At 42.4% G+C, this 288,358-nt stretch overlaps 1 protein-coding gene and 1 long non-coding RNA gene across 5 annotated transcripts; both read left to right on the top strand.

Moving 5' to 3' along the window:
- The first annotated feature begins 7,890 nt into the window (after positions 1 to 7,890).
- On the top strand, positions 7,891 to 14,652 carry LOC121289853. The gene is made up of 2 exons (XR_005945661.1): positions 7,891 to 8,009; positions 14,453 to 14,652. It is a non-coding gene; the product is annotated as an uncharacterized LOC121289853 (long non-coding RNA).
- Positions 14,653 to 81,610: 66,958 nt separating this feature from the next.
- On the top strand, positions 81,611 to 218,641 carry ppm1ba (protein phosphatase, Mg2+/Mn2+ dependent, 1Ba). 4 transcript variants are annotated; one of them, XM_041211742.1, is made up of 7 exons: positions 81,612 to 81,899; positions 145,576 to 146,432; positions 185,424 to 185,541; positions 201,903 to 202,014; positions 209,200 to 209,257; positions 211,947 to 212,019; positions 216,738 to 218,641. In XM_041211742.1, exons 2-6 carry the CDS (start codon positions 145,587 to 145,589, stop codon positions 212,007 to 212,009), a joined length of 1,197 nt encoding a protein of 398 aa, XP_041067676.1. In that variant the 5' UTR covers positions 81,612 to 81,899; positions 145,576 to 145,586; the 3' UTR covers positions 212,010 to 212,019; positions 216,738 to 218,641. The 4 variants fall into 4 exon arrangements, with proteins under 4 accessions (XP_041067667.1, XP_041067676.1, XP_041067693.1 ...); XM_041211733.1 differs by lacking the exons at positions 211,947 to 212,019; positions 216,738 to 218,641 and adding an exon at positions 214,251 to 215,006 and having other exon boundaries at positions 81,611 to 81,899; XM_041211759.1 differs by lacking the exons at positions 211,947 to 212,019; positions 216,738 to 218,641 and adding an exon at positions 214,197 to 214,294.
- Positions 218,642 to 288,358: the final 69,717 nt, after the last annotated feature.

Here is a 288,358-nt window from a genome sequence, read left to right as displayed (position 1 = left end):
TCAGATGATGCCATCAAGGGGCAGCATGTAAATGAGAAATAGGAGGGGGCCAAGGATAGATCCTTGGGAGATGCCAAAGGAAACATTACGGAAACAGGAAAAGAAACCATTGCAGGTTATTCTCTAGCTCTGACTGAATATATAAGAATGGAACCAGGTGAATGCAGATCCACCCAACCACACAATGAGTGGAGAGGTGTTTGAGGAGGATGGTGTGGTCAACCATGTCAAAGGCTGTAGGCAAGTTAAGAAGGACAAGGATGGATAGGTTACCTTTGTCACTGTCATTAAGGATGTAATTTGTGCTTCCTAGAACTTCTTAGTACGCTGGAAGAAAACCTGATGGAGAGGGAATCAATAAAATGGTGAAATAGCTTTCGAACTGCATGCCATAATTGTTAAGGTGTTTCCATGCACAATGAAGCTTTGATATTAATTCTACTGTTATGCTTATTCCTGATGACACAATGGGAGTGCATATTGCAGACTGCTACTTGCCATTTTCTATCCATTAAACTCTGTCTGGGCTAGATTTAACCTCAGATCCTAGAAACGAAAAGACTGTGTTGTAACCTGCTCCACCGTTCAATCCTCTCTTCATCAATGGTTTTAAAGGGTCACCATCTTCATGCGAAGTATTTAAAAACATTATTTCCATCTAATTATATAATCAGGGAAACTGAATTGGGACACACTATTTTATTAGTTGTATGTCATGTCATCCTTTCTGCAATGTCAAATGTTTGGTAAATTCTTCTAATGAACACCCCCGAAGTGTTTTCATGTAAATAATCAATTCTAAAATTAGTTAAGACAAAACAATAAGTTCTGTCGAATAAAACAGATTGGTTTTAATCCATTGTGTTTGGCAGGAATGGGGGGCTGTGGAGGTGCAGTTAAAATCAATTGATTCAATTTACTATCCCATTCCCACTGTAATCCATCCTCCCAGCTGCCATTCTAAGTGCTAGATTCACCTAATGGTTGAGCCATCCATCAAAAAGCAGACTGGTGCCTCATGAATGCATGTAAATCACAGTCCCATTATGTAATTAGGATCATAATACAATTTTAGCTGGGCAGGACAGAAGCCCGGTGATCAACCAGCTGACTAAAATTTTGTGGAAATTGGCTTTAGGCACTGGCTGACTGATGGGAAGCAATATTTAAAGGGGAACTCAGCTGTGAGCACCAAAATCATAGGATGTGTGTTTAGTGGATTTCCAATGGATTTTTGAGCTTGGAGTTTGTTTTTGACTTTGTTTTTATTGCTGTGTATGGGGGAAGAGGAGGAAGAACTGTCAGATCCTGAACAATTAGCTTGACGACAGCAAGCAGGCCTGTTAGAAACAAGCAAGTGAGGGGAAAATTGCTTGTGGAAGGCCTTCCCAGTTGCTGCTATGGCTAATGATATCCTGCCCAAACAGTGCCACACCCGAGCAGCTCAGGTATAATCAATGCTGCAGTACCCCTGATCAATGATGCATTTATGACACAAAGACTCAGGTGCATAGATAGGTCTGGGGGCTCTCTACAGTATTATCCACATGAGGCCTATTGCACCATTGTCATGTGCTGTATTTTGCAATATCTGTCAATGTATAGCGGATTGGAAAAGGAAGAGCAACAGGAGTCACTTAATGAGGGAAATGCAGAAGAAGGACAGCCTGATAAAACATGAATCAGTTGATATAACAGTACTCTGATGACCTGCTCATTCTCCTTCCCTGACAAGTGACACAAAGCCCCTGTGTATCAGCAGTCCTTGTTACCCCTTTCACCCATCCCCAAAGCTGTATTAAAAAATGTTGAAGCCATTCCTCCAACTTTTATATGAATGACATACTGACATTTCAGACTTAGGAATAATGAAAATGCAGTGGGAAATGTGATGAAGGTGATTAATGCTAAAAACAACAGTTGCTTTGAATTAATCTCTTATTCAAATGTCAAGCCATAATTCAATTATTAAAAGAAGGTTTACTAATTGAAACAGTGGCTTCAGCAAAGCTGGTAGCAGACTCCAGCTGCTTATGTGGAGACTCAAGGTGCTTGTGACCAGTGCTTTCTGAGTACTGCAGCAAATGAGGGCCCAGTTGCAGGGTGAAGCACTCCAGCGGCTGCCACAGCAATCTAGCCAAGCTAGCTTTCTGGCACCATGGCAGGTATTGCTTGAAGGATATGGAGGAAGCAGATGGGCTGACATCTTGAGAGAGGATGGTACATACTGCTCCCATTGTGCCCCTGCCACTCCCATGGAGCTCCAGCTTATTGGACCCTTTCATCAATGGGAGAGCAGACTGCAGGAGATGCATACAGCTTTGAAACCCCTATCTGGTCCACCAGCTTCTTCAAGGTGGAGCCCCAAGCCTTCAAGCAGTCAGTTCAGCTTTCACTGAAGTTGCAAATGATGATAACATAGACTGCGGCTATGAGGGATCGGCTGCTTTATCCCTGAAGGAGGCCACGTGCTCCAGGGTAGACTACAGAGTGGTGATACCATATGTTGATACCACACAAGTTGGAAGTAAACTCTTCCATTCTTTCAGCTATCTGCTAAAAGTTCTTGACAGGCCTTATATCTTGTATAGCTGCCTGTGTGTAAGAATCCTGGGAAATCCTTACTTCATGTTTTCTTGCTAATTAATGAACACTAACTTAAATACCACTTGTTTAATTTCATTGTTATACATATACTGAATTACACTATTTTCCTGTTTGTAATACAGTATGGGTAAAAGTAGCTGAGAGTTGACATGATGGGAAAATGTGCTATGGGCTTTAATTGACCAAATGTTTTATTGGCCCAAAAGGTTTAAAGGGAACCAAATGGTCAAAAAGTAAACTGTTGCAGAAATCCAGTAATGCGTGAAAACAGACAGCCTGCTGCGTGAGAACTAAAAAGTAAACACCTTAGCAGAATCTCAGAGGCCCAGATGTGGGTAGAGCAGACAGAAAATAGCTGGGTGCCCAGACCATCATGCTTTTCTTGCTTTAGTCAGGCATGACATTTGAATGTTTGAGCTGATAGGAGTCCAAGCGTGGGAAATTGGAGATCTTGAGAGTCTGAGCTGGCTTGGGTGGGGCAGATGGCAAGTCTTGTAATTGGGCTGTTGAAATAATAATGAGATACTGATTGGGTTAAACTGCTCTCCTTAGGGCTTTGCTGTGTAAAGAAAGTGTAAGAAGGGATTCCCTGAGCAGAGAATAGAGGTATTCAGCCAGAGGAAGTTTGGAACCATCCCACAGCTGGACCCTCACAGAAGGACGAACTGGTGGAGGGACCACAAGTGTATTTATTGCATTGAGTGGCATGATGGTGCTGGGGGCACAGCAATTTGGCATTCTCATATGGAGATCAAACTTCTACTCACAGGGTGATGATAATGCTGTTGCACTTAGATACTACTCAGACATTAGCATGTGTCAAATGTTAGTTATACTGAATAAAATATAACCACTGTGACCAATAAAGTTATCACTTTGAATCATTTCAGAACTTGAGAATGAAGGGATTAAAGTTAACAGTTACCCCAAATTCCAACATGTGTGAGACCAATATTTCCCTTTGAATAGCTGGGATCCTGAAATCTCCATCTGTCTTCCTCAGCAAATCTGGAAGAGAATCTTTTGTCAAGTGATTCCTCTTCTGTATAGTCCCTACCACTACTAACTGCTGCTGCTCACGTCTGTTGGGTGCAGACATCACAGAATAATTCACAGTCTAACCTAGGCAAGGTGCCACTATCTGTGCAGATGCTTGCAAGGGATGCAGAACATGATGTTACTTTCCTAGAATGATTGTCCTCCTCCTGGATGTCTTATTCTGCAGTCTCTTGCTGCTGAGAAGGACCTAGAGAAAAGGGAGGGCATTAACAGGCTTTTCAGTGCAGCTTGATGTTGTCAGACTGGTTGTGCATTTTTACAAGGTACGTGAAGAGGTACACGTAACAGTCAGAGACATGTTCAGTTAAGACCCTACCTTAAAATCATCAATTTGGACAATTCTCAAGGGATCTTGAGAATGTGGGGAGCTGAGTGTTCTTCCCTGATCTTACTCCTCTCCCATGTGCTGTGAGTCATTCTCTCCTGCAGATAAAAAACAAAGTATCGTTAGTGAAAAGGGGAATGCACAAGTTTGCGACTTTTGCTTGTGCGAATTCTGAGAGGGAGGGGAAACAAGATGCAATCAAAGTGGGTAGGGTTGAATGAAAAGCAAGTGGCTTGCATCATTAGAAAAGTTCTTTGTTCTGCAATAGCTTCCATGTGAGAATAAAATGCAGTTAGTAGCTGCTGTGAAGGCAACGTGCCAGAGGTGAATGTATGTTTGGACTGAAAATGAGATAGTACAGTGTGCCCAAATGCTGAGTCATGAAGGACGCCGATGCAGTGGAGGAAAATGTAAACAGTGCAAGGGAGCAGGGAAGGACAGTACGAGGCATTATTAATAGAGAAATTAAGTGTTGCAGTCCTCTTGCGGCTCTTGTCAGATCAATTGAAACATTTCCTGCATTGGATCTAGGTCCTGGTGCTAATGCTGTAGATGATTATCTCAACCCCCTTTCTCCAGGACCACTGAACATCCATTTTGTGTTTATTCCTTTCATTGATGGGAGAGAGAATTTCAGTCCTCAACCTCGCCTCTTCCAGCAGAAACTTCAGCAAGGCTTTAGAGGATTTGGGGGACTTGTTTCCAACTCAACTCATAATTTGCTGCTCAAAAAGACAGCAAAGTCAGTAAAGCAAATAGAATCTCCCTTTCAGAGGTGCATTCTTGCTTTAAATTGGCTTGTAGAGCCAGATGGAAATTACAGACAAAGAGCAGTATTTAATGGAGGCAATGGGGGTCTTGACCACCAGCTGGAGAGCCAGTATCGTCTCTTTTAGGAAAGGCCCGCCACTTAATACCAGCAGTGGTGGGATGAGGCCCTAATGCCCACTTAAGGGCATTAATTGGCAGTGGGGCAGGTAGGCTTTCCACAGGCCTTCCCATCACGGACTTAATCGGGATTGAGGGGCGAAGGCAGTGGGGGTCTTCATAAGGTATGAAGGCAGAATTGGAAAAAGTGAACTGGGAAACTAAGTTAAAAGGTGAGATGGAGATGCTGTGACAGACTTTCAAGGACATGTTTAATAACTCTCAGCAAAGATTTATCCCAGTGAGAAAGAAAGACTCTTTGAGATGAATGCATCATCCGTGGATAAATAAGGACATTTTGGATAACATCAAATTGAAAGAAACATTGTACAAACACTGCAGGTCAGAAGATTGTACAGATTTTAAGAACCCGCAAAGAATGACTAAAAAAAATAGAGAGAGCAATTAGAGTATGAGAGAAAACTCTCTAGAAACATAAAAACAGATAGTAAGAGTTTCTACAAGTATTTAAAAAGGAAAAGAGTAACCAAAGCAAGTATTGGTTCTTTAGATAATGAGTCTGGAGAATTTGTTTTGGAAAGCAAGGAAATGGCAGAAGCATTGAGTAAGTATTTTGTACAGGAGACTTAGAAAACTTCCCAAAGATACTTGAAAATCATGAGATGAGAAAAAGGGAGGAACTTGAAACAATCTCCCTCAGCAGAGAAAAGGTACTGGGGAAACTATCAGTCCTAAAGGCTGACAAGTCCCATTGACCTGATGGCCTGTATCCTAAGTGTCATAAAAGAAGTGGCTGCAGAGATAGTAGAAGCATTGGTTTTAAGCTTCCAAAATTCCTTAGATTCTGGAAGGATTCCAGTGGATTAGAAAAGGGCAAATGCAACACCCTTATTCAAGAAAGGAGCGAGACAGAAAGCAGGAAACTATAGGCCAGTTAGCCTAACACCTGTCATCAGGAAATTGCTAGGAGTTTACCAAGAAGGATTAGCAGGACACTTAGATAATTATAATGGGATCAGGCAGAGTCAACATGGTTTTTGAAAGGAAAATCATGTTTAACTAATTTATTAGAGTACTTTGAGGAAGTAACAATCACGGTGGATAAAGGAGAACCTGTAGATGTGCTGTACTTGGAAGCCCAAAAGGCACTTATGCCATAAAGGTTATTACACAAAATAAGAGCTCATGGTGTAGGGGGTAACATATATCATGGATAAAGGACTGGTTAGCTAACAGGAAGCAGGGATTAGACATAAATGGGTCTTTTTTGGGTTGGCAGTCTGTAACTAATGGAGTATAGGTGCTACAGGGATTAGTGCTGGGGCAACTCTTTACAATCTATAGCAATGACTTGGATGAAGGGACCGAATGTATGGTAGCCAAATTTGCCAATGACACCAAGGTATGTAGGAGAGTAAGTTGTCAAGAGGAGGCAAGTCTACAAAGGGATATAGACAGGTTAAGTGAGTGAATAAAACATTGGCAGATGGAGTATAATGTGCAAAAATGTAAACTTGTCCGCTTTGGCAGGAAGAACAGAAAAGCAGTATACTATTTAAATGGAGAGAGATTGCAGATCTTGGTGGTAGAGTGGGATCTAGGCATCCTGGTACATGGGTCACAAAAAGTTAGTATGCAGATACAGCAAGTAATTAGGAAATTAGACGGCATGTTGTCATTTATCAAAAAAGGGATGAAATATAAGATAAGGGAAATTTTACTGCAGCTTTGTTCTGTTTTGGTCTCCTTATTTAAAAAGCCATATAATTGCTTTAGAAGCAGTTCAGAGAAGGTTCACTTGACTCACTCCTGGGATTAATGAAGAAAGATTGAACAGGTTGGGCCTTTACCTATTGGAGTTTAGAAGAATGAGAGCTGATCTTATTGAAATATATTATTAAAATATATAATATATTTTTAAAGTATATAATATATTTTTAAAATATATAATATATCTTATTAAAATGATCCTGAGGGGACTTGATAGGGTGGACACCGGGAAGATGTGTTCATCTTGTGGGGGAGACCACAACTAGGGGACATAGTTTAAAAATAAGAGGTCTCCCTTTTAAGAAGATGTGAGAATTTTTTTCTGAGTCATTAGTCTGTGGAATTCTTTTTAGAAAACAGTGGAGGCTGGGTCATTGAATTTATTCAAGGCTGAGTTAGATAGATTTTTGATAGCCAAGAGGGCAGACAGGAAAGTGGAATTGAGACCACAATTAGATCAGCCAAGGTCTGAGCGAATGGCAGAGCAGACTAGAAGGGCTGAGTGGCCTACTTCTGCTCCTAAGCCCTATGTTCCCCCTGTAGTTAAACTGGTCAACATAAGATTGACATTACAGGCACGAATTTAGTTAGTGAGAAACCAGGCTACTGACCGTTGACTTTGAATGACCTTTATTCTAAATGCAGTGGAGAAAAGTAGTTGCATTTCATGTAGGATAGTAAGAAGGAGTTAGAAGGGTATAATACAGCTGGCAGGGTCAGATGACATCATAAAAAGTGAGAATGAAGCTAAAGCAATTTATAAACATCATCTGTCTGTAACTGTGCCAGCGCTCATGCTATCACCAGCTAGATGTTGTTTTGTATACTGTATTTCAAATTTTGACTTTTTGGTTTTAATTTCTAAGCTTGTGCTCACTCAATTTAATGGTAACAAGAACAAGATCTCATAATAAGTAGTGGTGCCATAACACAAACAAATAGATGTTATAGGCATTGTCACAGAGCAGTAATATGATACAGCATCGCATGACTGGTGCTGGGCTCTTAGGAGGTTTTTTTTAAAGTACATTATTACTGGGTTACGCAACTTCTCTGGTATGCATCTCCTTGCTCACTGCTGCTCTGAGATAAGTGTAAACATTTGTCAGTTTGACTTATTTGGTGTGTTCTTAATCCAGGATTTCAAAAACATTGTGTCCACATGTTTTCAGGTCAAGTAAATAGCTAAAGTTTCTAAATATAACCTTTATCAAGAGCATGTTGAAATGATCATTGCAAGTGTCTAGTTGGTGCAATGGGTTTTGCACTGTCCTTTTGCCTTTGGGATCTGGGATTGAATTCAAACCATACAAATGGGATTAAAGTGGAATGAAACTGGGCGGTCTCAGTCCATTTCTTAGTGAGTACACAGTTTTTTTTTAAATCTACCCAAATTTGCCAGCAATTGGGACTAAGCTGATGGCATTTCCTAGAGAAGCCATCAAGGTTAACTGGTGTGGATGATAGAAATAACAAATTTGTTCCATGATCACCACTTTTTTATTGCTTGAATTAAAACGCATGAATTGGAAAGGAATAGAAGGAATTTAGCTCTGCATCTATTCTGTGCCATCTAACCTTGCCATTGTATTTGTCTTTATTATTGGAATGCCATAAGGGTTTTGGCCAGGCTGTATTTTCTCAAGGTAAGCTGGACAGTAAATGTCCGGTTTCTTGATTAATTAATTAGTCTTTTTTTTAAATCTAATATGTGGTACTTTTCTTACATTGAATTTATGGTAACAAAATTAAATCAGTTTGAATTGTTTGTTTCAAAACAACCAGGGCCTTCAACTCACCTTCCAGTCCTCTTAGTTAATAGCACTGTATCTAAATCTGCAGCAAAAATTGTGAAACCTTAGAAGATTTGGAACACAAAATGCCCAACCAATGCAGTAAGTAATCAGTAAAACTAATAGAATGTCGAACTGTATAGCCAAAAGAGTAAAATACAAGTTAGAGGAAGTCATGATCAAACTATACAGTGCTCTGGTCAGATGGATCCTTGAGTATTGTGTTCTGGTCACCAAGATACAAGAGATACCCTAAGGTTGATCTCTGGGTTTCAGCTGTGAGGGAAAACTGGAGAAACTGAGACAAGAGCAATGAGCCACAAGTTCAAACTAGAAAGAGGCAAATCAGGAAATTCTTCACACATATAGTGATCATCATGTTCAACTGCCAAACAAAGGCAAAAAACTCGAGAAACGTTTAAGAATCATTGAATGTACAAAAAGGACTTTATGAAGGATAAACAGAGAGGCTGAATGGTTTCCCTCATCCATAATGATTTTGTGACCTATATAAATGCTGTAAAGTAGGCTGGAGCCAGGAAATTGTGCAGCAAAACAGAACAAGGGAGAGCTATTGCAGAGAAATAAAGGCATCTCTTGTTTGATAGATAATTCTAATTGAAGAGCTAGACCAGTGGGCTAAATGGCCTCTAAATTCTGTGATTCCATGACAGCTGAAATTGCCTTCATACAAATGATTTTCCTAAACCAAACTTTAAACCCATCCGTAGCATTAGACCTTGCAATCCAACTATAATGTAGGAGACACACGCAGTTTTCAAGTAGTGAACATAGACCAGCTAGAGAAACAAATTCAGAAGTTATAAAGTGCAGAAAATTGCACCAAATTTTCTCCTCTGAATTGAACAGAGTATTTGGACAAAGCCAAAGGAGAGACTACGTATGTTGTCTAATTTGCTGCAGAGAGAATTTGTTTTGGGAAAAATTATTTCCTGTTCATCATTTATTCAGAGTCTTGCCACTGACCTGCTCCGCTGTTGGAAAGCTGAGAAGTAATAAAAGCAACCAACTGGAGAATGAATCTTTACCTGAAAGTTTTTTGGTAAAGTGGAAATAAGGGCAACAGAGAAAGTATTTCAATGTCAACAACAACTTGCATTTGTATAGCACCTACAATGCAGAAAAACATTCCAAAGTGCTTCACAGAGATGCAATCTGACAAAAAAATGGATGCTGAGCCAGCGAAGGGAGATACATCAGGAGAGTTAAACTTTGGTGAAAGATATGAATTTTAATGAGTGTCTTAAAGAAGGAAAGGTAGGTGCAAATATAGAAACCCATAAATTCAGCTGTGCAGCACTCATTTTTTTGGGTGCTAACATGCAATATGTTAGCCTGCAATATGCCAGCCAAGATGAGTGCACAAATTTTCAGCTGGAAGTGCATCACCTGTCATAATGGAAAAGAAAAAAGAGCCTTTGAGCAATGCCCATGCTTGAAACAGGTGTAGGCCCTCTGCATTTACAAATAAGAGGCCAACCACCTGTAAGATCAGTTAACATTGAGGCAGCTGGCACAAGCCTGTTACTAACAGGCTTGATTTTGAAATATTCTTACCTAAATGTGGAGTCAAGGAGCAGGGATACTCCTCCTAGATTCACATTTAAAGAATGTGGACAATTGCCACTCCCCAGGCCCAATCTCCCTCCCCAGTGTCTATTTCTCCCTCCACCATCTCAGCCTTCACTTACCTAAAGACTGGGTCACAACCGGGATGGGAGAAGTGCGCAAATTATCAAGTCCCACTACTCTGCAGGCCGTACCATTAATTTAAATGTTTAATTTTCTCACCGAGATGGCCAGTTGTGTACCTATACTTCTAGTACCCAGAAGAAAAGAGACTCTGACCAGGCTTCTTTCAAAAACTTAGAATGATTCACTATTTTAAATCAAAACTTAACAAGTTACAAGTTCCAGTTAACAGCCAACTGTAATCGGGAGGCATAACTATCTATCTGTTCCTAAAGAATTTCCCTAGTGCATACACAGACACACACACGGACAAACAGATAGAGTCTCTCTACAGGGATGGGTTTTGGAGGATGGGCATTATAAAGTAAAGGATGAAGTCCGTAGGGTCTCTACACAGTCGACCTGGACTTCTCCCATGTGAAGATGGGACACTGGTCCCAGTGGTTACCTGGAAGTTCTCACCACTGGTCTCAGCTTTGCAGATCCAAATGCAGACTAGCCACATTCAGATGAGGGTACTCTAGCTGCAGGTTGATAGCCACACACAATTTTAGGCAAGTTAGAGAGGGAGCCAGTCAAGGTAGCCTTCCTTTCTCAGCTTGTTCTCCAACACGACTGCCTTCAAAATGATCAGGTTCACAACTAAAGTTTTTTTCTTCTCTCTCATTTGATTGCCTTTTTGTCTCCCAGCTTTATTAATTAAAATGATTTGCAGTTCAACACAAGCAAACAGCTCCTTCCAAAGTACCACATAGGTCACGTGATTTCTTGAAAGAGGCCTGCTTGTTTGCAGTTCCAAGGTGAACTTATAACATTTTTAAAAAAATACCAGGTTAGCATCCACATGTCCAGATCATGCCAAATCCTTCTAATTTGTAAAAGAAAACTCCAATCTTGAGGGATATGATTCTAATAACTGCTACACCACTACCAGTGGCCCAGTCTTTGTTGACTCTTTGTTAGCTGACACTTTGTGGCATACTTGGTTGATGGAAATTAGTCTCCTTGCCCAATATCAGGGGCACCATGGGCCTAATCTTCAGTGGCAGGGATTGCATCTGCCACATGTTCAGAATTTCTACCTGAGAGAAAGATTTCCAGAGCTTGGTCCTAGATAGCTTAAAGTACAGCCAACAATGGTGGGACAAAAGGAATAGCAGGGAACATACAAAAAGTTAGTCAGCGCATTAGTAGCACACAATTCACATGAAAGCAGAAGTGTTATTTTTGTGACTATTTTAACCCTTTGAATCTGAAGCCACTGCAATTCCTAAATACACTATTAATTAATATTGCTTGAAGTTGTTCCTGTTGGCAAGAGGATTAAATTATAATGACTGTACAAATCATTTTTAATGGCAAACCAAAGCTACATTTGGCTATGCTAATTTTTAAGATAACACCAATATGAAAGAAAACAAACAAGTCTGATTAATGCAAGACTATAGTGAGTCTTACTCCTTGTGACCATGGTTCCTCTGCTATCAGTAGAGGTTGATCATGCAGTCTGTGCACCCATTATCAATCTGTGTAGTGTACCTAAGATCCGCCTACCTTCAGTGACAACAATGATTCAATAAAAGCCTTTCAATTTTATTTATTTATTTATTTTCCTTGGTTTTTTGGGATGAGGCATTGCGAGATGGAAAAAAATGTCCACTCAATGTCAGTACCAAGAGGTCGGATATAGTTTAGATGTAAAATAAATATCCCTCCACTTCGCTCCACTCAACAATCAACTTTAACCTAAAGTTCTTAAACGTACCCTCCTGCATCAGTATGATTTTCCAATTAACACACCAATTATTATTGTGACTGCTATTTGGATTACCAATTTGTACCAAGATGGATGGTTTTATACTGTGTTTAGTCTGGGTTTAAACTGGGTTTTTAAACTGTTTTTTAAACTGGGTTTAGTTTGTCCAAATTAGTTTTGTGTAGAACTATTATAGCTACTAGAAAAAGGACACTTTCATCCAATCAAGCTTGACTGCATTTAAAGTCAAGGTCCCAGATGCAAAAGGACATTGATCCAGAAATTGCTGGAAAAATGATGGTGACTTCATGGTGCTTGCAATTATTAGCATGTTTAAAAAAGCCTAGCAAGTGATGATAAGAGAAAAATAAAAGCAAAATACTGCAGATGCTGGAAATCTGAAACAAAAATAAAAATAGCTGGAAAAACTCAGCAGGTCTGACAGCATCAGTTCTGATGAAGAGTCATACGGACTCGAAACGTTAACTGTACTCCTCTCCGCAGATGCTGTCAGACCTGCTGAGTTTTCCCATGAAAAATAAGAGATTTGCCATCAATTCTGATTCGCCACAAATTGCTGGTGCAGACTCAATGGGCCAAAGGGCCTCTTCTGCACTGTGTGATTCTGTGATTTGCACTCCACTGTTAGTCTTGCCAAAACTGAAAAATGACCATCCTGCCATGAACCTCCCCGCTTTTGTGTCATGCAATTGTTAGATTTGTGCCTTTAATACAAACAAATATCTTGCCACAGCCATTCTGGGCTAGCAATCTATGTCAGAGGTATTCTGTTAATGACATGATTTATGGTCCTGACGTGCCACTGAATCTTGGAGGCCCAGAAACAGAACAATGAAACTGTGAAGTATATTGTCCACAGAGGCTTTTAAATTTAATCTTTTTCTTATTTTTCCTTTTTGTATCCTTGTTTTCCTTCCTCTCTCTTAAGCCACTCCCTTTCCCTCTCTTTATTTCTGTTTCTGTATCTAATTTGACTCTACCCTCTTTCTTCTCTGTCATTTAGTCTGTTTCTTTCTCTATCCTTAAATTTCATTGCTTAAGGTGATAAAGTATTGGACCCAACAATTATATGATCCCAAATGCCCCGTTGATGTTGTCATGCCATTATCAATTTGTATTTCCAATGCAAAAATAATATGACCCAATTCATGCCACTTACCACAAGATGCACCGCTTCAATACCCAGAATTTGCCCATTTATTTTTATTTGCCCATACATATAAATAATTTAACAGTTAGAACTTCCTGGGCTTTCCCCCTCCGCAAACACACTTTAGGTATTAGTACACTTATTAACTTTATTGACAATTATTGTTGTGCAATAAAGTCATCACTAGTCTGCTTTTTAAGTTAACTGAGCATAAAAGAGACATGTAAAATATGTCCCACAACACTCAAGAAGCTTGACACCATAAGGACAAAGCAGCCCGCTTGATTGGCATCACATCCACAAACATTCGCTCCCTCCACCACTGATGCACAGTAGCAGCAGTGTGTACCATCGACAAGATTCACTGCAGGAATTCACCAAGGCTCCTTCAACAGCACCTTCCAAACCCACGACCACTACCATCTAGAAAGACAAGGGCAGCAGATAGATGGGTAAACCACCTGGAAATATATTGCCGTTCCTTCACTGTCACTGGGTCAAAGTCCTGGAACTCCCTTTATAACAGCACCATGGGTGTACCTATACCACATAGACCGCAGCAGTTCAAGGAAGCAGCTCACCATCACCTTCTCAAGGGCAACTAGGGATGGGCAATAAATGCTGGCCCAGCCAGTGAAGCCCACACCCCATGAATGAATAATACAAAAAAATAAAAAATAGAAGATTGTTCATGTTGTTGTGTTCATTGTTTGTTTTACAAGAAAACAAATTTTCAAATGAAAAATTCAAGCATTAAAGTAATTCTGTGTTCACATATTTTATGCAAAGTGATAGGAAAGTTTACAAATCAGCACATTCTTTCCGATTTTGCTCCCTTTAACTTGATCTACATCAGATAGGTCTTTCTAAATTTGACTGAAATCTATACTCAATGTCAGCAGTCATGACGAGGAAATGGCTTTTATTTATTTCATTGGGACTTTATTGGACACAGCCTAATGACCCTTTGTCGGTGCAAAGCTACTCCCAATGTTAATTTATCATCACTGATTTAACAATATCCAAGCAGGCATCAAAATATTAACAATGTTTAGACTTATAGTGGGAAAAAATGATAATGGTTTCAATTTGCGAGCTCAGTTGAATACTGTTCAACTGCTCAGCTGTTCATACCTGAAAGTTACAAATTTATTTGTCAAACTGTGTGCCTTAACATTTAACAAAAAAATCAAAGAGTGTCTCATTACCTCAGGTGAACTAATGTCTCCCATTTAGATACTTCAACAAACTGTTGACAATGCTATAATTAGGTAGGAGCAATTCTGCATTGCAACCTGTTGAGTGATCTTTGTTAGCAAGTCAAATAGGACAGATTGCACATATTAACAGATCTTAATGTTCTGTTTTAGGATTTATCCACCAATGAGACAACAGCACTAGAAACAATCATTTCCGAATGTCCGGAACCACTAAATTCAAACCAGCAAGTCAGAAATGTAATCGCAAACAGGGCCATGCTTCCTAATCTTGAGTTGAAAATAGGAAGCTGAAAATCATTGCATTATCTCTGAATTATATTAGATGTCCATTGTTTCATATAAAGGTGAGTCCCCTTTGAAAATCAAACATTTCAATGTTCAGGCAGTCATGACGTTAGCTATTTTTAACAGGAGTTTGACTGGTGACTATTCAGTAATCCATCTGCTTTTGATATCGGGCAGAGTTGTAGTCACGAGGTATGAACTGGGTTTGACATACAATATTCACATTGTCCTTCAAAGTGTCAATGATTTGATTTTAAATTCTAATTATTTGTGAATTTCAGCTGAGTCTTGTCTGTACTTTTGGTACAAATACAACAGGACCAATTTTAATGCTGCCCCCTCAGCAGGAAAAGGGAGAACAGGTGGTTAAAATAGAGGTCTTCTCCCTCCATTCTTGACATGCCCATGCCTGCTACTATTTTAACCATAAGGATGTCAGCATCATGGGACTGCCAGCTTCAAGCAAACCAGGACCTTATTAGTATATACATGTTAGGGTCTTGTGATGTAATTAGCATCCCAACTTGATTTTAACAATGAAACCAGCCAGCAAGCAGGAGGAGGAGCAGGACCAGAAGAGCCACAGATAAGTTAGTCAAAATAATTTCTTTTCATCTCCTTTCCTGAGGAGAACAGGAGCGCAAGTGTAATAAACTTGATGTATCGGACAGGCTACTTACTTGAAACAGATAACTTTATTTACAGAGCTCTTATAGAAGCTACATGCTTGAACCAAGCCATGACTAGAAAGCTCCACCCCTAAGATTACCCACACTTACAGCTGATTTGTCAGTCCAATCACATGACCCCTAATCCTCTCCCTTCAGTTTTTTTTTTACATTTTTTATTTACAAAGAATATCTTAATTCAGAGCTTATATATATATATATACATAGGCCATGTGATTATGGATTAAGTCTCTGGGGTGATTTTCGAATTTGGTTAGAGCAGCGTAGCTCTACACCTTGAGATTCTTCTACTGGATCGACATGATCAGGAACATCCTTAAACAATGGTAGTTCAGAATTAGGTAATTCAACAGAGACATCGAGTATGTCTATTCTAGGTCGATCTGGCCTCAGGGATTAAAGGTTCGACATCATTACAGAATAATTGGTTGTTGGACTGCCCCTCTGCTCCTTAGATGATCCACATATTTACGAACAATCCGATTTTCCACTTCCACTTGGTATGACAAAGGTCCAGTTTCAGAGACAAGTACACCGGGAATCCAACTAGGTCCATTTCCAAAGTTTCACATGAAAACTGTATCTCCCACGGTAAATCCTTGAGCTTTGCTATGAATATCATGGTTCACTTTCTGACTACTCTGGTTCTTCTCTATTTTCCCCTCTAAGTTTGGAAACATGAGACTTAACCTTGTATGAAAGCAGCATTTCCTCGGCAATTCAGATGGTGTTGAACCTGTAGTTACACGAGGAGTCAATTATATGATAATTGAGAAGAAAACGTGAAATTCAAGTTTCTAACATTGCTTCAGATAATTTCTTCATTCCTGATTTGAAAGTTTGCACTATTCTTTCTGCTAACCCATTGTATGAAGGATGATATGGTTTTGTTTTAATGTGTTTAATTCTATTTAAACTCAAGAATCTCTGGAATTCCATTCTAGTGAAAGTAGTACTGTTATCTGAAACAATGACTTCTGGTAGGCCATGTACACTAAAACATTGGCGCAACTTTTCAATTGTTGCACACTGTATCGATGATCTAACTTTACACACATTCATCCACTTAGAATGCGCATCTATGATCAAAAAAAAATGGTACCTAAAAACAGACCTACATAGTCCATATGTAGTCTAACCCAGGGTTGCCCAGGCCACTCCCACGGATGCAGTGAAGCTGAAATGAGCAACTTCTGTTGTTGCTGACACTGGAGACAATGTTTAACCATTTTTCTATATCACTGTCTATACCTGGCCACCAGACATAGCTCCATGCAAGCATCTTTATCTTTAAAATGCCTAGATGTGCACTGTGAAGTTCTGTCAAGAGTATGTGGGCCTTAACTGCAAGAGGGCTGGAGTATAAAAACAAGGTCTTGCTGCAGTTAAAATGACCTTTGGTGAGACCACACCTTGGGTACAGTTTTGGCCTTCTTATTTAAAGGAGGATATAATTGGTTTAAGGGGGTGCACTAAAGATTCACTTGACTGATTCCTGGGATGAGATGGCTGTCTTATAAGGAGAGATTGAGTATAATGGGTTTATATTTTCTGCTGTTTAGAAAAATGAGAATGCATCTCACTGAAACATAACATTTTTAGAGGGCTAGACAGGATATATGCTGAAAGGCTATACAGGATATATGCTGAGAGGCCAAACAGGATATATGCTGAGAGGCTAGACAGGATATATGCTGAGAGGCTAGACAGGATATATGCTGAGAGGCTTTTTCTGTTGAGTCTAAAACTGGGGATCACAGTCTCAGGATAAGGTATGGGCCATTTCGGATTGGGATGAGGAGAAATTTCTTTGTTTAGTGGGATGTGAATCTTTAGAATTCTCTATTCCAGAGGGCCATGGATGCTCAATTGTTGAGTATATTCAAGGTTGGGATCAATATATTTTTGGGCACCAAGAGATTCAAAGGATACAGGGATCAGGTTGGAAGGTTGAGCTGATGAAGAAGTTCAGTCTTGATCTTAGTGAATGACAAAGAAGGCTTGAGGATTAGTATTGCCTGCTCCTATGTCACTGGACTAGTAATCTGGAGGATCAGGCTAATGCTTGGGAGATATGGGTTCTAATTCCAACACAGCAGCTGTGGAATTTAAATTCAGTTAATAAATCTGGAACCGAAAGCTAGACTCAGTGATGGTGACCATGAAACTACCATCGATTGCTGTAAAGGTCCATCTGGTTCACTAATGTCCTTCAGGGAAGGAAATCTGCCATCTTTACCTAGCCTGACCTACATGTGACTCCAGGCCCACAGCAACGTGGTTGACTCTTAACTGTCCTCTGAAATGTCCCTAGCAAGCAACTCAGTTCAAGGGCAATTAGGAATGGAGAACAAATGTAGGCCTTGCCAGTGATGACTGCATTCCATGAAAGGATTAAAAAACCTCTTAGGGCAGAATTTTCCCATTGGCATGCGGGGGTGGGCCACATAAAATGATGCGTGATGATGTTGGGCAAGCTTCCCAATGTCACCACGCGCCATTGCGATATTTTGTTGGGTGGGAGCGTGGTGCTCTCCGATGCGCACCCACCATTAATTAACAGGCCACTTGAGGCCCTTGAGGCACCAATCGACTTTGATTTTTCGGCGTCCACGCAATCTTCGGGTCGGCGCATGGGCAGAACAGGCAGGCAGTTAGGACACATCCGTGGGCAGGATAAGAGGGCTCAGTGGGGTCGCAAGTGTGCTCTGTCAAATATTGATGTTTCAAAGTTACTGTTGCCTGTGTGATCTGCAATACTTCAAAACGCATACCAGCTGCTTGGTCTGGACTCACAACCTTCAGGTCAGCAGTCTGCAGTGAGGAATCTTTTTTGGGCCTGCATGCAAGGAAGCCTTCACTTTGCCTGGGAATGGGAGCTAAACTCTCCACTGGAGGCACTTCCTCTGAGGGGGAAGGGAGGGCTAGAAGGGGGAGGAGACCAAGAGTGCACATTCAGCCTCCAGGGGAGCCACCTTTGGAAGGTCAGGCGCAGGCACAAGGGGTGCAAGGCCAAAAGGTAGTCCAAGGTGGAAGAGGATGCAGAAGATGCCACTATCCTGCTGCCAGGGTATACAGGTGGCAAAGCAGCTACCTCAATATGTCTGAGGTGCAGTGCCAAAAGAGACTCCATCTCTCAAGGGAGACAGTCAACTATATCTGTCAGATGATTGGGCCTGAGATCGCCGTTAACTATGTGGGTGGACACCTCATGCCAGTAGCTGTAAAGGTCACAGCTGCCCTTAACTTCTATGCCTCTGGCTCCTTCCAGGGCTTGATGGGTGATCTTTGCGGTGTCTCCCAATCAGCTGTCCACACTTGTGTCAAGCAGGTTACAGATGCTCTGTTCAGGCATGCATTGACCTTCATCTACTTCCGTTGGGAACAGGCAAGCCAGACACAGAGAGCCAGAGGCTTTGCGGCAATTGCTGGCTTCCCCCATGTCCAGAGTGCATTAGATTGTACATATGTGACCATCAAGGCGCCAGCAGGTGAGCCCAGTGCCTTCATCAACAGGAAGGGCTTCCACTCCATGAACGTGCAAGGTACCCAGGCAGCTCCCTCAGACACTCCCAGGTGCTAGGGCTCTTCAGTGCTCCAGCTTGGCTGGATGGATGGCCGCTGGGTGACAAGGACTATCCCCTCAGAAGGTGGCTCATGAAGTCTCTCCGCCATCCAAGAACAGAAGCTGAGCAGCGGTACAGTGGGAGCTACGCCTCCATAAGGGCTGTGGTGGAGAGAGCCATTGGTCTTCTCAAGATGCGCTTCTGATGCCTGGACCGCTCAGGGGCCACACTCCAGTACCCTCCAGATTGTGTATCGCTGATAGAGGTTACATGCTGCGCTCTCCACAATCTTGCGCTGTAAAGGGGGGATGCAGTGGATGATGAAGACGTAGGCGCAGTGGCTGCGGCTGCACATGATGAGTCCAGCAGTGAGTCCGAGGATGAGCATGCACAGGGAAATGCTGAGGGGGTAGATGCTGACCTGGCCCTACTCCAGGGAGGCAGGAAGACTTGGGAGGCTTTAATCACAGAGACCAATCAGGGCTTCCTGGGGATGTGCTTGGACCAGCATTAGTGCAGCAGGGTCGGGAGGAGGAGCAGCACAGGCCCCCTCTCACACCTGAGGGCCCTGAAGTCTCACCAGGGTCACACCATCTCTGCCAGACAGGCACCAGCACGGATACTAGCACCTCGGTGGGAATTAGAACTAGTGTCCCAGGGCACAGCAGTGAGGGCATTTCACAGTCGCTGGAGGAGCTGGCAGAGACAGTGAGTGCAGAGACACATCGGCATTGACTTCAGCTGGTCAGTGGCAATATTGGAGATAGCCTGAGCACCAAGTTTCCCAGCTCAGTGCCCATCTATCCATGGTGAGCAGGGAAGTCCAAAGCACACCACATATGGACCTCCAGGACAAGCCTGGGCTGTATGCTCCATATTCGAGACCTAAGTACAAAATCTGCCTGGTTAGGAACATTAACTAAGGTCCTTGTTAATAAAGCTGAATGTCCCACAAAGCACTCGTTACATTTTTGGAAACCATCCACCTGCAGAACAAAAGAGGCAACCTCAGCCATGATGACATGTCTAAATTTATTATTGCAACCAAAGAAACTTAATGAAACAAAATGAAAAAGATGTTAAAAATCATAACAACTCATAAAAACCTCAGTGCGGCCCAACACAAAAGACCAATGATAAACCCATGGTGTTCCTAAGGTGCCTTATGTTTACGTTTTCGGGTGCTACATCTTGGTGCTGACCCCTTGCTAGGAGTGGCATCTGAGACAGCCTGCTGACTCTGCTGTCCTGTTGACCTCAATTACCTTGGCGGTTGTCCTCTGGCCTGTGGAGCCTGCACTGGCCCAGCCTGGGAGGGAGCTGCCAGTTCCACAGCCGGCATCTCCCCAGTCATCGCAGCCTCACTGGATGCAACGGTCACTGACAAAGGGGTGGAGGAGCTGCCGCCCTCATCCGGAGCATCCTAGGAGGAGCCCACAGAGATGACAGGCAGCTGCTGCACCGACGTGAGGTCTCTTCGGACCTCCCTGCTCACCGTGGATGGATGGGCACCGAGCTGGGAAACTTGGTGCTCAAGCTATCTCCCATATTGCCACTGACCAGCTGAAGTCAATGCCAATGTGTCTCTGCACTCTCTGTCTCTGCCAGCTCCTCCAGCGACTGTGAAATGGCTTCACTGCTGTGCCCCGGGACACTAGTTCGAATTCCCACCGAGGTGCTAGTATCTGTGCTGGTGCCTGCCTGGCAGAGATGGTGTGACGCTGGTGAGACTTCAGGGCCCTCAGGTGTGAGAGGGGGCCTGTGCTGCTCCTCCTCCCGACCCTGCTCCGCTAATGCTGGTCCGAGCACATCCCCAGGAAGCCCTGATGGGTCTCCTGGCAGAGCATCTCCATGAGAGTTGCTGCTCTCTCCATGGAGGACACATGGTGCTCGGACATGAGGCTCATTGCTTCGGTGATAGTCCGCTTAGACTCCTCCACCACGACACCAAGCCAAGCATAGCCTCATGTATCTCCCCCAGATGCTCCCGCACACCCGTCCGCATTTCCTGCATCACGGATGACTCCAGAGGCACATCATCAGGCACCGACTGAGCATGTGCCTTGTCCCCTGCAGTCCTCCGACTGCTGGCACTATGGGCACTCTCTGTCTCTGCCAGCTCCTCCAGCGAGGGTGAAGTGCCCTCACCGCTGTGCACTGGGATACTAGCTGATGTTCTAATTCCCACCGAGGTGCTAATATCTGCGCTGGTGCCTGCCTGGCAGAGATGGTGTGATGCTGGTGAGATTTCAGGGCCCTCAGGTGTGAGAGAAGGCCTGTGCTGCTCCTCCTCCTGACCCTGCTCCACTGATGCTGAAAGGAAGAACAAGATTGGATCAGTTAACATGGAGACAATGTCAATGTGTAGCCCTGTCCCCCGGATCATTATGCGCTCATCCTTCCAATAAGCAATGGTCAAGCCATGTTGCAAACTTCAATCACTGAACATTCAGCACTGCCATGGCTGCTGGGAGAACAATGGTGACCTCACTGCTGGGCAAACGTACCTGCCCGTGGCAGCCCAGCCTCACCGACACTGGTAGACCTGGGCACATGGCGCCTCTCCAAATCCAGGGCATCCTGCTCAAAACGGCTGAGAATCGCTAATTGTGCCATCCCCGCCAGTCCTCAGCCGCTCAGCGGCATTATGTGCATTCTTCTCGTGAAAAGGAGAGAAAAGCATTGATTAGTGCTAATTATACCTGGACTGTCTTCGCAGACAGCCCACCCCAACCAGAGTAGGACATTGCAGGGCCCCAGTGTCTTCTTACCCCACTGCTGTTAAACATTCACACAAAGATGCTAGGCCTGTCCCCACCCCCTTGGCCAAATGCTGCCTACAGCACATCAGCACCACATGGTCTAACCTTCCATAGCAAGGAGACACAAGCACGTGGAGAGCAGAGGACAAAAGATCGATTGGTGCCACACCACCTTGAAGCTCCCCTTCCAGCATGTCATCACCCTGACTTTAACATGTCCTGGACTTCCAGTACTGCGCCTAGGATGCAACTCCTCCAGGTTGCCCCCAAAGCAGTAATGTGGGTCACAGTGACTGGCTGTGGGGGCAGAACCCATCTCTTCACCACCCTCTCAGGGTGACCTTGGCATGGGTAATATCTGCTGGCCCGCCCAGCGAAGGACACATGCCATCAATGATTCAATGCAGTCAATACACACAGACTTGGGGTGGGGGTGGCTGCAGGGGGGAGGCTTACCTGCTGGGTTAAGTGAACAATGCCAACATGGTACTGCCCCCTCCTGAGCGCAACAGGTTGTTGAAGCGTTTGCAACACTGGACCCAGGTGTGCCGCACCACATCGCGGGAGCTCACCACCTCCGCCACCTCCTCCCAGGCATGTTTGGTCATGTCCTCCCGTACAGTAGTACCAGGACCTCCCGCTGTGCTGCCATCTCCTTGAGCAGGGCAGCAAGGCAATCATCGGAAAAACAATGGTCACAGTGCCGCCCTGCCCTACCCTCCTGCCTGGCCTGCTCACCAGCAGCGCTCTGGGGAGCCCTTCCACTGGCCATAATTCGCAGCCTTGGAAAGGCTGCATCAACCTTTTAAAATGGACTTGGCGGCCATTGCAGATTCTCCACTGCCCTCCTTAATTGGCCCGCCTGTGTAAAATGGCAGTGTAGGCGGCGATCTGGTCTGCGCCCGCCCGCACCCACTCTGCCCCCCCTGCCAGCCAGAAAATTCAGCCCTTAGGTTTTAATTTCCCAAATTGGTTATAGATACACTCAAAAACTTTTTGGCAACACATTTGAGAACTCCTGGATATGTTTGAGTATGGTGTATAACAGGATTCCTGTATAATCATTCCTAAGAATGTCAAAGAAAGGAAATAGAAGTTGCGGCTGCAGTGACTTGACAGCTACAGGTAAAAATAGTGGCAATCAAAGATGGTGATTCCAGTTCTAAATGCAACTGACAGTATAAGTCAATAAGCACAGTGTCTACGGAGGGAAAACCAACATAGAAGCCACTGTTTTGTCAAAGCCAAACATTTGCTTCTTTGCCAGTATGTTCTTCTGAAAGGATATTACTTCATTTCTAAATTCTCCTTCTTCTTTTCACTCTTTTCTACTGTAATGCAGCTGCTGCCAAAAAAAATACTTCATGCAGATGAGACATTCCTACTACTCATTAGTGTGGCTAAAAAAGTCAGTGTACGCAAGTGGTATTTTAACCCTATATTGATTTGTGACTTCTAGCAAACATGGATCATACTGGTATCCGATGTGGAAAATTGCAGGTTGACTTTATTTTAGTCCGCTTTTTAATAATTGGTATAATTAGTGTTTTAGTCGTTGTGCAGTAATGCATTGCAGCTGTGCTTAATTAACTGCAGAAAATATGGAACTGCAGTAATTATCCTAAAAGTAGGGTTAGCGGCAAAATAAGTGTGCCACTATAAACAGTAAATGGATTGCAACATTACCGCAGATAGAACAATTCCACCCCTGAACCCCTCAATTAGATTGCTGGCATGTATCCATTATTCTTTTATGACAAAAATTTCAAACCAAGAAGTTGTATTTACCATGTACAGTATTGCAGCTTTAAATTGTTCAAAATGAGAGCTTTGTTATGGTGCAGCTTGAATACTCATTTGCAGCTTTTTCTCTCTGTACTAAGCAACCACAGTCAGGCCATTGTTCATTTCAGGCAAATAATACTTTGACTGACAACTGGAGTATTCTACTTCCATTAACTAATGGCCGTAATTAGTATTCAGTTACATGTCATTTGGCAGAAATTCCTGTATAGTGAGTATTGTAACATCCAGAAAGTCTCTGTCAAAAAAAGGCGCAGAGGCAAGCACACATTAATGAATGTGCAAGCACAGGGCTACTTGTGCCAGGTTGTAAACTGCCATTTTAATTGTACTGGAATGACCTTCTTTGTCTTTTTTTTAGCCTTATTTTCCCCTAATGTACACTTTTCCCCATGCCATGCACTTTAATCTGCGGTTGGGAGAATGTGCAGAAGAGCTGTCTCCAGATCTTACCTTCATAACTGGGAGCTGGAATACATTGAAAGAAAGGTTGATTTGTGTATGTATCAAACCTAATGATAGCTTTAAGAAAAATTTCAAAGGACTTTACATACAATGTATTACTTTTTAATATAGTTTTGCAAGCAAATGTGCAGCGATTTACACCCATAACCAAGATCACATAATCAATGATGAGATAAATGACCACTTCATCTATTCTTGATGGTACTGGTTGGGGGAAGAATGTTGGTCAAGTGAACAAGGAAACTCTCGCTCTTTTGAAAAATGTTACTGCATCTTCAATGTTCACCTGAACCAAATGGAATTTTCATTTTAAAAAGAAAGACTTGCTTTTATATGGAACCTTTGCATGACCTCTGGATGTCCCAAAGAGCTTTACAGACAATTAAGTACTTTTGAACTGTAGTCACTTAACGTAGGCATGTTACATAGAAATGTCTCAACCAAAGGACCATCCAAATTATCTCTAACAATGCACTACAGTGGATTGCCAAGTTAGAGTATAAACCTAAACTCTTGACTTGGGATTCAAATCTTCTAGCCCACGGAATAGAGTTACACTACCATATTCCCTAACCATCCAAACCCATCCTTGTACAAATTCTTTTATCCATACATTTTTTGGGGATTTCTTTGTTTTTCCTGGATCTTTTCCTGTGTACACTTAAGTCAAAGCATTCTGCTACATTGGTTGTACACAATGAAAACTGAAGCTAATCTTGCGAGTTACCAGTCACTCCTCCAATAGGATTTTGGGATCTTGAAGATCAAGGAAAACCTAAGTAAAGCATTAAGTCTAAAATGAAAGGATATAAAAGTTTTATCAGGATTATTTGAGGTGGAGTTTAGAAGAGTAAGAGGCAACTTGATTGAAATATTTCACCTCATTTCTATTTTTCCTCAGTTCTGATGAAGGGCCATACAGACTCGAAACGTTAACTGTATCCCTCTCCGCAGATGCTGTCTGTTTTTCCAGCTATTTTTAATTTTGATTGAGACATTAAAGATCCTGAAGGGTCTTGGCTGGGTGGATGTGGAGAGGATGTTTCCTCTTGTGGGAGAATCTAGAACTAGGGGTCACTGTTTAAAAATAAGAGGTCACCCATTTAAGACAGAGATGAGGAGAAATTTTTTCTGAAGTCGTGAGTCTTTGGAACTCTCTTCCTCAAAAGGCGGCAGAAGCGGAGTCTTTGAATACTTTTAAGCCAGAGGTAGATCAATTCTTGATAAGCAAGGGAGTGAAATGTAGGTGGGAGTTGAGGTTTCATTGAATGGCGGAGCAGGCTCGAAGAATCAAGTGGCCCACTCCTGCTCCTAATTCATATGTTTGTATGTTGGAAAGAAATGCAAGGTAAAGGCTGGAATTTTCCGCCCCCAGTGGTGTCGGGCGTCATGGTGGGCTTGAGCAGACAATTTGGTGAGAAAGCCAAAAATCTGTTTTATGCTGTTGTGAAACCAGTTTGCAACTGTCCACTCCGCTTGTCAATGGCGGGTCGTCCTTCCCGCCTACCAACATTGGGAACCTAATTTCAATGCATTTGCATCTCATCATCTTGCCTGCTTGCCGCAATCGCCCCCCCACCTCAAATTTACCACCCACGTTGGCAGGAAAACACGTCGGCCCTGAACAGGTCTGGACAAGTGTGACATGCAGAAGTCAGGACTTACAGTTAATGCCTTGCTCAGATTGCGGACATCCAAAGAGCAGAAGATGCAGTAGCTGTAGGGCTCCAGGACCGGAACATGTGCATCACATGCTGCATGGATTCTCAGGGACATGGCTCTGCCATGAAGCAGCTCACGGAAGGTGGGAGGTCTCTGTTGATGTCTGGGGTGTGCTTCAGGGCATCACAGTCTTGGCCATGGGCTGCTCTAGATAATTGGCGAGGGAGGGGAAGTGGAAGGTCCAGCTGTGAGTGGGAGAGGAAGATGTATTGGGGGGGGAAGGCGGGGTGAGGTTGGGAGAGAGGAAGGTGTAAGTGGGGGGATGTCCAGGTGAACATGCAAGGGAGGGGTCTGTGGAGTCAATGACTGCCTCCTAGGGAGTGAACTGAGGGTGGGTGTGGTAGGAGGGACTGGTAAGTATGAGAGAGGGCAGAGTGAGCTGGAAGGGTGGGAGGCTGAGGGTGCAATGATAGCGGTAGAAGGGATGGCGAGGATGGTTGGTGGGGACTTGGAGGCAGACATGGACCATGGGGTGGGAAGGAGGAGAACAGGGAGGTCAATGTGGATGGAGTTGGGATTCACAGGAAGGTAGGGAATGTCCACGTTCAACTGGACATCCTGGAAAGAAAAGGGTTCTGGTTGGTTTGATCAGGGATAGTCAGCATGGCTTTGTCAGAGGGAGGTCATGCCTAACAAATTTGACTGAATTTTTGAGGAGGTGACCAGATGTGTAGATCAGGGTAGTGCAGTTGATGTAGTTTATATGGATTTCAGTAAAGCCTTTGACAAGGTCCCACACGGGAGACTTATAAAGAAGGCACATGGGATAAAGGGTAATTTGATAAGGTGGATTCAAAATTGGCTAAGTTGTAGGAGACAGAGGGTGATGACAAAAGGATGCCTTATTGACTGGAAGCCAGTGTCCTGTGGCATACCACAGGGATCTGTGCTGGGTCCCCTATTATTCGTCATTTATATAAACAACATAGATGTCCATGTCGGGAGTAGGATTAGTAAATTTGTGGATGAAACAAAGATTGGCTGGGTGGCTAACAGTGAGGTTGAGTGTCTTAGGCTACAGGAAGATATAGATGGGATGGTCAAATAGGCAGGTAAGTGACAGATGGAATTTAACCCTGAAAAGTGTGAGGTATCACCTTTTGTATCACCTTGGAAGGAATAATTTAACAAGGAAGTATTCAAAGAACGGCATGACACTAGGAAGTTCTGAGGAACAAAGGGACCTTAGCGTGTGTCCATAGGTCTCTGAAGGTGGAGGGGCATGTTAGTGGGGTAGTGAAAAAGGCTAATGGGACATTTGCCTTTATCAATCGAGGCATAGATTACTAAAGTAGGGAGATCATGTTGGAGTTGTATAGAATCTTGGTGAGGCCACAGCTGGAGTACTGTGTGCAGTTCTGGTCGCCACATTATAGGAAGGATGTGATTGCACTGAAGTGGGTGCAGAGAAGATTCACCAGGATGTTGCCTGGGATGAAACATTTAAGTTATGAAGAGATGTTGGATAGACTTGGGCTGTTTTCGTTGGAGCAGAGAAGACTGAGGGGTGACCTGATCGAGGGGCATTTTGAGGGGCATGGACAGGGTGGATAGGAAGCAGCTGTTCCTTTTAGTTGAAATGTCAGTCACAGGGGGACATAAGTTCAAGGTGAGGGGCAAGAGGTTTAGGGGGATGTGTGGAAAAGCTTTTTTACCCAAAGGGTGGTGACGGTCTAGAATGCACTGCCTGGGAGTGTGGTGGAGGGGGGTTGCCTCACATCCTTTAAGAAGTACCTGGATGAGCACTTGGCATATCATAACATTCAAGGCTATGGGCCAAGTGCTGGTAAACGGGATTAGTTGGTAGGTCAGGTGTTTCTCACATGTCAGTGCAGACTTAATGGGCCGAAGGGCTTCTTCTGCACTGTGTGATTCTGTGATGGTGGGGAGGTTGAAGGTGATGCCAGGGGGGTCAACAGTGATGGGGGAGAGGACATGGATGGTTGGGCGAGGGGAAAGGATGGTGAGCTGATCATAAACTTAACGATTACCGTGGCTGTCAAAATCGAAAGTGAGCGGAGCCTCATGTTGGACGGGCACAGGTGCTGCATGGGAGTGTGATCAGTGGGTGGGTGGAGATGCAAGTCAGCTCAGATGGACAACTGAAAGAGAGCCCCAGTAGACAGCATTGAAAATGGTCAGGACAGTGAGATAAGTGTGCTGGAGGAAAGCTCCACATGCGTGGGAGAGTGCTTGCATGGATCTCCGAAAGACAGACAGACATGCACGCATGCACAGACACACACATCTCCCTTCAAGATCACCCCTGGTCTGGCTGCGTGCAGCTGAACTGCAAGTGGAGGGGAGATTTAGGGGGAGGACTCATGATGCCTGCAAATGAAGCTGAAAGACACCATTACACATTATTCAGTAAAAGTGAATATATTTTCAGATTATAAAGTGACAAAATGTGTTCACCCATGCAACCACTTGTGATCAGAAATTCTTAATTTTTCTAGGCCTACCACTTCTTCTTAGTTCCACCCTGAGCAGGGGTGGAGGCAGCTTGTGCAATGGTTGGCACTGTTGCCTCTGATGACTTAGTCGTGCATCCTCTGGACAGCTGAGGCCTTAACAGCCCTGGCTTGCTTTGGCTGTCCTCCTGTGGGTCAAAGGTGACAGAGGACGAGGTTGAGGGGCACACAGGCAAAGGGGACTCGGAGAGGACAGCCTCTGAGATTCCTGAGCCACCACTTCTCCTCCCTTCAAGTGCCCAAGAGCCCCGGCTTGACTCCTTGGGGGGAAGAAGCACCTGGAGGGACATCTAGGTGCCCCATTTTCCCCTTAATCAGAGAGCAGGCAGACACACTCCTCCGACTCACATACCACTCTGTGGAGGGCTTCCAACAGTTCTGCATGATGTTCCTCCACCTTCTGCTGACTCTACATGACGAGTTGGAAGCCGAATCCAGAGGCTCGTCATCTGACTCGGACCTTATAGATGCTTCTTCCCTAGCAGTCCTCTGAGTGCCGGGGAGCTCGGCCGAGCATGCTTCCTCCTGCTGCGGACATGTGTCCGTGTGGTGACCACCAGATTGTGAAACCGAGCCTACTTTAGATCTAGGTCCCTCCGAGGTATGTGCCTTTGCACTGGTGGAGGGTGTGGGTAAGCACTCTGACATGTCATCCAGGCTGTTTATTTCCACCTCTTCAATGGAGGAGATGTCCTCTTGGCTGGAGGTGAGGACACGGATGGAGCTGAGGGACTGGCTAGCTGAGAGTGTCAGTCACTTGGCAGAGTTCCCTGTGAACCAAAATAGAAATAATTAGTGCATGGCAGTACAGTCAAAAGCAGGAGAGAGAGCACTCACATTTGTATTGAGAGAGGGATGATGTGGTACAGGATCATGTGGGTGTTCGCCACCGACCTCACTGTCGCCGCGGGCATGGTCCACTCCTCACCAGTCAGTGCAATGGCACGTGCAAATGAGTGTAGAATTAAGATGGGTAAAGCAGATGAATGCATGGCTGGAAAGACAGCACAGGAGGGAGGGTTTTAGAATGCTGGGACATGGGGACCAGCTCTGGGGTGATGGAGTCTGTACAAGAAAGACAAGTTTCACTCAAACAGTGCCAAGACCGATTTCCTTGAGGATCAATTTTCTCATGCCATTGGGTAGATTTAAACTAACTTGGCAGGGGTTTGGAACCATGAGATAATATCAGAGAGGTATACCAAGGTGCACTGAATACTGGGAGAGACAGACTGCACATCATTAGGAAATAGTAAAGTATTAGGTGGGTTCAGAGTAAGTGAGAAAGTACCAAAGTTTAAATTAGAATTACTGCACATGTATGTGAATGCGCAGAGTAGAGTCAATAAGACTGTTATGTTACAGGTATAGATTGCCATGTAGAAATATAATGATGTGGCTATAACAGAGACCTGGCTCAAGAAGGGTAGGCCTGAGTATTAAATATTCCTGGATACAACAGGTTCAGGGAAGATTGGAAAGTAAGAGGGGTGGCAGTATTGATTAAGGAGAACATTGCAGTGCTGGGGGGAATCAAAGACAGAATCTATTTGGCTAGAGCTATGGAACAAAAAAGGTACAATTACATTGTTCAGTGTAGTCTATAGGCCACCAACTAGTGGGAAAGATGTAGAGGAACAATTCTACAAAGTAATTAGAGTTGCAAGAATTATCGAGTACCGAATATAGACTGGGATAGTAATAGTGTAAAGGGCAGAGAGAAGTAAGAGTTCCTAGAATGTATTCAGGAAAATTTTCTACAGGAATATATTTCTAATGCAACAAGAAAGGAAGCACTGCTAGACAAGGTTCTTGGGCATGAGATGAACCAGTGATCATTGTATCATAAGTTACAGGCTGGCTATGGAAAAGGACAACAAACAATCCAGATTAAGAATAATTAACTGGAAGAAAGCCAATTTCAATGGGGTAAGAATGGATCTGGGTCAGATAAATTGGAATCAAAGGTTGGCAGGCCAAACTATAACTGACAATGGGCTGCCTTTAAAGAGCAGATAGCTCCAGCAGAATCAAAGTATAATCCCAAGAAGGAGAAAGATGCGGCAAACAAATCCAGAGCTTCCTGGATGACAAAAGAGATAGAGATTAAGATGGAGGAGAAAAAGTGCTTATGACATATGTCAGGTAGATAATACAACCGAGAACCAGGATGAATATAGAAGGCTTAGAAGGGAAGTGAGAAAGCAAATAAGGAGAGCAAAGTGGGGAGATGAAAAGAAACTGGCAGCTAACATAAAACGGAATCCAAATGCCTTCTATAGGCATATAAATAGTAAAAAGGTGGTAAGAGGAGGAACAGGGCCAATTAAGGACCAAAAGGGGGATTTACGCATAGAGACAGGAAACATGGCTGAGGTATTAAATGAATATTTTGTATCTGTCTTGACCAAGGAAGAAGGTGCTGCACAGGTCATGGTAAAGAGGAGGTAATTCAGCCACTTGAAGGATTTAAAATTAATAAGGAAGAGGTATTGGAAAGCTGTCTGTACTTAGAGTTGATAAAGCAGCAGGACCAGATGAAATGCATCCAAGGATATCAAGGGAAGTGAGAGTTGAAATTGCGGAGGCACTGGCCGTTATTTTCCAGTCTCCCTTACACTGAAAGGTGGCACCAGAGAACTGGAGAATTGCAAATATTATATCCTTGTTCAAAAAAAAAGGGTGTAAAGATAAGCCTAGCAACTATAGGCTTAACTTCAGTGGTGGGGAAGCTTCTAGAAACAAATTTTTAAAAAAATTTTAAACCAAATTTGATTCAAAATTTATAGTCACTTGGGTGAATATGGGTTTATTAAGGAAAGTCAGCTGGGATTTGATAAAAGCAAATCATATTTAACTAACTTGCTGGAGTTTTTTGATGAAGTAACAAAGAGGGTTAGTGATGGTGATGCTGTTGATGTGGCGCACATAGACTTCCAAAAGGCATTTAGTAAGGCACTGCACAACAGACTTGTGAGCAAAGTTATAACTCATGGAATAAAAGGATCAGTAACAACTTGAAATTGAAATTGCCTGAGTGTCAGGAAACAGATAGCAGTTAATGGACGTTTTCAGACTGGAGGAATATCTGTAGTGGCATTCCCCAAGGGTCAGAGTTAGGATCCATGCTTTTTATGATAATTATTAATGACCTAGACTTTCATATACAGGGCACAACTTCAAAATTTGTGAATGATACGAAACTTGAAACCATTGTGTACAGTGAAGAGCATAGTGCATAACTTCAAAAGGACATTGACAGGTTGGTGGAATGGTTGGACAAGTGGCAGATGAAATTTAATCCAGAGAAGTGTGAAGTGGTAGGAAGAACACAGAGAGAGACAGTATTAAATAAAGGGTACAATTCTAAAGGGGGTACAGAAGCAGGGGGATCTGAGTGTATATGTGCATAAGTCACTGAATATGGCAAGACAGGTTCAGAGTATGGTTAATAAAGCATACAATCTTAGGTTTTATAAATAGGAGAATAGAGCACAAAACAAGGAGGTTATGTTAAACTTGTATAGAACATTAGTTTAGCCTCATCTGGAGTATTGTGTCCAGTACTGAACACCACACTTTATAAAAGGTGTGAAGTTATTAAAGAGAGAGCAGAAGAGATTTATAAAAATGGTTTCCAGGGATGAGGAACTTCAATTTTGTAGATAGATGGAAGAGGTTAGGACTGTTTCCATTAGAGAAGAGAAGGTTGAGAGGAGATTTGACAGAGGTATACTAAGTCATGGGAGACCTAGACAAAGTAGATAGGGAAAATTGTTCCCATTGGTGGAAGGATTGAGAACAAAAGAGTACAGAGTTAAGTAATTTCCAAAATTTCTTCCCACAGTGAGTGGCTAGGACTTGGAATGCACTGCCTAAGTGTGGTGGAGATAGGTTCAATCGAGGCATTTCAGAGGGAATTGGATCATTATCTGCAAAGGAAGAATGTTTGGAACTGCAAGACTGGAGAGAGGCACTAGGTAAATTGCTCTTTGGAAAGCTAGTCTTCTGTGCTGTAACGTTCTGTGATTCCGCGAACAGTTGAATCTGCTATTTGGTTGCTCGATGATAATCATGTTGTATCAATCACAAACATTCCTTCCTAACTTCCTCCAATTTTCTTGCTGACAATGACTTAAGGAAAAGGTATGGTTTCAGAGCCACTGGCAGTCCTCCATCACCTAACCCAACCAGTCATGATTTTTCTCTGAGGCAGCGAATGTTAGAATCACAGTCAAGTCTGATCCTGTCTTTGCCTGATGTTCATGAATGTATATGATATTGTTGGGAAGTGATTAGAAGCCAAAAACTTGGCTGATTATTTCCCCTTTCATAGTGCAGATGCTGAAGCCGATTATAGCCTTTTGACTGTTATCCAAAATAAATCAACGACATTAACACAGCCATAAGTGAATCCGTCAAATGTCGGTGGTCCTTGTGGTTAGGTATTTTACTGCTTTATGCATTTGGGATGTTATTTTTTTTAATTCTATATAGACCTAGGTCAGGATGAATCAATTGTGTATTGTTTTTTTAATATCCAGTTTCAAGTAGACACTGAAAAATGTTTTGAATTGTTTGTCCAGTGCACAGCATACTTCCTGTGTTTTGTCTTTCCATGCTTTGAAAGCAAAGGTAAAATTTTGCATCCTGTTGCACCATAAATAAAACAGACCACCAGTGGAGATGCCATGAAGTGACATTTAATGAAAGCCATTCTCTGGTCCCTTTGTCCACACCCTGCAATGTCTTTTATCCCAATTATTGATCTGACCTGCTGTGGATGTATCATCACAGAACCAAAGCTTGGAACCTTCTATCTGACAGTTTTCCACAAAGCCCAAAAGAATAAATTAATACTGGCCATTGATTAATTCAAAAAGATACCAATTAGGAATAGGAGCCTTCTGGAAATTGCACAGGCCAGGTGGGCAGCTGCCCAGTTCTTGTCATGATCAATGGGCAGCCTGTCAATCAAATGGAAATACAGCTAGGAATTCAAATCTCCTGTGCGTCAAACATGCAATGCCATAAGGACTCCCTGCTCTGCCAGCTTGTCCAATTCACGCCAGGAGTTAAAATCAGTTCTTATGTTACTCTAATTCTTTGTATAGTATTGGAGCAGGGAGTGTTAATTATACATGAAAGAGACTCCAAACAGCCAAGAAGAATCTTTGCACCCATCTGGTGAAAACAGTCATCTCTGTTTATTATAGTAACAGGATTTCATTCATAATTTATTTTCGCCAGTGTTGTGATTTTTTTGCAATTTCTTTTATGAATTGATAATTACATAAGATCTCTAAAGTTTATAGCATGAAGTTTTCCTGCAGAACTGATTGTAATGTTGCTGATTTTCTAAATGAGATAATTTACTGAAGTATCTGCAAAGCTGAGTTATTAATCTTACTATTGTAACATTGGGATTTTTCATAATTTCTAAAAGAAATGTTTTATCATAAAATAGATGATTTCCCAAACAATTTTTTGTGGGAAGATTATTTAAATTCTCCCATAAAGACATAGTTGGATGGCTTGAAACAGAAAAGAAGGTTATTCTTATTTCCTATTCAGGAAAAAAAAAACTGGTTGGGGCACTATCTCTTATCTCTCAAACTTCTAAGAAGTTATCAGTTGTAATAATTGTATGTGGAGACTTCACAGCAAGAGCCATTAATGATAGAACTAGGAATACACAGCAGGCAAACAGAAATTGTAATTCTGACAAAGAAGGAATATGAACTTGCAATGGAGATGTGAATGTAAAGGCTCCCTTACTGGCAGGTTTGAAGTCAGAAGGCATGTAAAATCCAGTAGGTGACCTTCTCCTGCAACCTACCCACCTGCCCCGATCTGTCTGAAATTTTACAGGCGGGGGGATGGGGAAGGCGTCGAGCAGCCCGGCCGCCCTTGCGCCTATAGAGGCCCTTAAGTTATGTAAGGGCCTCATCCCACTGCTACTGATATTTTACCCATGTCAGGAGGAAGCCCACGCCATGCGGCAAGCCCCGCAGCTTTAGCTATGAGGGTGAGTGTCGGTGGGAATGGAATCTCCTTTGTGGGCCCATTGGAGGCACCCCTCTGAAGGTCATCCCCCTATTTAACCCTCCCCACTGGCCTCTTGAACATGACCCCACTCCCCGCACCCCTCTCTGAGACTCCCAGCTTTGAACACACCTGGGCTTCTCGGCATGGAGGGGCTGCCTGTAATCCCAGCAGTTGCCAGTGTTCCTGCTGGTGCTGGTGGGATTACAGAGCTGCTGGCTAATCAGACTGGCCAGTAGCTCTCTATGGCATGACTTCTTCACAAGATGGGGCAGAAGTCTCGCCTTAAAGCTATTAAGTCGGCATTAAATTGCTGCAGGACAGCTGTCAGGATCATGGGCGGGTTCACCACCACCTTTATAGTTGGTGGGCGGGGACCATAGCACCCTGTAAAATCCAGCCCTATATTCTTACACTCTGAATGCTGTGCATTGGTGCTCATGTGCTAAGAGCCAACTCAACATTTAGGCCCCTGTTTTATTTTAATACGAACACTATATTTGTAAAAGATGTTGTAACCAACTTCCAGATCTGATGGACTTCATGAATCAGATGAAATTTTATTAGTCCTCGTCCTCAAGTGATGATGTTCACAGATTTTTAAAAGTGCTGGAGGCCCACAAGCAAGACAAGTCTCTACCAGTGTTAGTATCAATTCATGCTAATAAAGCCTACACCAGACAGGGTGCTATACCTAAACGCCCTCTTACAGTTTACACTTCATATACATTTCTGAAGATGGATCCAAACTGTACTCTGCTGACGGAGCAATTTTTGTGAATACTTGATTTGCCTTTGCAGCAGGTATATTTCTAAGATTTTTTGTTTGCTTTATTACTTAAAATGGAAAATTTAGTCTGTGGTTTAAATTAGTCTTCTCTGGTTTCACATTCTGCATTGTGTTAAATTCTAAGGATAATAAAATTATACAAATTTATGGCACAGAAGGAAGCAATTCAGCCCATTGTATCTCTCACAGCTGAAAATAAGCTATCCAGCTTGGTTCCACTTTCCAACTATTGACCCATAGCTTTGTAGGTTACAGTACAAGTGCAAATCAAAGTTCTTTTTAAATGCAATTTAAGGTTTTTACCTCTATCGCCCTTTCAGGTAGTGAGTTCCAGAGCCCCACCACATTCTGGGAGAAATAATTTCTCCTCATTCCCCTCTAATCCTTCTACCAACTCATTTAAATCTCTTCTCCATGGTTAGTGGCCTCTCTGCTAAGGGAGATAGATCCTTCCTATCCTCTATCTAGGCCCCTCATAATTCTAATTGCCCAATTAAATTGCTCTTCAGCCTCCTGTCTGAAAGGAAACAACCACAGCCTATCCATTATTTCCTCATGGCTAAAATTTTCCAGTCCTAGCAACATCATTATAAATCTTCTCTGTACCCTCTCAATACAATCACATCCTTTCTGCAATGTGGTGACCAAAGCTGTATGCAGTACTTGAACTCTGGTTTAGTGAAAGTTTGATACATTTCCAGCGGAACTGCCTTGCTCATATATTCTGTACCTTGGCTAACAAGGGAAAGTATTCTCTATGCCTCCATAACCACCTTATCTACCTGTGCAACTATGTTCAAGGATCTTTGGACATGTACTCGAATGTCCCTTTGCTCCTGTACATTTCTCAGTATGCTAACATTTATTATGTATTCTCTTGCCTTGATTGCACCCACCTCGCCCTCTCACCCCTCCAACAAGACCACCTCAAGAGGTTAAAAGCAAAAAACTGCTGATGCTGGAAATGCAAAACAAAAACAAAAATACTTGGAAAAACTCAGCAGGTCTGGCAGCATCTGCGGATAGGAGCACGGTTAACATTTCGAGTCCGAATGACCCTTCAACAGAACTAAGTAAAAATAGAAGAGAGGTGAAATATAATCTGGTTTAAGGAGGGTGGGTGGGACAAGAAGAGCTGGATAGAGGGCCAGTGATAGGTGGAGATAACCAAAAGATGTCACAGACAAAAGGACAAAGAGGTGTTCTTTGTCCTTTTGTCTGTGACATCTTTTGGTTATCTCCACGTATCACTGGCCCTCTATTCAGCTCTTCTTGTCCCACCACCACACCGACCCCCCCCACCCCACCCCACTCTCGCACCCACCTCCCCCAAATCAGATTATATTTAACCTCTCTTCTATTTTTACTTAGTTCTGTTGAAGGGTCATTTGGACTCGAAACGTTAACTGTGCTCCTATCCGCAGATGCTGCCAGACCTGCTGAGTTTTTCCAGGTATTTTTGTTTTCACCTCAAGATGTTGACTGGACTATAACTATTCAGGCTGTACTTCTTGATTAAACAATGGTACAATGTTAGCAGTCATCCAGTACTCTGGCACCATATCTGTAGCCAGACCAGAGAGGATTGGAAAATTATGTTCAAAGCCTCCCTTACTTTTTCCTTTGCTTCTCTTAACAGCTTGAGATGAATTGCATGTGCACCTGGCAATTTATCTACTTTCAAAGATGTTGAACCCCTTAAATTTTGCGCTCTCACTATATTTGTCCCAACCAATATTTGACATTCCTCCTCTTTAACTACATCTGCAGTGTTTTCCCCCTCTTTTGTGAAAATGTGTGCAAAGTATTCATTAAGACCATGCCATGTCTTCTGCCTTCACTAACAGGTTACCTTTATTGTCTCTAATAGGCCCTATTCTTTCTTATCCTCTTGATCTTTATGTATTTATAAAACTTCTCAGGGTTTTCCTTGATTTTACTTGCCAATATTTTTTCATTCCCTCTCTATGCTTTCCAAATTCCCTTTGTAATTTCATCCTTCCACTTTCTATACACTTATAGGCTTTCTGCAGCATTCAGCTCTCAGTATCTGACATAAACTTCCCTTTTTTGCCTCAAAATACCCTGTATGCTCCTTCATATACAAGGGGCTCTGGGTTTTGGAGTCCTGCCCTTTTTCTTTGTGGGAACATGTTTGAGCTGAATCTTCACTGTCTCCTCCTTAAATGCCTCCCACTGCTCTGACACTGATTCCCCTTCCAGTAGCTGTTTCCAGCCCATTTTTGCTAAACACATCTTAGCGTTGCAAAATTGACCTTTCCCAATTGAAAACTGTTTCTCTTGGTCAACCTTTATCCTTTTCCATAACTGCGCTAATCTTACTGGACTAATCTTAAACTAAATCTTACTGGATTATGATCACTACCAGAATGCTCTCCCATTGATATCCCTTCCACCTGCCCAGATTCATTCCCTAAAACTAAGTCCAGTGCTGCCCTATCTTTTATAAAATAAAAATAGAAAGTGCTGGAAAATCTCAGCAGGTCTGGCAGCATGTGTTGAGAAGGAAACAGAATTAACGTTTCAAGTCCAATTTGACTCATCTTCAAAACTGCAGTCCCGAAGATGAGTTATATTGGACTCAAAATGTTGGCTGGGATTTCTCAGTGCGGCGGATCTCACCGCAGCAAATTCGGTGAGCCAGCCAGAAGTTCATTGTCTTCAGCAGGACCGGAAGATCCCACCAGCAGGTGGGGCTGGAAAATTCCACCTGTTAACTCTGTTTCTTTCTCTACAGATGATCTCAGACCTGCTGAGAATTTCCAGCACTTTGTTTTTATTTCAGATTTCCAGCATCTACTGTATTTTGCTGCCCTATCTCTTGTTAGGCTTGCTATAGACTGCCTAAAAAAGTTCTCCTGAATGCATTTAAAGAATTCTACACCCTCTATACTTTTATGCACTGATGCTATTCCAGTTGAAAACCCCGACTTTTACTTCCTTGTTGATTCTGCACTTTTCAGAAATTTGCTGATATATTTGCCCTGACTGTTTGGGGCTTATATACATGCAGCAACGTGGTTACTCCTTTTGTGTTCTTCAGTTCAACACATATGGCCTCATTTGTTGATCCTTCCAGAATATCATTCTTCCTCACACTTCTAACAGTTTATTTATCTCCCCTCCATTTTTATACCCCTCTCTACCCCATCTGAAAACCCTACAACCAGGAATGTTGCCATTCCTGCCCTTCTTTAATCTATGTTTCAGTAATAGCTATGGTATCAAACATCCAAATGTCTATCTGTACCTTCAGCTCATCTACCTTATTCCCTGCATTGAAGAATATAGCATTAATCACTGAACAGTTCCTTTATTGCCTATTTTCTTGCCTTTGTTTCCTCTGCCTTCCACAATTGATTATGAGTTTTCTGCTTTCTACTTCCAGCTTTGCTTTCTCTTTTTTGAATCTACATTCAGGTCTGCACCCCCCTGACAAGCTAGCATAAATCTTCCCCAACAGCTCAAGCAAACCTCCCCAGCCTTGTGGAGGGGCAACCCAGAATAGCTTGTACATGCCCCACCTCCCCAAAACCAATCCCAATGCCCCAGGAATCTAAATCCCTCCCTCCTGCACCATCTCTGCAGCCACACATCCATCTGCATGATCCTATTTCTGTACTGATTAGTGCATGGCACTGGGAGCAGTCTGGAAATTACTACTGTTGAGGTCCTTCTGTAAGTGAATACTTTTACACGGTAATTGATGACAATGCAATTATGTTCTAGTAATAGGCTTATTATAATAATAGGCCTTTCTTTACAATAATTTTCCCTGCTGATGTGCTGCAAAAGAAAATATTTCTTCTGGTGAATCCATTGCAATGGAATGTATGAAGTTAGGAAGACCGGGGGCACAGTGGATTAATAGATTGCCCTCTTCCATTCATGAATTTGGTTCCAATCCAGCTCAATTGCTAACGTAAAAGTATTTTTTCCAGCAATGAGAGTCCTGTCTAAAGGGGTTTGGGCAATTATCTACCTTGATTCCCCTGGTTATGGGGAAAATTGATCTCCAATTTGGCACCATATTGACTGTCTCTTTCAGGGGAGCGACAAAAATAGTTTGTATGGCAAATAGAAAACACTGTACTGGTGCTTTGAGATATGGACCAAGGAATATTATTGGGGCAGATTAGAGAGTTTGCTCTGATTAAGCCACACCGTACCTGACCTGGAAGTACTCAATATAAATACTATAGCATGCAAAAGTAATGGAATCTGTTCACTGGCACTAATATCTCTCACCTTGATGAGTGTGGTACAAAACACTAAAAAGTTTAAAAAGGGAATGAAAGAGCTGAGCTTTGATTCAGGTTTAAATGTTGAGTGACGTTCAACTTCAGCAGTGTTAATGTAGCTAGTTCCACAACAGGACTACTGAAAAATGATCTTCTGTGAAGCTTGAAAGATATCCTAGCTCACAAAATATAGATTGTCCTAATATATTGAGCCATACTGACAATAACTGGAAACATTCGCAATGTAGTTGGTTCAGAATGGATATGCATTTAATGGAATTGGTAGACAACCCAAAAACGACACCTTTCTTTCAATAACAATGTGATTTTGTATGCATGAATGTGGGGTGAAGGAAGTGGGGAATGCACAAGAACCCAGTTAGAGGAACACACAGTTCTCAGAGTCATAGTGCTGAAGGAGGTTACAGAGATAGGGAGGGATGAGGCCGTGGAGAAATTTGAAGACAATGCAAATTATAAATTTGAAGCTTTGGTGGACCCAGCGCCAGTGAAAAAAGGGGTGATTACTGATTGGGACTTAGAGGTTAGAATGTCGATTGCAGAGTTTTGAATGACCTCAAGTGATGGAGTGTGGATTATGGGATGCAGGCCAGGAGAGCTTTTGAATAGTCAGTTTTGGAAATAACTAAGTTTAAATGAGTGTTTCAGCAGCAAGTAAGCTGGAGGAGATGAGTGCTTTGATGGAGATTGAAGTAGATGGTCTTTGTGATGAAGAGGATATTAGGACAGAAGCTCAGCTCAGTGTTAAATAGGAAGCCATATTTGTGAAGTCTTTGGTTCAGCCTGAGACAGGGACAGCGGCCAGGGAGTGGGACGGAATCAGTGGTGGGGCAAATTTAGAAAATGACTAACACATTCTACTACTATATCAGAATTAGAGTCTCAATGATGTAACAATGAGGCCATCAATCAATCAAGCAGGAGCAGCAGTTGTTTCTTGGAAAACCTTGTGAAAGCCTTGCTGCAAATGATAGAATTTAGTGAAAGGGGAGGTAGTTTTTTTTTTAGCATTCACAGGATGTGGGCTTCACTGGCTGGACCGGCATTTATTGCCCATCCCTTCTTGAGAAGGTGATGGTGAGCTGCCTTCTTGAACTGCTGCAGTCCATGTGGTGTAGGTGCACCCACAGTGCTGTTAGGGAGTTCCAGGATTTTGACCCAGCGACAGTGAAGGAATGGGCGATATATTTCCAAGTCAGGATGGTGAGTCAGTTGGAGGGGAACTTCCAGGTGGTGGAGTTCCCATCTATCTGCTGTCCTTGTCCTTCTAGATGGTAGTGGTCATGGGTTTGGAAGGTGCTGTCTAAGGAGAATTGGTGAATTGATGTTGAGTTATTGCATGGGGTAAATATTGATAATGTGGGGTATTAGAAAGGCTGGCTGCACTTGAAGTTTATTAGTCACTTGGAGCGGCTCAGATGCAACCAAGGGATATGGAAGGTGGAAATTGTGGAGGCACTGGCCATAATCTTCCAATCCTCCTTAGATTAAGGAGTGGTACCAGAGGATCAAAAAGGATGTGAGGATAGTCCCGGCAATTACAGGCCATTCAGTTTAACCTCGGTGTTGAGAAAGCTTTTAGAAGCAATAATCCAGGTCAAAATTAACTGTCACTTGGACAAATGTGGATGAACACTGACCTTGCCTCAAATGGAGTATTGTGTCCAATTATGGGCACCTCACTTTAAGAAAGATGTGAAGGCATCGAAGAGGACACAGAAAGGTTTCACAAGAATGGTTCTGGAGTGAGTGATTTCAGTTACATGGATAGAGTGGCAAAGCTGTTTCTGTTCTCCTTATAGAAGGTTGAGAACAGATTTGATATAAATGTTCAAAATCATGAGGGTGTGGACAGAGAGATTGGGAGAAACTGTTCCCATGGGCAGAAGTGTCGAGAGCCAAAGAACACTGATTTTAAAAGCGTTTAGTAAAAGAACTAGAGGTTACATGAGGAAAAAACTTTTTACGTAGCAGGAGGTTAGGATCTGGAATGCACTGTCTGAGAATGTGGTGGAGGCAGATTCAATCGTGGCTTTCAAAAGGGAATTGGCTAACTATCTGAAGAGAAAAAAATATGTGGCTACAGGGAAAAGGTGATGTAGTGGGACTAGTTGAGTTGCTCTCGCAGGGTACAGGCATGAACATGACAGGCCAAATTACTTCCTTCTGTGCAGGTAACAATTCTATGATTCTAAGGGAGCACTTACAATATTATTAACATTTGTTAGTCTACTAGATAAAGATTTTATTAATTCATGAACATATGCATAGATTATTATTGTTATTGTATAAATAAATTCTGTTAATTCCCTGCCTCCTTTGCTCTTAATAGTTTTGGTCCTGAGTCCTATCAATAAGATAATAAACAATTAGAACTGTCACATAATTAAAATGGCCAAGGAAATTACACAAAAGTGACACCACACCTATGCATCTACCAGTGTCTGACATAGCTCGTTGGTACCACTCTCGCCTCTTAGGAGTTTGTGTCACACTCCAGAGGCTCAGGGCAGAATCTTCTGCTTGACATGTGAGGAGGGGGGATGGGCCCGGGCCCTGCACGTTTGCACTTAAAATGACGCACGGCAACGTCAGGCAAGAGTCCCAATGTCACCGTGCGCCATCGCGATATTTCGCTGGGTGGGTGCACAATGAAGTCTCGGCGCCCGCAATTAATTAACGGGCTAGTTAAGGTCCATAACTCGTCAATCGGCAATCAGCCACCCAAGCGATCTTCAGGTCGGCACATGGGCGCAACGGGTAACGCAGGGGGGTAAGAGACTTTTTAATCAAACTTATCCATGGGCGGGATAAGAGGGCTTAGTGGGGTTGTCAATCTGGTCTGTGAGTATTTATTGCAGCAAGTTTTTTTTAAACTTGCCTGTGTGATCTGTAGCAGTTCAGAACGAATTCCAGTGGCTTTCTGTGTACTTTTAACCTAAAGGTCAGCACTCTGCAGTCAGTAATCTTTATCGAGCCTGCAGCTTTCCGGAGGCCGGCCTTTAGCATGGGAATGGGTTCTGATATCTCCACTGGAGGCAGCTCCTCTGAGGAGGAATGGAGGGTTATAATGAAGAGGAGGCCAGGAGTGCACACACAGGCTCCAGGGGAGCCACCTTTGGGAGTGCAGGCGCATGCACAAGGGGCACAGGGCCAAGGGGTAGTCCAAGGTGGAAGGGGCCACAGAAGACGGCACTATCCTGCTGCCAGGGTATACAGGCGGCGAAGCAGCTACCTCAATATTACTGAGGTGCAATGCCGAAGGAGGCTCCGGTCTGTCAAGGGAGACAGTCAACTACATCTGTCAGATGATCGGGCCTGAGATGTCTCCTGTGTGGGCGGACATTCCATGCCAGTGGCTCTGAAGGTCACAGCTGCCCTCAACTTCTATGCTCTGGTTCCTTCCAGGGCTCGGTGGGTGATCTTTACGGTGTCACCCAATCAGCTGTGCACAACTGTGTCAAGCAGGTTACAGACACTCTGTTCAGGCGTGCATTGACCTTCATCCACTTCTGCTGCGACCAGGCAAGTCAGACAGAGCGAGCCAGAGGCTTCGCAGCCATTGCTGGCTTCCCCCACATTCAGGGTGCATTAGACTGCACACATGTGGCCATCAAGGCGCCAGCAGGTGAACCCGGTGCCTTCATCAACAGGAAGGGCTTCCACTCCATGAACGTGCAGATAGTGTGTGATCACAGGATGCTGATTCTACAAGTCTGTGCCAGGTACCCAGGCAGATCCCACGATGCCTACATCCTCAGACACTCCCAGGTGCCGGGGCTCTTCAGTGCTCTGGCTCGGCTGGATGGATGGCTGCTGGGTGACGAGGGCTATCCCCTCAGAAGGTGGCTCATGACACCTCTCTGCCATCCAATATCGGAAGCTGAGCAGCGCTACAATAGGAGCCACGCCTCCACAAGGGCTGTGGTGGAGAGAGCCATCGGTCTTCTCAAGATGCGCCTCTGATGTCTGGACCGCTCAGGGTGCGCACTCCAGTACCCCCCAGATCGAGTGTCGGTGATAGTGGTTACATGCTGCCCTCTCCATAATCTTGCGCTGGAAAGGGGGGGACGCAGTGGACGATGAAGACATTGGCGCAGTGGATGCGGCTGCACACAATGAGCCCAGCACTGTTTTAGTTAACAGCCAATATGACTGGCGCAGGCTTGGAGGGCCGAAGGGCCTGTTCCTGTGCTGTACTTTTCTTTGTTCTTGATTCTGAGGATGAGGAAGCACGGGGAAATGCTGAGGGGCTAAACGCTTACCCGGGACTACACCAAGGAGGCAGGGACACCCGGGAGACTTTAATCCAATGAACCTTCAGCTAGCTCCACACAAATGAGTCAGAAGGACCAGCCTTTCCTGGCATTTCCATACTTGCCACTTAAATGCTAAATCTGCCAGGTCATCAGCTGCAACTAAGGGCTTTGGACATAAACTTCAATGTCCACTCAAACACTCATGACATGTATGTAAAACATACAAATGCAGAACAAAGGAGCCACCCTCAGCCATGGTAGCACATCTGGTTTTAATTTTCACCATCAGAAGTTCTCACAAAGTCAAAACAAAACATTATTCAAGCAGAATTAAATGATAATTCCCTAATCTAGGGCCAACACAAAAGCACCAGTGAGAAACCCGTTTGCCTAAGGTGCCTTATGCTTACGTTTACGCGTGCTGCATCTTGGTGCCGCCCCATCGCTCGGAGTGGCATCTGAGACAGCCTGCTCACTCTGCTGTCCTGTTGGCCTCGATGACCTTGGCAATCATCCTCTGGCCCGTGAAGCCTGTGCTGGGCCCACCTGGGAGGGATCTGCCAGGTCCACAGATGGCATCTCCCTAGTCATCACAGCCTCACCTGACGAAGCGGTCACTGGGAGAGGGCCGGAGCGCCGTGAGAGGAGCCCACAGATACGACAGGCAGCTGTTCCACCGACGTGAAGTCACCCTGGACCTCCCTGCTCACCGTCGATGGATGGGCAATGAGCTGGGAAGCTTGAAGCCCACACCATGTCCCACATTGGCAATGACCAGCTGTGGCTGCTGGCACTGTGAGGGCTTGCAGGTCCGAGCATAACCCCAGGAGAACCTGCTTGTTCTCCTGGAAGCCCCCCTCCATGAGAGTCGCCACTCTCTCCATGGAGGAAGCATGATGCTCTGTCATGAAGCTCATTGCATCAGTGATGCTCCGCATGAACTCCTCCACCACGGACACCAAGCGAAGCATTGTCTCATGTAACACTCCCAGATGCTCCTGCACACCTGGCCACATTTCCTGCAGCTGCTGTGTCGCGGACGACTCCAAAGGCACATCATCACGCACTCACTGAGCATATGTCTGGTCCCCTGCAGTCCTCTGATTGCTGGTACCATCGGCACTCTCTGTCTCTGCCAGCTCCTCCAGCGACTGTGAAATGCCCTTTCCACTGTGCCCAGGGACACTAGCCAATGTTGCAATGCCCATCGAGTGCTTGTATCTGCACTGGTGCCTGCCTCACAGAAATGGTGTGACGCAGGTGATACTTGAGGGCCCTCAGGTGTGAGAGGGGGCATCTGTAATTGCTCCTGGTCAACAGGCTCTGATGATGCTGGAATTAACAACAAGGACAGTGGATCAGTTAGCGTGCACACAGTGACACACTTCATCCCTTTCCCCCTGGCTCATTATGCATCAACCTTCCAAAACCTATGGACACAAATATTGGTGGGGTGGCAAATAGTCAAAAGGATATCCTTACATTACAGGCAGATAGAGACGGGCTGGTCAATGGCCTAAGGAATGCCAAATGGAATGTTATGTGGATAAGTGGGAGGTGATGCACTTGGGCAGGAGAAACAAGGCACGAGGAATGGTAGGATGGTGGAAAGTAAGGAGGATCAGAGGGACCTTGCTGTGCATGTCGACAGACCCGTTAAGGTGTTTAAGAGGGTAATTGGCATACTTGCCTCTATTAGCCGAGGAATAGAATATAAGAACAGGGAGGTCATGTTCCAAGTGCAGAAAGCGCTGCCTAGGCCACAGCTACAGTTCTGCGTGCAGTTGTGAAATGTGCTTCATGGGAGGGATGTGATTGGAGTGGAGAGAGTGCAGAGGTCATTGACCAGGATGCTGGCTGGGCTGGAGAGTTTGACTTATGAGGAGACATAGCATAGACTGGGGTTATTTTCCCTGGAGCAGAGGAGATTGAGGGGTGACATTATTGAGCTTTATAACATTATGAGGGGCAAGATAGGGTCAACAGAAAGGAACTTTTCCCCTTGGCGGAGGGATCAGTAACCAGGTGGCATAGATTTAAGGTAAGGGGCCTGAGGTTGACAGGTGATGTGAAGAACAACTTTTCCACATAGAGCATTTTGGGAATGTGGAACACGCCGCCTGAAGGGGTGGTGGATGCAGAAACCCTCCTAATGTAATAAGTATTTGGATGTGCAGTTGCGATGCCATGGCATACAAGGCCATTGGGATAGTGGTGGGAAATGGGATAAGGCAACTTTGGAAGGTGGTTGACACGCGCATCTTCGAAAGACCGAGGGACTTTTGTCTATGACCCACTCTTTATCTATGATTCTGTTACTCTGTGACCGAGCAATGTTGCAACAATAACAAATCAAACAACCATCATTGCAATGGATGTTGGAAGGACATAGCGGATGTCACTGTTGGCTCAAATACCTGGCTGTTCCAACCCAGCCTCACCGATCCCAGTTGACCTGAGCGCATGGCACCTCTCAAAAAGGGCCTCCTGCTCGAAAGGGCTTAACATCATGAGCTGGGCCTGGCCACCTCCAGTCCACAAACTCTCACATGCATTGTGAGCATTCGTCTCCTGAAAAACAGAGAAGGCTATTCATTGCAGCTAATCGCACATGAACTCTGTACACGCACGTCGCACCCCAACCACAGTGGCCCATATCAGGCCTCCAGTGCCTCCTCTCCCTGCTACTGTTGACCAGTCACACAAAGATAGCATTGCCTGCTCCCAATCCCCCCCAACAGCCACCTTAGACATATTCTGCACCCATTACTTTAGGAAATGCACAGTCTTAGCTCCCATAGCAAAGAGGCGCAACTACGTGCAGCATCGAGAGTAGAAGATGGCTCTTGGCCATGAGGCCCCCCTTCCACAATCTCATCACCGTGAATAGGACATGTGTTGGAGTTCTAAGTATGCGCCTTGTTGCATCTCTTGCAGGTTGCCCTAGACTAGACATTTGCGACTAAGAGCAACACATGATGTGGAGGAGAACTCATCTGCTCATGAACCACTCAGGCTGATGTAAGCATGGACACTATCTGCTTGCCCACTCAGTGTATGAGAAATGCCCAACATGATTCAATGCTGTCACGACAGTAAGACTTGGGGGGTGGGAGTGTCCTCAAAGGCAAAGGTTACCTGTTGGGTTAAATGCCCAATGCTAACATGGTACTCACCCTTTCAGAGTGCAACAAATCGCTGAAACACTTACAGCATTGGATCCAGGTACACCACACCACATCGCGGGAGCTCACCACCTCCTCCCAAGCACATTTGGTCATGTGAGAGGGCCTCCTCCCTCCCATCCTGGGGAACCAGCACCTCCCGCTGTGCTGCCATGTCCTCAAGGAGGTCAGCAAGGCAATCATCAGAAAAGCGAGGGGCACACTGGCCCCTTGCTGGCCTACCCTGCAGCCTGCCCTACTCCTCCGCCCTTCCCTCTAGCACGCCCTGCTCAGCCAATCCCCTGAGGTGTTACTTGGAAGTGGCCATTGTGAGCAGCCTACGGGAGGCTGCCAGGCCTTCCTTTAAACAGATAAAATAACCTACCTCCTTTAAACAGACTGCTGGGTTGCCATTGTACCCGGCAGTCTGTGCACGCCCGCCGCAGCCTGCACACTCCCGCTATTCATGGGAGTAGGAAATGCGCTGGGCGGACCTTAATTGAGCCGCCCGCACAAAATGGCAGCACGGCCCCGATCGCAGGTGCTCCTGCTCCGCCTGCCCGACAGGCAAAAAATTCTGCCCTTGAGCACAATAAACTAGACTGACACTGTAGTGTAGTATTGAGGGAGTGCTGCACTATCAGTGGTGCTGTCTTTCAGATGAGATGTTAAACTGAGACCCTGTCTGCTTTCTCAGGTGGATGTAAAAGATTCCATAACACAATTTTGAAGAGAAGGAGAATTTATCCCAGTGTCATGGCCAATATTTATCCCTCAACCAACATCACCAAAGTAGTATTATTCATTATCACATGCTGTTTATGTGATCTTGCTATGTGCAAATTGGCTGCTGCATTTTCTACCTTACAGTAGTGACTCCACTTCAAAAGTTTTTCATTGGTTATAAAGCGCTTTGAGACATCCTGAGGTTGTGAAAGACTACCTAAATTCAAGCCTTTTTCTTTGTTATTCATTAATAAACTGACTCAAAAGTGACACTTTTTATTAGAGAGCGGGCGAAAAGAGGGCCCAGAGGCAGAGCTATTCAATCCAGTCCAGTCTGTGGATCCTGAGCACAGTGGCCACATTGTGAGAGAAATCAAAGTGTGATGTCACAGGAAAGTGGATGTGATTGATTGGTGAATATTTTGCTTGTTTATCTTCAAAACTTGTGGAGTAATTATAAGGTTTTATTAGCTGTAGTAAGGTTTACTAGAAGTAGTAAATGTTATTGAGAGTAGCAGTGTAAGAAAAATAAATTAACACATTATAAAGGTGGCAGGACGTGATGTGTTGCAACTGCAGAATGTGGGCGTTTCTGGATGCCAGGGTGATCCAAGGCAAACACGTCTACAGTAAGTGTCTGCGGTTTAAGGAGCTTCAGCTCAGTTATTGAGCTGGAGGCAGAGCTGCAGACACTGCGATGCAAGAGGAATTTTGACCATGGACAGGGACAGGAGGATGTGACTGCAAGTGAGGCAAGTGACCCAGAAGGTAGAAGTGGAGGAGCCTCAGCCTTTGCAATTGTCCAAAAGGTTTGAGATTCATGCAGCCTGTATGGATTAAAGCAGTGGTTGCAGAGTGGATGAACAAGCTGATCATGGCACCATGGTACAGGAAGCCATTCAAGCAAGGGGAGTGAAGGAATATAGTAGTAGTTAGGGACAGTATAGTCAGGGGGATAGACACAGTTCTCTGCAGCCAAAAGCGGGAGTCCAGATGGCTGTGTTGCCTGCCTGGTGCCAGGGTTCAGGACATCTCCTTTGGGCTGAAGAGGAACTTGCAGTGGGAGGATCCAGCGGTCGTGGTCCACATAGGTACCAATGACATATGTAGAACTAGGAAAGAGGCTCTGCTGAGGAAGTATGAGCAGCTAAGGGTTAAATTAAAAGGCAGAACCTTGAAGGTAATAATCTCTGGGTTATTACCTGAGCCACAAGCAAATTGGTGTAGCATAAATCAGATTAGAGCTTTACATGTGTAGCTCAAAGAGTGGTGTGGGAGAAATGGGTTTTGATTAATAGGACACTGGCACTTTTGCTGAGGAAAGTGGGAGCTGTACTGTTGGGACAAACTTCATCTGAGCTGTGCTGGGACGCGTATTCTGGTGAGTCATACAACTAGGGTGGTAGAGAGGGCTTTAAAATAAATAGTAAGAGTGAGAGATCAAGTTTGGGAAGATGTGATAAATTAAATAGAGAAGACAAGGCAAAAGAGCAAGGTAAGAATAAGGGAAATGAAGATCAGCGTGTGACCAGAAGGGACTGAGTGTAAAAACCGAAGAGTGTACCAGCAGATAAGGCTAGAGGTTACAAAAATAGTAAAAAGGCAGAACTAAAAACTCTGCATCTGAATGCATGTAGCATTCATAACAAAACAGATGAACAAATAGAAATAAATATGTATGATCTGATAGCCATTACAGAGACATGGCTGCAGGGTGACAAAGACTAGGACATGAATATTCATGGATACATGACATTTAGGAAGAACAGGTACAATAGAGATGATCTTAGTTCTGAAGATCAAGATGTAGAATCAGTTTGGGTAGATATGAGAAATTGTAAAGATAAGAAATCACTTGTGGTAGTGGTTTATAGGGCCCTAACAGTAACACTATAGAATTGGATATGCAGGAAGAATAATGCGGGCTTGTGAGAAAGATATGACACTAATCATGGGTGATTTTTATCTACATTTAGATTGGACAAATCAGATTGATAAAGGTAGCCTGGATGACAAGTTCATAGTGTTTTTTGGGACAGTTTCTTAGACTAGCACATTTTAGCACCAAGTGAGCAGTTTTTACTAGGACTGATAATGTGCAATAAGACAGGATTAACTCATAGTGAAGGCACCCCTAGGTAGCAGTGATCATAACATGATTGAATTGAGAGAAGTGGATCTAAGACTAGTGTTTTAAACTTAAACAAAGACAATTATGAAGGCACAAAAACAGAGCAGGCAAAAGTGAACTGGGAAATCATGTCAAGGGATAGGTGAGTTGAGATGCAGTGGCAGACATTTATGGAAATGTTTCAGAATACTCAGAAAGGATAACTTCCAGTGAGAAAGAAAGACTCTAAGGGAAGTACATACCATCCATGGCTAACTAAGGAAGTTAAAGTATCAAATTGAAAGAAAAAGCTTATAATTCTGCAAAGATGAGTCACTGGTCTGAAAATTAAGCAGAATAGAAAGAACAACTAAAAGATTAATAAGGAGGAAGAAATTAGAGTATGACAGAAAGCTCGCTAGAAATATAAAAGCAGTTAGTAAGAGTTTCTACAGGTATTTAAAAAGGAAAAGAGTAAGTAATATGAGTGTTGGTCCTCGAGACAGTGAAAATGGGGAATTAATAGTGGAAAATAAAGAAATGGCAGATGAATTAAACAGATATTTTATGTCTGTCTTCACTGTAGAGGATATAAATAACATTCCAGAAATAATTGTCAATCAGGAGGTGAAAGGGAGGGAGGAACTGAAAACAATTACAATCACCAGGGAAAGGGTATGAAGAAAATTACTTGAACTAAAAGCTGACAAGTTCCCAGGTCCTGATGGACTTTATCTTAGAATCTTAAAAGAAGTGGCTGCTGAGATGGTAAATGCATTAGTTTCAACTTTCTAAAATTCTCCAGATTCTGGAAAGCTCACATCAGTTTGAAAATATTGAATGTGACTCCTCTGTTAAAGAAAGGAGGGCTACAGAAAGCATGAAACTCCAGGCCTGTAAGACACACGTTAGACCTCAGCTGGAGTACTGTGTACAATTCTGGGTGCCACAATTTAGGAAGGATGTGAACACATTGGAGAGAGTGCAGAAGAGGTTTACAAGAATAGTTCCAGGGATGAGAAACTTCAGTTATGGGGATAGATTGGAGACGTTGGGGCTATTCGCCTTGGAGAGAAGGTGGCTAAGAGGAGATTTCATAGAGATGTTCAAAATCACAAGGGGGCTGGACAGAGAAGATAGGGAGAAGCTGTTCCCACTCGTAAAAGGATCAAGAACAAGAGGGCCCACATTGAAAGCGATTTGCAAAAAAAGCAAATGTGACGTGAGAAACAACTTTTTCACACAATGAGTGGTTTGGGTCTGGAATGCACTGCCTGGATGTGTGGTGGAGGCAGGTTCAATCAAGGCATTCAAGAGGGCATTAGATGATTAGTTGAATAGAAACAGCATGCAAGGGTACCGGGAAAAGGAGGGCAATGGCACTAGGTCATAATGCTCATTTGGAGAGCAGGTGCAGACACAATGGGCCAAATGGCCTCCTTCTGTGCCATGAAAATTCTGTGATTGTGTGATAATTTTTATTATTCAAATGTTCACTGTTGATAAACTATAAAATTTTACCAATAGCCTGTTTTAGAATACAATCTGTAATTTGTTTCCTTACTTCAGTCACAGTAAATGATTATGCATACAGGATATAAGGTCTGAGATATTGAAAGAACTCATTAAATTTTATTAGCAAGCCTATTTTAAAAGTTTTTACGTGCACTGCTACGATAATAAAAGTTCTTGAGAAACAAGTCAGTAATATCTTTAAGAATGAAGTTATACTGTGCTAAATTAGAGATCAGTAACCCCAAAATTAATTTTCAGCGAGCAACAGCTGATAGATACTGCTCATCAGAAAAGGCATTCTCGTGGTCAGGAGAGAGCTCTGCACATGTGCTTGCATGTATGAACAGAGCTTCGTACATAAATGGCAAATTTTGAATACTTTAAGAGCAAACATGGGAGTGGCGCTTTCTCAGAAGATATTTAAAACATCTACTTAATTTCCTCATGGGCCTATTAACTCTGGAAGTTATTTGAAACCCCAGCTTTTAAGGCGTTTTGTAAACTCATTTTATACTTTTGTGATGTCCGGCCTAAATGATCAAGGACCACCTCTCCAAAGGGTTTCACACTGTCATTTTGTGGCGTAATAGGACTGACCACTGAGTGAAACTGTTATGTTCAAATGATGCAACTGTGGTAATGTAAAACATAAAGGAGTAATTCAATGAGTCACATGATAAATCCCAGGATGATTACTCAGATTTCACGCACCTATAGCAAATGTTACATCTCGATATGTCTTTCCCCTAAAACTATGAAAATGTACAGGCCAGAATGTGTGTGTGAACAGAAGGGCTCCACACCTTAGCCAAAATGGCACCGTAGCCCCGAATCCGGAAGTGCCATCCCTGAAACTGGTATCCACCATTTTCGGCAGAGGGTGAATGGGGGGGTGGAGGGGGGGTTGTACTTTGGACATATACGATGCATTGAGGCAGCCGCACATATAAATGTGCAGCTGCCTTCAGGTAGGTGCAATTTTTGTCCCTCAGGCTTTAGAAACACACCTCATGGGCTTTACACTTTTCAAAAGGAGGTCTACACTTACCGGAGCTCTTTGGGGAGGTAGGGTACTCTTGTGGATAGTACAGGTACCGTTTTGGATAGTGTTGTGACATGGCAGGTGAATGGTGCCAGGCAGACCAAATCCACAAGGGAAACTTGGCCACGCTATTATAATGGTTTTGCAATTTGTATTATTACGAGAAGATTTGAGCACTGAATTCAGAAGTAAAGAGTTCACTAACACCTTTAGAGATTTTTAAAACTAAATTACAACATTTATTAACAAAACAAAAGATTTCAAGCACATACATAAGATTAATTACTTTTTATAACAAATCCCAAAATTCTTAATTAAACCTACTCCCAGCTACACACCCATTTTAAGGCAACAATCCAAAATAGATTTTAAATTTAAATAATAAGCCACCAAATTTACCACAGCATCCACTTGACTGTGGAATTCCAAAGGCTTTTCTCCAACTTTAGTTACTGGACACAGAAGACTTTTGCAAACATGGGTGGAGGTATCCCCAAAGCAGTTTTATACATTCCTTTTAGTTCTTATATGGCCCCACAACATCACCTTCCTGCATTCTTTATATATGTTTCTCTCTCTTTAATTTGTAAATTCCATTGTTCTATATGTCTTTGGAAATGTACTTTTATGTTGCCAATATGGTCAGTACATTTTGGGCAAATAACCTTGCCCTATTTCTCATGTTAGTTGTAAACATCCTACTATCCATTTGAAACCCAAACACTCCTTCACTTAGCTAAAAATGCAAATTTCCTTCACATGCTACTTGCTGCCCTCATCCATGTTAACTCATTAGCATTTCAAACGCCTTCTACCATTAACTTCTTTTGATAATTTCAAGCTTGCAGCTTCTCTGACTCTAATGTAATTAATCACACAGGCAGAAACGTCTACACTCACACCCATAAACCTACTTTACAATAAACCACAATAATATGAAAATTATGGTTTTGTGACAACAGCTTTAAAAAATTTAAGCAAGTGACACAGAATATCTACCAATTAAATCACAGGTGTGCAGCTGACACCCAGGGGAGTTGGAGTGTGCAGCCAGTGGCCTTGGAAGTGCACATATTTTTGCCTCTTGTGACTGAGGCATTCCGGTGGCAGGAAGGAGAGTGTGTTGGAGGAGAGAGCAGTGTGCATCGGGGCAAAGAGGCTGCAAAATGGGGATGGCACCTTCACACATTCACACCATAGAGGAACGGCAGTGTGACCAATGAGAGGCCAGAGGGAAGGGACCAGGCGTGGTGTTTCAGGCAGCGCGGCGCACACCAGGGAGGAGGAGAAAAAGGACAGCCAGGTTTTACCCTGAGGGAAGGGTATACCGACTTCAGAGATTAAATCTCATTAATGACTGAGTACCTATGCAGAAAGCAGTTTAGGTTAAGCAAAGAATTAGTCACCTATGTATGTGCCATGGCCCAGCAAGATCTTGAACCACAGTCAATTGATCCTCATGCCCTGTAGTGCCTCTCAAGGCCACTGTGGCTCTGAATTTTTATGCAGCCTGTTCTTTTCAGGGGTTAACAGGAGTCGTCTATGGAATGTCACAGTCAGCTGCACACAGATGCAACAAGGCTTTCATTAATGCCCTCTTTGCTCAAGTCGTCGAGGGAGCAGATTAACTTTCCGATGGATGTGGCGTCTCAGATGCAGAGGGCCACAGGGTTTTTAGAATTAGCAGGCTTCCCTCAAGTGTAGTGGGCTATCGACTGCATCCATGTCACCATAAGGGCAGCAACTCATCAATCTGACACCTTTGTGAACAGAAAATCCTTCCACTCCCTAAATGTGCAAGTGGTGTGTGACCACAGCAAGGTGTTCCTGCATGTCTGTGCACGCTATCCTGGGAGCTGCCACAACTCATTTATCCTGAGGAATTCCCAACTGCCTCAGTTTTTTCACACACCAACACAGGTCTATGGTTAGCTCTTGGGGGATCAGGAGTACTCCTTAAGGATGTGGCTAATGACACCCTTTAGGTGGGTGCAAATGGAGCCCGAACAGCACTATAACAACAGCCATGTGGTGACCTGCAGTACAATAGAGGAGCCTACTGGCATTCTCAAAATGTGCTTCAGGTGCCTTGACTGTTCAGGAGGAGCGCTACAGTATTCCCCTGCAAGGATCTATCGAATCGTTGTGGTGTGCTGCATACTACACAATATAGCACAGCGGAGAGGCCTACAAATAGAGGGGCAGAATCTGGGCCCATAACTACATCATCTGGGGAGCAAGATGATCAAGAAGAGGAGCACAAGGAGGCCTCTGTCCAGGTTCATGAATCTGATGTGGAGGAGGAGGAAGCAAGCAACAATTTCAGAGCAGCTGAGAGGCAGGTCCTGTAGCCATTGTTAATTCTTTGCTGGTGGGTGGGGAGTGGGACTGAGGAGGTCATCGCCAGAAGCGTGCTAATCCAGAATAGATGCACCTAGGCTCTTGAAAGCTCACAATTCACATCAATCATTCTCTGGTGAGCAGCTTCCATATAATAAACCTTTCACATGGAAGCCACACATCCTCAGGGAAATGCCCAAGTCCAATGAGAGAGAAAACCAATAGCATGTAAAAAAGTCAGTGCCATAAACATGGCTAAACTATGACCATCATGACCCTTGGCCTCAACATAGTGCACAACTACACCTTGAGAAGTCTTTCACAACTTGGAACCTACACGTATCTGTTAGAGGCTGCAAATGAGCTGGCAAGGATGCCACCATGTGCATACTCAAACCATGACCACCATGTTGAGAGTGCCAGTAGGGAGCAGGACTTTACACCCAATACCTAGAGATATGATTATATGTCCTAACAGTACTACAGCTAATGCATATTCTGCAGGGTGAGCCTGCAACTGTCTTCCACATTATCCATCCACCGCCTGCATGCAGTTCCAGGAGTGTGCCACATCTGCAACATGCAATTCTTCCAGAAACTTCCAGAATTCACCGCCTCTACCACCTGGAAGAGAAAGGTTGTGGGGAGACCACACAAGCAGGATTTCCTGGTGTACACATGGCATCTTGACATATGGAGCTTCCAATTATGTGACTGTAAAACTCACATGTGGATGACTGCCTTCAACACAGCACTCATGCTTGAGGTACACCTGATAAACTCCATCTGATCTTTGAGTATCAATATTGATCCTCCATTAAAGACAATCATTGATGGACAAGAGATTCTGCAAGGAGCTTCTCAATCCACAATCCTTGGTGCACTACTACCTTACCTGAAGGTCTGGAGAAGGAAAATGCCTCCCACTGCCATTCATGCCTGGACACACCCTTGCTCCTGCTGGCATCAAGGTGACATGGACTTAAGTATGCAGTCTTCAGTGCCAATGGTAGAAATCAGCTTCATTCTGTAAACACTGATTTAAAGTTTTGGTGTTCAAAATCAGACAGAAACATTTTTCATTGTGGTGATACGTATTTTAAAAAGTGCGTAATTTTGATATGTACAATGGTGTCACCACGGTGAACCCATTGGTGATCGAGGTGAGACAGCGTCCTGAGCTCACAAACACTCTTATGAAATCCCCGGGTGTTGCCTTGTCCTGTATGGCAATGAGGAGCATGGGGGCCTGCCTCGTCATGCTGGGACCCATTGGAGACCTACTTCAGACTGTGGCCTCTGCACTTCTGCAAGGGTAGACATTGCCACTGGGAATGTAGAGCAGACGAGGGCTCTGGTGGATGGGGCTAGGGAGTTGGAAGAAGAGGGTGCTGAAACGCGTTCCATACCTTCCCCCCTGAAGGCCAACCTAGGGCTGTGGAGGTTAGCGAGGAGGGTAGTTAGGTGGGGCTAGCTGCTGGTGCGCAGCAGTCATCCATTCCAGCAACCACTGTGTGACCGTCCTGTTAAGGGAACGCAGCTCCTCATTCATTCCATGGATGTCAGTGCTCATACACTGAGTGGACTGCTCCGAGTTACTGAATGAGCCTTTTACCCATTGCAGGCAGTGACACTGCTCTTACATCCACTCCAAGTGCTGCTGCATGTATATTTCCATGAGATTGGCCTTTCTCTCATGGTTGGTACTCATGTGGTCCAGCCTCTGAGACAAGATGGAGGTCCACACATCTGCTGCTGATGCTCCAAATACTGTGCCCTAAATGGTGACTCCTGAGGCCCTACATCCTTGCCCACTGGAGCATCAAGGTGATTTTCTTTGCTTCTCTGAGGGGGACTGTGTACAGATGTCTCTGGCTCAGATACCTTCTCCTGCATTCTGGTCCAGTGCCCTTCACCCTGTGCTACCAACTATAGACATGCACCACATCCTTCTGAAGTGCTAAGATCTGTGGTGACAGAGTGTGATGCTACCTCCTCAGACATCTCTTCCTGCTCTTGATGCCCGAGGGATAAGATGCCCTGGGAGAGGGGGGGTGGGTAGTTGAACGAGTGGCACCCGGACCTGTGTGGAAGACAAAGGGAATTAATGAGATATAGCCCTTTACATTGTGGGAGCAAGTTCTGATGCAAACTATTGTATTTAACCATAATCATGCTGCTCTTATCATACAACCCCACCTTCTCAGTCTCTCTCATGCCACTGTCCCCTTGTGCTTGGTGAACTGACAGCATCATCTCCACCATTGCCACCATGTTTCAATGTGCCTTTACCACCGCCTTTAGTACCTGCTACAGACAATTCTCCATCCTCGACAATCAGCTGGACTCCATTGTGATCTCCTCCACATTTCTAATCGCCTGTAGGCTTGTGGCCCCACCCCCAGTCCAGGCCACCTGGGTATTATGGACCCTCCTGACCTGCAAATCCAACATTGAGTAATGTTAGCCTAATATATAGTACCGCCAGGGAGAAATCTCTTGAATATGCCAGTGCATCACAGGGGACATTCACACCTCTACTGTGTGCGCCTACAGGAGTGGCTTGGACATACCTCTGCTATAACAAAGAGGCTTGTATGAGCCAGGTCTCCCATAATGGTGAAGCATTCAGATGTGAACCATCACTTGGGCCTCTGTGTGCTTGTGCCAAATAATGCACTTGCCAAAACGCAGCATTGGATCCATGTTTTTTGATGTTCCCTTGCTGCACTCATGGCAGTGCCAATCTCTAGCCATGGCCTCTTGGTTGCTGTGGATAGGTTCTGGTAGCCATTTGGATGTAATATTGATGTAATTACTGGCTGGACCTTCTTCATCAGGATCTAGAGATCCTGGCTGCTGAAGCGGGATGCTGGCCCTCCCACTTCTTCCCCACTTGCTCTTTGGTGAGATATGTTGGCAAGAAAAATGTAAAAAGAAAAGGCATGTAAGGCACCCAGCTTCGAATGGTCTCACACATATTTGTCTGCTTACATACATGAACCATGTTCTCTATCTCATCAATGACTAATGTTTTGGTTGGGGAGGTGGGGATGGGATGGTGGTCTGGACCAATGCAGGGTAGCTTGGCTTTTGTTCTTGTCATTCCCAGATGGCAACCTGTGCTCTCAACCATTAACTACCCTGTGGGCCTTGCTCCCTTCTGAGTCACGCTGCTGTGCTATGAGATTGTGCAGCTGTCAGGGTCCTGGTCAAGGGTCAATTGAATGGGTGCACCCTTAGAGACGGGTGGAAAGGCAAAAGATCATGGCAAATGCGGTGTTTATCAGTCATCCTGAGCCATTATCATAATCTGAGTCAATGCAGAATATTGTGAGCAACTGATGGTGCCAAGATGCTGCCATCTCCATGGCTGTGTCCTGTCACAATTCTTCAGCCTTAAATTGGTCGAGTGACCACCTTCATTATTAAGTGAATAGGCAGCAGCAATTATTATATTTTCCAATGGACAACCCTGTTCCAGTTACAGCAACCAGTCGAACAACTATTACCGTTTCTCCTCACCTGACTGTTCAATGACGTCTCCTTAAAACGAAAACAGCACCTCTGTCCATTTCCTGCCTCACAGTAAGACCTCCTTTGCGCCTTTTCAACCTGACCGAATCGCCCAACCTATGCTGGGCCCGCCTTCTGCCTCTACACTGTGCCTGGGGACGACGGCCTGAATCCCATTAGCAAACCCCTCTCCCAGCTCCCGGTCGCCGGAGCGAAAATCGGAATGTCCCGGGCACTTTCGAGTTTATGAGGTCGGGAATTTTCCCAACTCTGCGGTCCCGAGTCGGGAGCAAAATTTGAGCCCTTAGCATCTATCATTTTCAGAGTTAAAGAAAAACACAAATAGAGAAAATTTGATATTTAACGAAAGCAAAACAGACGAGCACAAACAGGCACGAAAACAACTTGAATCCCTCAATTGAGAAGGAGGCTGATGCTGTTTTCCAGATCCGCAATCCGTGATTGGTGTTCGATGACCAAACACTTCAGGTATTGCAGTTATTGTTCCATTCTTTGGGGACCATATGCAGTTCAGATGATTGCTGGCCATTTGTGTTTCAGTAAAGTCCTCAACCTGAGCGGCTCATCATCTGACTGCGGTTCCTGTAGTATGATGAATCTTTGCTTTGTTTCTAGGATGCATCACACATATGAATGTTCCAACACTCCAAGTACTCTGACCAGGGAGTTTCATCTGCACATTAGCACCAGAGTGTATTTGTTGAAATGGCATAACATTGCTGTCATAGTAATATTGATGGTGATGCTTCACGCCAACCAGCTCCTGAGTGTCTTTCTCCGCTGAGTACCTAAGCTATGGGAGTGTTATAGGAAGTAATGTCTCGCACCCACAATCCATAAGTCTATATGCAAGCCTCACACCTACATCTTCCCTCGTGTGTTGTACCAAGATAATAATGCTAGAAACTCTGATTTATCAGACTACTTGCATTTTGTGATGAGTCATTTGACGATCATGACATTATGAGAATATTGCCATTGGACTGTGGGTAGTAAAGTAATGACATCTTCTTAAAAACAAAAAACTGCGGATGCTGGAAATCCAAAACAAAAACAGAATTACCTGGAAAAACTCAGCAGGTCTGGCAGCATCGGCGGAGAAGAAAAGAGGTGACGTTTCGAGTCCTCATGACCCTTCGACAGAACTAGGTGAATCCCAGGAAGGGTTGAAATATAAGCTGGTTTAAGGTGGTGGGGGGGTGGAGGGTTTGGGTGGGGGGAGAGAAGTGGAGGGGGGCGGTGTGGTTGTAGGCAAAAGCAGTGATAGAAGCAGATCATCAAAAGATGTCACAGACGGCAGAACAAAAGAACACATAGGTGTCGAAGTTGGTGATATTATCTAAACGAATGTGCTAATCAAGAATGGATGGTAGGGCACTCAAGGTATAGCTCTAGTGGGGGTGGGGGGAGCATAAAAGATTTAAAAATATTTAAAAGTAATGGAAATAGGAGGGAAAAAGAAAAATCTATATAATGCATTGGAAAAAAACAAAAGGAAGGGGGAAGAAACAGAGGGGGGGTGGGGGGGTGTGGGGGGATGGAGGAGGGAGGTCAAGACCTAAAGTTGTTGAATTCAATATTCAGTCCGGAAGGCTGTAAAGTGCTTAGTCGGAAGATGAGGCGCTGTTCCTCCAGTTTGCGTTGGGTTTCACTGGAACAATGCAGCAAGCCAAGGACAGACATGTGGGCAAGAGAGCAGGGTGGAGTGTTGAAATGGCAAGCGACAGGGAGGTTTGGGTCATTCTTGCGGACAGACCGCAGGTGTTCTGCAAAGCGGTCGCCCAGGTTACGTTTGGTCTCTCCAATGTAGAGGAGACCGCATTGGGAGCAACGAATGCAGTAGACTAAGTTGGGGGAAATGCAAGTGAAATGTTGCTTCACTTGAAAGGAGTGTTTGGGCCCTTGGACGGTGAGGAGAGAGGAAGTGAAGGGGCAGGTGTTACATCTTTTGTGTGGGCATGGGGTGGTGCCATAGGTGGGGGTTGGGGAGTAGGGGGTGATGGAGGAGTGGACCAGGGTGTCCCGGAGGGAACGATCCCTACAAAATGCCGACAGTGGGGGTGAAGGGAAGATGTGTTTGGTAGCGGCATCATGCTGGAGTTGGCGGAAATGGCAGAGGATGATCCTTTGAATGCGGAGGCTGGTGGGGTGATAAGTGAGGACAAGGGGGACCCTATCATGTTTCTGGGAGGGAGGAGAAGGTGTGAGGGTGGATGCGCGGGAGATAGGCCGGACACGGTTGAGGGCCCTGTCAACGACCATGGGTGGAAAACCTCGGTTAAGGAAGAAGGAGGACATGTCAGAGGAACTGTTTTTGAAGGTAGCATCATCGGAACAGATGCGACGGAGGCGAAGGAACTGAGAGAATAGGATGGAGGTCTTACAGGAAGCGGGGTGTGAGGAGCTGTAGTCAAGGTAGCTGTGGGAGTCGGTAGGCTTGTAATGGATATTAGTGGACAGTCTATCACTGGCGCACTGACCTCTACCTCGCGGAGGCTGAGCGTCAATTCACAGACACTTCCTCCTACCTCTCCCTGGACCATGACCCCACCACTGAACATCAAGCCATTGTTTCCAGGACTGTCACTGACCTCATCTCCTCTGGGGATCTTCCTCCCACAGCTTCCAATCTGATAGTCGCCCAACCTCGGACGGCCCGCTTCTACCACCTACCCAAAATCCACAAACAGAACTGTCCCGGTAGACCCATCATGTCAGCTTGCTCCTGCCCCACAGAACTCATCTCTCGTTATCTTGACTCCCTTCTCTCTCCCCTTCTCCAGTCCCTTCCCACCTACATCCATGATTCCTCTGACACCTTACATCACATCAACAATTTCCAGTTCCCTGGCCCCAACCGCTTCCTCTTCACCATGGACGTCCATTCCCTCTACACCTCCATCCCCCACCAGGATGGTCTGAGGGCCCTTAGCTTCTTCCTCGAACAGAGGCCCGAACAATCCCCATCCACCACTACTCTCCTCCGTCTGGCTGAACTTGTTCTCACACTGAACAATTTCTCCTTCAACTCCTCTCACTTCCTCCAAATAAAAGGTGTGGCTATGGGTACCCGCATGGGCCCCAGCTATGCCTGTCTCTTTATGGGGTATGTGGAACATTCCTTATTCCAATCCTACTCCGGCCCCCTTCCACAACTCTTTCTCCGGTACATCGATGATTACTTCGGTGCTGCTTCGTGCTCTCGTCGGGACTTGGAAAAATTTATTAATTTTGCTTCCAATCTCCACCCCTCCAGTATTTTCACGTGGTCCGTCTCTGACACTTCCCTTCCCTTCCTTGACCTCGCTGTCTCAATCTCTGGTGATAGACTGTCCACCACTATCCATTACAAACCTACCGACTCCCACAGCTACCTTGACTACAGCTCCTCACACCCCGCTTCCTGTAAGGACTCCATCCCATTCTCTCAGTTCCTTCGCCTCCGTCGCATCTGTTCCGATGATGCTACCTTCAAAAACAGTTCCTCTGACATGTCCTCCTTCTTCCTTAACCGAGGTTTTCCACCCACGGTCGTTGACAGGGCCCTCAACCGTGTCCGGCCTATCTCCCGCGCATCCGCCCTCACGCCTTCTCCTCCCTCCCAGAAACATGATAGGGTCCCCCTTGTCCTCACTTATCACCCCACCAGCCTCCGCATTCAAAGGATCATCCTCCGCCATTTCTGCCAACTCCAGCATGATGCCACTACCAAACACATCTTCCCTTCACCCCCACTGTCGGCATTTCGTAGGGATCGTTCCCTCCGGGACACCCTGGTCCACTCCTCCATCACCTCCTACTCCCCAACCCCCACCTATGGCACCACCCCATGCCCACACAAAAGATGTAACACCTGCCCCTTCACTTCCTCTCTCCTCACCGTCCAAGGGCCCAAACACTCCTTTCAAGTGAAGCAGCATTTCACTTGCATTTCCCCCAACTTAGTCTACTACATTCGTTGCTCCCAATGCGGTCTCCTCTACATTGGAGAGACCAAACGTAAACTGGGCGACCGCTTTGCAGAACACCTGCGGTCTGTCCGCAAGAATGACCCAAACCTCCCTGTCGCTTGCCATTTCAACACTCCACCCTGCTCTCTTGCCCACATGTCTGTCCTTAGCTTGCTGCATTGTTCCAGTGAAGCCCAACGCAAACTGGAGGAACAGCACCTCATCTTCCGACTAGGCACTTTACAGCCTTCCGAACTGAATATTAATTCAACAACTTTAGGTCTTGACCTCCCTCCTCCATCCCCACCACCCCCCTCCTTCTGTTTCTTCCCCTTTCCTTTTGTTTTTTTCCAATGAATTATCTAGATTTTTCTTTTTCCCTCCTATTTCCATTATTTTTAAATATTTTTAAATCTTTTATGCTCCCCCCACCCCCACTAGAGTTATACCTTGAGTGCCCTACCATCCATTCTTAATTAGCACATTCGTTTAGATAATATCACCAACTTCGACACCTATGTGTTCTTTTGTTCTGCCGTCTGTGACATCTTTTGATGATCTGCTTCTATCACTGCTTTTGCCTACAACCACACCACCCCCCTCCACTTCTCTCCCCCACCCAAACCACCCCCCCCTCACCACCTTAAACCAGCTTATATTTCAACCCTTCCTGGGATTCACCTAGTTCTGTCGAAGGGTCATGAGGACTCGAAACGTCACCTCTTTTCTTCTCCACCGATGCTGCCAGACCTGCTGAGTTTTTCCGGGTAATTCTGTTTTTGTTTTTAATGACATCTTGTGTTCAATCTCCAGCCTTTGGCAAACACTGAAAATTCTCTGGATACAAATTATAGACTGTTGTTCATTACTAGGATGTTTGATATCCCAAATCTTGCATAAATGTCTTGGAATTCTCTCAGAATGCTGCACACATGGAACTGATGATGGCCACTTCAATAAAGCAATATTCACATACAATGAACAGGGTACAGCTATGCACTCACAAACCTCAGCCCCAATGTTCTACCAAGACCTGCACTGAAGTAACAAGGTTATAGATATCACACTTTGCAATGTATTGCTTAAGTTTTGTTGACATCCTGGACCAATAGAGGCTGTAGTAGGTTCTGTAGTACAACCTTCTAGGCTGGTGTGCATTGAATGAGTGACTGATATTAATTCCTTATGCAATGCAGCTGGTGCCAGGAGTTTGAATGTTTTTTTCAGCCCATTGCGGAGTTTTACATGGAGTTGGTGTACTTGGTCACCGCCTTTGTCCCTTCCGACATGGCTTGCTTGGCCAGTTCCCTGGGCAGCAGCGGGCGCACAGCGGTCTGGATCTCCTGGGAGCTAATGGTGCTGTGCTTGTTGTAATGGGCCAGGCGAGAAGCCTCAACTGCGATGCACTCAAAAATATCGTTCATCAATGAGTTCATGATGCTCATGCCTTGGAGAAGATGCCAGTGTTGGGATGAATCTGCTTCATCATTTTGTACGTGTAGATGGAGTGACTCTCCTTCCTCGACGTTTGCTGTTTCTTGCCGCCCTTTGCTGATGGTTTCTTTAAGGCTTTCTTGGCTCCCTTCTTGGGAGCTGGTTTTTTCTCATCGACCATCTTCAGTTTCAGACATTGCTGTCATTTGAATATCAAAACCCCTTGTACAATTAATTAACCTCAAAAGTCAAAGTAAGAGTGCAGGCATTTGGATATCTCCAACCTGATTTAAGTCAGCCTTGCTGAATAATAACCCACAGTTGCTTTTGAACCGGGTCATCTGCTGCACCAAGATTAAATGTTGCCAGTGTGAGTTTCCAACCGGAAGTAATTCATGATGATCAATTTCTTCCAGATTCTTTGTAAAATCATGGGTGTAAACATGTGGCAGATATGTTTTGCTCCATCTACCTGCCAGGAACATCTTTTCTTATAAGATACTTTAAGACAATTTTTTTTGTCTTAAAGACTTTCTTTTGACTCTCAGGTGCATTTTAGTGGCTTGCGAACTATTGATTCTAACAGTGACCCATTTCAATATTCACTATGGCCATAGATCTAAACTTTAAATTTATCACAGGTGAACCTGGTCACAAGAAGTTCTTTCTTCATTTGAGTATCTCATCTCTGCTGTTAATAACCTTGATGCATATGTGACCAGTTGTCCATTCTGCATCAATGCTGCTCCAAGTCTCTGTCAAGAGATGCATTGCATTGTGTAATAAGAAGTTCTTCCTTGACATTATAATACCTAAGGACTGGTATACCATTACTTTGATTCATTGCAGTGCCAAAATCTTGCAGTTCTCCACAGAAACATGCTATATCTTTCTACATTAAACCTCTGAGCAGCTTAGTTATATTTAACAGATATGGGAGAGACGTGGTCAGCTATTGAGCAAGTCTATACAGTCATTCATCCACTGTTACATCAGTCGGTGAAGGCATCCAAACTCCAAGTCATCCAAACCAATAGGACTGACCTCATTGATAGCCAAGACTTCTTTTGTTCTTGGTTCTTCATCTGATGCTTTAGCTAAGTGTGGCAATTCTTTTCCACAGAATTTTGCTGCAAAAGATGGTATCAGCTAATTGAATTTCAACACCTTCTCCCTGCCTTTTAACATAATCTCCTTCCTGTTTCAACCTGTGAGCTTGTGATCTTATTACCACACAATCTGGAAACAATCCAGGTTGCTCTTTCTGCAACACTTCTGTTGAAAATGCCTCTACATGCTGCTCAACTACTATAGGCATCACCCACACCTGTGACCCAGCTATATCATTACCTAAAATAAATTGAACCCCTTCAATGGGCAATTTTTCCACTACTCCACTAATTACCTCACCTGTTTTCCACTTATTCTTTAAATTTATCTTCCACAATGGAATAGGTTTAGCATCTTCCTGAACCACACTTATTATCACCTGTTCCTGCAATACTCCCTCTGAATTACAAATATCACTATCCCACAACATTAAGGATTGACTAGCCCCTATGTCTTCTGAAATTATAACATCTTTACCTACTCCACCCTGTACACATGGAAAGACTTCCCCTTCACATACAAAATCTTTAAACATTTCTGCAACCTGCTCCTGAGAACTCCCTTGAGTAAATTGTGAACCCATTCGCACTTCTTTACCTATCACTGATTCTTCCTGTTTTACCTGTACACAAATCAGTTTTTTCCTGTGCCTCAACCTCAGAACCCAGAGTACTTCTACTTCCAGAATTTTTCTGCATCCCAATAATTCCAGCAGATTTTCCCTGTAATTTCCAACATACTGACTTTGTCTGCCCAACTTCATTACAATGGAAACACCTCAATTTCCGAGTGTCACTTCTACCCTCAGTACCTACCTTTTTAACCTGAGAAAAAACTTCCTGGGAATTTCCATCTACTCTTCTTCCCTGACTTCTCACCTTCCCACTTTCTATCCTTCTCTGATTTAAAAGGGTGACAAAAAAGGTTTAGATCTATGAACTAACTCATAATCATCAGCTATTTCTGCTGCTTGTCTTACCGTTTTAACCCTCTGTTCCTCCACATGAGTTCTCACCACCGAAGGAATTGAAGCTTGAAATTCTTCCAAAAGAATTACTGCTTTAAGAGCTACATATGTTGTCTCTATCTTTAATGCCCATATCCACCGATCAAAATTATTTCATTTTACTCTCTCAAACTCAATATAAGTTTTCCCAGGCTGTTGTCTCATATTCCTAAATTTCTGCCTGTATGCCTCAGGAACCAACTCATGTGCACTCCAAATAGCCTTTTTTAACACATCATAGTCCACTGACATTTCACCTAATGGTGAAGCATAAAACTCATGCGCTCTACCCATGAACCTAGATTGCAACAACAATGTCCAGTTTTCTTGTGGCCATTTCATCTGTTTAGCTATCTTCTCAAATGAAATAAAGAGCACCTCCACATCTCTTTCTTCAAATTTCGGAAGAGCTTGCACAAATTTAAACATCTCCCAACTGGGTTTTAGGTTAATGGTTTTTTCATCATCAGGACTTTCCTCAGCATCTGATATCTCTTTTTTAAAGTTCAGCTTTTTAAGTCGGTACTCTCTGCCTCTTTCCTTTTCTCTCTCCTCCATTGTTAACTTTTACCCCTGGAGATCAAGTTTTCGCATTTCCATTTCATTTTGAAATTATCTGTCTTTTTCCCTTTCTTTTTCTGCTGCCTCTCATTCCAGTTTTTTCATTTCCAATTCTTTTCCATTTTCTTTTGCCTCCAATTCAAGTTTTTTCAGTTTCTTTGCTTGTTAAAATTCAAGCCTCTTCATTTCTAACTGAAGTCTCACTACCTCCAGCTGTGACACACTCATGGCAGGTATCACTTCCAACTTTAAATGCTGTGCTATTACTTCAACGATGTCTGCTTTCTTTGCCTCTACAGGTAACCTCAAGTGCAACTTATCTGCCAGCTCTGTTAACTTACCCTTAGATATTTTTCAGAGTTTTATCTTCCACTCCCAAAAAAGTTTTTGCCATGGATACAACCATTTTTTCAGTCTCATCACTTTAAAAATCCCTCACACCAACTCCTGAATTCAAACTGCTTCTCATACTCGTAACCTTAAAATTCACCAATTCCAAACCAATCAAGGAATTTCAAATATCCCGCAAGAGGCCCCAATTTGTCATGATGCGGCAGATGATGTGTGCCAGGTGGATCAAATCCACAAGGGAAACTTGATCACGCAGTCACAACGATTTTGCAATTTGTATTTTATTTCAAGAATCGTGTCCTGAATTCAGTAGTAATAAGACCACCTAGAGATTTTTACAAAACTAAATTAAACATTTATTAACAAAAGAAAAGGTTTCAAGCATATACATATGTCTACAAATTACTGCCATAATAACTCCTAAAACCCCTAATTAATCTGGCTTCCAATTACACCCCTGTTAAGGCAACAGTAAAAAAGCAAATAGATTTTAAAGAGATCCAGGAAAATCACCACAATACCCTGGACAATAGAAAACAAAGTGGTTTTTCCCAGCTTCGGTTTCTGTACACAGCAGCTTATTGCACAAATACTGGAGGCTTCCACACTTCTGGTAGACCTTACAATGCCTTCCTTTCTGACACATAGCCTCTTCTCCATTATACATGCTTGTCCCTTTTAATGCAAATTCCTATGTTCCCAGATGTCTTTGGAACTTTACCTTTCTCAAAATATAAATCTTTTCATGGTGCTAATACAATCAGTAACCTCTGGGAAAAATAAACACTCTGCTTGGTCTAGCTTCTCTGGCTAGGTGTAACATCCTATGATCTCTTTGAAATTCAAACTATCTTGATTTATCTAAAAATGCAAATTCTCCTCACTTCACCTTCCAAAACTTCAGCCATGTTTACATATTTAGCATTTCAAACCTAGCTTCTTTTGATGAATCAAAAGCCTCCAGACTAGCTGTCTCCAATTCAACTAAATCCCACACACACAGGGAAATTTACAAACCCCACTATTAACCTACTTTTACAATAAATCACAACACTATTATGAGAATTATTATACTTTCATGACAGGAAGATGGAGAGCAAGTGAGGTTTAGGGAGGGAATTTCAGAGCTTAGGACCTAGGCAGCTGAAGGCACGGCTGCCAACAGTGGAGCAATTCAAATTGGGGATGCTCAAGTAGTCAGAATTAGATGAATGCAGATATCTTTTTTATATTTGTTCATGGGATGTGGGTGCCATTGGCTACGCCAGCACTTATTGCCCATTCCTAATTGCCCTTGTTCAGAGGGCATTTAAGAGCCAAACATATAGCTGTGAGTTTGGAGTCACATGTAGGCTAGACCAGGTAAGGACAGCAGATTTCCTTCCCTAAAGGGCATTTTTAAAAATTCATTCATGGGATATGGGCTTTGCTGGCTGGGCCAGCATTTATTACCCATACCTGGTTGCCCTTGAGAAGGTGGAGGTGAGCAGACTTCTTGAACTGCTGCAGTCCATGTGGTGTAGATAGACACAGATAGATACACAGTGCTGTTAGGAAGGGTGTTCCAGGATTTTGATCCTGCAACAGTGAAGGAACGGCGATATATTTCCAAGTCAGGATGGTGAGTTACTTGGAGGGGAACTTCCAGGTGGTGGTGTTCCCATCTATCTGCTGCCCTTGTTCTTCTAGATGGTAGTGGTCATGGGTTTGGAAGGTGCTGTCTAAGGAGCCTTGGTGAATTCCTGCTATAGATGGTACGCACTGCTACTACTGTGTGCCGGTGGTGGAGGGAGTGAATGTTTGTGGATGTGGTTCCAATTAAGTGGGCTGCTTTGTCCTGGACAGTGTTAAGCTCCTTGAGAATTATGGGAGCTGCACCCACCCAGGCAAGTGGGGAGTATTCCATCACACTCCTGACATGTGCCTTGTAGATGGTGGACAGGCTTTGGAGAGTCAGGGGGTGAGTTACTCATTGCAAGATTCCTAGCCTCTGACCTGCTCTTGTAGCCACAGTGTTTATATGGCTAGTTCAGTTCAGTTTCTAGTCAATGGCAATCCACCGGACTTGATAGTGGGGGATTAAGTGATGGTAATGCCATTGAACATTAAGGTGCGATGGTTGGATTTTCTCTTGTTGGAGATGGTCATTGCCTGAAACTTGTGTGGTGCGAATGTTACTTGGCACTTGATAGCCCAAGCCTGGATATTGCCCAGGTTTTGCTGCATTTAGACATGGACTGCTTCAGTGTCTAAGCAGTTACGAATGGTACTGAACATTGTGCAATCATCAGTGAACATCCCCACTTCTGACCTTATGATGGAAGGAAGGTCATTGATGAAGCAGCTGAAGATGGTTGGGCCTGGGACACCACCCTGAGGAACTCCTGCAATGATGTCCTGGAGCTGAGATGACTGACCTCCAACAATCACAACCATCTTCCTTTGCGCTAGGTATGACTCCAACCAGCGAAGAGTTTTCCCCCTGATTCCAATTGTCTCCAGTTTTGCTAGGGGTCCTTGATGCCACACTCTGTCAAATGCTGCCTTGATGTCAAAGGCAGTCACTCTCACCTCACCTCTGAAGTTCAGCTCTCTTGTTCATGTTTGAACCAAGGCTGTAATGAGGTCAGGAGCTGAGTGTCCCTGGCAGAACATAAGCTGAATGTCAATGAGCAGGTTATTGCTAAGCAAGTGCTGCTTGATAGCACTGTTAATGACCCCTTCCATTACTTTACTGATGATCGAGAGTACACTGATGGGGTGGTAATTGGCCATGTTGGATTTGTCCTGCTTTTTGTGTACAGGACATACCTGGGCAATTTTCCACATAACCAAGTCGATGCCAGTGTTGTAGCTGTACTAGAACATCTTGGCTAGGGGCAAGGCAAGCCCTGGAGCGCAAGTCTTCAGTATTATTTCCGGCATACTGTCAGAGCCCATAGCCTTTGCAGTATCCAGTGCTTTCAGGTGTTTCTTGATATTACGTGGACTGAATCGAATTGGCTGAAGACTGGCATCTGTGGTGCTTGGGAGCTCCAGAGGAGGATCATCCACTTGGCGCTTCTGGTTGAGGATTGTAGCAAATGCATTATCTTTTGCACTGATGTGCTGGGCTCCTCCATCATTGAGGATGGGGATATTTGTGGAGCCTCCTCTTTCAGTGAGTTGTTTAATTATCCACCATCATTCATGACTGGATGTGGCAGGACTGCAGAGCTTAGATCTGATCCATTGGTTGTGGGATCGTTTAGCCCTGCCTGTCACTTGCTGCTTATGCTGTTTGGCACACAAGTGGTCCTGTGTTATAGCTTCACCAGGTTGACACCTCATTTTTAGGTATGCCAGTTGCTGCTTCTGGCATGCCTTCTGCACTCTTCATTGAACCAGGGTTGATCCCATGGCTTGATGGCAATGGTAGAGTGGAGGATATGCCGAGCCATGAGGTTACAGATTGTATTCGAGTACAGTTCTACTGTTGCTGATGGCCCACTGCACCTCATGGATGCCAGTCTTGAGTTTCTAGATCTGTTTGAAATCTATCCCATTTAGCACGATGGTAGTGCCACACAACACGATGGAGGGTTTCCTCAATGTGAAGCGACTTCATCTCCACAATGACTGTGCAGGGGTCACTTCTACTGATACTGTCATGGACAGATGCATCAATGGCAGGCAGGTTGGCGAGGATGAGGTCAATTATGTTTTTCCCACTTGTTGGTTCCCTGATCACCTGCCACAGACCCAGTCTAGCAGCTATATCATAGAAACATAGAAACATAGAAAATAGGAGCAGGAGTAGGCCATTCGGTCCTTTGAGCCTGCTCCGCCATTCATTATGATCATGGCTTATCATTCAACTCAATAGCCTGCTCCCGCTTTCTCCCCATTTCCTTTGAACCCTTTCACCCCAAGAGCTTTATCTAACTCCTTCTTGAAAACATACTATGTTTTGGCCTCAACTACACACTGTGATAGTGAATTCCAGAGGCTCACCACCCTCTGGTGAAGAAATTTCTCCTCATCTCAGTCCTAAATGGTCTACCCTGTATCCTCAGACTGTGACCCCTGATTCTGGACTCCCCCACCATCGGGAACATCCTTCCTGCATCTACCCTGTCTAGTCCTATTAGAATTTTATAGGTTTCTATGAGATGCCCCCTCATTCTTCTGAACTCCAGTGAATATAATCATAACCAACTCAATCTCTCCTCATATGTCAGTCCCGCCATCACAAGAATCAGTCTGGTAAACCTTCGCTGCACTCCCTCTATAGCAAAAACATCCTTTCTCAGATAAGGAGACCAAAACTGCAGATAATATTCCAGGTGTGGTCTCACCAAGGCCCTGTATAATTGCAGCAAGACATCCCTGCTCCTGTACTCGAATCCTCTGGCTACGAAGGCCAACATACCATTTGCCTTCTTTACCGCCTGCTGCACCTGCATGCTTACCTTCAGCAACTGGTGTACGAGGACACCCAGGTCTCATTGCACATTCCCTTCTCTCAGTTTATAGCCATTCAGATAATAATCTGCCTTCCTGTTTTTGCTACCAAAGTGGAAAACCTCACATTTATCCACATTTATCCACATTATACTGTGAATGTCATTTAGGACTCGGCCAGCTCAGTGACTAGTGGTGCTACTGAACCACTCTGGTGATGGGCATTGAAGTCCCCCACCCAGAGTACATTTTGCACCCTTGCCACCCTCAGTGCTTTCTTCAAGTGGTGTTCAACATGGAGGAGCACTGATTCATCAGCCGAGGGAGGGCAGTATGTGGTAATCAGCAGGAGGTTTCCTTGCCCATGCTTGCCCTGATGCCAGGTCAAACATGGGCAACATGGGCGTTAGTGAACCAGATCAGTTTTTGTTGCCACCACTAGACTTTTAATTTTGGATTTTTATTGAATTAAAAGTTTACCATCTGCCGTGGTGGAATTCAAACCTGAGTCCCCAGAGCATCATCCTGCATCTCTGAATTTAAAATAAAGCTAATATAAAATGTCTCAAGGTGCTTCACTGGAATGTTAGAAAACAAAATTGATACCAGCCACATGAAGCGATATTAGGGCAGATGGTCAAAGACATAGGTTTTAAGAAATATTTTAAAGTAGAAAAGAGCAGCAGAGAGGTCAGGGAGGGAATAACAGAGTTCAGAGCCTAGGCAACTAAAGGCATGGCCAACAATGATGGAGCAATTAATACTGGGGATGCTCCAGGAGCCAGAATTAGATGAATGCTGATATCACGGAGGGTTGTGGGGCTGAATGAGGTTACAGAGACAAGGAGGAGGGATTGGAAAACAAGGATGGCAATTTTAAAATTGAGGTATGGTTTGACTGGGAGCCAATGGGCTGAATTTTCTGTGCCCCCTGGCATCAGCATATTCGCAGTGTGAGCGGACAATATAGCGGGAAGGCCAAAAATCAGTTTCACAATGTCGTGAAACCAATTTGCAATCATCCACTCTGCCCATCAATGGCAGGCCACTTTTCCCGCCGTTGGCATTAGGGAAAGTTTGTGTCAAGTGACCATTGCTCTGTAGCTGAGACAGTTCAGATGCAGCCACCTTAATATGATTGGAGTCGGGCCTCTAGCTTATCAGCCCATTCAAGCAACACAGAGGCATGAAAGTGTCACCAAATGCTCCTGAATTTTTCACCCCCTGGGCACAGACTGCAAACTAATGAGTGTTTTAGTGGACCACAGAACAGTTGGGCGACTGCGCACGTTGTACAATCTCCTTGATTAAGCTGGCCATGGAGCAGTCACTGATGGAGGTGCTCACAGTCGCTTGCAATGTCATTATTCAGGTCTGGACCAGTCTCCACCATGGTTCAAGCTTACAGTGCAGCCTTGCAGTGTAGATTAGGAGAATGCCTGAGCTGAGAGCACAGAATGTAGTCCAGTGGGTGAAGCTGCCGCCAATCCATCAAGTGGAGGGGAGCGGAGGTGGGTGGGGTTTTGGGCAGCTATGCAGCGTATGAAACTCTGGCCATCCAACTGGTGGTCAGCGCTCTCCAGCATGCGTTAAGGCACCTTCAGACTTAACCAAGAGAGGTTCTTATTACACCCCAAGTAAATCCATGTGTCTCTCTCTCTCATCCTACAGGAGGTGTACATCAGGAGCATGGTGACCAAGCTGCATGCCTCATGGCATACAGGATGCAGGGAAGGAGAATAGAGCAACAGAGGTGCCTGGCTGGTCAGAGGGATGAGCAGCACCCTCAGGAAGGGGCAGCTGGGGCTCTCGCACATGTTGCTGAAGAACTTCAGTGAGCCATCGCTGGTTTGTGTCTAGCTACACCCAGGGCCCACAGATGCCACCTTTCATTCCTGCAGATGACCAAGAACCGGTGTCGCTGAAGAATCCGCATGCCTAGGGATGGTTGGTCACATTTGCCAGCTGCTGCAGGATTTGGTGCTACAGGGACATGGAGGGCATCCACTGCCTGTGGCCGTGAAAGTGACTGCGGCGCTCAATTTTTACACCAGTGGCTCCTTTCAAGGCTCCACAGGTGACCTCTGTGGGATATCGCAAGCCTTTACCCACGAATGCATCCATGAGGTCACGGATGCCATCTTTGCGAAGGCACACAACTTTGTACATTTTGCTTGGAACCAGGAAAGCCAAGATGCAAGAGCGCTGGGATTTTCCCAGATCTCAGGTTTCCCACAGGTTCACGGCGCCGTTGACTGCACTCATGTGGCACTCACAGCTTCATGCCAACTTCCAGTCAACTACGTCAACCACAAGGGCTTCCACTTGCTGAATGTCCAGCTGGTGTGTGACCACCACAAATGCATCCTGCAGGTCTACGCATGGTTCCCAGAGGGAATCTATGACCTTAGCAGGTCTCAGAACCCCGACATCTTCCAAGGTCCACAGAGGCTGAAGGATTGGCTCTTCGGGTACAAGGGCTATCCGCAGGTGTCGTGGCTGATGACAGTTGTGTGGTGGCCTCAGACTGCAGCAGAGTGGAGGTATAATGAGGCTCATGCTGCAACCTGCAACTTGGTGGAGCAAACTATCAGAGTGCTGAAAATGAGGTACCAGTGTCTGGATTAGTCTGGTGTAGCCCTGCAATGTATTCCACAGAGGGTGTCACATATCGTCGTTGCCTCCTGCACCTTTTACAACCTGGCACTGCAATGGGGAGAGGAGCTGGCTGAGGAGGAAATGGAGGAGTTGCACATCTCCTCCGATGAAGAGGATGTCAATATGGAGATCCTCAAAGGTGACTATGAAGGTGATGAGGCCAGATGAGGCAGGTGCACTCGGGAGACCCTCATAGCTGTTAGATTTGAGGAGGGTGATGACAACATGCAGTGAGGAGATGTTGTAGATCATGCATCTGTGAATGTTTGATCCAGTCTGGCTGTTGGCAGTATACATATCCTCTGTGATAAGGCTCCTGTCATAGGGATGTAGCAGAGGCCCTAAAAGTTGCTTGATTCCAGGAGGATGACGATGACATGCAATAAGAACACTCCATAGGTCTTCACATAACCTCTGGTGCGTATCTGACTCCTGTCTGGCCGGGGGCAGCTCGCTTCCACTTTGTGATCAGGGTCATATTATGTAGATACAGCTGTGAAACTTTAAATGCACCCTAGTCCTTTGTTAGCCTTCAGCACCTGTCACCTTCAGGAGCACAGTGTCATCAGTCACAGATGCTGATAAGATGGGTGCTAGCCTCACATTAAAGGTGCTGAGAGCATACAGAGAGAATGTTGGAACTCTGTGACACCTGCCCATTACATTCTGGCAGCAATGATGAGCACCGTTGAGGTGCAGGCATCAAGTAATGTGTCCAGTGGTTGGAAGTCCGGACCTTCACTTTGGTATGAAGGCTGCACAGAGCACAAGGAAGAGGCCTTGGACTGAGACACCTGCATTTATCTTGTGTAGGAACCAAGGTTTCACATCTGACTGACACAAACACTACTCATCAGGACAAGGAGCCATAGGCAGGGAGAAATTCTTGGGAGTTTATTTATAATAGTGAACAGTATGTACAAGTGATTAACACCCACCTCCAGACTGTGCAACTAACTCTTCTTAACTTTCCTAATTCTGTTCCTATGGCTTAGTGCTCTCTGAATATCCTCAGCGGAGGTGGAGGCAGCCTATTGAATGCAACACCTTATCTGTGACGACCTTGCTGGGTGTCCTTTGGAGGGAGAGCCCCACCTGCTTTCAGGGTCCTGCTGTGTGGCAGTGGCACTCTCCTCAGCCTGTGGAGCTGGAACTTCTGGGGTACCAGGAAGATGGGATTTGGATGGGCTGGACACTCCAGGAGACAACCCGGTGGATGGCCCCGGGATGTCAAACTGCTAGTCGAGTTGCTGGTCCTCCTCCCAATGGGTGCTCGATGGCCCCTGGCTGATCTCTTGAGGAGAAAGAGAAGCTGGAGTGAGATTGAGCTGCCCCACACCCCTCTCGCATACACATATATGGAGGCCAACTATACCATCAGTGATGGAGTTCAGCCCACACAGCAGTGCAGGACCGATGTCCTGGACCAAGAACTCCATGGCGGCCACCGTCCTACCAGTGTTGACCTTGGTCTGTTGGCATGCTGGCGCTATCACCTCAGCCTGAAGGCAGACAGACTCCTCTAGCGTGCCTTGCAATCTGAGCAGACCTCCTTTCCTGATGTTCCCGAGATTGCCCTTGCAGCTCCAGCAATTGAGATATGACCGAGTCCAGAGGCTTGTCATCTGACTTGGACTTAGCGTATTTCTGGCCTCTAGCAGTCCTCTGAGTGCCGGGGTCCTGGGAAGTCCCTGCAGTCACCTGCTGTGGATCAGGCAGTGCAATGTGCCCACCAGATTGTGATCCCAAGGCTAAAATCCTAAAGCTAGGTCCCACTGACATGTGTGTCTCTGCACTGGTGCAGGGCGTGGATGAGCGCTGTGACAGATCCTAAATGAAGGGGCCTTCAGATTCCTCTTCAGAGCTTTCTTCGGGGTTTGATAGGAGGCCTTGGATCACGGACTCCGTCGGCTGTATCTCAGATGTGCCCGTGAAATCAAGGAGAGATAATTAATGCATGGCAGAGGACTGCAGAACAGGGGAAGTGACTTACAGCATGGTTGTCTGATGGATGTTGCACTGTTGGACGCTCACTTGGTGGAGCACCACTGACTTCACAGTCAGCACAGGAACAGCCCAGATTTTTGCCAGCAAGCTGGATGACTCTAATTTCAAAGACCGTGAGGACCTTGATTTCAGGCTTTCGTCCAACAGTCTGCAACCTCTCCTTCTTCTTGTGTTCCAGCTTGCCCTGCATAAATACAGATGGAGAGAGTGTAAGCAGGACGCCCGCCAGGCCAGATGATAAGTATGCCTGGCATGTGTGGGTGGTGAGTGATACCATGGACGGGATGAGGACAATGAAGGTGTGTGAGAGAGAGTAAATAGTGATGTCCCTTGAACTGGCAGTGAGTGAGATCCCTGTGGTTGTGTGAGTTGGAAGTGGTGAGAAAAGTGACTTACCCTGTTGGAACAGAGGAGATCATTCAACATTTTTTGACACTGGGTGGCTGTCCTCTTTTGCAGGGCATTAGCACTGACCACCGCTGCCACTGCCTCCCTAGCTGGATTGGGGATGTTTCTGGCCCTCCTGCAGCCAGAACTGGGGTACAGGATATCATGGCGGGCCTCCATGGTGTCCAAAAGGCACCCAATGGATGCATCACAAAACTGGGGGGCTGCAGTCTTCTCGTCTTTCGGACCATGTCTTCTGTGCTGCAGTCCTGGGCTGGAAGCTTTGAGAGGTGTGCACGCGGCTGGACTTTAAATTTGGTGGCCAGCATGATGAAGCGGTGAGGTTACAGCATGGCGGGTGAATGAAAGCCCGTTCGCCATCGAAATAGCATGATTAATGAGGTGTGATTGGGACAATCTGGTGTGAAAACCCGCCATTGTGGCACTTAGTGCAAATCTGGGATGATTCCATCCAATGTAGCTCAGCAATAGTCCCCAGCTGTTCACAATATATATCAATGATTTCGATGTGGGGCCAAATGTATTATTTCCAACTTTGCAGATGGCACTTAGTTAGGTGGGAATGTGAAAGGAAGATGCAAAGTGGCTTCAAGGGGATTTGGAGACAGTGAGTGAGCAAGAACATGGCGGATGGAATATTATATGGAAAAATGCAAGGTTATCCACTTTGGTAGGAGGAACAGAGTATTTCTTAAATGGTGAGAGATTAGAAGGTGGAGATGTACAAAGGGATCTGGATGTCCTGTCAATAAGTCACTGAAAGCTAACATGCAGGTGCAACAAGCAATTAGGAAGGCTAATGGTATGTTAGCCTTTATCGCAAGAAGATTTAATTACAGGAATAGTGAAGTCTTGCTTCAATTGTATAGAACCTTGGTTAGGCCACATCTGGAGTAATGTGTGCAGTTTTGGTCCCCTTACCTTAGGGAGGATATCATTGCCAAAGAGGGAATGCAACAAAGGTCCACCAGACTTGTTCCCAGATGGTGGGACTGTCCTATGAAGAGAGATTGGGGAAACTGGGCCTGTATTCTCCAGAGATTTGAACAATGAGAGGTGATCTCATTGAAACCTACAAAATACTTAGAGGGCTACACAGGGTAGATGCAGGTAAGATGTTTCCCCCTGGTTGGGGAGTCTAGAAGGCAGGGGACACAATTTCAAGATAAGGGGGAAGATACTTGGGTCCAAGATGAGGCGAGATTTTTTTACTCAGAGGGTTGTGAATCTTTGGAATTCAGAGGGCTGTGAAGCTCAGTCTTTCAGTATTTTTAAAGCAGAGATTGACAGATTTATAAATACCAATGACCTAAAGGAATATGAGGATTGTGTGGTAAAAAGGCATTGATGTGGATGATTAGCCATGATCGTACTGAATGGTGGAGCAGGCTTGATGGGCTGAATGGCCTATTCCTGCTCCTATGTTCCTAAGCACAGGGATGATGGGTGAAAGGGACTTGGTGTGAATAAGCACATGAGCAGCAGAGTTTTGATGACCTTGCGGATAGAATGAGGGAGGCCAACCAGGAGTGTGTTGGAATAGTCAGGTCCAGAGGTAACCAAGGTAATGAGAGCTTCAGCTGCAGATGAGCTGAGGGAAGGGCACAGTCAGAAGATGCAACAGGGATAACAAAGGCACTCCTAGTGATAGTGTGGATTTGTGGTTGGAAGCTCATCTCAGAGTCAACTATGACACCAAGGTTGTGAACAGCCTGGTTCAGCCTCAGAAAGTTACCAGGGAGCGGGATGAGTTGATAGCTAGGGAATGATGTGTTTTATGGGAAATGAAAATAATGGCTACTGTTTTCCCAATATTTAATTTGAGGAAATTTCTATTCATCCTACACTGCATGTTGGGTAAGCACCCAATAATTTGGTAATGGTGGAGGAGAGAAGTGATGGTGAGGTAGAGCTGGGTGTTGTCAGAATACATGTGAAAACATATTTTCAGATGATATTGCCAAGAGCCAGCATGTAAATGAGAAATAGCAGAGAACCAAAGATAGATCCTTGGGGGACACCAAATTTAATAGCACAAGAGCAAGAAGAGAAGCTAATGCAAATGATATTCTGGCTATGATTTGATAGCCATGAATGGAGTCAAGTGAGAGCAATTCCATCCAGCTGGATGAAAGTAGAGTGGAATCGGAGGTTGTTATGGTAAACAAGCTCAAAAGTTACAAACAGGTCGAGAAGGACAAGGAGGGATTTGTCACATTCACATAGGATGTCATTTGTGACCTTGATACGAACTATTTCAGTTTTGTGGTGTGGCAGAAACCTGATTGGAGGGATTAAAAAAATGGAGAAAGAAGGGCAGATTTGGGAGGCAACAACATGCTTGAGGATTTTGGAGAGGCTGGAGAAGGGGAGGTAGTTTCCAAGGATGGTGGGTCAGGGTTGGTTTTTCAAAAGGGGTGATGATAGCAGAATTAAAAGAGAGGGGGACAGAACCTGAAGAGGGAGAACCATTAATATCAGCCAACATGGGGCTGTGAAGGGAAGCTGAGTGGTCAGCAGTTTATTGAGAATAGGGTCAAGGGAACAGGAAGTGGGTGTCATGGACAAGCTGAGCTCGGAGAGGGCCTGAGGGGAGAGGAAACAGAAGAAAATGTGAGTTTAGGGTGAGAGGATGGGGCACTTTAGATGAATTTGGTCCAGTTGGCTCGTGAAAGGAAGGGAAGCGGTGTTATCTCTGCATTCCACAATGATCCTGGAATAATGAGCAATTTTAACAGATCAGAGTAGTATTGAGAAAATTTTTATCAGTATTGGCTCTATCTTGTCTCTGTTTTCACCCAAGACCTATTCTGATCACTTGGAGTAAACTTCACATATTTATTCCCCTTTTACTGTGAGAAATGTCAACACCTACACTCATTGTGACTTTTGATCAAAATTCATTGTAAAGGAGTAGTGTTTCTCAGCTCCCCCGCTTCCATGCAACAATTACATTATGGATTTTTAGAACCTGAGTTGGTAGTACAGCACCTCTCAACACAATTGTGCATATTGTACACGTTAGTTTTTGGCATCGTTTTAAAATAAACCATGGGGCCATAGGTAAGGGTGCAGCTAGTTTTGGAGCACAGTGCTTCAGTACTATTGCTGGGATGTTGTCAGGGCTCATAGTCTTTGCAGTATCCAGTACCTTCAGTCTTTTCTTGATATCAGGTGGAGTGAATTGAATTGGCTGAAGACTGGCATCTGTGATGCTGGGGGTTTCAGGAGGGGGCCGAGATGGATCATCCACTCAGCACTTCTGACTGAAGATTGTTACAAATGCTTCAGCATTGTCTCTTACATTGATGTGTTGGGCTCCACCATCATTAAGAAGAATGGGGATATTTGTGGAGGCTTCTCCACCAGTTAGTTGTTTAATTGTCCACCACCATTCGCAACTGGATGTGGCAGGACTACAGAGCTTAGATCTGATCCATTGATTGTGGAATCAGTTAGCTGTCTATTGCATGCTGCTTTCGCTGTTTGGCATAAAAATAGATCTGTGGTGAAGCTTCACCAGGTTGACACCTCATTTTGAGGTATGCCTGGTGCTGCTCCTGGCATGCCCTCCTGCACTCTTCATTGAACCAGAGTTGATCCCCTGGCTTGATGGTAATGGTAAAGTGGGGAATATGCCAGGCCATGAGGTTACAGATTGTGATTGTATACAACTCTGCTGCTGCTGATGACCTGCAGCACCTCATGGATGCCCAGTTCTGAGTTGCTAGATCTGTTCAAAATCTATCCCATTTAGCACGGTGGTAGTGCCACACAACACGATGGAGGGTATCCTCAATGTGATGACAGCACTTTGTCTGCACAAGGACTGTGCAGTAGTCACTCTTACCAATACTGTCATGGAGGTTGGTGAGGATAAGGTCAAGTATGTTTTTCCAACTTGTTGGTTCCCTCACCACTTGCCACAGACACAGTCTAGCAGCCATGTCCTTTAGGACCCGGCTATCTCAGTTAGTAATGGTGCTACCGAGCCACTCTTGGTGATGGACATTGAAGTCCCCCACCCAAAGTACGTTCTGTGTCTTTGCCACCCTCAGTGCTTCATCTAAGTGGTGTTCAACATGGCGATCAGATGAGGGGGTGGAAGCAGGTAATCAGCAGGAGGTTTCCTTGGTAATGTTTGACCTGTTGCTGTGAGATTTCATGGGGTCCAGAGTTGATGTTGAGAACTCTCAGGGCAACTCCCTACTGACTTGTTGATGGAGAATTTACAGAATCACATTTTACTGATTGTGTCTGACTGAATAGAATTACTAAGCAAAAGCAAATGCTTGAATTTTTGCATGCAAACAGTTCTCATTAACTTGGTCCTGCAGTCTGGCTGTTATTTTCCATGCCTTGTTGGCAACAGCAGAATAGAAATTTTCAGCACCTTAAACAAGATCGTTCAGTTGCCAAGTGCTGCTGGACTGTACAGACCAGAAAGGTTCCAGGTTTGATTCTTGGTTTGTCTTGAGTTAGCCACGGTCAACCATAGCAGCAGCATGCAACTACATTTGTCTCACAACTCAGGTTGAAGGTCTAAGACTACATGCAGAGGGATACGTTGAAGCTTGGTGAAGCCACGAGAAAGGCTCAATGGGGAACAGGCAAGGTTTAGGATCCTCCTGCTATTGTACCTTAAGGGGCTGAAAGTGGTGTAAAATCTTTTGGGCAGTACATATCAGGAACTGTTTATTAAAATGTAAATGCACTCTGATTGTAAGTGGGTGAGGCATCCAAAAGTGTCTTGTACTGGATTTAATCAAATTGATCCGTGTTGCACTATGTGAACTGCTACATTCAGATGTACTGTAAGATTTTACGAATAAAATGTATTTTTGGAAAAAAGAACCACTCTGTATTACCCCCTCTAGATTCTGCTACTGATCCCACCTCCCATGATCAAGTGCCTGTTGTAGCAAAGCTGTGAAGACAGGATTTGAAATTGCTTATGCTTTTCTCATGACACTTTAGCCAGTGCTTAATACAGGCTTAGACCTGAAGAATAAACCCCTTGTCCTCGTGGGACGTGGTCACTAGTAATCAATAGAGTTTTAAAGTAATTATTATAGTACATGTAAAACAACTTCACTAAATGGGAATAATCACTTCTTAACGGTTAAAAGGAAAATTTCGAGCAATGCATCGCAATCTGGGAAGTGGTTGACAATACAACTTTGCCTAAGTACACTCTCACGTTCAGGGAGCGCATCCCTGTTGCCTTGGCAGCTTCAGCACAACCTAAAATAGAACCTCAGCACGTCACGCATGTGGCAACCGAAAATCTTCTGATACAAATGTGAGACAGGAAGAAAAGGAATTACTAAAATACGTAAACAAATGTCTTAAGTGTGCCTTGATTTCAACATAATTGACGTATTCTTTAGATCCATGATTTTGATCAGATAAAAGGGTACAGTACAGGAGGGATGGTTGTGGGCAACCTGACATCATCGACTCCTATTGGCTGCTGGTGATTTCATCCCCGCAACATCTGGGCACAAGCTGCTTCCAAGGCAATAGGGGGGCGGAGATCAACCTGCGTGACGAAACAATCGATTGACTTGCCATCCGGTCCAATGGACGATGGAGCTTGATGCATTCGGACCAATGATAAACGAGTGATGAAAAAGGAGGCGGGATTCAAAAAAAATAAATTATATGTTTGACGATAAAATTGGGCCGATTAAAAATTCTACAGCGAATTTCTAGGATTTGAAGCGGGAGGAAGAGGGAAAAGACATACACACAACCTCCCCCCATCACCCAACACAACTTTGGTTAAATTGTTAGCTGCGTGCGCCCGCCCGCTCGTAAGCGCCCATCTTCATGGAGTGAGCGGTCGTGGCGTCTGTTTCTTTTTTTCGGCCCGCACTTATTTCTTGTTTTTTTGAAAGGGATAATTCTTGATGTCCGCCTGAGACGTCATTAAAATGTCTGAAAATGTCCGCCGCTGTCAGCTGCAGGCACTGACGAGTAGCAATATAGTATAAAATAGTATTTTGAGAAAAATATTTAAAAAAAAATTGACCTCGCGTGTAAATCAGAAATCGGGAACTTACAGCGGGCCAAGGCAGAAAAAAAAAGGAGTAAGTAGCCGGTTTTAAATATCTGGGAGGGTCACCATGTCGCTGAGTGTGTGCGCCCCACATCTCTATCCGCTTCTGCCCCAACTCAATCTCCTCACTACCCCAACCCTCTTCCCCCCCACCCCTTCCTCCTTTCATCGCCTCCCTTCCACGAGAGGCCGGGGCTTGTAAAAAGGCTTAGGCCCGAACTACATTTTTGTTCCGAAAGTGTGTATGCGTTACTCTTACTATTTTCGTATATAAAGCCAGGATTGGCACATCATACATAAATCGGGTGCTACCAGAATCTGTATTTGCACAGAAGAGAACTCCTGCCTTAAACAGTGAAGATCTTTTCTTTCAAGATAATTTTTCCAAATATACTGTTATTTTAATGAGTTTGAGTTTGATTTTAAATACGCTGGTCTTTGGGTATTGCTGAAAATGACATCAGTGCCCTTAACTGAGGAGCAGGCTAAACAAGGGGCTTGGAGAAAGGTCATTGTAGGCCTCTTGTGTACATTACCTATCCAGACTTGTGTTTGACAACTGTTTAGTGTTTTTTTTTAAACAAATGGAATTAAAAAAAAAATTGAAAAGGAAGTAACGGTAAAGTGTACGATATGTGCAATGACATTTTCACTTTTGTGATTTTAAAAAGGAGCTGACTGTTTTAGATTTCAGCTGATTTTGGATTAAAACGTAACATACTTAGATACATCGCTGCCTTTTTTTTAAAAAAAGGGAACTTTTAAATGGACTGACAATCCATGTTCTTGCTTATCATAAAAGTTAACCCTAATATTTCCCTGCAATTAGCAGCTTTGGGTTCTTGAGAATCCTGACAATACTTTGCAAAATGTCTTTAATGCTGTTTTTCAGTTTTGACGCTTCCCATACAATTTTCTATAAATCTATTCATGTATTTCCGTGGTTTAAATATTAGTAGTTCTAAATTGTATACTTGTTGGATCAGAATTCCGTTCTACTAGTTGAACTCTTTGGTTTTTTTGAAGCTTTTATTAATTAAATTTATTTCATTAATTGCTATTTTAGGATTTTATCTGTGTTTTCAAGTTAATCATATTTGACAGGTTGAATGTGAAATATTGTCTCTAATTTGTTTTAGCCTTGTAGATTTGACAGATTTTTTTTGTAGAATAGCATTATTTTGGTTGACTATTTCTAGTGTTGCAACGCAGATTATGTGAAAGGCTAATCTTATGTCATGATATCACTGTTAGGCCATTGTCACAGACTTCAGACACTCATATTGCAGTTCATTTAAACTGTGTTATAAATATCCCAGCTTTGTCAAATCCAAAACTGAAGTCATAATCTCAGGACTCTATTTTACTGGCTAATTTAAGAGGCCCTAAGACTGATTGTAAAATATTTTCTCTATGTTGCTGTGACATCAAGTAAATTCCAAGTACTGTATTCCAAAAAGTAGAGAAAAACAGGCTTCTGTTTTAGAAACTGTATGTTTGCTGCCTAGTTTACATTTTTTAAGATGACCGGTCTTAATAACTTGAGGATGAAGAGTGCTAATTTGTACTCGAGTGGCAGAGATTGTAAATCACTATTTTGCATAAATTTTGTAAAAATACATGAAAGCAAGATCGTAGGTATACCTGAAGAAGATGTGGAAGAGCCACTACTAGTAAATAAGTATTTGAAAGCGAACTGTATTGAATAAAAGTAATGGAGCTAAAAGTAGGTAAGTCACCAGACATAGATGGAATGCATCCTAAAATATTGAAATTTTCAGAAATATTTTGTAGCAGGAGCTTTGACAAGTGGAAGGTGGCAAATGTTACACACGGTTATGGAAAGGGGAAAGGATAAACCAGGAACTAAGCCAGTTAATGTCATTGTATTTGTGTGTAAACAAGTAGAATGCATAATATGTGATAAAATCACTGAAAGCTTCAAAGAACACGGGTGAATTGGGAGCAGTCAGTATAGAGTTTTTAAAGCGTAAATCATGCCTAACTAAGATAATTTCTTCAAAGTAATCAGTATATGAACCAAGTTAACTTGGTGGTATACATGGGTTTTCAGAAGATTGAATAGATGTCAGGTAAGAAATTTACAATGAAAAATAAGGCATGTGTTATTTGAGAGGCTGTAGCTGCATGGATTAAGAGATGGATGGCAAATTGGGGGTGATGGACAGAAAACTAAGAGTACAGGTAATTGGATGTTTTCCACATTGCTGGGAGGCGGGTTACAGGTTGCAGGACCTGTTGTTTACAATTATTGTAATTGATTTGGACATTGGCACAACAGGAATTTTAGGAAGCTTGCTGATACCGAATAGATAGGTAATTTCTTTCTAACAAAAAAAATGCTTCAAAGCTAGTTTAAGAGCCACAGTCTCTTAGTAGGCAATTGAACTGGATTGTCAACAGGGAAAGGTAAAAGTGGACAGAAGCAAGTTTTGGACTATGTTGGGGAAGGTGAGGGATTTTCAAGGATACTTCTAATGTAAGATGCAGAAACGCATTATTGCAAACAGAGTTTTTTCGTTTTGAATGTACTAAGTAGTGGCCTACATTAAACATTAAAAGGAACAAAAATTCTTGCATATAAAGATAAAACATTTTCTCACCGTTTGAAAAGCCTTAAAGCACTTTGAACCATTGGGTTTTACAGCATGGAAGGAGACCATAGGACTTATTGTACCTGCATTGTTTCTATGAAAGCGAATCATTCAGTTCCATTGCATAGCTCTTCCTCCATTCATCATTTTAAGCTCTAATATTTCAAATGTTTATCCACATCTTTTAAAATCCGTTACGGACTTCTTTTCCACCATAGTTTCTGATGAGGCATTCTAGACCCTAAAAATCCAATGCATTATTTTTTTTTTAAATCCTAAAATCTTTTCATCATGGCCTTTAGCTCATGCTCTCTAGTTACTGACTTGCTGACCAGTGAAAATAGTATTTCCCCTATTTACCTTTTTCAAAAGCCCTTCATAAGTTTGATGTGCTCTTTCAGATCTCCCCAGCCTTCTCTACTCTTTTAAAAAAAAGTTTCTCTTACCTGGACTTGTAGCTAAAACCTCTCATCTCCAATACCACCTTAGTGAATACATAGTCTCTCTAGGCCATCATTGCATGCATTTTCAAATGGGACGCCCAGAACAGGACACATGATTCTAATTGCAGCCTGAATATGTTTTAAGATGTAGCCTTAGCTCTTTGCTTTTGTATTTGATGCCCTAGTTTTAAATCCTGAATCCCACATCCTTTAGTAGCAATAAAGAAGAAAGATTTAGAAACATGGGAATAGGAGTAGACCATTTCACCCCATGAGTCTGTTTCTGCCATTTGGTGAGATCATAGCTGATCTGCATCCTAACTCCATTCACCTGCCTTAGCTCCATTTTCTTAATACCCTTGGCTAGCAAAATCTACCAATCTCAATTTTAAAATTATTAATTGAGCAGCTTCTGCCTTTTGTGGGCATTTGATTTTAAGGTTATGTTCTGGAGTCCCCCACCAGCGGGAAAGTTTTCTTCTCTCTATCTGCCCTATCAATTTATTTCAAAATCTTAAAAGCCCCCAAATCAAGTCCCCCTTAACCTTATATCTTCCAGGAAATGCAAATTTTGTTTATGTAATCGTTCTTCATAATCTGACCCTTGGAGCCCTGCTTCCTGGTGAATTTACATTGCACTTCTTCCAAAGCAACTATATGCATTCTAAAGTGCGGTGACCAAAACTATGCACAATACTCCAAATGTGATCTAACCAGAACTTGTATAACTGTAACAAACCCCCCCCTCCTTTGCATTCTTGCCATCTAATTATGAAGGCTAACTTTCCATTAGCTTTTTTTTATTGTGCCTGACTTTTACATTTTAGTGATCTGTTTACGTGGACCCCTAACTCTGTTCACGTTGTCGTTATTCCTGGCTTTTCAGCATTTAAAAAAATTGTTGTATCCACCATTTTTTGGTCCAAAATGCTGGACCCTTACAATTACCTGTGTTGAAATCCATCTGCCTCGGTTTTTCTCACTTCAGTCTATCAATGCCTATTTGTAAATTTAGGTTCCTTTCTACACAGTTTACTGTGTCACCAGTCATTGGATATATGATTCTAAAGTTATCTAAATCATTAATAAATGTAGTGAATAGTTAAGATCCCAGCATAGATGGTTATGGGTTACCATTAGTCACTTTCTTCCAATTTGAGTACATATCTATTATCCCTACTCTGACTTTTACCATTTAATCATTCTCTTAACCAGATCAATAATTTGCCTTCAATTCCATGACCTTTTAATTTTCGCTAACAGTATCTTATGTGGAACCTGATCAAATGTTGTTTGGAAGTCCACGCGAACGACATTTAAAGACATGGCCATGTCTACTACTTTAGTTACTTCCTCAAAAAATTCAGTTAGATTCATTAGACATGCCCTGCCCATTACAAATTCACGTTGGCTGTCTCTAATCAGCTTACATCTCTATAAGCGCTTAGTCCTTAATTATGGATTTTAATAACTTTCCCACAATGTATGTTAGACAAACAGTTGTAATCAGTTTCAGTCTTTGATTCATTATTAGTTTCCCTGCGACGTCAGGTATACTATCCTTTTTCTCTGCAGTGAAGACTGACGCAAAGTAATGATTCAACAAGTCTGTCATTTCCTGATTTTCAATTGCAATATTACCCACATCTATTTTTAGCAGCTTTCACAGTCTCAGGATGCCCCAAAGCACTTTGCAGCCAGTGGAGTATTTTTTGAAATATAGTCACTGTTATAATGTCGGAAAGAATGTATTCTTGACTTGCTTTTCAGGTTTTGATGTATCTGAGTCCTAAGTGTCTGCTTTTCTACTCCTTTTAAAACTTTGCCATTATGCCCCTTTATTTGTGCCAAAACTTGTTACCTCACATTTTCTGCATTAGATTATAGTTTTTCTCCCTATATGTCTCTGCCTCTCTTTCCTCCTTTAAGACACTCATTAAAACCTACGTCATTGACCAAATTTTTTGTCATCTGTCCTAATATCTCCTTTTGTGAATCGGATTTTGTTTGATAACACTCCTGTGAAGCTCTTGGGATGTTTTACTGCATCCAAATGTACTACTTAAGTGCAAACTTTTTTTTAACTTGTTTTCATAATGTGGAAAATCTGGCAAGGGCACATTTATTATGTGACCCTAGTTGTCTGAGAAGGTAGTGGCCATTCACCTTGAACTGCAATGATGTTAGATAGGGAGCTTCAGGATTTTTACTTAGTGTTGATGAAAGGACCATAACTTGTATTTATATAGTGTTGTTAACATAAGAAAACATTCGAAGGGTCTTCACATTACCTTTATGAACCACATATGGAAATATTAGGGCAGCTGATCAAAAGCTTCGTCAAAGAGGTAGGTTAAAATAGAGTCCTAAAGGAGGATAGGAAGATGGAAATTTTTAGGGAGTGAATTCCAGAGCTTAAGGCCTGGACAGCTGAAGGCACGGACACAAATAGAGTATCAATTAAAATCAGGGATGCTTAAGTAGCTAGCGTTAAAGGATTGCATATATCACTGAGAGTTGTGGAGCTGAAGGAGATTAGAGTTTAGTGGAAGGGTGAGTCCATGGAGGGATTTTAAAACAAGGATGAGAATTTTAAAATTGAAGTGTTGCTTAGTTATCAGCCAATGTAGGTCAGCAAGCACAAGGTGATAGGTGAAAGGGACTTGGGGTGAGGTAGAATATCGGCAGCAGAGCTTTGGACGCTCCCAAGTAGGCAAAGGATCGACTGTGAAAGGCTAGCCAGTAGTGTATTGCAAACGTCAAGTTTAGCAGTTGTTGGTTGTCCCTTGATTTGAGAATGACATCTACTCAAGGTTGTGAGTTTCTGGCATGGATTTTTGTGTGACAGCAGGCCGATTCCTGACCCTCAGATCTTTGGGTACATGGGGCAGGACGTCCCTTGAGATAGTGGGATCAAGAGTGCAGGATTTGCTTCCTTTTGTTTCCTTCTGTGCCGCTGCTCTACCACATTATTAAGGTGCCAGGTCTCGGAGGTTTGATGGAGAAGTTTTTGCTGTTCTGAGCAGTTGGTAGCAAACTCCTCCTGGTCATTAAGTTCAGTGCCACAGCACTTCAGTGAGAGTTTGAGTGTCTTTGAAGTGTTTTCTTTGTCCTCCCCAAGAGCATTGGCCATTTGAGATTAGAGAGAACAGGTACTGGCAAGTGAGATGGTTTTCAGCCACCTGGACACAGTGGCCAGTCCATTGATTTTGGAGGAGTTTTGCCTGAATGCTCTGGAGCTGACTTCAAGAAGGATGCCAGCGCTTGTTTGACAGTCCTTCCTTTGAACCTGGATGATGTGGTGGAGGCATTGCTGGTGGGACATTACAAGTGCGCTTGTGTTTCGCTGGCACGTGCGCTTGTGTCTCGCTGGTACGCACTCCGTGTTTCACTGCAGTACAGGGCCGTAGTGATAACTGCTCAGTGCACTAGGACTTTTGTTGACTTGCAGAGGCCTTTGTTGTCAAACACTTGCTGCTGTACTTGATAGAAGGCTGAAGTGGTGCAGCTGATTGAGTGTAGGATCGCCTCATCGATGGTGGCCTTTTGAGAGAGGTAGCTGTCAAGTTATGGAAAGTGCTCAATGTATTCTAGAGTCTCTTGAGCAAATGTGGAAATTGTAATATTTGGCTTACCAGGTTATTTTTATATTCGTTCATGGGTTGTGAGCATCGCTGGCTAGGCCAGCATTTATTGCCCATCCTTAATTGCCCCTGAGAAGTTGGTGGTGAGCTGCCTCCTTGAACTGCTGCAGTCCATGTGGTGTATGTACATCCAAAGTGCTTTAAGGGAGGATTTTGAGACAGTGAAGGAATTGCGATTATATTTCCAAGTCAGGATAGTGAGTGGCTTGAAGGGGAACTTGCAGTGGTGGTGTTCCCATGTGTCTGCTGTCCTTCGAAATGGTAGAGATCAGGGTTTGGAAGGTGCTGTCTAAGATGCAGGTTGATGTGAGTTTTGTTTGGCATCTTTCAAGGACGGGCCGGGTTTCTTGTTTGAAATTGAAGAGATCGAGAGTGGTTTCCAAATCTGGTACAGAGTGGCAATAACACTGTAGTCATCCACAACCTGTACAACATGTATGTTTATGGTGGTAAGTTTGGTTTTGGCACAGAGGCGACTAAGGATAGTATTTTCCATCTAGATGGTATTTAATACTGACACCAGAGGGCAGTTGATATTTGTTGAAGTGAACAGCCACCATTGGGTAGGTCATAACTAGTACGGGGCTACCTCATAGCCTTGCATTCAAAACAGGCCCATAGAAAGGAGCCACCAATCTTCAGCTGTCTCAAGACAGTTGTAGTCATATCATGAGGCAATTGCAGGATTGGGATGAAGTTTCTTGGATATCCAAACCTTTGGCGCACAGTTCTCAGATCCTCGCGGCTTACTGAGTCAAGTGCTTTGGTCAGGTTGATGAATGCAACAAAGATTTCCTGTTTTGTTCTTAACATTTTCTTGGATTTGTCTAGCAACAAAGACCATGTCAGAGTTCCCTCTGGAAAGCGTAAAGCCACAGGAAGTAGTCTTTGGGAGGATTTCCTCAGCCACAGGAAGTAGTTGATTCAAGAGAATGTGTGTCAGGAATTTCCCTGCTATGGACAAGAGGGCAATGCCTTAATAGTTTCCACAGCATAATTTAGCTCCCTTCTTGAAGACAGTTATAGTTGTCACATTCCTGAAGTTGAGCATGGAGTCCTTTTTTCTTCCTAATCCATAGGAAGGGTGCACGGAGTCTTGATATGAGCAAAAGTCTGCCAGATTTGAAGACCTCAGCTGGAATATTATCGGGACCACAGGCTTTGTTTTCTTTCATCTTTAAAAGTCTCTCTACTAAGTCAAAGTGGTGATCCACCTTGAAATCTAGAGATGACAAAGGTGTGAATGAACGTTTCAGCGGCAGATGAGCTGAGGCAGATGTGGGTGGTGTTATGGAGATGGAAATAGGAGGACTTGGTGATAGTATGGATGTGTGTTCAAAAGCTCATCTTGGTCGAGAACAATCTGGTTCAACCTCAGACAGCTGCCAGGAAGAGGAATGGAGTAGTAGTGGGGACCAAAGGCAATGGCTTTGGTCTCCCCAATATTTATTTGGGGATAATTTCTGCTCACCCAAGTATTGGATGTCAGACAAGTCTCAATTTGGTGACAGTGCAAAAATTGGAGGGAGGCAGATTTGGGTGGTGTTAAAGTACATGTGTAAACTGACATTGTGTTTTCAGATGTTGTCCTTGGGGGACACCAGAGGTAAGTATACAGGAATGGGAAGAAAAGCCATTACAAATGATACTCTGGATATGATTAGATGGAAAAGAATGCAACAGGGGAATGCAACCCACCCAGCTAGACGAAGGTGGGGAGATGTGGTCAGCTGAGTCGAAGGAGTTCTGGGAAGGATGTGCAGATTTGGGAGGCAATAACATATTCAAAGAAAGGGAAGTTGAAGATGGGGTGGTAGTTTGCAATTGGAGATGGGGTGATAGTTTGCAAGGATGGTATAGTCAGGAGTTGAATTTTGCAAGGAGAGGGATCATGTTGGCAGAATTGAAGGAGAGAAGGACCGTACCCGAAGAGAAGGTACTGTTACCAATATCACCTGACATGAGAGCCAGGAAGGGAATATTGGTATATAAGTAAGTCAGCATGGTATATGTGTAAGCCTGCAGAATGTACTCTGGGGGTACTAAAATGCTCATCACCAAGTGTGGCTTGGCAGCACCAGTGCTGGCCTAGTCCTTGAGGATATATCTGCCAAACTGGTCTTGCGACAGGTGGTCTGAGAACCAACAAAGGAAAAGAACCTCTTTGACCTCTACCTCAGCAATCTATCTGTCACAGATGCATTGGTCCCTGACAGTATTGGTAGGACTGACCATTGCACAGTCCTTGTAGAGACTATGTCCTGTCTTCACACTGAGGTTAGCCTCCATTGTGGTTTGTGGTACTACCATTGCTAAATGAGAGAGAGGCAAGAGGTGAGAGTAATTGTTAAATGTTGCCCTGATGTCAAGGGTAGAGTATGACATCAAGGAGCACTGGCAAAATTCAAGTCACTGGGAATCAGTGGGTTAGCGTGATACCAAGCACAAAGGAAGATGGTTGTGGTTGTTAGAGGCCAATCACCTCAGTCCCAGGACCTCGCTGCCTGAGTTCCTCAGGGAAATGACCTTGACCCGACCATCTTAAGCTGCTTCATCAATGACCTTCCCTCCATCATAAGGTCAAAAGTGGGGACGTTCACTGATAATTGCAGTGTTGTGTACTATTTGTGATACCTTAGATACTGAAACAGTCCGTATCCTTATGCAGCAAGACCTAGACAACATTCAGGATTGGGCTGTTAAGTGGCAAGTAATATCCACACACACAATTGCCAGGCAGTGACCATCTCCAACAAGAGAGAATCTAACTATTTTCTGTTGACATTCAATGGCATTAGCATTGCTGAAACGCTCACCATCCACATCCTGGCAGTTACCATTGAACAGAAATTTAACTGGATCAGCCATATAAATACTGTGACTACAAGAGCAGTTCAGGGACTGGAAATTTTGTGGTGAGCAACTCTAATCCTGATTCCCCAAAGCCTGTTCACCAGCTACAAGGTAGAAGTCAGGAGTGTAATGGAGTACTGTCCACTTGCTTGGATGAGTGCAGTTCCAACATCACTCAAGAAGCTCAACACCTTCTGGGATAAAGTAACCTCCTTGATCGTTAACCTATCTACACCACAAACATTCAGTCCCTCTGCTACAGGTGCACAGTGGCAGCAGTATGTGCCATCTATTAGATTCAGTGGAAAAACTTGTCAAGCCTCCTTCAACTGCACCTTCCAAAGACATGAACTCCCCCACCCAGAAGGACAAGGGCAGCAGGCACAAGGGAACACCACCATCTTGGAAATTCCTATCCAAGCTAGACCCCACCCTGACTTGGAACTATATTACCATTCCATCACTATCACTGGGTCAAGAACCTGGAGTAACTCCCTACCTAACAGCACTGTGGGTATCACCACATGGACTGCAGCAGTTCAAGAAGATGGCTCACCAACACCTTCTCCAGAGCAAGTAAAAATGGGCAACAAATGTTGGCTTTGCCAGCAGTACTCACATCCCATGAAAGGATAAAAAAAAATTAACAACAGATCTAACAGCTCAAAACCGGGCACCCATGAAATGCTGTGGGCCAGCAGCAGCAGAATTGTATTCAACTGCAATCTAACTTCATGGGCCGGCATATATCTCACTCTACTATGACTATCAAGCTAGGCGATCAAGCCTGGTTCAGTGAGGAGTGCAGGAGAGCATGGCAGGTGTAGCACCAGGCATACTTAAATGCAGTGCTAACCTGGTGAAACTACACCAAAGACCTCATGCTTGCTAAAGAATGGAAGCAATATTTGGCAGATAGAGCTGAGCAATTCCACAACCAACAGATCAGATCAAAGCTCTGTTGTCTATTCAGTTGTGAACATGGTGAAGAACTGAACAACTAACCAGAGATGAGCCCAGCATGTCAGTACAGAACATAAGGCTGAAACATTTGCAACCATCCTCAGCCAGAAGTGCCAAGTGGATGAACCATCTTGGCCTCTCCTGAGATCCCCAGCATCGAAGATGCCAGCCTTCAGACAATGTGATATCCAGAAATTGCTGAATGCACTGGATACAGCAAATGCAATAGGCCCTGACAACATCCTTGCTGTAGCACTGAGGATTGTGCTGCAGAACTAGCTGTGCCTCTTGCTGAGCTAACCCAGTACAGCTACAACACTGGCAATCCCTGACTTTGTGGAAACTTGCCCAGGTATGTCCTATCCACAAAAAACAGAACAAATCCAATCTGCTCCATCAGTATTCTCTCAATCATCAGCATAGTGATGCAAGATGTCATTTCCAGTGCTATCAAATGGCACATGCTCATCAAGAACCTTACTAATACACAGCTTGGGTTATGCCAGGACCACTCAGTCTCTGACCTTATTACAGCTTTAGTCCAAGCATGAAGAAAGAGCTGAATTCCAGAAGCGAGGTGAGAGTATCTATCCTTAACATCAAGGTAACATTTGACTGAGTGTAGCATCAGGGAGCCCTAGCAAAATTTAAGTAATTGAGAATCCGAGGAAAACTCTTCACTGGTTGGAGTCATGCCCAGCATAAAGGAAGATGGTTGTGGTTAATGGAGGTTATCATCTCAGTCCCAGGACACCAATGCAGGATTTCCTCAGGGTAGTGTCCTGGGCCTAGCAATCATCAGCTGCTTTATCAGTGATGTTCCCTCCATCATTAGGTCAGAAGCGGGGATGTTCACTGTTGATTGCACAGTGTTCAGTACCATTCGGGGCTCTTCATACTGAAGCAGTCCATGCCCTTGTGCAGCAAGACCTGGAAAAGCTTCAGGCTTAGGCTGTTAAGTGGCAAGTAACCTTTGCACCAGACAGTTATCAGGCAAGTGCTTACCCTTGTCCTGCTGTTATCACATTCTGCTTTCTTACCTTAATGCCACTATCAGCATCTCTTTAGCCCTTACTGCTACCGTTAACGTTTCCTTTGCCCTTTTGGTCATGACATCTTTGTCAATCTCTCCTTTGTCCCTACCTACTGCTGGTCTTCTATCCAGCTTCACCTGCTCCACCCCCCCTTAAACAGTATAAATTTCATCATATTTCTACTTCTCTAGCTCTGAAGGTTCAAACAGACTCAAAATGTCAACTCTTTTTCTCTACACAGATGCTGTCAGACCTGCTGAGTTTTTCTAGCATTTTCTGTTTTTGTTTCAGATTTCCAGCATCTGCCGTATTTAGCTTTTATCTTAAGTACCAAGCAATGAGTGCAGCTCCAACAAAACACAAGAAGCTTGACACCATTTAGGATAAAGCAATCTTCTAGATTGTCATCCCATCCACCACCACAAATATTCACTCCCTCTGCTACTGGTGCACAGTGGCAGCAGTGTGTAGCATCTGTTAGATGCAGCGCACACACTTAACAAGATTTCTTAGACAGCACCTTCCAAATGTGCAACTTCTACCACCCTAGAAGGCAGCAGGTGAGCTGGAACAACACCACCTGCAAGTTCCCCTTCGAGCCACACACCATCTTGATTTGGAACTATATTGCTGTTCCTTCACTCTCGCTGGGTCAAAAACCTAGAACTCCCTCCTTATCAGCACTCTGGGTATCCCTACACTACATGGACTGCAGCGGTTCAAGAAGGCAGCTCACCACCAGCACCTCAAGGGCAATTAGGATGGGAAACAAATGCTGACCTTGCCTGCAGTGTTCATATCGTATGAAAGAATTTTTAAAAATCACAATGGATCTAGCAGCTCAAAACTAGAGGAGATGATAATCGAATGAACTTGCTGCTCTCGTTCTTGATGCGGATGTTTGGAGGCACAGAGCTACTGTTGAAATGTATTTGTATAGTGCATCCTGTTGTACCCAGAGCTATCCCAAAGATGCACTGGGGGACATCCCCCATCCCCCACAAGTCCCCATGTGAGGATTGCAAGGCAATTGCCCTGGAAGTTCAAACTTCTGTTGGGAAATTACCCTGCACTGGCAACGATCCGATAATCTGAGTTAAATCACAGTCTTCGGATGGTTCTGACTGTCTTACAGGAAAAGTTATCCAGGAGATGATAGAATTAAAAACTCCTGGGTAACTATAGTACTGACACCACCCCCTACCTCCTGACTACCCCACCCCCAACTGCTTTCCCAATCCCCTAACTCCACCCACCCCAACCCCTGACTACCTCCACTGACCCACCCCCACCCCTCCTGTTATGGACCCCAGAAACGAAGAAAAAGTCCCAGAATGGCCTCGTGCAGTTCGTTCTTTTTTGACTATTTCGAGTTCTGCGCATGTGCCAGCTGGAGAATGGCTGCACATGTGCAGTTGGTTGGGATTCCCATCTTCAAGCCAGTAAATGGCCCTGCAAACATGCACAGTGGGTCCTTTTTTTCCTTTTTTATTATTTAAAGGGAGCCCTGCACCTGAGCAGAAGAAGAAACAAAAGCAAAAGTGAAATAGAGGAAGAAAGAAGATCAGAGGACTCAGAAGCAAAATATCATTACAGAGAGGCACAGGAGAGGCTGGACACAAGAGCGGGAGCTGCAGAGAGCTGATTTCCCAGAAGTGGAGCAAAAAGCCCCAGAAACCAGGGAGAGGGACAGAAAAAAGTCCCAGGAAGACAGTTAAGTCAATGAACAAGAATTGGAAACATGCTCTGTTCAGAGAAGTTAAAGTAAGGAGCAGAGGAAAAGGCACCGAACTGGGGAGAAAGCTCTGGGGAGCATAATTAAGGCAGAGTGGGTTTGCAAGAAGCCAGAAGATCCGAGGAGACAGCTGAAGGTTGCTGACTCCTTTCTACGGGCCTGTGAAGCAGTTGTGTTCTGTCGGCATGGCTGAGTCACTGAGAGAGGTGTGTAGAAGGCGAAGCTTGAATGCATGTGGCGATCCAGGGGAGAGGAACATGGGAAAGAGAGATTGAAGCCAGGAGGTGAGTCCTTGTTGCAGTTGTCTGAGAGAGAGCTTCCCTTGGAAGAATATTCCAAGGCGAGTTATTTGAGAGTGGAGATTGAAACCCCCCGTGTGAAAGACAAGTTTCTGAGACCAATTGGCTCACAGTGTGACCGAGTCTGGGAGAGTTGTTGAGAGATCCATAGCATCTGTTTTGGGTGACACCTGTCACCTTAATCTTGCAGTGTGGTGTGTGTACAGGTTGCCTATATATACTTACTGCGAGCATTAGAGTATATGATATGTTTTTTGTAACTTGTTATTCTTATGAATCTATATATATCCGTGAAGGTATGGTTGTGGGTGAAGGAGTAGTGTAATATAGTTAATCATTTTCTTGTTTAATAAATGTTTTATTCTTTCGTTATAAGTATATCAGCAGACTCTGACTCTTCAGTAGCTGCCCTCCATGTTTTTAAACAAAAAAAAAGGTTAGGACATATCAAGCCAGGTTCTACCAGGGACCTAACTTGTCCAGTAGTAACATCAGCTGGGATCATAACACTTGCTCCAACCCATCCTATGGTGACCAGCCCCAGCCCCCGCCCTTGCCCTCACCCCAATCCTGTCCACGTGCCTTTGCCCTGGCCTCTCAAAGTGGCAGAACCTTTAATCCTTAATAGCTTGATGAAGTATTGCTCTTCTCTTTGACAGGATTTCCGTCTCTCTTGTTTGCCTTGTACACATTCATTGCTTTCCATTTCTCTCCTGCCCCGCCCTCCCCCCCACCAGGCCAAACCAGCTTATATTTCATCTCTTTTCTATTTTTCCTTAGTTCTGTTGAAGAGTCATACGGAATCGAAACGTTAACTATGTTCCTCTCTGCAGATGCTGTCAGACCTGCTGAGTTTTTCCAGGTATTTTTATTTTTGTTTAGGACCTTTATGGCAGCTAGTGCTATAAAAAACGAGGGTGTGTCTTCCTTTCTCCCCACTCTCCTGCACTAGACAGAAGGCCTAGGGAACCCGCTGCACTGCACTATTCTTACCAGCCCGAGTGGGAAGCTTGGACAAAAAAGGTGCGGCTGCATTTAGTATAAGTAAATAGGAGAGGATTGACAATCTGCTGTAATTGGCATTCCATGCAAGTTATGGCCCACTATGCATTGTCACTGTGTCAACGGTGGGAAGAATGGATATTGAGTTTAATGGTAGGGGCACCAATCAAGTATCCTTGGTCTTGAGCTTTTACTGCTGTTGCAATTGCATCTCTCCAGGGGGCATTGTGTATTCAATCATACTTTGACATAAAGATAAAAACAAAAAAACTGCGGATGCTGGAAGTCCAAAACAAAAACAGAATTACCTGGAAAAACTCAGCAGGTCTGGCAGCATCGGCGGAGAAGAAAAGAGTTGACGTTTCGAGTCCTCATGACCCTTCGATAGAAACCTTTCAAACAAAGGTGAGGCACTTTGGAGTCGGGAGGTGAGCCACTCATGGCAGAGTACCTAGTCTTTTCCTGACTCTCAATCACAAGTAAAAACACGAAATACTGGAAATACTCAGCAGACCTGGCAGGAGCAGCAGATAGTGAAGAAGAGTTAACATTTCAGGTCTGTAACCTTTCTTCAGAACACCCGATGAACTTTGGAAAGTCACAGACCTGAAAAGTTAATTCTTTTTCTCTCTCTGCAGCTGCCACTAGAGCTGCTGAATGTTTCCAGCATTTTGTTTTGTTTCAGATTTCCGGTACCTGCAGTATTTTGCTTTTGTCTCATTGCCATGGTGTTGATATGATTGGTTCAGATTGTCAAAGGCATGAACAGCTTTCTTTTGTACTTTATCATTCTATGATTCTTTAACAATGTTGATAGGGGTCCTTGAGATGATGGTGTTTTTGAAGGAGAAGGGGAAGTGGTTGGACCACCTCTGCAAGATTATGTGTCATTGAGGTGGTGCAGTCGTTATCTGCCACTTAGCCTAAGCTTGAACATTATCTAGGTCCTGTTGTAGGCTGGTGAGGGTTACTTCACAATGAGGGAAATTGTAAATAGAACTAAATACTGTAGAATCATCAGCGAGCTACTCTATTCCTGACCTTATGACATTGTTGAAACTGATTATGGTGTTTTTGGATGAAGGACACGGCTCTGAGGAATTCCAAGTTATGTCTTGGAGTGGTGATGATTAGCTCTGAGAGAAGTGATAATTTTCCCGTGTATGTAGTATGACTTCAGTCAATTTAGGTTTTCCAACGGATCTCCATTGACTTTAGCTTTTCTAGGGATTCTTGCTGCTATACTTGGTCAAATCTTGCCTTGATATTGGCTGTATCGACTCTTGCCTCTATGCTTACACCCATAAAGGACTTGTGTTTATACAGTTCATCTTACCACTGCAGGATGTTCTTAAACACTTGACAGCCAATTAAAGTGCTGATGAACTGTTGGCACTTTCATAATATAGGGAGCTACGGTAGCCAGTTTGTGTAAAATTCAGCCCCACAAACACAGGTTAATGTACAGATATTCAGATGTTAATTGAGAAATTGGTCCTGATGTCGGAAGAACTTCAGATAGTGTCATTGAATTTTAACTTCCATTGGAAAAGGCAGATGGGGCCTTGGTATGACATCTTATACAAAAGATAGCAAGCCCCACAGTGCAGTTTCTTTCAGTACTGCACTGTAATGTTAGCTTAGAATATATGTTCAAGACTCCAAAGTGACACATGAACTCGGAATCTTCTCACTCAGCGATGAGAGTTTTACCATTACTTCAAGCCTGGCATTGATATTTGTATCAAGGCTGTGATGAGATCTGGAGCTGTGTGATTCTGGTAGGACCTAAACTAAGGATTGGTCAACAGGCTATTAGTGATTCTGCATCACTTAATGATGACTTTCATCACTTTAATGATTGGGAAGAAAATGAAAGGGTGGTAATTGGCAAGGCTAGACTTAACCTGCTTCTTGTGGATAGGGCACACCTGGGCAATCATCCAGATTGCCAAGTAGATTTTAGTGTCAGAATTGCACTGGAATTGCTGGTAAGGGGACCAACAAGTTCTGGTGTGTAGATCTTGTGTTGTATTGCTGGGATGTTATGAAGGCCTGTGGCATTGACTGTGTCCAGTGTACTCAGTTATTACTTCATGTCAGATGGAATGAGCTGAATTGTCTCTACAATAACAGCTACTATGGTGTGGACCTTAGGAAGGGGCTATGTAGGATTTGTCCATTTGGCTTTTTTGGCTGAAGAAACTTGTAAACCTCCCAGCCTTGTCTTTTGCATCATGTTTTGGGCTGTGCCATAGTTGAGAATGGGGATATTTGTAAAGCTTGCTCCTCCTCCCTTTAATTGCCACCCACTAGTCTCAAATGAATATGTTAGTACATTGGAATATTTTGCTCCAATCTGTTGCCTGTGAAATTAATTAGACCTATCTAACCTTCTGTTGTTGGATGTTAGTGTGCAGATTGGTCTTGTTTTAGTTTAATTAGGTTGTTGACTTACTCGAAGGTGTGCCTGCACTGAACCAGGGATTGATCTCCCAGCTTGATGGAGGAGTGAGGAATGTTTGGAGTCATGAGGTTGCAGATAGTGGTTGAATCCAGTCTACTGCTGTTGATGGCTCAGAGTGCTTCATAGATGCACAGATCTGGACTGCTTGGCTTGTTCTAGGTTTGTTCCACTTAGCATGGCAGTAGTGATTCACTGCGTCATAGATGGTGTTGTCATTCTGCAGGTGAGGCTTCTCCATATTAAAATTATATGATGGTCATGACTATTGTGCTATCATGGACTGATGTTTGTGCCAAGTATGTTGATCACCAAGGTAACTTGATTATTCCCATGTGTTGGCTCCCCCACTCTCTGACACAGACCTAATCTCTGTTCAAAATTCAGCCAGCTCTGCTAGTGATGGTGCTACCAAACCACTGTTACTGGTGGCCTTGGCAATTTCTATTATCTTCCCTCAACACCTTCTCCAAGGGTGTTCGACATGGAGAAGTCCTGATTTACCAGTTAAAGATTGGGGATGGAGGTAGCTGATAATAGGAGGTTTCTTTGTTGTTCAACTTGAAACTTTGAAGTCTAATTTCTATCTGTCCAATTGACTAAGCTTGCTGCATGTCATTATGTGATTCTCTGTCCTCCTGAAGTTGCATCCAGTCCTTTTCACAGTTGACACTGAATTATTTTTGGAGTGCAATGTCTGTTATGTAGGCAAATACTGATTCCATTTAAAGCCATCATGCATATCCTGGTTGATACTAATTTAGTAATAGCATTCTCAGAATCACAGAATGTTTACAGCACAAAAGGAGTCCATTTAACCTGTTTTGTCTGTTCAGGTTATCTGAAGGGACTTAGTGCCACTCCTTGGCCTACTTCCTGTGGCCCTGCACATTCTCCCCTTTTAGATAATCCAATTCCCTCTTTAATGCCTCGATCGAACCTGCCTCCATCACAATCTCAGGAAGTGCAATCCAGATGCGAACCACTTGCTGCATGAAAGTTTTTCCACATGCCTGTATTGCTTCTTTTGCCAGTTACTTTAAATCTATGCCCTCTGGTTCTCAATCCTTCCACCATTGGGAACAGTTTTACCCTATCTACTTTGTTCAGGTCCCTCATGATTTTGTATACCTCTTTCAAATATCTCTCAACCTTCTCTTCAAGGAAAATAGCCCCAACTGCTCCAGTCTGTCTGCGTAACTGAAGTTTCTCATCCCTGGAGCCATTTTCGTGAGCCTTTTCTGCACACTCTTGAATGCCTTCACATCTTTTCTAAAGTATGGTATCCCGAACTGGGCACAATACTCCACTTGAGGCCGAACCAGTGTTCTGTACAAGTTTAACCTAACTTCTATGCCCCTATTAATAAAGCCAAGGTTGCTGTATGCTTTATAATCATGCTCTCAACATGCCTTTCCATGATTTATGCACTAATACACCTTCTGGACCACCTTTAGAATTGTACCCTTTATTTTATGTTGTCTGTCCTCACCCTTCTCATTTCATACTTCTGTGCATTAAATTTCATCTGTCACTTGTCCACCCCACTCACCAAACCTGTTTGTCCTTTTGAAGTTCTACACTATCCTCCTGACGGCTCACAGTGCTTCCAAGCTTCATATCAACTGCGAATATAGAAATTGTACCCTGTATGCCATGGTCATTAATATATATCAGAGCAAGGGTCCCAACACCTGGGGAATTCCACTACAAACTTTCCTTCAGTCTGAAAATCAAGCATTAACCCCTAGTCTGTTTTCTCTCACTCAGCCAATTTTGTATTCATGTTACCACTATCCATGAGCTATAACTTTGTCCCCATGTCTGTTGTGCAGCTTTTTATCAAATGTCTTTTGGAACTCCTTGTTCACCACATCAACAGCTTTACCCTCATCATCGCTCTCTGCTACCTCAACAAAAAAACTCCATATTAGTAAAACATGCTTTACCCTTAACAAATCCATACTGGCTTTCCTTAATTACCTTTCATTTGTACAAGTGACTATTACTTTAGTCCCAAATTATCATTTCTAGAAATTTCCCCACCACTTATGTTAAACTAACTGGCCTGTAGTTGCTGGGCTCATCTTTACACCCTTTTTTTAAGCAAACGTGTAATATTTGCAATTTTCCAGCCCTCTGGCATCACTCTTGGACTCCAGGGAGACTGGAAAATTATGCTTTGTTAGCACTTCCCTCCGTATACTCGGATGCATCTCATACGGTCTTGCTGCCTTATCAACTCTTAAGTACAGACAGCCTATCCAATATCACCACCTTATCATTTTAAGCAAATGTCTGAATTACGTCCTCTTTCACCATGGTCTGTGTAGCATCTTCTGCCTGGGTAAAGACAAATGAATACTTTGCATTAATATCTCAGCTATGCCCCCTGTCTCCATGTGTAAATCTTCTTTTCGGTCCCTAATCTGCCCATCCCTCCTTTTACACCCTTTTATTATTTATATGCTTATGGAAGACTTTTTCGTTCCCTTTTATGTTAGCTGCCAGTCTCATTTCGTCTTCCCTTTTTGCTTTTATTTGCTTTCTCACTTCCCATCTGAACCTTCTATATTCAGCCTGGTTCTCGGTTATATTATCTACCTGACACCTGTCATAAGAACTCTTTTCTTCTTCATCTCTCTTTCTTTTGTCATCCAGGGAACTCTGGATTTATTTGCCCTACCTTTACCCTTTGGATTTATTTGCCCTACCTTTACCCATTGTAGGAATATAACATGACTCTGCTCGAACTATCTGCTCTTTAAAGGTAGCCCAATGTTCAGTTACAGTTTTGCCTACTAATCTTTGATTCCAATTTATCTGCCCCAGATCCATTCTTACTCCATTGAAGTTGGCTTTCCTCCAGTTTATTATTATTCTTCTGGATTGCAAGATGTCCTTTTCCAGAGCCAACCTGAACCTTATGATACAATGATTACTGTCCCATAGATGTTCCCTGACAGGCGCTTGAACCGCTTGGCTCACCTCATTCCTAAGAACCAGGTCGAGAAATGTCTCCTTTGTTAGACTGGAAACCATACCACTGTTAATTTTCTTGAACACACTTTAGGAACTCTTTCCCCTCTCTCCCCTTTACACTACTACCACCCAGTCTATATTCTATTGAGGGAAACAGCTGGTGTTTTAAATACTGGGTTTTTCAAGAGCATTTGAGGGTGTCTTCAGTTTTTGTCAATTATGAATTTACATGGCTTTATGGATTTGGGAATCTTATAATAAGAGACCATCTGACACATGGGACATTATATTGTAATTGGGATATTTATAATTTGAAGGTGTTAGTCATGTTTCTGCTGTACACACCACTTGGATTGTCTTAATTATTTGAATGGAGGTGACTGAGAGACGACAGTGGCGCTTAAGGTCGTAAACAGTTTAGTAAAGAAAAATTACATTAAATTTAATTGAGAATAGCATGTTCAAACTAGTAAAAGATAAATTTACGATTGACATCAAATTCTTCTTGATTTACCGAGTGATCAGTACTTGGGATTGATTCGTGGACAGAGTAATGAAAGCAAAAGCATAGCTTTTTTCATGGAGCTGTATCTTTTTCCGGGAACTGATGTATTGCAGCCTTTTGCACGTCCATTGGACGTTGGCTTTGGATCCATGGAGAGTACAGAGAAGGTGTTTTGATGAAGTTGTAGAGGCGCACGATGTTGCTGGCAGAACTCTCATGGCTCCAGATAAAATTTATAAAAAATAAACTTACCTTTTCAATGGCAGCTGCTGGCTAGGAGTATGTAGAAATGGGCTCTTTGGCTGGATTTTGATTTTAGGGCAGGTACTCAATGGCTGACACTGGTTTCCTTTTTGCAGGACTCTCTTTCGGGCTCTCTGCTTGCACAGTGTGCAAGATTTGGGCCATCTTCAGGCCCCATTCACCATGGTTACACGCCAGTAACTGCTAGCTGGTGGAGTGGCCCTCACAGAACTGCAGGTCGGAACAACACATAAGCAGGGGGTTGGTTAGGCTTCTTGCACCTTGAACTGATTTCTGGAAGAGACTGAGAATACATTTAACATAATCTGGCCATTTCTTGACCTGTATTGGCTACTTGCTTTCTGTGATACTCCCTCCCTTCATCTCTCCTCGTGCTGCTGTTGCCAGGCCTCAATTGTGATTGGCCATCTGTGAGAACTGGCTTTGGTGAGTTTCAGCTTTAATTTTTGGCCATGGGGAATATCACCACCAGGCCTGGTCCTGTCCTCATTTAATGTTGACCTAACCATACCGGACAATATATGCTAGGCTGAACAGTTTCCACATTTCCTATCCTTGGCAGGACATATACTCATTGCGAAGCCAACATTGTTTGTGCTGGCTCAGCCAGGTTCAATGGATTAATGTCAGCCATATACCCAAAGACCTGTACTGTGAACTGACCACTCTGTCATGAACTCCTCGCATCCTTACCTCTGCTACAAGGACACATGCAAGTGAGATATGAAGGTGACAGACATTGACACTAATAACTGGGAGACAGTTGCCTGACGGCCTTGACCTCTGGAGGCTAACTATTTGGAAGGGCATTGCAAGAGGCGAGCAGAAATCAAAAGCTCAGCTGGCATAGAAATGGGCCCAGTGAAAACTGAGGCTAGTGAATTGTGCACCTTTTCAGCCCACTGTCGTCCTCTTCAGCAAACATGGCAGAGACTGCCAGAGTAGGGCTCCTGGGCCACATCAGTTATGCTTAATAAAGAGTTGACCACCATAGTGCAAACCATCATCTATGAGGCAGAAGGCTGCCAAAAAAAAATCCTTGCACTCACACAGTCACTCACTGACGCCCTTGTTCACAAACACACACATCTCAGGGTCTGGTAGTTCAGAATGTTGTGATTCAAGTCCAAAGTCTCGTTGACATTCTGGCAGTACTGAGGGATGCAATAAAAGCCTTCAAAAAAGGAAGTGGATAAATACTTGAAAGGAAAAAAATTGCAGGGCCCTGGGGGAAGAGCAGGGGAGTGGGACTAATTGGATCGCTTTACCAAAGAGCTGGCACAAAATACAGTGAACCAAATGGCTTCCTTCTGTGCTGAATCATTCTACTGTGGTGGGAGGGCAGGTCCTTTTTTTTTTTAACACGTATGTGGATAACAGGTGGGATTTTCGATGGTTTTTTGTAAAGTGTTTCCAGATGTAGTAATAAAGTTTTTGCAATGAATTTAAGAGATTAAGTAAGCCACTAATGAGGCTTAAAAACCAGCTGTCAGTCTGTTTTTTGGAAAAAAAAATGGCAATTCTCGATTTTTAACAGTTTGTCTCTTGATGAGATGGTGGTGTTGGCATGCTGGATATTTGAGGTACTCTGGATGAGGTCATGCTCTCATGGAGAGGGTGACATTGCTGAAAATCTCCTGGCTATGTTGGGACATGTTCATTCAATTGAAGGTGGTCCCTATACATCTTCTATGGCGAAGAGATGGGATGGTCAAGCAGGGTGACCAAATCTTAGGAAAAAGAGTAAGGGACACTTCAACCATGGTATGGGTGATTGCTGGCGATGATAAGGATGGGCGATGAGGTAAAGCTAGTGACGGTAACAGTTGTGGGGTGGGGAGGGGGGAGGATTGCTGGTGGCCGTCAGGGTTGGTGGGGTGGGGGAGGGGGGCCTATTCATCCCCCAATGATCACAGTGCACATACTCCCAAAAAAAAGCAGAAGCAAAGGCAAAAGGAGACCCCTAGACTCAGTCTCCCAGAGGTTGCCCTAGAGATAAGGGAAGAGCAACAAAGTCAAAATTAGAGATGATCCCTTAAAATACAGAACAGTTGGTCACCCTGTGGTGACAGTTGGAATGGTTAAAAGCCATGCAAGAAGAGACGAGGAGGCAGGAGTGTTTAGATAGGTAGTATAAATTTGGACATAGGAATTTGATATGGAAAAAGATGGTAGACAACATGTGCAATATATAATATGTTTTGTGCATAGTTTGTATCAGGTATGATCAAACAATGAATATAGAACATATGACTTTAAAATGAGAACTGGATTACATTTGTATGCCCTGGTCTAATTATCAACCTTCCCATAACCTCACCACCTGAAGACTGCACTTGGTCATTATTTCCTTTGGGCAATAGCACCAAACATTGACTATGGAAAAAAAGAACTAAATATCTATAATATATTATAGGTGGTGAGTGTTCTCAGAATTCCAAAGGCATTATCCCTGCAGATTGTAAATGCAACATTACTTGACAGTGATTAACATGAGGCAGTGACTAATGTTATGTGACAAGCCAAAACTCCACCTTCAATAAATCCCAGCTAACCCTTACAGGAAAAAAAAACATGTTGCAATTCCCCAGCAATTGGGCAGGTAAACATTCAAGTCTAAAACACTGTATGACAGAGCCTTTCCTAACTGAAAAGAATTCACTTGATTTCCATTTCCTTGATCAGAAAAAGTGGACAACCTTTTCCTTCTGCCTCTGCCTTTCTTCCCCTTATGGACCAGGGTACCGAATGACTGGAAGCAGGAAATTGCATGTTTAACGAGATGGAGTAGTGACTCCGAGGCTGTTTTGCTGAAGCAAGTTCAAGAACAATGGCACAATAATAAAAGGAAATATTTCCTCTCACTCAAGCTATGATGAGCACCACAATCTTCACCCCCCACTTTGAGTATGTTTTCAGCTTGGCTCTGTACCATTCTTGCATCTGAGTCTAAAAGTCATGGATTCAAGCTACGCTCCAGAGACTTTGAACACAATCCAGGCTAACACTTCAGTGCGATACTGTTGAAAGTGCCATTTTTCAGATGACCTCAGGAGGATATGACGCTAGAGGGTGCCAATTATTGGAACATGCCACAGCTTGAAGAAGAGTATGGGTGCACTCCCCACATCCAGCCAACATTTATTGCTAAAACAAAATCGCTAAAATAGACTTGTCTGGTTCTTGATTCCACTGACTTATCTGGTTCTTCATTTCATCGCTATTTGTAGACGATAATTTTTATTCATTTATCTGTGAATTGCTTTCTGAAATCCTGAAGATTTTAAAGCTGCTATATAATCTATAAAGAGGCTTTTAGAGAAAAGATAAGAGTAGTTGTCCTCAACACTAGGGAAATATTTGACCAAGTATAGAACAAAAGAGCCCAATTAAAACTGGTTAGTGGATGTCAATGAGGAGCCATTCTTCCTGTATCTCTTCTACCGTCTTCCTTTAATTTTTCTCCCTCTTTTTCTTCCCCTCTCCTCTTTCCCTCCCTTTTCCCACTCCCTTTCCCCTTTTTCCTTCCTTTCCTCTCCCCTCTTTCTCCCCCCTCCTCCCTTCTCTTTCCCTCCTTCCCTTCCCAAAACTTGGTTGTTATCTTATGTTAAAATAAATACATTCACCAACTGGCATACATCACAGGCAGTTTGCTATTCATATAGTAAAATTACACATGTATCCAAGTTCAGAGAAGCTCACTCCGTAGGAAAGTGGGACAAGCAGGAGGGGAATTTGGGACATTTGAGGAAATATAACTGACATGTAGATGGGTAGCCCTGATGAATGTTTCAATCTCCCCACCCCACCCCCCACTTCTCTCACCACATTTTGTGCTTGTGAATGGCCCAAGAGGATAAGGGTGGGAGTTGTAGGCTAAAGGAGCAGAATGAAAGATCCAAGGAGATAAATTGTAGTCTAGCCTTTTGGTGTTTGCAAGGTGACCTATTGGGTGGTAGGCTTGCCCTTCTGATGGAGGGGCCTGATGATTCGCTTCTTTACAAACACCCTGCTACCAGATGCCATCTTGCACTCCCTTCCACTGGAACCCTCTCAAGTTATGCCCCTGATCCTGACCCTCGTCCTTAACTTGCGTTCCATCTCCCACTGAGTTCATGAAGATCAAAGAGCATCTGTCGATTATCCCACTACTGCTAGATCCTAGACACTTCCACTGCTGACGGACTAAGCCCCCACACAATAATGATGTAATTCTTTGGTTATCTCGGCCTACGCTGCCACACCTTTGGAGCCATTCATTGAGCCAAACCCCACCTCCCAGGGCTCAGGATCCATAACATATGCCAAACTTCAAGACTTTTGCTGCTAAGTGTTATCAACCCCCTTTGCCCCACCTACCCCCTCCAATAATCTTCGAAACACCGGGAATCAACCTGGTAGAGTCTGATATCAACTTGTGTACCTTACACTTCAAAAGAAGATGAAATGGAATGCATAAAAGCGGGGAGGAAGATGATCTTTTGACGTTATATTTACTGAAATGTTCAAAAGGATCACCTATATGGCTTACAGTCAGATTGAATTTAGTATGCAGTTGAAAATACTGAATTATGTTCTGTGGTATTGACTAGAGCAGGGTTTAAATTCAAAGGGTAGCAAACAATAAGCTAACTGATGCATATTATGAATCTTAGTGGATGAGTCATTGGAGATTGCAATCCTCGTTTTCTGTTTCAGCTCCAGAAGGCTCAACAGTGCAAACCTAAATATAGAATAAAATGCTTTGGTGTGTGAAGGTCCATGGTTTGAGTTAGAGAAACTTTCATATATTACTAATACACTTGCAATACTAAATGTATGTTTTTAAAAATTCCTTGAACAGGTGTTGCTGATTGTGATTACACTTGGTTAATCAACTTAATAGAAAATACATAAAACAATAAATGCTTGTTTCCAAGTACTCTACTTGAAACTCATATTGACGTATCCAATGCGATAAATTACATGCTGGTTTTATGGATACCACCAAAAACAGCATGATGTAAAATGGATGCGCAAAATAATAGTTTTTGGGAAGAATATTTAGCTGAGCGTTTTCATATTTTTCAGTAAATATATCAGCTGAAATTAAATTGGGAGTACAACATCTCGTGTGGCCTGATGGCGAGGAGGCTTGCCAAATAAGTGACAGCTGGTTTGTATCTCAAGAGCTGTCTCTTGTCCATCAGAGATGAGTTGTTTACAATGAATAGCTGTCAGCCTTGGCTCTGTGGGAGCACTATTGCCTTTATAACCAAGTCATGGGTTCAAGATTTGAGCACATTAGCTACTCCAGTGTTGTACTGACAAAAAGCTACACTGTCAGAGATGTTGTGTTTTGGTTGAAGCATTAAATTAATGCCCAATCTCAGATGGGCATAAATAACCCCAAACAAAAACAAAAACAGAATTACCTGGAAAAACTCAGCAGGTCTGGCAGCATCGGCGGAGAAGAAAAGAGTTGACGTTTCGAGTCCTCATGACCCTTCGAAATAACCCCATACCACTATTGGAAGAACAGGAAATTTCATCCAGTGATGGTTTGATCATTTATCCCTCAGCCAGTATCACATTATCTTGTCATTGTTCTCATTGTAGTTTGTTGCCCTGCTGTATACAGCTTGACTGCTATATTTTGCTATGTTTCAGTAATGACTTCCAGTACGCCTCAAAAGTATTTCATTTGTTTTGAAACACTTTGGTCTGAGGTTGTGAAAAGAACTATTACAATGCAAGTTCATTCTTCCTTTCCATAGTAGAGCTTTTCTAGTCTTTTCCTTGGATTTTGCCTGGAAGAAACACATTTTGGGAAAATTGTCTCTGATAAATGGAATGTGATGTTTTGGATGTTGCCTACTTAGTCATCCTTCATTGTTTCAGTTTCCCTGGACCTTAAGTTTGGACTAATTTGGTTCCTGTATTGGGTTTTTGCTGTACAAAAGAAATGTTAACCTTTTACCTCTTTTAAGTTGCCTTTTCAGGGTATCATAGGAAGAAACTCAATTTTTTTTTTCATTCATCAGATGTGGGTTTCGCTGGCTGGGCCAACATTTATTGCCCTTGAGAAGGTGGTGGTGAGCTGCCTTCTTGAACCGCTGCAGTCCATGCGATGTAGGTGCACCCACAGTGCTGTTAGGAAGGGAGTTCCAGGATTTTGATGCAGCAACAGAGAAGGAACTGCAATATATTTCCAAGTCAGGATTGTGAGTGACTTGGAGGAGAACTTCCAGGTGGTGGTGTTTCCATCTATCTGCTGTCCTTGTCCTTCTAGATGATAGTGGTTGTGGATTTGGAAGGTGCTGTTGAATTTTCTTGCATTAAAATGAGTTTGTTGCTTTATTGATGTAATTTCCAAATTAACTTGAAGTATCAAATATTATATTTGCAAAGATGGAATAAGCATGGTCCCTTTTTAGATTGTGTGCCATCTGGTTGGCATTAGGTTGACCACACTTGAAGTCTGCCATGGTACTTTGGGCTGTTGAGTAAGATGGTGCACATGAGCACTTCCTCTGAATTTCCCATTGAGACACTTATGTAGCTGAAATTGGAAACTCTGGATGTCTGCAACATGTCCTGCGTGTCCTGGTGCAAAAAAGACTTGCATTTATGTAAGGCCTTTCTAGATCACGGGATGGTCCAAAGCATTTTGTAGCTAATTAAGTACTTTACGTGTAGTCACTGTTTTAATGTAGGCAATATGGCAGCCAATTTGCCACAGCAAGCTCAGTCAAACAGCAATGTGATAATTACCAGATAATCTGTTCTTATGTTGATTTGAAGGATACGTATTAGCCAGGACACCAGGAATACCTTCATTACTCTACTTTGAAATAGTGCCATAGGATCTTGGATCTTTTATGTTCATCTGAGAGGACAGGTCAGACCTCAGTTTACATCATCTGAAAGATGGCACCTCTGACAGTGCAGCACTCCCTCAGCAGTCTGCAGCGTCAGCCCAGATTTTTGTGCTCAAGTCCTGGAGTGGAACTTGAACACACAACTTTCTGACTCAGGCAAGAGTGCTACCAACTGAGCCACAGCTGATAGGTGTTAGACTATGTACCTGAATGCTTTGTTCTCTAGCTACCAGACTAAAAATTTCTACTGACTTAATGGGGTGGAAATAGCACCTTTTGGCCTGGTTTCTGCTTGGAAAAATGGCAACAATAAGAAGCAGTTTTGAAGGACTGTTTCCTATGCCCCAAAGATGCTTGAAATATGTTTGACCCTATTTTGGATCAGGCAATTATTCAGGTGGCAGCTTGAAAATGTAAATGATGGGCCTACCACTGGTTTTTGGACTCTTTCATGAAATTAGCTAACTACTTAGGTCGTGTTGATGGCAGCAAAACCTGAAGGCAGATCCAAGTGAATGGTAAGTTTAAAAAAAAATTCACGTGGAGACAGGACTTGCCAAGGGCTGCTGCCAAGTTGCTTCATGAGGTCTATATAAGCAGCTCGCCCTCTATTAATGTTTGGGATCTGCAGCTCAATTTCGGGCAAGCCCCAGGGCCTCCTGATTTGGGCATGCGCACGGCCGGTTATGTACCAGGAAACACACTGTCATCCTAGGATAACCATTATTAAAATAGGTTTCCAAACAGCTGGACCATCCCAATGATAATATGTTTAGTATAGTGTTACAGGACACATCAAAATGGTACGCTTGTATATCGGTGATTACTTCAGATAAAAAGGCTTTGTATCTATTTTATTCAGATCCTTTTGAAAAAAATTCTCATTTTCAAAACTATGCACGAGAATGCAGGATTTAGCTTCCTTTAATTGGATACTATATTAATCACAGGACAGGAGTAAGCAACTTGTGTGTTCATTTTGTAACACAATCATGTCCTTGCTGACTTTTGTTGCCTATGAAGGTTGTTGCCCATCAGTTTATTGATATACTTTTGTTAACACAGCAGCATAAATTTTGGGAAAGCTAAAGTAAACCTGTTGAGACTTATAGTTCAGAAATATAATTTACTTTATTTCACTTTATAATATTGGTGCCTTAGCTTTTAGTTGGTTCACGATCTATTTCTCTTTTTTGCTCAGTGCTCCTGCTTTAGCATTGGCAGCTGTGGATACACTGGATGTGTGTGACTGCTGATAATGTTCATAAAAAATAAATACAGCTGATAGTGTTTATAAATTAACAGGGCATAGAATAAAAGTTGTAGAATACTACGTAACTAGCAGAAACCCGCAAAACACCCGTGGTCAAATTAGTATCTATTGCAACATTACTACTTTAAATACAGGATTTCTAGTTATTGTTTCACCAAAGACTTTAATACAATCAAAACTTCTCACTTTGGAAAAAGCCACTTAAAGCTGTCCATGTGTGAAAACAGGCCTGGAAACATAAATACAAATGTTGTCCTGAGTCTGGCTTTGAAACTTGTTTATCGTCATAGAATATGAAAGTCTACTTGGAAACTGTTTTTTCCTGAGTTGAAAAGGCTGGTTTACATCTGATGGGCTCATTATTATTTGAACGCTATTTCCTGGAAATCTGCCTGTTTTAATTTCAACATCTATCATCGAAGAAAACAGCTTTGTTCCCTGACAAAGTCTTTGTTTAGGAGTCAAATTTCAAAGCAACAGTATAACTGCTCCTTCCTTGAGAACAAAAACAGAATTACCTGGAAAAACTCAGCAGGTCTGGCAGCATCGGCGGAGAAGAAAAGAGTTGACGTTTCGAGTCCTCATGACCCTTCGACAGAACTTGAGTTCGAGTCCAGGAAAGAGCTGAAATATAAGCTGGTTTAAGGTGTGTGTGTGGGGGGCGGAGAGATAGAGAGACAGAGAGGTGGACGGGGTTGGTGTGGTTGTAGCGACAAACAAGCAGTGATAGAAGCAGATCATCAAAAGATGTCAACAACAATAGTACAATAGAACACATAGGTGTTAAAGTTAAAGTTGGTGATATTATCTAAACGAATGTGCTAATTAAGAATGGATGGTAGGGCACTCAAGGTATAGCTCTAGTGGGTTTTTTTTATATATAATGGAAATAGGTGGGAAAAGGAATATCTTTATAATTTATTGGGAAAAAAAAAGAAGGGGGAAACAGAAAGGGGGTGGGGATGGGGGAGGGGACTCACGACCTAAAGTTGTTGAATTCAATATTCAGTCCGGAAGGCTGTAAAGTCCCTAGTCGGAAGATGAGGTGTTGTTCCTCCAGTTTGCGTTGGGCTTCACTGGAACAATGCAGCAAGCCAAGGACAGACATGTGGGCAAGAGAGCAGGGTGGAGTGTTAAAATGAGGAGACCAAACGTAAACTGGGCGACCGCTTTGCAGAACACCTGCGGTCTGTCCGCAAGAATGACCCAAACCTCCCTGTCGCTTGCCATTTTAACACTCCACCCTGCTCTCTTGCCCACATGTCTGTCCTTGGCTTGCTGCATTGTTCCAGTGAAGCCCAACGCAAACTGGAGGAACAACACCTCATCTTCCGACTAGGGACTTTACAGCCTTCCGGACTGAATATTGAATTCAACAACTTTAGGTCGTGAGTCCCCTCCCCCATCCCCACCCCCTTTCTGTTTCCCCCTTCTTTTTTTTTTCCCAATAAATTATAAAGATTTTCCTTTTCCCACCTATTTCCATTATATATAAAAAAAACCCACTAGAGCTATACCTTGAGTGCCCTACCATCCATTCTTAATTAGCACATTCGTTTAGATAATATCACCAACTTTAACACCTATGTGTTCTATTGTACTATTGTTGTTGACATCTTTTGATGATCTGCTTCTATCACTGCTTGTTTGTCGCTACAACCACACCAACCCCCTCCACCTCTCTGTCTCTCTATCTCTCCGCCCCCCACACACACACCTTAAACCAGCTTATATTTCAGCTCTTTCCTGGACTCGAACTCAAGTTCTGTCGAAGGGTCATGAGGACTCGAAACGTCAACTCTTTTCTTCTCCACCGATGCTGCCAGACCTGCTGAGTTTTTCCAGGTAATTCTGTTTTTGTTTTGGATTTCCAGCATCTGCAGTTTTTTTGTTTTTATTCCTTCCTTGAGAAGATGTTTGTGTGGTGGCATGCCCAGTGGAGTTCAAATTGGAGAGTATTGACTTTGCATCTCCTTTGTTTATAGACTTAATGCTAATTCACCTAAGCTTTTCTAAAATGCTTTTCTAAAATTTCAATCTAATGAATCTTCAATTTTAGCACCAAGAATAGCTTTCAGATAATTTGTACTAAATAATTGTCTGCCATTTTGCCATACAATGAATTCTATTGTCTCATCCATCCCTTCCATTCTATCCCCATCCCGGACTTTCCATTCCCACCAATCCCATCTCATCTTTCACAGAAACAGTCTCTCCTCCCAGGGTCGTTTTCTTGTTGGGCTGCCCTTCTATTTTTGTTGTCCACCGATTTTCCTCTGACTGCTGTTGTCAGTTGCCCGTGTGTCACACATTCCAATCCTCCTTGTGCCTGTGTGCATGCCAGGCGCTGATCACCAAGTAAATCCACCCAAAGAAATGTTTCTTAAACTGATCAAACAATACAAACTGGACAGATGGATAACAAGTAATATTATTGATGTAGGAAGCTGAATGTAATGCAAATTAACCTATTAATGTGGATCTTAAAAGTAAGTTTGGTTTATGAAAGCCATATTTAAGAGAACTTCACATTGTCTGATGTGTAATCCAATGTTTAGATTCTGAATACGCTGCCACGTATACAAATTCAGATATGAGGCAGCAATGTAGGTTCCAAACATTGATGTCAGCATTCCGAGGTTAGCACTGTTTGTTGTTGGTGGTAGGATTGATCAAATATTCATCAGGTACAGAATCTAGTTTCAAAACAGTGAGGAGGAGAGAAAATTGGAACCTGTGAAGGGTTTTTGCAATACACAGGCAATGTTGGTAGGAGTGACCACTGCACAGTTTTCATGGTCCCAATTATACAACTGGATATCCATCATCTGATACTGTGCTAAGTGGACAGGTTAAGATTGGACCTCGCAGTTCTAAACTGGGCATCTGTGAGATGTTGTGGGGCTATCAGCAGTAATGGGATTTGCATTCCAGTACAATCTAACTTCTGTCCAGAGTTGCTTTTTTTTCATAGTTAATAGTAAGAGCAGGGAGGTTATGCTAGAACTGTATAAAACGCTGGTTAGGCCGCAGCTAGAGTATTGTCTGCAGTTCTGGAATCTGCATTATAGGAAGGATGTGATTGTATTGGAGAGAATGCAGAGGAGATTTACCAGGATGTTGCCTGGGCTGAGAGTTTTAGTTATGAGGAGAGATTGGATAGACTGAAGTTATTTTCCTTGGAGCAGAGGAGATTGAGGGGGGGACATGATTGAGGTGTATAAAATTATGAGGGGCATAGATAGGGTTGATAGGAAGGAACTTTTCCCCTTGGTGGATTAATAACCAGAGGGCATAGATTTAAGGTAAGGGGAAAGAGGATAAAAGGGGATGGGAGAACGAATTTTTTTCATCCAGAGGATGGGAATCTGGAACTCTGCCTGAAATGGTGGTAGAGGCAGAAACCCTCATAACATTTAAGAAGTATTTGGATGTGTTTTTACGATGCCATGGCATATAAGGTTATGGGCCTAATGCTGGAAAATGGGATTAGAATAGTTAGGCACTTGTTTGACCGGCGCAGACTCGGGCCTTTTTCTGTGCTGTAGACCTCTATGACTGATAACCTGGTCATCCTTTCTTTATATTCATTTAATGATTAATACCTGCATTCAATCTGCCTTCTACCACTCCCTCCTAGTCCTTGTATCTTTCCTGGTTCCACCATGATTTTTCAGCTTGCTCCACTGCACATGGGCCTTTCTAAAAATACATTGGCCTCACCTAGGCCCACTTGATATCAGTGTTGACTGAACAAAATTTGCTGTCTCAAAAACTGCTCTTTGCTTTAAGAATTGGCTACAGGTAATCTGTGTAGAAGATTAATAATTATGTGCACTTGAAATGTGACACCCAGCTATACAGACATGGAAAGTCCCAGGTTCCATTCTGCTCGCTGCTGAATTTCCTGATCCCAGCTGGAGCAGCGATGGCCACTACAAATAGCCTCAGCAGCATTAGTCATGGGAGGCGTGTTATCAGTGTTAATGTTGACCATTTAGGTTCATACTTGACGAATGGTTTCATGGGCAAGGTGCCAGAGGGCTGTGAAACTGTCCTAACGTTAGCTACTCCTTCCAGCAGAGGATGTATTGAGAGCACAGTTTTCAAACTAGGGCTCGCAGCTCATTAATGTTCTCTTATTTGGAATTGGGATATAACACTATCTTGAGAAGTTTATATTTTTTGACTTATTAGAACATCATTTTTATTCACAGACAGCACTTTTTTGGTGAGAGGGTTGTCATGCAGGTGATTTTAATTCTTTCTGAGATTTGGAGACTGAGAATTACAATTGACACAATCTCACACTAAATCCCGCACCTTTATTGAGAATTTTAAACGAAACAGTTGCAATTAAATCACAGATTGACCATCTGAGGGTTAACTGTGAGATGACTGTAGATTGGTTCGGAGAGTTCTTCCTGCTTGGTTCACTGGGACTCTTCCCATCGATATGCATCTTCTATCTTCTGTCTTCAAGTACTCCCTGTTGATACACATCTATTGTCTTCCTTGAGTGCTTTTGTGTGGAACTTTTTTTTTAGGGGTTGACATACAGAAAACCACTTCAGAAAGAGCTCAAGCACAATCCTGGATTATGGAATGGTTAGTTGGGTGCATGATTGGCTGTTGATTGCGTAGCATAGTCCCAAGATGGAAGCAAAATAATGCAGATGCTGGAAGTCTGAAATAAAAACAACAAATGTTGGAAAACTCAGGTCTGGCAGCATCTGTGGAGAGAGAAACAGTTAACTGCCTAGCATTATTTGAAATTTAAACCAGGCAAATTTCGAACAATGCTTGGCAGTTACTGTCAGTCACCATCACTGGTGCATTCTCCATGGCAACACCTCTCTCAATCAGAGTCCACTTGCCAACCAATCAGCACTCTCTTCGGATATAATGTAAATTGTTGTTTTCCCCTTTATGTTGGCATTCTTGTGAAGTTCCTTGAGTGCAAGATGAAAAACTTCAATATGTCTCTTTTTTTTCAGCAATTCCCAAGTTCTATACTTCAAACCGCTATATGATCTACAGTTCCCTGTTTTTCCCCCTACTTTCTTGAAAAGTGGTGTAACATTTGCCAACTTCCAATCTAATGGGACCGTTCTGAATCTAAGGAATTTTAGAAAATCATTGCCCACAACATCAACTATTTCTGCAGCTATCTTTTTTAGAACCCTAGGGCGTAGGCCATCAGGCTGTGGTGATTTATTAGAATTTAGCCCCTTGAGTTTTGCAAATATTTTCTCTGCTGATATTAATTTCCTTAATTTCCTCACTCTTTTAGCACTTAGGTTACCGTCTATTTCTGGTATGAAACTTGTGTCTTTTACTGAGCAGACGGACACACAAATTGTATTCAAAACTTCTGCCATTTTCTCATTCCCCATGATAACTTCTTATTTCTCTGCTTTTAAGGGGCCAACATTTATTTTAGCTACTCTCTTCATCTTTACATATTATGAATGCTCTTATCTTTATTATATTTCTGGCTAGTTTACTCTCATTCTATTTTTTCCCTTTTTATCAACTTTTTGGTGGTCCTTTGCTGGTTTCTAAAACATTCCCAATCCTCAGACTTGCTATTGTTTTTTGCAACACTGTAAATCTCTTTTTTTAAATCTCATTCTGTCCTTAACTTCCTGAGTGAACTACGGATGGATCTGTCTTGCTGAGTTTTTGTTTTTCAATAGAATGTGTTTTTGTTGAAGATTTTAAATCGTTACATTAAACGTTTCCCACTGATCATTTACCTCCATACCTTTTAGTTTATTTACCCAATTAACCTGAGCCAGTTTCCACCCCATAAATATGTAATTAGCTTTGTTTAAGTTTTAAGAATCTAGTTTGCGATTGGAGTATGTCACTTTCAAACTTAACATGGAATTCAGTGATATTATGATCACTATTTCCCAGTGTATCTTTCACTACAGCATTACTAATTAAGCCTGGATCATTACACAATACTGGTTCTAAGAGACCTTTATTCCTTGTCCGTTCTACTGCGTATTGCGCCAAGAAACTATCAGGTAAACATTCTACAAATTCATCTTCTGGACCATTCTTGCCAATTGATTATCCTAGTCTATGGAGATCAAAGTCCCCCACAATTATTACATTTCCTTTGTTACAAGCGGCATTGATTTCTTGTTTAATGCTCTGTCCAACAGTATAATTACTGTTAGGAGGCCAGTAAACTGTGCCCACCAGTGTTTTCTGACTCTTGCGATTCCTAATTTCCACTCATGTTGATTCTACTTCATGATCTTCTGAAACCAGACCCTTTATCACTAACGTCCTTATATCATTTCTTATTATCAGGGCTACCCCTCCTCTTTTGCCATTCTGTCTGTCTTTCTGAAATATTGTGTACCCTGGAATATTTGATCATCATCTAAGCATGTCTCAGCAATGGTGGTTAAATCTAAATCATTTATCTCTGTGTACCATTAGTTCATTTATCTTATTGCAGATGCTTTGTGCATTCAGATAAAGAACCGTTAATTTCAATTTTTTACTTCTGTTCCCTGCAATGACCTTATTAGCTAATATACAATTTTTAAACTTCCTGTCCCACTCTGCTTGTCTTCACCCACATTGCTATACTGTTCTGAAACCTCGACCTTTCTCTTTGGATTCCTAAATGCCCCTTCACCCAAGCCCCCGTTAGTTCAAAGCCCTGTCCACAGCCCTAGTTATACGATTGAGCAGGACACTGGTCCCAGCCTGGTTCAAGCGGAGCCCATCCTAATAGAATAGCTCAATCTTCCCTGAGTATTGATGTCATTGCCCCATGAATCAAAACCTCTTCTTCCCACACCACCCTTTGAGGCATGTGTTTAATTCTTAATCTGCTTCACCTTGTGCCAATTGGCACATGGTTTGGCTAGCAATCCAGAGACGATTACCTTTTGAGGTTCTGCATTTTAATTTGGTCCCTAACTCAAATTCTTTTAGCATAACATCATTCCTGGTTCTGCCTATCTTGTTGGTTCTCATGTAGACCATGACAACTGGGTCCTTCCCCTCTCATACCAAGATCCTTTCCAGCTGCAAGGAGATGTCCTTAACCCTGGCACAGGGCAGGCAACACAACCTTCGGATATCCCGGTCGCATTGCAATGGACAGTTTCTATCCCCCGACTGTACTGTCTCTTGTCACTTCCACATTCCTTTTCGTTCCCCCCACTTGCATGGCATCCTTCACCACGGTGTCATGGCCAGTTAGCTCATCCACCTTGCAGTCATTCTCCTCATCCACACAGGTAGCAAGCACCTCAAAACTGTTGGACAAAGTCAGAGGCTGAGACTCCTCCATCACTACATGCTGGTTCCCTACACCTGCCTGACTCACAGTCACGCCCCCCCTGTCCCTGACCATTGGCTAACTCTAAGGTCCTGCCTCATCTAAGGGGAGTGAGTCTTCTGGAGCAGTGTCCAGGTAATTCTTCCCCTCCCTGATGCCCTGCAATGTCTACTATTCAGACTCTAGCTCAGCAACTCTGAGCTTAAGTTGCAGATACTTGCTGCAGGTATGGTTGTCTTTGCATTCCACAGATTCCCATATGCTGCAGTCACGGCACACCACCAGCCCTGCCATTTCTGCCCAACCTAACTTATTTAATTACTCAATTAGTTAATTTACACAGATAAAGTAATAGAAAGTTGTACTGATCTAGCTTGGAGGCAAGGAAGAACTCACCAACAAGGCTGAAAAAGTAGAAAAAGGAGCACCTTTTTTCCCGTGCACAGAGTTCCCATCTGAACCACATTTCCAACTGCGCACACTGTCTATGTCTCACCCTGGTGTAGTCTCCTTTCCGGGTGTCCCTTACTTCATCTTAACTTCAGTTTATGCACCTCTACAGTATAGTTTTAACTGTGTAGTAATCCAGTAATGTGCTTAAAACAGCATAATATTTCTTGCATTATGTTCAAGAGTCCTTTATACTTTTTAAAGTCATATGCATAAGTTACCTCAGACTTGAAATGGCAATTGTTGATAGCTTATAGATTTGCAGCATGCTGCAGATGTTTTTGCCTCTTCTGTGTCTTTTATATTGTTTAGATTTAAATATTGGGGTTAAGTCACTTGAATAGCACCAGCTAATTTTATAGTTCTCTTTAATTTTGCAGCAGTATAACAGTTGTGTGAAAATCTAATCCTCCAGGTTGCTTAAGTTTAGATAAGACTTTCAGCAGTTATGAAAGCCCAGCTGTCTGAAAACCAAGAGGCTTTGCAATTGCAGAAAAAATGCATAGAAAGAGAAGTCATTTGTCTATCAAGCCCATTCTACAGAGACCAAAACTCCTTGCATGGATTCTGCCTAACCAGTCTTGAAGGAGGCAACCAGGTAGCCAGTAAACTTACAAGGAGAAACAATGTGAAATTTTCTCCCAATTCTTAAGGCATCTAGAATAGAATTGTAGACTCATGCCTGTGCTTATATTCTGAGGTAAATCAGAGCTTGACCTGATGGGGATTCTCACTTTACTTCAGTGTTGATTCAGGTCAGGCTCAAAGTCTGGATTTATACAAAGGCTCCTTAGTATAACTAATGCTATTGAAGTATAAATGCAGTTTTAAATTCTGAACAGCCAATTCAACGTATGATTTACCATGGTCTTAGTAGTGCATGTGAACCCTTGTACTCTGCAAAGTACTTGACCATTCCAAAAGATATTTAAATTCAATGAAGATTATGATAATGATAATGCAGCATTTTTACTGAGCACATTTAAACTGGTGGCATGTACTAACACCCAGAAGAAAAGAAAAAGCACTCCTTGTCACAAGGTTATATGTAATTTTATATTCATCTGCATGCTAGCTGTGAAACCCCCAAGTTACTGGAGCCAGTGCCAAAGATCAATATAAAATTAGAACATGCCTATTCTTTTAATCTGCAGTCCGCCATTACAACTAATTACAGTTAGCACCTTTAACTGCAAAATTGCATGACCAAAACTGAGCAAAGATAATGATAGAAAAAGCATTAGAGGAGTTTGCCGAAAGCACGGTTGGAGAGAGATTTTGATGATCGTTTTGCAGGTGGGGCAAAATATAACCTGGTGGAGAAGATTTGGGGAGAATTCAAAAATTGTGGATCCAGGGTTCTGCCACTAATGAAGGGTGGTGTAGCAAAATTAGAAGACCATAAGGTGTCTGCTGGCCTTGTAGAATTTGCAGTGGTTGCATTAGTAGCCATGGAATGGCTTGCAAATGAGAACAAGGGTTTTGAATTCAGTATGTTGGGGTGTGTTTCTTTCTCTCTCTCTCTCTCTCGCTCTCTCTCTCTCTTCCTCCACCTCCCTGTTTCCTTTCACTCTCTAATTCCTTGAGACTCTTGATTTAATTTTCTTTATATTTGAATTTGCTATTGCATGCCATATATACTTAGTACTGATTAGGAACAGTAGCCCATTGCTGAAGGTCTGCTTTGCATTCAGATTCATTATGACTGATCTTCACCTGAACTTCATTTACTCATCTTTGTTCTATATCCTCTGCTACTTGTATCAAACAAAGATCTATTTTTGTCTTGAAAGCTCCAATTGTTTGGGGTAAGTTCCAAATTTCTACTGCAACCTGTGGATAAGTACTTCCTGGTTTGTGAGTTTAGCTGTAATTTCAAAATTATGCCCCCCTCTTCTTGATTTCCCCATCAGTGGAAACGGATTTATGTGTCTGTTCTATCAAAGGTTATAACATTTTAAATATCAGATTACTCCTTTGTCTTCTATACTTAAACCAAGTGCATGACTTCACACTTGGGCACATGAAACACTATATGTCATAGTTTTGCCCACTCGTGTAATTTGCCTGTGTCCCTTTGCTACTCCTGCTCCCATCTGCACCACCTATTGGCCCTCCTAGCTTAGTGTCATCTGCAAACTTGGATACACTCCCTTCATCTAAATCATAAATATTATATGGTGGCTCCAGGACCCAAAAAATAAAATAATGAATAGCCAACAATAATTTCAAAAGCGTAAGTTTTACTTAACCAATGGCAGTGATTCTTTGAAGAGGTAACTGAGAGTAGACAACAGTAATGCGGTAGGTTTAACACATGTAGCATTCCAAAAAGCATTCGATAGGGTGCCATATAAGAGAGTAATGAATAAGAACAGCTGGAGCCAAGGGATGGTTGTCAGAATGGACGACTAGAAGGTTGAACGAAAGAAAACAGACAGAGAGTAATGGATGGCTATTCAGAATTGTAGTAGGTCAAAAGTGACCTCAAGGGGCAGGCCATTTAGCACTGAGGTGAGGGATTTTTTTCACAGAAGGTGGTGAATCTTTGGAATTCTCTACCCCAGAAGGCTGTGGAGGCTCAGTCGTTGAGCATGTTCAAGACCTGAGGTCGTTAGATTTCTAGATGTCAGAAACATCAAGGGATATGGGGATAGTGCAGGAAAATGGTATTGAATTAGAAGATCAGCTATGATCTCATTGAATGGTGGAGTGGGCTTGAAAGGCTGAATGGCTGCCTCCTGCTCCTATTACCAATGTTCCTATATTCTATGATCATTGTTGGGGTCACTATTGTTCACAGTTTAGACTTTGGAATCAAAAACATAATTTCTAAAATTGTTGACGACAACAGATTGGGAGGGATAGTCAACATTGAAGAGGACTGCACCAAATTACTAGAAAGCATTAATAAACTTGAGTGGACATATGTTGAAATTCATTTGCCAGCTAGTAGTGAGGCACATTATGTTTTGGTAAGAAAACTAGGAGCTCTCATATTACTTGGAAATAAGAATCTAGATGGGGTAAAGCAGCAAAGGGATCTGGGAGTGCCAATCACAAAAAGTTGCGACACAAGTCAGTAAGGCTGTAGCACAAACCAATCACGAGGGGTTATTTCTCAAAAGATAGAATTGACAAGTAGAGAAACTATGCAAAATTTGTATTGAACCTTAATTAAGCCACACTTGGAGTACTGTGTGCAGTCTGATAACCATAGAGTGTGCAAAAAAAGCACTTACAAGGATAACACCAGAACTATGAGGTTACATCTGTAAGAAAGAAAAGACTTGCATTTATGTAGCACCAATCATGACCTCGGGACATCTAAAGCATTTTACAACCATTGAATTATTTTTGAAATGTAGTCAACTATTTAAATGTAGGAAACACAGCAGCCAAATTGCGCACATTAGCCCCAGGAGTCATAGGATAGTTAGTTACAGTGGCTTTGAAAGAGTCCATACTGGTCCTCTGTAGAGCAATCTAGGCAGTCCTAGTCCCCTACTGTAAACCCATATCCCCTACTGTATCCCCATATCACTGCAAGTTTATTTTCCCCCAGAGTGCCCATCCAATTTCCTTCTGAAATCATTGCCTCAGCTTCTACCATCTTTTGTAGGGACAGTGTTCCAGGTCGACAGCACTTCATAAAGAAAAAAAATGTTCTCCCTCACATCCCCTCCTGTATCTCTTGCCCAAAACCTTAAGATTGTGCTCCCCAGCCCTTTTATGATTAGCATTTTTAGGGTCCCCTTTCTCTCCAAAGTTCTCAAACATGTTGCCTGCCAAATCTGTTCCCAACTTCCCCGGAACTCTGTGTCTGAATCCCTCTAATCCGGTTTCCACCCTTGCCAAGGTAGCAAAACGGCTCTTATCAAAGTCACAAATGGTATCCGCTGTGACTATGATAAAGGTAAACTTCTCCTTGCCTTTCTCAACCTGTCAGCAGCCTTTGATGTGGTTCACCACACCATCCTCCTTCAATGCTTCTCCACTGCCACCCAGCCAGTGTGACTGCTCTCACTTAGTTCCTTTCTTATCTATCTAATAGTAGCTAGGGTATCACTTGCAATGACTTTTCTCCCTGATCCTGGACCATTGCCCATGGTGTCCCCCAAGGACCTATCCTTACCTCCCATTTCTCATTGACATGCTATTTCATCCGTAAGCACAGTGTTAATTTTGACATCTGTGTTGATGACACCCGGTTCTACCTGACCACCACCTCTCTTGACTCCTCCACTGTTGCTAAATTATCAGACATCTTATCCAAAATCGTGTACTGGATTCTTCCAGTTCAGTATCGGGAGGACTGAAGCTATTGTTTTCAGTCCCCGCTCTAAACTCTGTTCCCTAGCTACTGAGTCCATCCTCTCCCTGACAACAGCCTGGGACTAAACCAGTCTGTTCTCATTCTTGGTGTCACAGTTGATCCCTAGCTGATCTTCTGCCGCATTGATGCCATCATTAAGATTGCCTGTTTCCTCTGTAACATCGCCTGACTTTGCCCGTGTCTCAGCTCATCTTTTTTTAATTAGTTCATGGGATGTGGGTGTCACTGGTTAGGCCAGTATTTATTGCCCATCCCTAATTGCCCATGAGAAGGTGGTGGTGAGCTGCTTTCTTGAACCATGCAGTCCATGTGGTGCAGGTACACCGACAATGCTATTAGGGAGGGAGTCCCAGGATTTTGACCCAGCAACAAGTGAAGGAATGGCGATATTTCCAAGTCAGGATGGTGTGTGCGCTTGGAGGGGAGTTTCCGGGTGGTGATGTTTCCAGCTGTCATCTTGTCCTTCTAGATGGTTGCGGTTGTGGGTTTGGAAGGTGCTAAGGAGCCCTGTGAGTTCCTGCAGCGCATCTTATAGATAGTACACACTGCTGCCGCTTTGTGTCAGTGGTGGAGGGAGTGAATGTTTGTGGATGGGTTGCCAATCAAATGGGCTGCTTTGTCCTGGATGGTGTCGAGCTTTTTGACTGTCGTTGGAGCTGCACTCATCTAGGCAGTTGGAGAGGATTCCATCACACTCCTAACTTGTGCCTTGTTGATGGTGGAGTCACTGGTAACCCAGGATGTTGATAATGGGGGATCAGTGATGGTAGTGCTGTTGAATGTCAAGGAGCGAAGGTTAGATTCTTTCTTGTTGGAGATGGTCATTTCCTGGCACTTTCTGTGGCTTGAATGTTATTTGCCGCTTCTCAGCCCAAGCCTGGATATTGCCCAGGCCTTGCTGCATTTGGACATGGACTGCTTCAGTTTCTGAGTCATCGCAAATACTGATGAACATTGTGCAGTTATTCAATGAACATCCCCACTTCTTACCTTATGATGGAAGGAAGGTCATTGATGAAGCAGCTGAAGATGGTTGGGCTGAGGACATTATCCTGAAGGACTCCTGCAGTGATGGCCTGGAGCAGATATGACTGACCTCCAGCAACCACAACCATCTTCCTATGTGCTAGGTATGACTCCAACCGGCGGAGAGTTTACCTCCTGATTCCCATTGACTCCAGTTTTGCTTGGGCTCTTTGATGCCACACTTGGTCACATGTGACCTTGGTGTCAAGGGTGGTCACTCTCCCCTCACCTCTGGATGAACTCTTTTTTGTCCATGTTTGAACCAAGGCTGTAATTAGGTAAGGAGCTGAGTGATCTGGCAAATTCAAACTGAGTGTATTTGAGCAAGTTATTTCTAAGCAAGTGCCTTTTGATAAGTGTTAATGGCTCCATCCATCACTTTACTGATGATCGAGAGTAGACTGATGGACAGTAATTGGCCAGGTTGGATTTGTCCAGGTTTTTGTGGACAGGACATACCTGAGCAATTTTCCACATTGCCAGGTAGATACATATGTTGTGGCTGTACTAGGCTAGGGGGAGGGGGGGCATGGCAGGCTGTGGAGCAGAAGTCTTCAGCACTATTGCTGGAATATTGTCAGGGCCATAGCCTTTACAGTATCCAGCGCCTTCGGTTGTTTCATGATGTCATCTGGAGTGAATAGAATTGGCTGAAGACTAGCAGGAGGCCGAGATGAATTATCCACTCGGCACTTCTGACTGAAGATTGTTGCAAATGCTTCGTTCGGCCTTATCTTTTGCACTGATGTGCTGGGCTCTCCCATCGTTGAGGATGGGGAAATTTATGGAGCAGTCTCCTCCAGTGAGTTGTTTAATTGTCCACCACCATTCACTGCTGGATGTGGCAGGACTGCAGAGCATAGATCTGATCTGTTGGTTATGAGATCGCTTACCTCTGTCTATTGCATGCTGCTCTTGCCATTTGGCACATAAGTAGTCCTGTGTTGTCATTTCACCAGGTTGACTCCTCATTTTTAGGTATGCCAGGTGCTGCCCCTGGCATGCCCTCCTGCACCCTTCTTTGAACCAGGGTTGATCCCCCTGGCTTGGTGGTAATGGTAGAGAGCCAAAGATGTGTCGGGCCATGAGGTTACAGATTGTAGTCAATGACAATTCTGCTGCTGATGACCCACAGCGTATCATGGATCCCAGCCATGAGTTGCCAGATCTGTTCGCAATCTATCACACTTGACACATTGGTAATGCCACACAACACGATGGAGAGTGTCTTCAATGTTAAGACAGGGTTTTGTCCCCACAAGGACTGTGCAGTGGTCACTCCTACTGATGGTGTCATGGACAGATGCATCTGCAGCAGCCGCATTGGTATGGATGGGGCCAAATATGTTTTTCTTTCCTGCTGGTTCCCTCACTTGCCACTGACCCATTCCCAGAATTTCCATAGAGATAAAAACAAAAAACTGGATGCTGGAAATCCAAAACAAAAACAGAAACAAAACTACCTGGAAAAACTCAGCAGGTCTGGCAGCATCGGCAGAGAAGAGCACAGTTGACTTTTCGAGTCCTCATGACCCTTCAACAAAACTGATTTTGTTCAATAGTTCTGTTGAAGGGTCATGAGGACTCGAAACGTGAACTGCGCTCTTCTCCACCGATGCTGCCAGACCTGCTGAGTTTTTCCAGGTATTTCTGTTTCTGTTTTTGCCCATAATTTCCATTACTAACAAGGTTTGCCATTACCTTGAAGTAAATAGTTGCTTGGTAATATAGAGCTTGAGTATTGCTTGAAAAAGGGACATGCTGCTGAAGCTTTTTGTCTTTCACTCATAAGGACAGAATTGCATTCTTTTCCTTTTTTGATAATTTTCTAAATGTCTGTCAAGGATGTGTCAAATTTCACTAACCATTATAGTAATAATATGTAATTAGCATGAATCCATCCAGGCCTGAATCCTGATCATCTTCTTTAGCCTATTAGCGACCATTTTGTCTTTTGTTAACTTCTAAATTTGTGGCTAAACCCCAATAACTCAACTTCCTGCTGCAGAACAGACTGCCCTGGGCCATTTCCTTCTATGAAGAGAAGAATCTGTTTAAAATATTTACTATTCCTTGGTGACTTGTTGGTATCACTTTTAGTACCTTTCTTTTTGTGACATACTTGCCATGGATATATTTACAAAAATGCTTGACATTGGATTTCCAGCATCTGCAGTTTTTTGCTTTTATCTTGACATTTTTAATGTTCTTTTCTTCTAGCCTCAGTTTCTATTTAAGCCATATTCACCAGTTTTTATAATCTCCTTTTGCTTTGCTTTTGGGTTCACCCTGAAAACTTTAGAAATAACCTTCCTATTTATCCTTATTCTCTGCGTTTCTTCTATTGTTGCCCACAGCCATCTTTCCATTGGGTTGTGTTACTAACTTGTGGCTTTACAATCTGCCCAATGGCTTGAAATATTTTTAAGACTTTTAAAACTTCCATAAAACAAAATGAATATTTTAATTGTGGATTTGTTTTAGCATGTTTGTTGTGTTGTGGTAGTGACAGGTTACCCACTACGCATGCTAGAAGATTATATCTGTTATGTTTTTAACTTTTCCGTCTTTCCATATTGCATGCCTTAAACTTGAGGCAAGTAACTAGAACTAAGAAAAATTAATTGGTAGCCACTAATAAAGCAGTCCAGAGATCAGCTAAGGTTCACTGCAGAGTCCCACTTCCTTCTTCACTGACAGATGTGTATCATCTTGTGGTTTGTTTGAAATTAGTAACTGACTGCAGAGTATCACAACTGAGAGGCTGTGGTCAGCTATTCTGTTCTGGTTACGCTAGTGCATCACTTAACTATAAAATTTTAAGTTGTTTGGTAGTACAGAACTTAAGTATTGCTGAAAAGTACTTTTTTGTCAAAGCTTTACGTCTTGCACTCGTCAGGACAATTTGCAAGAATTCCAAATGTAAAGGGAACAACAATTTATGTATTATGAGAAGAGAGCGCTGGTTGGTTGGCAAGTGGACTCTGATCAAGGCATTGTCATGGTGAATGCACCAATTGATGGTGATTGACAATTAACTGCCAAGCATTGTTCAAAATTTAAACCGGGTAGCAAGGCCCTGAGGAATGAACCAATGAATGGCTGAGACTTATTTTGTTTAGCTGAAACAGACACAATGTGTGTATGTGTTCTTTGCAAACAAAAAATGTCTCTCTTTTGTTCAGCAGTATAAAATTTTAACCAGATATGATGCCAAGGAGCCAGGAAAACCAGCCAGTAACTGACCTATTATCTGGCACAAGGATATGGCCCTCGTTATTATGTCATTTCAAGAAATAGCTGAAAGCATTGGATACTGCAAAAGCTATGGGCCCTGACAATATTCCGGCAATAGTACTGAAAACTTGTGCTCCAGAACTTGCCGCGCCCCTGGCCAAGCTGTTCCAGTACAACTACAACACTGGCTATGTGGCAAATTGCCCAGGTATGTCCTGCACACACAAAGGAGGACAAATCCAACCCGGCCAATTACAGCCTTATCAGTCTACTCTCGATCATCAGTAAAGTAATGGAAGGAGTCATCAACAGTGCTATTAAATGACACTTGCTTAGCAATAACCTGCTCACTGATGCCTTGTTTGAGTTTTGCTAGGGCCCCTCAGCTCCTGACCTCATTACTGCCTTTGTTCAAACATGGACAAAAGAGCTGAACTCTCGAGGTGAGGTGAGAGTGACTGTCTTTGACATCAAGGCAGCATTTGACAGAATGTGACATCAAGGAGCCCTAGCAAAACTGGAGTCAATTGGAATCAGCAGGAAAACTCTCTGCTGATTGGAGTCATACTAAGCACAAAGGAAGATAGTTGTGGTTGTTGGAGGTCAGTCATCTCAGCCCCAGGACATCACTGCAGGAGTTCCTCAGGGTGGTGTTCTCGGCCCAACCATCTTCAGCTGCTTCATTAATGACCTTCCTTCCATCATAAGGTCAGAAGTGGGGATGTTCGCTGGTGATTGCACAATGTTCAGCACCATTCACGACAAGTCAGATACTGAAGCAGTCTATGTCCAAATGCAGCATGATCTGGGCAGTATCCAGGCTTGGGCTGACAAGTGGCAAGTAACATTCGCACCGCACAAGTGTCAGGCAGTGACCATCTCCAACAAGAGAAAATCCAACCATTGCCCCTTCATATTCAATGGCATTACCATTACTGAATCACCCACAACCTATGTCCTGGGAGTAACCATTGACCAGAAACTGAACTGGACTTGCCAAATAAATACTGTGGCTACAAGAGCAGGTCAGAGGCTAGGAATCTTGCGATGAGTAACTCACCTCCTGACTCCTCAAAGCCTGTCCACCATCTACAAGGCACAAGTCAGGAGTGTGATGGAATACTCCCCACTTGCCTGGATGAGTGCAGCTTGCACAGCACTCAAGAAGCTTGACACAATCCAGGACAAAGCAGCCCGCTTGATTGGCACCACACTCATGAACATTTACTCCCTCCATCACCGACGCACAGTAGCAGCAGTGTGTACCATCTATAAGATGCACTTCAGGAATTCACCAGCATCTTCCAAACCTATGACCACTCCCCTCTAGAAGGACAAGGGCAGCAGTTAGATGGGAACACCACCACATAGAAGTTCCCCTCCAAGTCACTCACCAACCTGACTTGGAAGTATATTGCCGTTCCTTCACTGTCGCTAGGTCAAAATCCTGGAACTCCCTTCCTAACAGCACTGTGGGTGTACCTACACCACATGGACTGCAGCGGTTTAAGAAGGCAACTCACCACCACCTTCTCGAGGACAACTAGGGATGGTAATAAACAATGGCCTAGCCAGCAAAGCCCACATCCCATGAATGAATACAAAAAAGATTAGAGACCAATTATTACAACCCTGGATCGTCATTGCAGGAGTTGCAGATACATTCTCCTAATCTTGTCATTAACTTATCCCCTATTATCTGAACTTTGGAAGTTACCAGAAGCTTCACTAGACCCGCAATCTCAGTAATATGGCTACCATGGTCGTGTACAAACTCGATACTCTTTGTTGTATGGAGTGACTCGCCTCCTAACCCCTCATTGTCAATTCACTATTTCGAAAACTGAAAGTCTGGAATGTGATGGAATGCAGAACCAGTTGCCTGTATGAGTGAAAATGCAACAACACTCTAAAAGTAGACACCATTCAGGGCAAAACTTTGTGTTTGTTTTGTACCTCTGAACTCAATACTCACCACTTCTGTCATTGCACTGTGGCTACAATTTGGAATATCTTTCAGATGTGCTGCAGTAATCTTACTTCAGCAACACCTCAGAGTCAATAAACTGTACCATCCAGAAAGGAAAGAACAAAAATGTCATCAGAACACTACCACCTGCAATTTTCTGTTCAAGTTACATGTCAAGAATTGCCATTCTTTCATTGTAGCTGGGTCACATAGTGCGGAAGCACAATCATGAGAATTGCAGTGGTTCACTGAGATAGCTGTCTAACATCTTGGGGTAAGTATGGAATAATTATGTGATGATTAATGACTTTGCTAGCATTGCTCGTGTCCTTAGAATAAAAAAAAACACGTTATTTTTTCTGCATGGCAAGGGTTATCAGTTTAAAATAAGTCATCAAAAGATTGAAGGGAAAGGTTAATATTTTTATTGGGACAGAATGCTTTGCCTTAAGGTTGAGGCAGAGACCTTTAAAAATAGATAAATATTTGAAGCAGAGGAAGGACATAGTTTAGCCTTGGTTTGCCCTGCAAAGGCTTTTCACGGTCTTGATGGGCCCCCTCCTCACCCATACACCTCTGTTCTTGTGACCTGGTTGAGACATTAGAAAGCTGTATTGTTGGAAATAGTTGCTTGATAGTACAGAACTTGAGTATTGCTGAAAAGAGACATGCTGTCGAAGCTTTTTGTCTTGCACTCGTCAGGACAGAATCGCAATACCAAATCTCAAAAGGAACAGCAATTTATACTGCATCAGAAGAGAGTGCTGATTAGTTGGCAAGTAGACTCTGATTGGTAGAGGTGTTGCCATGAAAAATGTATCAGTGAACAGTTAACTGCCAAGCTTTTGTTCTAATTCAATCGGGCAAATGGACTCTGGCCAAGGCATTGTCATGGGGGACAGCTATTTCCTGGGTCATTCTTCATGGCAATGCCTTGACCAATTAGCTGACTTACCTGGTTTGAATTTTAACAAAAGCTGGGCAGTTAATTGTTCCTTGCTGCATTGTCCATGCCAACACCTCTACCAATCGGCACCCTCTTCTCATGCAGTATAAATTATTCCCTTTGAGATTTGGTATTCTTGCGATTCTGTCCTGATGAGTGAAAGCTGAAAAGCTTCAATAGCATTTCACTTTTATTTGGTGTTATCCTTAAAAATATCAGTTAAAGTTGGAATGTCAGGTTTGTAGGTTCTTGCGTTGTAACAGTTTGGCACTTGGTCAAATGTTTAGTCTTAATGATTTGTCGATGGCATTTTTAAATAACCCTGGATTAAGGCAAATATGGTTTGAAGGTTTCTAATTCTATTGAAATGCTACTTTTGAATTAAGTGCCTCATTTTGTTTTTGTGCAGGATATTTCTAGGAAAAATGGAAATACATTGACATATTATGGTAGAATTAGTTCCTGCCTGTGATATTTTCTGCTGGCTGAGCATGAAATGCCATCTATGTAAAGAGTTCCAACTGTCTTTTAGCAAGTCATGTCAGCTAATTAAAAGCAAAGCCTTAACCTGACTGAAGTTTTAGAACATTTGAACTACTGGCTAACATAGGATCGTTTTGAAGAAAGCAGAAAGCATGGAAACATAATAGTTCTGAGTTTGCATATTTTCCCTTAAATTTTGTCCTAGTTAAACTGGTTCAAGAAGGTAAAGAAATATAACCATCTAGAGGGAAAAGTGGCCACTCTTAGTTTTGTGCGCTTTGCCACTTTGTAAATAGATGTTCTAAAATTACATCATAAGCAGTTTGATGCGTTGTCTCATCCATTTAAAATAATCGTTTACATATTTTAATGTTTTAATTTGCAGCATGCTTGCCGTCTTATCCCTATACTGCTTAATTAAGTAACAAATATTCGAACTTCAAAGTGATCAACAGGACACTTAGAAAGTATCAACAGGATTAGACAAAGTCAACATGGGTTTATGAAAGGGAAATCATGTCTGGCAAACTTACTCGAGTTTTTTGAGGACCTGACTAGCAGAATGATAAGGGAGAGAGAACCAGTGGATGTGGTGTATTTGCCTTTTCAGAAAGCTTTTGATAAAGTCCCACATAAGAGGTTAGTTTGTAAAATTAAAGCACATGGAATTGGGGATAATATATTGGCATGGACTGAGAATTGATTCACAGACAGGAACAGAGAATAGGAATAAATCGCTCTTTTTTGGAGTGGCAGGTGGTGACTAGTGGGGTACCTCAAGGATAAGTGCTTGGACCCCAGTGATTTGGATGACATAACCAAATATAATATTTCCAAGTTTGCTGACATGAAACTTGGGAATGTGAGCAGTGAGGAGGATGCTAAGAGGCTTCAAGGTGATTTTAGATCGGTTGAGTGAGTGGGCATATACATGACAGATGCAGTATGACATGGAAAAGTGTGAAGTTTTCCACTTTGGTAGGAAAAACAGAATGGCAGAGTATTATTTAAATGGTGCTAGATTGGGAAATGTTGATGTACAAAGGGACCTGGGTGTCTTTGTACACCAGTCACTGAAAGCAAGCATGCAGGCGCAGTAAGCAGTTAATAAGGCAAATGGTATGTTGGACTTGAGTACAGGAGCAAGGATGTTTTACTGCATCTATACAGGGCCTTGGTGAGACCACCCATGGAGTATTGTGTGCAAGTTTGGTCTCCTTACCTAGGAAGGGATATACTTGCCGTAGAGGGAGCGCAGCAAAGATTCACCAGACTGATTCCTGGGATGGCCGGATTAAGCCACCTAGACCTGATTTCACTGGAGTTTAGATGAATGAGAGGAGATCTCATTGACATGTATAAAATTCTGACAGGGTTGGACAGATTGGATGCAGGGATGATAGTTCCTCTGGCTGCGGGGGGTGGGGGTCTAGAACAAGGGGTCACAGTCTCAGGATATGGGGTAGACCATTCAGGACTGATATTAGAAACCTCTTCACTCAGAGGGTGGTGAACCTGTGGAATTCTCTACCACAGAAGGGCTGTGGAGGTCAAGTCACTGAATATAGTTAAGAAGGAAATAGATTTCTGGACTCTAAAGGCAACATGGGGATGGGGAGAGACCGGGAGTATGGTGTTGAGATGGAGGATCAGCCATGATCATATAGAATGGTGGAGCAGGCTTGAAGGGCCGAATGACCTCCACCACCTATTTTCTATGTTTTTATGTAAAACTTTTTCCCAGCAGCCTGACCATGCAAGGTAGCCAATGCAAATATTCTCTCAGTTAATAGGCACATTCCAAAAGAACACTGAGTTTGATTTAAAAAAAACGTTCTTTGGTGGATTTTTTAATGACAGGTTGGCAAGAAAATATTGTAACATTTTCTTTGCCCATTTAGATTTTGACCCCTTTCATTTCATTAGCTTTTCATCATGTAAAAAATGCTTTGAATCTGTGTAAAATAGCCAGGAAATTGAACGGATGGAAGACTGAAATATCAGGACAAGAAAGGTTAGAGTTATGAAAATTAACCTGTCAATGTTTATTAGGAGGATGCTGGCTGTGCCACAGCCCTTCATGAGACTAATTAATAACAATCTCTCCTGAACAGCAATTATTTGGACCTACGAATGTGATTAATGCTGACTTACATTGGCTCCGGGTCAAACAATACCTTGATTTTATAATTCTCATCTTTGTTTTCTAATCCCTCCATGACTTCTACTCCCCATTTCTGTCATCTCTACAGCCCTACATCCCTTCAGGATATCTGTGCTCATCTGTGCTTCTTGAGCATCCTCAGCTGAACTTGCATCACCATTACTTTCTGTGCATTCAGCTGCCTAGGCCCTAAGCTCTGGAATTCCCTCCCCACACCTCTCCTCCTTGCTTTCCTCTTTTCAACGCTTGTTAAAACCTACCCCTTTGACCAAACTTTTGTCACCTGACTTAATATCCCCTTACATGGCTCAGTGTCATATTTTGTTTTATTATGCTGCTGTGAAGTGCCTTAGGACGTTTTATTATGTAAATGGCGCTACAAAATTTACTTTATCATCTGCAAGAGACTGCTTTGCTTCTATCAAACATTGTCAGTAAACCAGATGAAAAGCCAGAGGTTAAAAATAAAATAAGAAATATTAAGGTGCTGGAACTTTTAAAATAAGAACTGAATATTCTGGAAGCACTCCAGTCAGGCAGCATCTTAAGAAATGGGAAGGAAAGGTTAAGATTTTCGGTTGGTGACCTTTTGTCATGGGTAACACTGTTCTATCTGTGGCGACAAGTGTAAGCATGTTACTGGTAATTCAAAATCACTTTTTATGCTAATTAGAATAAATTAAGTAACACAGTAACGTGAGAATTTAGCATTCCGATGTTTAATTATCAGATCATTTACGTAGAATTACACAGCAAGTAGCTGTGAGTTCCACATTCTCATCCCTTTTGTACAAAGAAATATCTTCTAAATTCCTTTGTGATATGTTAGCTTTTTTAACATTTGTGTTCCCTGGATCAGATCTGTCTGTCTCATTTGCTGTATGCCCGACCACTGGCACTATTCCTTTTTAAAAAATTTTTATTTATGGATACTACTGCCGCTACAATCTCTTTCCTGCTTTGAGTATCAAGGGCAATCCATCCAGATCTGAGGCTTTGCTCTCTTTTAGTTTGTTTAGTTTGTCTCGTATTTCCTCCTTTTTCTATCTCAAGCATTGCAAATCCTCCTTAGTTTCCCCAGTGAATACGCAGGTAAAACATTTGTTCCTTAACTCTACCAGTTCAGTAATATCTTTTGTGAGATTATCTTGCTCATCCCTTAGTGGCTCTATCCCTATCTTTCTTCTCCTTTTTGTTACATACGAAAAAAACTTTGACTTATTTCTATACTCCTTTTGATATTTCAAGCTCACAGTTCCTCTTTCTTTTGTCTTTATTTCATTCTTAAACTCATCAAATTCTCATGTCCTGTCCTTTTTATTGTTTATGTACTTTGTTTTATGCCTTTTTCTTTAGCTTCAATTTTATCCTTGTCTGAAATATATTTCTCCAGAACTCTTTCAGTCTTTCCTTTAATATTGCTCATTTCTTCTTATTTTCGTGAAAATTTTTTTCCAGTTTATTTGGCTGCAATCTCAATCCTTCATAGCTTTTCTTGCAGTCTGTTACTTTGGTCTTTATCACCTGTACCTATTTCAATTGCTACCTTAAGAAATAGGAACAAGAGTAGACCATTCGGCCCCTCGAGTCTGCCCCGTCTTTCAGTAAGGTCATGGCTGATCTTCATGTGTTTTGTTTTCCACGTTCCCATCTAAACCTTAAACTTTATATGATATTATGATCATCACTCCCTAGATGTACTCCCATGCTTGCTACCCTTTATCTGCTCTAGTCCATTTCTTATTACTGGATCTAGCAGAGCTCCTCCCATTGGCCTTCTTGCATTTTGGGTCAGAAAACAGTTTTGTACAGAATGTAAAAACTCTACCCCTTTTTCATTTTTCACTCCTCCTCCTTGGCAATTTTTTTGGGAGTTTAGGATTATAGATTTTTCATTGTTTCATAGAGTTGCTTACAAAGTTCTCCATCCATTTTCTTTTCACTGTTTGGTCTGTAGTGTACCCCTAATAGTGTGATTGCTCCCATTGTGTTCTTTATCTCCATTTGAGGATCTCAGTGGATTCTGTTGCAATCTCTGTTAGCTATGTCCTTGCTATTACCATTACACCATCAGACCATTGCGTCTGATTTACACGGTTACTTCACATTACTCCTTCCTTCCTTGACTTTTCTAGCCTACTTTATAGCTTGCTGTACTTAACTGCAAATTCTATCCTGTCTGTTGCCCTGTTTCCTCACCTCTAATTACTGTACCCAGCTTCCCCATTTAGTTTGCTGGTGCTCTATATATCACTACATGGGCAATTTATTGCCTTTATTTATTTTTCATTATGCCACCTGTATTTTTAACAGATATATTTGAATTGACAGTTATGTGTTTAGAAGTCTAATCTGTATTTTGTAACTAATTTGTAATACTGAACTGCTTAACGTAGCTGTAAATGTTACAGATTGTTGTAAATCGGTGATGAGGCTAATAAATATAATTTACATTTAAAGAAAATGTTATAAGGGAAAATACTTATCACAGAGTGCAGAAGAGGCCCATCTCACCACGTGATAAACACCTGACCTACCTATCTAATCCCATTTACCAGCACTTGGCCCATAGCCTTGAATGTTATGACGTGCCAAGTGCTCATCCAGGTACTTTTTAAAGGATGTGAGGCAACCCGCCTTCACCACCCTCCCAGGCAGCACATTCCAGGCCGTCACCACCCTCTGGGTAAAAAAGCTTTTCCTCACATCCCCCCCTGAACCTCCTGCCCCTCACTTTGTACTTGTGTCCCCTTGTGACTGACCCTTCAACTAAAGGGAACAGCTACTCCCTATCCACCCTGTCCATGCCCTTCATAATCTTGTACATCTCGATCAGGTCACCCCTCAGTCTTCTCTGCTCCAACGAAAACAACCCAAGTCTATCCACCCTCTTCTTAACTTAAATGTTTCATCCCAGGCAACATCTTGGTGAATCTCCTCTGCACCCTCTCCCAGTGCAATCACATCCTTCCTATAATGTGGCGACACTACTCCAGCTGTGGCCTCACCAAGGTTCTATACAACTCCAACATGACTTCTCTACTTTTGTAATCTATGCCTCGATTGATAAAGGCAAGTGTCCCATATGCCTTTTTCACCACCCCACTAATGTGCCCCTCCGCCTTCAGAGATCTTTGGACACACGCCAAGGTCCCTTTGTTCCTCTGAACGTCCTGGTGTCATGCTGTTCATTGAATATTTCCTTGTCAAATTACTCCTTCCAAAGTGTATCACTTCACACTTTTTTCAGGGTTAAGTTCCATCTGCCACTTGTCTGCCCATTTGACCATCCTGTCTATATCTTCCTGCAGCCCAAGACACTCAACCTCACTGTTAACCACCCGGCCAATCTTTGTGTCATCCGCAAGCTTACTAATCCTACCCCCCACATAGTCATCTATGTTGTTTATATAAATGATGAATAATAGGGGACCCAGCACAGATCCCTGTGGTACACCACTGGACACTGGCTTCCAGTCAATAAAGCATCCTTCTGTCATCACCCTCTGTCTCCTACAACTAAGCCAATTTTGAATCCACCTTATCAATTTACCCTGTATCCCATGTGCATTTGCTTTCTTTATAAGTCTCCCATGTGGGACCTTGTCAAAGGCTTTGCTGAAATCCATATAAACTACATCAACTGCATTACCCTCATCTACACACCTGGTCACCACCTCAAAAAAATTCAATCAAATTTGTTAGACATGACCTCCCTCTGACAAAGCCATGCTGACTATCCCTGATCAAACCTTGCCTCTCCAAGTGGAGATAGATTTTCTCCTTCAGAATTTTCTCCAATAGTTTCCCTACCACTGCCGTGAGACTCATTGGTCTGTAGTTCCCTGGCTTATCTCTGCACCCCTTCTTAAATAGCGGAACCACATTAGCTATTCTCCAGTCCTCTGGCACCTCCCCCGTGGCCAGAGAGAAATTAAAAATTTGGGTCAGAGCCCCTGCGATCTCCTCCCTTGCCTCCCTCAGTAGTCTGGCACACTAAATCATCCAGACCTGGAGATTTGTCCACTTTTAAGCCTGCCAACACCTCCAATACCTTGTCACTCCCTATACCAATTTGCTCAAGAACCTCGTGGTCTCTCCCTGAGGTCGATACCTTCATCTTCATTCTCTTGGGTGAAGACAGATGTGATGTATTCGTTCAACACTCTAGCGATGTCCTCTGGCTCCACCCATAGATTGCCCTTGGTCCCTAATGGGCTCTACTCTTTCCTTGGTTATCCTCTTCCCATTGATATACTTATAGAATATCTTGGGATTTTCCCTACTTTTACCAGCCAGAACTTTCTCATATCCCCTCTTTGCTCTCCTAATTGCTTTCTTAAGCTCCACCTTGCACTTTCTGTACTCCACTAATGCCCCTGCTGATCTGTTCCCCTTGTACCTGCTATAAAAGCCTCTCTTTTCCTTCTCATCGCATCCTGAATGTCTCTTGTCATCCATTGTTCTCTGGGCTTGTTACAGCTTCCTATCACCCTAGAGGAAACATGTTGAGCCTATACCCTCCTCATTTCCTTTCTGAACGCCCCCCCCCACTGCTCCTCTGTAGATTTCCCCGCAAATAGCTGTTCCCAGTCTACCTTGGCCAGATCCTGCCTCATTTTACTAAAATCCGCTCTCTCCCAATCCAAAACTTTTTTTGCAACTTGTCTATTTCTTTTAGCATAACAAGATAAAATTGCACCATGTTGTGGTTGCTATCATTAAAATGCTCCCTCCCCACCACCTCAGCACCTGTCCGGCTTCATTCCCCAGAATTAGGTCCAGCACTGCACCATCCCTTGTTGGACCCTCTACATATTGACCTAAAAAGTTCTCCTGTACACATTTCAAGAAATCCACTCTATCCAAGCCCTTAACACAATGTCTATCCTAATTAATGTTGGGAAAGTTGAAATCACCTAATATAATGACCCTATTATTGTTTTTATGCATCTTTGCAAATTGTGCACATATTTGCTCCTCAATTTCCCGCTGACTATCTGGGGGTCTATAATAAACACCTAACAATGTGGCTGCCGCTTTTTATTCCTAAACTCTACCCACAAAGCTTCATTCAATGCCCCCTCCAAGATCTCTCTTTACTGCAGTAACTGACTCCTTAACTAATAATGCAATGCCTCCTCCTCTTTTACCCCCTCCCCTGTCTTGCCTGAAGATTCTATATCCCGGAATGTTGAGCTGCCAATCCTGCCTCTCCCTCAACCACGTTTCAGTGATAGTTACTATATCACAATTCCACATGTTAATCCTCACCCTTAAGCCATCTGTTTTACCTGTAATATTCCTGGCATTAAAGTAGAGGCCTTCCAGCCTTGCCTTACTGTCTTGAAACTTAATGCAGCTGCACTCCTTCTGACTTGATTGTTTTACTGTATTATGTCCCTATTCTGCTAACATTGTGTCCCCTCCCCCTGCCGAATTAGTTTAAACATCCCCCAACAGCATTAGCAAACCTGCCCGCAAGGATGTTAGTCCCGCTCTAGTTCAGATGTAGACCGTCTCGCTTGTACAGGTCCCACCTTCTCCAGAAATGGTCCCAGTGACCCAGGAATCTAATGCCCTCCCTCCTGCACCAACTCTTAAGCCACATGTTCATCTGCACCATTCTCCTATTCCTGAGCTCGCTAGCATGTGGCACTGGGAGTAATCCAGTGACTACAACCCGAGAGGTCTTGCTTTTTAGTCTACTGCCTATCTCCCTGAATTATAAATGCAAGACCTTGTCCCTCTTTCTACCTGTCATTGGTACCAACATGTACCATGACCTCTGCCTTATCACCCTCCCCCTTCAGGATGCCCTGCAGCTGTACAGTGACATTCTGGACCCTGGCACCAGGGAGGCAACACACCATCCTGAAGTCACGTTGACGGCCACAGTAGCGCCTTACCCAGTACCTTTTTAAGTGGGATAACTTCTGACAAATTTTCAGCTATTTAGTAAATTGTTAGGGTAAAGATTTAAAAAAACTATGCTATTTACAGGTCAAGAGAAATGAAATATTGAAACTTTGTAATTTCATAAGTATATAAATGCCTCGAAAGAACATACACACGATTCATATATTTGTAGTCGAACTGGTCCGAAATTTACTGAATCAATTGCATCTTTTTCTTTTAATATTAAGGCAATAGTGTAGAAATGTTAATTATATTCAAAGATATGTTTAAAGTACATTCTGTTCGATCTTTACCAAAAACATTGTAATCTGACTCTGGAGTATAAATAGCAAAAGGACTTCAAAAATTTTAGTGTGCATTTGGTGTTAGCAATGATGCTTCATAGTCTAAGTACTGCACTCTTCATCTTGTGCTGGCCTTGATTCCATACCATTAGCACACATATTCTGTCCTCTTTTTGCTGTTCAAGTATACGGTGCAAAACTGTTGTAATGATCAGCTTATAGATCAACGTTATGGATACATCGTGCATAGAGGAAAGTCAAATTAGCTGCTATACTGAATGGAATTCAAGAGATTGCATTTATCGTGAGAATATCATGCTAATGTTGAGTTTTGTGATCTGACAGTTGACAGAAGTCTCACGAGCATCTTCCCTGTTCAAGGAGTGATGCATTGACATTGTTCATATGATGTTTCAATCTTTTTTGTGGCTTTTTATTCACCGCCTTTTGATTTGAAGTGCAAAAGACATTTGATAGTTAGGGTGTCACGTTGACACTTTCCTCTGATGAGGAAAGAGGGCAATTGGGAATGGAGAGGCCAAGAGCAAGTCTCCAAGTAGCTGAAGGTACTTGGGTCTTATGGGTCACAAAAGACAGCGTAATTGGCGAAACTGCTGATTCAGCAACCTTTTTATTTGTCAAGCCGCATTCATTTTGTTGAAAGAATGTTCAACTTGGTAACTTGTCAGGTGCTGGGAACACAGTGAAAAGGCAGCAACCAAGTGGGAAATGATGACCTCAGCCCTGCTTAAAGTCTGTCCCTTTCCTGTGCCCGTATCAGTTGTTAAGGTTTGAGTGTGTTACTTCAACCCCAAAGTGACAGTGGACAAAAGTTTTGCCAATTTTTAATGTGATTTGTCAGCGCAGTGTTGTTTTATTTGTTTTCTTTTAATCTTGGGACATAGAATACAATTTGTTGCATGCCAGAATTAAACAGCTAGAAGACCCCGGTGCGGTTGTTGCAGGGCAGAGAAAGGAGAAACCAAAAAGAGAAATAAATGTCAAAAAACTGATTTTGAGAGTAACCAAGGAAAGTGGGTGTGGTGGTGGGGTTGGAATGGATGAGAAATTGGGCTGGTGAAGAAAATGTAACCATGAGGGATGGTGGGATGGTGTTGCAGTTAAGTAAAGTGCTTCATTTTTATTATTTTCAAGTATTTTAAATTCAATATTAACTTGTAAATGTAAGGATATGTCCAAGCAAACAGAAATGCCCTCAGTAGTTCTTCATGGTGACCCAATAATTCACAAGGGACAAAGTTCCAAAAATAGTAATAGCTAGTCTGTAGAGGATATTGCTTGCAGTTTTGTGAAGTCAATTGTTTTCATTCGCCCATCTACAGTTATTTTTAAAATTGTCTTTCTCATTATTTTCTATTTAAATGAATAATAAAATGGTATTATAATACTGCCATGCTACAACAGTTTACTCAGGAATAAAGCATCGTAAGAATCATAAGTCAGGGGTCCTCTTCACTAACTTAGAGCTTGGAGTAAAAATGCAAATCAGGTATGAATTCAAGAGGATGCCTCTGATTTGAAGTATATTCATGGATGTGGTCCTGCATTTGAACATTGTGGTACATGATAGTTGGATGTGGCTTCAGATGTACGGTTCTCAACTACCTTGAGTGTACTGTCAAGTAGTCACTGCATCTTTAACCTGTTCTCTCATGGAAAGTGGGCAGCTTGTCTCCTGCCTGTTGCTTCTCCACGTGTTTGGATGAATTGCTACAGTTCATTAATTGTTTGCTGTTCTTCTTGTGGCAGAAGGAAGGTGGTGTTGGGAAGAATAGACTTTGATTTTTAAAGTTCCTTTTGCATCCTCAGGGTCACCCAAAGTGTTTCAAAACCACCAAAGTACTTTTGAAGTGACTTTGTAAATAGCAAAATCCACACCAGCACATGTGGGATAGCATTTATCCCTCACTGGGAAATCTCCCTACCTCTACCTCTTTGAATAGCGCTCTGGGATTTTTTATGTTTACCTGAACAGGCAGATGGATCTTCGATTTAACATCTAATTTAGTCGTGTTCATGCTGCGCTGTATCACCAGCCTAGACTTCCTGCTCAAGCTCTGGGGAGTGACTGTAGAAGGAGTTGAACAATTATATTTCAAAAAAAAAAGTTAAATTTGGCAATATAAAGTATACTTAAATAGTTTTTTGGTTTTAAATATGCTAAGTTCTGGAACCGGATCATAATGTTAAAATGCTAGAAATAACTTGGCGGCAGGCAGTACAGTACTGGATTATGGATGTCGAGAGACCATTTCAAGCTTCCTGTGAGGTTACATCATCACTCTTTTAATAGGTGCTCTACTACTATTTTAGTGGCGAAGAATGGAGAAGGCTATCCTCCTGCAGGTGAGGTATATAAATTGAGTTGCTTGGTTCAAAATCATTTAATGAAAAAAGTATTACAAATCAGTCTCTCAAAACTCTCCCATCAGTCATGAATACTGGCCCCTATACCCCAAATTTTGTAACTTTCTCTACTGTTGTGTTTGAGAAAGGTCATAAGTACAGTGACTTGCACTGACCAGCTGAAATATCTATTTTTTCAAATAAAGTTAGTCTTTTATTTCATAAAACAAATAAACACCAGCAGTGACTGAGTCGAGGAGGTAGCACTTCAGCTTCTTAAAAATCTTTCAAAATTATTTAAATACTAAGTCATTTGAGATGTTACTTACTGGGGTTTGAATCTAATGTGGTACTGGTTCATGTTATATTTGCATTAGTGGGAGAAATGAAAAAAAAATTTTCCATTACTATTGTAGATCGATGAATTTCATAATGAATTGTCCTTTTATGATGTTTATAATTTAATAATGCAATGTTTTGTTAAACCAATGATGACTTTTCAACCAATTACTGTTTACAGTCCAACACTCATAATACTACATTGGTGGAAGTGATATAACACATTTCCCAATTCACTCAGATCATACTGTATTTTCAGACAAATTTGTGCTGAAGTGCTGTGATTAAAATTGTTGAGAAATGGTAACACAGTACTGCTGTGAGCAGGTTAGTCTTTTGGGACTGACACTTCGTCCTTGACTTGGTATGTTTTATTGGAAACTAAAGAGGATGCCTGCCAAGTTTCCTTATCTACGCTGAAAAGTAGAAGATGGCGCACTGTTATACTCCAGGTCAAACTAATGGGTTACTATTTACTGATGAGATATTATACAGAATTAGTAAATTAAAAAATGAATAATTGATAATTGGGCATGCATTGGTAACAGTCATTTGCATGTTACATGCACATCTATTTTAATCTTTTTTGTGTGTGCTTTTTCCCAAGTGATACTCCACATGCATTGTTGCTAACATCGTTCTGTTCCCGCCTCTTCCCCCTCTCAACTTTAGCCTCCTGCTGACTGACTGGTTATTTCAGACCTTCCTATTTCTTTTCCTCCTGCTTTCTGGCAATGTGCCTCTATCTTGCCTGTTCCAATTTAAGTAATTTTTCCCTTGCTTTGCCTTACCTGATATTTCATTGCTTGCTTCTTTTATTCTAAAAGAGTACACCTAAAGTACAGCTACCTGGGTGATGGCAGTATCATGCGGAAGGAGCTCTCCTTTATGCACAAGCATGGGATGTCAGCAATTTCTCTTAATGTCCAGTCCATTAAAGGAAACTTTACTTTGTCCTCAACTAATGTTCTTAGATGCTTTGTTGGATTGTGACTTGAAGTGGAAAACATGGGTGCATGTATTTCTCTTTAATGAACTTGAATGTTATGCCAATTATATTGTGCATCTGTTGCCCTAGCTTAGGTGAACAAGCAAGGATTAACACTGTCTTTTCCCATTACTACCCAAGATAATTTCAGATTGTTACAATGTCATTTCAGAAGTTTCATTTAGTTTGATATTGGAAATAACAGGGCACTGTTCTTTTCTGGTATTTATGGAGTCCAGAAAATTCTAAGAAAATTGAGATGCGAACAAGAAGCATTGCTATGGTGTAGCCCAGCTGGACAGCTGATATTTTAAATGCTTAGTTAATTTTAAGTTGAGGTTCTATACTGAGTATTGCAGCCTAAAGATACTTATGTATGCACACTCCTTTTTTCTTAAGCCCTTACATGCTGACAGGATGTACAACTTGATCCATGATTCAAAGGTGTGTACACAAATAGCCGAGGTAAGATTGAAGTGACTGATTTTCTTTGGAAAAATGGCTGGCCACCTCTCCACTGGTCTAATTTGTGTTTTGAGGATTTGGCTCCTCTTTGGCTTGCCAGGGTAAACAGCACTTGAGACAGATTATTGTTTTCAGACCCATGTTAGTTTAGAACCCAGGGGCATTTGAGACCTCTTTTTCCTCATCTTTGCCTTCATGTTTATATGCGTGTGTGTATCTTGGGTTCTGTTTTTGCACACGTCTGTGTGTCTTGTCCCAGTGCATTTGTTTGTGTGTGTTGTGCTATCTTGCCCCTCCTTCTGTCACTCTTCATTCTCTACTTATTGTGATATTTGTCAGTAGAAACAATGGCAATATTATTTCATTTGTTTGTCATCCAGATTGATTAAATTATCACAATTTTGTATATTTTGTACAATTCTGTTTTTCCTGAATTAGGTAAATGATCACTGCTGTTTAAAGTTATTTTTACATACCCCATATTGTACATGGGAATTGTTTCTTCACTATGCACAGGAGTCATGAAGCATAGAACTCAATGTTTTAGATTTAGTAAAATTATTAAAATTCCAGTAACATTTTTTAAACAAATTTCTGGCATTTGGTAGCTGATGTTTTCCACAATTGATATTCTACCTTTAACCTGGTCCAGCTTTTTTATTATTCATGGGATGTGGGTGTCGCTGGCTAGGCCAACATTTATTGCCCATCCCTAATTGTCCTTGAGAAGGAGGTGATGAGCTGTTGCCTTGAGCTGCTACAGTCCCTGTAGTGTAGGTACACCCACAGTGCTGTTAGGGAGGGAGTTCCAGGACAGTGAAGGGATGGCGATATAGTTCCAAGTCAGGATGGTGTGTGGTTTGGAGGGGAACTTGCAGGTGGTGGTGTTCCCATGCATCTGCTGTCCTTATCGTTCTGGATGGTAGTGGTCGTGGATTTGGAAGGTGCTGTCTAGAAGCCTTGGTGAGTTCCTGCAGTGCCTCTTGTAGTTGGTGTACACTGCTGCTGCTGTGCGTCGATGTTAGAGGATGTTTGTGGGTGGAGTGCCCATCAAATGGGCTGCTTTGTCCTGGATGGCGTCATGTTTCTTGAGTGTTGTTGGAGCTGCATTCGTCTAGGCAAGTGGGGAGTATTCCATCATACTCCTGACTTTGCCTTGTAGATGGTGGACAGGCTTTGGGGATTCAGGAGGTGAGTTGCTTGCCATGGGATTCCTAGTCTCTGACCTATTCTTGTAGTCACAGCATTTATATGACTAGTCCAGTTCAGTTTCTGGTCAATGGTAACCATCAATAATAATCACAATTATGGTCTTGTCTTACATGATTATACTGTCACCTAAAATCAGTTTGGGTCATTCCTGAGCAAAGATCTGTTTTTACTTAGGGTAAAAAATATCCTTCCCCTTGTTAGTTATGCTTATACTTCTGGAGTAGTGGTTTACAAGATGCCAGTTTTATGATGGACCTATGAGTTATGAACCTTATGTCAGTTTATTCCTGTAAATCCAACTCATATAGTAATAAATTAGAGGACGTTTTATACCAAATATTTGAAGTTTAAATGTATTGCACAATATGAAAATCTGACCACCTTTACACAACTAAAGGGGAGAAGAGGAACATTTTTTCATTTGCTTGCTTTAGTTTTAAAGCATATCAAGAGAATTTTGTAAGATAATATATGATTTTCTTTTTGTTGGTTCTTGACAGTAAGCGTTTTGTTCATATTGTGCAGCACTGGTAGTTACTTTAATGGTAGATGATAATAGTTTAGAAATTCCTACTTTATAGCATATATTTAATGGAACTCTTTTTCTTTGTGCACTAAGAATTTGTGAACATTGTGTGCGATCTTTTACATGTGGGCCTGATAAGGTATGTCAAAAAGGAGACTAGGAATGTTATTTATTGTAGTTCGGATGAGAATGCAGGTAGCGACCCCATAACATCAACTGGCTTTGCAGAGTTAAGTCAAAAGAATTCCTGAAAGGAAAGTACTGTTTAACCCATTAAAGCTCAATCTATGCTAATACTGTACTTGTGCAAATTAAGTTTTTCAGGCAGTGATATCAAAATATTTAATCTTGCTCTTTTTCACTTCTTGACATAAAATCAGATTGTGGTATTTAAAATAGTGTGTGAAAATTAAATGCTCTTTACAAGAATAATGTTCTGTATTTAATAACGATTATGGGTAGTTGGTAGCTTGCAAGGTTAGTATGTCTTGCTGTTTGGATTTGCATGAACCTCAAAGATTTCATTTGCAAACAATGCTGATTTTTCCTCTGTTTGGAAATTAGGCGAGAGCATTGGATCTTGTTTGTCATGGAAGAGATTTTCTATTTACTGATAGAGAATAATGCAAAGTTAACATTAAATGTTTTTTACCCTTTGGGTTTGTGCTGTATTTTCCCACTGAAAGTTTGTTCATGATTTTGATGTTCCATATAATTTGTTACCTGTGTGTCTCTTGTTTTCTTTCAGGAAAGTGAAAAATGGGTGCATTTTTGGATAAACCAAAAACAGAGAAACATAATGCACATGGTGCAGGGAATGACTTGCGTTATGGCCTTAGCAGCATGCAGGGTTGGAGAGTGGAGATGGAAGATGCTCACACAGCTATTGTTGGCATTCCTCAAGGCTTGGACACATGGTCCTTCTTCGCAGTGTATGATGGTCATGCAGGCTCTCGTGTGGCAAACTACTGCTCAAAGCACTTACTTGAACACATAACAAGTAATGAAGACTTCAGAGGCACAAATGTGCCTGGGTATCCCATTGAACCTACCATAGAACATGTCAAGAGTGGTATCAGAACTGGATTTTTGAAAATTGATGAGTACATGCGTAATTTTTCAGAGCTGAGAAATGGCATGGACAGGAGTGGGTCAACAGCTGTAGCAGTCATGATCTCCCCAGAGCACACATACTTTATCAACTGTGGCGATTCAAGAGCTGTTCTGTACAGAAATGCACAACTTTGCTTTTCAACACAGGATCATAAGCCTTGCAACCCAAGGGAGAAAGAGCGAATCCAGAATGCAGGGGGCAGTGTAATGATACAGCGAGTTAATGGATCACTAGCTGTGTCACGAGCACTGGGGGACTATGATTACAAGTGTGTCGATGGGAAGGGGCCTACAGAGCAACTGGTGTCTCCAGAGCCTGAAGTGTATGAGATTCTTAGAGCAGAAGAAGATGAGTTTATTATACTGGCATGTGATGGCATTTGGGATGTGATGTCCAATGAGGAGCTCTGTGAGTTCGCTAGATCTAGACTAGAGATAACGGATGACCTTGAAAAAGTCTGCAACTGGGTGGTGGACACCTGCTTACACAAGGTAGTTAATATATGTATTTTGTTATGGATTGTTTTGAGTTAACCAAACTTGAGTTAATGTGATATGGATTGGATTTTAATGCGCAATTGAATTATTGATTTTAGCCTTTGAAAGAAAATGGACTCAACATGAACTTCTCTAATGTGCATTGTGTCATTGCTAAGTATTTGTGAAACAAACACCTAGTATATTCAATGTTTTACAATTAACCCATTATGATCTTTCATATTGAAATGCCTGGTTTTGTTTATGATTAGTATTTGTACACAGTATATATCAGGCTCTTTAACTGCAGAGCAATGTAAAGTGGGTAGGTTGCTAGATTTGCACATGTAATATATTGATTGAACTTTTAAAAAAAATTCTTCACTGATCTATTCATAGGACACAAAGTCGAGGTTATTTATTTCTCCACACTGTTAGAGAAAACTAGAGGTTGGTTATATCTGCATTTATGCCCTTTCCAAAGCACCCAGCATGCTTTTGTCAGAAGCCTGGGAGCAGTTACCTATTTATTCAGAAGAGAAAGGATAAGCTTAATATCCTAACTTTATAACAAATGTTATCTAGTAACATGCATTCAGTACTTTGAAATCAACTATTAGTATGAGAACTCCTTAGTAGCTCATGGATAAATACTCCAACTCATGTACAGCACAATTGGACTAGGTAGGAGAAAATCAGCCAGAATACTTGATAATACAGTACTTGCGTATTTCTGAAAAAAGAGACATGCTGTCCAAGCTTTTCGTCTTGCACTCATCAGGATAGATCACAAGATTGCCAACAGTAAAGTCAACAACAGTTTATACTACAAGCTGCAGCAAATAATAATGACCAGATGATCTGTTATAATTATGTTGATTTGAGGCATAATTGTTGGCCAGGATACCAGGGATGACTTTTCTTTGAAATAATGCCATTGCACCTTTCACTCGAGAGAGCAGCCAGGTTAATGTCTCATCTGAAAGATGGATCTCCAACTGTGCCAGCACTCTCTTAGTACTATACTGGAGTGTCAGCCTAGATTTTTGTGCTCAATTCTCTGGATTGGAACTTTTAATCCACAATCTTCTGACTCAGAGGTGAGAGTGCTACCAGCTGAGTAGATTGCTACAACCCATCCATTGCTGTACCTACTCTGGCGTTGTTTGAAATTGATACAAATGTCAGTGGTGGAGAAATGTTCCATAGGTCATCTTTCACCTGAAGCACAAGAATGTCCCTCCAAATATTTTCTACATTATTTTGATACAAACGGAGATGTTTGTATGTGTTTAGGTTAAAGCTACATCAGCGTGAGTGCAGTTTGAACTGGAAGATGATTGTAAGTCAAGTACAACAACATAGAAACACCTGTTTTATAACCCAAATATTCCATTGCACTAAAGATACACAGATAACATTTAATAGAGCATTTTCTTCACTTTAACTTTAAACTAAAAATGGAGACAAAGACCACAAACTAAGTGTAACTTTGAACTTGCTGGGTACTTTTCTGACTTGTTCTTCGTCTTGCCTGAATCAGGCGTTTCTTTCACAGAGGAAATCTTAAGGGGAGATAATTACATACTTTCCCACATCATCACAAAGCTAGAGACCAGAGAGAGCTGAAATTATAATTAATTGAAAATGAAACTTCATTTATTCAAATAGCATTTGCTGCATTGTACTGCAGGGAGAGTTCTACTTCATAGCAGCTGTTTCAAATTTCTAAAATCTTTCCTGCAAGACCAGGTGAACTTGGTTATTTTTAGCAACTAACTATGTCATTTCTTCAACTCTTGTGCTGTTTTGGCTCAGTGCAGTCTTTCCATGTGATTGATTGATTGAATCAAGATGCTGCAGATGACCTACAAATATGAGACACTCCGATTAATTGTTGGTTAGGTTGTTCTGTTCAAGTTGTGCTAGAGGTCTTATTCAAAAAGCCAGGATGCAAAACACTTCATTTTGGGTTTGCTGTTTTTATCTGATATTTGACTGCATGAATGGGTCTAATACTACTGGAAAATTGGTGCGTTTAAGGCTGCAGCTTAGGAGACTGCTCGAAAGGTATTGAATTCTCTTTTCCTAAGGAAAAATATATGATTGATGTGTAGGAAAACTCCTGGGACCACTACACATTTGAAAGGATAGATAAGAATTTCCAGCCCTGGAGACTGGGGGCTCTACTAGTCTCCAAGCTGCATTCTTTATACTTTAAATCTGCAGTGATTTGTGCCTGATGAGTGGGAATCAAGTTTAAATATTTAGCAGAATGTGATATAATCAATAATAATTGGGTTTGAAATCAGCCTGCAGAACCTCCATTATCTATTTTTCTGATATCTGCAAGATGTTTTGTGGAGCAAAGTTTTTTAATGAAATGTAGCCTCATTTCCTCATTTTAAACATTGGGAAGGTTGAAGCCATTGTTTTCAGTTCTTGCTCTAGTCTCTGTTCCCTCACTACTGACTCCCATCAATCTCCCTGGCACAGTCTGAGATTAAGCCGTCTGTTTGCACCCTTGGTGTCACGCTTGATCCCAAGGTGAGCTTCCGACCTTGTATTCATGCCGTCACTAAAGCCATCTATTTCTGCCTCTGTAACATTGTTCGACTCAGCAGCTCATCTGCTGCTGAAACCCTCATCTATGTCCTTGTTTCTTGACCATTCCAATGCACTCCACCCATTCTACCCTCTGTAAACTTGAGGTCATCCAAAACTCTGTTGCCTGTGTCTTAACAGCAGCAAGACCTGTTCCCCTAACAATGTAGTTTGCTGACTTGCTTGGCTCCTGGTCAAGCAGCATTTTGATTTTAAAATTCTCACCCTTGATTCCAAATCACTCCATGGCCAGGTCCCTCCCTATCTTTATAGTCTCCTCCAACCCTGCAGCCCTCCAAGATATCTGCCCACCTGTAACTCTGGCTTCTTGAGAGTTCCCAATTATAATTGCTTCTTAATCGGTGGCTGTGCTTCCAGTTGCCTAGGCCCCAAACTATGGAATTCCACCCCTGCACCCTTCTGCCTCTTGACCTTGCTTTCCTCCTTAAAACCTACCTCTTTGACCAAGATTTTGGTCACCTGACCTTATCTCTCCTTATTTGGCTCAGTGTCATATATGCTTTATAATGCTCCTGTGAGGTGCCTTGTGACATTTCATTATCTTAAAGATGGTATATAAATACAAGTTGTTTTGTTGTTTTACAGTCCACAAACACCAAACTCCTCTTTGGCACAGATTCACTTTGCAGCTCAAGGAACATTAAACTCAACTTTTTCAGCCCCATGCAGCTGTATGATTCATACAGGCCAAAATTTGGAGGCTCCAAGTATCAGGCTTATTGCAGTGCAGCTAAACTTCTGTTCATAAATAAAAATGCTGGAAAAACTCAGCAGGGTCTGGCAGCACCTGTGGAGAGAAAGACAGAGTTAACGTTTCGAGTATGGACCTGCTGAGTTTTTCCAGCACTTTTTGTTTTTGTTTCAGATTTCCAGCATCCGCAGTATTTTGCCTTTGTCATTTTATAATTCACTTGTTTCTGCAACTTTTTTAAAATTAAATTATAAATTGTCTTTGCTTCCCTTTGCAAATAACAAGGCTATCTATCTGCTAAAGAGCATGCCCCTTTGACTGACTGCTAGAATCTTTTTACAGCCTTGATTATTTGGAACCAGGGGTTAACATTGAATTGTATCCCTTTATCCAGTTTGACTATATGTTTATGATCTGTGGTTTGTGCTGTTGCAGGGATATTTCTAACATTTAATAGTGTTTAGTCAATCTTCCATGGTGTTGCTTTTGGGCTATTGTTTTAATGAAATGGGAGCGTAGCTGAACAGAACTGAAGAAATATAGTTAGCTTATCTGAGTTAATAGAAGAAATGAAAGAAAAGTGGGAAAAGTCTCTTTTTTTCCCTTAGTTCTTTTGAAGAGTTATACAGACTTGAAACGTTAACTGTATTCCTCCCTGCAGATGCTGTCAGACCTGCTGAGTTTTTCCAGGTATTTTTACTTTTGTTTTTGTTTTGGATTTCCAGCTTCCGCAGTTTTTTTTACTTTTATATTAGAAAAGTGGACTACGTTGGGGCGGGGGTGTGTGGGGGGAGAGGAGAATAATTGGAACTATAAAATAAAGAGCAGAATTAGTTTTTTTAAAAAAAACAAGAGCTATGAAAAAGCATATTGAGAACAAGTAGAATGGGGTTATTTGTAAAAAGACAAGTAGCATGACAGGTAATTTTTAAATTCAAGGGCACATCAGGAGCAATTTTTAAAGGGAGATAACTTAAAGAGCATTAGAGCTTTTTTAATTTTTATAAAAGAGTTTAGAATTCAAAATAAAGTTCCAGAATTTGTTTTTAAAAGGGCATTTACTGGGATTTGTTTGGATGTTTGCATTGAGGGTAGATGGACGGTTTTCTTATTTTTAAAAAATCCTGTGTGTGGATTGGAAGTTTTTGAGGTTTTGAGTGGTGTTGGTACCTATAAAAGCGTAGGGTCTGTTATCCAGCTACAGTGTGCTGTAAGCGAGGAATGGCGCTTGATGGGAGAATTTACAGATATGTTCTTAATGGATGTGCTTTTGCCTTAGTGTGGGTTAATTGGGTGGGTAGGTTGTAGTTACTAGGACTTAACATGGCTGAAAAAAAGCTGGGGAATTGTAGAAGGCCAGGGTGCTACAAAATAATTTAATATTTTAGAAGGGTTCTAAGATGCCAATAATTGAAAAATAGTATACTCACATAGTGGTTCCTTTTTTCATTCAAACAATGCTGAATATGAGGCAATATGATGGTGTTTAAAATTGAGAAGAGTGAGATAAGGCAGGTAGAAGACTGTTTCCAGCAGTTAACGAATCAAGAGTGAGAGGCCATACATAGAAGATTAAATAGGAGAGATTTAGAACAGAAGGCAGGAGAAATTCTTTGACGTTGTGAGGCTGTTGGATTTGAGATTTAGAATTTGAAGTGGAAACTATCGACATTCAAGAATTAGATTGGATAAATGGATAAAGAAAAAGAGGTTGACTAGGTGCAGGGAGGTTAATGTGATTTAGAAAGGTTTTCACATGTGGAGGGTAAACAATGACATGGGTTGGTTGGGCTGAATGGCCTGTTTTCAAGTTGTAACTTGCATGTTAAAAGACTAACTTGACCTCTTGCTTAGATTAGAATGGCTGAGAAGTTTGAGAAAGGAAAAAAAATTCTGTGGAGCCTCCCAGTGGCAGAAGCCTAAAACTACATATAAACACAAAGTTCTTGAAGTGTTCTAGCATTGCAGACTGCCAAATTGATTGCAAAATCCTATTGCAACACGATATGGTTGGGGTTCCCCATGTAACGTCAAAATGCATAAGTGTTTATAGGTGATTCTTTTAATGTTTATCACAAAATCCTTGGTAAGTATCCTCAAAATATAGTTTATATAAACTGTAAAGGAAGCCGAAATGAGAAGCACGTATGCTCACTGATGTTTATGATTAGGATTTTTAGGTTTTCATCCCTTATTTTTGTGGTAACAGGTGTTTTTTTCAAATTGAGTTTTCAAGCTATTATATGCAGTGTACGTTCATATGGATATTTTTTTGAAGACTTTCTGAAATTGATAAGTTCAGATATTTTATGAAGAAATGCTATGTTTAGAGTTATATTCATGCATATATTTTGAGAATGTACATTTTTAATTATGGTTTACTAACTTTGCACAATGCCTGCAGGAGGACTTTATTGCACATCCAGGCATTTTAGGACATTGTGTTTGCATTGAAAATGATGAAGGCTGAGGCTGTTTGCATGGCACTGCGCTAGTTCGGCTTGCAGAGGGATCCCACATACTGATGGTTGTGTTAATTAGGGCTGTTTCTCAGCAAGGTTATTGGATGGATTGCTGTACCAAGGAGCTAGCTTGTATTTGATTTTTTTCAGAAGTACCACCAGTTTCAGCATGTGGCTGATCATCACTTGATCAGATTGCTGTATGTTCTGCTTTTCTTTCATCCATATTTGTTGCTGAGACTGCACTCTCCATTCATGTGCTAGCCTACTCATTTTGGGTGGCCCATTCTCTCAATTGGGTAGGCCCAACAAGCACCAGCCTGGGTGCTTTTGAGGTTGAGATTGGTTAAACTCTGAGTGATTTCTTGTGCTACTGTACAGAATGGCTCGTACAACCAGAATATATGTGTGTGAGTGGCATTCTGGCCTTTAGCCATCTATATGGAGGGCTGCAAATATAAGAAAAAAGGACAGGGAAAGGCCAACAGGACCATTTAAGTTTGACACTAATGTAACCTGGAAATACCATTAATTGCATTGCACCCCAGCTTTACACAGGAACACGGTCTCCTCAGTGAAAGAAATCTTGGCCTAATTTAGAAAAACTGGCAAGATTCCCTCCCACCTCTTCAGGCTTGTTCCAGGAGACCAACATAATTGGCGGTATGATCTCCGGTAACCACCTACTTTCCAGAATTAGATGTGCTGCAATTGAAGTAATTTATGCAAATTTGCACACACTGCTGATTTATTCCATTGATCAACAACTTTCTACTGAAAGAGCTTTCTAATCCAACTCTAATGTTTTGCAATTTATTCCATTGTCCCTGGCCCTTCTTTACCTATCTAGCTCATGGAATGAATCTATTCCCTTAATTAATTTTTAAAATTTCAATCTTATCCCTTCAAAGCCTCAGTTTTTCCAAGGTAATAAATTCCAGCTCTTGAAGCCTATCATGATAACTGAAGGCCCTTAACCTAGGTATCAATCAATGCTACCTGGAGATCCCCCACAATATGGCAGTATTAGAACTGGACACTTTATTCTGAATATGACTGGATCAAAGGTATTGTACTTGAACTTTTAATTATAAAATTTTAAATTTAATTATATATACTTTTTATTTAATTATCCTAGCTATGCATCCTCACCCCCATTCGCATTCAAACAACTTTATGATATTGATTGTAGATTGTCGATGACTCATTAGCTGTAATTGCTAAGTTCTTTGGCTCAGCTGCCTTGAGTGCACAGCCCTGCATATTGCATTCATACTTGGAACCGCCTCTGCTCAAATGTTTGCTGCATTTGTCTCTCTCAAAATGTGTCTATTGGGCAGTAGGTGTATTTGTTATGGTATCCAAATCTTCCTACAAGTTTTTAAAAAATTTAACTGGGCATGTTTATACTCCTATGTATCTACGTATATGCATAAACTTGCAGATTACATAGGATAGACGACACAGAAACAGACTGTTTGACCCAACCAGTCCATGCTGGTGTTTATGCTTGACTTGAGTCTCCACCCATCTTTCCTCATCTAAATCTATCACCGTAACCCTCTATTCCTTTCTCCCTGATGTGCTTAATTGTTCTTCTAATATCTTCATCCAAATATCAGTAAAGATGAAGAGCAGTGGCCCCAGCACTGAACCCTAAAGGGCTACATCATTGCTTGGCCTCAAGACAGTTGCTGCCATTAATTCTATACAGTGCAAAAACAACCAATTCTTTATCTCCCCTAAGACTTGCCTACCAATCCCACAAGATGCAACAAGGCATGGCAGCCAGGCTTTCATTAAATACTAAATCCAAAATTTTTTGTAAGTTTAGATACACAATCACTCAGACTTTCCACAGATGCCAGGTTTGTAATCTCCAAGAAATCCAGTTAGATAGGGCTTCCTTTTCTAGAAACTCTGCTGAAGTTCTGCAACGACACCATCTTTTCAAGGTGTTCATATAATGCATCTCTAATAATCCCTTATAGTAATTTGTCTGTAATTGACTCCAAGTTAATGGACCCATTGTTTCCTGATATTGACTGCCCTTTTTAGCAATATGCATCACATTGGTCAAATTAGTTCCTGGAATTAATTCCAATGCTTAGAATTGCCCCAGCCCAAATGTGTTATCATACAATACATTCATCTTTATTATCATTTGTTGACCAGATACTTAAGTTTATTCTTTTATTGAGTCCAATCTGCCTACAACCTACTGTTCTCATGTAAGTATACATATCTGCACACCCATTTGTTTACATATGAACTTGCAGATTACAGCCCCCATTTCTTTAAGCATTTGAAAACCAGCAAACCCATCTGCTATGAGCTATAATTTCACTGAAGGCTATTTCTGTATCCCTTTTCACACAATCAACCTAAGCTTCAAACCTATACTACAATGTTAGCTTAGTGTCATTGTAAGTTGTGAAGGATGATATTTTTATTTGTTCATGCAATCTGGGCATCTGTGACAAGGCTGGAATTTACTGCCCATTTCTAGTTGCCCTTGAGAAGGTGGTGCTAGCTGCTTCCTTGAACTGCTGCAGTCCTTGCTGTGTACGTACACCCATAGTGCTGTTAGGGAGGAACTTCTAGGATTTGATGCAGTGATAGTGAAAGGACAGTGATATAGTTCCAAGTCAGGAGGATGTCTGACTTGGAGGTATTAGTGTTCCCATGCATTGACTGTCCTTTCCCTTCCAGGTGGCAGTAGTTGTGGGTTTGGGAGATAATTTTGAAGCACCCTTGGTGTGTTTCTGCAGTGCGTTTTGTAGCTCAGCAGTATTCACTACATGGCCTGCACTTGTCTTTCCTGCAGCTTACTCGCCAGCCCTCCCACTTGCGCTTCCCTCCCCAAACCCCCACCTCGCAGCTCCTCTTGCTGCCTTGCTCACTTCCTCTTTCCTGTCGTCAGTTTCGAGTCCATGCTTACAGCAATGGTTTGGGAGAGGGAAGCGGTGAGCATGTGGGAGAGTCGGGGAGGGAAGCGACAAGTGGGAGGGCCCTGGAGGGAAGTGGTAAGCAGGAGGATCGGTGAGGGAAGCGGTGAGCAGGAGATTTAGGGAGGGAAGTGGTGAGTGGGAGAGGTTGCAAGTGGAGGTAAGTAGAAAGAGTATGTTATTAAAAGTTAGTTATTAAACACATTAGTAACTGTACACTTGGGTGTACTCTGTACAGTTACTAATGTGTTTATCTTTTACATAGCAAGATATATTTTGGAGAAATAAATTGCAGTGAATCTGTAAGTACTTTTCAAGTACTACTTATAGCCTGATTAAAATTTTCCAGCGTTCCAATTGGCCCTCATTATTTTTCTAGTGTATATCACTGTTGTAGCTGGTACACACTGCTGCTCCTGTGTGCTGGTGGTGTAGGGCGTAAATGTTAAAGCTGGTGGATGAGGTGCAAATCAAGCAGGCTGCTTTTTCTCAGGCTTCTTTTTCTCAGGCTTCTCGAGTGTTTTTGGAGCTTCACTCAAGCAGCCAGGTGGATATTATTTAATCACACCCCTGACTTGTGCCTTGTAGATGAAGGGCAGGTTTGGGGAGTGGGAGGTGAGTTACTTGCTGCAGAATTCCTAGCCTCTGACTTGCTCTGGTAGCCACAGTATTTATATGGCTAGTCTAGTTAAGTTTCTCGTCAATGGCAACCCCAGAATTTTGATGGTGGGGGATTTGGCAAATATAGTGCCATTGAACATAATGGAGGGATGGTTAGGTTCTCTCTTTTTGGATGGCACTTTGTGGTGCAAGTGTTTTTTTTTTGTTTGTTTATCAGCTCAAGCTTGAATGTTGTGCAGATCTTGTTGTCCAGGCATGAACTGCTTCAGAATTTGAGAGCTTGTGAATGGTACTGAACACTGTAAAATTGTCAGCCCATATCTGGCCTTATGGTGGAGCGAAGGTCATTGATGAACCAGCTGAAAATAGTTGGACCTCAGCACTGCCATGAGGAACTCTGCAGCATTGTCATGGGGCTGAATGGTTGGCCTCCAAGAGTCACAATAATCTTCCTTTGTGCTAGGTTCAACTCTGACCAATGGAGAGTTGTTCACTTGATTCTGATTCTCTCCAGTTTTGCTAGGCCTCCTTAATGCCACTCTGTTAAATACTGCCTTGATGCCAAGGACAGTCGCCGCCACCTCACCTCTGAAATTCAGCACTTTTGTCTCTTTTTGAACCAAGGCTATAATGAAGCCTGGAGCCAAGTATCTCTGGTGGAACCCAAATTGAGGATTGATGAACAGGTTATTGCTGAATAAATGCCATGATAGTACTGTCAACAACACCTACCTTCAACACTTTGGTGATTGAGAGTAGACTGATGGGGCAGTAATTGGCCTCATCGATTTTGTCCTGCTTTTTGTGGGCATTTTGCATATTGTTGGGTGGATGCCAGTGTTGTAGCCATACTGGAACAGCTTGGCTAGGGATGCAGCTAGTTCTGGAGCACAAGCCATCAGTATGACAGTGGGATGCTGCCAGAGACCAAAAGGCATCTCTGAGGTAGTTACCACATCTTGTGGGATGTACAGTGATCAGTATCCTTTCTGCCCCTCATTCCTGAGCTGGGATTTAATACCTCTAGGCACATTTTAAAAGAGGTGCTCACAAGTGCATCTGTATTCTGTTCCATACCTGTGAAGGAACATCTTCCTAATTTTCAAGTTTCTCAAAACGCAAAGCCCTAACCTAAAATCACTTTCTGTGACATTAAGCATTCTCCTCCTAAAAATCTAAACCTTAACTGCACCTCTGGCAGGGACAGAAGGTGCTTTTTCAACTCATATTTTCAGAAGTGCATAAATAACTAATCACTGAGATGCCCATCTCAAAATGTTAATCAGAGATTGCTTATGGGGATCTTCAGTAATACGTATCTCGGGACTTGCTGCAGTAGCAGCATTTATGCTTTGATATTTCAATTCCTTGTCCACCAGCAAAATTTTAGACCAAGTCTGCTGGATCTACAGATCTGTTACCCTCTGGTTTTTTGCCAGTTATTTTAAATGTGTCTTCTGGTTACCAACCGTCAGTACACATGTGGTCCCCAAGTGTCCTGAAGTTTTCCATATAGGAGTTGCACGCAACATGTCTCAGCTGCCCATATATAGTCTAAATGTTTTCTTAATTTATGTCTCTGGACCTGCTCTGTGCTAATTCTCTTATTAATTCTGTTACTATTATTTTTATCCTGATTGATATATTTAATTTTCCAGCTCCCGTTTAAACAACTGCCTAGTTTATAGAGTAGAGGAGTAGTAATCACCAGCCAATCAATTATCTGCTTTCCTTTGACATCACAGTTTGATTATTTTTTTTCTCTTTTATCGAAAGCGCACACTCTCTTCTGCTGACTCGCTGCTGCTTTTAACTGTGGGTCTCTGCCACTGTTCTTCCTGAGGCTCACTTTCTCATCTGTTTTTTTCCGTTCCTTCAGAAATCACAATGCTAAATAGTAGATGATGAAATAGAGGTTGTGCTTCAGGAAGGAGATTCTCCATCTCTTATTCTGTGTCCTTTAATTAGGTATTTAATCAGTGCACAGATGGCATGGAAATATGGTAAACTGTTAGGTGGGTAGTAACACTTGAGGAGAACATGGACAATTTAGTGAAATGAACAGACGTATGGCAGATGAAACTTATTGGATAGAAGTAGGCAATGTTGAAATTTTGAAGGAATAATGAGGAGAGGCAATATATACTACATAGCTCTGAATTTCTCTCTCTAAACCACTCCACCTCTCTATCTCTCCTCTCATCCAATGTTAACACCTATCTCTGTTCAACTTTTGGTCACCCATCCAATTATCTCCTAATGTGACTGTGTCAAATTTTGTTTGATGCTCCTGCGAAATGCCTTGGGACTATAACCTATATAATTACAAGATGTGTAATTTTTAAATAGGGTTCAGGAACAGTGAGACCTGAATGTTCACATACACAAATATTTAAAGGTGGAAGGACAAGTTGAGAAGGCTGTTCTTGTATGCTTTTTGAAAAGAGATCCTAGGTTTTATAAATAGAGGCACAAGGGTACAAAAACGTGTTACAATCCGGTGAGGAACCATTAAAATTTAATGAAAAATCCAGACATCTTGTTTTAATGAATAGAATTATGACATAAGATTTCATATTTTTAAACCAAAACTTTATTGTATATAAAAGACAGACAAAACAAATGCTATTAACATACGTATTTGTAAACCATATTATTATGCACTCAGTTTTACTTCTTACTTTTTCTTAGAATTCTCTTATAATTAATGATATCTTAGAGTTACTTCTGTCATGGCCGCCCAAAAGTATGCCACAGTCCACTGGAATATACTTTATTCTCCTCAGTTCCAACTATTTTCAGAAGAAGGACTTTCATTTACTACTTGACTGCAGATGCCTCAGCCCCTTGTTCTGATTGCCTTCTTAGTGCTAACAAGCTGATCTGCTGGATGCTTTCTTTTGCCACAAGACTCTGAGGCCTGTAAATTCTTTCACTAGCTTCAAACTGGGCAACCTTTTCCCTCATGAAATCCAAACTGAAATTAAGCTCTAGCCACATTCCATGTGGCGAATGAAGAAGCTTGCTTTTCTCTGCTTTCAGTACAGGCCTACTAACTGTCATTTATTTCATTTATTTTGGCTATTTTCTCTTGGTAAGCTGCCACCAACTCTCTCAATAAACATCCAGATGAATTGAAACCAGAGAGCCTCCCTAAGCTCCAGCCACCTCCATGATGACATAACATGCTCAGGGATGTCCTCGGAGATTTTTAGGCTAAATATCCCTCAGTTAAAATTCCTTCTTTGATCTGATGAAAGAAATGGATTTTGCAACCCTTCAGGGTTTACTGAATGCTTTTAAACTAACTTAGCTCTAACTCCCAAAACAAAGACATCTTTCTGGACTGCCCTTTCTGCAAGGATTACAGGCATTATCTGCAGTTCTTTAGCTAAGTAAGCCTGCCTGCTGTTTTATGATGTTACTATTCTAGCTGTTGACCTCTTGAGTGAGCAGGAGCCCAACTTTTAAGCTCAATGAACTCCAAGCTTGTTTTAATTGCATTTGCCCCATTTTCTACAGTTAAAGCTTTAATTCCTAAAATTAAAAGCTATATTGTAAAACATAAGAACCATGAACTAGATATTTGCAGCACATGGAAGTTATGCTTTGGCCTCAGCTAGGGTATTACATCCAATTTTGAGCATCACGCTTTAGGAAGGATGTTGAGGCATTGGAAAGGGTGCAGTAGAGGTGTAAGTAGAATGAAACCAGGGATGAAGTGAATTCAGTTATGTAGTGCAATGAGAGAAGCTTGGTTTGTTTTCCTCAGACCAATGAAGGCTAGAGGGTGATTTAATGGAAGACTTTTGATCATAAATAAAGGGAAACTGTTTCCACTGGCAGGAGGGTTGAAATCAGTGGACATAGATTTAGAGTAATTGGCAAAAGAACAAGAGGGATATGAGAATCTTTTTTAGACAGTGAGTTATGATGATCTGGAATGCATTGTCTCAAAAGGTGCTGAAAGCGGGTTCAAAAACTTTCAAAAATGAGTTTTATATATACTTGAAATGGAAATATTTGCAGGAATATGAGGGAAAAGCAGGAACGAATAGGATATCTCTACCAAAGAGCCGGCACAGGTATGATGCGGCGACTGACCTCCTTGGCTGCTATGTGATTTGTGACAAAGCAACTAATTTCTGTATAGCCCTCAATTTGAAATTCTAATCTGAATTGAACTGGAACTGAATGTTGGTTTTATACAAGACTCCCATCAGTGGAATAGGTAGGGACTAGCCTAGGCCATTGGATTTTCTTGTCAACACAGACCTTTTAAACATGGGGTAGAAGTCTATATTGTTAACCTGAGAATATGAAATGATGCTTCTGAATTTGTTAGACATCAATAACTTTTGATAAAACACTGAATCAGACTGTTTAATATTTAAGATTATGTAAGTTGGTTGAAGAAAGATGAGCCTTTTCAGTAATTGGAGACTTCGGTAAAGATGAGAATAGACCTTGCCTGTCAGATCTAGTGTGTCATGTCTTAGTCAAGGTTAGTTAATAGACTATTGGAAAGGCCACACTTTCACTTTATAGTGTTACCACTATTTAGGTGAATCACCTTCCCAGGATAGTCATGAGGAACATTTTTCTGCCTTCTGAAGCCATTGTCAAAATACCATTAGTTTAGGGAAAGATCAGAACTTTTGGTCACAATATGACTATGCTTGAAAGGACCAGCTAATCCAAAAAAGATTGATTTTGCCCACCGGTAGAGATCTCTCTAACATCTGCAAAGCTTCCACCCTAATAGCCCATTTTGTTGTGAAAAATGCATGTTCATTGATATCAATTTTATACATCAGGCTCTGTGATTTTACTTCTGACTTTTCTACAAATGATAAAGATTTGCTGGAGTATCCTACTGTAATGAGTTTCATACAATTGCACTGCCTCTTGAAATGTTGTCTCCTGTTCTAATGCTCTTTACCCTGCCCTGGCCCAATGTCACTGATTCTACACTATTAACTTATGAAGCCAATGAATTTGTTCCAGAATAGAAGAGCAGGTATCTTCTATTTTCTGCAGGAAAAGGTGGAAAGGTATATGTGGAGAAAAATTCTATTCCTCAAAGCTCCTTTACCCAAAAATCATAACACATTTGTTGCCATTCAAATTGGACTGCTTCTGAAAACTTTAACATGCACAAGGGACTATGTGGAAAGCTTAAAAAAAATATTCTTAGCTCAGAAAATTTTGGGAATCCTGCTGCCTCTGACCATACATCTGTTAAAATAGTGGGCAATGGCATATTGAAAGGTCATATAGCTCAGAATTTAAAAAAAAGAATCAACTTTAAGTAAAATTATACAGTGTCAAGAACAAATATAGTACTTAACACCATCTGCTCGAAAAGATTGAGAACTCAGTCTTAGCTATTCTTTTTCAGAAAAACAAATTCTTTTGAAAATGTATGGTGGAAAACTTCAGGAAATACATCTGATGGAATTCCTTTAAGCACAGTTAAGTAAGAAATAGAACAATTGGACACCAATAATCTAATGTATCAGCTGGCTTTGATGTCCAAGCAAGGAAAAAGGAAACCAAGATAAATGGATTTTTATTAATTGGAACAATGTGCTGCAATGTCTCATGAGATGAAAGGAAATGTAAATAGCTTTCTTTTTGAATTAAAAAAAAATTCTGATGGATATCAGCATAAAATGTCATAGAAATGTTCCAGTATGCACCTATTGTCTCTTGCTTTTCCAACTAGCTCACCAAACAGATAAAGGAAATAAATAGTGAACCAAAGAAGAAAAAGACAGGTCCTGTACTGTATGTAAAGCGCATGACTGAGAAGAGGAATTGGATCAGGGACAAGTCTATCACTTTCCACATCCCACACAAGGTTGCTTAGAACCTGAACATGACCAGCAGCTGTTGGCGGATAGAGCCAAATGTTCCAGTGGATCTCAGATAAGCTCTGTAGCTGTTGTGCAAGCAGTTGTGAATTGTACTGGGCAGCCTGGTAATTAACAAGAGGAAGCAACTGCATAAATGTTCCCATGCTCAACTGAAGCCTAGAACGTGAGTGGAAGAGATGAAACTAAAGTGTTTCTAATTTTCTTAAGCCAAAATAACCTACTTTGGCCTCCTTTTGAAGGACACTTCAATTGTAGATGCCAGTGTCCAGCTAATTCTGTTTGTTCCATGCACTGGCACATCAAAGACTGTGGCCATGACAAAATCTTGAGTGGTGTAAGTACCCTACAGCTGGTCACTCCACAAGCCAATTTGTTCTGGTATAGTTATGACCTTGACATCTACAAGGCAATGTAAAAGATTGCTCAGCTTTGTCCTGTTCACAAACAAAAATAAATTTAACCTGGCCAACACCTCCATCAGCCTCTTGATCAGCAGCAAAGTGATGGAAGAAGTCATCGATATTGCTGATGAAGCATTTCTTGTTGGGACTAACCTGCTGGCATACAGTTCAGACTTTTTGCCAGAACTACACAGCTCTACATATCTTCAAACCATGTACAGGCACTGATGCAAGAACTGCATGCTACAGAAGAGTTGAAATGTTGATGCCCTCAACATCAAGGCAGCATTCTACAATGTATGACACCAAGAAACTGCAATGAAACTGGGGGTCAAAGTCAAAACTCTCCAGTGGATAGTCACATCTAGAAAAAAAATGAAGATATTGTGATTTCAGAAGCCACTCATCCCATTCTCCATGACATCATTACAGAATGTCCTCAAAGAAACATTCACAATCCACTATATTTTGCAGCCTCATCAAAGACAAGGGCTGTCTGGCAGAGATTCAGCAATCCTTTGAGCATCATGTCAAGACAGCGGACCTGTTTGTCAGCAGTAATGCCGGTAGAGCTATTCTACACTAGTCCACTTATCCCTAATAATTCCAACAAATATATTTCAGAATCATTATGTATAGTGATGATCTCTCTCCTGTTGAAGGCAGCCCCCATCCCCCAAACAGTTATGGGTGTCTGTTTGACGTTTTCTGCCTGTTCTTGAGCTAAGAACAAGACACTGAACAGTCACAGAAGCCATAAAACTCCATTGATAAAACCTGAAAATTAACTTTATTTCTTTTCGAGAATTTTGACCAAGGATTCTTAAAATGGTAACCAGTTTTTTTTTCCTTTTTAGAGATGCTGATTGAACTGCTTTCTTTTTCCAGCATTTCTAATTTTGTTTCCGGTTTTCAATATTTTCTGTTCCTTTTTGGTCCTTGGTATCCAAGCTCCCCAGTGTCGGATTTGAGGGATTTGGGGCGGGGGGGGTGGTGGGCGCGCTACCTGAAAGATGTGCTGGAGAATCCCGTTTGGGAGCTCGGAGGTAAGGTTTGCATTGCAATTGCCCAGAAGTGCAAACTCCCTTTGGGCATTTGTCTGTGTTGGGAACCATCTAAAAATGTGATTTTAAATGGTACTGGCTGTGTTAGACAAATAGTTACCCGGAAAAGAAGAATGAAAACTTCTGGATAACTACAGTAAAGACCCTGACTGACCCCCCCCCACCCCCCAAACAAACACCCTTGAGCCCCCCCAGGGAACTCTCCCTGACTATCTCCCCACCCCCATCACCATGCAGGCCCGACGCTCACCCCAACTCTATCCTCCACCCCCCCCCACCTCGCCAACCTGACCTTTGTCTAACTCCTGACTGAGCTCCCATCCACCCCCCTCAAGGCCTAACCACCCCTGACTGGGCTTCAAATATAGCCATGTGGCTTGGATCTCACCTGGCCTGAGTTGGAAGATCGGGCAAGACAAGCATGGAGGTAATTGGGCTCAGAGTGGCAATCCGAAACTGATTGATTGCCACTTTGAGGAAGTTATGGCCCTTTATCTAAGCATCCCATTCCCTTGGCTGATTTGAAACCTTAAGATTTTTTGAGTGGCAACTAGATAGCTCTAAGGACTTATTTTTTTTCTTTCACAGGATGTAGATGTCATTGGCTAGGCCAGTATTTATTGCCCATCCCTAATTACCCTTGAGAAGTTGGTAGTGATCCGCTGTCTTGACCTGCTGCAATCCATGTGGTGTAGGTACACCCACAATGCTGTAATGGAGATATAGTTGCAAGTCAGGATGGCATGTGGCTTGGAGGGCAACTTGCAGATGGTAGTGTTCTCATGCATGTGCTGCCCAGGTCCTTTTAGGTGGTAGAGGTCACAGGTTTGGAAGGTGCTATTGAAGGAGCCTTGCTGAGTTGCTGCAGTGTGTCTTGTGGATGGGACACACTGGTGCCGCTGTGCATCAGTGCTGGAGGGAGTAAATGTTGAAAGTGGTGGATGGGCTGCCAATAAAGTTTGTCCTGGACGGTGTTGAGCTTCTTGAGTGTTGTTGGAGCTGCACTCATCCGGGCAAGTGGAGAGTGTTCATCACACTCCTCACTTGTGTCTTGTGGCCAGGCTTTGGGAAGTCAGGAGGTGAGTTGCTCACTGCAGAATTCACAGCCTCTGACCCCTTGTAGCCACAGTATTTATATGGCCGGTCCAATTCAGTTTCTGGTCAATGGCAACTGCCTGGATGTTAATAGTGGGGGGATTCAGTGATGGTAATGCAACTGAATGTCCAGGGGAGATAATCAGATTCTCTGTTGTTGGGGGTGGTCATTGCCTGGCACTTGTGTAGAGCAGATGTTACTTGTCACGTATCTTGGGAAAACTGAATGTCATCCAGGTCTTGATGCATTTGGGCATGGACTGCTTCAGTATCAGAGGAGCTGTGAATGGTGCTGAAAATTGTGCAATCATCAACGGACATCCTGACCTTAGGATGGAGGAAAGATTAATAATGAAGCAACTGAAGATAGTTGGGCTAGGACACTATCCTGAGGAGCTCCTGTGGTAATGTCCTGGGACTTAGATGATTTGATCTTTAACAACCAAAACCATCTTCCTTTGTGCTGGGCATGACTCCAACCAGTAGAGAGTTTACCCTCTCGCCCCCGATTCCCGTTGACCACAGTTTTGATAGGGCTCTTTGATGCCACACTCAGTCAACTGCTGCCTTGATGTCAAGGGCAGTCACACTCACTTCAGCTCTGGAGTTCAGTCCTATTGTTCATGTTTGGACCAAGGCTGTAATGACGTCAGGAGCTGAGTGGCTCAGGCAGCACCCAAACTAAGCATCAATGAGATGGGTATTACTGGGTAAGTGTTGCTTGATAGCACTGTTGATGACCCCTTCCATTACTTTGCTGATGATCGAAAGTAGATTGTGGTGGCACTTGTCCAGCTTTTTTGTACACAGGGCATACCTGGACAATTTTTCACATTGCTGGGTAAATGCCAATGTTGTAGCTGCACTTGAACAGCTTGGCTAGCAACGTGGCTAGGCCTGGAGCACCAGTCTTCAGTACTATTGCCATAATGTTGTCAGGGTCTGTAGCCTTTGCAGTATCCAGTGCCTTCAACTGTTTCTTGATATCACATGGAATGATTTGAATTAGCTGAAGACTGGCATCTGTGATGCTGAGGACCTCGGGAGGACACCGAGATGGGCCAACCACTCAGCACTTCTGGCTGAAGATGGTTGCAAATGCTTGGGCCTTGCCTTTGTGCTGATGTGGGTTCCCTCCATCATTGAGGATGGGAATATTTGAGGAGCCTCTTCGTCCTCCAGTTGGTTCTTCAATTGTCCATCGCCATTTAAACAACCTGTGTTCTTATGTTAACTTTTGCAAAAACTCTTACTTGCGACTTGAATCAGGTTCTCAAATTAATGTCACTATCCATGTTTTCACATATTTAGCACTGTGTATTTGCTCTAACAATGTTGTTAACCCTTATTTTGGTGCAAGAAATGAATGAACTGAAACTTTATTGTTGGTCGCCATATCTTGTTCAGTATGTGAAGGCAATGCACTTCACCTCTGCTATTTATGGTAAAATTTTAGTTCAGGAAACCAGAAGGAAATACAAATTAGAAGATACCTGTATCGAAAAATTATCACTCAATAAACAGATTTAACTTTGTAATGGAAGATTTGTGTGTTAATATAATATTTGGAAACAGGATTGTGGACAAATCCATTACTGAAATCAGCATATTTTCTGGTTGGATTCTTTTCCTTATTCTTGGAGGGTACATCCACAGTGCTGTTAGGGAGGGAGTTCCAAGATTTTGACCCAGTGACAGGGAAGGAACTGTGATATAGTTCCAAGTCAGGATGGTGTGTGCTTGGAGAGGAACTTCCAGGTGGTGGTGTTCTCATCCATTTGCTGTTCATGTCCTTTTGGTGGTAGAGGGCAAGGGTAGACTCACCAATAAAAGGTGGGTAAAATTAATTTTGCTTCACTTAAAATCATAGAATGATACAAAGCAGAAGGAAGCCATTTGGCCTATTGTGCCTATTTTGTCTCTTTGAAAGAGTTTTCCAGTTAATCCCACTGCCTTGTACTTTTCTGTTGGGAGTGTGTTACATTTTAGGCTCTCTCCAGATACTTGTTTTGATGCTCAGGGTAAAAACTTTCTCCTGCAAACTGGCTGTTGCTGCTTATGAACTGATATGTGGCAGCAGCTCATCTGATAATGTTGTGTGCTAAGGTGCACAGTCAGTGAGAGGTGACTTTGGCCTGAGTGAGACAGAAACCGATTGGGTATATTTGGGAGTTTGGATCAAAGTAGGAATTCGGTGTATCGGAGGAATGAAGTAAAAGTAAGGTTTACTGCAAGAAGTAAAGTGTGCTGAGTGGGAAGCCGACTGAAGGGCGGGGAGGAGGTGCTTTCTCTTTTTTTAGCCTCCAGTATTTGATTTCCACTTTGCTGCAGCAGAAGGAGCAGGTAAATCAGTTCCTGGTAGTATTAGCTTTATCAGTATTGTAAGTACTTTATTGTTTTATTAGTATTGTAAAGTTTACTGGCAGTGCCGGAACCTATTGGGTGGAGTAGGCTTTATTGACTTTAATTAATTGGCAATTAATTAATTAACACAGATGGCAGGGCAGGTGATGTGCTGCGATTGCAGGATGTGGGAACTTCTGGATACTGGTGTGGTCCAGCGCAAACACATCTGCAGTGTTTGCGACTGCAGGAACTTCAGCTCCAAGTTGTTGAGCTGCAGACACTGCGGCATATCAGGGAGGGTGTAAGTTACCTGGACACTTTATTCCAGGAGGCGGTCACACCCCTTGGGATAGGGCCTTCTGATTTGGTCAGGGTCAGGAAGGTGTGACTGCAAGTGAGGCAGGTAAGGGGGCCCAGAGGGCAGGAGCCTAGGCTCTTTGAATTGTCCAACAGGCTTAAGGTTTTTTCAGCTTGTTTGGATGAGAGTAGGGGCTGCAGGGTGGATGAACTGACTGGCCATGGCACCATAGCACAGGAAGCCATTCAAGAGGGGGGAGTTACAGGAATGTAGTAGTTGTAGGGGACAGTATAGTCAGAGGTATTGATGCCGTTCTCTGCAGCCAAGAGTGTGAGGCCAGACGGCTGTGTTTCCTGCCCAGTGCCAGTGTGCGGGACATCTGCTTGGGGCTGGGGAAGAGTTTACAGTGGGAGGCGGAGGAGCCAGTTGTGGTCCATGTTGGTACCAATGACATAGGCAGGACAAAGAAGGAGGTTCTGCAGAGTCAATATGAGGAACTTGGCTCCAAATTAAGAAGCAGAACCTCAAAGGTCATAATCTCTGGATTATTACCTGAACCATGTACAAATTGGCATAGAACAAATCAGATTAGGGAGATGAATGTGTGGCTGAAAGATTGGTGTAGAAGAAGTGGGTTCAGGTTTGTGGTGCACTGGCAGTAGTACTGGGGAAAGTGGGATCTGTATCGTTGGTCTACACCTGAACCGTGCTAGAACCGGTGTTCTTGCGAGCCGTATAACTGGGGAAGTAGAAAAACCAAGTAGTGGGGGTAAGGGATCAAATTTGGGAAGATATGATACATCAAAGAGTAGAGACAAGGCAAAAGAGAAAGGTATTATTACGGGAAATGAAAAACACCATGACAGGAGGGGATAGAGAGCACAAATCCAGCAGTAAATCAATAGATGAGACTAGAGGTTATAAAAGGAAGAAAAAAATGAAACTAAAGGCTCTATCTAAATGCATGAAGCATTCGAAAACAAACAGCTGAACTGAGAGTGTATATCGAAATAAATCAGTATGATTTGATAGCCATTACAGAGTCGTGGCTGCAGGGGGACATGGATTGGGACCTGGAAGTTAAAGGGTATAGGATATTTAGGAAAGACAGGAAGCAAGGAAAAGATGGAGGAGTGGCTTTGTTAGCTAATGATGGTATTAGCACAATACAGAGGGATGACCTTAATTCAGGAAACCAGGATGTGGAAACAGTTTGGGTAGAGATGAGAAATGGTCACTTGTGGGAGTCGTGTACAGGCCACCTAATAGTAACCACACGGTAGGCTGGAATATAAAGGAAGAACTAATGGGAGCTTGTCCAAAAGGCATGGCGATAATCATTGGGAGATTTCAATCTATATATAGACTGGAAAAGTCAGATGGGTAAAAGTAGCCTAGATGAGGAGTTCATAGAATGTTTCCAGGATAGTTTCTTAGAACAACATGTTCTGGAGCCAACCAGAGTAGGCTATACTAGACCTGGTGGTGTGCCTGAGATGGGATTAATTAATGATCTCATAGTGAAGGCGCCCGTAGGTAGTAGTGACCATATTATGATTGAATTTTATATTCCGTTTGAGGGAGCGAGGAGTGGGTCCGAGACTATGTTTTTAAACTGAAATAAGGGCAATTATGAGGGCTTGAAAGCAGAGCTGGTTAAAGTGAATTGGCAAATTAGGCTAAGGGATAAGTCAGTAGAGTTGCAGCAGCAAACATTTAGGGGGATATTTCAGAATACACAGAATAGTTACATTCTAACGAGTAAAAAAAAGTCCAAGGGAGGACACAATCCGTGGTTAACTAGAAAGGTTAAAGATAGTATCAAACTTAAAGCAAAAGCATATAATTGTTCAAAGATAGGTGGAAGGTCAGAAGATTGGACAGAATATAAGGAACAGCAATGGATGACTAAAAGATGAATAAGGAGGGGAAAAAAGGATTGAGGAGTACAAGAGAAAGCAAGCTAAAAATATAAAAACAGATAGAGTTTCTATAAATATTTTAAAAAGAAACAAGTTAACAAAGTGAGTATTGGTCTTATAGAAAGTGAGTCTGGAGAATTGATAATGGAAAACAAGGAAATGGCAGATGAATTGAACAGGTATTTTGCATCAGCCTTCACTTTAGAGGATATAAGTAACATCCCAGAAGCAGCTATAAATCAAGAAATGGAAGGGAGGAAGGAACTCAGGAAAATCACCAGAGAAGTAGCACTGAGTAAGTTGTTGGAGCTGTGGGCTGACAAGTGCCCAGATCCTGTTGGACTTCATCCTAGTGTCCTAAAAGAAGTGGCTAGTGAGATAGTTGATGCATTGGTTTTAATTTTCTGAAACTCCCTGTATTTGGGAAGGTCCCATTAGAATGGAAGTTAGCAGATGTAACTCCATTATTCAAAAAGGGGAGAACAGAAAGCAGGAAACTACAGACCAGTTAGCTTAACATCTGTCATAGGGAAAATGTTAGAAGCTATAATTAGAGAAGCTATAGTAGGGCACCTGGATAACCTCAAGGTAATCAGGCAGAGTCAACATGGTTTTGTGAAAGGGAAATCATGTTTAACCAACTTATTGGAGTTCTTTGAGGAAATAACGTGCTGTGGATATAGGGGAACCAGAGGATGTACTGTACTTAGATTTCCAGAAGGCATTTGATAAAGTGACACATCAAAGGTTATTGTGGAAAATAAAAGCTCATGGTATAGGGTGTGACATATTGGCATGGATAGAAGATTTGTAGGCAAACAGGAAGCAGAGAGTAGGCATAAATGGGACTTTTTTTCAGGTTGGTAAGATGTAACAAGTGGTGTGCCACAGGGATCAGTGCTGGGACCTCAACTGTTTACAATTTATATAAATGACTTGGATGAGGGGATGGATGGGATGGTTGCCAAATTTGATGATGACACCGAGATAGGTCGGAAAATGACTTATGAATTGGACATAAAAAGGCTACAAAGGGAGATACATAGGTTAAGTGAGTGGGCAAAGACTTGGCAAATGGAGTATAATGTGGGAAAATGTGAAATTGTCCATTTTGGCAAGAAGAATAAAAGCATATTACCTAAATGGTGAGAGATTGCAGAGCCCTGAAATGCAGAGGGATCTGGATGCCTCAGTGCATGAATCGCAAAAAACTAGTATGCAGGTACAGCAAGTAATTAAGTAAGCCAATTGAATGTTATCATTTATTGTGAGGGGAATTGAATACAAAAGTATAGGGAGGTTATGCTTCAGTTATACAGAGCACTAGTGAGACCATATGTGGAGTACTGTGTACCGTATTGGTCACCTTATTTAAGGAAAGGTGTAAATGCGTTGGAAGCAGTTCAGAGGTTTACCAGACTAATACTTGGAATGGGCGAGTTGTCTTATGAGGAAAGGTTGGACAGGCTAGGTTTGTGTCTGGTGGAGTTTAGAAGAGTAAGAGGTGACTTGATTGAAACATAAAAAATTCTGAGAGGCCTTGACAGGATGGATATGGAGAGGATGTTGCCTATTGTAGGGGAATCTAGAACCGGGGTCACTGTTTAAAAATAAGGGGTTGCCCATTTAATCGGAGATGAGGTGAATTTTTTTCTGAGGGTTGAGAGCCTTTGGAACTCCGTTCCTGAAAAGGTGGTGGAAGCAGAGTCTTTGAATATTTTTAAGGCAGAGGTGGATAGATTCTTGATAAGGAAACAGGATGATAGGTTATTGGGAGTAGGTTGGCTGCAGGTTTGAGGTTACAATCAGATCAGACATGATATTAAATGGTGGAGCAGGCTCGAGGGGCTGTATGGCCTATTCCTCCTTGTTCGTATGTTCGTAGATTTATTCCCTCTTGCAACTGACAAGCTCTGGAAATGGTTTCAATGCCGTATGCTGTTGTCTTTCTGATTGAGGGGCAAATAATATTTTCACATTACATAGCTCACCTAACTGACTATTGACAAGGAAATAAAAGGAGAAAAAGTCAAGCAAAGGCAGTAAATCACTTACAATTACTTATGGAATTTGTTTTAAAAATTATGAAGTATCCATGACATAAATTTAGTTTGGACCATTGTTTATGCAGCAAAAGCCTTACATTTGAAATCAGACATCGTGGAGTGTTTCTGCTCACTTGAGCTCCTGCCTTAGGAGGTTTGGTGAGTTCCTGCAGTGCATTTTGTGGATGGTACATACTGCTGCTCCTATGTGTCGGTGGTGGAGGGAGTGAATGTTTGTGATGGGATGCCAATCAAACAAGCTGCTTTGTTCTGGATGGTGTAGAGCTTCTTGAGTGTTGTTGGAGCTGCACTCATCCAGGCAAGTGGAGCGTATTCCATCACACTCTTGACTTATGCCTTTAGGTGTGGACTGGCTTTGGGGAGTTGGGAGGTGAGTTACTTACCGCAGGATTCCTAGCCTCTGATCTATTCTTGTAGCCACAGTATTTATATGGCTAATCTCGTTCAGTTTCTGGTCAATGGCAACCCTCAGGACCTTGATAATCGGGGATTCAGCGATGGTAATGCCATTGAATGTCAAGAGGTGATGGTAAGATTCTCCTATGTTGGAGATGGTCATTGCATGGCACTTGTGTGGTGTGAGTGTTACTTGCCATGTCAGCCCAAGCCTGGATATTGTCCAGGTCTTGCTGCATTTGGATATGGACTGCTTCAGTATCTGAGGAGTCATGAATGGTGCTGAACCTCATACAATCATCGGTCAACATTCCCATTCCTGAACTTATGATGAAAGGAAGGTCATTGATGAAATAGCTGAAGATGGTTGGACATAGGACACTACCCTGAGGAACTCCTGCAGTGATGTCCTGTATGCTAATCATAGGAGTTGCGGTGATTTATTGGATTGCTGCCCAAAATGGTGCCAAGCCAATTTTCATTGCTTAGAAACGGGAAGTCCATGTAAATAGGCAGTAATACAATGCTGACATCCTATGTTAATTTCCTGTAATTTCTGCCTCACTTATGTTGCATCTGTAACACATTTGATAAAATTTGTGCCCTTGGTTGGTAGATACTGCCCCAAAAGCAGTATTACTTTTAAAGGGAAAAGCTTCTTAAGTTACTGTTGCCGTTGTGTTTTTGTTTTTGTTTGCTGGTACAACCACCAACATCCCCCCCCCCCCCCCCACCCCCCCGGTGCCATTTTATAGACAACTGGTTACCCTTTGGAGATTTTTCTCCTATCAGTTCTTAGAAGAAATTGAGGAACAATGAAGGCAAGACAGTTGAATCTGCACTGCTGGCACAACCATACCACAAACATTGCTCCTTGATCCTATACAAATAGTAGGCTCTCTTGTCTGTATTTGACCAAGGAGCAGAATGTGGAGACTTCACTTCAGACTAATCTGTTACAGAATAACACCACTAACTGCAAGCAGTTTATCTTCATTGATTCCCCCTGTCTCTAACCCTAACCTTAACCTTTCAGGGCTGCTGCCAAATGATTATGAACAGATGCATCCAATAGATTTTGTACCCATTGTTTTCTAGTGCTAGAAATTTCATTAGATTTCCCATGGGCAACTGTGCTTATATGACAAATAACTACACTTAAGTGACCAGTTTCCTGAGATCATGCATGGCACCCAAGTGTCTATGCACGCTTCTTTCTTCAATGGCTAGATGTATATTAACAAGAAAGGGTGTTGCTTCCCAAGGTGTAGTTTCTTTGTAACCAGCAGCTCACCATCATGTAAATAAATACATTTTTCCCTGGCAGCACTCTTTGACCTAGGAAGTCAAGCCAGTGATGATGAAGGAATGACAATATAGTTCCAATTCAAGATGGTGAGAGATTTTTTTATTCTTTCATAGGATGTGGCCATTGCTGTCTAGGCCAGCATTTATTGCCCATCCCAAATTTCCCTCAAGGTGGCGATGAGCTGCCTTCATGAACTGCTGCAATCCATGTAGTGTAGGTACACCCATAGTGCTATTAGGGAGAGAGTTCCAGGATTTTGACCCAGCGACAATGAAGGGACAATGGTATAGTTCCAAGTCAGGATGGTGTTTAGTTTGGAGGGGAACTTGCAGGTGATGGTGTTTCCAAGCATCTGCTGCCCATGTCTTTCTAGGTGGTAGTGGTCAAGGTTTGGAACATGTTGGAGGGGAACTTGCGGATGGAGGTGTTCCCATGCATCTGCTGTTCTTCTAGGTGTAGAGGTTGTGGGTTTGGAAGGTGCAGTTGAAGAAGCCTTGATTAGTTGCTGCAGTGCATCTTGTAGGTGGTATGCACTGCAGCCACAGTGTGCCTTTTGATGGAGGGAGTTAAAGTTTAAAGCAGTTGATGGGGTACCAATCAAGTGGCAAATACTATTATTCAAGTACATTGTTGGAAAGGCTTGGCCTAAATAGCCAAGTGGTTATGGTACTGGGTTTGTAACCCCAAGATCAAGAGTTCAAATCTCACCATGGCAAACTATGAAAACAATGTAACTTCATCTGAAACAGATGAAAAAGTGTTTGTACTCGAAAGAGTTACATTGTTGGAAAATACAGCTGACTTTTCTTAATTGGCTGAACTTGGTAATGTCCAGTTGAAACTTGCACTGAGGATTGGTAAGGTCTAAATGAAACTTGCACTGAGGATTGGTAAGGTCTAAATGAAACTTGCACTGAGAGTTAATGTGTGGAGTCATGCAGTTCAAAATAACTGTCCTGGCCAGCTCTTGCCACTGAGCTGACCTCTTTGGAGTCTTTCTGTTCTAATGATGGCCAACTTTATGTTCAGGAACATTTCCATATCTATTAGTTAAATTGTGGCTGTATGACCTGCAGCAGACTTCTAAAAAATTCTTGGTATATAGGTGATACTGGCAATTATTGCCAATCGCTAGTTGTCCTGAGAAAGCTGGAATTCCTGGTGAGTTTTTGCCCTTTGGAGAAAGCTTATGGTTTGCTTTCTTGTGAGGTGGAGAGAAAATTAAGATCCTAAATACTTGTTTCAAAATTTTAACAAGTAAGTAATAGCCAAGACCAAGCAGAACACTTTTGTTCTTCAAGAAAATATGAGATAGGTCTTGGTTTGAGAATTTAGGATGATTTGAAGAACTGTTAAATGGTACAATTACTGATTTACTATGGCCAAGATTGGAAGATTACTTTTGTCTCTTTCTGGGCATTGTGTCTTCCTGGCTCTATTTAAGTTGATTGGTTGAAACCAAGCATGCTGTTTTCTTTGGTGAGGTCTTACTTTTGAACTGATGTGTATAGGTTGAGGGGTGGCATTCACTGCTTGGGCATAGTTCTCTGCTTGTGCACTGTGCATGGGTAGACAGAGCTCATCACTGGAATCTACTAGTGTTAATTAGCTGCATCAAATGTTCAGTTCATAGTACACTCATTGGGAGAGATCATTTTGATGTCAATAGTCGAATTATAATTTTTGATATGAGAAATGTGGCAGACTTCATCTTGACAGGGATTGGATGATTAAGCTTTTGTAGTGTGGACAGGGAACTGAAAGACCAAGTCTTGATAGACACTGAATTACCTGCAAGAGCTTGAGAGAAGATTTTTTTTGGACTGACTTAGCTTGGACCAAGATGCAACAACTTGCATTTATTGAGTTAGATCACTGGATGGTTTCTTCAACCACTGTCAAGACCCTGCTCTTAACTTTTAGGTCTGTAGTTTGAGACCAACTAGCAACAGTATGAGTCGAAGGGTGAGGATAGCAGAATTGAAGGCCTGTTCAGGCATTGACTTGGGTTAACAGCTATCTGCTATTTTTGGAGATGGGAATGGGGGATCAAGTTAAAGATTGTACCCTGCAACAAGTTTCAATATGTGGTCTCCCCAAGTTTGTACCTTGCAACAAGTTCCAACATTTGGTTTCACTAGTATTGGATATCCTCAGGCTTGTACTCAGTTCACACTCATGAAATATTTTGTTTTTTTTACATGCCTGAAATATTGGCTGAGGAGAAAAGTGGCTTTTGAATTGCATATATTTATAGATTTGAGGTGGCTGAATCAATGCTCCAGAGATACAAATTCCAAGATTGCATGACTTTTTCTGTTAGGATAGGGGAGAAAAGCAAGAATATAGAGGTGTAGAAGAAACCTTCCATAAAAATCCAAGGGAAATTTTGATATAATAATGGATCTTTGATTCTTCAAAAGAAGTTTATCCCATTAACTTGACATCTGTCAGAAATCTTTATCAAGTACTGGTGAACTTTGGTTTCAAAATTAAGATTTAATTGCATGTGACTTACATGCTTATATGGAAATAGCCTATTTTAGATCTCTGTGGACTAAATATTCCACACTCAACAGGTGATCTGACTTCAGAGGGAGCAACGGTCAGAGAATTGGGGATGTAGTTTGTCATGAAAATATAATAATTTTCATAATGTTATTGGGATTTATTGTACAGTAGGAATGGCAGGGCCTGGATAGTCTCTGTGTGTGTGTGGGGGGGACTCAATTGAATTAAAGACAGCTGGTCTGAAGGTGTTGATGAATCAGAAGAGAGGCTAGGTTTGAAATGCTAAATAAGTAAACATGGCTGAAGTTGTAATGTGATGTGTAAAGGAAAATGTGCATTTTTACATAAATCAAAGAGTAGTTTGAATTTCAAAAGAGAGGATGAAATGCTACATTTAGCCAGAAGAAGCAAAACAGTGTTTATTTTTCCCAAAGCTTACTGATTAAATTGGTACTATGAATGATTTTTATTATTAGAAAGGTAAAATCCAAAGACATGTTGAAACAATGAAATTTGCATTCAAATGAGAAAATATGTATAAAGCAGAAAAGACTATGTGCAAGAAGGAGGCATTCTAAGGCCTAACAAGCGTGAAAAGCCTCCAGCCCCTATGTACCAAGCTGCTGCTGATAGGAACCGAAACTGAGAGAATTTATTGTGAATATCCCTGCCCAGGGTATCGTGTGCTTTGTCTGGGTCTGTTAAAATCTATTTTGTTTTTACTGTTGCCGTACAGGGGACAAGAGTCAAATTGAGAGTCAAATTAATTAGGGGAGCTAGGAGTTATCATAGTAGTAATTTGAGCATCTATGGATGTGCTTAAAATATTTCTTTAATAAATATTTAATTTAGTTTTGTAAAAAAAAAAACACCTCTAAGACTCGGTGGACTTATTACTACTGAATTCAAGGCACGCAGCTCAAAATAAAAATACAAATTGCAAAACAGTTATGGCAGTTGTTTCAGGTTTCCCTCTGGGATTTGAGCAGCTTGTCTTCTACCATCCACTGTGCCATAACAAGTTAGAGTTCTGTTTTTGATTTGTGACTGTTGTTGCTTCCTCAGTATGAGGGTATAATATCGCAGAATTTACCATTCTAAGCTTTCTGGTTCATTTGAGAAATGGATTTTTTGGTTTTGATTTACCTTTGCTTTTGCTTACCAGCTCATTCAGTAGATACAGCCAGTGCAGTCAGTTGGCTTGGTAGTATATAATCAGCCTTTTTTCTTTTAATTTGCAATACTTCATTTTGAGCAGTCTTGATTTTCCTTGCAACTGAAGTTAGTGAACCAATAAATCAGTTCAAGTTCTATCTTCAATAATGCATTCTCTGCATGTTGCTGCAAGTTCTGTCTTGTTTGAGTTTACAAAAATTTCTTTGCCATAGAACAAAATGGTGTGGCCAGCGCTTAAGAGGAGGTAAATTCAAACTAATCTGTGGAAACAATACCTCAGTTGGCGAGTGGTCAATCTATACAACAGGCTTCCTTGGATGACTGTGGAATCAGTTAACTTTGATTCATTCAAAATTAAATTAGATTTCCTTCAGAAAATATTATTTTGGGATACAGTAAATAAGTAAATTGAGACATGATACATAGTAAGTGTGGCATGCTTGGAAGGAATTGATGACTTTGAACATATGGTTCCTGAACCTCCTCAATACAGGAGTTTTCTTTGTCATTTTGCTGGGTCTTTTATAGACTAATTGAAGGAGATTGATTAGTCATCAACTCTATTGTCATTGTAGCATGCAACTATCTGAATGACAATTGCCAGCTGACAAAGGACTGTTTTTATGCCTGAAGGAAATTAAGTGCTCTGTTATGTTGAAACTGTTAAATGTCCTTAATATAAAATCAGAAGATAATGTATATTATGATATTTTAATTTTTGCTGAAGGTCCAAGTGAACAGCCCTTAAGAGGAAACTCACTACATCTGAGTGCATCTCTTTCCCTTTTTATGTTCCAAATGTTCTGTGGGCCCATTTTGAAGACCAGTGGAAAAAATGCATGCTTTCTCATGACCAACAAACTGTTGGGTTATAAACTCTGTAGGAGTGTGCAACTTGCTTTGTGTATATTAAAATGTGCTGTCAGTGGGATATTATGCCCGTGTAACATATTGATCCGTGTTGGATCATCTCGATGTCTACATATCTCCATATGGAACCAAGTTACTTTGATATTTGCCTGGTGTACAAGGATAGTAAAATGAGATTTTATTTTACGCTGGAAATAGTTGGGTCAAGCAGCAGCTGGAGAGAGAGGGAGAGAGACAGAGTTAATGTTTCAAGTTGATGACCAATTGTCAGAGCCATTATAATGAAAGTCCATCAGCCTAAAAAGTTAACTCTTTCTCTCTCCACAGAGGTTGCCTGACCTACTGAGCATTTTCTGTCTCGTTTTTAAGATTTCCGGCATCCACAGTGTTTTGCTTTTGTTTCATGCGGTTTGTTGCGTAGGTAAAGATGTGATTAAATACTATATTGGAAAGGAAATTTTCCCACCTTTAATAGCGACCTAAATAACTTTGAAATGCCAGTTATGTGCTTAGTGTTGTATATAAATTTGGCATTTAGTGACTTCCCAATTTTAAAAAAACGACTGCTGTATGCAAGCATTGTATAAAATTAAAACTTAACTTTGCATAGGATTTAAGGCACACAACAGGCCTTACAGCCCAACCAATCCATTCCAGTGTTTATGCACAACTTGGGCCTTCTTCCATTATTACCCATTTGAATCGGGCATGGTAACTCTTTGTTCCCTTCTCCCTTATGCTTGCCCAGCCTCCCCGTAAATGCATTAGTACTATTCACTTCAAGCACACCCCCACCCCCCCCCCCCCCCCCCCCCCCACCACCACCAAGTTCCACATTCTCACTATTCTTTGGGTGAATGAATTTCTTATGAATTCTGTGTTGGATTTCTAGGTGACTATCTTATATTGATGGCCTCTAGTTATGCTTTCTCCACAAGTATCCACTGTATTAAAACTTTTTTCATAATTTTAAAAACACCTATTAGGTGGTCTTTCAAGAGAAAAGAGACCTAACCTGTTCATCTTTTCTTGATATATATGCCCTCTCATTTCAGGTATCGTCCTTGTAAATCTTCTCTGCACCCTCTCCCATATCCTGTTTATAAAAATGAATACTTTAAGTGTTATCTAACCAAGGTTTAATATAGATTGAGCGTAACTTCCCTAATTGCAATTCTATGCTTGTAGAAATAAACCTTGGTTTTCTTTTTCCTATGGTTTTGCTAACCTGTGGTGCAACTTTAGTGACTGTTGTATTTGTACTCCAAGATCCCTTTGTTCTGCTAACTCACCTAGACCCACACTTTCCCAGTAATAAGTGGCCTCCCTGTTCTTCCTACCAAAATGTACGAGCTCATGTTTATCTGTGTTGAACATAATTTGTCAATTATTTGTCAATTCTTCAAGTTTATTAATGTCTTCCTATAATTTGTAAGTCTTCATCAGTATCGACAAGGCCCACAATTTTGTGTCATCTGCAAACTTAGAAATTGTGTTTTTGATTCCAGAGAGCAAACGGTTCATCTGAATTGTGAACAGCAGTGGTCCCAGCACTGATCCTTGTGGAGCACCACTACGCACCCCCTCCCACTTCCACTGTGAATAGAACTTTTACTCCCACTCTCTGCTTTCTGTCTTGAAGTTGGCAGCAATCCATTCTGCCACTTGTACCTGATTATGCATTTACTCACAGGCACCTTACCAAAGGTCTTTTTAAAATCCGGATAAATTACATTACCATTGCCTTCTCACTCTGTCATCACCTCAAAAAATTCAATCGAGTGGTCAAGCAAAATTTTCCCATTTGAAATCCATAATGATTGCTCATTTTTATATTTTCCATTTCAAGGTATTCTTCTCTTTTCTCGTTTATTAGGGATTCCATTATTTTTCCTACCACCAATGTTAAGCTGTCTATAATTCCTTGGACGTGTTCTACCCTCCTCCTTAAGTATAAGTATTAGTTTAGTTATCTGCCAGTTTATTCACCTGGCCATACATCTTTTACCAATGAATTGTTTAATGTGTGCAATAACATGTCTGCTATCTCTTCCCGAGATTCCTTTAAAATGTGTGGATACGCTCCACCTACACCAGGAATTTTATCCTTTAAGTTTAGTCTGTTTATTTAATGCATCCTTTTTTATTCTAAATGTGCTTAGCTTATTACTCATCTCATCATCCAATGTCATGTCCACCTGTTCTATCTTCTTGGTTAATACCAAAGCAAAATAATTGTTTAACATTTCTGCCAGCGCTTTTTAGGTTACCTGTGGTATTATCGTGGCTTTCACTTTATGGCCCGATTCCCATCCCAGCCTTCATTTTTTAAATTATGCCTGCAAAATATTTTACTGTATTGTTTTATGTTCCTTGATAATTTAATTTCATTGATCCTCTTTGCCTTCTCAAATTGGTTTTTTGACATCTCTGCTAACCTCTGATTTTTTTTTTCCTTTCATGTGCACCTCAGCTGTCTACATGCTTAATATATGCCTCTTTCCTTACTCTGAATCTCATAGCCACCAAATCATTTGCAATGGCTTCTCTTCCTGCTCATGCACTATTACCTCTGGTGTCCTCCAAGGATCTGTCCTTGGTCCATACTGTTTCTCATGTACATCTGCTTCTCGGTGACATCATCCAAAGGCATAAAGTTAGTTTTCACATATGCGTTGATGACGCCTGGCTGTACATCACTACCACCTCTCCGCGACCCCTCCACTGTTGCAAAATTATCAGACTGCTTATCTGACATCCAGTACTGGATGATCAGAAATTTCCTCCAATTAAATGTTGGGAAGACTGAAGCTATTGTTTTCGGTCCCTGCTCCGAATTCCATTCCCTAGCTCCGAACTCCACCCCTCTCCCTGGCAATAGTCTGTACCCAACCTTGGTGTCACATTTGATTTTGAGATGAGCTTCTGACCTCCTATTCCTCCTATCATTAAGATTGCCTATTTTGACCTCTGTAACATCCCTTTGTCTCCGCTCATCTGGTGCTGAAACTCTCATTCATGTTTTTGTTACAGCCTACACTGGACTATTCCAACACTTTCCCGGCTTATCTCCCACATTCTATTCTTCGTAAACTTGATGTCATCCAATACTCTGTTGCCTGTGTCTTAATTTGTAGTAAGTTCTGTTTCCCTGTGCTCGCTGACCCATATAGGCTCCCAGTCAAGCAACGTCTTGACCTTAAATTTTCATCCTAGTTTTCAAATTCTTCAGTGGCCTTGTCCCTCCTTATCTCCAACCTCACAACCTCCTGGATATCTCCTATACTTTTGTTTTATAATACTTCTACAAAGTACCTTGGAAGATTTCATCCCATTAAAGGCACTATATAAATTTAAGTTGCCAATAATTCATTTGTCTCCCTTTATTCACCAGGGAATCTTATTACTGTTTAGTTTGTACTTTCTGTTTAGCATTATTATATTAGTATTTTTCCAACATTCTTTTGAACAGTTTTAAATGTTCTATTTTTGTTCATTCATGGGATGTGGGGATCACTAGCTAGGCCAGTTTAATTGCCCATTCCTAATTGTCCTTGAGAAGGCGGTGGTGAGCTGCCGCCTTGAACCGCTGCAGTCCATGTGGTGTAGTTACACCCACAGTGCTGTCAGGGAAGGAGTTCCAGGATTTTGACCAAGGGATGGTGATATATTTCCAAGTCAAGATGGTGAGTGACTTGGAGGGGAGCTTTCAGATGGTGGTGTTACCAAGCATCAGCTGCTCTTGCCCTTCTAGATGGTAGTGGTTGTGGGTTTGGAAGGTAATGTCTAAGAAGCCTTGATGAGTTCCTACAGTGCATCTTGTAGATGGTACACACTGCTGCCACTGTGCGTCTGCAGGGCAGGGAGTGAATGTTTATGGACGGGGTGCCAATCAAGCAGGCTGCTTTGTCCTGGATAGTATTAAATTTCTTGAGTGTTGTTGGAGCTGAACTCATCCAGGCAAGTGGGAGTATTCCATCACACTCCTGACTTGTGCCTTGTAGATGGTGGACAGGCTTTGGGGATTCAGGAGGTGAATTACTCGCTGCAGGATTCATAGCCTCTGACCTGCTCTTGTAGTCTCTGTATTTATATGGCTAGTCCAGTTCAATTTCTGGTTAACGGTAACCCTAGGAAGTTGATGGTGGAGGATTCAGCCATGGTAATGCCTTTGAATGTCAAAGGGTGATGGTTAGATTCTCTTTGTAATGGAGATGGTCATTGCCTGGCACTTGTGTGGTGTGAATGTTACTTGCCACTTGTCAGCCCCAGCCTGGATATTGTCTAGATCTTACTGCATTTGGACATGGACTGCTTCAGTATCTGAGGAGTTGTGAATGGTGCTGAATATTGTGCAATCGTCAGTGAACATCCACACTTCGGACCTTATGAAAGGAAGGTCAGTGATGAAGCAGCTGAAGATGGGTCCAGGAAACTACCCTGAGGAACTCTTGCAGTGATGTCCTGGAACTGTGGTGATTGACCTCCAACCACAATCATCTTCTTTTGTGCTAGGTATGACCCCTCCCAGCGGAATTCCCATTGATTCCAGTTTTGCTAGGGCTCCTTGATGCCACAGTCAGTCAATTGCTGCCTTGATGTTAAGGGCAGACACACTCACCTCACCTCGAGGTCAGCTCTTTTGCCCATGTTTGAACCAAGGCTGTAATGAGGTCAGGAGCAGAGTGATCCTGGCGGAACCCAAGCTGAGTGTCAGTGAGCAGGTTATTCCTAAGCAAGTGCTGTTTGATAGCAGTATTAATGACCCCTTCCATCACTTAACTGATGTTCGAGAGCAGACTGATGGGGCAGCAATTGGCCAGGTTGATTATCCTGATTTTTGTGGATGGGACATACCTGTGCAAGTTTCCACATTGCTGGGTAGATGCCAGTGCTATAGATGTACTGGAACAACTTGGCTAGGGGCAATGTTTCCCATTGTAATTCTACATGTTGTTTGTCAATACTGTCACCCATTTTATTTTCCAAAATTCTATTCCCAACCCCTACAAATTAGCTTTTCTCCAGTCTATTAACATGTTTTCTGTGATAATTATGTCCTTCTCTATTACCTTAAGGTGTATTTTGTTATGGTCTCTATTGCCTAGAGGTTCCTACTTTTTACTACTTTTACCTGGACTGGATCATTCCCCTTACGAGATCTAATAATGAATTTTCCCTGGATGGGCTTTTTGCATATTGGGTTAAAAAGGAGTCATGTACACATTGTAGGAACTCTGTTCCCTTATTCCCTTTACATACCCCACTCCAGTGCAATTAATATCAAGATATTTGAAATCCTCCATATGATTATTCTATGATTTTTACTCAGTTCACAAATTTGTCTGCATGTTTTTTCCTCCATCACCCTTCCACCAATAGGTGATCTGTAGACCACACCTGTTAGTGTAATTGACCCTTTATCTATTTTCTCCATCCGTTTGGATTCGATTTTTGTCCTGCTGACAGCTACATTCATTTTTTCTACTGCCATTGTTATCCTGAATAAGTAGTTAGTTCTGCTCTCTTTTTTGCTCTGTCTTTTTGAAATACGTTATACACAACAATGTTTAGTTTCTAATTCTGATTTCTTTTGTAGCCATGGGCTTGATTTTCATGCTGCATTGCGAGGAGTGGAGATGGGTTTACACTAAAGCAGTGGAGCCAGTTGCTTGGCCCACACCAGCCATTTTCACTGGGGCAGGGGGCCGGTAGCTGATCAGGCTCGTTAAGGCCTTGCCTCACCACTTAAGGCCAATAAAGGAGGTTGACTGGATTTTTCAGTAGGCCTCCAAGTTCCCCCAATAATGGTAGCCTGGTTGCAAAAGCCTTTATTTAAGCTCAGCAAAAGTTCTGCCTCTATTTTGGGGCATTCTCTCCCTTATTTACCTTCCATTGCATCCTGCTACTGCCTTCAAATGGAAAGGCTCTGATTTCACTCCAGCTTTGAGCGCCTGCCCTCGGTGATTAATTGACTGCTACAGGAGAATTACAAGGAGTGTCTGTTTTCCCCCATAGTGCAGGTGCTTGACCCACATTTGAGCCTGGCAGCATGATTCAGGGAAAATCCGGCCCCATGTCTCAGTAATCCCTATTGTGTCTGGTTCCTCCCAATGCAAGATTGCCTCCAGCTCCCCTGGTTTGCTACAGGAACTGTGCTCATTGCCGCACATACAGTTTAACTCATTTTTAATCGAATTTCCTCTTCATGTTTAACCAACTTTTTGGACTCCTAATCTATAACTTTATTGACCCCTTGCCATCAATGCCCTCCCTTTCTTTATTCCGTCCTGTGTTCTTTTTGTTTATATTTCGCTACTTTGTTTCTTGTAGATCCCTCCTTCCAACTTGCTAGGCTAATTTGTCAGCTGTGGCTGATTTTGGGATCCGCTTTGCCCGAGTCACAAGGTCGTGAATTCAAGTTCGACTCCAGGGCTTCAGCATAATAACCACGGCCAATCTTCTAGTGCAATACTGAGGGAATGCTGCACTGTTGGAGGTGCTATCCTTTGGATGAGATGTTAAACTGAGGCCCCATCTGCCTGCTCGAGTAGATGTAAAAGATTCCATGGCGTTATTTCCAAGAAGAGCTGGGACATTATCCCAGGTGTCCTTGGCACTATTTATCCCACAATCAACATCACAAAAAAGATAATCTGCTCATCATTATATTGCTGTTTGTGGAACTTTGCTGTGTGCACATTGGCTGCCGCGTTTCCTATATCACAACAGTGATATACGAACATTTGAACAAAGAGCAGGAGTAAGCCACTTGGCCCCTCGAGCCTGCTCCGCCATTCAATGAAATCATGGCTGATCTGATTGTAACCCCCGCTCCACATTTCTGCCTACTGCCAAAAATCTTTCACCCATTTGTTAATCAAGAATGTTATCTAGCTTTGCCTTAAAAATATTCAAAGACTGTGCATCCACTGCCTTTTGAGGAGGAGAGTTCCAAAGACTCATGATCCTCTGAGATAAAACAATTCTCCTCAGCTCTGCCTTAAAGAAGTGACCCCTTATTTTTAAACAATAACCTCCAGTCTTAGATTCTCCCACAAGTAAAAACATCACCTCCACATCCACCCTGTCAAAACCCCTTAGGATCTTAAAGGTTCCAATCAAGTCACCTCTTGCTCTTCTAAATTCCAGTGGATACAAACCTAACCTATTCAATCTTTCGTCATAAGACACCCTGTCCATTCGTGGTATTTGTCTGGTAAATCTTCTCTGAATTGCTTCCAACACATCTACATCTTTCCTTAAATAAGGAGACCAGTACTGTGCACAGTACTCCAGTTGTGGTCTCACTAATGCCTTCGGCAACTTAAGCATAACCTCCCTACTTTTGTGATCAATTCCACTCACGATAGCCAATAACATTCTATTATAAAAACAAAAAACTGCGGATGCTGGAAATCCAAAACAAAAACAGAATTACCTGGAAAAGCTCAGCAGGTCTGGCAGCATCAGCGGAAAAGAAAAGAGTTGACGTTTCGAGTCCTCATGACCCTTCAACAGAACTAACATTCTATTAGCTTTCTTAATTCTTTGGTGTACCTGCATACTAGCCTTTTGTGATATATGCACCTTGACACCCAGATCCCTCTGAGTCTGAGCTCTGCAATCTCTCCCCATTTAGATATACTTTTTTATTCTTGCCAAATGGGCAGTTTCACATTTGCCCACATTATGCTCCATTTGCGAGATCCTTGCCCATTCACTTAACATATCTATGTCCCTTTGTAGCATCCTTACGTCCTCTTGGCAACTTTCCTATCTCTGCACTTCAAAAATATTTCAATGGCTGTAAAGCACTTTGAGCTGTCCAGTCATCATGAGAAGCGCTATAGAAATGTTCTTTTTTTTTTTAAAGCTTTTGGGCCAGCACCCCTCAGTTTTAAACTAGACCATCATTTTGTACCCAGTTGAGAAATTATATTTAAATTAGAAATTGATGACATGTTGCTTTCAAATTAGGTGGATTTATAATGTAAATATTACAATTTTTAAAAATGGGTTTAAATGATAAAAGGCAAGTTACTTCAATTTCATATGCAGATTAAGGAATAGGAAGCAAATTACCATTGTCAGAGGCCTGAGAATAAGTTACCTTGTAGCTTTAAATTGAAAGGGAATTTATTTTAAAGTAAGAACTAGAGATTTAACTCCATGTTAAAATGTGCTGAAAACAACTATATGCAAAAAAAAATGTCCCATGACCAATGAAATGACTGTAACTGATCTTACTCTAACCTGTGGTGTGATCTTCTTACAATAGTTCTCAATGCATATTAATAATTAAACTTGTAATTTGTTTTTGTAGGGAAGTAGAGACAACATGAGCATTGTACTGGTCTGCTTCCCTAATGCTCCCAAGGTTTCAGAAGAGGCAGTGAGAAAAGATGCTGAACTGGATAAATACCTGGAGTCGCGTGTTGAAGGTAGGACAGATTTGTCGACTTGTTGAATGCAGGATTTTTTCTTGTACAAAAAGAATCAGTAATTTTATCGCCAAATTTTTTTATTTCAATAGGCTCTGAAGGAGAAAAATATGTCTTAACAGTTTGGTTCTTCAAAATTTCAAAGATCTCAAAAGTAGGAATAGTTTAAGTCATGTTCTTTCTGTGTACTCTATGTTGTGACAGAATATGTAATTACAGAAATAATCCCAGAAAATGTGTTACCTCGGTGAAAGCTTTTGAAGTAGATAAAGAAGATGGTCATAGTCAGTTTATTTTCTCTATTTCGTCAGAATTTGGATGCTGCTTCCATTCATTTTCAAGAGGAACCATTCCTCAGCCACGTTACTTTTTTTTTGGTTTATTTAACATTGCAACAATTATGTCATTTCATGTTCTCAGATTTATTGCCAAGTCTTGTGAGTAGCATTGTCTTTGTTTAAAATGTATTACTGATGGAGAGGAGCCTGATCAAGACACATGTTTCGGCATGAGGTAGTTCCTAGGATTTCTGATGTCCTGAAGATGATTATGTAGTGTTTGTGTTTGCTAGACTAGAGAAAGTCATCACAAATTTAAACCTGTACCCATTGAATCTACCCAGGAGCACTGTCAACAAGGCTAGTGCTATCTAAAACTGATTCCTTTTGGGACTTGCATAATTCATAGAGTTGGAGAGGTTTACAGCACAGAAAAAGGCCCTTCGGCCTATCGAGTCTGCACCGGTCAAACAAGTACCTTACTATTCTAATCCCATTTTCCAGCACTAGGCCCATAGCCTTGCATGCCATGGCATCGCTAGAGCACATCCAAATACTTAATGTTATGAGGGTTTCTGCCTCTTTCATCCTTTCAGGCAGATAGTTGCAGATTCCCACCACCCTCTGGATGAAAAAATTCTTCCTCACATCCCCTCTAAACCCCCTTGCCCCTTACTTTAAATCTATGCCCCCTGGTTATTGATTCCTCCACCGGGGAAAAGTTCCTTCCTGTGGACTCTATCCATGCCCCTCATAATTTTATACACCTCAATCATGTCCCCCTCCCTCAATCTCTTCTGCTCCAGGGAAAATAACCCAGTCTATGCAATCTAAACTATGCAATCATAACTAAAACTCTCCAGCCCAGTCAATATCCTGGTAAACCTCCTCTGCACTCTCTCTAGTGCAATCACATCCTTCTAATAATGCGGATTCCAGAACTCCATGCAGTACTCTAGCTGTGGCTGAACCAGCGTTTTATACAGTTCCAGCATAACCTCCCTGGTCACCTCTTCGAAAAATTCAATCAAGTTGGTCAGACATGACCTCCCCTTAACCAAACCATGCTGACTGTCCTTGATTAAGCCCTGCCTCTCCAAGTGTAGATTAATTCTGTCCCTCAGAATTGCTTCCAATAGTTTCCTCACCATTTAGGTTAGACTGACTGGCCTGTAGTTCCCTGGTTTAACCCGCCCTCCCTTCTTGAATAACGGAACCATATTGGCCTGTCCTCCAGTCCTCTGGCACCTCTCCTGTGGCCAGAGGGGTATTGAAAATTATTACCAGTGCCCCTGCTATCTCCTCCCTTGCCTCACTCAACAGCCTGGGATACTTTTCTTCCGGGCCTGGAGATTTATCTACTTTTAAGCCTGCCAGAACACTCAGAACCTCCTCTGATTCTCTGCTAATTTATTTAATTATATCACAGTCCTGCCTGATCTCCACACCCACGTCGCCCCCCCTCACTTGTGAACACCGACACAAAGTATTCATTTAGAACCCTACCTATGTCTTCCAGCTCCACACACAAATTACTACTTTGGTCCTGAATGGGCCCTACTCTTTCCCTAGTTATCCTCTTACTCTTAATGTACTTGTAAAATAACTTTGGGTTTTCCTTTATTTTACCTGCCATTGTTTCTTCATTCCCCCTTTTTGCTCTCCTAATTTCCTTTTTAAGTTTTCCCCTATACATTCTATACTCCTCTAGGACTTCTGCTGTTTTGAATCCTTGGTATCTGCCATAAGCCTCCCTTTTTCCCTCTATCCAATCCATATCCCCTGACATCCTGGGTTCCCTAGATTTGTTGGTCCCACCTTTTGTCTTTACTGGAATATGTTGGCCCTGTACTCGCCCTATTTCCTTCTTGAATGAGTCCCACTGCTTTGACGCAGATTTACCTAAAAGTAGCTGCTCCGAGCCCACTCTGGCCAAATCATATCTGATCTTATTAAAATCTGCCTTCCCCCAATTTAGAACTCGATTTCTGGCCCATCCTTGTCCTTTTCCAAAACAACCTTGAATCTAATGGAGTTATGATCACTATCTGCAAAATGTTCCCCCACTGAAAGCTCTACCACTTGCCTGGCTTAATTCCCTAAAATTAAGCCCAGGATCGCCCCTCTCTTGTAGGACCTTCTGCGTATTGGCTCAAAAAGCTCTCCTGGGTGCGTTTTAAGTATTCCGCTCCCTCTAAACCTATCACACTATGACTAACCCAGTTGGGGAAGTTGAGATCCCCCACTATTACTACCTTATTATTTTTACACTTCTTTGAAATTTCCCTACATATCTGCTCTTCTATTTCTCTCTGACTGGGGGCCTATAGTACACTTCCACTAATGTGATTGCTCCTTTTTTTGTTTTTCAGTTCTACCCATATGGCTTCATTTGAGGAGCCTTCTAAGATGTCTTCCTTCCTTGCTGCTGTAATTGATTCCTTGATCAACATTGCGATACCCCCTCCTCTTTTACCTCCTTCCCTGTCTCACCTGATGACCCTATATCCTGGAATATCGAGTTGCCAATCCTGCCCCCCCTCAACCATCTCTGTGACAGCAATGACATCATACTTCCATGTGTTAATTTGTGCCCTCAACTCATCTGCCTTATTCATCAGACTCCTTGCATTAAAATAAATACCATCCAACCTTGCCAAATTCCCTTGTGCCTTGACTGGCCTATAATTTCTATGCCTTCCAGACTCACTTGTTCTCTCTTCTAATTTTGGCTGTGCACCCCCCCCTCTGAACCTCCTCTCAGGATCCCGTCCCTCTGGCAAGTTAAACACTCCTCAACAGCACTAGCAAACCTCTCTGCAGGGATGTTGGGCCCATTGCGGTTCAGGTGCAACCCGTCCGCCTTGTACAGGTCCCACCGCCCCCAGAAACGGTCCCACTGTTCCAGAAATCTAAAGCCCTCCCTCCTGCACCATCTCTGTGGCCACGCATTCATCTGGACTAACCTCCTATTTCTATACTCACTAGCGCGTGGTACCGGAAGTAATCCAGAGATTACTACTTGTGATGTCCTGTTTTTTAATCTGCTTCCTAGCTCCCTAAATCCTGCTGGCAGGACCTCATCCCTCTTTCTACCTCTGTCATTGGTACTGATATGTACCACAATCTCTGTCTGTTTGCCCTCCCCCTTTAGAATGCCCTGCAGCCGTTCAGTGACACCCTTGACACTGGCACCAGGGAGGCAACATACCATCTTGGAGTCATGTCTATGACCACAGAAACCCCTGTCTGTTCCCCTTACTTTCGAGTTACCTACCACTATTGCTTTTCCCCTCTTTTTTCCCTCCCCACACTGTGCAGCTGAGCCACTCAGAGTGCCATGAATGTGGCTGCACTCCCCCAAGGAACCATCACTCTCACAGTTTTCCATACAGAAAAACAGCTTTCGAGCGAGATGCACCCTGGGGATTTCCTGACTGCCTGCCTGACACCTTTCTTCTGACTGATGGTCACGCATTCCCAGAGTGTAAGAAATAGGAGCAGGAGTAGGCCATTCACCACCCCGAGCCTGCTGCACCATTTAATAAGACCATGGCTGTTCCTCAACCTCAATTCCACATTTCCTGCTCAATCATCATATTCCTTGATTCCCTTAGGGTCCAAAAATCTTTCAATGTCAGCCTTGAATATGATCAATATAGGAGCATTTACAGCCTCTGGATAGAGAATTCCAAAGATTCACAACCCTCTGAATGAAGACATTTCTCCCTTTTACCAGTCCAAAACAGCCGTCACATTATCCTGAGATTATGCCCCTTAGTTCCATTGTGATTCCAATTTTTTTTTCTTGCAAGAAAATTTCACTATCTGACCCTCAACCATAGAATATATTCACAGATGCGGTGCCTTCTGAGAACAAGCAGTTTAGCAGGGATGGGTGTGTGGATTCTCATTAGGTTACAATTTTCTAGATAAAGTAGACTGTTATAAAGGATGTGTAGATTCACAGAGAATGTGCCGTAACCATTTATGGTATTCTCCCCAAAATGACAGTTGCCAAAGGTTAATTTGCTTCCTAGATGTGGAGAGTACCAAAAGGATGGAGAAGAGCGGATTTTGTAACGGCGACAAGAGAGCCAAACTTTCTGTAGGATTTCTGTTTTTGCAATAACTTGCAAGTGTTTTTTGCTGTAGTAGATGAGGTATAATTACCAAGTCAGTTGAACCCTGCATCCCTGAATGGCTGAGCCATTAGGACGACTTAAACATACAATAGCTTGTTCCTCTCCAGTCACCATTTATCTTTTAAGAGACGAATTAAACCTCCATAGACATTTGTATAAATAGCCATTTTTTGTCGTTCTTGATGGCACTTGTCATGTCACTGAAGTGAAGGAACTAAAATGGAGCATCCATGCTTTGTTGAGGGAACAGGGTGCACCTCTGGCAATGCAGAAATCCCTCCATACTGCTGTGAAATGTCAGCTGAAGGGGTCAAAATATATATTTTTTTCAAGGCCTATTTTTGAGATATTCTCAATGGCTACTTTTTGATTTATAGGGGCAACTTTTTGGTTTACAAGGCCTCCATGAAGGTGAAGCAGATCTAAAGATTTAAGTTAGAAACCAGACTGTTTTTGAAGCAGGAATTTGCAAATGCGCTTTACATCTCCATTAAAGAATATTAAAGAAATACGAGACTGTGCTGGTCAGGCGGCCATGAATCCATTCACCTACCCAAACCCTGTCATTGTCCTCCAGTGGCTGATATTAAAGAAAACTTGAGGCCTGCAAGATCAGGCTCTTATGGATCGACTGAACTTCAAAAGATCATCCTCCGCCATTTCCGCCAACTCCAGCATGGTGCCACCACCAAACACATCTTCCCTTCATCCCCTGGCGGCATTCCGCAGGGATCATTCCCTCTCAGAGACCCTGGTCCACTCCTTCATCACCCCCTACACCTCAACACCCTCCCATGGCACCTTCCCATGCAACCGCGGAAGCTGCAACACCTGCCCCTTTACTTCCCCTCTCCTCACTGTCCATGGGCCCAAACACTCCTTTCAAGTGAAGCAGCATTCCACTTGCACTTCCCTTAATTTAGTCTACTGCATTTGCTGCTCCCAATGCGGTTTCCTCTACATTGGAGAGACCAAACGCAAACTGGGTGACCACTTTGCGGAACACCTTCGGTCTGTCCACAAGCATGACCCAGACCTCCCGGTCGCTTGCCATTTCAACACTCCAACCTGCTCTCATGCCCACATGTCTGTCCTTGGCCTGCTGCAATGTGCCAGTGAAGCTCAATGCAAACTGGAGGAACAGCACCTCATCTTCCGACTAGGCACTTTACAGCCTTCCGGACTGAATATTGAGTTCAACAATTTTAGATCATGAACTATCTCCTCCATCTCCGACCCCCCTTTTTTCCAATAATTTATATAGATTTTTCTTTTCCCACCTATTCCCATTATTTTTAAATGTATTTCCATCCATTGTTTTATCTCTACCTTCTAGCCTATTACTATCCCTTCCCCCCACCCCACCCGGGCTATCTGTACCTTGCTCATCCTGTTTTCTACCCTTAATGTCACCTATTAGCACATTTCTTAGCTAATATCACCACCGTCAACACCTCTTTGTCCTTTTGTCTATGACATCTTTTGGCGATCTCCACCTATCACTGGCCCTCTATCCAGCTCTACTTGTCCCACCCTCCCTTAAACCATATGTTTCACCTTTCCTATTCGTTAACTGTTCCTCTCCGCAGATGCTGTCAGACCTGCTGAGTTTTTCCAGGTATTTTTATTTTTGTTTCTGTTTCCAACTTCTTCTACATGTCAAAACATTTTCTTAAATATGCACATGCAGCGACAGCCAAAAAAACCTTGTATACAGACAGCCATTTCTAAAGCAGAAACCTTTCAAGAAAAACCTAGGGGGAAACAAAAAAAAAACTATTCCTCCCACAATATTGTTTTCTCCCTCTACCCCAGGTCTTTACTTTAAACTTTGTGCACAAAATAATTTATTGCACAAATATAAAAGTGGAAGAAAGCCATTGAAAAATATTTAATTTTTTAATTTATGTTTTGGTTATTGTTATTCCAGCAGTGCTTTGTAAACTTGAAAACCGGGCCGGGAGGTGGCTTTTTGAGGAAAAATAAAGATTTTTTTCAACAAAATTGGGAAATCATGCACTTAATTAAATAAAATAAGCTGTAAAGGTAAAAGTGAGCAATGTTGCCTGTCGCCCATAACCCCCCCCTCCCACTTGTCCCCTAAATCCCCCTCTCCTTCCTCAGTCTCTCTGTGTGTTTCTCTCTCTCTCTTTACCTGCACTGGCTGCACCACCATCTTGACCTGCCTCTCTCCCCCGGATCTGCTGATGGCAGTACCGAGATTCCAATTCTCTTATTTTATATTGAAATAGGAGGATTGTTGTTACTTGGAGTGGGATGGGGTGGGGAGGAGATTGTATTTTTAAATAATTTTTTAAAAGACTCGCTTCAGTGCATCCTCCCTGGCTGCTGCCAGAAAGCCCCCCCACCCCCCCTCAATAAAACACACCACAACTCCAAAATGATTTTTAAAAAAAAAAATAATTCCAGAGGGAGGGAAAGGAGTGCCAAGTATCCATTGACTCCCAAGTTCTGAGGTTCTGCTCTGAAGAGAATTTTTCTGTCTCTTCTCTTACTCTTCAACTCAGAGAAAAGTTTTTCTGCTTTTAATTCTCCTATCTCTCCTATGCTCGCTACTCCAGCTCCTGCAATCACAGGTTCTCTCCCTCTTGCTGTTGCTGCTTCTCCAATCATCGATTCTGGAGGAGCAGCAAATTTCCATTTCATGGAAACTTTAACCTGAAATTTTAACACTCTCTCTCTCTCTCTTCCCATAGATGTTGCCAGACCTGCTGAGTAATTTCAGCATGCTGTGCTTTTATTTCAGATTTCTAGCATCCTTGTACTTTGCTTTTGTAATGGAAATTTGAAATTCTTTCCCTAAAGGTTGTGGTTGCTGGTTCAACTTTTTAAGACTGAGATAGGTAGATAATTGTTAGGAAAACATATCCAAGGATATGGAGTAAAGGTGGATAAATGAGAATTGAGTTACATATCAGCCATGATCTGATTGAATGGCAGAACAAGCTTTGTTGGTGAATGACCTACTCCTGTTTCTATGGCATGTTGTTACATCAAATGCCTCTCTGCATTTGGAACTTTAATCTAAGAACCATTAAAGTGTCCATGTTATCTCTTTATTTACTCACACAAAGTCATGAGGATATTGAGTACCTCTATCAAATTTCCTCTTAACCTCTGCTCTAAGGAGAACAATCACAGCTTTTCCAGTCTCCACATAACTGAAGTCCCTCATAACTGGTACCATCCTTGTAAACCTCTTCTGCGTCCTCTCCAAGATCTTGACATTCTTCCTAAAGTGTGTTGCCAAAAGCTGAACACACAATTCCAGCTGAGGCCCAGCCAGCGTCTCATAGAAGTTGACCATAACTTTCTTGCTTATTGTACTATATTCCTGTATTAATGAAGCCAAGGATTCTATATGCTTTTTAACAGTCATTTCAGTTTGGCCGGCCACTTTAAAAGAACAACTCTGTTTTTGTCCCTTTAATTACACTTTTACAATTTACATGCCTGTAAAATGCTTTTCGGTTCCCTTTTATGCTAGCCACTAATAACTATCTGATAGCTTATAGTATACCATGTAAGATAGTAACAACCCTCTATTGTTCCTGTCTTTGACCACCTCAACTACATCAGCTCTCTCCAGTGCTATCATAGTTTATTTGATCACTGTTCCTTCCCTATCTTGCCTTGTAGTCACGAATGTTAAGTTCCCAATCTTCCACTTCTTTGAGCCAGTCAGTATATCGTAGACCTTTGTGGTGACTTGTGCCTGTAGCTCACCAACCTTCTCTACCACACTGGAATTAGGCACATGCATTTCAACCCAATCTTCAATTCACTCATATTTTCCCCCTGCCTGATCCCTCCTATTTCCGAAGTATTATTTTCGCCAGTGCTAGTTATCTCACCAAGTATCTTTTACATCTTTTTTCTCCCCTTAATGTTTCATCCTAGTGCCCATCCCCTGCCAAATTAGTTTAAAGCCTCCACAATGTCAGTTAATCTTAACATGGACATTAGTCACAGCTCTGTTGAAGTGGAGCCCATTCACCTTGAACAGGACCCTCCAGCTCCAAAACTGTTTTCTGCCCCCAGGAAACTGAAGTACTCCCTCTTATTCCTATACTCACTTGTGTATCGAATTGGGAATCACCGAGCAATTATCACTTTTAGAGATCCTTCTCTTCAGTTTCTTCTCAAGCTCTTGAAATTCTGACTGCAAGACCTCAACCCTTTTCCTTCTGACATAATTGGACTTCTGGTTGTTCCAGACTATCCCCCTTATTGGAAAAATTCCATTAAAATTGGGTCTCATGATAAAAATCATCTTCCTACTTCTCAGTGCCGACTTGTTGTGGAACCGCTTCAAAGGAATGTGCAAAGCCAGTGTTGTGCCCCCGCACCATTCTGTAATCTTGCCTTTTTACTGGATTGGGTGTCAGCTGTGGATCTTACATGTAACCACTGGAAAATAACATCAGAGTAATCCAAGCAACAGCTTTCTTCACAATTGACAGTGGTAGCAGATGTATATCTGACAAAAATTGGTGCTCATCTGCAAGTGGACAATTGACAATACATCAATTGATGACAACTAAGGAGCAATCAGGCTAGCTTGAGAACACTACTAGACAAGCTGGTATGTGGTACGTAGTTGGACAACACTGCAGTACTCTAACAAGCAAGGAGGAGCTTGCTTTTGTTCTTGTCAAGATGTGATCCCCATGCATCTTGGATCTGTGCTGTATGATTACCCTGGGTCAGTATTTAGCTAGGCTGGCCAATTAACAGATATTGTCATTTCAGAGTTCACCCTCAAGTGCAAAATCCATCCAGAGGTACTTCAGGATGAAAATTTCAAACTATTACTCTTTTGGATGAGACTTTAACCCAAGGTCCTACCTGTCTTCTGGGTGTAAAAATTCCCGTGGCACTATTTTGAAGAAGAGCAGGGGAGATGTCCCTGTTGTCCTGGCCAATATTTATCCCTCAGCTAACATCACAAAAACAGATTATCTGGTCATTATCACCTTACTGTTTCAAGGAGCTTGCAATGTGCAAATTACCTGCTGTCTTTTCTACAATACAACAGTGACGACACTTCAAAAGTACTTCATTGCTGTAAAGCATTTTGAGATATCTGCCAGGAAAAGCACTATATAAATAAGTCTTTTTCCCTTTTTTACGACAATTTCTGGAGGGCAAGTTTGGGGACACAAGCAGAGAACAAACTAGTTGCATCTCAGTAGAAATCAAGTTCTGGTCAAGCACAATGGTCTGGTCAGCCTGGAGGCTTGGATAATCCACTCACTCCCTAGCCATGTGTAACTCAGTGATGTTACAAATAGTTCAAAACATAGCAAATCAGAAACTTTATTGTCCATAGTTCCATGCAATATGGCAGGGAGCAGAGGAAGAATTCCCCTTTATTGCAAGGGATGCTGTCAAACTGTTTGAGCTTCAAATATAGCATCTGAATGTTTTGGTGCATCATTTTAAAAGAAAAAAATTCATCCACATTTCTAAGTATCTCCATAGTTTAACTCAGCCATATCTCTTTAATGTTCTCCAAACCTTTGTCTCAGAATTTACACTGCATTTTCTGTCTCTGGTCTATTTTTCTTTCCCTCCTCTTCTCCCCCCCGCCCCCCCCCCCACCCTGCACTTAACCATTGGATAGAACCTTTAGCCACTATGCCTCAGCATTGTGATTTTCTCCTGAACTGTATCTGCTGTACTAAATTTCTCCTCAATTGTTTTTCCAACTTTAGAAACCTTTTTAAAACAAATTTGTGACAATTTTCATTCACTGTTCTTATTTGGGGTGTTAGCATTGATATGTGAAAGCAACAGCGACTTATTTTTATAGCACTCTTCACATGCACAAAGGCTTAACTTTGGAAAGACATAAGAAATAAGAGCAGGAGTAGTCCATACATCCCACTTGAACCTACTTCCCCCTTCGATTAAAAAAATCATGGTTGATTGATCTCTACTCCGTTTTCCCATCTGGTCCCCATATCCCTTGATTCCTTGCGTGACCAAAAAAATCTGTCTATCTCAGCTTTAACTTTTCTTGAACTTCTTAAAACATACCTTTTTGACCATGCCTCAGTGTCTACCCTGCCAAGCCTTCAGAATCTTGTATGTTTCAATGAGGTTACCTGTCATTCTTCTAAACTCCAGAGAATCTATGCCTTATTTACTCAGCCTTCATCATAGGACAGCTTCTCATTCCAGGAATCAGTCTAATAAACTTTTGCTGTTCTGCCTCCAATGCAAGTATATCCTTCCTTAACTATAGAGAGCAAAACTGCACACATGGCTCCAGGGATGGTGTCTCCCAAGTTCTGTACAATTGCAGCAAGAGTTCTTTATTATTGCACATCAGTCCCTTTGCAATAAAGGCCAGCATACCATTTGCCATCCTAATTGCTTGTACCTGCATGCTAACTTTGTGTTGCGTGTACAAACAAGTCTCTCCAAACATCAACAGTTACAAGCTTCACCCCTTTTGAATAAAAAAAAGTATTGATTTTTTATTCTCAAAACCGAAATGAATAACCTCACACTTTCCCACATTATACTTCATCTACCATATTTTTGACTACTCATTTGCAGCCTCTCTCTGTCCTCCTCATAGCTTACATTTCCGCTTAGCTTTGTATCATCAGCGTACATTACTCTCTTTATCTAAGTCATGAATATAGATTGTAAATAGCTGAGACCCCAGCACTGATCCTTGCAGCACTGTAATAATCCCAGCCTGCCAATTTGAAAATGCCCCATTTAAGACTAATCTTTGCCTCCTGTCCATTAACCAATCCTCTATGCATGCTAATATATTACTTCCAAACTCCCATGAGCCCTTATCTTGCCGATTAACCTTATCACTGAAAAAAGGTAAGGTGATGGAGACACTTAACTTGACATGCTTTTACTTTGAAGTAAATTTTCTGGAGCTATCTTGAGAAGATGGAGGTGATGGGAGTTGGGACTTCAGTTAGGCACTTTTGAATGAGTTGACATTTTTGAAAGATAGGCAAGGAGTATTGGAGAAGTTCAGCCTCCAAGTGATGAAAGCATATGGAGCATGGTTTTTGTAGTTGGAATTGAAGAAAGCCACTTTGAAGGCGATGGAGTAAGTAGTGCTCAGGATTGAATAGTATTCCAGACTTATGCATTGTCTACCTCTAGCTGAGATAGTGGCTTGGGGAGGGGTTTGATGCCATCAAAGCCAGAGGGCATGTAGGTGCTATTGAGAACCAATTGGAATGATTTTGACTGTGCAAAAATGAAGCTGTGTGAAATTTTGCCTTTGTGGGCTAGGCAGTTGGATTGGTGAAGGAAGTATATCTGGTTGTCATCAGCACAAATGAACATTCATCCCTGCTTCTGGATGTTGATATTAGATTTCACAACGCATCATATTGGATTGCGATATTTATATTAATTGCTGTCAAACTGTGCATTGTAATTAGTTACAGAAACAATCTAAATTTTAAAACTTATTTCCACTAAGTTCTCTGAAAACTAATTATAAGTTTCCTTTTGTTTTCTGTGGCCTTAAATTGTTAACTGCTATATTCTTTGGTCTGAAATAATATGAGATTAGATACTTGGAAATAATCTTGCAAGGGTTGAGAAAAAAAACTTTGCCCCAAAAAATATACTTATAGACTTGTGTGGAGCCACTCGAGCTTTGCTGTACATTTGCTAGTAAAATTAATGTTAAAGGTAATTTTCTGTTTGTAAATAGAAATTTGATTCTTGGCTCCTACGTGATACTTAGTTCTTTATGATTTATTTGTTTATTCATGAATTTTTCAGAGATGTTTTCTTCAAAGTTAAGTTTTTTCCATTCCATTCCCAAAAAATCTTGGTGACATTGAGGAGGGAATTGTGTAACATTTACTAAGAAAGGCTTATGGAGTCAGTTTGTGTTGTTTGGATGCTGTGGATACCAGACAAACTGCATTTTCTAGTTTGATTAAAACATGGGGCACTTTGTGCTGTTAACATTTGTTATTAGATCAGTCCAAGTATGCAGCTGGCACCAAGCCTTTTGGCACAGCATGTGTGGCAGGATTCCCTCGTAACTGGTATCCATTCAGACATTGCCCTTAACATAAAACATTATCAGCAGTAAGCAGATGTTGCTGGAATATCCAGTGTAATGTGTCAGAAAAGCTTAAATAAAGTAAATTTCCATAAGCATTTCAATGAACTTCTCAACTTTGGTTTGTTCAGTGAAATTCCTGATTGTAATCAAATTGTAAACAATGCATTACAGAGTTGGGGATGATAATGAAAGGACAAATTAAAGTCCTATTATTGCTGCCACAGATCACTATATAATTTGAACTTTGGTTTATTTGATGCATTAAGTTCTTCTGGCATCAACCAAATAGTGTTGTGTCTAACATTTCTTGTGCCTAAGGCTTATCATTCTCTGTTTTCTCAATATAATTTGACCCTTGCAGCACACAGATTACAAAGTGTCTAATTCTGGGGCAACTGGAAGATGCCTGAACTGTCTAGCTTGAACCCGTGATCGGCTGCGTGCCACCATTTTACATGGACGGGCCAATTAAGGCCCACCCAGCGTGACGCGCATCCAGTAGCACTTAGCGCTATATTTGCGGGGGGGGGGGGAGAGAAGAGGGAGAGTCGGGGCCTATGCTCTTAAGCACATGCGCGCATAAGAGCGCAGAAATCTCCCTGAGGCACGGAGCTACCTCGGAGATTAATTTCATAATAAAACATTGGATAAAAGAAAAAATGGAACTACTCAGACATGTCCCCTCATGTGACATGTTTAGGAATTTTCAAAAAACATTTTATTTAATTAATAAACCCGTCATGAAATCTCATCCTGCACGTGGATGAGGTCCAATGAAAATGCGAAGGCTGCCTGGGATCTTTGCCTGCCCACCAACCTGAAGGTTGGACGGGCAGCCCTGACAAGTACTTTAATTAGTTCATTAACGGCCTTAACAGGCCTTTGACAGTTCGGCGGGTGCACAGCCAACTCCGATGCGCACCCACCGAACTGAAGATCAGAGTGATGCTCAGTGACATCAGGACGCACATCCAACATCACCGTGCGGCATTTTACGTGTCGGCGTGCGGGGCAAGATCCTGCCCCGTGTTTTTCTTTTGGCTTGGCTGGTTTCGTAGAAGTTTCAAGCCATTGTGTCCAAGGCAGGCCTTGTTCAGGATTTTAAAATTATTTAACTGAGGTTCAAGCTTCACTACCTGCCTTTTGCATGGTACGTCCCAAAAATATGCAATGATCTTTGAAGCCTTTGAGAGCAAGTTTCTAAGCTGCCTTTAACGGATTTTTACTCTTTGTACTTTGAAACCTAATTGGACTAGGTAATGAAACCCATGCTTCCAAAAGGTCACAAATCAATATACATAATGTTCATCAGAGCTTACCTTTTCCCATGCTGGCCGAGCAGCACATTCCTGAGGAGAGTGCCACTACCTCAGTACATGGTCTCATCTGTACTAAAAATGTTAAATAAGTACTTAAATCTGAGAACCTCATTTGCGCTTCAAGTGCTCATGCATAGACAGATTGCCATTGCACCCCTGTTATAAAATCAGCCTTTTTGACAGTTATTTTTTGGTGTGGAGTCCTCTGCCTTCCTTTTAAAAGTAGTGCTGAAAATTCAGCTGCTCTTACATGACATTTCAACAAGTACTAGTATCATATATACTGCATTATCATATCTCTGACCTTTATTCCAACAGGATTGGAGTATATAACAGGAATAAGGAAGTCTTGCTACAATTGTATAGGGCTTTGGTGAGACCACATCTGGAGTACTGTGTGCAATTTTGGACTGCATATCTAAGGAAGGATAATAGCATTGGAGGTTGAGCAGTGAAGATTCACTAGATTAGTTCCTAGGATGAGAGGGTTGTCCATGATGTGAGGCTGAATACATTGGGCCTATACTCTGGAGTTTAGAAGAATGAGAGGTGATCTAATTGATCAAATACAAGATTTTGAAGAGGCTAAGTTTGAAGTGCAAATGAGGTTTTCTGACTTAAGTACTTAATATTTTTAGCAGAGATAGACCATGTACGGAGGTAGGGGCATCCTCCTCAGAAATGTGCTGCTCAGCCAGCATGGAAAGCTGGGACAGGATAGACACTGGGGGGTTGTTTCTGCTGGCTGGGAAATCTAGAACATGGGCACAGTCTCAGGATAAGGGGCTGATCGTTTAGGGCTGAGATGAGGAGAAATATCTTCGCTCAAAGGATGGTTAGTCTTTGGAATTTTCTACTCCATGTAGATGCATCATTGTTGAATATACTAAATGCTGAAAAGGACAGACTTTCGGTCTCTTAGGGAGTCAAGGGATGTCGGGAGCAGATGGAAGGTGGAGTTGAGGCAAAATATCAGCTATGATTTATTAAATGGTCGGGCAGGCTCAAGGGGATTTATTGTGTACTTCTCCTATTTCATGTGTTCTTAAATGTCCCAAAGTGCAAATTAATTTTTAAGTTCAGTCAGCGTTACTAAGTTAATCATGGCAACAAGTTTACACATGCTGAGAACCTACACAAAGCAATCAGATGAATGATAAATTTAGTTACTTGGTAGTACAAAACTTGACTCCTGCTTGAAGAAAGAGACAAGTCTAAGGTCTTGTATTCATCAGGACACTCACAAGAATACCAATATAAGGGGGAAAGTAACGATTTATACTGTATGTGAAGAGTGTGCTGATTGGTTGGCAAGTGGTGTTGCCTTGAGGAATGCGCCACTGATGTTGACTGGCAGTTAACTGCCAAGCATTGATGGAATTTAAACCAGGCAGCTTGACCTTGATTGGTCAAGGTATTGCCCTGAGGAATGAGTCAGTGAGTGGCTGTCTTACATTGTGCCTGTTTCAGCTAAACAAGATATGTCCATTTTATGTCTGTCTGCAAAGAACAGGGCCCTGTGTATTAATATATGTAACTTCCAGTGCACCTAAATGCATCACGTTGCGAGTCCGACTGACCATCTTAAATTGGTAGTCAGCGTAATTCTTAGCACATTGAGGATTATTTAGCAAATGTCCAATCGCTGAATCACATTTAGTGTTGGACACTGTGTTTTCAATATATTATATTTCAGTATATTAATATACTGGACCCTGTTATTTGCAGACAGAAAGGGCATGTACGCACACTGTACCTGTTTCAGCTAAACAAAATAAGTGAAAGCCACTTACTGACTCATTCATCAGGGCAATGCCTTGACCAATCAGGGTCAAGCTGCCTGGATTAAATTTAAAATGATGCTTGGCAGTTAACTATCACTCACTGTCAGTTGTGTATTCTCCATGGCAACACCACTTGCCAACCAATCAGCATTCTGTTCACATACAGGATAACTTGTTGCTTTCCCCTTATATTGACATTCTTGTGAGTGTCCTGATAAGTGCAAGATGAAAAGTTTAGACATGACTTTTTTTTTCAGCAATACTCACGATAAATTTGTTTTAGTGGTGTTGGTTGAGGGAAGAACGTTAGCCCCTGCTCCTCTCCCAAGTATGCCGTGAGCTGTTTAGCAAAAGGCTTTAAGCTTTAATATCTAATTTGAAGCTCGTCAGCTCTGACCACGTACTGCATTGAAGTATCTCCAGTGGGATTTTGACCCACGTCCTTATTACTGGAGGTGACACTTACTTTGGGTGAAACAATGATTTAGCTATATCAAGTTTAAGTACAATACTTCTTGTCCAGCACAATTGTGTGGTGTTGGCAAAAGAAGTTTGGTATATTTTTCATATATGTTGAAGTATCTCACTTGGGAATATCCAGATTTATTTTTTAGTTTACAGGTTGTACACAGCAAACTTATCAGTGTTTTTAAAAGTTTGGAGGCAGCTGCACAAAGCACTCTGGCAAATTTGTTGCTTAAAAGTACTTTTGCTTAAATGTTCTCACTTTTAATGACCAATTCTAGAAATAATGCTGAAGCCCAGTGAAGAAGGAATGCCTGATTTGGTTCACGTGATGCGTACCCTCTCCATGGAGAACATCCCTAATCTACCCCCAGGAGGAGGCCTTGCAAGCAAGTGAGTATAAAATACCTTGTAACCATAATGACTGTCATAAATTTTGCAAACATTGTACCTTTGTGTTTTTCAGCTCTGTAACTGGTAAAAGGAGCAAAGAAAAGCCCCATCCTATTGGACAAAACCTTTCTATGCTCCTATGCAATTTTTGTTCTCAATCATCCACCACCACCAAACATAGCTTCTTCCCAATTTTATTACAGGAAAACAAATCACTCAACACATTTGAACCAAAGCTATGGTAAACAGAGGTTTCTGGGATACTAGATGAAATAAAAACAAGTGAAGTTACTAGGAAGGTTGGTAGTACTTAAAGTAAGTCACCAGTCCAAATGGAATGCATCCTAGGTTTCTGAGGGAAGCAAGGATCGAAATTGTGGAAGTGATGGCCTCAATTTTGCATCCTCTTTACATAGAGGGATGATGCCAAGAGACCAGATGTTTGCAAATGCTATCCCTTGTTCAAAAAAGGGGAGTAAGGATAAACCTGGCAATTAATTCCAGTCTTAACATCTGTAATAGGGAATCTTTTAGAAATATTATAATTCTGGACAAAATTAACTGCCACTTGGAGAAGGGTGGATGAATAAAAGAGAGTCAACACAGATTTATTAAGGTTAAATCGTGTTTGACTGACTTGATCGAGCCTTTTGAAGAGGTACAGAAAGGGTGGATGAGGGCAGTACACTTAATGTTGTGTACGTGGACTTTCAAAAGGCATTTGATCAATTAGCACATCAGTATACTTGTTAGCAAAATTGAAGCCCATTTGATAAAAGGGGAAGAAGCAGCTTGCATGCAAAGTTGGCTAAGGGGTAAGAAACAGAGTTGTGGTGAATGGTCAGACTGGAGGTAAGTACACATTGGAGTTCCTTAAGTTTCAGTACTCGGACCACTGTTTTTGATATACATTAATGACTTGGACTTAGGGGTACAGGGCATAATCTTGAAATTTATAAATGACACAAAACTTGAAAATATAGTAGACACTGAGGAAGATGGTAAAATACTTTGAGGACATAGGCTGGTGGATTGGATGGACACATGAAGGATAAAATTCATTGCAGAAAGTGAGAAATAATACATTTTGGTAGGAATGAGGAGAGATAGTGCATGCTAAATGGTACAATTTTAATGGGAATGTAAGAAGAGAGAACTAAGAGAGCAAACTGGGCTTGTGTACAAATCTTTGAAGCTGGCAGGAATAGGTTAACAAAGCAATTAAAAAAGCTTATGGAGTCCTGGGCTTTATAAATAGAGATGTAGTGTACAAATGCCAGGAAGCTCTGCTAAACATTTATAAAACGCTAGTTCAGCCCCAGCTGGAGGACTGTATCCAGTTCTTGGCACCAAGCTTTAGGAAGGACCTGAAGGCTTCAAAGAGGAAACAAAAGAAATTTACTATAATGATTCCAAGAATGAGGGGTTAGAATTATGTGGATAGACTGGCGAAGCTGGCATTGCTCTCCTCAGAACAGTGAAGGCTCACAGATTTGATAGAGGTGTTCGACATCATGATGGGTTTATATTGAATGAATAAATAAAGAAAAACTGTTTCTAATGATTGAAGGGTTGATAACCAGAGATGTAGATTCGAAGTAATTGACAGAAGAACCAAAGCCAATGTGAGAAAATAATTTTTCTACAACGAGTGGCTCGGATATGAAATACTCTGCCTGATAGGATGTGGATACAGGTTTGAAAATCCCTCAAAAGGCAATTCGATAAACTTTTGAAGGCGAAAAAGATTGCAGAGAATGGGGGTAGAGTTGGGAAGTGGGACTAACTGGATTACTCTTTGAAAGAGCTAGTACAGACTTCCTTCTGTGTTGCACTATTCTGTGATTCCCAAAGTGAAAGAAATATAGCTGTAATGATGGTTATTCACTCATCTAACAATGCACCCCTAAAATTTCAAACTCTTAAATTCAACAATTTAGGAAAAAGTATTCCACTTACTCGGTGTTTTTTCTTTGCACAATCTGATGCAAGTTTCTATGTCTCATGAATGTGCTCCATTGTTGGCTAAAAGTTTTTCATTTGTAATATTGGAATTATTATATTTAAAATGTGTTATCCATCATGTCCTAGAGATTGGTTGGCACATGACCACCACATTAATTAGCGATATTAGGTATAGGGAGAACCTGTAAAGAACTTAATGAGCATTGCTGTCGGAGATCAGCTATCAAAAATAAGTTTTGCTACTAAAGTATTGGGATCAATTTTAGCTACTTCAAAAGTGTAAGTCTCATGAGTTTGCTGGAGGATTATTTCAGGATGGCTGATATAGGTCGGTTCTTATTTAGTTGCGCCACTGATGACTGCCTGATTGTTGCCTGTTTGTAATTAAGCAGATTCAGAACACTTGATGGGTGAAGAAGACTAGTCACTCTTCAGTGGAAACAACGGGCAGAATTTTGCTCTTGGTGGGCGAGCGGGCAGCTGACCCCTGCCACCAAAATGGGGCCTGCTGCCATTTTGAGTGGGCGGGCCAATTAAGGCCCACCCAGCGGCCTGCCCGACAGGAAGCGCTATGCGCCTCCTGTGCGGTGGGAGGAATCCCCAGCTGTCAAAGTGCGCTCTTTCGCACATGCGCGCGAAAGAGCGCACTGCTCCCTGAGGCAAAATGCTGTCTCAGGGAGTTTACTGACAGGTAAGAAAAGTCAAAAAATAGAGAAATATTAAAATTATTAACATGTCCCCCTCATGTGACAATGTCACACGAGCTGGGACATGTTAATAAGAAACACATAAAGTTTATTAAATTTTTAAAAAACGGACATGAAACTTCATCCCGCCAGTGGATGAAGTTTCATGAGTAATCTGGAGCCCGCTGGGGCTCCTGGCCTGCCTGCCAGCCTTAAGTTTGAGCTTGGACGGGCAGGGTCTTTAACAAGGTTGATTAGCCTGTCAATGGCCTTAATTGGCCATTGACAGATCGGTGAGCGGACAGCTGATTTCGCTGGCTGCCCGCCTTCCTGAAGATTTAAATGGACCGGGATGACGTCGGGGGTTCCTCCCGACATCATCCTGTGTCATTTTCCCCTTGGCGAGTGGGCCCCGCCCCCAAATCACCAAGAGGAAAATCCTTTAGAACATTTTACAATACACGTTTTCTGAGTAGTCTTCCTCTGTACTGAAGGCAGCAGAAGTTTTTTTTAGCAGCAATTTCTTTTGAAGGTGATGTTGAAATTTGTGAACTATTTTTGGCATTAGATGCAAACGAATTTTAACCTGGTCAGTCAAGTTATCTAACCAGGTCAAAATTGAGATCTGAATGGGGTACATGTTTGGGGTGGGCGGGGCTGGTGGTGGCTGGGGAGAAGAGAGGGAATAGATGTCGGAGAGTGATTTGAGGTAGTTTTTGGGTAAGTGATGGTCTGGTTTGTCCATGGAAAATCCAATTGCCACGCTTTTCTAACTGTAAAAAAAAATCCTATGACTTATGTATGAAAGTTAACCAGAACACACAACTTTTAATGGAAAAAAATTGCAAGTATGCTTCTTAGCCCACTTAGAAATGCAGCATCAATTTTATGCTTTCAAAATTTAAACATTTCTTTCCAGGCTTTACGTACAGGTATGTTACCTCAAATCCAGCTATCCAAAAGCCGGCAATGTCTGAAAACTGGACATTTTTTCAAGTGGGCCATGCAAAGATAAACAATGGGGACAAGTGCATAATTAAGTTGAATGATTTAAGCATTCAGCCCCCAAAACATTTCTATCATTTTGCTAGTTTTAGGTAATTAGGCACAAATCCACAGTAGAAGGCAAAATTGCAAATGTGCCCCTTGGCCAGTAGTAGAATGAAGAACAAAATGAACGTTTCCATGCAGTATCATGCATCTGTTATTTCCTTGCTCTGAGTGGTCTGAGTGCCTCTTGAACCCACACGACCCAGCTTGGCCCAGCTGGACCCAAATCTTTGTCACAACATGGTGCCAGTCTCACTGTTAGTGTCCTGCTACAGCTATCTCTGGTGAATGAAAGTACTGTACAGCAGTTTCCTTTGTTACTGACAAGTAAGCAGCACCTCTAACCACCTATGGAAACTATACCTTACATGACCTGAGAATGAAAAGAAGCAACACAGCAGAAGGAAATAGCCAGACTGTAGAGCCAAACAAGATTCATAAGGCAGGAATAAGCACATAGGAACAGACATGTTGCGATATGCATCAGGCTGAAGCCAATCATCACTTTGCCTCTGAAAACTGGCAAGATCTGAAACCTGGCATGGATTCGGTCCTGAGGTTGTTGGTTTTGAGACACTCTCCTTCACTTATGTTAATATCTAAGTATAGGTAAAGTTGTGTATAACTTAAGTTACTACTTGCTTTCACCTGCCAAGGGCTTTGAATGATAAGCTTTTTGGAACCCGATGGTCAACTTTTGTTGGTTAGTTTCAGGACTTCCATTTATGTAGTGCTTTTCACAACTTGGAAAAACAGCAGGCAATTTGCCCAAAGCAAGGCCCCACAAACAGTAAGGAGACACGTAATCAGTCAATCTATTTTGATGTGGTGCTGTTTTGGCTGGCGAACTGACCTCTACCTCGCAGAGGCTGAGCATCAACTCGCAGACACTTCCTCCTACCTCCCCCTGGACCATGACCCCACCACTGAACATTAAGCCATTGTTTTCAGGACTGTCACTGACCTCATCTCCTCTGGAGATCTTCCCTCCACAGCTTCCAACCTTACAATCTCCCAACCTCGGACGGCCTGCTTCTACCTCCTACCTAAAATCCACAAACAGGACTGTCCCAGCAGACCGATCGTGTCAGCCTGTTCCTGCCCCACGGAACTCATTTCTTGCTATCTTGACTCCATTCTCTCTCCCCTTGTCCAGTTTCTTCTCACCTACATCCGCGATTCCTCTCTCACCCTACATCATATCAACAATTTCCAGTTCCCTGGCCCCAACCGCCACCTCTTCACCATGGACGTCCAATCCCTCTACACCTCCATCCCCCACCGGGATGGTCTGAGGGCTCTCTGCTTCTTCATTGAACAGAGGCCCAAACAATCCCCATCCACCACTACTCTCCTTTATACAGCTGAACTTGTTCTCTCACTGAGCAATTTTTCCTTAAATTCGTCTCACTTCCTCCAAATAAAAGGTGTGGCTGTGGGTACCTGCGTGGGCCCCAGTTATGCCTGTCTCTTTATGGGGTATGTGGAACATTCCTTGCTCCAGTCCTACTCAGACCCCCTCCCACAACTCTTTCTGTGGTACATCGATGACTGCTTCGGTGCTGCTTCATGCTCTCATCTGGATCTGGAAAAATTTATTAATTTTGCTTCCAATTTCCACCCCTCCATCATTTTCACGTGGTCCATCACTGACATTTCCTTTCCCTTTCTTGATCTCTCTCAATTTCTGGTGATAGACTGTCCACCAATATTCATTAGAAGCCTACCGACTCCCACAGCTACCTCAACTACAGCTCCTCTCACCCCGCTTCCTGTAAGGACTCCATCCCATGCTCTCAGTTCCTTCACCTCCGTCGCATCTGTTCTGATTATGCCACTTTCAAAAACAGATCCTCTGACATGTCTTCCGTCTTCCTTAACCATTCTGATGAAGGGTCATATGGACTCGAAATGTCAACTGTATCTCTCTCTACAGAGGCTGTCAGACCTGAGTTTTTCCAGGTATTTTTGTTTTTGTTCTAGATTTCCAGCATCCGCAATAGTTTGCTTTTATCTTACTATTTTGGTGATATTGGTTTGACAAATATTGGCCAGGACAACTTTGCTGCTTTAATTTGAATAGTGCCATGGAAACTTCCATGCCTATTTGGCTGAAAGACAGCACCTCCAACAGTACAGCACTCCGAGTACTACACTGAAGTGTCAGCCTAGATAAATGTGCTCAATTCTGGATTGGGGCGGAACCCACAACCTTCTGATTCAGGGACAAGGGTGTTACTACTGGAACAAGTCTGACACCTTAGTACAGATCAGCTAGAATTGAACAGGCTCGGGGGACTGGAATAGCCTACTCTTATATAATTATCTGTATTCAGCAGTTTCGTCCAGTCATAAGTTAAACAGCCCATTAAATACTTCAAATGTCTGAATCATTTTTCTTGAATAATATTCTTTGACTATGGGACAAAATAAAATGGCTCTTTAGAAAGAATACACTAAACAGGTACTAAAAATAATTTTTAAAACCTATTTGGTTTTGGTTGACAAATTTCCATGAAACTTCAGATTTCTTAGATTATTAACTTTATGATCCGGATTTTGCAGTCAGCGGTGAAGTAACTACGCTTAGCGCTGATCCCGAAGAAAGTTGTCCAAGAAAATCTAGTGAGCTCTGTGGCATGGATTTCACTTTTCCTAATGTTAATTTCATTCTGGCGTCTGCTATAAGGGATCTCGGGTGTCCAGCAACAGTGATGTCATCAAGAAAGCTAGGCAGCCAGTCACATTAAAGAATTCTCATAATTAAATCAGGAAGTAACAAGCTGGGTTTATCATTTACTTTTTATAATTTTACAGAAAGCAGAATAAAAATTAGGACATACAAATGGAATTAAGGTAGAAGCTGAAATATCAAACATTTTTACAAAATTAATTTTTATTTTTAAAATCTTATTTTCATGGAATGGAGAGATTTGACATTCCAGAAATATAAAATTTGTTTTTCCAAGGAGGTGGTTCAACAGTAATTATAACATTTTATCAGTTAGAAACCCAGTTATACCTCATTCAACAAAGCATAGCCTTTTCAAAGGTTTTATAGCCAGAGTGATAGTGTAAAAAAGTGCAAGTTTATGCCAATTCAGTGACTTCTTGATGATTTTTTTCATCTGCAACGAGTTCAACAGCACAACCTGTGGAGGAGTGAGGTATCAGTGACAGCAATTTTTGGTTTTCCATGTTTAACAGTACATTTGTGTGTGTCAGAAGTCGTTGTCAATTTCAGTGAGTAATGATGGCGAATGCTGACAGTTTCACAGTCATTACCACAGCAAAAGCCGGGCCTTTGTATTACGAAAACGCACTTTGGATCCAAGGTATGGTGGTATTCTATGGATCTCTTGTATCCAAGTTTAGCTACGTTTTATTAAAGGTAACAATGTTTTACTTTAAGTATTGCTTCATTTTTTCACAAGTAATCGAAACAAGAAACATTTGTCAGTTCGTGTTTCTCTCATCCCTTTAGGCGCAGTGTGATCGAAGCTGTTTATAGTAGACTGAATCCGCACAGGGATGATGATGGGGTGAGCTTTATTTTCTTATGCACATAATATTCTTGTACTGCACAAATTAAAAGTGAATTGTTTATCATATTGTATATGTAATGATCACTATGATATTTGCTTTTCATTTGATTATGTAAATCTACTTAATCAATGGGTTTGCTTGCAGTAGTGTGTCACTTGATCTTTTAATTATTCTGGAAAATATCTTTTTGTCATGCAAAAAAAAGAAACAATTTCTGACTGCCTTTTATACTTTTGTGCTAGATTTTGAATCAAAAACTTAGTGTATGTGTAATTTGTAGAGTTGGCTTGTCTAACGGCACAATTTTACCTCTTAAATAAAATTTTATAGTACAAAAATAAGCTAGTCAGCCCACCAGGTCTATGCTGTGTGTGCCATTCACTAACTATAGGTGTAAATCCTTAATTTTTGAGTATAAGAAATTATTTAGAAATGTATTCGTGTAAGCGTGCACAAATTAATTAGTTCAACAATACCTCAGTAAAAATGTGGAAAGTTATTAAAAGTAACATTGCTTTGAAAATTTGTTGAAAATATAAAGCAAGATATAAAGCAAAATGTATTAAATAGCTTTTTTAAACTTTTTTTTGTTGAATTATGCTCACCAAGATAAATGCTACTGAGGACTGGAATTCTTTTCCATTTCTGACTCCCACTGCATGCAACATAAATTATTGGGGCAAATAGACCTTAGGTTGGCTGCAGAGCAAAACTCCATGCATTTTGCTCCTAAGACGTTTGCCAAGCTGAAGCTAAAGTGCTACCTTCTGCATTAGTGCTGATTTTTTTCACTTCCCACACTATTATGAATTAGATTGCTATCACTTTATCAAGAATTTGGATGAGAGTACTTAAACTTTCACATCTAAACTGCATTGTGTTGAAGGGAACGTCTGTTGACTTTTTCCAGAATTTAGGCTGCTTGATTTAATTATACCAGAGATTAATTTAGAATTGGTTACAAGATACCAGAAGCTATTGAGTTACATTAAGCCCTATGTTATCAGGCAAAATGGAATTTGAGCACTAAAGTTACCTAGCATTTGAACTTGGTTGTATAAATTAGTTGAGTTTTAGTTCATTTTATGTGCTGTAGACATGTATACCCAGAATTTGCTGGAGTCAGTATTTTGGCCATTTGATCAGAGCTGAAAAGCTACAGAGACCTCTTCTATAGGGCAAAGTGGAGGGCAGTAGAAAGAGGGGTCGATCCAGGCATAGTTGGATGACGTCTGCAACTGCTCTATGACATCCGAGCCACAGTGGATGTGTGAGAATGGCGCAGGACAGATGATCACTTGTTAGGCGTAGCTACAAGCTGGACGGTATATGACAGGGATCTCTCATGGTGAATGTCATGAGTTGTTTTTTCCGCACCTTTCAGCTCCAATTAATTTTGCGTTGTAAATTGCTGTAAATGCAATTTAATAACTATATGGTGAGGTTAACTGACATTGGTGAATGTAGGGATGCATAGTCTATCTCTTTAACCAATGAAATTTAAGAATTTCAATAGTAAAGCTCGAAAATTTTAGCATGGACATCCTTTAAATAATCAGAAGTTTATTAAAGTGTCACCAAATTACTTGCAGGAAGATGCATAATTCTAATTTTTTTGCCAATAGGATATGAGACACAAACAAGACAGCCTCCTGCCTAGGATTCAGTTTAATGCATGAAAATCTGGAACCAAAGGCAGCTGCTGCTTACACCAGGAATTTGTAAATTTGTTATTTACAACAAATCAAATTTGATTTGGTGATCTTAATCTCTATTAGGCAGAAACATTTCTTGTGTTGTCACCCAGTTAGCTTGCCTATTTGTCAGAGACATTTGCACCTAGTACAGCACTTTCATTTAAGTTCTATAGTTTAGTTGCATTCCCTAAAGCATTTTATTTTCTCTGAGGGGTTTACTTTTATAATTTCTCAAGTAAACTTGAATCCTGGTTGTGTGCTTTATGCAGGAGGTGAGGGAATGATTTTTAATTGTTAACTGGTTTCAAAGTGGAAAGCTATTGGAAAGACAAATTATCCCATTAATAGAATCTTTAAACCATAAAAATGCATGATAAGTTTTTTTTGCAGCAGAAATGCAGTAATATCTTAACATTCATGGGGAGGTTGATGACAAGCTCTAGTCTTAGAAGCTCACAACGGAGTAATGCAAATCGTCCAGCAAATCGTGGTGATACGCAGTGTACAGCGTATCTCGCATCCATCACAAATAGTTTTTTTTTTTCATGAGTTAATACCAACATGGTCCATGAATTTGTCATTATTTTTGTCAACAAATTCTGGATCATAATCATCTATCTTTGGGAAAGTAGAAAAAAATGATCTTTTTCAATTTGCTGTTGAATTGTACTTCCTACTCTTCATTCAAAGCCTGGGATATGGTACCACTTAATGTATTTTAGAGCCAGCAGTCAGTACAAGTATAAGTCAATCAGATCCCTAGTTGTAGAAAGTAAAAGTAGTATGGAGAGAAAATAATTTGTAGAAATTAGGTTTAAAGAATAAAAATCTAAATGGCACACTTAGATTATGTCTAATTTTTCAATTCAACTTTGAAACATTATTGGATTAATTTTTCTGTTCTTTGATTGTAATGAAGTGTGGTTGGGAAGTCTTAGTTCAGTTTTTAGAAAGTGCAGTTCCTCACCCAAAACTGTTTGGAATTTAGAACAGAATGCACAGAACCGGCCATCTTATTCAGAAGCTGTTGCAAGAATTGGGAATTCCATAATGGCGCAGTAGTAAGTGTTCTTCTGAAGTTAGGGTTGATACATATTGTTATGATTGAATAACTTTATTCCATATATATTGGACGTGGTTTGGCAATGCTTAATACTAACGTTGGTGCCACATAAGTGGAAAACTTGTGTGTTTCCATTCCTGACATTCATCAATTTGATGGGCATAAGAATTCAGCAGAAAATGTAAACTTTATATAACAAAATGCCTGCTAGGTCTCTTCAGGATTTTGTTTTAGCCATTGGCTGCATATGTCAGTGTTGTCCAAAAGAGATTGCTGACCAGCCATATGTGTACTATGATGACTGTTTTAGTCACATGCATTAGAAAACATCTTGCATCATTTACAGATAAATGTACTTTGCGTTTATTTACTTAAACATCTATGCCAGTCACACTGAGGAAGCATTTTCAACAACTATCAAAAACACTCAGATACTGTTTCTTATTTTACAACTTACCATTTCACCAATAAATGCACAAAGGTTGCATACACCATGCAGATGTGAGTAATGAGATCACAAGCTCACTGGGAAGACATTGCCTAGTATTCATTTTTTCACATTCTAATCAGAAATGCAATTAGCCTCATCTGGGTTCCCAATTAGTCAATGGCTTGTGGCTAATACATTGGATAACAATGGCCTATGTTAATTGACCACTGGTTTCAAAAGATTTATTGAACAAAAAATTCAATGTAAAACTTTCATGGGACATAGTACTATTTCAGAGGTGAAGGAAAAAGAAAATTGGTGTTACCTGTTATCTGCTTTTCTTTAATGGTGCAGACTATTTTGAAATTTGAACTATAAATGTTGAAATAATATTCCCTACTCGAGCACTTCTAGTAAATGGATCTAAATGGTTTTGAAATAGATATAATGTATTTATTATACATCTTAAAATATTTTTCCCAGAATGCTATAAGCCCTAAAATTTAATATCCATCAAAGGGTATATTTTTAACTTAATTGTTTGTTCACCTTGCTTTGAGTTAAAGATGTCTCATTGCATTCAATTCTTTCAGTAGCACTATATTAATGTTAAATTTAGATTTTGCAGGCCAGGGTCAACTTTGCGGACCTGTGGCAAAGATGCATTTGCATCAAAGTATTGCCTTACTCAGATTTAGGAGTAGCCTTTTATTCATAATTATACATTCACTATAATTTAGCATTTTACTGTTGAAGTTTAATAATTACTCTGATACAAATGGAAAGGTTGTAAACCAAAATCCTCATTAGTATGAACAAGATGATATTCAAGTAGCTGCAGTAGAACTTAATGGGAAACTACATTAACCATATTTATGTAACTGAGAGAATACTAATCTTAAGGTTCTAGATTTAGTATTTAAGGAACCCTTGGTTCCTGTTTTTATTTTAATATTTGCAGTATTTCTAAGAATAAAACTATGGGGAAAAAAGGGCACAACATGTAATTTCCAAAAGACCTAGGTTACAAATGTCACAAATCAAAATAATGTAGTGAAATTTTATAATCAATACTTGTTCAGTGATTCAACCTAAAAGCCAAATTCACAACACACATCAGATTTATGGAGAAATGCGATTTACACAGTAGTTCGCTCTCACTAGTAACAGTTCTGTATAAGTTTTTATTGAAAAGTATTTTTAAAATAGAGTAAAAGCTGTAAATTCTATTTTATTCACTTAAGATGTCTTCAGCAGAAATACACAATATCGAAGTAAAAATTTTAATTTTAATTTAAATAAAACTTAAAGGGGCTATGGCTGGGAAAACTGCTGGGGTATGGTAATTTTCATTTTGTGTTTGTCTTTAGTCTGAATACTGCTAGGACTATTTATTACATGTTGAAAACAGATTGTTGATGAAAAGGTTTTCAACACCGGTAAGCAGGTTTTAAAAATACTTAAATTATTTCATAAATTAATGTGCTATCAGCCTGATTGTGTCATAGTCCTATTTTAATATTGGTTAGTGCCTTTTGGAAGTTATTCAGCTATTAAAAGAGGCACTACAATGCAGGACTTTAAAACTGAATTCCTACTTATTCTACTGCACTTCTTTATTAACATTAATTAGCTAGCCTTTTTGTTGCTTAGGTATAGATTCAAAGGAAGTCACAATTATGATTTTGATGCATATTTACTAACAAGAGCTCCTTTTGAGAATTAATTTTATATGTATTTACTAGTCCAAAAGATTATCATAGGCTGTTACTCACACTGGGGTATTGAATCTTGAAAAGGACCCTACTGGAGCAGATGAAGGGGGAACAAGACCGGGCAAATTGCTCGAGACACTCAGACAATTGAGAATTAATCATAGGGGGAACTACCGCCACCTAATGGAGGAGATGCTGGCTAATTACAGGCTAGCTCAGATCCAGGGGGAAGCAAGTACCACCGAACAAGCTGCTTCCACTGCAGTTATGCCTGCTAGAGAATCAGAGACCAGGTTGCGGGCTGATGAGGAGACTCGTCCTGATGATGTAAACTGAACTGATTGAAGATGTAGTAAAAAATGAGAATCTCCTTAAGAGCTCATGATTCCAGCACTGTGTATCAACTATGTTTAAATTTATTACAATGCATGAGTTTGTGACCTCTATTGCATGTTTTTTTTTAAGTGTTTTGTGCTTGTGGCTTAGATTTTTGTTGTCAGGTCACCATAACAGCCCAAGCAGTGACAATTAATTTTCAAGACCTGTTTGTAGCACATCGATTTTGTTTGTAAGAATGTAAATATAGTAAATGCAAGACTAAGAACAGATGTTTTTGACATTGATAAATCCATCATGCTTTAGTGGAAATGTCAGTTATTTGTGAACAATTCCAGTGGGTATGTTCTTGCTTTTTTGCAGCATTCAACCAGAGGGGATTGTCTATTTTGAATGTGTAATAAAGCTTTACAGTATGTCTGGGCCATTGTTTAACTTGCTCATTACATGTTCATATGGATATTCTTTCTTCACCACAATAAATATGTAAAGTAAAACGTGAAACCAGATAGTTGTGTTTTACGTTTAGTAAATGGCTTGTCTGCTGGATGCACTATTTGTTGCATTTAAAGAGAGAAACTGCAGAAAATGATTATAAACTTGTGCATTTCAATGCATTCCAGTTGCAATTTTTCTAAGCTTATTTTAAGTAAGTGCACCATTTTACACATGCTTATGATTCTAATGCAAGCATTACATGTATGTCGCTGTTTCCACATCTTGTTTTAAAATAATCAAAGCCATCAGGTTGTTGAGAAAATGATCTAGATTACATGCACAGCTATGTAATGTTCGAGACTGCACAGATCCTCTGAGCCAATGTACATATTACTGCAAGAAACCATTTTGGCTAATTTTCAAAAGAACATTGCTAATGTTTGGCCAGCTAATGGGTTGGTTATTTTTAGATAAAGAATTGGTAAAATGTTTTTAGAAGTTGCATACCATAATTTGTTTCGGAAAGGTGTGTGTGTGAAAGTAATGGTAATGTTGGTGAGAAATTGGGTATCAATGCAGAACTGGGCATTTGTTTTTAAATTGAAAATGACACATTTCCAAAATATGTGCCATTTGTATTCTCTGGTGTATATTGATTAGTGGTAGAATGAGATTTAAAATGAAATGGATTTTTTTCTCGGATTTTGTGTATTCTGTAAACTTCTGAATTCTGGCAAAGAAGATTTGGTTGATAAAAAGACAACTTAAAACTTGAGCTTGCACTCATTAACTATATTCTAACACTGAGTTTGAAATGCTGTGTACAAATAAAAATACCTTTCTATAACTTTAATGTTCCGCAGAAATTGCATAGGGGGTGAATTTTAATGGGACTGTGCAGGTCAAGACATCATATTGCCAACATACAGTACTGTGTTGTCAGCAGGCAAATCATCAAACAATTAGTAAAATATCTTGAACACACTCTGAAAGGCTGTTTACTGAAAATTAAAAATCTCAATTTTTTTTGAAGACTGAACCTATAATTTAGTTATGTTGTAAATCAGTACTCACCTATGTTGTTAGTATGTGTACAGTCTTGGATTACAATATATAAACTTTATCAAAACAGTACTAATGCACAATTTTAAAAAATTCTCAATGGGTAAATATTTCAGGTTTTCTACCTCCTTACACAGATTTTATGTTTTCTTTTCGTGCACATATTTTAATATGTTTTGGCCATACAGGTGAAAAGACAATCAGAGATTGATTAAGAGCTAGGTCAATTCAAGATTCAATGTTATACGGTTCTAGATTAATTTTAGTGTTATTAAGTTTTCTTCTCAGAACCATTTAATGTCCCTTCTAAAATGCGATTACATTGAAAGGCTATTTTTACAATCAAATTTATATTTTATATAAATATGCAAATTATAACATTTGAAATGTTGCAAAACAGAAGTGTATTATAATCTTTGTATTGTTGCTGGTAATCGCTTTTCTATGTAAGATGTGTTATCTTTGAAGTTGATCTATCAGGATGCTTTTCTCTAGTTTTTTTCTTAATATGAATCCAGCTAACATGCCCTGCTATGTAGGTGTTTACTGCTGTGTATCCATATATAAGACAACTTTTATCCCTTTGCTTATCTGTTCCAATTTCTTCAAGTAATATAAAACTCCTTGTCTATATTTCCTTTATATTTGAAATATTCAACAGGGTAAGGCATCTACAAAACTTCTGTAGACATGATGGAGATTGCTAGTGTAATAGTATTATTTTGTTTCTCACAGGGTTCCGCAGATCTTGAAGACCCCTGGTAGTTAAATAGGCTAAAATCGCTAAGAATTTCCTGGTTTGAAATATGGAAGAAACCTTCGTTCACACACCTTTTATTTACTACAAGGGAAATTAAAAATCCAAAGGATCTTCTTTTAAAGTCATTTTGTCAGAAGGGCAGGAGGAACTTAATTGTTAGAATTATACACCATTTGTTCATTTTTTTGCATATTCTAATATTGCCACTCTTGCGCATCTTCCTGTAAAACAGTATTTTGTTGACTGCCTCAGACTTACTAATTGCATCTGTACCCAACTTGTTGCCTGAAGGATTGGTGATTCTATTAGCAGATGTAATAAAGTACCTGAGGTGCATGGATTTCTAGTTTCATTTGGAAGATGCACTAAGTACTGTTAATTTAAATCTAACTCACCGGACATGAGCATGTACAAATTGCTGTATAAGGCATTACTTGATAGCAAGGTTCAAGGTTGAGAGCTTCTGCACCTATCTCAGGCCCAGAGGGAACATGCAGTGAGCAGAATGCTGTAGAAATTTATTTTGTGTAATTCTTCACATCAATTTCTGCTGTACTACCAAATACTCAGTTTTCTCTGCTGTCAGATATGCAGTATATGTTGTCTACTGCTTGCTTGAAGATAACATTGCATTTGGCAATAAATATAGCAAATGTATGGTAAAGTTCCCTTATGATTTTAAAGCATGTGTAGATTATAAGCTCTTGCTAAGCAGAACCTTTGGACAAAAATGAATAGATTAATTTATGCTTCTATGTCAATTGCCATTTGCTTCAGACATCCCACTCATTATTGCAGAAGTTGAAAATATCGCTATAAAATTTGCCTTTCTCACATGATATTGTAAATTGTGATTTTTGTTCTACATGTGGTTTTCTATTAGTATCATTGATTTGCAGCAGAAATAAAGAGAAGACAGCCTTGTGTAAACTGGGGTATAGTTTTGCAAGAGAATTGTTTGCATTAACAATTTCAAAACTAGAGATCACATAGATTTATAAATGCAATTTAAAATATTATATTGTGAATTTAAGCTTTACAAAATATGTTTCTTAATTTTGTTCAGTGATTTTTTTCTTTCATTCATTGTGGAATGGGCATGGTACAGAGTGGCTGTCTTTTAAGGTACTTGAAGATTCTTAGTTTGATTTGTATTTCTGCAATAACATGATTTTACTGAGTAAGTTTGAGTTGTGCATGTACTAAAGTTCAGTTTAAGCTAATGGTTGAGGGAAAGGGGATTTGAGCAGCATTGAGGGCAGAAAAAGCAATGAATGTATCCACTTGTACACAATACACTTCCTATGGATGCCTTGTAAGAGTTAAATGATGCAGCTTGTCTGTTAATGGTGTATTGTTGAGAATGTTCATTGCCCTTATACGTGATTGATACATACTAATGAGTGATGCTGATTGAATTTGTATAAAATTGAATTCATTTGTATTTCTCTAACTTTGTTTTTTTCCCCTCATTTAAGTCCTTATGCTGGAAAGCTGCCTATTACCATACACCCTTGAGCACTGGTACCTACAACCAGCTTCCCCAATCGTTTGGTTCATTGTGTAGGTATGAATCTTGGCCTAGAGAGTATGATTATTGCCAGTGTTTTTATTTATTCACTAGATTTTAGCTACAACAATGAAAATGTCCTGAAGAAGATGATGTTAACAGGTGTTTTGACCCTTTGTTGAGATTATGGGGTTGTTTTAGGATAGGGGATGAAGAGTGCACAAGTGGTTTCTTATTGTCCACAGACTGTCCACTCTGGTCCTTCCCTGTACTGACTATAGTATATTCCCTGTATGATATTTGTGATGTTTCATACAATACAGTGATCATAACCACCTTGTTATCTTCAATAAAGGATTGCTAAATGCATTGTGACTTTGTATTTACAGTTTGTATCATGTATGTACTGCCGGAGAATGAACCTTATCGATATTTTGTACTCTTACCTGCAATAGAGAAAAAGCTGGTTCTTGTGATAATCTTGAGCCATTTTTACATTGTTATGTGACTAGTAGATATGTAATTGCTACAGGTTTTAAAAAAGTTTGAATGAATTTTAAAGTTTGCATTTCAAAAGGGATTTTCAATCCTGTTAGATAATGGGACTCTGAATGTATCTTGAGGTTAAATATACTGCAAAGCGTTTATTTTAAAAAGTGGAATGATGTTTATAGTGTTACCTATTTCCATAGCGAAGACCCAGTAATTTTGTTCGATTCACAATATTGTTCCAATAGTATTCCAAAATGTAATTGGTAACACTTTATAATCGATTTCAGAACTGTATGTAAATATTAGCTGATCTCGCATTTAAAATATTCTCTCCTTAGAACCGAAGATCCACATTCAGTTTGTCTGTGTATTGAGTTTGTGATTTGTGTTCATCCTTCTAGATACTGAGCACTTTTAAGCGCTTTAAGAGCACTTATGATTAGACACTCACTTTAATTATCTTCTGACCTGAGCTGTGTAATTTCTGGAATACACTTCCCATTTACAAAACAATTGAAAATGATAAGTAACTTGTCATTGTTTCGTAAATAAAAATATATAGCTTCAAGCTTGCTATAGATCTTCCAAATGGGTTCTTTAAAAAATTATCACATTGATTGAGATAATATTAATGCTTGAATAAGATAATATTGATGCTTGAAACAAACATGAAATGTTGGAAATACCAAGTAGATCAGTCAGCATCTGTAAAGAGATCCTTATGACATTTTGAAAGTATACCCTTATTTCATAGGTTATCAGGGGTAGGAGGAATGTGGAATTCAGGCCCCAATAGATCAGCCATGATCTTATTGAATGGCGGGGCTGAATGGTCTACTCCTCCTAATTTGTATTTTCATACAAGCAACGCTCAATGTTCTGGCACTGTAGTTTTAAGATAAACATTTCTTATATCTATTGATTGAAACTATACCTTTGAAAATTATTTACAGCATTTTAGTTAGTATGGTGGATCGAGGTTGCATGATAAATAGGAAAAAAAATCCTAAAGTATTCCATTTATTTTACAAGCATTCTATTGTCTGGCCTGTCTTCAATATTTATGCAATTCATTATAAGCCTACATTAACTGTTAATGTGTAGTTTTTAATCAGAATTTGTCAACCATATGATTTTAGACATTTTGTTAATTGTGGATCAAATGTTCTGGAGTTTTATAGCACTTGAATTTGTCCTTGTGTGTGTGCTTCCCTTGTTCACCTGTAATTGTAAATCTGGATAGAAATCTGCTCCTGTAAAATTGAATGAAACCTCTGAATACAGAGACGTTTCTAATATCTTAACTGTTTCAACAACTACAAATGTGCAATGATCTATAGTTTTAGTGATTAAAATTACTGGTTATAACAATATGACCAGAGTTACATGCTAACTGTATTCAGTCTGTCTTGTAGAACTGCTAGGTTTGGAATCTACAGTACTCTCGTGGAATGCCTCTTTGAGGTAAGGAGTTGGATTGGCAGTTTTTTTTTCTAATGTGGCTGTGCTTTCCTAAAAATGTCATTTATGTAATCAGAAGATAAACTTTTAGGTGTTTGATCTCAGTCATAGCCTTTATATTGGATAATCCTCCAATCTCCCTGCTATTCAATGTTGTTTTGAAATTAATATATTGTCCCTTCTTGCCAAGGAAACATGTTTTTCGTTATATATCTATGTCTGCAGCTCAATCTTCTTTGCCCCCCCAAAAAGTGTATGTACATGTGCACTCCCAACTGAAAAGAAATGCAATTTTTGGTTCACAGGACAAAAATCAGTTCAGATGTTGAATTTCTTCCTTATTACAGGCTTGATTTGCCCTGTGCAGTCACTGCATTTACATTCCCTCCATACCTCTCCAATTTTCGGTCTATGAATGCTATAAGGGTGAAGGCCTTTGGGACAGAGAGGGAGTAAAAGAAATTCTGGATTTAGCAAAAGATGTCCATTAAAATGTCATTTTGGTATCTGTACTTAACTAGTTGTTACCTAATTTTTCAAGAACAAATGCATTACATTCTTCACCAAGTAGATATAAACCATTTGAGAACCATAAGTAATATTTGTTTGTTTTTTTTCAAAATTGCAAGTTGCCAGTGCAGAATTATTCACAGCTTCAATTGTGGAGATTTGGAAAGGTGATGGGCTTGGAAACAGGAGAAAGAGTTACATATATGAATAGTATCAGTACATAGAGTACCAACTTATGGATGCCAATATTTTTTTTAATTCTTTCACAGGATGTGGATATTGCTGGCAAGGCCAGCATTTATTGTCCATCCCTAACTGTCCTTCCGAAGGTGGGGGTGGGCAGCTGCCTTGAACCTTTGCATTCCATGTGATGTAGATACACACAGTGCTGTTAGGGAGTTCCAGGATTTTGACCCAGCGAGAGCGAAGGAAAAATTATATCGTTCCAAGTCAGGATGGTGTGTGGTTTGGAGGGGTCCTTGCAAGTGGTGGTGGTTCCATGCATCTGCTGCCCTTGTCCTTCTAGCTGGTAGAGGTTGCAGTTTTGGGAGGTTCTGTTGAAGGAGCCTGGAGTTGCTGCAGTGCATCTTGTAGATGGTAAACACTGCTGCCACATTGGTGGTGGAAAGAGCTGAATGTTAAAGTCAAGCAGGTTGCTTTGTTCTGGATGGTGTTCAGCTTCTTGAACGTTGTTGGAGCTGCACTAATCCAGCCAAATGGAGAATATTCCATCATACTCCTAACTTGTGCCTTGTAGATGGTGGACAGGCTTTGAGAAGTCCAAGCTGAGTTACTCGCTGCAGAATTCCCAGATTCTGACCTCTTTTAATCACAGTATTTATATTGCTAGTCCAGCTCAGTTTCTGGTCACTGGGACCCTGGAATGTTGTTAGAGGGGGATTTAGCAATGGGATTGCCATTGAATGTCAAGGACAGATTGTTGGATTTTTTTCTTGTTGAAGATCACTATTGCCTGGCAATTGTATGACGCAAATGTTACTTGCCACTTATCAGCCCATGCCTAAATCTTGTCCAGGTCTTGCTGCGTATGGACAAGGACTGCTTCAGTATCAGAGGAGCTTCAAATGGTGTTGAACTTTGTGCAATCATCAGCGAACGTTCACATTTCTCGCCTTATGATGGAGGGAAGGTCATTGAAGCAGCTGAAGATGGTTGAGCCTAAGACACTATCCTCAGGAACTCCTGCAGTGATGTTCTGGGACTGGGATGATTGAATGGTGGGTTCTGGAGGCAGTGCTTTACTTTGAAGGGTTTCTGGTCTGTGTTGAAATAAGTACAAGCTAGGATTGTTCTTGCAAAACCCAAAGATTAAAAACCAGGCAAGTAGCATGTTCTGAACTGTATTTAAGTTCCTTTCTGCTAGTCAGTCAACATCAGATGGATGTACTTATTCATTATGTTCACTGGACATGGGTGGTGCTACTGTGGCTGCATTTATTGTCCATCCCTAGTTGACCTGAGAAGGTAGTGGTGGGGTTTTCCCATGAACCACTTTAGTTCTTGTGTGTTATGGTTTTAGTTGGAAAATTTAGAAATGGTGATTGTATGACTAAGTCAGGATGATGTGAGCCTTGGAAGTGATGGCTCCCATGGCTTGGCTGCTCTTGTCCTTAAGTGATAAAGTCTACAGCAAGGAACATGCTGTCAAACTTGTTTCTGTATTGCATCTGTAGATCATATGTACTGCAGACATGGTGCACTGGTGATGTTGTTGTATTGGACCTAGTAACAATAGCACCAATCAAAAAAACTGCTCTATTATGAATGGTGTTTACCTGCTTGAATGTTATTGTGGCTATACACATCTAAGTGAAATGGATACGTTTTAAGGGACCAGGGATATACCATTCATTGCAGCTAACTCAGCTGCTGATATAACTAGGTAGTTTTGATATAACTGGGTAGATTTAAGCTTTTGGTCAGTATTGATAAGATGTTGTTGATGGTGGGTACTTAGCAATGGCAGCACATTGAAGGTCAAAGGAAGATGGCTTGTCTTTCTCTTTGAAGTACTTTTGGCACATGTGTCAATCAAACTTGGGGGTCATCCATCCCCTGCTGTAGGCTGGCATGTTCTGTTACATTTTTGGAGGAGTTAAAAACGGACTCTGACGCTTTTGAATTGTCAGTGGACAGCCCTGCTCTTAACTTTAAATTGGAAAGTAGGTTATTCATGAAACAGCTAAGTTGTTAGACACTTTGCTAAGGCTTCTGAGAACCATAAGCATCTTCCATTGTGTCAAGTAGAATATGAGCCATGGATTTTTTTATCAATCACTCCCTCCCCCATTGACCTCAAGTTTTTCTGGGACTTGTTGGTACCATACATAGTTGAATTACAGAATCGTTCTGGTGCAGAAGGAGGCCATTTGGCCTGTTGTGTCTGTGCTGGCTCTCTGAATGAGCAGTTCACCTAGACTTCTCCCCATAACCCTGCATATTCTTCCTTTTCAGATAATCTAATTCTCTTTTGAATGCTTTGAACCTGGCTGCACCGCACACTTAGGCAGTGCTTTACAAACTGTAACCACTTGCTGCATTGGAAAAGTTTATCCCCATGTTGCTTTTACTTTTTGCCAATTACTTTCAATCTGTGCCCTCTCATTCTTGATCCTTTCACAAGTGGGAATGGTTTCTCCCTATCTTCTCTATTCAGACCCCTCATTATTTTGAATACCTGTATCAGATTTCTTCTCTGCCTTCTTTTATCCAAGGAAAACAGTCCCAACTTGTCCAGTCTATCTTCATAACTGAAGTTCCTCATCCCTGGAATTATTCTCATGAATCTTCTCTGCATTCGACAATGCCTTCACATCTTTTCTGAAGTGTGGTGCCCAGTACTGGACGCAGTACTCCAGCTGAGGCTGAACAAGTGTCTTATACAAGTTCAACGTAACCTCCTTGCCCTTGTACTCTGTGTCCTTATTAATAAGCCTCGGATACTGTATGCTTTATTAACCGTGCTTTTCAGCCTGTCCTGCCACCTTCAATGAATTACGCACATATACACCCAGGTCCCTCTGCTCCTGCATTCCCTTTAGAATTGCACCCTTTATTTTGTAGTGTTCGTCCTTCCTACCAAAATGAATCACCTGTCATCTCTCCACACTGAACGTCATCAGCCACCTGTCCGCCTATTCCACCAATTTGTCTATGTCCTTTTAAAACTCTATCCTCTTCATGGTTCACAATGCTTCCAAGTTTTGTATCATTAACAGATTTTGAAATTGTGCCCTGTACACCAAGATCTAAGTTATTAATATGCATCAGGATGAGCAACATCCCAACACCGACTCCTGGGGAATTCCATTACAAACCACCTTTTAGCCTGAAGCGCATTCATTAACCACTACCCTCTATTTACTGTCACTCAGCCAGTTTCATATCTGTGTTGCTACTGGTCCTGTTATTCCATGAGCTATAACTTTGCTCACAAGTCTGTTGAAAGTTATGTTTCTATCAAAGGACACCACTCTCACTAATGTGCATTTAATTCTTGCACTTATGTCTGGAACAAGGCTGTGATGAAGCCTGGAAAAATTAGTCGTATAGTCATGATAGAACATGAACTGAGTGCCAGTTAGCAGGTTATTGGAGAATAGGTGTTGTTTGACAGCACTATTGATGATTCCTTCCATCATTTCACATGATGGGGAGGAGGTTATAATGTTAGATTTAGCTGACTTATGGATATCTGGGAAATTTTTCACATTGCCAATCAGAATCTTAGCTGTACTGGACTGCTTGGCTTATGAAGTCACTAGTTCTGGTGCACAATATTAATAGCCTGGCTCTCTACTGCCATTATATGTGCATATGGGAGGGCTGCAGAGTTTGTTGTGATCCATAGATTGTGTGTCTGCTTAACTTTGTCTAAAACCTAAAATATGCTCCATACTATTCTTGTTGATGGATTGTAGCTGGGACAGCTCTCCCTACTTGGGTACTAGCCCTTAGAAGTTAAAAACAAAAAAACTGCGGATGCTGGAAATCCAAAACAAAAACAGAATTACCTGGAAAAACTCAGCAGGTCTGGCAGCATCGGCGGAGAAGAAAAGAGTTGACGTTTCGAGTCCTCATGACCCTTCGACAGAACTGTCGAAGGGTCATGAGGACTCGAAACGTCAACTCTTTTCTTCTCCGCCGATGCTGCCAGACCTGCTGAGTTTTTCCAGGTAAGCCCTTAGAAGTTAATGGTTTTACAAGGTCAATGGGACTGGATTGTCATTGTCCTTTCCTGATTATGATGTCTAAAATTCATGTTTTCTTTTTTAATTTGTCCTTAGGACTTGAGTGACACATGACAGTTACTACATGGTTTGCAGTGATCAACAAGGTCACTTGGAAGGTATTAAAAGTGAACCATGTATGTACAAAAAAGAAAGACTTGCATTTATATAGCATTTTCATGACCATTAGACATCTCAAAAGTGCTTTACATCCAATGAAGTACTTTTGAAGTGAAGTCACTGTTGTAATGACTGGAGTGTCATGTAGACCCAACCACATAGTGGTGACAAGCTCTATTCTGGAGTGTGTGAAGTTGGGTTTGCATGGCCATAAGGTACAAGTCTCAGACCAGAAGTCTCGCACTGGATCAGAAGATGGTCAAACAGCAGCAGTTCATGTTTGTGCAAAATGCTAAGTGAGATGAGATGTTGGTTAATTCTAGCAACTATTATTATTGTATCCCTACTCGAAGAACAGTGCTCTTAAATGTTCCACTTTCAAAGACCTTGTGCCAAGTAAATGCCAACCCAGTCTCTTCATTATTTGTTGGTGCTACTTGCATCTTCGTTATTTGTTGGTGCTACTTGCATCTCCTATTTCCTTCCTACCCTGCTTCCTGCCCCACCCACCCTGCCCCACACACACAAGCTCTGGCTGGTTTAAGCTCTGCACATCTCTAACACTGAAATTGAGGTTCTGGTACTTGGAAGTTTTAAAATTAAATTCAGTTAATTGAATCCGGAATAAAAAGATCTTAGTATCAATAATGATTACTACAAAACTACTAGATTATTGTAAAAAATCCATCTTATTCATCAGTGCCCTTTAGGAAAGGAAATCAGCATCCTTACCTGGCCTATATGTGACTACAGACCCATAGCATTGGGATTGACTATTAACTGCCCTCTGAAATGGCCACTCAGTTTTATCAACTGTTGAAAAAGTCAGTTAAAAATAAAACTGTATGGATCACCTGGCACTGGAAAAAACAGGCCTACCCAGCCCAGTCAACACTGCAAAGTCGTCCTCACTAATATCTGGGGACTTGAGCCAAAAATGGGAGGGTTATCCCACAGACTCATCAATTAACAGCCTGGCATAGTTATACTCTTAGAATCATGCCTTTCAGCTAACATTCCAGACAACTCCATCACCATTCCTGATTATGCCCTGTCCCAATGGCAGGACAGACAGAGTGGGTGCATAATGATATACTGTCGGGAGGGAGCAGCACGGGGATTCCTCAATATTGACTCTGAGCCCCATGATGTCTCATTGTATCAGGTCAGACATGGGCAAAGAAACCTCTTGCAAATAAATCAGTACTCCTCCATGTTGAAAACCACTTGGAAGAAGCACAGAGTAGCTGGGCACAAAATGTAATCTGGCTGGGAGACTTCAATGTCCATCACCAAGAATGGCATGGCAGTACCACCACTGTCAAGCTATTCCAAGGCTAAGGGCATGGTTGCCACACTGGGCCTGCAGCAGGTGGTGAGGTAATCAACATGAGGTCAAACCTACTTGGCCTCAACCTCACCAACTATCTGTTACAGATGCATGTCACCATGACAGTATTGGTAGGAGTGATCACTGCACAGCCCATGTGAAGAAGTGGTTCCAACTTCAGATTAAGGATAGCCCCACTGTGCTAAATGGATTCAGAACAGATTTGCCAACTATTGAAGAGGCACTGTAGGCCATCAGCAGCTTTTGAATTGTATTCTACCATAATTTGTAAGCTCATAGTCTGACACATCCCTCACTCTACTATTACCGTCAAGCCAAGGGATCATCTCTGGTTAAATGAGAAGTGTAGAAGAGCATGTGGTGAGCAGCATGAGGCATATCTGAAAATTAGGTGCCAACCTGGTGAAACTGCAATAAGAGTGCATGCATGCTAAACTACAGCAGCATGTTAAAGGCAGACCTAAGTGATCTACAACCACTGGAACAAAACTCTGCAATGCTGCCACATCCAGTCGTAAATGCTTGGGGGCCAGTTAAACAACTAACGGGGCGAGGAGGAGGAGGGAGTTCCATTTACACCCCTGCCCCAAGTCTAAACTATAGCAGAGCTCAACACCTGAGAGCAAAAGACCAGGCTGACGCGTTTGCAATCACCTTCAGCTAAAAGTGCCGAGTGGATATTCCATCTTAGCCTCCATTTGAGATTTCCACCATCACATATGCGATTTTTCATTCAATTCAATTCACTCCACGTGATATAAATGGCTAAGAGCACTGGATACAGCAATAGGCCCCCAAAACATCCTGGCTATAGTGCTGAAGATTTGTGTCTAATGTTAGTCTTAAACAAACCATTTCAGTACAGCTGCATTACTGGCATCTATCCGACAATGTGGCAAATTTCCCAGATATGTCCCATCCAAAAAAGGATGAACCCAATTCAGCCAGTTACTGTCTTATCAGTCTACTCTCGATCGTTAGCAGCATAATAATGGAAAGCATTGTTAACGCTGCTATCAAATGGCACTTTCTCACCAATAACCTTCCTCACTGCTCAGTTTGGGTTTCATCAGGACCACTCATCTCCAGACCTCAATGCAGCCTTGGCTCAAACATGGGAAAAAAAACTGAATTCTATCAGTGAGGTGAGAGGAACTGGCCTAACATCAAGGCAGCATTTGACTGAGCGTGGCATCAAGGAGCCCTTGTAAAATTGAAGTAATTGGGAGAAAAATGCTTCACTGGCTGAAGTCATACCTAACACAAAAAGGAAGTTGGTTGTAGTTGTTCGAGGCCAATTATCTCAGCCCCAGGACATTGGTGCAAGAGTTTCCAAGCCCAACCATCTGCAATTTTTTTATTAATGACCCTCCCTCAGATCTGGGTATATTCATTGATTGCATTCTCTTTGATCCCATTCACAGCTCTGCAGATAGTGAAGCACCATTCCCACATGCAGCAAGATCTGGACAACATTCTGATTTGGGCAGCTAAATGGCATGTCACATCCATGCCACACAAATTTTAGACATGAGTCTAACCACCTTCCCATGAGGTTCCAGCAACATTATCATTGCTGAATCTTCCACAATCAAAATTCCTGGGATCACCATTTATCATAGACTTAATTAGACCGGCCTCATACAAACAGTGACAATAGGAACAGGACAGGGGCTGGGTATTCTGTGGCGAGTGACCCACCTGCTGTATTTTCTGGACATGGTGGTTTTTACTTTTGTAGGGTGCTTTGATTTACTATTCATGGCCCACTCAATTCTGGTTGATTGTGTTCAAAATGTATTGTCTGCACTTCACTGACTTGGAAGTTCACTCTATGGAGAAAATGTATTAACCTGCAACAATAAATTCTGAATCTTCTAATAGATCATTTATCAAACAAACTCAGATCAATACATGAAAGCTCTACAGTCCTGATTTTCACATAACAGGAACACAAGGATTTAATTTGTTCAGTGTGCAGGCTTGTTGGTCTACACAGAGAAGGCTAGGCCTGGTTGAGCCGCCTCCTCCCTGCCTCAATTTGAATAAGCTACGCACAAACACAAATGCTTGTTGTAGCACACTGGGTGTTGAAAAATCTCCAGGTGTAGCAACAAATGCTCATCATGAAAGAGAAAACTGGTAGAAACAGAAAGATGAAGAAATTGTACAATGGAGACAATGACAATGCTCAACAACCTCAGACTCTAAAAAGAGGCATAGATACAGGAGATCAACCAAAGAAGGAGCTTAAGCTCACCAGCCACCACAGGTAAAAGCTGTATGAAGGAATTTGCCAGTTGAACTTATTACTGCATTTGCGAGGGAATATCTCAAGCCTGGGTTTATAAACTTAAAGCAAACTTTGAAGGAATGAAAAATGGCTTACCTGCAGTGGACAGTTAATTATTAATAGATAAATCTAGAAACAATGGGAAATTTTCAAAAAGGAGTTGGTGTGATACAAAATCCTAAAAGGGCAAAGGCTTCACTTGTGTAGTTAAACAATCATGGTCAACAAATGAGGTAATGGACAGTATCAAGCTAAGACAAATGCTCGCACAAATACAAGGAAGAAAGAGAGAATGGTGATCCAGTAGACTGGGATAGCTAAAAGGGGATACAAAGAAAATAATAAGATACAGAAAGGCAATGTGGGGAAAAAACTTGTAAATAACAAGAACGGGAGCAGAGCGAGACTAATGGCAGCATAAGGATTGGCGGTCTGAAGCCAGAGAGCAGCAGAGAGAGTAGGGAGCACAGTAAGATCCGCAGGGATATAAACAACAGATAGACCATGTTTGAAAATAAAGAAAAATTGTCAGTGTGACAACACAGGAAAGAAGCATAGGAGAAGGCATCTGCTAAGATCTGCTCCCCATAACCTTTGACTCCCTTGTCTATGAAAAATCTATCTAACTGAGTCTTAAATAGAATTAATGACCCAGCTTCCACTGCTTTCTGGGGAAGAGAACGCCGCAGACTAACAACCTTATGAGAGAAAGCATTTCTTATTTCCTCAAAACTGAGACCTCTCTTTCTCAAACTATTCCCTTGTTGGAGTTTCTCCAACAAGGGAAAACATCTTCCTGGTGTTCACGCTACCAAGTCTCCTGATGATCTTGTATGTTTTAATAAGATCACCTCTCATTCTTCTAAATTCCAAGGGTATAGGCCCAACCTGTTCAACCTTTCTTAACATAAGCAGTTAAGTGACCAGTTGATGAGTACAGTATATCTATTTTTCCCTTAAATTAGGACATTGGTTTGAACTAGGAGATGGGAAATTAAAAATTTTGATTGGCTAAGTATAACTATTGAATAAGGGTATTAGCACATAGCAGGTCTAGAGGCATTAAGTAAAATTAATAGTTGAAACAAGGTACTAACTAGATTTTGTCTCCTGAGGGATAGATTATATTGTTGCAAACCTTTTGAAGGCAGTCTCTCACAGCCAGAGTTAATTAATTCTCATTAGTATTCAGGAATACAAATACACTATAACACTACCAATGTAGATTACATTTTTTAGCTGCATAACTGCCACACACTTTTCGGGTCTTAGACCAGTTTACAACCAGGGGTCAGTCAATGCAACTCTGACCAACAATCATAAAATGTACAGTGACCTGGATTTATTCCTTTTCCTTCTCCCTTCTTCCCCTGTTGCTCTGCAGGTAAGCAAATTCCTTTGTGGTGAGCACCAGAACATCTTGTATCTAAATTATAGTCCCAAAGCTGAGTCTTTGACGTTGTACAGGTTGTTTTCAGCTAATAGGTTATATTGTGGGGAATCCAAAACCAAGGATCGGGAATATTAAACAGCAATAAATCCAGTAAAGAATTCAGAGACACTTCTTTACCCAGAGAGTGGTTAGAATGTGGAACATGCTACTAAATGGAGGAATTGAAGCGCATAGCGCAGTTAGCTTCTTCATATGTAAGTGCTTGAGAGAGAAAGGAATTTAAAAATGCTGATGGGGTTGGATAAAGCAGACATAATCAGAATTTGTCCTCGTACATTGCAAGTTGTACCATGTAGAAAATAGTCCAAAAAAGTAGTGTCTTGCAAGCCTTTGGTACTCTGAACATTTGGCCAGTCCTAAATATAATGAGTATTATGTACTGGTGAATGGTGTATTTTTAAAGAGGAGCTAGACATTGAAAGCGATATTTCCCCTCTCTGAACAAACAGCCCAAGCCAGGATATTGTCTAGGTCTTGCTGTATCCGGGCATGGACTGCCTCCATATCTGAGGAGTTACAAATGGTGAACATTGTGCAATCATCAGCGAACATCCTCACTTCTGACCTTATGATGAAAGGAAGGTCATTGATGAAGCAGCTGAAGATGGTTGGGTGGAGGACACTACTCTGAGGAACCCCTGCAGTGATGTCCTGGAGCTGAGATGACTGACCTCCAACAACCACAACCAACTTCTTTTGTGCTAGGTATGACTCCAACCAGTGGAGAGTGTTCCCCCTTACTCCTATTGACTTCAGTTTTGCTGAGGCTCCTTTATGCCTTTGATGTCAAATGTGGCCTTGATGTCAAAGGCAGTTACTCTCTCCTCAGTTTGGGAGTTCAGCTCTCTCATTCATGTTTGAATCAAGGCTGTAATGATGGCAGGAGCTGAGTGGCCCTGATGGAACCCAAACGAGGTATCATTGAGCAGCTTATTGCTAAGCGAGTGCCACTTGATAGCATTATTGATGACTCCCTCCGTTATTTTACTGAATTTCGAGACTAGACTGATGGGGCGATAGTTTATCAGGTTGGATTTGTCCTGCTTTTTGTGTACAGGACATACCTGGGCAATTTTCCACATAGCTGGGTAGATGCCAGTGTTGTAGCTGTACCAGAACAGCTTGGCTAGGGGTATGGCAAGTTCTGGAGCATAAGTCTTCAGTACTGTTTCCGGAATATTGTCAGGGCCCAAAACCTTTGCGCTATCCAGTACCTTCAGCCGTTTCTTGATATCACATGGAGTGAATCGAATTGACTGAAGACTGGCATCTGTGATGCTGGGGACCGCCAGAGGAGCTGAGATGGGTCATCCACTCAGCATTTCTGGCTGAAGATTGTAGCAAATGCTTCAGCTTTATCTTGATGTGCTGGGCTCCTCCATCATTGAGGGTGGGGATATTTGTGGAGCTGCTGCCTCCAGTGATTTGTTTAATTGTCCACCACCATTCACAAATGGATGTGGCAGGACTATAGAACTTAGATCTGATCCATTGGTTGTGAGATCAATTAGTTCTGTCTCACTTGCTGCTTATGCTGTTTGGCATGCATGTAGTCCTGTGTTGCAGCTTCACCAGGTTGACACATCATTTTTAGGTATGCCTGGTGCTGCTCCTGATATGCCCTCCTGCACTCTTCTTCGAACTAGGGTTGATTCCCTGGCTCGATGGTAATGGTAGAGTGGGAAATATGCTGGGCCATGAGGTTACAGATTGTGTTCGAATACGATTCTGCTGCTGCTGATGGCCCACAGTGCCTCATGGATGCCCAGTCTTGAGTTGCTAGATCTGTTCAAAATCTATCCCATTTAGCACGATGGTAGTGCAACACAACACGATGCTGGGTATCCTCAATGTGAAGGCAGGACTTGGTCTCCACAATGACTGTGCGGTGGTCACTCCTACCGATACTGTCATGGACAGATGCATCTGCAGCAAGCAGGTTGGTGAGGGTGAAGTCAAGTATGTTTTTCCCTCATGTTGGTTCCCTCATCATCTGCCGCAGACCCAGTCTAGCAGCTAAGTCATTTAGAACACTGCCAGCTTGGTCAGTTATTCATGAATAAAGATACAATATTGAATAGCATTCAGAAAATCAGTTATTTACATGTCTGTTTTCTCACCTTTTTGTACCTTGATCACATAAAGTTTAACTTGTACTCAATCCAAATTCAGGGATCCTGCATAATTTTCAGAGCAATCATCCTGTGCTGGTCCCATAAACCATTTATTACTGACCTGCACTTTGTATCTGAGCAAGGGGAAAGAATCTACAAGAAGGATGAACCATCTGTGGCTAACTAAGGAGGTGAAGGATGGTATCAAATTGAAAGAAAAGGCATTTCATGCTTTAAAGGTTAGTGTAGGCCAGAAGATTGTGAAAATTTAGAAACCAGTAAAGAATGACTTAAAATAAATGAGTGAGAAAATAGATTGAGAATAAAGTAGTAAGGAATATATAAACAGACATCAGGAATTTCCACAAGTATATAAAAGAGGACCGTAGCCAAAGTAAATGTTGGTCCTTTAAAGGATGAAACTGGGAAATTAATAATGGGAAACAAGGAAATGGCACAGACATTGAACAAATATTTTATATCTGACTTCAAGATTGAAAGCATTAAAAGCATCCCAATAATAGTGGAAAATCAAGCAGCAAAAGGGAGAGGGGGACTGAAAATAATCACAATCACCAGAGGAAAAAGTACTAGGTAAATTAATGGGACTGAAGGCCGATAAGTCCCCTTTACCTGATGGTGTGCATCCTAGGGTCTTAAAAGGAAGTGCTGCTGAAATACTGGATGCATTGCATGTAATTTTCCAAAATTCCCTAGATTCTGGAAAGGTCCCAGCAAGTTGGAAAATTGCAAATATAACACCTCTATTTAAAGGAAGCGCGGAAGACAAAGCGAGAAACAACTAACTGGTTAGTCTAACATCTGTCATTGGGAAAATGCTAGAATCTATTATAATAGCAGGACATGTAAATCTTAATGCAATCAGGCAGAGTCAACATTGTTTTATGAAAGTGAATAGTGTTTGACAATTATTTTTAAAGAGCTATTTAAGGATGTAATGAGCAGAATGGATAAAAGGGAACCAGTAGCTGTAGTGTATTTTGATTTCAAAAAGGCATTCAATAAGGTTCCACAAAAGCTTGCTGTACAAAGTAAGAGCTCTTGGTGGTGGGGTTAATATGTTAGCATGATTAGAGGATTGTCTAACTAACAAAACAGTCAGGATAAAAGGATCATTTTTCAGGTTGGAAAACTAACTAATGGGATGCCACAGGGTCAGTGCTAGACCTATTTACAATCTATAGTAATGACTTGGATGAAGGAACCGAGTGTACTGTAGCCAAATTTGCTGCTGATACGAAGATAGTTGGAAAGAAGTTGAGGACGACACAGTCTGCAAAGGGATATAGATAGGATAATTAAGTGCAAAAAGATGGAGTATAAGAAGGAAACTGTGAGCTTATTCACTTTGGTAAGAAGAATAGAAAAACAAACTATTTAAATGCAGACAGATTGCAGAATGCTGTGGTGTGGAGGGATCTGAGTGTCCTACTTGAGAGACACAAAGTCAGCATGCAGATACAGCAAATAATTAGGCACATGGAATGTGTCCTTTATTGAGGGGGCAGGGGTGGTGGGAGGATAGAGTATAAAATAGTTACAACTGTGTGCAGAGCATTGGTGAAGCCACACCTAAGGACTGCGTAAAGTTTTGATCTAACTGAAGGAGAGACATACTTGCATTCGAGGCAATTCAGAGAAGTTTCACTAGGTTGATTCCTGTGATCGAGGAGGTGTCTAATGAGGAAAGGTTGAGAAAATTGAGCCTATACTCATTGGAGTTTAGAAGGATGAGAGGTGGTCTTATTGAAACATAGGACTCTGGGAGGTCTTGACAGAGTAGATACTGAGTGGATGTTTCCCTGCGTGGGAGGAATCTAGGACTAGGTGACTTATTTTAAAAAAAAGTCATTGAAGATGAATTTCTTCTGAGGTCATCTTTAGAATTCTCTACCCCAGAGAGCTATTGAGGCTGATATTCAAGGCTCAGATAGACAAATTCTTGAACTATAGGGAGTTGAGAGCGATAGGGTTCGGATTCCCCATCACCCCATGCTCACTGACCAACATTGGCTCCCAGCCAGGCAATATCTTGATTTTAAAATTCTCATGTTTGTTTTCAAATCCCTCAATGACTTTGACCCTCCCTAACTCTGTAATCTCCTCAAGCCCCATGACCCTCTGAGATATATGCACACCTCTGATTCTGGCCTCTTGTACCAAGAATAGTTGCTTTACCATTTGTGGCTATGCTTTCAGTTGCCTGGTCTCAAGCTCTGAAATGTAAGGTCTGGGTTTCACCCTAACTTTAGTTGTGAGACCTAAGTCAATTACAATTGTTACTGAGTTGGAAGAGCTGATCTAAAAGGAACCTGCAGTTCCGGCTAGCTACAGATCACTGTATGAGTATGTTGTCACAAGTTGCACAGAATTTATTAAGTTAATTTCAATAAATACAAAAATTCAATACTTGGCAGAAACAGTCCAACTCTCAACTTTTGGTTCACTTGTGGCACAGTCTCTTGTTCTGTTGACGTCTTCCTTGTTTGTTTATGCTATGCACCTGGCGGCTAAAATGTGTTGCTTATTAACCCTTGCTTGCCACGACTTTCGTGTATGATCAGTAGCATCCCTGAGCTTTGGTCCAGGTAACACATGATTCTTTAGGTGGTGTGTGATTAGTGTCCGATTGGTCTCTTAAATGATAATCACCTTACTGATATCAATTCCTGCTAACTCCTGACTGCTTCCCTAAGATGTTGATCACTTGGTGGAGCATCCTTCTCATTACAGCTTTTCCCTATTATTTTATTAAGTTTATAACTTTCCACTATGTATGTTTATTTGAGATAGGATGTGTGGTGTCACGTCCGAATGATTGACACTTTGGCCTCCATATCCCAAAATGCTTAATTGATACCACTTACGTGTTGGGGAGAGTTATGTCTATATGTTACTTCCTAGTGACTGCTGATGCTTGGAGCAAGCTACTTAAAAATAACAAAAGAGTGCAAGAGGCACGCAGCCTCAATTATAAAGTTACCCCAACATAAATGTCCATCCAAGGTGTGTACAAAAATAAATGCATAGAGACAATCAGTGTAAAATGATCATTTGGTAGTACAGAACTTGACTATTGATGAAAAAAGATTTTTTTCTGTCAGAGCTCTCTTATACAGTATAAATATGCTGTTTCCCCTGACATTGGTATTTTCTTGCAAATTGTCATGATGATTGCCAGACAAAAAGTTTCAACAAAACATGTCCCTCTTTTCAGCAATACAATACAAACTCAGGTAACAAGGTTCACCAGAGTTGCCAACCCTCCACAATTGGCCTGGAGTATTCAGGAATTGAAGATCAATCTCCAGGACAATTGTGTGTAATCCTGGTGAAAAATCATAGGGACATTTAGGCGAGATAGGTGTTTTATAATTTTCTTCGAACATTTCTCTTTACCAGATATAAAAATATTGAAAATGGGGGGTGGATGGGGAGAAGCTGTTGGGCATTATCCAATTGGGTATTGTGTCGTTTTGCTTTCCAATTGATGTAGAAAGGCAATGCATCACAAAGGTGCATGTATTGGCTGACTAATGGCTGGAGCATGGGGGCAAGTCATGTGATGAAACTTCCAGGAATTCAATTAATCACAGTTGGCAACCCTAAGATACAGCATGATGCATGTTCATAAGAAATAAGTCACAAGATATACACAAATACAAAAACTGATCAAAGAACTTGATTCTCAAGGTTACAGAACCCAAGTACAGAATCAATGCATAGGCCTGTTACATACCTTAAAAGAAAGTGACTTTCTTTTAAGCCACTACAAGTTAACTAATTTAGAACACTAACTCAAGTGTAACAGATGTGTTAATGGCTAGTTAGTTTAAGCTTATTTATAATTCCTAAGCCACTCTTAGCAAAGCTTATCAAGGTTGAATAAGCTGTATTTGCTCTGTAATTAAACTACAAAAGTGTTCTTTGCACAGTACAAGGGCCATGTGTATTTCATTTGTTAAGTGAGGATGTAGTTACAGCCAAAGGCTCACATGGTGTGATACTAGGGCCCTTTATTGACTACATTTAAGTAGGCTTTTAGGTTAATTGACATACTTTTATTACTTCATGACACAACTAAAACCACAAACTAATTATTAAGCACCGCGTTTCCTATAGGAATGTCCTTTCTGCCTCACTTTTCTCCTTTGTGATACTATTTCAAACCTGCCTCTTTAAACTTTTGGTCATCTCACTTTTGTGGCTCAGTGTCAAACTTTGTTTTATAATGCTCCCGTGAAGTGCCTTGGAATATTCATATTCATAGAGCACCTTTAACATAAGTTATTATAGGGAACCGGCAGGAAACGAGTTGGGGCCAAAATCAGCCGTGATTTTACTCAACGGCAGCAGGTTCGCAGGGCCGAGTTACTTCTATGAAGTTCTTATGACATATACCTTCCATTTAATTCTAACTTTTTAGATGTATTAAATAAATTATAGATATTCCCCTTTGTTAGTTTTCGGTTTGAATTAAATTCGCAACAAGTTTTTTTTTAAGTAAAAGTGGATATAATAGCCCTTTGATGTTTTCTAGCATATTAAGTAAATAAAATATGGTTAGAAACAGTTTGAACTAAGCATGTAAATACTCCGCTTAAACTCTGCATTATATTTTCCCTTCGACAATTCTTCCCAATCTGCGTTTAAGTAATAAAAATAGGACAGCGGTAGTCTTAGTCCTAAAGAAGTGGAGGAATAAACGTACCTATCAGTCAATGCAGGGTGAACAGGCAAATGACGCACAGCGGGTTAGTGCAACTGTGCAAACAAAAAACATGGTAAAATCTCGAGGCGCAGCTTGATGAAAGCCCTCGCACTTCGCCCTGAGGAATGAACGGGAAAGTTGAGCGCGAGATTGTTCGGTTGGCAGCGCGAGGGAAATCAAACCGTCACCCGTTCTACCGACGCAGGAGCCGGAGTGTTTTCTGTGCTTAGCCGCGAAGATGAAAGGAAAAACCTTCGCCTCCATGAGTACACCACCTGACGTCGAAAAGGACTCCCCGCCTCAAAGTGTTGTCGCCAGGCAAGAGAATGAGATCACTCTTAACATCGTTCCTGACAGCAACGCCGGTTTTCGGACCGCCGCCATGAAAGGCCACAGCTCCACATCCACACTTCGCATCCCCGCAAACCCTTTGGCGGCGGTGACTGAAAAACGGCGTCGCTTTAATGTCTTCCGATTCTCAAAGAGGGTCCCTGTGAGGGGGAACGTGCCGTTCAAGCCACTGCGCAAGTTAGAATTGCAGATGGCGAGCGGGGCCAAGTGGAAGTGGGCCAGGCGATGTTTAATCAGTGCATTTTGGTTAACTTGGATAAGCTTACTGGCGACGGCTCTGGTGACTATTGTGCAGACCCCAGATTGTAAACCTAAACCTCAACTCAGATGGTGGCAAAGGAATCCAATGTACCACATTGCAATCCAATCCTACTACGATACGAATGGGAATGGAATCGGAGACCTCCTTGGTATAAACATCTATACAAAATATTCACACTGTGTAGAGACTTAAAATTTCGTTTTACGTACATTTCCAATTAACATATTTTCCCCAATTCTAGACCGTACTTGAGTCACTCTTAACATTAGGACTTTGCAGATGCTCTGCTCAGAGATGTGTACTAGCACAACCATCTTAAGTTGCTTCACCAATCCCTCCATCATAAGGTCAGAAGTGGGCTTTGCCCCCTGTGATTGCAATGTTCAGCTCCATTCACAATTCTTTAGACTGCACGACACCCAAGCTTTGGGTGATAAGTGGCTAGTAACATTTACGCCACACAAATGTGTAATAGCCATCTCCAAAAGAGAAAGCATAATCCACGTTCCTTAACATTTAATAACGATATCATTGCCAAGCTCCTCACCATTAACATCCCAGAAGTAATCGTTGACCAGAAATTGAACTGGACCGTCACACAAATGCTGTGGCTACTACAGGTCAGAGCTGGGAATCTGTGAGGTGGTTCTTGTCTTCTGCCTCCCAAAAGCCTCTACAAGGTACAAATCAGGAGTATGATGAAATACTCTCCTCTTCCCTGTTTGGGTGCTGCACCAACAGCACTAAAGAAACTTGAGCATATAATATCCACTGCACTGCAGCAATTTGCCAAGGTTTAAGCATTGCCTCCAAAACCAGAGACCTCCATCACCTATAAGAATACAAGGGGTCTTAACCTCTGAGCACCCCGGCATCAGATTGGGGGGTACCCTAAAGATGTGCTGGGAATTTCACAGGGTAAGCATCTGCACGGCAATTGCCCAGAAGTGCAAACTTCCTCTGGGCAATTGCCCTGCACGGGGAACCATCCGAAAATGTGATTTAAAACTCAAACTTTGGGATGGTTCCGACAGGGTTACGGCAGTAGTTACTCAGGAAAAGTTAGAAGAATTAAAACCACCTAACTTGTGGGTAACTATTGTAAAGACCCAAACCAATCCCCAATAGGGGATTCTCCCAACACCCCTGACCCCCAGGGGTCACCCCCGCCCTTGACTAACCATCACGGTATTCCCGACCCTCCCCCATGGGATTCCCCCTATTTGCATTGGACTCCTCACCCGAATCCCCACCCCTCGCCTGCAGCGTGGGCCTGACTCTCAGACCCTGACACGACCAGGCCCACCACCCTGCAGGCCCAATCCTCACCCCTGAGCCAAACACCCACTCAGCAAGCCCAACCTGACATGCTGCCCCCCACATAGGTTCGACCAGACCCTCCCCCACCACCAAAAGTCTGATCTCCCCCTGAATATCCATGCTCTTCCTCCCCCAAAACATCCTACCGATGTCAGACGACCACCATCATCAATTTCTGGCCCATTCCACTCCCTTCTGATGTCCCACTCCCACCAGACCTCTAGTCCCCCTCACCCTCCAAATCCTATCGATTTGCCTTAGGCACTTACCTTCTACCTGGCCTGCCAATTTCAATTGGACCTTTAAACTTACCTGGTTTACAGCAGCTAGTGCCATAAAAAAGGGGCGTGTCCTCCTTAAATTCAACTCTGGACTGCGACGTTGGGCTTCAGAGGCAGCTGGCTGGATCTCGCCTGGCCTGATTTGGAAGGTTGGGGGAGGCAAGCACGGAATAAATTTGGGGTAGGTAAGTGGACACTGATTGCCATTCTGAGGAAGTTACGGCCCAAGATCATAAGAAATAGGAGCAGGAGTAGGCCATTTTGCCCCTCTAGCCTGCTCCACCACTCAATAAGATCCTGGCTGATCTGATCCTGCCTTAACTCCACTCCTCTGCCAGCTTCCTGTAGCTTGACTCCCTCATTGATCAAAAATCTGACTAACTCAGTCTTGAATATATTCAATGACCCACCCTCCAATTTTCCCTGGGGAAGAGAATCCCAAACATTAACGATCCTCTGGGAGAAGAAATTCCTCTTCATCTCCATTTTAATTGGGAGAACCCTAATTTTTAAACTGCCTTCCACGTGGGGATACTTCCTCTCAGCATCTATCCTGCCAAGCCCCTCAGAGTCTTATTTTTCAATAACATCATACCTCGTTCTAAACTCCAATGTTTATAGTCCCAACCTGCTGAACCCTTCCTTATTAGACAACTCCTTCATTCTAGGAACTGATCTAGTGAACCTTCTCTGAACTGCTTCCAATGCAAGTATATTCCTCCTCAAATAAGAAGACCAAACTATTGTACTCTAGGCCTGGTCTTGCCAGTACCCTGTACAGTTGTAGGAAGGCTGCCCTACTTTTATACTCCACCCACCCTTGCTATAAAAGCAAATGTTCCATTTGTTGTACTTGTTGTTCCTACATGATAACTTCTTCTGATTCACGTACAAGGACACCCAGATCCCTCTGTACAGCAGCATCCTTAAGTCTCTTTCCATTTAAATAATATCCTGCTTTTTTATTCTTCCCACCAAAGTGCGAACCTCATATTTTCCCACATTATACTCCATCTGCCAACTTTGCCCACTCACTTAGCCTATCTATATCTCTTTGCAGACTCTTTGTGTTCTTCTCACAATTTGCTTTCCTACCTATTTTTATATTGTCAATGCTTACTTGAGCTACTCTTTTCCTTTTTATATACTTCTAGAAGCCTTTACTGTCTATTTTTATTTTTCTTGCTGGTTTACTCTTATATGCTAATTTTTCCCTTTTTTTTTACTCCTCCATTGCTGGTTACTAAAATTTTTCCAATCTTTTGTTCTGCCACCAGTGGTTGCAGCATTGTATACAGAGTCTTTCTCAGTAGAATGGACAAGGACATGGGAACACCAGTCACTTCCAATTCATACATCATCCTGACTTGGAAATATATCACTGTTCCATCATTGTTGCTAGATCAAAATTCGGAATCTCCTTAATATCATCATGGGAACATCTCAACAAGACTGCAGCAGCTATGGCCCACCACCAGCTTTTCAAGGGAAATTAAGGATGGGCAATAAATCCTGACCTTGTCTCATTTAAAACTGAGATAGGAAGGAATTTCTTCTCTGAGGGCAGTGAATGTCTGGAATTCTCTACCTCAGAGAGTTGTGGACGCTAGATCACAAAGTATTTAAATAGGAGGTAGATAGATTTTTGAAATATCGTGGAGTTGAGGGCTATGAGGAGCTGGCATGAAAGCAGAGCTGAGGCCTGGGGCAGATTAGCCATGATCTTATTGAATGGCAGGGCAGGCTTGAGGGGCTGAGTAGCCAATCCCTGATCCTATTTCTTATGTTTTTATTATCAATGGCACTATAGTATTTATCTTATTCATTCTTAGAATAATCTTGAACCAAGAAGCTTTGAGTTTAATCTTACTCCAGGGGCTGGATCGTCACGTCGGTGAGCAGAGGAGGGGCCCACTTGCTGACACGTAAAATGACATGGAATGACGTTGGGCGACGACATGCTGCGTCATTTGCATTTTCAGGTAGGCGGGGCGCAGCTGAGCCAGCTGTTTGCCCGTCGACCTGTCAACAGCTTATTTAGGTTATTCAAAAAACAATTAAGCTCATTAGTGGACCTGCCCATCCAACCTTAAGATTGGCGGGCAGACCGGGAGTGCTGGCGGCCACCTGAAAAAGCATGAAACATCCATGGGCAGGATGAGGTTTCATTGCTGAATCAAAACATTAAGAGACACTTTTAATTAACGTTACGTCCATGTCCCAACTCATGTGACATTGTCACATGAGGGAACATGATGTGAATGAAATTTTCACTGCAATAACTTTTTTTTTACTTTGGGAACCTGATCTCCCTGAGGCAGCACTTAGTCTCAGGGAGATTGGAGCGCTCCTTTGCACGCATGCATGAAGGAGTACATTTCCGATTTTAGGATTCCCCCACCGCCTGCACAGGAAGCACGTAGGGCTTCCCTGCAGACGTCATGCTAGGTGGGCCTTAGATGGCCTGCCCACTAAAACTGGCAGTGTGCCCTCGATGGGAGCGCTGATCAGAGGGCTGCCCCCCCCCCCCCGCAACGGGGGAGAAGTTTGCCCCAAGACTTGAGCCTATAATCAAAGCTGACCTTTGAAAGCAGTACTATATTGTTGGAAGTATTTCAATAAGAGGTATTAAACTGAGGCCTTCTTTGCCTGTTTAGCTAAGGTTTTAAAAAAAAAAGTCTGTAATATTGATAGAAGAGAGCAAGGAGTTCTCTGTCCTAGCCAATTTCTCAACAGGTTAACTGTTCATTCATTTGCTGTTTACTTCCAAACTGAATGCTTTATTATCCTGTAAAACAACATTGACTGTAGATGAAAAGTAATTCATTGGCTTTGAAGCATTCTGAGAGCATCCATACAAATGTGAGTTTTGTCCAGGGGAGGTTGGAAGAAATGTCTGAAAGTTGGCGCTCAGCCTCTGAGGTAGAGGTCAGTAGGCCAGACAACGACAGCACTGCCTTTACGGGCAGGTTTCATAACAAAGTCAGGGATGGACCTGAGAGAATGGAGTGCAACAAGTTCAAAAGGAGACAGATTAGAGTGGGTGAGAGGACCATGACCCCACCATTGAACATCAAGCCATTGTTTCCAAGACTGGTACTGACCTCATCTTCTCTGGAAATCTTTCCTCCATAGCTTCCAACCTCATAGTCTCCCAACCCCGGACAGCCCACTTCTACTTCCTTCCCAAAATCCACACACAGGACTGTTCCTGCCCCAAGGAACTCATTTCTTCCTATCTTGACTCTATTCTTTCTCCCCTTGTTCAGTCTCTTCCTACAATTTCCAGTTCCCTAACTGCCTCCTCTTCACCATGGACGTCCAATTCCTCTACTCCTCCACCCCCCATCAGGATGGTCTGAGGACTCTCAGCTTCTTCCTTGAACAGAGGCCCGAACAATCCCCATCTACCACCACTCTCCTCTCTAGCTGAACTTGTTCTCTCACTGAACAATTTCTCCTTTAACTTGTCTCACTTCCTCCAAATAAAAGGTGTGGCTATGGGAACCCAGATGGGTCCCAGCTTGCCTGTCTCTATATGGAACATTCCTCGTTCCAGTCCTACTCAAGCCCCCTCCCACGACACACTTTTCGGTACGTTGATGACTGTATCGGTGCTGCTTCATGCTCTCGTCTGGACCTGGAAAAAATGATCAATTTTGTTTCCAATTTCCACCCCTTTATCACCTTCACATGGTCCATCTCCGACACTTCCCTTCCTTGATCTCTCTGTCTCCATTTCTGGTGATGGACCTTCCACCAATATTCATTACAATCCCACTGACTCCCATTGCTTCCTCGACTACAGCTCCTCACACCCTGCTTCTTATAAGGACTACATCCCATTCTCCCAGTTCCTTCGCCTCCATCACATCAGTTCCAATTATGGCACCTTCGTAAACGGCGCTTCTGACGTGTCTTCCTTCTTCCTTAACCGAGGTTCCCCGCGCATTGTGGTTGACAGGGCCCTTAACCATGTCCGATCCATCTCTTGCACCTCTGCCCTCACATCTTCCCCTCCCTCACAGAACCATGATACGGTCCCCCTTATCCTCACTTTTCACCCCATCAGCCTCCGTATTCAAAGGATCATCCCCTATCATTTCCGCCAACTCCAGCATGTAGTTCAGCATCCAAACGCAACTTCCACTCATCCCCAGCCCCCCTTCCATCAGCATTCCATAGGGATCGTTCCTGCCGGGACACCCTGGTCCAGTCCTCCATCACCCCCAACATCTCATTCCCTTCCCACAGCACCTTGCCATACAGTTGCAGAAGGTGCAACACGTGCCCCTTTACCTCCTGCCTCCTCACTGTCCAAGGGCCCAAACATCCCTTTTAGGTGAAGCAGCACTTCACTTGCATCTCCTTCAATTTGGTCTACTGCATTCGCTGTTCCCAATGCGATCTCCTGTACATTGGGGAAACCAAACACAGACTGGGTGACTGCTTTACGGAACACCTTTGGTCTGTCTGCAAGCATGACCCAGACCTTCCTGTTGCTTGCCATTTCGAAACACCATCCTGCTCTCATGCCCACATGTCCATCTTTGGCCTGCTGCAATGTTCTATTGAAGCCCAATGCAAACTGGAGGAACAGCACTTCATCTTCCGATTAGGCACTTACATCCTTCTGGACCTAACATTCAACAACTTCAGACCGTGATAAAAGCAAAATACTGCGGATGCTGGAAATCTGAAACAAAAACAGAAAATGCTGGAAAAACTCAGCAGGCCTAGCAGCATCTGTGGAGAAACAGTTAACGTTTTGAGTCCTAATGACCCTTCTTCAGAGCTAACTTTAGACCATGAACTCGCTCTTCTATCTTCACCCCTTTTTAAAAAAAATTATTTTTGCTTATTTTTATTCATTGTTTATCCCGTTTTTATCCCTTTTTCTATCTTTTCCCCCCAACCACCACCCCCTCCTCCCATCCCCACTCCACCCTCAAAAGGGCCATCTGTTACTTGCTCCATATTCTTTCACAGAGTACGTACCCTTGTTCTGCTATTCACACATTGTGCTTCCTTACCTTTATGCCACTATCAACACCACCTTTAGCCCTCACCGCTACCATTAACATTCTTTGTCCTGTGTCCATGACATCTTTGTCAATCTCTCCTTAGCCCCCACCTATCGCTGACCTTCTATCTAGCTCCACACCCCTTAAACAGTATAAATTTCATTGAATTTCTACTTCATTTTAGTTCTGAAGAAGTCACATAGACTCGAAACAAATGTTTCTTTCTCCACAGATGCTGTCAGGCCTGCTGAGTTTTTTCAGCATCCTCTGTTTTTATAACAAGGGCTCCCACTCTCCTAATTGAGGCCAATCGAAGCTGTTTAAAAGCTATTTAAGAACTTGCCAAGGCTAAAACTTTAAATTTTTGAAGTGGCAGGCAGGTTACCAGCATTTCAGAAACTGACCAACTGAAGGGAGTGGGATGAAAAGCGGGGAGGCAGCCTTGGCCACTTAATAGAATTAGCTCAGCAAATGGGACTGGGCATTTAGTAAGCTGTTGCTGCACAGGTGATAGGGAGACTGAACAAAGTGCCTGGGCTTAAAATGGGGCACCTACTGGCATCGTTGGGGCAGAAGAGCACAGTGCAAAGCTGTCAAATGCAATTAGATAGCTACCTGCCCAAAAAGAGCTGCACGACTGCTCTTTTTTAGTTCATGGCAGATGAGGGGCAACATCCTCAACAGAAATGGCATAACTCCAGGCATCAGGAGTGCATGAGAGAGGAAAAAGGGCAGAAAGGTAACTGAGGCCAAACCCTCACCACATGGCAGACTTAGCCAGCTGGAGATGATTGACTTCCAAGCATCAGTTGCTTAACTTAGTGGCATCTCAAAAAACGCTTCTACACTGCATTTTGCTGGTTGCTAATGCCCCCTTTGCCTGTGTTAGACAGCACATTCGTAGACACGCCTCCAAGGCACAGAGGGCATTGTGTTTCAGCTCCATCACTGGATTCCCCCATTGCACCACGTAGCCATCAAGGCATGCAGCAATGCATCTGTGCAATCTATCAACAGGAAGGGCTTTCACTCCTTCAATGCCTAACGAGTCTCCAACCATAACGAGCTTCCTCAGAACGTGCATTCATTTTCCTGGGAGTTGCCATGGTACATTCTTCCTCTGCCAATCCAGGCAGCTTAAGATTTTTACTCAAACCTCCAAAGTGTAGATGGATCCTGGGGACAAGGGATATCCCTTGAACTGATAGCTACTCATCTTTCTTCAGGAATCTCAAACAGAGGCACAGAGATAATATAGCCAATGCCACCTGCTCAGTAGGGCAATTATCAAGCAGGCCATTGGCATTCTGAAGATGCGATTCTGGTGCCTGGATAGGCAAATGGTGCCCTCCTATACCCTCCTGCTAGGATCTTTGTTACTGTGGTTGTTTGCGGTGCCTTACATTACATGACTCTCCAGAGAAGTATGGACCTTGAGTTCCTGAACAGAGACATTTCATCTGAGGAGGAGGAGGTAAGAGAAGAGTATGAATTGGAGGAGAGGCTGATGATGCTGAATGTAGAGGTGCCCCTGCTGCATGTGAGGTGGCCTTCTCCAGCCATCCTCTGGGAAGAGAGCTTCCCTCCCCACCCTCACGATCTCCGGTATTTGATCCAGGCTGGTATCGACGAATTAAGAAGCTGTGCTATCCCCAGTGGCAGGCCTTCTGGTCCTCCACAGCATCTCGTTTCTCTCCGGTGCAATGGAAGGCAATAGTACTAAAGACTTGATCTCCAGAACTGACCGTGCCCCTAGCCAAGCTGTTCCAGTACAGCTACAACACTGGCATCTACTCGGCTATGTGGAAAGTTGCTTAGTTATGTCCTGTACACAAAAAGCAGCATAAATCCAACACGGCCAATTACCGTCCTATCAGTCTACTCTCGATCATCAGTAAAGTAATGGAAGGGATCATCAACAGTGCTATCAAGTGGCACTTGCTTAGCAATAACCTGCTCACTGATGCCGAGTTTGGGTTCTGCCAGGGCCACTCAGCTCTTGACATTGTGATAGCCTTGGTTCAAGCATGGACAAAAGAGCTGAACTCCTGAGGTGAAGTGAGAGTGACTGCCCTTGACATCAAGGCTGCATTTGACCAAGTGTGGCATCAAGGAGCTCTGGCAAAACTGGAGTCAGTGGGAATCGGGGGGGAAAACTCTCCACTGGTTGGAGTCATACCTAGCACAAAGGAAGATTGTGGTTGTTGGAGGTCAGTCATGTCAGCTCCAGGACATCACAGCAGGAGTTCCTCAGGGTAGTGTACTCGGCCCAACCATCTTCAGCTACTTCATCAATGACTTTCCAACATAAGGTCAGAAGTGGGGAAGCTCACTAATGATTGCACAATGTTCAGCACCATTCGCGACTCCTCAGAAACTGAAGCAGCCCATGTCCAAATGCAGCAAGACCTGGACAATATCCATGCTTGGGCTGACAAGTGGCAAGTAACATTCGTGCCATACAAGTGTCAGGCAATGACCATCTCCAACAAGAGAGAATTAACTATCACTGTTTGATGTTCAATGGCACTACCATCACTGAATGCTCCACCATCAACATCCTGGGGGTTACCATTGACCAGAAACTGAACTAGACTAGCCATATAAATACTGTGGCTACAAGAGCCGCATTTAACTCCCCGAAGCCTGTCCACCATCTACAAGGCACAAGTCATGAATGTGATGGAATACTCCCCACTTGCCTGGATGAGTGCAGCTGCTACAACACTGAAGAAGCTGGACACCGTCCAGGACAAAGCAGTCCGGTTGATTGGCACCACATCCACAAACATTCACTCCCTCCACCACAAGACGCACAGTAGCAGCAGTGTGTACCATCTACAAGATGTACTGCAGGAATTCACCAAGGTTCCTTAGACAGCACCTTCCAAACCCACAACCTGTACCACCTAGAAGGACAAAGACAACAGATAGATGGGAACACCACCACCTGGAAGTTCCCCTCCAAGGCACTCACCATCCTGACTTGGAACTATATCGCTGGGTCAAAATCCTGGAACTCCCTTCCTAACTGCACTGTTAGTGAACATATACCACATGGACTGCAACAGTTGAAGAAGGCAGCTCACCACCACCGCCTCAAAGGCAACTAGGGATAGGCAATAAATGCTGGCCCAGCCAGCAAAGCCCACTTCCTGTGAATGAATAGTATAAAAAAAAAAGGCTTTGGCAGAAAATGCAGACCTGTCCCTCAGGACAGCCATCAGCCTCAGCGATGGCTGCCATGGGGTGTCTAATTGAGTCCTGCACTTCATTTGACCCACTTTGTTCCCACCCCCATTATCTCTAAGTGGACAAGAAAGTGGACATTTCCATACCAGTTAAGGGATTCCCCACACAGAAATCTTAACTTCAATCAATTTCTTCGCCCAAAGGCAGATTTTTGAACCAGAAACAGACCCAGCTCCTGTTTCCCATTTCCACGGTGAAAATTCTGCCCTTTACTTCCGAGGTCAACTTTTTCTCCTCAAATATATCGTACCATATTTTAAAACCCAAGGTAAGGGTACATTTTGATTTCCCAATCAAACTTTGTCCTCTGTCTTGTCAATGTTGGTCAAATCCTGAACTTAGATTGCTTAGCTCAACTTAAAAATAAGTAATTTAGAAATTTAAAATAGTGACCTTTAAGCTATGAACCAAATGAGGATATTCTTAGTGTCGGAAGGCTAGGTAAATTTGTTGGATTTAAAGGGCATTAAAATTGATAAAGTACTAGGCAATGACAGGACTGTTGATGTTATATTCATTGCACCTGCTGCTACACTTTGTAAAAAACCTTTCAGAAAGTTTAACTCAAATGCATTAGTTTACCAAAATAGTTACCTCCACCTTGGATGTCCTAGTCCCCAATAAAAGCATTACTCTCTCTCATCCTGGCTGTTCACTTTGGTATGGCCACATCTCTGTTCCCTTAAGTCCAAGGGTGCAGGCTTGAAAGGATATGGTGGACAACTGATTTATCCATCTACCACCAGATCTGGCTGGATCACTTAAAACACTATTGGGTCCTGCTCTCATCTGGTAAAACTGCTTACTGTTCTAGGATCATCCTGAAAAGCATAGATAACCACCTGGCTTCTGAAATTTCTCCCCTGTCCCCTCTATCCTCACTTCCAATGCAAGGAACTCATGGACTTCCTTGTCAATAAGATTCACAGTAGTATCACAGTATCTTTACGGTGCAGAAGGAGGACATTGGCCCATCGAGTCTGCACTGGCTCTCTGAAAGAGCATTCCACCTAGTCCCACTCTCCTGCCTTATCCCCATAATCCACGTTCTCGCTTAGGTAGCAATCCAATTCCCTTTTGAATACCTTGATCGAACCTGTCTCCAGGAAGTTTGTTCCAGACTCCAACTGCCCTCTGGGTGAAAAGCTTTTTCCTCACATCACATTTATTCCTTTTGACAATTATTTTGAATTTGTGCCTGGGGAGGCGATGGCATAGTGGTATTGTTACTGACTAGTATTCCAGAGACCCAGGGTAATGCTCAGGTGGCCCAGGTAGTGAAATTTGAATTAAAAGTCTGATGACGACCATGAAACAATTGTCGATTGTCATAAAAACCCATCTGTCCTTTAGAGATGGAAAGTTACCATCATTACCTCTGGCCTACATGTAACTCCAGACCCATGGCAATGTGGTTGACTCATCCCTCTGAACAAGGGATGGGTAATAAATGCTGGCCTAGCCAGCGATGCCTCAATGATCGCACAACGAATAATAAAAAAAAAAGCACCTAATGTTCACTTGAGTGGGAAGAGTTTCTCATTATTTACCCTGTCCATACCCCTCAGGATCTTGAATACCTCTGTCAAGTCTCCTCTTAGTCTTCTTTTCTGCAAGGAAGACAGACCCAACCTCTCCAATCTATCCTCATAGCTGCAGTTCTTTATCCTGTGAGTCATTCTTGTGGATCTCCTCTGCCTTCACATCCATCCTCAGGTATGGCACCTAGAACTGGATGCAGTACTCCAGTTGAGGCCTAATTAGTGTTTTATACAAGTTCAACATGACCTCCTCTTGTACTCAATGCCCCTATTAATACAGCCTAAGATACTATATGTTTTATTAACAGATCTCTCAACATGTCCTGCCGTCTTCAATGACCTATGTACATATACATCAAGGTCCCTCTGTTCCTGCTCCTCCTTTAGAGGCTTTCCCTTTACTTTATACTGTCTCACCATATTTTTCCTGCCAATCTAATCAGCTGCATTTGCCTTCCACTCGCCCATCTGGCCAAACTTCCTTTAACGCTCCAGCCCTGAACTTGCATCTTTTGCTAGTTTCTCCTGTATCTCCCCTCATGCCTTCTCTGAGCTTACCCTGCCTATGAAACCCACTGTTTGTTTCCTCAATCTTATTCCCACTAAAATGCTAATCACCCAGCTTCCTCTCCTGGCTTCCATGTTAACTGATATTGAAAAAGTTTCTCTTAAGGTGTTGCCCCTCTCTTTAAATCTCCAATCATCACTCTGCTTCTCAAAAAAAAATTTCTTAACCCCACTGTCCTAGCAAACCACCATCCCATCTCCATTGTTCCTTTCCTCTCCCAAGCCCTTGAACATATTGTCGCCTCCCAAATCAGCTCCCTTCTTTCCCAGGACTTCATTTTTAAATCCCTCCAAGCAGATTTTCGCCCTGCCACAATGCCAAAATGGTTCTTATTAAAGTGACAAATGACATCCTGTGTGATTGTGACAAAGCTAAACTTTCCATCCTTGTTCTTCCCAAACTGTCTGCAGCCTTTGATGCAATTGACCCCTCCAACTCCTCATCATACTGTCATCCAGGTCTTGTGGTTCCATTCTTATCCATCTAATCAGAGCCAGAGAATCACTTGCAATGGCTTCTCCTCTTGCTCCTACACCATTACCCATGGTGTCCCTCCAGGATATTTGACCCCTCCTACTTATCGTCTACATGCTGCCTTCAGCGACATCGTCCAAAGGCACAGTGTTAGTTCTCACATGAATGCTGTTGACACCCAAGCTCTACCTCACCACTGCTTCTCTGGACTCCTACACTGTTGTTAACTTATCAGACTGCCTATCTGATATTCATTGGATGAACAGAATTTTTCTGCAATTAAATATGGGAAGACTGAAGCCATTGTTTTCAATCCCCGCTCCAAACTCCATTTCTTAGCTACCCGCTCAATCCCTCTCCTGGGCAACAATCTGAGATTCAACCAGTCTGCTCACAACTTTGATGTCACATTTGATCCTGAGATGAGCTTCCAACCTCACATTTGTGGCATCACTAAGCCCACCTGGAATTCCTTCATGACATCTCGCCACCTCTCTATCTCATTTAAGACATTTCTTAAAACCCACCTCTTCGACTAAGCTTCTGACCTAATATGTTCTCATGTGGCTCAGTGTCATACTTTGTTTTATAATGCTCCTGTGAGGTGCTTTAGGTAATTTCATTACGTTAAAGGCACTATATAAATATGAGTTGTTTGTTATTACAGTGCTACAATCACAATAATTTCAGTCATTTTGCAACCAAGATTTACTTCAAGCTGTCCTGATAAAAATTTTGTACTCATAGGAAAAATATGCTTGAATTTTTTTTTTAGTTTGGCAGTTGGTATCTGTCATGTTTCAGCAAATGCTAGAATGCCAAAACATGAAAGCAGCAACTAAGTATGAGCATACCTCAGCTGGAATGGGGATTGTACTCCACGCTGTTGGTTCTATTCTGAACCATATGATAGCTGACCCACAAGCAAATTGGCATAGGGCAAATAAGATCAGAGTTGAATGCATGGCTCAAAGATTGGTGTGAGAGAAAGAGGGTTTCAATTCATGGGGTACTGGCACCAGTAATAGAGAAAGAGGGAAGTGTACGGTTGGGCCTTTACCTCAACCGCGCTGGCACCACTGCCCAGGCAAATCGTATAACTGTAGAGAGGAATTTAAACCAAATAGTTGGAGGGAGGGTTCACATGAGGAGAAATTTGAAAATTAAAGAGAAAGGACAAGCCAATAATGCAGAGTAGCAATATAAATTATAACCTAAGTGTGACAGGAAGGGAGAGAGCGCACCAGCAAATAAGGTAAGGGTAGAGAAACATGATAAAAAGACAGAATTAAAGGCTCTTTATTTGAATGCACATAGATGGATGAATTGATAGCATAAATTGAACTTAATGAGTATAATATGATTGCTACTACAGAGACATGAGTACAAAGTGACCTTGGCTGGGACCTAAATATTCAAGGTATTTGATTATTCAGAACAGGAAGAAAGGAAATGGAGGTGGGGTAGCTCAGTTAATAAAGGATGAGATCAGTACAGTAGTGAGAACTGGTCATGGTTCCGAACATTAAAATATAGAATCAGTTTTGGTGGAGGTAAGAAGAAATCACTGGGAGTAGCTTATAGGCCCCCTAACAGATGATACACTATAGGACAGAATATAAATCAAGAAATAATGGGAGTTTGTAAGAAAGATACTTTAATAATAATGGGCAATTTTAATTTTCATATAGATTGGATGAATCAAATTGGTAAAAGTAGCCTTGAGGATGAGGTCATAGCATGTATTTGGGACAGTTTCTTAGAGCAATACGTTCTAGAGCCAAGCAGGAAACAGGCTATTTTAGACTTGTTACTGTGCAATTAGACTGGATTAGTGACCTCAGTAAAGGATCTTCTAAGTTGGAGTGATCATAGCATGATAGAATTTAACATTCAGTTTGATTGTGGAAAAGTGTAGAGTTTGAAACTAGGGCTTAAACTTGGATAAAAGTAATTTTTAAACTATTCACGGGATGTGGGCTTCACTGGCTGGGCCAGCGTTTAGTGCCCATCCCTAGTTGCCCTTGAGAAGGTGGTGGTTAGCTGCCTTCTTAAACTGCTGCAGCCCATGTGGTGGAGGTACACCCACAGTGCTGTTTGGAAGGGAGTTCCAGAATTTTGACTCTGCAACAGTGAAGGAAGGCGATAAAAACAAAAAACTGCAGATGCTGGAAATCCAAAACAAAAACAGAATTACTTGGAAAAACTCAGCAGGTCTGGCAGCATCGGCGGAGAAGAAAAGAGTTGACGTTTCGAGTCCTCATGACCCTTCAACAGAACTGAGTGAATATTAGGAGAGGGGTGAAATATAAACTGGTTTAAGGGTGGGGGGAGGGGGGAGAGGTGGTGAGGTTGTAGGGACAAGCAAGCAGTGATAGGATGTCACAGACAGAAGACCAAAGAGGTGTTGAAGGTGGTGATATTATCTAAATGAATATGCTAATTAAGAATGGATGGCAGGGCACTCAAGGTACAGCTCTAGTGGGGGTGGGGTGGAAAGACTAGCAGGTCATACAAGATTTAAAAATAAAGGAAATAGGTGGGAAAAGAAAAATCTATATAAACTATTGGAAAAAACAAAAGGAAGGGGGAAGAAACGGAAAAGGGGTGAGGATGGAGGAGGGAGTTCAAGATCTAAAGTTGTTGAATTCAATATTCAGTCCGGAAGGCTGTAAAGTGCCTAGTCGGAAGATGAGGTGCTGTTCTTCCAGTTTGCGTTGGGCTTCACTGGAACAACTAAGCAAGCCAAGGACAGACATGTGGGCAAGAGAGCAGGGTGGAGTGTTAAAATGGCAAGCAACAGGGAGGTTTGGGTCTTTCTTGCGGACAGACCACAGGTGTTCTGCAAAGCGGTCGCCCAGTTTGCGATTGGTCTCTCCAATGTAGAGGAGACCGCATTGGGAGCAACGAATGCAGTAGACTAAGTTGGGGGAAATGCAAGTGAAATGCTTCACTTGAAAGGAGTGTTTGGGCCCTTGGACGGTGAGGAGAGAGGAAGTGAAGGGGCAGGTGTTGCATCTTTTGCGTGGGCATGGGGAGGTGCCATAGGTGGGTGTTGAGGCGTAGGGGGTGATGGAGGAGTGGACCAGTGTGTCCCAGAGGGAACAATCCCTACGGAATGCAGCCGGGGGGGTGAAGGGAAGATGTGTTTGGTGGTGGCATCATGCTGGAGTTGGCGGAAATGGCGGAGGATGATCCTTTGAATGCGGAGGCTGGTGGGGTGATAAGTGAGGACAAGGGGGACCCTATCATGTTTCTGGGAGGGAGGAGAAGGCGTGAAGGCGGATGCGCGGGAGATGGGCCGGACACGGTTGAGGGCCCTGTCAACGACCGTGGGTGGAAAACCTCGGTTAAGGAAGAAGGCAGACATGTCAGAGGAACTGTTTTTGAAGGTAGCATCATCAGAATAGATGCGACGGAGGCGAAAGAACTGAGAGAATGGGATAGAGTCCTTACAGGAAGTGGGGTGTGAGGAGCTGTAGTTGAGGGAGCTGTGGGAGTCGGTAGGCTTGTAATGGATATTGGTGGACAGTCTATCACCAGAGATTGAGACAGACAGGTCAAGGAAGGGAAGTGTCAGAGATGGACCACGTGAAAATGATGGAGGGGTGGATATTGGAAGCAAAATTAATACATTTTTCCAAGTCCCGACGAGAGCATGAAGCAGCACCGAAGTAATCATCGATGTACCGGAGAAAGAGTTGTGGAAGGGGGCCGGAGTAGGACTGGAACAAGGAATGTACCACAAACCCCATAAAGAGACAGGCATAGCTGGGGCCTTATGCAGGTACCCATAGCCACACCTTTTATTTGGAAGAAGTGAGAGGAGTTGAAGGAGAAATTGTTCAGTGTGAGAACAAGTTTAGCCAGACGGAGGAGAGTAGTGGTGGATGGGGATTGTTCGGGCCTCTGTTCGAGGAAGAAGCTAAGGGACCTCAGACCATCCTGGTGGGGGGTGGAGGTGTAGAGGGATTGGACGTCCATGGTGAAGAGGAAGCGGTTGGGGCCAGGGAACTGGAAATTGTTGATGTGACGTAAGGTGTCAGAGGAATCACGAATGTAGGTGGGAAGGGACTGGTCAAGGCGAGAGAGAAGGGAGTCAAGATAACGAGAAATGAGTTCCGTGGGGCAGGACACGATCGGTCTGTCGGGACAATTCTGTTTGTGGATTTTGGGTAGGAGGTAGAAGCGGGCCCTCCGAGGTTGGGCGACTATCAGGTTGGAAGCTATGGGAGGAAGATCTCCAGAGGAGATGAGGTCAGTGACAGTCCTGGAAACAATGGCTTGATGTTCAGTGGTGGGGTCATGGTCCAGGGAGAGGTAGGAGGAAGTGTCTGCGAGTTGACGCTCAGCGTCTGCGAGATAGAGGTCAGTGCGCCCGACAACAGCACCACCCTTGTCAGCGGGTTTGATGACAATGTCAGGTTTGGACCTGAGAGAAAGTGTGCAGTAAGTTCAGAGAGAGAGAGATTAGAATGGGTGAGAGGAGCAGAGAAATTGAGACGACGAATGTCACGCTGACAGTTCTCAATGAAAAGATCACGAGAAGGTAAGAATCCAGAGGGAGGGGTCCAGGTGGAGGGAGAATATTGGAGGTGGGTAAAAGGATCCGTTGAATGGGGAGAGGACTCTTGCCCAAAGAAGTGAGCACTGAGACGAGGACGGCGGAAGAGGAGTTCAGCATCATGCCGAGCCCAAAATTCATTGAGATGAGGGCATAAGGGTATGAAATTAGGTCCTTTGCTGAGCACTGAATGTTCAGCGTCGGAGAGGGGAAGGTCAGGGGGTGTAGTGAATACACGGCCGGGGCTGGGATTGGAAGATGGGGAGGGGACGGAGGAACAGGCAGGGGTGGAGGGTCCTGGATGGGTGTTGGTGTCAATGAGTTGGAGCATTTCACTTGCATTTCCCCCAACTTAGACTACTGCATTTGTCGCTCCCAATGCGGTCTCCTCTACATTGGAGAGACCAAACGTAAACTGGGCGACCACTTTGCAGAACACCTGCGGTCTGTCCGCAAGAAAGACCCAAACCTCCCTGTTGCTTGCCATTTTAACACTCCACCCTGCTCTCTTGCCCACATGTCTGTCCTTGGCTTGCTGCATTGTTCCCGTGAAGCCCAACACAAACTGGAGGAACAACACCTCATCTACCGACTCGGCACTTTACAGCCTTCCGGACTGAATATTGAATTCAACAACTTTAGATCTTGAACTCCCTCCTCCATCCCCACCCCCTTTCTACTTCTTCCTCCTTGCTTTTGTTTTTTCCAATAATTTATATAGATTTTTCTTTTCCCACTTATTTCCATTATTTTAAAATCTTGTATGCCCTGCTAGTCTTTCCACCCCACCCCCACTAGAGCTGTACCTTGAGTGCCCTGCCATCCATTCTTCATTAGCACATTCGTTTAGATAATCAAATCAACACCTTCAACACCTCTTTGTTCCTTTGTCTGTGACATCTTTTGATGATCTGCTCCTATCACTGCTTGCTTGTCCCTACAACCACACCACTCCCCCCCCCACTTCTCTCTCTCCCCCCACCCTTAAACCAGCTTATATTTCACCCCTCTCCTAATATTCACTCAGTTCTGTTGAAGGGTCATGAGGACTCGAAATGTCAACTTTTTTCTTCTCCGCCGATGTTGCCAGACGTGCTGAGTTTTTCCAAGGAATGGCGATATATTTCCAAGTCAAGGTGATGGGGAACTTCCAGATGGTGCTGTTCACATCTATTTGCTGCCCTTGTCCTTCTGGATGTTAGCGGTTGTGGATTTGGAAGGTGCCTTCTAAGGAGCCCTGGTGAATTCCTGCAGTGCATCCTGTAGTGGTACACACTGTTGCTACTCTACTTCGGTGGTGGAGAGAGTGAATATTGGTGGATGTGGTCCCAATCAAGTGGACTGCTTTGTCCTGGATGATGTTAAACTTCTTGAGTGTTGTGGGAGCTGCACTCATCCAGGCAAATGGGGAGTATTCCATCATATTCCTGACTTTTGCCTTGTAGATGGTGGACAGACTTTGGGGAATCGGGGTGAGTTACCCATCACAGGATTCCTAGTCTCTGACCTGCTCCTGTAGCCACAGTATTTATATGGCTAGTCCAGTTCAGTTTCTCGTCACCAGTTCAGCTGGTGATATTATCTAAACGAATGTGCTAATTAAGAATGGATGGCAGGGCACTCAAGGTACAGCTCTAGTGGGGGTGGGGTGGAAAGACTAGCAGGGCATACAAGATTTAAAAATAATGGAAATAATTGGGAAAAGAAAAATCTATATAAATTATTGGAAAAAACAAAAGGAAGGGGGAAGAAACGGAAAGGGGGTGGGGATGGAGGAGGGAGTTCAAGATCTAGAGTTGTTGAATTCAATATTCAGGATGTTGATAGTGGGGGATTCAGTGATGGCAATGCCATTGAATGCCATGGGACAATGGTTAGATTCTTTCTTGTTGGAGATGGTCATTGCCTGCTACTTATGATGTGTGAATGTCACTTGCCACTTGCCACTTGTCAGCCCAAGCCTGGATATTGTCCAGATCTTGCTGCATTTGGAAGTAGACTGCTTCAGTATCTGATGATTCACAAATGGTGCTGAACATTGTGCAATGTTTACTTCTGACCTTATGATAGAAGGAAGATCATTGAAGAAGCCTTTAAAGGTGGTTACAAGAGTATGAAGATAGAGTTGGCTAAGATGGAATGATTATAACGTAAGATGGTAGAAAAGCATTGGCAGATATTCAAGGAGATATTCCAAAACTTCCAACAAGGATCAATTTCATTGAACAAAGAGACTCTACGATGATGTATCATTCGGGGCTGACTAAGGAAGTTAAGCTTGGTATGAAATTGAAAGAAAAGACTACAATGATGCAAAAATTAGTAGTAGCCCAGAGGATTTAGAAAATTTTAGAAACTAGCAAACGATGACTAAGAGGAAGAAATTGGCGATTGAAGGAAAAGTAGCAAAAACATTTTTTAAAAGATAGTTAAAATCTCTATAATTATATAAAAAGCAAGAGAGTAGCTAAAGTAAGCAATGACCTCTTAAGAGCATGAGACTGGGGAATTAATAATGAGAAACAAAGAAATGGCAGAGACTTTGATTAAGTATTTTGTATCTGCACAGTAGAAGACACAAAAAGCATCCCAAGAATAGCAGAAAAACAGTTGGCAAAAGGGAGGGTGGAAGTTAAAATAATCACTAGATAAAAATTACTAGCAAAACTAATGGGACTAAAGGCTGACAAGTCCCCTGGACCTGATGGTCTGCATCCTAGGGTCTTAAAAGAAGTGGCTGCAGACATGGTGGATGCATTGGTTGGAATCTTCCAAAATTCCCTAGATTCAAGAAAGGGCCCAGCACATTGGAAAACTACAAATGTAACACTACTATCCAAGTAAGATTGAAGACAGAAAGCAGGAAACTATAGGCCGGTCAGCCTAACATCTGCCATTAGGAAAATGCTAGAATCCATTAATACAAAGATAGTAACTGGACATTTCGAGTATCATTATACGATCAAGCAGAGTCAACATGATTTTGTGAAAAGGGAAGTCATGTTCAACAAATTTATTATAGAGTCTTGGAGGATGTAACAAGCAGGGTGGATAAAGAGGAACCTGTAGATATTGTGTATTTGGATTTCCAAAAGGCAATCGATAAGATGCCACACAAAAGTGCACTGCACAAGATAAGAACTCATGGTGCCGGTGGGGGGGTGGGTGGGGAAGAGATACATGAGCATGTTTAGAGGATTGGCTAACAAACAGTAAACAGAGTTTTTGGGGTAAATGAGTCATTTTCAGATTGACAACCTGTAACCAGTGGAGTGCCACAGGGATAGGTGCTGGGGCCTCAACGACTCACACACTATCTGGACACTCATCAAGTGGAATCCCTTCCTGTTGACGAAGGCACCAGCTGACCCGCTGGTGCCTTGATGCCACACGTGTGCAGTCGCTTGCACCCTGGATTGGGGGGAACCCAGCAATCGCTGCAAACCCTCTGACTTGCTCAGCATGGCTGGCCTCATCCTGAGGGAGGTGGTGGCACACTGGACTAGTAATCTAGAGACCCAGGTTAATGCTTTGGGGATTCAGGTTTGAATCCCGCCACGGCAGATGGTGGAATTTGGATTCAATAAAAATCTGGAATTAAACGTATAATGATGACCATGAAACCATTGTCAATTGTTGTAAAAACCCATCTGGTTCACTAATGTAGTAAATGTATTGAAGTAAATCTGTCGTCCTTACCTGGTCTGGCCTACATGTGACTCCAGACCCACAGCAATGTGGTTGATTTTTAAACTGCCCTCTGAAATGGCTTAGCGAGCCACTCAGTTGTAACAAAGTGCTACAAAATCACAAAAAAGGAATGAAACCAGACAGACCACCTGGCATCGACATAGGTACCGAAAATGACAATGGCAATCTCAGCCCTGTTGACCCTGCAAAGCCGTCCTTACTAAAATCTGGGGGTTAGTGCCAAAATTGGGAGAGCTGTCTCACAGATTAGTCAAGCAGTACCCTGACATAGTCATTCTCACAGAATCATACCCTACAGATAATGTCCCAGACATCACCATCCCTGGGTATGTCCCCCTGGGTATGTCCTGTCCCACCAGCAGGACAGACCAAGCAGAGGTGGCAGCACAGTGGTATACAGTCAGGAGGGAGTTGCCCTGGCAGTCCTCAATATCGACTCTGGACCCCGTGAAATCTCATGGCATCAGGTCAAGCATAGACAAAGAATCCTCCTGCTGATTACCATGTACTGCCCTCCCTCAGCTGATGAATCAGTGTTCCTCCATGTTGAACACCACTTGGAGGAAGCACTGAGGGTAGCAAGGAATGTACTCTGGGTGGGGGACTTCAATGTCCATCACCAAGAGTGGCCCGGTAGCACCATTACAGATTGAGCTGGCCGAGTCCTAAATGACATAGCTGCTATACTGGGTCTGCAGCAGGTGGTGAGGGAACCAACAAGAGGGAAATACATACTTGACTTCATCCTTACCAACTTGCCTGTTGCAGATGCATCTGTCCATGGCAGTGTCGGTAGGAGTGACCACCGCACAGTCGTTGTGAAGACGAAGTCCCGCCTTCACATTGAGGATACGTTCCATCGTGTTGTGTGGCACTACCGCTGTGCTAAATTGGATAGATTTCGAACAGATCTAGAAACCCAAAACTGTGCATATGAGTCGCTGTGTGCCATCAGCAGTAACAGAATTGTATATAAACGCAATGTGTAACCTCATGACCTGGCATATCCCGCACTCTACCATACCATCTAGTCAGGGGATCAACCCTGGTTCAATGAAGAGTGCAGGAGGGCATGTCAGGAGCAGCACCAGGCCTACCTAAAAATGAGATGTCAACCTGGTGAAGCTATAACACAGGACTACTTGCATACTAAACAGCATAAGCAGTAAGTGATAGACAGAGCTAAGCGATCTCTCAACCAACGGATCAGATCTAAGCTCTGCAGTCCTGCCACATCGAGTTGTGAATGGTGCTGGACATTTAAACTACTCACTTGGAGGAGGCTGCATAAATATCTCCATCCTTAATGATGGAGAAGCCCAGCAGATCAGTGTGAAAGGTATTGCTGAATCATTTGCTGCAATCCTCAGCCGGAAGTGCCGAGTGGATGTTCCATCTGGGCCTCCTCCGGATGTCCCCAGCATCGCAGATGCCAGTCTTCAGCTAATTCAATTCACTCCATGTGATATCAAGAAACAGCTATGTGATATCAAGAAACAGGTGAAGGCTCTCTGGATGCGGCAAAGGCTATGGGCCCTGACAATGTTTCGACAATAGTACTGAAGACTTGTGCTCCAGAACTTGCTGAGTCCCTAGCCAAGCTATTCCAGTACAGCTGTAACATTGGCATCTACCTGACTACATGGAAAATTACCCAGGTATGTCCTGAACACACAAAGCAGGACAAATCCAACCTGACCAATTGCAGCCCCATCAGCCTACCCTCGGTCATCAGTAAAGTTATGGAAGTGCTATCAAGCAGCACTTGCTTAGCAATAACCTGCTCTCTAATGCCCAGTTTGGATTCTGCCCAGGCCACTCATCTCCTGACCTCATTACAGCCTTGGCTCAAATATGGACAAAAGAGCAGAACTCCTGAAGTGAGAGTGACTGCCCTTGGCATCAAGGCAGCATTTGACAGTGTGGCATCAAGGAACCCTAGCTCTTAACTGAAGTCAATGGGAATCAAGGGGATAGCTCTCTGCTGGTTGAAGTCATATCTAGCACAAAGGAAGATGGTTGTGGTTGTTGGAGGTAAGACATCTCAGCTCCAGAACATCATTGTAGGAGTTCCTCAGAGTGGTGTCCTCAGCCCAACCATCTTCAGCTGCTTCATCAATGACCTTTCTTCCATCATAAGGTCAGAAGTGGGGATCTTGGCTGATGATTGCACGATGTTCAGCACTATTCACAACTCCTCAGATACTGAAACAGTCTGTCCAAATGCAGCAAGACCTGGACAATATCCAGACATGGGCTGACAAGTGGCAAGCAACATTCGTGACACACGAGTGTCAGGCAATTACCATCTTCAACAAAGAGAATCCAACCAATGTCCCTTGGCATTCAATGGCATTACCATCACTGAATGAATGCCCCAATATCAACACCTTGGGGGTTACCATTGACCAGAAACTGAACTGGACTAGCCATATAAATACTGTGGCTACAAGAGCAAGTCTGAGGCTAGGAATTGTGTGATGTGCAACCCACCTCCTCACCCCCCAAAGCCTGTCCACCATCTACAAGGCACAAGTCAGGAGTGTGATGAAATACTCCCCATTTGTCTGCATGAGTGCAGCTCCCACAACACTGAAGAAGCTTGACACTGCCTAGGACAAAGTAGCCCGCTTGATTGGCACCACATCCACAAACATCCACTCCCTCCACCACTGACACTCAGTAGCAGCAGTGTATGCCATCTACAAGATGCATTGCAGGAATTCACCAAGGCCCCTTCGACAGCACCTTCCAAACCCACGGCCACTACCAACTGGAAGGACAAGGGCAGCAGATAGATGGGAACACCACCACCTGGAAGTTCCCCTCCATGTCACTCACCATCCTGACTTGGAAATATATCGCCATTCCTTCACTGCCATTGGGTCAAAATCCTGGAACTCCCTTCCTAACAGCACTGTGGATGTACCTACACTATGTGGACTGCAGTGATTCAAGAAGGCAGCCCACCACCACATTCTCAAGGGCAGTTAGGGATCGGCAATAAATGCTGGCCCAGCCAGCGAAGCCCACATCCCGTGAATAAATAAAAAAAAATGTGGAAATTAATAAATGTCATTAACTGCCTGAACAGCTTCTGTCACCAGCTTGATGCAACTGTTGACAGCTGATTTGGACACCACACAAAGATCCCCCACTGACCTCTGGAAAGAGCTGGAGGCATAGAAGTTGAGGGCCGCTGTGACATTCAGAGCCACTGGCATGGGGTTTCCGTGTACACACAGTTGGAGATGATCTCACGCCCAATCATCTGACAAATGGAGGTCACTTCTCCTTGGAGAGGTGGATTGTCCTTCGGCATTGCACCTCAGAAATATTGTGGTAGCTGCATCGCCACTTGTAAACCCTAGCGTCTTCTATGCCCCCTTCCACCTTGGACTACCTGCTGGCCCTGCGCCCTTGTGCCTATGCCTCTCCTCCCACAGGTCGCTCCGCTGGAATCTGCATTGGGGCCCCTTCTCCCTTCTGCCCCTCTCTTCCTCCTCAGAGGTGGTGCCACCAGCAGAGACCACACTCGCCATTACCAGGATCACAGAAGCCTGTCTGATACCTGTAAGGGTCCATACGGTCAAAATCCTCCTGGAGCTTTGAAGACACCAGTGTGTCTTGAAATGAAGCCTAGAAATGCCCAGAATGATATGAAGCTGTCAAGTTCAAATACGCAAACAGCATATACTCATCTCCTATACTCTCCCACGACTCACACTGGCAATGCTGCTGAACCTTTTTATCCCACCCTTGGATGAGGTTTTGCAAAATGTGGGCTCCCCGCCTATGTGCGATCAGTGCGAAATCTCATAAACAATGTAAAATCGGCTTCAATTGGGTTCTTAATGGCCTTAAGTGGCCTCTTAATTGATGACAGGCACGGCTCCGACCCCAGCGCATGCCTGCTGACTTAAAGATTGTGCATGTGGAGGATGGAGTCAGGATGCTCACCCAATGTCTTCATGCTATTTTACGCACGATCGAGCTGGGCATGCACCGATCTTTGAGGCGTAAAATTCTGTCCATAAGATTTTGAGGGGCCATGACAGGGTAGAGGATGTTTTCCCTTGTGGGGCAAGTTAGAAATTTGGGACATCATTTCAAAATAAGGGGTCTCCCATTCAAGACGGAGATGAGGATGAATTTATTTTCTCAGAGGATCCTTGGGGCAGAGGTTTGCCCTTGTCGGGCTTGGCGGGGGCAGTCAAGAAGCCAACCTCCCCTCGCAATTGAAGCTGGACTGTGATTTCACGCTGGTGGGCCAGTTAAGACCTACCCAGGGCGAAATGCAAACAGCAGCACTCAAGTGCTGCCTGTGCGGATGGGGGAGGTGGGCAAGTGGGGAACTTCATGCATGCGCGCAAGTGCATGCTTGAAAAGCTCCCTGAGGCACAGAGCTGCCTCAGAGATGAAGAGTTTTAAAAATTTGGAAATAAAGATTTTAAAAATGTTGTAAAATATGTCCCCTCCTGTGACTCTAAATGAAATTTAAAAATTTAAAACATTTTATTTCATTTTATTTTTATTTAATGTTGGAAACCTCGTCCCGCCCATGGATGAGGTTTCCAAAAAATTGCAAAGGCCACATGGCCTTTTCACCTGCTGGCCAACCATAAGGTTGGACAGGCAAAAAAAAAAATTGTTTCAATTACCTTGTTAATGGCCTTAACAGACCTTTTAATTGCCAGAGTTGGCAGGGCGCCCACCTACCGAAATATCGCGCGACTGCCTGTTGACGCTGGATGCTCACTCGACGTCAACACACATCATTTCACGCTTGAGCGAGTCGGGCGTGCGCCCACCCACCGAAGTAAAAATTCTGCCCTTGGTGTTTGGAATTCTTTTCCCCAGAGAGCAATGGAGGCTTGGTCATTGAATATATTCAAGGTAGAGTTGGGTAAATTTATGACCAACAAAGGAGTCAAAGGTAATGGGGGCAGGCAAGAAAGTGGAGTTAAGGCCACACTTAGGTCAACCACGTATTATTGATTGGTGGAGCAAGCTCGATGGGCCAAATAGCCTACTCCTGCTCCTATTTCTTATGATATTATGACTTTACAGAGCATTGAAACAGTCTTTAATTTTGGTTTGCATAGTACATTTTATTTTTTAAAATATTACATTTTCGTTGAGACACACCAGTTTGATTGTGTCTAAAATACACCTGGACAGTCTTTACTTTTAAGGACCACCCTTAATCCAACTTCTATCTTTGTGAGAAACCACCTTTTGGAGATGGTATAGATGGGGCTGCTAAGGGTGAAAATCATAGATGGTTACAGTACAGAGGAGGCCTTTCAGCCCATTGCGTCTGCAGTAGACAGGGCAGTAAACAAATAAAGGGCAGGGAGTATCAGGTGAGGCTAAGTTTGAACAGACGAGCCAAGGCTTTAGAACAGAGCAAATGGGGAAAATCAAGCAGAATGTGTCAGAAAGGGACCAAGTTTTTAACAACACTAATAGAGTGTTAACAACTAAGGTCATATTGGGGAAGAATTATAAATAAATCAATTATAGATGCTATATCTGAATGCATGTAGCATTCATAAAAAGGTAGATGAATTAATGGCACAAATAGATAAACAGGTTTCATTTAGTAGCCATTACTGAGATGTGGTTGCAGGATTACCAACTTTGGGAACCAAATATTCCAGGGTAGATACAAAGCTTGGAAGAAAAGACAAGCAAATGTAAAATGAGGTGGGTGGCCCTGATAATAAAGGATGAAATAAAGGGAGTAATTAGAACAAAACTTACCTCAGAGAGTAAGGATGTACAATCCACGTGGGTGGAGCTAAAATAACACTGGTGGGAGTAGTTTATCAGCCCCCTAACAAATTGCTGTTGGACAAAATATGAATTTGGAAATTAGAGGAGCATGTCACAAGGGTAATATAATAATTGTGGGGGACTTTAATCTTGACAGACTGAGCACACGAAATTGGCAACAGTAGCATGGTGGGTGAGATCATGAAATGCATTTGAGACTATTTTCTGGAAACTATTTCAACAAGATCCAGTATTGTGTTATGAATTGAGGTCAATCAGTAACATTGTAGCATTGCTGAAAAAAGACACATGCTGCCGAAGCTTTTTGTCTTGCACTCATCAGGATAATTCGCATGAATACCTTTATGATTTGGTATTCTTGTTGGCTTTTTTCAGCAATAGAAACATAGAAAATAGGAGCAGGAGTTGGTCATTTAGCCCTTCGAGCCTACTCCGCCATTCAACATGAGCATGGCTGATCCACTATCTCAACGCTTACCCCTGCGCTCTCCCTATACTGCTTGACGCCTTTAGAGTTCAGAGGTTTCTTCTCATCTCAGTCCTAAATGGTCTACCCTGTATCCTGAGACTGTGACCCCTTCTAGAACCCCCAGCCAGAGGAAATATCATCCCTGTCAAAATTTTATATGTTTCAATGAGATCTCCTCTCATTCTTCTAAACTCTAGGGAATAGGGCCTAGTCGTCCCAATCTCTCCCCATACGACAATCCTGCCATCCCAGGAATCAGCCTGGTGAACTTTCACTGCACTCCCTCTCTGGCAAGTATATCCTTTCTTAGGTACGGAGACCAAAACTGCACACAATACTCCAGGTGTGGTCTCACCAAGGCTCTGTACAGCTGCAGTAAGACACCTTGCTCCTGTACCCAAGTTCTCTCACAATGAAGGCCAACATACCATTTGCCTTCTTAACTGCTTGCTGCACCTGCTTGTTTGCTTTCAGTGATTGGTGTACAAGGACACCCAGGTCCCTTTGTACATGAACATTTCCCAATCTATCACCATTTAAATAATACTCTGCCATTCTGTATTTCCTACCAAAGTGGATAACTTCACACTTATCCATGTTATACTGCATCTGCCATGTATTTGTCCGCTCACTCAACCTGTCTGAATTGCCTTGAAGCCTTTTAACACCCTCATGGCTCACATTCCCACCAAGTTGTGTTGTCAGCAAACTTGGAAATATTACATTTGGTTCCCTCATCCAAATCATTGATATATATTGTGAATAGCTGGGGCCCAAGCACTAATCCTTGCAGTACCCTACCAGTTACCACCTGCCACTCCAAAAAAAGACCTAGTTATTCCTACTCTCTGTTTCCTGTCTACTAACCAATTTTCAATCCATGCCAATATAGTACCCCCAATCCCATGTGCTTTAATTTTACAGACTGATGTAGGACTTTATCCAAAGTTTTCTGAAAATCCATATGCAACACATCCACTGGTTCTGTCTTATCTATTCTGCTAGTTACGTCCTCAAAGAATTCCAGTAGATTTGTCAAACATTATTTCCTTTTCATAAAGTCCCTTTGTTTAATCCTATTGATATTTTCTAAGTGTCCTGTTATTACATCCTTTATAATAGACCCTAGCATTTTCCCTACTGAGGTTAGGCTAACTGGTCTGTAAATTACTGTTTTCTCCCTCTACCTTTTTTAAATAGTGGAGTGTTATGACACAGCAGTTGGTAAAGCTGAGTTATTTCAAACTCCAGAGGGAAACTTTAAACAACTATTATAACCTATATTTTTAAGTGATATGTTTGGATGCAGCTCTAAATTCAGGAATCAGACCACCAGTTCTCGAGGGGTTTTTATATCAAAGTACATGAGACACTTATTAATTTACACAAGTTAAATATACATGGCTACAAATTACTACTATCATAACTTTTAACAAATTCCAAAACTAATCTCCCCTAAGGCAACAGCAACTCATCGACTTTAAGCAGACACCAGGCAAAGCATTTTCACCATACAAATTCAAAATGAGGTTCCTTTCACTTTGGTTTCTTTGTAGACGCAGTGGTAGGCTCACAGGCTTTGATCTTAGATTGCCTCTGCCCTGTGCATGCAAAACTACCAACGGTTATACCCAGCACATCTCATTGAATGTAAATTCTCATTGTATCACCAGCTCCTTTGAACTCCACCTCTTCTAACAATAAAACCCGTTTCATAGTACCAATTTTATTAGTAATATAAACATTTCTTAGTCCCTGCTAGTTAGGTACCAAATTTCACTCCCCTTCTTGAATGCTCTATTCAACAAAATGCAAATGTACTCTACTGCTCTTACATCTCAAAACTAGTATACATCAAAGCACCCAGTCTAGCTGGCATTAATCCAATTAAGACACACCATAGACTAAATCTCTATTTTAAAAAAAAATAATTTCCAACATTATTATATACATTAATAGCTTCAAGACATAGGGTTACATTACTCAAGTTCTGTACCACCAAACAATTATTGTACTAAAGGATCCTTGGGGAGTGATCCTATGATAGAATTTCTATTAATTTTGTGAGTGACGATGGTTAATTCTGAAGCTAGCGTCATAAATTTAAACAAATGCAAATACAGGGGGTGGGGAAGAGATGAGTTGACTAAGGTAGATTTGGAAATTAAATTAAAAGATATGAGAGTAGAGAAGCAATATCAAGTATTTAAAGAATTAATTTATAATTACCAATAAATATACATTTACTTGAACAATAAAACTCCACTGAAACTATGGCTAACTAAGGAAGTTAAGGATAATAACTTAAAAGAAGAAGCTTACAGTGTTGCCAAAAAGAGTTGTAAACTTAAGGATTGGCAAGACTCAGCAAAGGATGACAGGAAATAGATAAATGATTGAAAACAAAATATTGGAATAAAAGTGCAAGAAATATGAAAATAGATTATAAGAGCAAAAAGATAGAGATTAGAAATAGTATGAGACATCTGTGCAGATGAGATATCCCGTAAAGGAGATATCAGAGTGGTGAATAAGAAAATGGCAGAGATATTAAACAATTATTTTGTATTTTATATTATAGTAGAAGAAACAAAGGACATAGCAGAAATGTGGGTAACAAAAGGCCTAATGAAAGTAAGGAACTTAATTAATAGTCGTAAAGGAAAAGCACTGGAGGAAATAATGGGCCTGAAAGCTGACATAACATAAGAAACAGGAGCAGCAGTAGACTATTCAACTTTTTGCGCCTGCTCTGCAATTCAGTGAGACCATGGCTGATCTTCTACTTCAACAACATTTTCCTGCACGATCCCCATATCCCTTGATCACAATATCTTTACAGTGTAGAAGGAGGCCAATCGGCCAATCGAGTCTGCATTGACTCTTTGAAAGAGCATTCCACCTAGTCCCACTCCCCTGCCTTATCCCCGTAACCTTGCACATTCTCTCTGCGGGTAGCAATCCAATTACCTTTTGAATATCTTGATTGAACCTGCTTCCACCACCCTTTCGGGAAGTTTGTTCCAGACTCCAACCATCCTCTGGGTGAAAAAACTTTTTCCTCACATCACATTTATTCCTTTTGCCAATTATTTTGGATTTGTGCCCTCTAGTTCTTGATGTTCTCTTGAGTGGGAACAGTTTCTCACTATTTACCCTGTCCATACCCTTCAGGATCTTGAATACCTCTATCAAGTCTCCTCTCAGCCTTCTATTCTCCAGGGAAAACAGTCCCAACCTCTTCAACCTATCCTCATAGCTACAGTTCTTCATCCTGGGAATTATTCTTATGAATCTCCTCTGTACTCTCCAATGCCTTCATATTCTTCCTCAAGTCTGGCACCCAGAACTGGACGTAGTACTCAAGATGAGGCCTAACTAGTGTCTTATACAAGTTTAACATGATCTCCTTATTCTTGTACTCAATGCCCTTATTGATAAAGCCTAAGATATTATATGCTTTATTAGGTGCTCTCTCGACATGCCCTGCCATCTTCAATGGCTTATGTACGTATACACCGAGGACCCTCTGTTCCTGCACCTCCCTTTATCTTATACTGTCTCACCATATCTTTCCTACCAAAACGAATCCCCTCACAATTCTGAGCATTGAACTTCACCTGTCACTTGTCTGCCCAATCCACCAACATGTCTATGTCCTTTTGAAGTTCCCTACCACTGAGGCCAAACTGACTGGCCTGTAGTTGCCAGCTTTATCCTTGCACCCCTTTTTGAACAAGGGTGTAACGTTTGCAGTTCTCCAGTCCTCTGGCACCTCCCCTGTATCTAAGGAAGACTGGAAGATTATCACTACTACCTCTGCAATTCCCACTCTCACTTCCCTCAGTACTCTTGGAAGCATCTCATCTGGTCCTAGTACCATATCTATTTTAAGTCGTCTTATCGTGTCCACAGACAGTCTATACATGGCCCAGCCAGAAATGGACACATTTTTGTGCCTTGTTGTTGAATTCGGCAAGATTTGCAATGATGCAGGGTTCCTTTAGCGATAGACATTGCAGGCGATGTTGCATAGTCTGTGGCTCAGTTCCACATTCACAAGTTGTCGGGCAGGATGTATATCCCCATGTGCTTAGTGACACCTTTGAATGACCTACACCAGTCCTAAGTCTGTTAAGGCACTTCCAGGTTGCCCAGTTGCAATTAGCTCCTGGGGGAAGGCTTTCATCCGGTAGAATTTCCATCGCTGGGGGTTGTTCGAGACTGGCGAGCCGGTCTTTCCGCAAGATGCGGACTTCAGATGGGGTTAATTGTAATGGACCAACACTGTTCATGAAGCTCTTCCTTGACTTTAGACATCTGGGTGCAGGTGTATGATCGTGTAGAGGGTGCCTCTCATTTGATGTTTGACGGAGTCGCTCTTTTTAGCTGGCTACCGTTCTTCTTATATCAGAGGGAGCGATACCCGCCAGGATACGTAGGCTGTTGGTGTTTGTTTGGTTTTAAACAACCTGTGATAAGTCGGCAGCTTGCATTCAGAACGGCATCCATCTTCTTAGCATGAATAGATCTTTCCCATGCAGGGCAGGCATATTCGGCAGTGGAATAGCAAAGAGCAAGTGCACTGGTTCGCAATGTTTTCGAGCTTGCTCCCCATTTTGTGTTAGTGAGCTTATTCAGGATGTTGTTTTGTGCGCTCACTTTTGTCTTTGTCTTTTCAATGTGGTTCTTGAAGGTGAGGCATCTGTCAAGGGTGACTCCTAAGTAAATAAGGTGCTCGCAATGTGCCACTGTTGCTCCACACCAGGTTACTTTAAGTTGGCATTTGGCTTCATGGTTTCTGAGATGGAATACACAAACTTGCGTCTTTGATGGGTTTGCGCTAAGGTGGTTTTCTTCATAGTAGGATGTTAGTCCCTCCAAGGCCTCAGAAAGTGTTTTCTCCATGGTGTTAAAATCAGTGCTTTGGGCAGTGACACACAAGTCATCAGCATATATAAAATGGCATCTGACACCGTCTATAGGTTGGTCATTCGTGTAGATGTTGTACAGCAGCAGTGCAAGCACGCTTCCCTGAGGAAGACCATTCTTCTGAATACGCCACCTGCTGCGCTTCCCACCTAGTTCAACATAGAACTGGCGATTCTGAAGCATGCTTTCTAACAGCTCTGTTAAGTGAATATCTTTTGTCATCTCTAGGATCTTGCAGAGGAGACGTCTATGATTCACTGTATCATATGCTACTGACAGGTCTACAAAAACAGCACCTGTTATCATTCCTTGTGCAAAACCATCTTCGATATGTTGTGTGAGGTTGAGCAGTTGGCTTGTTGATTTGCCGGGGTGGAAACCTGCTTGCTCTGGAATGATCTTCTCATCTAAAGTTGGTAGTTTTATTTTAAGTAAAGATAGCCTTTCCTACACCACCTTCCTCTTGACTGTAAGTTCTTCTAGTGTACTAGTTACCTCCTCTCTCATCTTGGCCTGGGTAGCAAGTTCTTCCTTTGTAAAGACAGATTCAAAGTATTTGTTCAACACCTCTGTTATTTCTCCAGCCTCTACATGCAAGTACTCTTTTTCGTCCTAATCTTTCTTTTACCATCCTTGTATTATTTACATGCTTATAGAAGACCTTGGGATTCCCTTTAATGTTCGCTGCCAGCCTCCTTTCATGCTCTCGCTTTTCTTATTAATATCTCCACTTCCCTTCTGGTCCTTCTATATTCAGCCTGATTCTCAATTGTATTTTCTGTCTGACATCTGTTGGACGCGCACTTCTTCCTTTTCATCTTTACCTCTATCTCTCTCTTTACCCAGAGTGTCCTGGATTTGTTTGTCCTACCTTTCCCCTTCAAGGGAATATACCTTGATATTACCTGCAATACTTTTTCTTTGCAGGTTGCCCATTGTTCATCCATTGTCTTTTTTGCCAACATTTGATTCCAACTCACTCGACTCAGATGCATTCTCATCCCATCGAAGTTGGCTTTCCTCCAATTAATTACCCCTGCTCTGGATTGTTCTCTGTCCTTTTCCATGATTAATGTAAACCTTATAATACAATGGCCACAGTCCCCTAGTGGCTCTCCTACTGATACTTGATCCACTTGAGCCAACTCATTCCCCAGAACCAGGTCCAAAAGTGCATGGCCTCTTGTTGGACTGGAAACATAATGCTGTACAAAATTATCTTGAACACATTCGAGGAACTCTTCCCTTTGCCCCCTTGTCCTTTTGTTCTATTCCTTTCCCAGTCCAGCCTATATTTGGAAAATTGAATTTCCCCCATTATGATTACTCTATAACTCTTGCACCTCTTTATAACTTGTTTGCAGATCTGTTTCTCCAGATCCCTGCCACTAATTGGTGGTCTATATACTACACCAATCAATGTTATTACACCTTTCCCATTCCTTACCTCTAGCCAGAGAGATTCTGTCCTTGATGGCTCTGGAACATCCTCTCTCTCCAGCACTGTAATGCCATCTTGAACCAATATTTCCACTACACCCCCCCCCCAACCCCCAACCCCCACTTTTTTCCTTTCCTGTCTCTCCTAAACATCTTGTAGCCAGGAATATTTAATGCCCAGTCCTGACCTTCTTTGAGCCAGGTCTCTGTCATAGCAATAATATCATAATTCCATTTGTCAACCTGTGCCTGCAGTTCAGCAATCTTATTAATCACACTCTGTGCATTCACATACATGCACATTAGCCCTGATATAGGCTTTTTTACTTTCCTGCTTATTCTGACCCTATCTAATGACTTACTATTGCCTACTTTAATTCTATCAAACTCTCCAAGTATTCTATTTACCTTGATGCAACTCTCTGATATATCCGTGATATCAGTTGATACTTCACTACTTCCCACTGCCAGTTTTTCTCCTCTGCACTCTGAATTTCCCCCCAGATTCCCATTCCCCTGAGAATCTAGTTTAAATCCTCCTCCAACAGCACCAGCAAACCTCCCTGCGAGGACACTAGCCACAGTCCTGTTCAGGTGTAACCGGTCCTTCTTGTACGGGTCCCACCTGCCCCAGAACCAATCCCAATGCCTCAGAAATCTAAAGCCCTCCCTCCTACTCCATTTTTCCAGCCACATGTTGATCTGATCAATCTTCCTATTCTTATGTTCACTAGCACATTGCACTGGGAGGAACCCTGAGATTACTGTTCTTGAGGTCCTGCTTTTTAATTCACTTCCTAACTCCCTAAAATCTGCTTTCAGGACCTCAAACCTTTTCCAACCTATGTCATTGGTCTCAATGTGGACCACTCCCTCTGGCTATTTACCCTCCCCCAAAAGAATGTCCTGTAGCGGCTCTCTGACATCCTTGACCCTGGCACCAGTGAGGCCACATACAACCCTGAAGTCACATCTACGACCACAGAACTGCCTGACTGCTCCCCAGACTACGGAATCCCCTACTACTGTAGCTCTTCTACTATTCCTTCTCTCCTGTGCAGCTGAGCCACTTGTGGTGCCATGGACTTGGCTCTTGCTACAGTCCTTTGAGGAACCATCTCGCTCACCAGTATCCAAAATGGAAAAGCGGTTAGAGAGTTAGATGGCCTCAGGGATTCCTGCACCACCTGCCTGTTTCTCTTGGATATTCTGGCGGTCACACATTCCCTCTCTGCCTGTGTTCTTCTTAGCTGTGTTGTGACCTGACCACCTCTCTAAACGTGCTATAGATGTTATCCTCAGCCTTGCAGATGCACCACAGTTACTCCAGCTGTCGCTCAAGCTCCACAACTTGGAGCTCAAGTTTCTGCAGCTGATGATACTTCATGTCGATATCGTCATCGAGGGCACTTTGTGGCTGCACAGATTCCCGCATCCTGCAAGATGCACATTCCACATGGCTGAGCTGCACCGACATACCTTATACTTTATATAAAACATTTACTACAGTATTAACTAATTTATTTTAATTATCTTAATTTAGAATAATTCCTATATATGCTACAGTATACTGTGTTTATCTCAGTCTCATCCCTTCTTGCGCTGTTTTAACTCTCTGGCTCCAGTATCAATCTCACCCCTTCCCCCGCTCATTTAACTCTCCCACTCTGCTCTCAGTCTCGCCCCTTCTTGCACACTTTTAACTCTCCAACTCTGCTTTCAGTTTCGCTCCTTCTCGTGCTCTTTTAACTCCCTGGCTCTGCTCTTGGTCTCATCCCTTCTCGCGCTCTTTTAACTTTCCGGCTCAGTCTTGCCTCTTATGCTCTTTTAATTCTCCGGCTCCACATTCAGTCTCGCCTCTTCTCGCACTTTTTAACTCCCGAATCCACTCTCAGTCTCACCCATTCTCGTGCTACTTTAACTCTCCGACTCTACTCTGTCTCCCCCGTTCTCACATCCTTTTAACTCCCTGGCTCCGTTCTCAGTCTCACCCTTTCTTGCACTTCTCTAACTCCCCGACTCTGCCCTCAGTCTCGCCCCTTCTTGCGCTCTTTTAACTTTCCGGCTGTTTTTAATATGTAGAAATCTTTCAACCTCAGTCTTGAGCATGCTCAATGACTGAGCCTCCACAGCCCTCTGGGACACAGAATTCCAATGATTCACCACCCTCTCAGTGAAGAAATTCCTCCTCATCTCAGTCCTAAATGGCCTGCCCATTATTCTGAGACCCCGGTTCTAGACCACCCAGCCAAAGGAAACATCTAGATAAAAACAAAAAACTGCGGATGCTGGAAATCCAAAACAAAAACAGAAATACCTGGAAAAATTCAGCAGGTCTGCCAGCATCGGCGGAGAAGAGCACAGTTGACGTTTCGAGTCCTCATGACCCTTCAACAGATCTCTTCTCCGCCGATGCTGCCAGACCTGCTGAGTTTTTCCAGGTATTTCTGTTTCTGTTTTTGCAAAGGGAACATCTTCCTGCCTCTACACTGTCGAGCCCTTTAAGAATTTTGTATGCTTCAATGAAATCACCTCATTCTTTTAAACTCCAGAGAATAAAGGCCCAGAGTATTTAATCTTTCCTCATAGGAAATTCCCTTCACCCAAGGAATTAGTCTGGTGAATCTTCATTGCACTGTCTCAATGGCAAGTATATCTTTCCTTAGGTAAGGAGACCAAAACTCTGCACAATACTCCAGGTGGGGTCTCACCAAGGCTCTATATAATTGCAGTAGGACATCTTTACTCCTATACTCAAATCCTCTTGTAATAAAGGCTAACATACCATTTGCCTTCTTAATTTCTTGCTGTACCTGAATCGTGAACAAGGACACCCAAGTGCCTTTGAAGTTCAATAGTTCCCAGCCTCTCTGTATTTCTGTTTTTCCTACCAAAGTGCCTAACCTCACAAAACCCCCGGATCCAGTGGTCTATGTTCCGGTGTTTTAACAGATGGCTGCAGTTACAGTGGATGCATTGTTTTGATCTTCTCAAACTCTAGTTCTGGAATGGGATCCTGTGGATTGGAAGGTAATAAATGTAACCCCACTGTTTAAGAAAGGAGTGAGAGAGAGAAAGCAGACCAATTGGCCTAACATTAGTAGGGAAAATGCTAGAATCAATTATGCAGGACATGATACTTAGAAAATCACTAAGTTTAGGCAGAGGCAAAAAGGATTTTTGAAAGGTAAAATGTGTCTAATAAATCTATTAAAATTTTTTAAGAGTGCAACTAGCAGGTAGATAAGGGGGAACCAGTGGATATTGTATATTTGTATATTTGGATTTTCAAAAGGCCAGATCAGTTGATCCAGAGATTAGGGTTCATGGGATTAAAGTACTATTTTAGAATGTATTGAGGATTGGTTAACGCCCAGAAAATGAAACCTGAAATAAATGGCTCACTTAAGGGATGGAAGGGTGTCGCTAGTGGAATGCCACAAGGTTGTAACGATAAGAAGCCCTGATGATTTGAACTGGTTATCATATCTTTCACAATCCTTCTGCAGCCTTTCTGTAGACAGAATGAAATACTTTGTGAGACAAGGTCAGATACAAATCATTATGTTGCTTTATTTTAAACACAGCAAGTGTACATACAGGGAGGAATTTAATGGTGGTCAAGGATGTGGCAAAGAGGTGGGCAGGGGAAATTAATTGGCAGGAGGTGAAATGTCAAATGTTCTTGACTTTGGGAAAAAGTCACTGAGTTAAATCGGTGGCGGCTTGGAGAGGTTTTGGGTTTGCCAACTGCAGGTGGCAGGAACCTAATAGTAATGCATTAGCATGTCATGAATGCCCATTAATACACACATTTTTAGATTAAGTGGTACCTTTGCGATAATGTCACAGGTGAATGGATAACACATGCCTTCACTTTCACGACAGGTTAAAGCTGGCGTGGATCAGGCCCATAGTCTTTGAGGTAGATTTGGAGTGATTAGGAGCTACTTTCTTTGTTTCAGGAAGGTTGCTGGAACAGGGGAGTGGAGGTTGATATGCTTCTTGTAGTGTGGATTGCAGCTGTGAGGGTGCTGGCTGAATTAAGGAGGGTGATGGCTGACAGAGGGAGGAAGCTGGACAATAGACCGACAGTCAAGGTTAAGCGAGGTTAGCTCAAGTTGGATCGAGGCGAGGTCAAGGGTGATTGAGGGCAGGCCAAGGGTGATGGGGGGCCGGGGTCGAGGGTGATGGAAGGCTGAGGTGACTGAGAGTATTTCAAGGGTGATTGAAGGAAGGCGGAGGTTGATGGATGGAGGATCCAAGATGATGAAGGGAAGGTTGAGGATGATCAAGGGAGGCAGGAGGGTGATGGCTGGCAGGTCCAGGGTGATTATGGGAGTGTTGAGAGACATTGCACTAACAACAGGCTGAGGTGGCAGGAGACCAGGTTGAGGTGGGAGGTCAGGGAGATAGGTGTATGATCAAAGGAAAGCACAGGGCTTCCGTTGGTGCACATGTGCAAGGCCAGAAATGAAGGCCATTAGACAATAGTACACAATTCTTTGCATGTTTTCTGTCCACAGATTTATTTCTGGAGGCTACATGTGTCTCTTTCAACTAGTATTTTTTGAGGGTCAGGTGGAGGAGAAGAGGAACTGGCAGAGCATGGCTTTGGGCTATGCTATCAACAACTAGAAGGTCAACAAGGAACAGTACCAGAGGGTGAGGCTGCTCAGGATATGGGCAGCCGGGGCCAATGTGATGACAAGCATAGCACGCCACCGAGTATTCCATACAGAAAACAACGGTCTGTAGATGTCTGAAAGGGGATATCAGAAATTGCTGAGGTCATCCAGGGAGGCTGTTATTGACCTGTATGCGCTCATTCATGAAAGCTACAGCCCAGTAGAACGGGAGGCAATTCGGTGCCAATTGCCTTGAAAATCACCGTGACATTTAAATTTTTTTACCGAAGAATCAGATCGTTACAGGGCTCCGGGGGAACACGTGTGGCATCTCGCAGGCAGCCATTCACAGATCTATCTGGGAGGTCACCAATGCCCTATTCAAAAGGATCAACGACCACCGATCCTGAGAGCCACGCCACCAGAACTGTAGGCTTTGGAGTCATCATTAATTTCCCATAGGTACAACGGGTTATAGACTTGTTACAATTCCCTTTGAGACCGATAAGGAATTGTAGGACAAGATTTAAAGTTATGAGATTTTTACTGTAACGTTACTTAGTAGGCAATTAGTACTCTAAATTACAAAAAAGGTAACTCTTAATACTGTGTTAACATGACCAATAATCCCAAGCCGCGTATATATACTTTACAGCATGCTCTCCACAGGATTACAGTTTTTAAAGGACACAGCTCCCAGCTTCCAATGGGTTCCAAGGGGAAGATTCAGAATGCCATGACTGCAGGCATGCTGCAGCTCCATCAGGAGATGCCAGGCGATGGAGAGACGCATGAGGGAGGCCTGAGATGCCCTGATTCAGACTTGTTTCTAGCCAGAATGAAACTCCTGCAACCCATGATAGTCACCGCCTCAATACTTTGTTGCTGTAGAATGACACCCAACTCATCCCTCCAGAACATCCCACAATCCCACAACTCCTAACACTTAGAAGGCTAAGAATTATAGGCATTTAGGAACCACACCACCATCTGCAGAGTCCCCTCAATGCCAAACACCTTCCTGACTTGGAACTAAGTTATCATTGCCTCAGCCACAGGTTCAAGAACCTGGAACAGCCTTCCTAACAGCACTGTATGTGTACCTGCACAAGATGGAATGCAGTGGGTCCAAAGTCTGGCGAATCTCAGGGGAAATAAGGGAGGGACAACATAATAATAAAAACAAAATACTGCGGATGCTGGATATCTGAAATAAAAACAAAGTGCTGGAGAATCTCAACAGGTCTGGTAACATCTGTGGAGAGAGAAACAGAGTTGACGTTTCAAGTCCAATGTGACTGTTCTTCGGAACATATGCTGGCTTAGCCGAAATGTACACATCCCATAAAAGAATAAAGCACAAGGGCCAAATTTTCGCTCCCAAGTCTTCTGCATGAGTGCAGGTGCATCCTCTTCGGCCTCGCATATTGGGGTCACTGGCAGAAGGGATGCTGAGAGACAGCTCACCCTAGAATGCCCTGAGATGACATCCCTGAGCCAGCTGTCTGGTACTCTTCCTCCCTCTTGGTGTGCAATGGCTCCCTGACTCCCAGAGGAGAAGGGGCACCTGGATTTAGGACTAAGTACCTCACCCCCGCTCTTACTTAGCCACTGCTGTATAAAGCCGTGGCCTGAGAGATGGATTGCAGGTCTGAGCGCTTATCTGGCAGCCACTGAGTAGTCATCATCAGCATAGGGCCAAGCATGGGCTTGGTCTCCAACAGTCTTCTGAGTGTCAGTTCCCTTGCCTCTCACAGCTTCCATCAGCTGCTGAATATATCTGTGATGTACTTAACAGATTGTGACCCCTAGCCTAATTATGAGTGCTTGCCCTTCCACCTCCCTGAGGTGACTGTCTCTGTGTTGGTGGAGGGTACGGGAGAAGGAGGTGATGGCGCATCCTCTGAATCATCTGTATCCTCATCTTCAGAGATGGACTGCTGTGTTGTTGCTGAAGCTGGCCATCCCTCCAGAATGTGAGGACCTGCAGTGGAGAACACAGAGCTTTAGGTTCATGCCACAATTCCTAATCTCATTGCCCTATCATGTATGTCTCCTGTGTGCCCTGTGGTCAACACTGGCTTGGAGGCATCCTCACTCTGCTCTCCTGGCACTCCTGTCTTGCCATCCACAACAGTTTGGCTAGCCTGTTCCCCCGTAAGTTCCACCACGATCTCGTCCGCAGGGATTAGGATGCACGTATCAGATTATATTATTTGTCAACTGTGACGGGGATAGTCTTGAACTTCAAAAGGACATAGACATGTTGGTGGATTGGGCAGACAAGTGGCAGATGAAGTTCAATGCCGGGAAATGTGAGGTGATTCATTTTGGCAGGAAAGATATGGTGAGACAGTATAAAATAAAGGGAGGTGCAGGAACAAAGGGACCTCGGTGTATACATAGATAAGTCATTGAAGGTGGCAGGGCATGTTGAGAAAGCAGTTAATAAATTATGCTTTAATTCGGCTTTATTAATAGGGGCATTGAGTACAAGAGTAAGGAGATCATGTTAAACTTGTATAAGACACTAGTTAGGCCTCATCTTGAGTACTACATCCAATTCTGGATGCCATTCCTGAGGAAGAATATGAAAGCATTGGAGAGAGTACAGAGGAGATTCATAAGAATGATTCCCAGGATGAAGAACTGTAACACTGCGGATAAATTGGGACTGTTGTCTTGGAGAAAAGAAGGCTGAGAGGAGACTTGATGGAGCTATTCAGGATCCTGATGAGTATGGACAGAGTAAATAGTGAGAAACTGTTCCCACTCGAGAACATCAAGAATTAGAGGGTGCAAATCCAAAATAATTAGCAAAAGGAGTAAATGTGGTGTGAGGAAAAATGTTTTCACCCAGAGGATGGTTGGGGACTGGAACAAACTTCCTGAATGGGTGGTGGAGGCAGGTTCAATCAAGGTATTTAAAATGGAATTCGATTACTATTTGAAAAGTGAGAATGTGCAAGGTTACAGGGATAAGGCAGGGGAATGGGACTAGGTGGAATGCTGTTTCAGAGAGCCAGTGCAGACTTGATGGGCCGGATAGCTCCTTCTGTACTGTAAAGATACTTTAATACTGTAATTTCTCCTGCAGGCAAAAGGGGAGATTTAATGTTAACTCAATAGGCACTGAATCCCCTTAACTGCATGCTCCCCCTTTGCAAGATAACAGGGTCTCCCTAGCAAGTGGTCCACATTAACACATTCGTGCTACTTGAACAACTATGCATGATCTGGCTCACATACATTCAGTCCTCATGCTAGATCTGGTATGTATTCTGCTGCCTGGCATACCTCTCGTCTTGCAAAGATACATTGCTTGATGCCCTCATTAGAGACACTTTGCTGTAATGCCACTGTTACACTCAGCTTTGCGAACTGGAGTAGGGCATTGACCCTTTTTCTCCATTGGACACGGGCACTCCTGTGGACCTCATGGCTGTTAACCTTCACAGCATTCTTTGCCCCGGCTTCCTTTGTCAGGCTGGAGGGTCTCCTGATGCTGCCAGTGCGAATGAGCACTTCTGGCTGTTCTTGGACTGCTTGCAGGAGAACCTGCAGGGAGGCATTGCTGAACTGTGAGGCACACGTCTGCACTAAAACATCTGTCCATGGGGTATGGTTGTGATCAAGGTGTGATGTTGCTGGGTCTCTTTCAGCCACTACTAGACCAATGCTACTGTAGGTATTGAGTGATTGTCTGGCTGGCGTTTAAAAATGGAGTGTGACAACACAGCCCTGTTCGCTATGCATGTGCACAAACCCTGTGCATGCTGTTACGACCAGATGAGAAGGGGTGAGCTGGCTCCCCTCTATTCAACTTCCTCGGTTGGTTAGAACAAAGGTTTACGTCTCTTTTTTACAAGAATGTGCCTTTTCCAAATCAGAATGTATTTAAGATGTGAGCAATAAGGAGCCAATCAAACAAGTTTTCCTTGAGTCAAAGACCAAACTTATTAATTACTAAATCTGAGAAAAAATAAAAACGCAACTTCAAGCATTTGGCCATCATGCAGTCATTAGGGCCCACACACACAGGTACCAGAAATAAAAGGAACTACAGTCCAATAATAGGTAAAATAATGTACGGTTAAGTGTCCTTTGATTTTTCTTGAAGCTTGGATTTTAAACGTTGTGGCCAATTTAGGTTAGCTGGTTTCTTGGATGCAGTCAGATGTAGAAGATGTTGCAATTATTGTGAGATCTTGGTTTGTTGGTAGGTTTCTGATAGAATTGGCTTCTCAAACTGAGCGACATACTTATTCCAAAAGAGAGAGAGAGGGAGAGAGCAAACAGCCCTCAGTTTGTTTCCTCTGCTCAAGGCTTTCTGGGCGCCGCTTGTGTTACTCTTTCCCTAGTGGCTGACAGCCTCGTCTTGAAATTCTTCACCCATTGTATATTTCAAGAAGTTTTGGGTGAATCTGTCTGTGGCAGCTATTGTTTCAGTATCCAGTGCTTTGCATTTTTAATATCTCTTCCTGAGACAGTTACGAGTTTTGATAGATGTCTGGATTATAGGATATGTCTCTGTCTTCACACTCCCTTGAGGGTGATTTGTCAGTTTCTCACCTCCACCTTGGAATGTGGCCTTGCATTTTTAAGCAGTTTGCCCTGTCTGAATTCAAATGGGAAAAGTTCCAGTCAGTTGAAAAATCTTATTTTCAAAAATATAGGGGCACAGCCTTGTAACAATGCACAGAATGATCACTGACATCATTCAAAAATGTCCACAGATGAAAAATGCCAGTACTGATTCTCGCGGGCATGCAATGGGTGCTCCTGCTAATGTTATTGAGCATAAATGGCATATGTGTTGAGAAAGTGGGGTGGAGTTTGTTAATATGGCAATCATTTTGTTAAAATCAATTGGTAGTTAAACAGGTGATGGGCATTAATTATCCCATCTAAATAGAATGAAAAGGTACAGCTGGAACAGTGCATGTGGAAGCTATTAGGAAGTTAGTAGCACTGAGGAGTTGTCTTGGAAGTAAACCAGCTTTAACCACGAGATCAGCCTGGATTAATTCTTCCATCACAACCTCTTATTGTGAGCAACAAAGGTGAGGGAGGGGTGAGGGGGAGGTCGGGCGAAATGGGGTGGTAGGGAGGGATTGTTTGGGGAGGAGGATATTGAAGGAGAGGAGTTGAATGGGGAAGGAGGCGGTTGAGAAGCAGTGATGACAGAGGGAGTGAAGCAGACATTGATGGAAGAGGTAAGCAGAGAAGTAGTAGTGATTTCAAGCAGGGAGAGAGCAAGGGAGAAGTGGCCATTGAGAGGGGAGGGGTGCAGAGCATAATTTCCCATTACCACACCCCTGGGTTTATTTGCTTTTCTTTTCTGTGAACAGTTGAGCAATGCCACCTTTTCTACAGGCAACTACCTGAGATGTCGCTGGCAGTGATGTTTCCGTCGATGACAATACATTTGTGCATGTACAAGTAGCATGATGTCTAATGGTTATGTTGCCAGCAAACGCAACCATTTAAAAATGGCGCTTGGACTTTCAACCCCACCAGCTGACAGCGGGTAAGGTGACTTCCTGCCTGGCCCTGCTGTGTAATTGGCCGGGTCTTGTGCCTCTGCATATTTTATTAGCCAGTGCCACGTAATCACATTTGGCCAGTTGTTGCCCTCACAAGTGGAAATCCCATGTACTTCCAGGTCTGCCGTCGGGACCTGTGCCATTAGAATTAAATTTCACCCATAGATTGAGTAAGAGTTGTAATCAGATTTCAGCTTGACTCTGCTAACTACAGAACCCTTGGTGAGACCCTGAAAATAAAAATGCCATGTTGTTCCTATGAATCAGTTTGCTGACTTGAGTTGGCTGTGGATTAACATAAGCAAGTATGCTTGTGTTAAACCAGTGTTTCTCCCCAATCTTAGCTCGTTGACTAACTGGCCATGTGATCTTGTCATTTTTTCTCTTTGTTCTCAGGCAAAAGGAAAGCTGTCTCTGAATTTTCCTGTTATTCATCAATATACCTGCCTATTAAACTGGCTAACTCTCCATCCCCAATTCTTTTGGTGATGGTGAAAGAAATCACCTCATTATTCTAAGAATGAATTTGAATAATCCTAGCTTAATGGTCCTGTGATGAGGTAACTAACATACATTGCTTTATTTTGAAAGAGCGTGTAAGCATTTTTAAATCTGTGTAAAATTACTGTTTTGAAACACCACACTTAAACATAACTCTTTCCTAAATCCTTTCCTTGATGTAAATAACAATTGAAGTCTTGAAATATAACAGTATAATTATATTAAAATGCTACCTCATTTTGGAAAAAGAGAACTTTGCCACAGACGGCACTTTATATGTTGTTCAGGAAAAGGAAGCCAGTAAATGTCTTCAGAATTGATTCATTTGAGTTATTTCCCCCACTTAATGACTTTTGCATCACATAGAGGATGCTTTCATGTGATGGCTGTACAAGGTAGGTAATTGAAATTTGTGTGGTCTGGGAAAGTATTATACTCTACTGTAAAATGGCAAATTTATTTCAAAAAGACAAGTATCTAAATAGATTATGACAATATATTCCAAAGAATAGGAAAATTCTTACTTAATGAACTATGTTTATGTGGATGATAATTTATACAATATCACAGATGTGGGACTTACAGCTTCATTTAGCTGAAATTGTGGGGAAAAGTTTAGTATTTTAATTCCCACTTTTGATTTTGACTTCTCTTTGCAAGGCTTTGGGATCATAGGGGCATACAACAGGGCCTTGTGTTTGATGTGGTCTCCAATTCCAGATCTCCTTTCTATACTGTAACTGAGAAGTCCCAATGGAACATCCAGCAATAAATTATTTTCATCGCTTGGCAGCCTAGTGCTTTTGCTTCTATAGGAGGAATTGGGCTGTTGAGATTTCCTCTTAGTAAATGACCCTGTACTTTGCTATTGCCATGTCGGTGCTTATATCCCTGTGGATCAAATAGATTTGAATAGAAACTATCTATATGAAAGCAACAACAACTACTCCATATTGATTTTAAAATGGGAAAAAAGACCATTGCATATGTATTTAATATCTACATTGTAATATCTGAAATTCAGGTTCACTTGCATTCGTTCATTCATTCATGTGGCTCATTGTCTGCTTATGCTTCATTCTGAACCGTTTCCTTTACTTTTTTTATTTCAGTGGTGGTTTTTCTTTGCCTTCCACTCTCGGGCAATAAGAGGAAACAGCTCCCAAGTTTACTTAGCCTGAATCAAACTCACGCTATTTGCTTTATTCTGAACCACACACTAGCCATCTAGCCAACTGAGCTAACCGGCCTCCTCAGCTTCACTTAAGGAATATATAAATAGAGCTTTGTGTACTAATAATTATAATATATTAAAATCAGTACTTGGGTCATGCACAGTGAAAATTATTTAGAGAGGACATTGATTGGAACTTCCAGTAATGTTAGTGATGACTGGCAAAGAAGTATGGGGCAGCAACTGAATGGTGGCCTGGAAATGCAGGATCTGAAAAGGCTGTGACATTATGGGGAGAATTTTCTCCCCGCCGAGCAGGCTGGGTGGGAGTGGGCGCAGACGGGCGCACAGCAGATTGCCATCCGCGATTGGCTGCACGTCACCATTTTACGTGGGTGGCCAATTAAAGCCCGCCTAGCATGATGTGCACCCGGAAGTGCTGAACGGGCGGGGGAGGAGGGAGAGTCAGGGCCTGCGCTCTTTTGCACATGCACGGGAAAGAGCACAGAAATCTGCGAGGCACAGCTGCCTCAGGGAAATTATGTTGGTAATGAAAAATTGCAGTAAAGAAAAAGAATTATTCAGACATGTCCCCTCATGTGACAGTGTCACATGAGCTGGGACATGTCAATGAAATTTAATGAGAATTTTTATTACATTTATAAACCCTTCATGAAACCTCATCCTGCCAGTGGATGAGGTTCCATGAATAATGCGAAAGCCGCCTGGGCTCTTTGCCTGCCTGTCAACCTTAAGGTTGGATGGGCAGCCCTGTTAATTATTTTAATTGCTATTTAAATGGCCTTAATAGGCCTTTGACAGTTTGGTGGGTATGCAGCTGACTCTGGTGCGCGCCCGCCGAACTGAAGGTCAGAATGATGCGCGGTGATGTCGGGGGAAACACCCGACTTCACCGCACATCATTTTACGTGTCGACCAGGAGACTTGAGCTTATGTTTCAGAGTGGGCCTGAGGATCTTAAGCTGAAATTAAGTGTGGTCACTGCAGCACTTAGAGAAGTCATTGAATTTACTTAGTTTTCTGAGTAAAATCCTAAAACTCTTAAAGGTTTTTGCATGTATATTTCTAAACCTGCCTTCACTGTTTGCTTTTATTTTGACAAAATAAAATGTCTCTTGTTCTCCTTTAGCCAAGGACACTAGTATTGCCAAGTGTCTCATTTTTGGTTTCTGTCTCTTCTTAAGTTCTTTTCAGCACTACTCTGTCCATGTCTTTGTGTCTCTCTGTCACCACTACCTTTTTTCCATCTCCCTATCTCTTTCTTTACATGACAGTAAGTTCTTTAAAGTACTACTATGCTATGACAATGGAGCAGGAGTGACAAAGGCAGCAAGAGGGAAAAGTAAAAGGACATTTGAGGCTTAGTTTCTTCTAGACTTTATCTCTCTATTTCACTCATGAATCAACTTTGTGTTCTTTAACTATTGGAAAGACAAAAGCCATTATCTTTGATCTCCACAAACTCTGTTCCCTTGCCACCAACTAAATCCCTCACCTTGGCAACTGTCTGAGGCTGAACCAGATGGTGTGCTATATTTTACCTGGAGATGAAGTTCCTACCACATATCCACATCATTTAGGACCACCTGTTTCACATCGTAACATCTCTTGACTCTGCCCTTGCCTAGCTTATCTGCAAGGGCTGCTCAGCTCATTACAGCCTTGGCCCAAACAGGGACAAAAGAGCAGAACTTGAGATGTGAGGTGAGAGTGACTGCCCTTGACATCAAGGCAACATCTGACCGAGTATGGCATCAAGGAGCCCTAGCAAAACTGGAGTCAATGGTAATAAGGGGGAAGACTCTCCACTGATTGGAGTCCTACGAAGCACAAAGTAAGATTGTGATTGTTAGAGGTCAATCATCTTAGTCCCAGGAGATTGCTGCAGCAGTTCCTCAGGGTAGTGTCCTAGGCCCAACCATCTTCAGCTGCTTCATCAATGACTTTCCTTCCATCATAAGGTCAGAAGAGAGGATGTTCGCTCTTGATTTCACAATGTTCAGCATTATTCACGATGACTCAGATACTGAAGTAGTCCATGCCCATATGCAACAAGACCTGGACAACATTCAGGCTTGACTGATAACTGGCAAGTAACATTTGTACCACACTAGGTGCTGGCAATGACCATCTCCAACAAGAGAGAATCCAACTATCTCCCAGTTTTGCTCGGGCTCCTTGATGCCATATTCAGTTAGACATTGCCTTGATGTCAAGCGCAGTCACTCTCTTCTCACATCTTAAGTTCCGCTCTTTTGTCCCTGTTTGGGCCAAGGTTGTAATGAGGTTAGGACCTGAGCGGCCCTTGCAGTTAAGCTAAGGCAAGGTCAGAGTCAAGAGATGTTACAATGTGAAAACAGGTGGTCTTAAAAGATGTGGATATGTGGTAGGAACTTCATCTCCAGGTAAAATATAGCAATCCATCTGGGTTCAGCCTCAGACAGTGGCATTACCATTGCTGAATTCCTCACTATCAACATTCTAGGGATTACTATTGACCAGAAACTGAATTGAACCAGCCATATAAATACTGTTGCTACAAGAGCAGGTCAGAGGCTGGGAATTCTGTGGTGAGTAACTCACCACCTGACTTTCTGAAGCCTGTCCACCACCGAGAAGGAAAATATATGTAGTGGAATATTCACCACTTTCCTGGAGGAGTGCAAATCCAACAACACTCAAGAAGCTTTGCACCATCTGGGGCAAAGCAGCCTGCTTGTTTAGCACCCCATCCACCATCTTCAACATTCACTCCATCCATTGTCGATGAACAGTGGCAGCAGTGTGTACTATTTACAAGATGCACTGCACAACTCAACAAGGCTCCTTTGACAGCACTTTCCAAACCTGTGATTTCTAGCACCTAGAAGGACCAAAGCAGCAGATACATGGAAACACCACCGCCTGCAAGATCCCCTCACTATCCTGGCTTGGAATTATATCACCATTCCTTCAATGTTGCTGGGTCAAAATCCTGGAACCCCCTAGCAACATTGTACATACACTGCAAGGAATGCAGCAGTTCAAGAAGGCGGCTCACCACCTCCTTGTCAAGGGCAATTAGGGATGGGCAATAAATGCTGGCCTAGCCAGTGATGCCCACATCCCACGAAAGAACAAAAAAAATTAAAACCCTCATCCATGCCTTTGCTACCTCTAGGCCTGCTGGTAGGCCTCCCTAGTTCTATCCTGCATAAAATTGAGGTCATTCAAAACTCTGCTGCCCCTGTCCTAACTCACACCAAATCCTGTTCATCCATCTAACTGGCACTTGTTGACCTACAGTGGGCTCCCAGTTAAGCAACATCTTGATTTTAAAATTTTCAAATCCCTCCATTACTTTGCCCCTCCCCTCCAGCCTTACTGGGTTTTTGCACTCCTCTAATTCAGGCTATTTGACTATTACTGATTTTAATTGCTTCCCCATTAGTGGCCATGCATTCAGCTGCCAAGGCTCTAATCTCTGGAATCCACTCTAAACTTCTTTACCTCTCTTTTCTCTTTGAAGACACTGCTTAAAACCTACCACTTTGGTCATCTGGCCTAATAGCTCCTCCTGTGACTCGGTGTCAAATTTTGTTTGATAATGCTCTTGTAAAAAATGCATTTGTTGTTTTGAATTGCTTATTATGCTAGGTTCTGAAGCATGAGGTACCCCGAGGGAGTAGGCTGCAGGGAAATGCTTGGGATCGGCTTAGGAAAGACAAGCATTAGGGAGAAAGGCTACTTTAGGACTTGGTTGAGGGATTGAGGAGTGTGAGCTCCCTGAGGTAGATGGTACGAAAAACACTATGTTTGAAATTGAGCCAGAAGCACTCAAACAGAGGTAATAAATAGATGTGTTTAACAGCAATGGAAATGGCTCGAGAAGAAAGTGTTACAGGAAGTATGTGTTATACTTAAAGGAAAGCACAGCATTGGCAGGACTATTACTACTAAGTCTTCCATAGTGTTGCTCAGTGAGATTTGCTGTTCTAAAGCAATAGAGAGCTTTCTGCCAAGCAGACTGTAACACCAGAGCTAAAAAATTAATGGCATAAAAGCACAGAAAAATGAAGGAAAGGAAAAGAACAGCTGGCCTTTTATCTATCCATTCGTTCTGGGGTCTGGGACTATTGTGAGCATGCATCATTGAAAATGAGCCGGACTCTGCAAATCTGGGAGGATTATGATGTGGGTTGCAGGATGTGGGAACACTGGTAGATTGGTAATGATGTTTGGGAATACCAAGAAGGGGGATGTTAGTGTGTAGTAGAAGTGGGATGGAGATAACAAGATATGACACATTTGCGGTATGGATTTTTGGGGTATGAGAGCAGTGGGAGGAACCTTTTTGGAGCCATATCTAGATGGGGGTAGTGGCATTCAGGAACACTGGGGAGAGAGGCATTACTGTCATCTAACACAAGATATTATCTGATCCAATGATTTACAATTAATGAATAGGTGAAGTTCAATTGATGTCCTTGACATCAAGGCCACATTTGACTGAGTGCAGCATCCAAGGAGCCCCAGCAAAACTGGAGTCAATGGGAATGGGGGAAAACTCTCCACTGGTTGGAGTCATACCTGGCACAAAGGAAGATGGTTGTGGTTGTTGGAGGTCAGTCACCTCAGCTGCAGGAATTCCTCAGGGTATTGTCCTCAGCCCAACTGTCAATGACCTTCCATCATGAAGTCAGAAATGGTGGTGTTTGCTGATGATTGCACTATGTTCAGCACCATTTGCAACTCCTCAGATACTGAAGTAGTCCATGTCCAAGTGCAGCCAGCCTGGACAATATCCAGGCTTGGGTTGACAAGTGGCAAGTAATATTTGTGCCACACAAGTGCCAGGCAATCACCATCTCCAACAAGAGAGAATCTAACCATCACTTTTTGACGTTCAATGGCATTCCCATTGCCACCATCAACATCCTGGAGGTTACCATTGACCATAAACTGAACTGGACGAGCCATATAAATACTGTGGCTGCAAGAAGAGATTAGAGGCTAGGAATTCTGCGACGAGTAACTCACCTCCTGACTCCCCAAAGCATGTCCACCAACTACAAGGCACAAGTCAGGAGTGTGATGGAATACTCTCCACGTGCCTGTATGAGTGCAGCTCCCACAACACATCAAGAAGCTTGACACCATCCAGGACAAAGCAACCCGCTTGTTTGGCACTACATCCACAAACATTCACTCCCTCCACCACTGATGCATAGTAGCAGCAGTGTGTACCATCTACAAGATGCATTGCAGGAATTTACCAAGGCTCCTTAGACAGTACCTTCCAAACCCATGTAACCTACCATCCAGAAGGACAAGGGCAGCAGATAGATGGGAATAGCACCACCTGGACGTTCCCCTCCAAGTCACTCACCATCCTGACTTGGAAATATATCACCGTCCCTTCACTGTCGCTAGGTCAAAATCCTGGAACTCCCTTCCTATCAGCACTGTGGGT

The sequence above is a fragment of the Carcharodon carcharias genome, chromosome 2 (assembly GCF_017639515.1).
Source record: "Carcharodon carcharias isolate sCarCar2 chromosome 2, sCarCar2.pri, whole genome shotgun sequence".
Lineage (NCBI taxonomy): Eukaryota > Metazoa > Chordata > Chondrichthyes > Lamniformes > Lamnidae > Carcharodon > Carcharodon carcharias.
Note: the sequence above shows the minus strand (reverse complement) of the source record. Positions and strands in the feature narration are given on the sequence as shown.

What these genes read in the sequence shown, in the direction of transcription:
- ppm1ba (XM_041211733.1), top strand. Translation starts at nt 145,587, where the DNA reads ATGGGTGCATTTTTGGATAAACCAAAAACAGAGAAACATAATGCACAT. An exon ending in CCTGGAGTCGCGTGTTGAAG is followed by an intron (nt 185,542 to 201,902) that starts GTAGGACAGATT and finishes GACCAATTCTAG; the next exon opens with AAATAATGCTGAAGCCCAGT. An exon ending in CGCACAGGGATGATGATGGG is followed by an intron (nt 209,258 to 214,250) that starts GTGAGCTTTATT and finishes AATCTTGAAAAG; the next exon opens with GACCCTACTGGAGCAGATGA.